At 45.6% G+C, this 288,358-nt stretch overlaps 2 protein-coding genes across 7 annotated transcripts; one reads left to right on the top strand and one right to left on the bottom strand.

Moving 5' to 3' along the window:
* Nucleotides 1–35,388: 35,388 nt before the first annotated feature.
* On the bottom strand, nt 35,389–79,903 carry TMEM130 (transmembrane protein 130). Of its 2 annotated transcripts, XR_013218078.1 has the most exons (9): nt 79,698–79,903; nt 76,687–76,992; nt 75,391–75,562; nt 72,506–72,666; nt 61,236–61,320; nt 54,694–54,896; nt 45,953–46,074; nt 35,837–38,278; nt 35,389–35,791 (listed from the first exon to the last, which is right to left on the bottom strand). XR_013218078.1 is itself a non-coding variant. In XM_077274907.1 (8 exons), the coding sequence occupies exons 1-8, from the start codon at nt 79,759–79,761 to the stop codon at nt 38,087–38,089; spliced, it is 1,305 nt and encodes a 434-aa protein (XP_077131022.1). In that variant the 5' UTR covers nt 79,762–79,903; the 3' UTR covers nt 35,389–38,086. The 2 variants fall into 2 exon arrangements, 1 of the variants encoding a protein (XP_077131022.1); XM_077274907.1 differs by having other exon boundaries at nt 35,389–38,278.
* A 3,219-nt stretch (nt 79,904–83,122) lies between these two features.
* Nucleotides 83,123–248,637, top strand: TRRAP (transformation/transcription domain associated protein). Of its 5 annotated transcripts, none has more exons than XM_077274903.1 (72): nt 83,123–83,254; nt 94,727–94,882; nt 95,156–95,205; nt 95,422–95,532; nt 96,138–96,242; nt 96,329–96,412; nt 97,245–97,301; nt 97,802–97,927; nt 98,161–98,238; nt 99,324–99,412; nt 100,424–100,520; nt 100,598–100,736; nt 101,131–101,209; nt 101,928–102,162; nt 102,382–102,700; nt 103,029–103,126; nt 104,015–104,209; nt 104,573–104,764; nt 105,426–105,591; nt 105,671–105,927; nt 107,503–107,703; nt 112,640–112,791; nt 114,250–114,449; nt 115,212–115,429; nt 115,538–115,735; nt 117,412–117,672; nt 117,744–117,905; nt 119,625–119,721; nt 120,994–121,115; nt 122,579–122,749; nt 122,960–123,028; nt 134,407–134,427; nt 135,488–135,607; nt 136,732–136,851; nt 136,975–137,145; nt 137,243–137,424; nt 137,502–137,700; nt 138,893–139,021; nt 139,104–139,370; nt 139,452–139,658; nt 140,669–140,824; nt 140,912–141,046; nt 141,177–141,287; nt 148,324–148,470; nt 155,485–155,698; nt 157,188–157,313; nt 159,798–159,944; nt 160,090–160,289; nt 161,560–161,681; nt 162,170–162,383; nt 164,256–164,435; nt 167,352–167,498; nt 167,615–167,734; nt 168,487–168,774; nt 171,825–171,962; nt 172,497–172,609; nt 176,020–176,155; nt 186,636–186,827; nt 191,917–192,112; nt 192,879–193,144; nt 195,715–195,815; nt 199,599–199,800; nt 200,395–200,559; nt 207,158–207,248; nt 214,638–214,837; nt 215,036–215,297; nt 223,858–224,083; nt 228,003–228,220; nt 234,436–234,620; nt 242,457–242,660; nt 243,918–244,112; nt 247,267–248,637. In XM_077274903.1, exons 2-72 carry the CDS (start codon nt 94,783–94,785, stop codon nt 247,549–247,551), a joined length of 11,526 nt encoding a protein of 3,841 aa, XP_077131018.1. In that variant the 5' UTR covers nt 83,123–83,254; nt 94,727–94,782; the 3' UTR covers nt 247,552–248,637. The 5 variants fall into 5 exon arrangements, with proteins under 5 accessions (XP_077131018.1, XP_077131019.1, XP_077131016.1 ...); XM_077274904.1 differs by having other exon boundaries at nt 160,087–160,289; nt 192,885–193,144; XM_077274901.1 differs by having other exon boundaries at nt 160,087–160,289.
* The last annotated feature ends 39,721 nt before the right edge of the window (nt 248,638–288,358 follow it).

Below are 288,358 nucleotides of genomic sequence, written 5' to 3'. Positions count from 1 at the left end.
CAAGAGAGGAGAATCCAGTTTGATGTTGGCAAGGTGGAGTATAGATCTGAAGATACCATGATCCTGAAGAACTTTGTTAGTAAGTTGAAGGGGTTGTCCGGTTTTGGACTACAACGCTGTAGTCACTCTATGTCTAAAACCACACAAAGCCTTCAACCTACTAACAAAGTTCTGAGTTGTGAATCCTCATATCGTACGCACGAACTCTCATCTCCTATCTCAGTTAAGTGAAAGTTTATCGTCATTGAATACAGATTTTAGCCATGAATTGAGAGTTAAAGTTCAATCCAGGAGGAGAAAAGAGTGGATTTCTACAGTATGATAAGATATATTACACAGTTTCTTATTTTTATGTGTACTATATTGATTTATGAAATTAAAATGATGATTACACTTTAAGAAACTGAGTATAAAGACTGGATTTTAGCTAATTATGCAGAATACAAGGAACAAGACAGCAGGGTGACTGCTTGCTTTAGAGTCCACGGTATAGACTCAGGACTTTTTTACCCACTTCTTTCAGTTATTAAGCACAAATTGGGAAGGATCCAATATTTGAGAAAAAAGGCCCAGACTGTCACTTGGCGGAATATAGATGAAAGACTAAGAGCAGTTCTTAAAATATAAAGGTATTTCTAGAAGAACAAACATCAGAGCTGTCTGGCCGGGATATTGTATTTTTCATGGCTTTTTATCAACAAGACACAATAAATAATTGGAACCGAAAATCTTTGACAAAACCTTTAATAAAGAAACATTGTGGATAGCAAAGACAAAATTGTGAGTTCTAATTTAATCAACCTATTCTTTTTAAAAGTAGCTACAGTAATTAAATATATCACAGGACTGAAAATAGTCCTGTATTCAGCTCCTATGCAAAAAAAAATTGGGTTACGAGCTACAAACAACCTCTTTGTAGTCTGATCTTGCATCTTCCTTGACTTTGAGAAGATAGAAAGAAGTAGAAACTCAGGACCAAACTACTAAGCTTATACTTGTGGTCTGTAATTTTGGAGATACAGGCAGTCCCTGGGATACAAACTAGATGCATTCTGTATCAACAGACTTGGGGAAAAAAACCTAATACTTTACTATTGACTGCTCATCAACTGCCATCTGGTCCTCTTCTTTCTGCCATCACTTGCTGCATCTCTGTCCTCTTCACTATAGATTTTCAGCCATGTCCAGTCATTGGAGATCACTATGTGTCATAAGGTTGCGACATCAATGTTGCAACCTTATGATGAGCAGTGACCTCCAGGGCCTGGACGCAGCCGTAAGTCTTGGACATGGGGCTGAGCATGATGGTAAAAAGAAGAGGATCGGATGGCAATCAGCAGAATGCCTGGAGATGTATTACTTTTTTTTTTAACCATACTCCTTCTCCCGACGCCCCAGTGCTTGCCATCTGGTCCTCTTCTTTCTGTCTTCAGGCAAGCTGCATCTCTGACCTCTTCAAGATAGGTCAGGACTTCCGGTCGCCTCGGGAGGTAATGATGGCCACTCGTTTTTCTTTACTTATCTGCTATTTTCTTGCCATAATACAAATTCTAACAGTCTATTCAGTAGGACTAATGAAATGTCCGAAGATAAAGAAAAAAGAAAAAAGAAGAAAGAAGAGAGAAGAGAGAAGAGAGAAGACAGACCTGTAGAAGCGCAAGCACAGCGCGAAACAGCTGTCGTCCCTGTCTCTCCCCTGCTCGCACGAGCTTCGGCTCCCTCTCCTCCGGCCATGTATTTTATCTGGATTATTTTGCAATAAAGGATTGAAACCGTGAAGATTGGTGAGTGCCCTCATTTTCTCACATATGGAATATATTCAGTAGGACTATCAGCTGTGTATCCACCAGACTTCTGCACAACACAACTGATGTTCCCAACTCCATTTATAAGGCAAGAAATCCCACTTATTAAACCTGACAGGGCACACCTGTGAAGTGAAAACCATTCCCGGTGACTACCTCTTGAAGCTCATCAAGAGAATGGCAAGAGTGTGCAAAGCAGTCATCAAAGCAAAAGGTGGCTACTTTGAAGAACCTAGAATATAAGACATAATTTCAGTTGTTTCACACTTTTTTGTTAAGTATATAATTCCACATGTGTTAATTCATAGTTTTGACGCCTTCAGTGTGAATGTACAATTTTCATAGTCATGAAAATACAGAAGAATCTTTAAATGAGAAGGTGTGTCCAAACTTTTGGTCTGTACTGTATATACATATATATATATATATATATATATATATATATATATATATATATTATTATTATTATTATACATTTTAATAGCGCCATTTATTCCATGGCGCTTTACATGTGAAAAGGGGGCAAATATAGACAAATACAAACTAAACACGAGCAAAAAACAAGGCACACAGGTACATAAGGAGGGAGGACCCTGCCCGCAAGGGCTCACAGTCTGCAGGGGATATATATAGAAAATTTTTATAAGTTGGGCATCGCAGCAATTGTGTGGGACTGAAGAATCATGTTGCCCAATCATTTTTATCCTACAGCGAAAGGTGTCTGAACTAAACCTAGAAAACAATGATGAAATTGCATTCGCATCTCACCATCTCATCACACGTGGAATTTTCTTTTCCCGTTTTTCAGTAGATTATTTGGTAAAATAAAAGGTGTCATTCTAGACTGTGACTTATCTCACAAGGAACAGCTGTCCTCATATGTCGATGGAAAAATATAAAAAAAATTACGGCTCTTGAAAAATATGGAGGAATAAAAACCAGAGTGCAAGACTGAAAAATCGCCCAATTGTTAAAAGGGTAAAAAGAAATAAAAAAAAAAAATCAGCAGAATTAGAGATTAATAAAATGAAACAATCCATATCTGATACATTGTGTCTAGTCTCTCATTGGTTTCTTTAAGTCATTTACAGCCCTTGGGGCCTATAATGGTTACAAAATATTCAGTTTTCCATTGAATGCTTTTTTAATTGGACGGTAATGATGATCTATCTGTATATACAGAAGCTAACCTTATCTGGGTAGCTGCATTCTCTTTATAACACAAGCAGTTTTACTTAATCGATCATGAACACAGCAATATCTTCCATTATGATAAAAATGACTCCTTGTAGAGGAGGTAACTAAAATCAAGAAGGAATTATAAACAGTTTTCTTATTCACAGACCCAACATTGCTTACATAGAATTATTCTCCTTTTATCTGGTTTAGAAAAAAACTTCGGAAATCTCGGTATACAGCTGACGTTGGCTTTAAGCAAACTGTAAATCAGTAAAACAAATGAGCGAATATCTAGAGTTTATTTAAAGCTTGTGACTGTTTTCTCTTTTGAAATTTTATGTCTTGTCATAAGAAGCATAGATCTGGGCAGAAAAGTAATAAAATAAGATGCAAAGAGTGTTTACTTGGCAAAAAAAAGTTGCGATGCTATCAAAAGGCAATATTGCTCCTGTGATTTGCCACATGTGAAAAATTGGGTAATTTCACTTACTTATAAGGGTTGTTCAAGCTTGGAGTTCAAGGCTGCAGTCACTCCATGTCTTGATTCTCCTGTACTGGAGCCTGGAGAATTGAGAGAAATTGGACACGTCTAGTTGGAATGCAGTTGGAAGTATGCAAACTGCACCAACATCGGTGAATCCTGACAGTGCCCACTGTGCGTGATGTGAGCATTCACAAGTCTGCAACCACAGAGAGTGACTGCAGACTTAAGCCCCAATCCTGAAAAAAACCTTTAAATAGGTGATCATGAAGAATTTATTAGATTACATAAGTTAAAGTGATTCTCAAGAAATAGAAAGAGTTTAAAGAAATGTAATTATAAACTCCTAAATACCTCTACTTAGCAAATAAAACATGTTTTTCCTAGGGAGTTTATCACTATTGTGCACTAAATGACCTTCATCTTGTTTTACTGGCAGAAACCTGTCATAGAATGTCAGTAGGACACGTGTCTATCAGCATATGCAGGAGGAAGCTCTTCCACTTCACTATATGTGTAGGAATATGTACTGCCAGTGGAGATTCTGATCTAATACTGGAGTTTCCAAAAGAGGCTGCTCACTTCTGTCCACCATGTCTATCTGATCTAATACTGGAGATATCAGGGGAGCTGAGGTTAGAAGAGGCTGCTCACACTGCTGTCCACCATGTCTATCTGATATAAGACTGTATATATAGATATATACCAGAGCTGATGAGGTAAGAAGAGGCTGCTCACACTGCAGTCCCCTCTGTCTATCTGATATAAGACTGTATATATATATATATATATATATATATATATATATATATATATATATATATATATAGATAGATAGATATATACCAGAGCTGATAAGGTAAGAAGAGGCTGCTCACACTGCTGTCCACCCTGTCTATCTGATATAAGACTGTATATATATATATTTATATATATATATATATATACCAGAGCTGATAAGGTAAGAAGAGGCTGCTCACACTGCTGTCCACCCTGTCTATCTGATATAATACTGGAGATATCAGGAGTGTTGAGGTAAGAAGAGGCTGCTCACACTGCTGTCCATAATGTATATCTGATCTAATATTAGAGATATCAGGAGTTCTGGGGTAACAAGAGGCTGCTCACACTGCTGTCCATAATGCCTATCTGATCTAATACTAGAGATATCAGGAGTGCTGAGGTAACAAGAGGCTGCTCACACTGCTGTCCATAATGTCTATCTGATCTAATATTAGAGATATCAGGAGTTCTGGGGTAACAAGAGGCAGCTCACACTGCTGTCCATAATGCCTATCTGATCTAATACTAGAGATATCAGGAGTGCTGAGGTAACAAGAGGCTGCTCACACTGCTGTCCATAATGTCTATCTGATCTAATATTAGAGATATCAGGAGTTCTGGGGTAACAAGAGGCAGCTCACACTGCTGTCCATAATGTCTATCTGATCTAATACTAGAGATATCAGGAGTACTGGGGTAACAAGAGGCTGCTCACACTGCTGTCCACCCTGTCTATCTGATATAATACTGGATATATCAGGAGTGTTGAGGTAAGAAGAGGCTGCTCACACTGCTGTCCATAATGCCTATCTCATCTAATACTAGAGATATCAGGAGTTCTGGGGTAAGAAGAGGCAGCTCACACTGCTGTCCATAATGTCTATCTGATCTAATATTAGAGATATCAGGAGTTCTGGGGTAAGAAGAGGCTGCTCACACTGCTGTCCATAATGTCTATCTGATCTAATATTAGAGATATCAGGAGTTCTGGGGTAAGAAGAGGCTGCTCACACTGCTGTCCATAATGTCTATCTGATCTAATATTAGAGATATCAGTAGTTCTGGGGTAACAAGAGGCTGCTCACACTGCTGTGCATTCTGTATATCTGATCTATAACCCCTGATGGCATTGCATGATGAATAGTTATCTACCTGTATTTCTTAGCATGGAGGACACCAAGAAATTGATAATGTTAAGTACCATAGAATCGGGAGTTGGCCAAGGTGACTTAGTGTGGCAGATGAGCACATCTTGATTACTTCACTTCAAAATCAGAACATGTCCAAAAGTGCCATCAGTGCAGAATTGGGAGCAACCAGCGGGAGCCAGCTATACCCGTCTATTGTTCTGAGAAGTCTTGTCAGAAGTGATCTTCATGGAAAAACTGCAGCCAAACCTATACCTTCAATGTGGAAACAAGGCCAAGTAACTCAACACTGCACAAAAACAAGGGCAAACAGTATTATATATTGGATATTCAAATGACCAAAAAATATTGTTTGCACACTCTGTTATCCAAACTCAAACTCAATTGAACCAATAAAGAGTTACTCATAGCTTAGTTAAAAAGTGTATGTGCTTTTGTTGATAAGCCAGAGACCTGATTTGTGCAAATAAGAATGATGCTCATGGTAGGGCAGTCTAACAGTATTCAATGGTAGTTATCATTAAGTGATTAATATTTCAATTGAAATGTTCAGCTGGAGCAGAAAAAGGGTCATAGAACAAATCAAGCTAAATCAAGCCAAAGGTAAACATATATACTTACAAAGTGCCCAGTGCCTTAAGATGATATTGCAGCGCACCACCACCCCGACGCTGCCGTTTCACCAAATGCTTTTTCAAAAGGGGCGCTTTGGGCACTTGAAATATTAGTCAGTTAATAGTAACTATACATTTTTTGCCTCTAAAAACTGGTCTTTAGACTGTGCCTTAAGAGCCAAGTGTAGTAGTTGGCTCCAATTTCAGGTTCCTTGTGTTCCAGCTGCATTCCAATGCAACCTACTGTAGTGGTTGGCGTCAATGTCAGGTTCCTTGCATTCCACTGCACTCAAGTATAGTAGTTGGAGTCCATGTCAGGTTCCTTGCATTCCACTGCACTCAAGTATAGTAGTTGGAGTCCATGTCAGGTTCCTTGCATTCCACTGCACTCAAGTATAGTAGTTGGAGTCCATGTCAGGTTCCTTGCGTTCCACTGTAGTGGTTGGCTCTCCCTGGACTGGATGTAGCCACAATGCTCGGGAGCGGAGTGATGCTAGCAGTACTACCCAATCTGTGTATGACAGCCTAACCCTTATTACCATATTGCAGGGTCTTTCCAGTGTAATTCTCTTGGGGGTGTCTGCTTTCCTTGATAAAGGGTCCTGCTGTATTCTATGCACTTTTTTACATGAATACCAGTAGTTGCCGGGACACTTTTTGATTGAACTATAACTGGGGCTTATTTTTGGAGTAAGGCTTATATTTCAAGTATACTCTAAAATTCCTGAAAAACAATACTAGGGCTTATTTATGGGGTAGGTGTTATTTTCCGGGAAACACGATATGTCACCAACCAGGAGCATTTCCCTACTAATTTGCAGTAGTCTTTGATTTTGAAAAGACTATCCATGGTCATTAGCTGTATGTTGAGCCCATGTGCTGTGAGATATTGAGCAAGCATCCTAATATTCAGTGCAATATCATTATCATGAATTTGGGATTATTTTTAAATTTTGACTAAGATTTGAGGTGCATGACAAACTACAATGATGTCAGGTCTATGATCGCCTATAAAAAAAAAATCTATATCAAAATCAGTGATGATCTTCAGCTAAATAGGTCATGGTGGATAAGACATGAAACCCAGGTGACAGCTGATATATAGACATTGTTGCTTTCCAGCTACTTAAAAATTAATCAAGTCTCACTATTTACTTCTTAACTTTCTTTGCTGAATCAATTCTTCCTTATATTTATGAAGCCGCAAAAAAGAAAATCACAGCATTAAACATGCATGAGAGACAAGAAAAACACTCATTAAATGAAGAAGTATTTAAAGCCCCCAATTAAAATAGCAGATGGTGACTGGGTTGCTCTGTGGAACAAGATGGGATGCCATGTACTGTATGGCATTGGCACTGCATAATTTATTTTTGCAGTCCACTTTAATTGGGAATGTATAGTCTATGTTGATACAGGCTTAAATGGGTTGTCTCAACTTCACAAGTTATCACCTATCCACAGAATTACTTGTTGATCGTTGAACGGTGCCGTGGCCACCAACGTGCACCACCACTCCATTAATTGTCTGAGGGACTCTCCGAGATGGCTGAGGAACATGCTCCTGTAGATGATAACTTGCTCACCCTCCCCATACACATTAAGCATAGCCTATAGCTATACCTCTCGGATCCCCCGTGCACAGGAAGGCTCGGCTTAGACAAGGACTCCTGTCCTGTACGAGAGAGCTGCCACCAGACCACCTCCCGGAAACCAAACAGATCGACCACTAGAAATCCGATGTGCCATATCCCTTTCTCCCTCTCCGAACTTCGTACTTTCCGACATCACTATTAGTAGCTGGTGACGGTAGCGTCCCGGGAATGTCCAAAACCTAATGGAACTTTTCAAGTTTCCATGTGGTTGTAGTAATCTTCACCCCTCAAATACCGGACATTCTTGAATTTGACAAAATTGTTTCCGAAAATATTTTTATGAGTATTTAAGAAAGTTAAGAACTATATTAGAATAAGCAGTCACTTGACAACTTCCTTATTTTCGACCTCTTTAAAAGTGGTGTAATTGGATGCTTGTGGGTCTCAGTGCAAATCAACAGGGGTCCAGTAGGTGAGTATAAGTCTTTTTTAGTTTTAGGATCACCAGTGCCATATTTTAAATTAATTAAAAGTATTGGATAACCCTTTCAAGTTTTGTGCTTTATGCAAAAGTCTTCGTTTTTCGTATCAGAGTTCGTTTTATCATTCCAAATGTACAATTTATATTTAATTTACCACCAGTCCTACAAGTGCCTTGTTAAACGGTCCAGCTTATACCATTTGATGGGGTTTTCCACTTTAAGAAAACAGAGCAGGTGCCCTGGGTCAAATGGCGGATCACATTGACAGCACACATCACCGCTGCAGCCAATCTCTGCTCAGGGTGTCTGCCAATGTAAACACCATGAGCTACTCAGTGAGTGGCTGCAGCGGTGTTGTGAGCTGTCGACATGACAATACCGCTGCAGCCAAAAAACACTGAGACTGGAACAGTGGCAGATATCTGGTGCTGGACCTGAGGAGTGTGAGTGACTGCCCTTCCTGTCTCTGCTTCAGTCACCGGGTGGCGCCGCAATGCTAATACTTACAGAGGCGCCGTAACAGCTACATATATAAAAGATATAAAAGCATCTGGGGTCCATTTATCCTTAAGCCGAAAGTCTTTCTAATGTCTGGCATACGTACACTCCATTTTTCTATCAATCATTAAAACATCAGCATCAATATTGTTGGTCTTCTGCTTCTCCATAAAATGTTTACAAGGATCCCCTCTGTTGTATTTTATAGCAAAAGCCATGGTCTGTAAACAGCTTACAACACGGCAAAGGGATCTCAGTGTTAAAAGTTATCAGTCAGGAGAAGGGTACAAAAATATTCCAAGGCTTAGATTTATGTTGTGAATTTGGATTCTGGGCTCCCCCGGTGGCTACTGGTGGTCTTGAACTGGTGTCTTCATCTTCTCTGTTCACCTGTTCCCATCAAGATGTGGGAGTCGCTATATAACCTTGCTGCTCTGTTAGTTGCTTGCCGGTCAACAATGTTATCAGAAGCCTCTCTGTGCTTGTTCCTGCTCCTAGACAACTACTAGATAAGTTGGACTCTTGTCCATGTTTGTTTTTGCATTTTTGTTCCAGTTCACAGCTGAAGTTTCGTTACTGTGTCTGGAAAGCTCTTGTGAACAGGAATTGCCACTCTGGTGTTATGAGTTAATGCCAGAGTTTTAAAGTAATTTCTGGATGGTGTTTTGATAGGGTTTTCAGCTGACCATGAAAGTGTCCTTTCTGTCTTCTGCTATGTAGTAAGTGGACCTCAAATTTGCTAAACCTATTTTCATACTACGTTTGTTATTTCATCTTAATTCACCGCCAATACATGTGGGGGGCCTCTGTCTCCTTTCGGGGTATTTCTCTAGAGGTGAGCTAGGACTAATATTTTCCTCTGCTAGCATTATTTAGTCCTCCGGCTGGTGCTGGGCATCTAGAATCAACGTAGGCATGCTACCCGGCCACTGCTAGTTGTGTGATAGGATTAGTTCATGGTCAGCTCAGTTCCCATCTTCCAAGAGCTAGTTCCTATATATGCTGATGCTATGTTCTCTTGCCATTGAGAACATGACAGTTTGACCGGCCCACTAAAGGGTTAAAATCCTTGGCTGAGAAAGGAGAGAAATAAGAAGTCTGCTGAGATTTTTTTTTTTTTTTTTTTCTCCTTCTAATCTTTGAATGGCTCTGTGTCCACCTGTTTGTAATGGATCTTCAGAGTGTAACTGCAGGTTTGAATAATCTCGCCACGAAGGTACAAAATTTGCAAGACTTTGTTTGTCATGCACCTGTATCTGAGCCGAGAATTCCTTTGCCGGAATTTTTCTCGGGGAATAGATCTGGGTTTCAGAATTTTCGAAATAATTGCAAATTATTTTTGTCCCTGAAATTTCGCTCTGCCGGAGATCCTGCACAGCAGGTCAGGATTGTGATTTCCTTGCTCCGGGGCGACCCTCAAGACTGGGCTTTCTCATTGACACCAGGGGATCCTGCGTTGCTCAATGTGGATGCGTTTTTTCTGGCCTTGGGGTTGCTTTATGACGAACCTCATTTGGAGCTTCAGGCAGAAAAAACTTTGATGTCCCTATCTCAGGGGCAAGATGAAGCGGAAATTTACTGCCAAAGATTCCGTAAATGGTCTGTGCTTACTCAGTGGAATGAGTGCGCCCTGGCGGCGACTTTCAGAGAGGGTCTCTCTGATGCCATTAAGGATGTTATGGTGGGGTTCCCTGTGCCTGCGGGTCTGAATGAGTCAATGACAATGGCTATTCAGATCGATAGGCGTTTGCGGGAGCGCAAACCAGTGCACCATCTGGCGGTGTCCACTGAGAAGTCGCCAGAGAGTATGCAGTGTGATAGAATTCTGTCCCGAAGCGAGCGGCAGAATTTTAGACGGAAAAATGGGTTGTGTTTCTATTGTGGTGATTCTACTCATGTTATATCAGCATGCTCTAAGCGCACTAAAAAGCTTGATAAATCTGTTTCCATTTGCACCTTACCGTCTAAGTTTATTCTATCTGTGACCCTGATTTGCTCTTTGTCATCTATTACCATGGACGCCTATGTCGACTCTGGCACCGCTTTGAGTCTTATGGATTGGTCCTTTGCCAAACGCTGTGGGTATGATTTAGAGCCTTTGGAGACTCCTATTCCTCTGAAGGGGATTGACTCCACCCCATTGGCTAATAATAAACCACAATACTGGACACAAGTAACTATGCGTATTAATCCGGATCACCAGGAGATTATTCGCTTTCTGGTGCTGTATAATCTACATGATGATTTGGTGCTAGGATTGCCTTGGCTGCAATCTCACAACCCAGTCCTCGACTGGAGAGCTATGTCTGTGTTGAGCTGGGGATGTAAGGGGGCTCATGGGGATGTACCTGTGGTTTCCATTTCATCATCTATTCCCTCTGAAATTCCTGAGTTCCTGTCTGACTATCGTGACGTCTTTGAAGAATCCAAGCTTGGTTCGTTACCTCCGCACCGAGAGTGCGATTGTGCCATAGATTTAATCCCGGGTAGTAAATACCCAAAGGGTCGTTTGTTTAATCTGTCTGTAACATGCTGCTATGCGAGAATATATAAAGGAGTCCTTGGAAAAGGGACATATTCGTCCATCGTCATCTCCCTTAGGAGCCGGTTTTTTCTTTGTGTCAAAAAAAGACGGCTCTTTGAGACCATGTATCGATTATCGGCTTTTGAACAAAATCACTGTTAAATATCAATACCCATTGCCGTTGCTGACTGATTTGTTTGCTCGCATAAAGGGGGCCAAGTGGTTCTCTAAGATTGACCTTCGTGGGGCGTATAATTTGGTGCGAATCAGGCAGGGGGATGAGTGGAAGACCGCATTTAATACGCCCGAGGGCCACTTTGAGTATTTAGTGATGCCTTTTGGTCTTTCAAATGCTCCGTCAGTTTTCCAGTCCTTTTTGCATGATATTTTTCGCGATTATTTGGATAAATTTATGATTGTGTATCTGGATGATATTCTGATTTTTTCGGATGACTGGGACTCTCATGTCCAGCAAGTCAGGAGGGTTTTCCAGGTTTTGCGGTCTAATTCTTTGTGTGTGAAGGGTTCTAAGTGTGTTTTTGGGGTACAGAGGATTTCCTTTTTGGGATATATTTTTTCTCCCTCTTCCATTGAAATGGATCCTGTCAAGGTTCAAGCTATTTGTGATTGGACGCAGCCCTCTTCTCTTAAGAGTCTTCAGAAATTTTTGGGCTTTGCTAACTTTTATCGTCGATTTATTGCTGGTTTTTCGGATATTGCTAAGCCATTGACCGATTTGACTAAGAAGGGTGCTGATGTTGCTGATTGGTCCCCTGACGCTGTGGAGGCCTTTCGGGAGCTTAAGCGCCGTTTTTCCTCTGCCCCTGTGTTGCGTCAGCCTGATGTTGCTCTACCTTTTCAGGTTGAGGTCGACGCTTCTGAGATCGGAGCTGGGGCAGTGTTGTCGCAGAAAAGTTCTGACTGCTCCGTGATGAGGCCTTGTGCCTTCTTTTCCCGTAAATTTTCGCCCGCTGAGCGGAATTATGATGTTGGGAATCGGGAGCTTTTGGCCATGAAGTGGGCTTTTGAGGAGTGGCGCCATTGGCTTGAGGGGGCCAGACATCAGGTGGTGGTATTGACTGACCACAAAAATTTGATTTATCTTGAGACTGCCAGGCGCCTGAATCCTAGACAGGCGCGCTGGTCATTATTTTTCTCTCGGTTTAATTTTGTGGTGTCATACCTACCGGGTTCTAAGAATGTTAAGGCGGATGCCCTTTCTAGGAGTTTTGAGCCTGACTCGCCTGGTAACTCTGAGCCCACAGGTATCCTTAAGGATGGAGTGGTATTGTCAGCCGTTTCTCCAGACCTGCGGCGGGCCTTGCAGGAGTTTCAGGCGGATAGACCGGATCGTTGCCCACCTGATAAACTGTTTGTTCCTGATGATTGGACCAGCAGAGTCATCTCTGAGGTTCATTCTTCTGCGTTGGCAGGTCACCCTGGCATTTTTGGTACCAGGGATTTGGTGGCAAGGTCCTTCTGGTGGCCTTCCCTGTCACGAGATGTGCGAGGCTTTGTGCAGTCTTGTGACGTTTGTGCTCGGGCCAAGCCTTGTTGTTCTCGGGCTAGTGGATTGTTGTTGCCCTTGCCTATTCCTAAGAGGCCTTGGACGCACATCTCGATGGATTTTATTTCGGATCTGCCTGTTTCTCAGAAGATGTCTGTCATCTGGGTGGTGTGTGACCGTTTCTCTAAGATGGTCCATTTGGTTCCTCTGCCCAAGTTGCCTTCTTCTTCCGAGTTGGTTCCTCTGTTTTTTCAAAATGTTGTTCGTTTGCATGGTATTCCTGAGAATATCATTTCTGACAGAGGGACCCAATTCGTGTCTAGATTTTGGCGGGCATTCTGTGCTAGGATGGGCATAGATTTATCTTTTTCGTCCGCTTTCCATCCTCAGACGAATGGCCAGACCGAGCGGACTAATCAGACCCTGGAGACATATCTGAGGTGTTTTGTGTCTGCTGACCAGGATGATTGGGTTGCTTTTTTGCCATTGGCAGAGTTCGCTCTCAATAATCGGGCCAGCTCTGCCACTTTGGTGTCCCCGTTTTTCTGTAATTCGGGGTTTCATCCTCGATTTTCCTCTGGTCAGGTGGAATCTTCGGATTGTCCTGGAGTGGATGCTGTGGTGGAGAGATTACATCAGATCTGGGGGCAGGTGGTGGACAATTTGAGGTTGTCCCAGGAGAAGACTCAGCTTTTTGCCAACCGCCACCGTCGTGTTGGTCCTCGGCTTTGTGTTGGGGATTTGGTGTGGTTGTCTTCTCGTTTTGTCCCTATGAGGGTCTCTTCTCCTAAGTTTAAGCCTCGGTTCATCGGCCCGTATAAGATATTGGAGATTCTTAACCCTGTTTCCTTCCGTTTGGACCTCCCTGCATCCTTTTCTATTCATAACGTTTTTCATCGGTCATTATTGCGCAGGTATGAAGTACCGGTTGTGCCTTCCGTTGAGCCTCCTGCTCCGGTGTTGGTTGAGGGTGAGTTGGAGTACGTTGTGGAGAAAATCTTAGACTCTCGTGTTTCCAGACGGAGACTCCAGTATCTGGTCAAGTGGAAGGGATACGGCCAGGAGGATAATTCTTGGGTGAATGCATCTGATGTTCATGCCTCTGATTTGGTTCGTGCCTTTCATAGGGCCCATCCTGATCGCCCTGGTGGTTCTGGTGAGGGTTCGGTGCCCCCTCCTTGAGGGGGGGGTACTGTTGTGAATTTGGATTCTGGGCTCCCCCGGTGGCTACTGGTGGTCTTGAACTGGTGTCTTCATCTTCTCTGTTCACCTGTTCCCATCAAGATGTGGGAGTCGCTATATAACCTTGCTGCTCTGTTAGTTGCTTGCCGGTCAACAATGTTATCAGAAGCCTCTCTGTGCTTGTTCCTGCTCCTAGACAACTACTAGATAAGTTGGACTCTTGTCCATGTTTGTTTTTGCATTTTTGTTCCAGTTCACAGCTGAAGTTTCGTTACTGTGTCTGGAAAGCTCTTGTGAACAGGAATTGAGACTCTGGTGTTATGAGTTAATGCCAGAGTTTTAAAGTAATTTCTGGATGGTGTTTTGATAGGGTTTTCAGCTGACCATGAAAGTGTCCTTTCTGTCTTCTGCTATGTAGTAAGTGGACCTCAAATTTGCTAAACCTATTTTCATACTACGTTTGTTATTTCATCTTAATTCACCGCCAATACATGTGGGGGGCCTCTGTCTCCTTTCGGGGTATTTCTCTAGAGGTGAGCTAGGACTAATATTTTCCTCTGCTAGCATTATTTAGTCCTCCGGCTGGTGCTGGGCATCTAGAATCAACGTAGGCATGCTACCCGGCCACTGCTAGTTGTGTGATAGGATTAGTTCATGGTCAGCTCAGTTCCCATCTTCCAAGAGCTAGTTCCTATATATGCTGATGCTATGTTCTCTTGCCATTGAGAACATGACAGATTTACCAAGGAATATCTTGAAGACATTCAACAAGAAGTGGCTTAAATTTGGCACAACAGTGACATTATCTAGAAGTGCACTGCCCTCATACATTGAAGAAAAGACAAGAAGAAAATTAGTCCGGGAGGTTGCCAAGAGGCCTGTAGCAACATTAAAGGAGCTGCAAAATTTTCTGACGAGTACTTGTTGTGTACTATATGTCAAAACAAGTTCTTGTATTCTTCATAAGTCTATACCATGGGACAGAGTAGCAATACAGGAGCCTTTTCTTATAAAAAAAAAAAAAAACATCCAAGCCCAGCTATGTTTTGCCAAAACCTACATGAAGACTGCTAAAATTATGTTGGAAAATGTGTTTTGGTCTGATGAGAACAAGGTTGAACTTTTTGGCCATAATTCCTAAAGGTATGTTTGGCGCAAAACCAACATATCGCATCACAAAAAGAACAGCATACCTACAGTGAGGCATGGGGGAGGCAGCATTATGCTTTGGGGCTGTTTTTCCACAGCTGGAACTGGGACTTTAGTCTAGTTGGAGGGCATAAAGAACTGTTCCAAATATCAGTCAATTTTGCAACAAAACCTTCAGGCCTTTGCTAAAAAGCTGAAGATGAATAGTCATTTCACTTTTTAGCACGACAATGACCATAACAATACCTCCATATTAACAAAAGAATGGTTTTGCCAGAACAAGGTCTAAGTTTTGGAATGGCCGAGGCTAAGGTCTAGACCAGGTTGACCTGAAGAGGGCGCTGTACACAGGAGATGAACATGCAATCTGACAGATTTGGAGCTACTGTTAGGAAGAGTGGCAAAGATTGCAAATTCTAGATCACCAATGCTGACAGACTCCTCACCAAAAAGGCTAAATTCTATCATATATTCAAAGGGAACTTCAACAAAGTATAAGTTTAACCATATAATTTTAGTTTTCTATTTTTAAAATCTTCATGACGAAAACGTGACATTTTAACAGGGGTGTGAAAACTTTTTTATATCCACTGTATCTCAATTTCTTTGATATTATAGTATTTCTTGTATACAGCGCAACGTATATATATGCTAAAAAGTTTTCTTAATAAAAATAAGCATTTACCATGCTTTTATGAAGCCTCATATATGTCCATTTTCTAGAACTGTATTTAAACAATGCTCTCGTTTAACATCTTTTATTTCCATACATCCTTTTCTGTGCACGGTCTCCAATGGTAACGTCATATCTGTCCTTTTTTTTTTTATTGCTGAGGTTGTCTTTTGTTTTCTGTACACAAAGCACTTTCATGAAATGTTAGAGCAGCACATGGGAAGGTCTATGACAATATTTCGGCAGCAGCCTTCAATAGAAGCTGTAGCTCGAAACACTCAGACGCAACCTTTGAAGCTCTGCTCAATGCTTCCGCAGAGATGCGCTCCGTTACTATGGCAGCTCTTGTGCTAAACCTTGAGAGATCAAAAAAAACTGTTATGTGTTTATGGAATTCATATATTTTTTAAAGAAATCGACCTTGACACATTATGAATGTGCGATGCATTCATTACACATACTAAAAGCTAAGAGCTTTATGGGCTTAACCTCTAAGAAAGCTTAAAACGAAGCTTCACTTTTGGGTCAACTTTTACCTTAAATGTGGACCAGAAAAGTTTTAAGGTAAATGATGCACTTGCAAAATGCTTTGGTTTCCAAATTTTGCCCAGATGAATTTCAAAGAAACCAAAATTCCATTTTTGTAAAAAGAAATGTTGTTTGTAGAGGTTGACTAGTGAGTGTTGCGTTTGGCGCTTGGCACCCACACCATAAATTGGCTCCCGGTAGCTATCAATAATGGGCAAGTTGACTTTGCTGAGGTCTACTATGGTTTTATTTTTTGCATCTACAGTAGTAATTGATGTTACATACAGGAACCCTAATAAGGGCTACATCTACCCTTCTTCTCGGACCATCTGTGGTCCAACCGCATATGACAATATTGTGTTCACAATGTGGAGGGAAGAGTAACTGGTAAAGATGAAAGCAATGATTCATCAAGATTGGAATTTTGCACACCAGTCTTGATAAATGGTACAACGAAATAACATGCACAAATTCATTAAGAGGTGTGCACCACTTAACTAATTTGGTGAACTTTTCAGCTGCTGTTCGCCCGTGTAAGAAATGTACTCCAGTGCTAATCTAGTGAGCTAGATTTCTAGCAAAACTATTTGATGAATATAGGACATTATATTGTTACATATGGTCATGAGTCTGCTTCTTATTTTGTGTTAGGCTCACTAGGTGAGGTGGATCCTCAAAGCCCAAGGTTCATGCAGACATCAGCGCAGCAGGCAGATGAGGCACACCGGAAACAAGAAGCAGAGGTACGGAAGACCTCAGTCAGATAGGCATCCTGATACAGGTAGCAGAAGTCCTGGAGACTGCAGACAGGTAGCAGAGATACTGGAAGCTGCAGACAGTCAGGAGACTGGGAACAGGTAACAGAGGTCCTGGAAGACTGGGAATAAGTAGCAGAGGTCCTGAAAGACTGTGTAAGGAATGAAAGCAGAGGCACAGATGTTGCAGTGTACATTCGTTTATTGCTATTTTAGTGGAACCACAGCCCAGGGGGCTCCGAAGGGGGCATGACTATGCGATCCCCAGACACCCATAGTAAGACCCCTCGAGAAGGGTCAGATTGGAATGTCCGAGGGCCGCAGGTGTTACCTCTAGTTAGACCCCGGACACGTGGCAGCTGGCCCAGCAGAGCAGGTGGACTGGCCGAGATAGCAGGTAGTGGTGAGTTGACTGACGGCAAGAGGCTGAGTCAGATGGAGCTGGCACTGGCAGTACAAATGTCCTGGATGCCGGGATGACGAGCAGTTGAGCGAGACGGGACAGGTACAGGCAGCACAGGTATCGTCCTGGGTAGCAGAGTAATGAGCAACAGACAGTCTGAGAAGACAAACAGTTTTAACAGGGTACTGGCTGGACTCAGATGGTACACAGACAGAACGCAGGCACGACAGTACAAAGAACCGGAAGCTAGCAACAGGAAGCACTTGTTGCTCTGGCGCCTCCTCTATGGCAGAGGAGCCAGAAATAGTACACACTGTTCAATCATTGGTTCGGAGCATATTCGAAACATGCACGCTGTCTCTTTAAGAGACCGGGAGCGTGGGCGCACCTTCAGTGTCATACCTGGAGACCTGCTGGCTGTGCGCAATGAAGCAGCAGCAGGAGGAAAGCCAGGGACCAAGGCAGGGCGGCAGGGAGAGGATCGAGAGCGAGGACCCCGACAGGACCCCCACAGAGATACGGGGCCGGCACTACAGACTGCAGATAGATAGCAGAGATCCTGGAGATCGTGGAGAGGTAACAGAGGTCCTGGAAACTACAGGTGGATAGGAGACCATGAACAGGTTGCAGAGGTCCTGAGAGACCGGGAACGGGAAGCAGAGGACCTGGAAGCCGCAGGCTGACAGGGATGTCCAGGAAGCTGAAGGCATACATGAGACCAGGAATGGGCAGCAGAGGTAATTGAAGACTAGGAAAAGGTAGCAGAGGGCTGTAGTGTGGTTAATGGTCACATAGTCATTGGGAGGTATGTGTCACAGAGATGGCTTGTCTCTGTGATGTAATCCAGAGTATTTTCTCTAGTGCATGAAGTCACACCCCACAGAAGCATCATTGAGCACATGACACTGATGCAGCAAAGGATTGCGAAGGTGATGCCCATCATTAAAGGACACTCCTCCAGGCACAAGAAGTTCAGGGCCGGGTCTACAACCAGTCAGCCAGAGTTAGGCAGCTCAATCCGGGAGAACGAGTTCTTGTGCTAATTCCTACAGTGGAGACCAAGTTCTTGGCCAAATGGCAAAGGCTGTATGAGGTGGTGGAGAAGCTTAGTGATGTAAATTATAAGATTCATCAACCAGGAAGACGGAAACCATATCAGGTCTACCATGTCAACCTCATCAAGCCATGGCAAGTCAGAGAACCAGCTGAAACTCCGTGCTTGCTGGGCAACCCAGAAGGCGAGGTTGGAGGTGTTGCCATAGCGAAGACACTTTCGAAGGCCCAGAAACAGCAGTGCAGGGAGATTCTCCAGAAGAACAGGGACCTGTTCTCGGAATTGCCGGAGTGCACAAACGTCATAGAACACGAAGTTCTGACCGAGCCACATGTGCGCATAAACATGAAGCCTTATCGGATTTCGGAGGTCCATCGAGAAGTGAACTCCAAGGAGGTGGAGTGCATTTTAAAACTTGGGGTCATTGAGGAGTCCGAGGAGTCCAAGAGCGGTTGGTCCTGCCCGATTGTGCTGGGCACAAAGTCCGATGGTGAATGGAGGTTCTGCAGTGACTATTGGAAGTTGAATGAGGTCTCCATGTTTGACGTATATCCCATGCCACTCTTTGATGAGCTAATCTAGACTTGGGCCGCAAGGTACATAACCATCTTGGATTTGATGAAGGGATATTGGCAGATGCCCATGGCACAGGAAGCCAAGGAGAAGACTGCATTTTCAACACCGGACGGATGCTTCCAGTATGTCCGGATGCCATTTGGACTGCAGGGGGCTCTGGTGATCTTCCAGAGAGCTATGGATAAAATTCTTGTACCCCATGAGCAATATGCCGCTGCATACCTAGGTGATATCATTATCTTTAGCCCTGACTGGGAGAGTCATCTGGAAAAGGTCCAAGTTGCGTTTGATGCTCTAAGGAAAGCAGGGTTTTCAGTAAACCCGAAGAAGTGTGCCATGGGGAAAGAAGAAGCCAAGTACCTGGGATATGTAGTGGGTGGAGGCAAGATAACACACCAAAACAGTAAAGTGGAGGCAATTCAAACATGGCCTCCACCTTCTGGGGAATTGTGGAATACTACAGGAGGTTCATCCTGAACTTCGCCATGATGGCCGAGCCCCTGACTGGCCTCCTTAAGGGGACGAAATTGATAATGGTCAAATGGTCTGAAGAGGCAGAGATGGCCTTTCAAGAAATGAAAGGGGCTCTGTATAAGCAAACGGTTCTGGTGGCCCCTGACATTAAGAGTTTATACTCGAAACAGATGCCTCAGATGTCGGGGTAGGAGCAGTCCTTTCCCAGGAGATACACGGGGAGGAGCACCTTGTTCTCTACCTGAGTAGGAAGCTATCCTCATGTGAGAGGAATTATTCAGTCGTAGAGAAGGAGTGCTTGGCCATAAAGTGGGCGGTGGACACATTACGGTACTATCTGGTAGTACGTAAGTTTAGGTTGGTATCTGATTATGCCCCACTCAGATGGATGAGAGAAACAAAGCGGAAAAATGCTAGGGGTCACCCGTTGTTTCTTAGCCATACAAAATTCAACTTCAATATAGAGTAGGGAAGCTACATGCTAATGCTGATGCCCTCTCAAGAATCCATTGTCTGGTAGGAGAAAGTGCCAAGCCCAACGGCTTTAGGCAGAGGTGGGAGGTATGTAGTGTGGCTAATGGTCACATTGTTGATGGGAGGTATGTGTCACAGAGATGACTTGTCTCTGTGATGTAACCTGGAATATTTTCTCTAGTGCATGAAAGCACTAAGAGGTTCGTTTATTGTACCTGGGACCGTGTTACGGGTAGCTATGAGAGATGGGTAGGTCTGGCTACCCACATACCTCACCTCTGGGTGTGGCTACAGCGCATATAATGGATACAACCAAAACAATTCCTCCAACAATAAATTAACTATGATCCTCTTGAAATCCCATAACTAAAAACCAATAGAACAAATGAAGTAGCAACACGATCAAAAATTTTAAAAAATATAATTTTTTATTATAAATAGCAAAAAGTAGAATAAATTTCTCACGAGAATAATATCATGTACAATAAATAACACGGGGTACCCTTCCCCAATGATCATGGACAATCAAGAGACAAAGCATATAGAGATCTATGACCTATACAACCTGCTAACGACACATATCATGATAATAATATGTATATTCATGCTGGTAATTTATATAAATCTGTATGTTGGAGTGACACTCAGTGTCAGCATGCCTATCCATATATATATGTCTCTAATGAATCCGCAGTGCATATAACAACTACCTAATGTTCATTGCCCAAGAGAGGGGCTATAAGGAAGTAACATAGCCAATGTGGCTCTATAAGTTGTTATACATAATTACAGAAAGAATTCATAAATTACCTGCGGCCATATTTAAAGCAGGGTAACGGTCTGTGGCTACACCTCGACGCACGTTTCACCGCCTCTGCAGTTTCCTCAGGAGGCTTTAGGCAGAGGTGGGAGTTATGTAGTGTGGCTAATGGTGACATAGTTGATGGGAGGTATGTGTCACAGAGATGACTTGTCCCCGTGATGTAACCTGGAATATTTTCTCTAGTGCATGAAAGCACTAAGAGGTTCATTTATTGTACCTGGGACCGTGTTACGGGTAGCTATGAGAGATGGGTGGGTCTGGCTACCCACATACCTCTCCTCTGGGTGTGGCTACAGCCTATATAATGGATACAACCAAAACAATTCCTCCAATAATAAATTAACTATGATCCTCTTCAAATCCAATAACTAAAAACCAATAGAACAAATGAAGTAGCAACACGATTAAAAATTGTAAAAAATATAATTTTTTATTATAAATAGCAAAAAGTAGAATAAATTTCTCACAAGAATAATATCATGTACAATAAATAAAACGGGGTACCCTTCCCCAATAATCATTGACATTCAAGAGACAAAGCATATATAGATCTATGACCTATACAGCCTGCTAATGACGCATAGCATGATATTAATATGTATATTCATGCTGGTAATTTATATAAATCTGTATGTTGAAGTGACACTCAGTGTCAGCATGCCTATCCATATATATATGTCTCTAATGAATCCGCAGTGCATATAACAACTACCTAATGTTCATTGCCCAAGAGAGGGGCTATAAGGAAGTAACATAGCCAATGTGGCTCTATAAGTTGTTATACATAATTACAGAAAGAATTCATCAATTACCTGCAGCCATATTTATAGCAGGGTAACGGTCTGTGCCTACACCTCGAACACCTCGACGCGTGTTTCACCACCTCTGCAGTTTTGTCAGGAGGCTTTAGGCAGAGGTGGGAGGTATGTAGTGTGGCTAATGGTCACATAGTTGATGGGAGGTATGTGTCACAGAGATGACTTGTCTCTGTGATGTAACCTGGAATATTTTCTCTAGTGCATGAAAGCACTAAGAAGTTCGCTTATTGCACCTGGGACCGTGTTACGGGTAGCTATGAGAGATGGGTGGGTCTGGCTACCCACATACCTCACCTCTAAGTTTGGCTACAGCCTATATAATGGAGGTTGTTGTTTGGCACATGGTCTGTGTATAAGGAGAAGGCTTCTTGTGTGTTTGGCTTCAGATCAAACCTGAGGACTGGACACTACCCCAGCCTGTGTGCCCACAGGCCTGACGGAGCAGAGCCCTGCTATGAACATTGTAACTTTGTTTTGCCTGATCTAAAGGCAGTTTACTTTCTGTTTGTGCTTCTGAGGTTTATGAAGCAATAAACCCATATGAACTTTTAAAGGAATGAGCCTCCTGTTTTCCTCCTGTCGCACTCAAGTGAGTAAAACCCCTACAGGCTTTTTAAGAGCAGGAACAGGTAGAAGAGGTCCTGGAAGAATGGGAGCAGGTAGCAGAGGTCCTGGAAGCCACAGTTGGACAAGAGACATCCAGGACGCCACAGGCAGGCAGGAGACCAGGAGCAAATAGTAGAGATCCTGCAAGACCAGGAAAAGATAGCAGAGGGCCAGGAAGACTGGGTAGAGGTAGGAGATGCCCTGGAAGTTGCAAGCAGACAGAGGACCAGAACAAGTGGCAGAGGTCCTGGAGGTTGTAGTCAAACTTGATTCAGAAACACTAATAGTCTAATACCTAATCTAGTACCACTAATACCAAGACCCAGGTGTGTGTCTTGATAGGCCTTATATAACCCCCTGTGAGATGATCTCATGGGATCACTCTGGGCCATCTTCAAAGCCTGATGTGGAGCACAACAGAGTTCAGTGGACCGGATGAGGTAAACAAAGCCCGAATCCAGGAGAAGTGTGTAACAGGTTGTTAATTTGTTAAAAATGATGCAGGGAGGGTGGGCTATACTAAATTAATGGAAAGGATTTGTGAAGGTAGAGTGAAGTGGCTAAGTGGAAAAGATTGGGGAGTGTAGAAGATAGAGAAATAAGGAAGGTAGGGAGGAAATAATTGAGAAACATGAATTCAGAAGGTTTCAGGGAGGCTGAGTGGAAATGCTTGGAGAAGGTTGAACGGGGAAGATTAAGGAAAGTTAAATGGAGAAGATTGTGAAAGAATGAATGGAGAGAGAATAAGTTACTACTATCATACATGCATGTTACTTTTCATCTGAAGAGGTGGATCCTCAAATCTCCTCGTCCGGAACCAGTTCTATTGTAGCATGGGCATGTGGTGCTAGCACAGCAAGGCAATCAATAGTAACAACAGAGCAGAAACAATGACAACACGAATAGCTGAACAATGTCAGCAGAGCTGAAACAGTAGTGTAGCAGAGTAGACTCAGCAATGAGGAACCAGTGTAGAAGATCTAAGGTGGCAAAGCATGCTGCAAAGTTGTACAGTTTAGCTTAATGTGACAGAGTTCTTTTTGTAGAGGTGGTGCAGTGTAGCAACAGGAACTCCAACTACCCGAATACTCAAGTGGCAGATTGCCACCTGAGCTGGGTTCAAATGACCCACATGGATGACATCATCAGAGGGTGTTGGGAGATAGACAGAATGGATGGCTATGTATGACGCTAGGACCGGGACGTGTGAGTAACAGCTCATGTGTGTATAAATAATTTGAGGGTTCTTATAACTTTAATAGTTATTGTGGGAGCAAATTTTTTTTTTTACTTTGCTCTAGTACCAACACTGAACAGTAGGGTTGAGCGACTTTTGCTTTTTTAGGATCGAGTTGGGTTTTGTGAAACCCGACCTTCTCAAAAGTCGGATCGTGTGAAATCGGCCGATTCTACTGTAAAGTCGGGTTCCGGTCCCGGAACACGAAACCCAATGCAAGTCAATGTTTCTCTCTCTCTCTCTCTCTCTCTCGTATTTGACTCCGGAAATCACTGCAGCCCAAACGGTAATAATATGGCTGAACCTATGTCATCACGCTGCCCACAATTAATTGGCTGAAAAAATGGCAGGGAAGGCGTCATTCAAAACGCGACTTTGGCGCCAAGATCGCGTACCGCATGGCCGACCCCACGCTGGGATCGGGTCGGGTTTCATGAGACGCCGACTTTGCCAAAAGTCGGCGACTTATGAAAATGACCGATCCGTTTCGCTCAACCCTACTGAACAGCACAGAAGACTAAAACACTAAAAAGTTTGCCTCACTTTAAGAAAACCATTTTAGGCTACGTTCACATTTGCGTTGTGCGCCGCAGCGTCGGCGCCGCAACGCACAACGCAAACAAAAACGCAGTTGCGTTTTGAACAAAAAACGCTGCGTTTTGCGCCGCATGCGCCCCCCAAAATCTATACAATGTTTTGCATATTTATTGGAAAACGCATGCGTCGTACAACGCACCACGACGCAAGTACTTGCGTCGTCTGCGTTGTCAATACAAATCAATGGTAAAAAAGGCGCATCGACGACGCAAAAGCGACGCAAACACGACGCATGCGTTTTTTAAAAAGTCAGCGCCGCAAAAAAAATGCAACATGTTGCGTTTGCCGCGCCCTGACAGGTGCGCCCTAACGCCGCATGCGGCGTACGACGCACCAAAACGCATGACAACGCATGTACATGCGGCGCCATGCGGCCCCAATGTTAAAGATAGGGCCGCACGACGCATGCGTTTTGTTGCGGCGACGACGCTGCGGCGCACAACGCAAATGTGAACGTAGCCTTACTTGTATCAATTCCCCTTGAACAGACGCTTCAAAAATTCTCAGATTCTATTTCTATCAGCCACAAATCCCGTTAATATCTGTTATGTACAGTTAATGTATTTGTCAGTCATTGATGTGATATCTGCTAATAGCTGAGGGTGATTAGGTTCAATTAAAGTCTGTCTAGACAGTATTGATGTGACAGATCGCACACCGCCATCCACTTGACTTACTCTCGAAAACAGACTCAGAATGTTACAGAGTGTCGACAAAGTCAGAATGAAGGGTATAGAGTCAAGAAGTCTTGAAAATATTAGAGAACGTGTTTTTACTGAACACGTCTAGGGTATTTTCAAGATCAGGCATATACAGTGCCCTCTTCACAAACCCCTTTAAAAATTATCAAGACCTCAGCCTTCCAAAATCAGTCAAAATTTTGGGAACCAATCAGTGAATGCAAATTAGCTCTCTAAAACGAAGAACTTTGGTTCTCTAATTCCAAAAATTGGAGGTAGCTACCCAATAAGTCAATATATAACTCTTTCTCGTGACTTAGAATATTTAGCCACTGCAGTCTTTTCCAAAAAGAAAGTACCTTAACCTGTAGACAGCCGTTTCTATAGTCTCACCACTTGTTAATGAAGTAATGACGCTGATTAGTTGGATGAGATGCCTTTGACACAGGTCTACTTTTTCTCCTTGTTGAGACGACAGAGCTGATATAAGGAGATTTAAAGGCCAGGCAATGAAAATGATTGTCCAAGAGGAAGAAACCAGGTTCTCTGATACTACCTAATGGATGGGCAAGAACCCTGAAACACTAGCTTATAGATGGATGTCTTTTTTTTTGCAAGTGACTCCAATTTGCCTAAATATCCTAAACTAGATTGTGGCCCGATTCTAACGCATCGGGTATTCTAGAATATGCATGTCCCCGTAGTATATGGACAATGATGATTCCAGAATTCGCGGCAGACTGTGCCCGTCGCTGATTGGTCGAGGCAACCTTTATGACATCATCATCGCCATGGCAACCATTATGACATCTACGTCGAGACTGTGCCCGTCGCTGATTGGTCGAGGGGAATTCGCGGCAGACTGTGGCCGTCGCTGATTGGTCGAGGCAACCTTTATGACATCATCGTCGCCATGCTGTGCCCGTCGCTGATTGGTCGAGGCCTGGCGGCCTCGACCAATCAGAGACGCGGGATTTCCAGGACAGACAGACAGACGGACAGAAAAACCCTTACTACGGGGACATGCATATTCTAGAATACCCGATGCATTAGAATCGGGCCACAATCTAATGCATCGGGTATTCTAGAATATGCATGTCCCCGTAGTATATGGACAATGATGATTCCAGAATTCGCGGCAGACTGTGCCCGTCACTGATTGGTCGAGGCAACCTTTATGACATCATCGTCGCCATGGCAACCATTATGACATCTACGTCGATACTGTGCCCATCGCAATCAGAGATGCGGGATTTCCATTATGACATCATCGTCGCCATGCTGTGCCCGTCACTGATTGGTCGAAGGCCTGGCGGCTTCGAAAAATCAGAGACGCGGGATTTCCAGGACAGACAGACAGACGGAGAAACCCTTAGACAATTATATATATAGATGATCCAGTAAAGCTTATGAAAGAGTCGGACTTTGACTTGTGGGTTATCTACCTTCAATAGCTGGCACTATGCTGTCTTCTTTCTTCTCAGGTGAGAGAGTAAGGCCATGTGCACACGTTCAGTATTTTTTGTGTTTTTTTGCGTTTTTTCGCTATAAAAACGTGATAAAAACGCGAACCTATGCCTCCTATTATTTACAGTGTATTCCGCATTTCTTGTGCAAATGTTACATTTTTTTCCGCGAAAAAATCGCATCGCGGAAAAAAAAGCAACATGTTCATTAAAAATGTGGAATTGCTGGGATTCCGCACAACTAGGAATGCATTGATCTGCTTACTTCCCGCACGCGGCTGTGCCCACCATGCGGGAAGTAAGCAGATTATGTGCGGTTGGTACCCAGGGTGGAGGAGAGGAGACTCTCCTCCACGGACTGGGCACCATATAATTGGTAAAAAAAAAAGAATTAAAATAAAAAATAGTCATATACTCACCTTCGATGGCCCCCGGAGTGTTCCCGTCTCTCAGTGCTGCATGCTCTCTCTTCCGTTCCTATAGATGCTCTGTGTGAAGGACCTGCGATGACGTTGCGGTCTTGTGATTGGTCGCGAGACCACTCATGTGACTGCTCACGTCACCGTGACGTCACCGAAGGTCCTGCACGCACCATCTATAGGAACGGACGCCGCTGAGGAGATCAGCTGTCTGCAGGTGAGTATAACCATTTTTTTAATTTTTTTTTTTATTATTTTTAAACATTCTATCTTTTACTATAGTAAATATATGCTACAGATCGCTTGGAAAACTTTAGCATTCTGCAAGCTAATTTCGCTTGCAAAATGCTAAAAAAACGCGAAAAAAACGCAAAAAAAATGCGGATTTCTTGCAGAAAATTTCCGGTTTTCTTCAGGAAATTTCTGCAAGAAATCCTGACGTGTGCACATACCCTTAGGCCGGCGTCACACTGGCGAGTTTTATGGACGTAAGAGCGCAGAAATTACGTCCGTAAAACTCACCAAACAAACGGCACAATTATTCTCAATGGGGCTGCTCCTATTAGCCGTATATTACGGTTCAGTATTATACGGCTTTCTACGGCCGTACAAAATCGCAGCAAGCTGCGTTTGTCAGCGTATTGCGCAAAAAATTCGCCAATGAAAGTCTATGGGGGCGAGAAAAATACGAATTCCACACGGACCAGCAGTGTGACTTGCGAGAAATACGCAGCGGTATTAGTGAAAAGTCGGTAATTCAATTGCCGGCTTTTCATTTCTCCTGCACAAACCCGACAGGATATGAGACATGGTTTACATACAGTAAACCATCTCATATCCCCATTTTTTTTGCATATTCCACACTACTAATGTTAGTAGTGTGTATGTGCAAAATTTCAGCGCTGTAGCTGCTAAAATAAAGGGTTAAATGGCGGAAAAAATTGGCGTGGGCTCCCGCGCAATTTTCTCCACCAGAATGGTAAAGCCAGTGACTGAGGGCAGATATTAATAGCCAGGAGAGGGTCCATGGTTATTGGCCCCCCCCTGTGGCTACAAACATCTGCCCCCAGCCACCCCAGAAAAGGCACATCTGGAAGATGCGCCTATTGTGGCACTTGGCCACTCTCTTCCCACTCCCTGTAGAGGTGGGATATGGGGTAATGAAGGGTTAATGCCACCTTGCTATTGTAAGGTGACATTAAGCCAGATTAATAATGGAGAGGCGTCAATTATGACACCTATCCATTATTAATCCAATTGTTTGGAAGGGTTAAAAAACACACACACACATGATTTAAAAGTATTTTAATGAAATAAACACAGCGGTTGTTGTAATAATTTATTGCTCTCTCAATCCATTTGCAGGCCCTCGCTTGGCAAAATAATAAACGCACAATATACATACCTTCTGATGTCCGATCACGTCCCACGAGGTAATCCATCTGAAGGGGTTAACTAATATTACAGGCACGAGCTGCGATAAACCACTCGCTCGTGCCTGTAATCCCCGGGTGCTGAAAGGAAAGCTGGATCTGTACCTACATTGAGTCGCGGTGATGCGCCCCTGCTGGATGTTCTCATGAACTGCAGCCTGGGAACTTTTTCCCACGTTCCAGGTCATATGAGGACATCCACCAGGGGGCGCATCACCGCGACTGAAGGAAATGTAGGTCATTGACCTACATTTCATTCATTCGCCGGGGATTACAGACACGAGCACAGCTGCATTTGCAGGGCTCCTGCTTGTAAATTATTTTAACCCCTTCAGATGGATTACCTCGTGAGACGTGATGGGTCAGCAGAAGGTATGTATCTTGTGCGTTTATTATTTTGCCAAGTGAGGGCCTGCAAATGGATTGAGAGAACAATAACTTATTAAAACAACCTGTGTGTTTATTTCATTAAAATACTTTTAAATCATGTGTGTGTGTGTTTTTTAACCCTTTCATACAATTGGATTAATAATGGATAGGTGTCATCATTGACGCCTGTCCATTATTAATCTGGCTTAATGTCACCTTACAATAGCAAGGTGGCATTAACCCTTCATTACCCCATATCCCACCGCTACAGGGAGTGGGAAGAGAGTGGCCAAGTGCCAGAATAGGCGCATCTTCCAGATATGCCTTTTCTGGGGTGGCTGGGGGCAGATGTTTTTAGCCACGGGGGGGCCAATAACCATGGACCCTCTCCTGGCTATTAATATCTGCCGTCAGTCACTGGCTTTACCACTCTGGCAGAGAAAAATGCGTGGGAGCCCACGCCAATTTTTTCCGCCATTTAACCCTTTATTTTAGCAGCTACAGCGCTGAAATTTTGCACATACACACTACTAACATTAGTAGTGTGGAATATGCAAAAAAAATGGGGATATGAGATGGTTTACTGTATTTAAACCATGTCTCATATCCTGTCGGGTTTGTGCAGGAGAAATGAAAAGCCGGCAATTGAATTACCGACTTTTCACAGATATCGCGCTGAATTAAATATAAATACAGTATATATATATATGTGTCTCAATGACATATTTATATATATATACTGTATATATGTTTTCCCGAACATTTGAGCACATAAATCCATTAGATGTCGGTTTTGCAAGCCTGCGAGAAAATATCGCAATACGGATGCCATACGGATTACATACGGAGGATGCCATGCGCAAAATACGCTGACACATCCTGACTACGGATCAATATTTTGGGAACATTTCTCCGTATTACGGCCGTAGTACGGACGTATAATACGTGGCGTATTGTCTTACGCCAAGTGTGACGCCGGCCTTAGAGTAAGCAAGGTGTTAATGTCTTCAGGCCTGCAAAATCTCACATGGTTTGGTAACCCTGGCATATCAGGCATGTCACTTCCCACAAGGAGAAATGTTACCCCTTACACCCCAGTCAGAGGTTTTTCATAAAATCAAATCAGATCTCATGCTTTGTACTGAGGAGGGGCAACACTCCCGAAACACGTGTCTGCAAATTGAGATTCTAGTTTAGTTTTTATCCTAAGTCATGTGGCGAAGCTCGTTAAAGGGTCAAAATTGACTTTTAGGATTGCTACTTTCATTAGGTTGCACTAGAGTCCTCTTCCTTACTGAAGAGACAATTTGAATATTTTTTTCTCATGAAAGTACACAAATAAAGAAGTGATGAAGGGTGTGACTCAGCTGTGCAGACAAAGGGAGTATCTTTTGCTTATTATGCAGCTATAAATGTTGCTATTTGCTATCTTGTAAGAAACACCTACATTTATGCATGGAACGCCTATATTCATAAAGTGTATACATTTAACGAACACTCCGATGAGTTTTGCTGATTCTTGCAAATCACAAGCAGTGCATTTCTTATTCTCACCGGCTGTAATTTGAACCCCAGAGACTTCTGAATTGGAGTAATGGCTGCTCACATAAAAGCTAATTGCAGTAAACCCCCTTTATATATTGAGCACAACGATCATCTACTCAAATAGTGTAACTATTGCAGCTACAGTCCTTGCAATCATCGGGTGATAGTGAAAGATATCCATCCTCTGCCGTGGTCACTGCACGCTCAAAAAGATAATTATTTGTGTGTTATACTAGTTGGAGAGTATTGTGAAGACGATAGTACTATTAATGATTCATAGTTTCATGGTTTTTAAGGTTGAAGATAGACTTAAGTCCATAGAGCTGAAACTATAGCCTAAATGTGACGCCATGCTAAAAACCCGCCACTCAAGATAGAGGTGGTCATACCCAGTGGTATAGATGGTGGAGAAACTTGGGCTGTACTGTTTCCACAGCTGATCTTGTGTGAGGCACCTCAGATGGAAGTAAAAAACCAGGAGAAGAAGTGAGCAGTAGAAATAAAAACTGACTGATACACCACTGCCTCGGTCCCTGCATGACTTCCCATACCCCACCATGTAGGGACACCGACTTACTCACCACTCTTGGTCGTGCTGTCCTCTGCTTTCTGTATGTTTCCTGGCACCATACTTAGACAGTGCATGCACTCCTGTTGTGTTCTCAGCCAATTGCTGGGAGGCACTTAGTACTTAAGGCACATCCAACTGTTAGGAGGTGCCTGAGCAACATTTTCCTTTAATGTCGGTGCAATTACTAGGTTGCTAGGTCTTGTCCTGTTTCTGTCTCTGATCTCTGAGTCTGTTTTCCCTGGGCTATATGCCCAGGCCTGAACCTAAACCTGTTTCCCTGGGGCTGTATGCCCAGGCCTGAACCTCTTTCATTGGGTCTGTATGCCCAGGCCTGTAACCTGAACCTCTGTTTGATCTAGTCTGAATTAGGATCTATCCCTGAACCTGTTTGTATCTAAATCTGGATCTTTATTTAAACCCACTGTGTCTGTACCAGTACCTATCTCTAAACCTCCTGTGTCTGAACCAGTACTTATTACTTAACCTGCAGTGTCAAAACCATTACCTATCGCTAAACCAGCAGTGTCTGAACCAGTACCTATCTCTAAAACTTGCAGTGTCTGAAACTATACTTATCTCCAAACCTGCAGTGTCTGAATTAGTACCTATATCTATACTTTTTTTGCTGTGCAACAATAGTGATCTGCGTGTACACTTGCTAGTTCATTGTAAGTACCCAGTGTGAATCTGGTCCTGTCTGTCCTATCTGTACCTGTCCATGTGTTTGTTCTGTGCGTACCTGGCCCTGTTCTACGTGAGCCTGCTCTTGTCTTTAATGTGAGAATCTGTGGTTCCCTGCCTGTCCATATCTGTGATTCCTTGACTGTCCACATCTGAGGTTCCCTGTCTGTCTACAATTGTGGTTCCGTATCTGTGCGCACTTGCGGTTCTGTGTTTGTCCCCACCTGTGGTTCCGTGCCTGTCCGCATCTGCAGTTCCATGCCTGTCTGCATGTTCGGTTCTGTGCCTGTCTGCATGTGCGGTTCCGTGCCTGTCTGCATGTGCGGTTCCGTGCCTGTCTGCATGTGCAGTTCCCTGCCTGTCTGCATCTGCTGTTGCCAGCCTGTTTACATCTGCGGGTCCCTGAATGTCCGAATCTGCAGTTCCTTGCCTGTCGGAATCTGCGGTGCCCTGTCTGAATCTGAAGTTCCCTGCCTGTCCACACCGGAGGTTCTGTGTTGTGACCTCTGTTTCCGGGCTCCCTCCTGTGGTCATGAGCGGTACTGTGTGAGTTCTCTCTTTGGGCTCCCCCTGGTGGCTCTTTTTGTTATTTTGCAGGTTTCTGGCAGGATCAGCTGTCTCGTCATCTGCTAGTTAGGTTTCCTATTTAATCCACCTGGTCCTTCATTCCTTGCCTGTTGCCGTTGTATTCAGTGCTATTCTGATTGCTCCTGTCTACATCAGTTATCAGTCTCTCCAAGAGAAGCTAAGTTCTGTTTGCTTATTTTTGCTCATCTGTGTTCAAGATGTTTCCTAGTATATGATGAGTTTTTGTCCAGCTTGCTAATATGTGATTTCCCTGCTTGCTGGTGCTCTGGGGTGCTGAGTTGCTCCCCCCACATCGTTAGTTGGTGTGGGGGTTCTCGCATTCTCTGCGTGGATATTTTTGCATAGGGTTTTTTACTGACTGCACAGATCCCTTGCTATTTTCTGCTATCTAGCGTTAGCGGGCCTCATTTGCTTAACCTGTTTCATCTCTGCGTTTGTCTTTTCCTCTTAACTCACCGTTATTATTTGTGGGGGGCATCTATATCTCTGGGGGATTTCTCTGAGGCAAGTGAGGTCTTTACTTTCTCTTTAGGGGTAGTCAGTTTCTCAGGCCGTGAAGAGACGTCTAGGATTTCAGGAAACGTTCCACGGCTGCCTATAGTGTGTGCGGTTAGGATCAGGTTTGCGGTTAGTCCAGTTACCACATCCCCAGAGCTCGTCCTATTATTTTCTACTTAGCTGGTTAGATTTGTGATCCTAAGCCACTAGGATCATAACAGTTCTGTATCTTTTCCCACCTGTGGTTCCATGTTTGTCTGCACCTCCGGTTCCGTGTTTGCCTGCACCTGTAGTTCCCAGTCTGTCCACACCTGTGGACTGGAACCTTTCCTGTCTGTGACCCAGTTCTTCAAAATGCAAATAAATTTATAGAATTTATACAATGTGGTTTTCTGGATTTTGTTTGATATTCTATCTCTCAATGTTAAAATTAACCTACCCTTAAAATTATAGACTGTTCATGTCTTTGTCAGTGGGCAAACTTACAAAATCAGCAAGGGATCAAATAATTATTTCTTTCACTGTATTAGACAAAGATAACAGAAGTAAGCACAAAATGCAGTTTATTAATGAAGGTCTTTATTATTAAGGGAAAAAGAAATCCATACCTACTGGGCTCTGTGTGAAAAAGTGATTGCCCGCTAAACCTACTAACTGGTTGGGCCACCCTTAGTAACAACAACTGCAATCAATAGTTTGCTATAACTGGCAATGAGTCTTTTACAACGCTCTGGAGGAATTTTGACCCACTCATCTTTCTAGAATTGTTTAATTCAGCCACATTGGATGCTTTTCGAGCATAACCACCTTTTTAAAGTCATGCCACAGCATTTCAATCTGTCACGAACAGATGGCCGGACATTCTCTTTTAGGATTTTTTGGTAGACAGTAGAATTCATGGTTCCATTTACCACAGCAAGGCTTTCGGTAACTGAAGAAACAAAACAGCACCCAGACCATCACACTACCACCATCATATTTTACTGTTGGTATGATGTTCCTTTTCTGAAACACTGTTACTTCTATGCCAGATGTAAAGGGACATACATCTTCCAATAAGTTAAACTTTTGTCTCGTTAGTCTACAGAGTATTCTCCCAAAAGTCTCGGGGATCATCAAGATGTTTTCTGACAAAACTGAGATGAGCCTTTATGTTCTTATTGGTCAGCAATGGTTTTTCTCATGGAACTCTGCCATGCAGGCCATTTTTGCCCAGTTTCTTTCTTATGATGGAGTCATGGACATTGACCTTAACTGAGGCAAGTGAAGTCTGCAGTTCTTTTTATATTGTTGCTGTGTCTTTTGTCACTTCTTGGATGAGTCGTTGTTGCGCTCTTGGGGTAATTTTGATAACCCGGCACAGTTAATTTATGTTTTAAGGGGGTGGGCATTCACTTTTTCATACAGGGCCCTGTAGGTTTGGATTTCTTTTTCACTTAATAATAAAGATCTTCATTTAAAAGCTGCATTTTGTGGTTACTTGTGTTACATTTGTCTAATATTTAAATTTGTTTGGTGATCGGAAATATTCAAGTGTGACAACCATGCAAAAGAATAGGAAATCAGGAAGGGGGCATCAGGGGGGCCCATCAGACTCTAGTTACTCCACTGGTGCTACCGTTTGAACCACAAAACAGTGCAAGCATTCAACAAAAGCAAATATGCCAGATGAGTCAGGAAAACATATGATATAAGGCTACTGCCGTACAGCTGCAGATAGGATCTATATACCGTAATAACAAAGCTCGCTTCCTGCTGGAGCAAAACACTGCAATTTCTGCATTTAATATGGCAATCGTAATCAAGTTCTAATATGCAAATAAGCTAGATTTTTAAAAAAATGTATACGTTATGGGCAGGAGAGATATATTATCGAAGCCATAGGTCAGAGTGAGCAGCACAGACTGGAGGCGGCGATGCAGCGGAAAAGGACAGCACGTGGATCAGTGAGGACAAGGAAAGCAGAGTATGCAGGACAGCAGATGGGCAAGCAAAGCTGGAAGCACCAGAGAGCAGTCACACACAGGAGCAACAGAGAAGTACATTCAGTCCAGGACATGTAGCAGGAATATGATTAAAGAGGATCTTTTACCAAATTTTTCATGTTGAACTGGACACAGGATGTCAAAGAGGCTGCTGAGCGGAATGAAACACTTTTGTTTTGTTTTTTTGTATTTCGCCTCTCTGTTGTGGATATTATCAATCAAAGTATTTGCCATCTACAATGTCATACAGGGAAAAGAAGTACACGCCCCCAGTGAAAACTATCTGATAACACCCACGCCCCCCAGTGAAAACTATCTGATAACACCCATTTGGACTTTTTTTTTTTTTTAAAGTTTGAAAACTATCTGATAACACCCATTTGGACTTTTTTTTTTTTTTTAAAGTTAACTCATTAGGTGCCAATAGTTGGTGAGAAGATAATTAGCCAGCTGGCTGGATCAGAGTCTTGTGGTGGATGAGGCTAACTCCTGCAAAAGCACATGGTTGCATAGTGCTATATTTTCTTCAATGCTCAGGCACACATGGATGACTGACAGGGCCTTAAAAGACCTTGGGTGATGACAACAGAGATGTTTGCCGGGTTACAGGAGTAATGCAGTGCAGACTAGTACAGAAGGAGCTAGCCATAGGAAAAAGGAGCAAGGCCCGGCGCTGGAGCCAGGACAAGCAAGAACACATTGTTACCAAGTATCCCAAATTTCAAAAACTGCTGACCCTAAATGGGTTTGATTTACTCAAATCGTGCATTTTGGATCAGATAGGGGTTATTTCTGGGAGGGTTTGGCTTAAGCGTACCCATTATCTTGGAGAGAGAGGGCTCCACCTAGGTGAGAGACGATTTAGAGAAATCTAACCGGGTGTGAAGGGTGAAAAGAGAGCCAGGTATAAAAGGAAAGAAAATATATATTACATAGATGATAAAGCATTACATTAGAAGGAGACTTAGAACTACCGAGGCATTTTGGCGATTTTAACTCTAGGACGGAAGCCTTCCATTACCAGTACTCAGAGAGCCATCTGCTGGTTGAAAATCAAACTTTCCAACATTAGAAATCCGCATTACTGACCATACTGAATTATTTGTTATTACAGTTGAGACTCCTCCAATAGGAAAAATCTGTATTAATGAAAAGTGAATGAAATAAATGCGAAAATGTTTTTTTTTTGCAGAAGTTAATTTATGGCAACTTTTGATAGAAATCAAACGTGATTACGGCATCAGACTGTACATTTCATTTACAGCATCCACAACATGAGAAATACATAAAGGTTCACATTATGAGGAATTGTATATATAGATATGTATGATGACAGCAGAGAATTGTACTGATGGATCCTCTCGGATTCTCCTGGTAGGAGCAGGTAAATTACATTCTTCGTACCCCGTATCCTTATAGTGACCCTCCACCCTGGGACTAAAAAAGTGACTACACGTTTGTCATGTATTATCACCCTACCTGACCGTCAAATAAGCTTTGGTAATTTCACCCTAAAATATATGTGCTGTGCGTAAAACAAAGATGTTCAAGATTGGTGTTCTGGGCCAACATGGCGGCTCAGTGGCTCGCACTGTCGCTGTGTATTACTATGGTCTTAGGTTCAAATCCAACCAGCAACATCTGCATGGCATTGTATGGTCTCCACGTTTTGTGGGGTGTACTGCCACACTCCAAAAACAAGGTATAATCCCAAAAGAGTAAGTTATGCTCTATCCCAAGATATGGGACAATGTCACCCAGGAACTGGGCAACGAAGAGCCCCATCTTATAAGGGTTCTCCAGATGTGGCGTGCAAGTCTGCAGTCATTCTATGAATCCTCAGTGCTCACAGTAAGGATTCTCTGTTACCGGTTGCGTGACTGCACATAGGCAATTTGCATACAAGCCGTCACGTGCCGACTAGACGTGCAATGTCTCGCTCAATACAAGTGAACTGAGAAAGGCCTGACACGTCTAGTCGGAATGTGACCGGAAGTATGCAAATCGCATATGACCGCGTGCTCTCGACACCGGAGAATCCCGACAGTGCGCCCTGTGAGGATTCACAAGTCTGCAGTCACATAGAGTGAATGCAGCCTTTATCTACAAGTCTGAACAACCCCCTTAACCGAAGCAGAGGAGCGCTTGCTCAACCTCTGCTTCATTCATTGTCTATGGGACTGCCAGATAAAACAAAGCACAACTTAAACCCCTTTAAGATAACTTAAAAAAAGTGCAAATGAAGTAATAAATTAGGTGCAAATAAAAATCTCACTAACAGAACATTTTTTCACTATAAAAACACCCCCACAAAAGCCATGATAAATCGTTCTCTTAGGTTTTATTTCAATAATTTTGGACTATTAACTACATCCTTATTAAAGAAGCACTCCTCCTCCTCCTCCCATCAGTTTTTATCCTCTTAATATACTGCAGTCATCATATTATATAGCTCTGTGTACTTACAATTGCTCATTTTGCCTTTCTACCCAGCTAATTCTTCTCTTTTCTCTGCTCTATGTAGAAACAGAAACTCTCTTGTTCCTGCATTTATCATCCCCCTCTTCACCTCCTCACCCAGCTGCTCCATCCTCTCCACTGCCAGGGACTTTTGCAGTGACTCATGACTCATACAGGGAAAATTGACCTCCTGGTTCTACATAGAGCTTAGAAGGATTCAGCTAGTCAGGTTTTAATCACAAGATGTCATAGACCTAATGGAAAAGAGAAGAATTAACTGGGTAGAAAAGCAAAAAGAGCAATTGTAAGTACACAGTGCTGTATAATATGATGATTGAAATAATTTTGATGGGAGGAGGGCGGCTTCTTTAATCCAAAATTACTTTCGCAACATGCCAGTGTTAGCTGGGTTTCTGTGCCAGAATAATAGAATTATTTTTCTCTCCTGACCGTCATAGAATATCATTGGCAGAGAAGACGTATGTTTGGAAGTTGTGGACAGAAAAGAAGGAATGTCTCACTTAGTTCTGATATTTAACCTGCAGATTGTTGTCAGTATGTGAACCAGATGTGAATGTGGAACCCAGGAAAAAAAATATCTCAGGCGGGATTCTTCACAGAGTAAAGTGTGTCACTGTGCCAACAGTAAGTAATAGAGAGGACCTGTCACTTACCATAAATATTTTTTTAACCTGGTGTAAATGCTGCTGATCTGATCAGTCTGGTGATATTTTTCTATTGTTTTTATGTCTTTCCTTTCCTAAGATATGGCCCCTTTTTCCCTGTATATAAATTTAGTCTTTGGAGGACCACGCCCACTTGGCTAAAAAATAATAGATTTATATACATCAAAGAAGTGGCCATATCTTGGGCATAGAGAGGCGCAGGAACAAACGAAAAAGAACGCCAGACTCCGGAGAACAGTGGCATTTACACCAGGTTATAAACACATAAAAATACATATTTATGGAAATGGACAGATCCTCTTTAATTAACCATACTTTTAGTTTATAAACTCACTGGGCTTAATGGCGGCATGTCTCTCGTTATGGGTCCTACTAGCATGCAATGGGCAATTCTGTCTTGCGCCAGTTTTGATTTTTCCCCACATTTTTCTTCACTGTCTGATTATGGCATTTTATGGATGATTTTAGTGCATTAATTCCATTGGTAGTGGTAGGGGGAATAGGGTGAGATTTATGAAAACTGAACCTGTTGCCCATAGTAATCATACCAGCCTGATTTGGTTGCTATAGGCAATTGCACCACTTTTTTTTTTGCACTAGATTTTATAACTCTCCTCTATTTTGTCTTCTTGTATAAGTCTTATTTAATGCCTTCAGAACATACACTTTTATGGGCACATTACTGAGCTGTGCAGCGAGCACCAAGCTTATTAAGGCAACACTATAGGCAGCAACCAAAGTCACAAAGTGTAGCTCCTCGTGGGCGTGTCTAATGCATGTAGGAGGGGCTGTGTTTCTCCCCTCTGCTCTCCTTCCTCCGAGGAGCTGTCAGCTGTGCAGTAAGAACAGCAGACGTTTCGCGCAGGGATTTCTCTATATTCTGGAAGAGCTTCATACTTCTCGTTAACCGGAGAGAAATCAAAGTCAGCCACCTAGAAAGAGAGAAAACAGTTCACTATTAGACATTATATCTACTTATCAGCCAATCAGTGCACACCAAAATAAGAAATGTATGTAAAGGAGAATTATTACATCAGTACTTAGCAAAATTTGCATCTTGATTTTAAAGTCCAAACGTATTTCACCACTAAAACATCTAGAAGCACGTTTTATAACACATATTAACGTAATCTCAACACTTTTGATCGTCTGGTTCCCTTTGAAGAGGATCTATCATCTCCTGCTGTGTCTGTTATAGCAAATAATTCTCACGAAGTATGAATTTCAGAACTTTTCTTAGAACTCTGCAATGTGCTGTTCCTTTCTTGTCGCTCCTAGAAATGTATGAATATACCGACAACTGGGCGTTACTATTCCTCTTGTCATTGGGGTGTGTCCATATACGGTCTGACATTGTCAGCCCTGATTGGATAGTGTCAGCAGGAATAAAAAAAGGAATGGCACAATGCAGAAATCTAAGAAAATAATCCACAAAAGTGGTATTTTATTAAAGGTTTTTGCACACTATTTGGCTCAAAATATTTTTTTTCCTTATTTTCCTCTCTAAAATCTGGGTGCGTCTTATAGTCAGGTGCGTCTTATAAAGCAAAAAATAGTGTACCACACCATTTTACAGTAAAGCTTTGTTTCTAACCTATTTGAGTTAGACAGAAAAAGGAGCAAATAATCAGTTTTTATAAAATGCCTTCTTTATTACCACCCACATGAGTTGTCACCTACAGGACAAAGTGGGGAAAAAAATATGCAAACACCTCTCCCAGACTTCCATCAGTTTGCGAGGCTGAAGGTTGGAACTGCCTGTGCTCATCATAGAACAAGAGGTCCGGGCCGGCAGCTGGGAATTTTGTTATTTTAGCAAAATCTGATATATTGCTTCTCAATTTAACGCCTTCACTAACAGTCCATGGCCACAGCGCCAGCAAAGTACAGTCACAGAGATAATGAGACGCCTCGGAGCTGGCACTGCAAGAAGACTACTTATCAGTAAGGCAGACCTTCCAGCTTGGGGGGCCATCTTGTGTCATCACACATGGGCCGTCTTGTGTCATCACACATGGGCTGTCTTGTGTCATCACACATGGGCTGTCTTGTGTCATCACACATGGGCTATCTTGTGTTATCAAACATGGGCCATGTTTGGAAGAATGGTGGGTGACTGGAAAGTCCTCCAGACGTTAGTGAACAGTGCGGAACCTACATTTACAACAGAAGTGACGGGGACCAGGGATAAAGTTTGACACATCGGTTCCCACTGGTTTTGGGTGGAAAGCTATCAAAGACAGATGTATCATGGTAGTCTAATAAGCTGGGGTATGGGTGCTCTTTTGTGGATCCAAAACACACTAGATAGTATCTACCATGGTGGGAACGTGGGTGATCTCCCATTCAGAAGTTGTTTTTTTCAACTACATGTTCTATCCACGTTCTTTGCTGATAGAACACGTACCCATTTCCGTCTATGGAGATGTTCACATGTCTGTTTTTTTTCAGGAACTAGGAGTCTCAAGATATATCCATTTTTGATACTCGTCATGGATGAAAATCATTCATACAAATCTATGGATCTATGAAAATCACAGACGGACACCATTTATGTGTGATCCATGTGCTGTCCTTTTTTACCATTGTGAGGGCTCAGGCACACAATCATTTTTCTCAAATGAGTGCTATCTGTGGTTTTACTTGAACCTATGATATTTTATGGGGTTGTGCACATGTCCGACTTTTTACACAGAAAAAATTGGAGACATGTCCGGTTCTGATCCGAGTGTCGGATCAAAATCGTCAATGCAAGTCTATGAGTCCGTGAAAAAAATCGGACTGCACTCAGATGTCATTTGAGTTTGGTCTGATTTTCATGGACTGACAGAATTGAGAAGGCGGAGAAACATATTTTTTTTTTGTTCTCTCCACGCCCAAGAAAAACTGATGCCACTCAGATCAGAACAATCACACCTCCGAGAATTGTGGTCAAAGCCCAGAAAGACTTCAGGTCTCCTGACCCAAACTCAACACCCCCATGGGCATACATGAGGTTGGTGAGTTCGGGTCAGGAAACCTGCAGCAGGTCCATACAAATTTAAATATTAGACAAAGATAACACAAGTAAACACAAAATGCAGTTTATAAAAGAAATCCAAGTTTACAGGGCCCTGTGTGAAAAAGTGATTGTCCCCTAAACCTAATAACTGATTGAGCCACAATTAGCAGGAACACTGCAATCAAGCGTTTACGATAATTGGCAATGAGTCTTTTACAACGCTGTGGAGGAATTCTGGCCCACTCATCTTTGCAGAATTGTTATAATTCAGCCACACTGGAGGCTTTCCGAGCATGAACCGCCTTTATAAGGTCACGCCACAGCATCTGAATCAGATTAAGGTCAGGACTTTGACTAGGCCTCTCCAAAGTCTTAATTTTGTTTTTCTTAATCCATTCAGAGGTGGACTTGCTGGTGTGTTTTGGATCGTTGTCCTGCTGAATAACTCAAGTTCGCTTCAGCTTGAGGTCAAGAATAGATGGGTCATGGTTCTATTTACCACAGTAAGTCTTCCAGGTCCTGAAGCAGTAAAACAGATCCCAGAGTATCACACTGCCACCACCATATTTTACTGTTGGTATAATGTTTCTTTTCTGACATGTTGTTACTTCTACACCTTCCTAAATATTCAACTTTTGTCTCGTCAGTCCACAGAGTATTCTCCCAAAAGTCTTGGTGATCATAAAGATGTTTTCTGGCAAAACTAAGACGAGCCTTTATGTTTTTATTATACAATGGTAGTTTTCGTCTTGGAGCTCTGCCGTGCAGGCCATTTTTGCCCAGTCTCTTTCTTATGGTGGAGTCATGAACACTTGCGTTCACTGAGGAAAGTGAGGCCTGCAGTTCTTTAAATGTTGTTGTGGGGTCTTTTGTGACCTCTTGGATGAGTTATCACTGCGCTCTTGGGGTAATTTTGGTCGGCCGGTCACTGCTGAGAAGGTTCACCGTTGTTCTATGTTTTAGTCATTTATGGATAATGGCTCTCATTGTAGTTCACTGGAGTCCCAAAGCTTTAGAAATGGCTTTAAAACCTTTTCCAGACTGATAGATATCAATTACTTTGTTTCTCATTAGTCCCAGAATTTCTTTGGATCGCGGCATGATGTCTATCTTTTGAGGATCTTTTAGTCTACTTCACTTTGTCAGGCAGGTCCTATTTAAGTGATTTCTTGATTGAGGAGAGATGTGGCAGTAATCAGCCCTCAATATGGCTAGGGAATTTGACCTCAGCTTCCCAAAGATGTGATATACTACAGTTAAGGCTAGGTTCACATTGCGTTAGTGGGTGATCGCTAACGGACAGCGTTGCACGGCGAAAATGTCGCAATTAACGCCGTGCAACGGGTCCGTTAGCGCACCCATTGACAGCAATGTTGTTTCAGCCTGGAGCGCATCGCTAGCGCGTGCCTTTTTCGGCTCGCGCTAGCGATGTGCCGTTCTTTTGTGGCGCGCCTCGGACGCTGCTTGCAGCGTCCGCGGCACCCCCGAGGTCCGTTCCCCGCTCTCACAGATCGGGGATCCGCGAGAGCGGGGACGTTAGCGCGACCCCTAAACGCGGCCCCGAAAAAGACATTGCGTTAGCGCAATCCGCTAGCACTAAACGGATTGCCCTAACGCAATGTGAACCTAGCCAAATTTATGTTTTAAAGGTGGGGCGGGGGGCAATTACTTTTTCACACAGCACACTGTAGGTTTGGATTTCTTTTTCCCTTAATAATAAAGACCTTCATTTAAAAGCTGATTTTTGTGCTTACTTGTGTTATCTTTGTCTAATATTTAAATTTTCTTGGTGATCTGAAACATTTAAGTGTGAGAAACATGCAAAAAAAAAAGGATATCAGGAAGGGGGCAAACACTTTTTCACACAACTGTATATAGAGAACAAGCTATATTGAATTAGCCATCTAAATATTGAAGAAAACTACCAGGCAGCCCTGTATTTAATCACACATATGGGTGCACGTCATCACAATCTCACCCACAAACAATGTATGCTAATTAATTGTAGACCCTATGTAAAATATAGCGCAGTCCCATGTCAGCCAGTACAACGTGTCACCTTCAGCGATGCCCTCACTTTGCCGCCATGAACAATACTATGTATCCTGGCTTTCATAACCCAGATATACATTTCATCCTTTTGTGTTTTCTTTGTAGCTTTGTTGCCCGGAGGAGACTGACGTCATCCCAGTTTAATTTAATTCCTGCTGCTTTCTATACGTCCGTACAAAAGTCCTTTCTTTGCAGACCCCCATCTCCTCCACACATCACACCGTGAGTGTAAATTAGCTTCTGCTCCTGTGAAATGTCCTTCTCATTCATTTCCCCTGAAACGCGTGGTGATAGGTATTGTACCTGCCTTCATCTGCAGCCGAGAATATCAGGACAGCGTCGTGTCATGAAACATCAGTAATTATCGGCAAAACCAGAACGTCCTCTAGAAACAACATGTCCTGAACACCACTGGGGGCACGACTACGGGGCGCAACAAAGGACGGATAACAAGCCAGCAAATTGTATCTTGTGCTAGTAATTCTCTTCAATTTATGTGTAGGATCTGAGCACCGGAGATCATTCTGTCCTATTTCCCGTGGTCGGTGGTCTTTCTGATTGCAGAATGGAGGGACCCCGCGGACAAACAAAGCAGATAGGGTTTACAGGTAATAGTCTGTCATGGCTTTTAAATTGGGCAGAGGTGGTCAATGGTTGGGAGTAGTGATGAGCGAGCGTGATGGGATATGTTATGAGGTGTTATCTCAGCATGCTCGGGTGCTAACCGAGTGTCTCCGGTGTGCTAGAATAATATGTTTGAGTCCCCACAGCTGTTCGACACATGCAGCCGCGGGGACTCGGAACATATTTTTCGAGCACGCCGAAGTCACTCGGTTAGCATCCGAGCATGCTGAGATTACACCTTATCCCAGCACGTTTGCTCATTACTAGTCAGCACTCATCACTAGTCAGCATCACAAAGACACTGGGCTAGTATCCGAGAATGCTCAGATAACACCTTACCCCAGCACACTCACTCATCACTAGTCAGCATCATAAAGACACTGGGCTAGTATCCAAGCATGCTCAGATAACACCTTATCCCAGCATGTTCACTCATCACTAGTCAGCATCACAAAGACACTGGGTTAGCATCCGAGCATGCTCAGATAACACCTTATCCCAGCACAGTCACTCATCACTAGTCAGCATCATAAAGACACTGGGCTAGTATCCAAGCATGCTCAGATAACACCTTATCCCAGCACGTTCGCTCCTCACTAGTCAGCATCATAAAGACACTGGGTTAGCACCTGAGCATGCTCAGATAACACCTTATCCCAGCACGTTTGCTCATCACTAGTCAGCATCATAAAGACACTGGGTTAGCACCTGAGCATGCTCAGATAACACCTTATCCCAGCACGTTCAATCATCATTAGTCGGGAGTAAATAAATGATGCATCAGGACACGTACACCATTCTCCCCACTTATTGACTTATGTTTCGTGATCGTACATAATTAAATATTTTCTCTCTTCAGACGATGGCGTCTTCCGGTTCCAACATCAAGGGGTTATTCACCGTCTACTAAGTCGCAGTTCACATACACATCATGTTCCTACATGACGGCGCAGGCACAATGCACAGCACTGATTCACTTTCTCGGTTCTCCATCTTTTTGAGATACGGTAATAGGAGAGGATATGCACAAAGAGGTATAATCTATAGGCACCAGTGATGACGCCGTTGTTGTTAATCCGTACATCTGTTCAGATCAATATTTCCTATTTCCATATTCTTTGTTTTTCCTTAAAAAAAGGTGATAAAAACCCTGTGCTGTGGGTTCCACCTTAATTTTACTATTAAAGGGCATCTGTCAGTTCTATTAACCTGTAATAATATGTCACCCCTGGTCTGCCTCCATGGACCATAATGTAATTAAGCACTTCCAGATACTTTCTGCACAGATCTTGAGAGCTACGGACAGGATCACTGCCGCTGTCCACACTGTCAATCCAAGGTCGGCACAGGGGAAGATATTGGGGTACTGAATATGGCTGAGAACCTGGTGGTTTAGATCATTTATAGAGAATATGACACTAGGTTTTTGATACCACATCTGAGAGCAGCATGATGTAGGAGCAGAGACCCTGATTCCAGCAATTTATGACTTATTGGTCTGATTGCTGCAGTTTTGATAAAATCACAGTTTTATTTGGTGCGGATATTTTTAAGTGACGAATTGTAGCAATTCTGGACTAACAAACCCACATTTTAAAATTAACAAAATGCATAAAAAATCACAGCAAAACTACAATAATCAGAGGAGACCGATCTTGTGTGTTTTGGTGCAGAAATTTGCAGACAAAAAGCACTAGAAAAAAATGTGTTTCGATATGTTGGAATATGGTCTAAATGAGGAGAAATCATGACTTTTACCCAAGTGTTATTTGCTATAGATATATTGTTTTATAGGGTTTGTCTCATGTTCGATGTTCTGAAGTGGGACACTCTCCTGCACCCCGACCTCCTGCTTGCTGGGGGGCTGTCCACTCCCGAAGATTGATAGTTTGGCATGATCGAGCCGTTAGACTGACTTTGATGCGGGCTTGCAAGCCGAGCCGGCATCTTTTTCGGCAGATAATGGCTGTGTTAGGGTATGTGCACACGCTGCGGATTTTGCTGCGGATCCGCAGCGGATTTGATGCTGCGGATTCGCAGCAGTTTTCCCAAAGTTTACAGTACCATGTAAACCTATGGGAAAAAAAACCGCTGTGCACATGCTGCGGAAAATTCAGCGCGGAAACGCAGATTATTTTCCGCAGCATGTCAATTCTTTCTGCGGATTCCGCAGCGGTTTTCAACCAGCACCAATAGGAATGTGCAGTTGAAAACCCGCAGAAGAAACCGTGAGAAAATCCGCAGTGAAAACCGCAGTGGTTTTGCACTGCGGATTTTTCCAAATCCGCTGAGGAAAAATCCGCAGCAGAATCCGTAGCGTGTGCACATACCCTGATTCAGCCATCAGCTGATGCATTGCTATGTAAAGTACAAGCGATCAGATGATCGCAGCTTCAAGTCCCCTAAGGGGACTAACAAATAGAGTGAAAAAAAATGAAAAAATGTTTTTAAAAATATGGAAAAAAAAATTAAAAAAACTGAAAAAAATTCAAATACCCCTCCCCTTTACCCCATTAATAATAAAGCAAATAAAAAAATAGAAAATATACATATTTGGTATCGTAGAATTCAAAAAAATTGGAAGAAGGGGAGGAAAAAACAAAAATGAAAAAAACGGAAAGTGGCTGCGGCGTTAAGGGATTAATTTAATCTCAAGTTCTAGCAGTATTATGTCCATTATTATGTCCAGCAGACCGGCCATACATACGGCGCTGGTAGCCCCTATTTGGGGGGCGCTGTGTAATACAGCCATTTATTGTACCTTAGACTTTCCTTGGTGGCTAATGTGTAGTTCTCTGGTGTTAGATCCGCTCTGTATTAATATCTGTACCATGTAGATCCCATCATCTGACAGCTTGGACATAAAACAGGGCCAATGTCCTCTATACAGGATCTCCTACAACATCTAATAATGGACCTAAGAACTTACCTCCACCAATGACTTCTGATGAGGGCTGTGACTGCCGGCTCGGAATAAAGTATAGAAGATGAAGCCAATAGCGATGGCAATGAATGCACAACATGGGAGCACAAACCAGACTGGGTGCACACCTGCAGGAAAAAAAACAAGGCAGTAGGACAGACCGTTCTAGGATTATGACACTTAGATTACAAGCACATGCAAATACTGCGGCCTGGAATCTGCCTGAAAAAGCGCTGCGAAACTGCCACAAAAATAAGCATCATGCACAGCACGTCTTTTGTTATTTCTTTTAAAATAAGCATAATGCACAGCACATCTTTTGTTACTTCGTTTAAAGACATCGTGTGCACATTCCCTAAAAACAGTTTTTTGAAGGAGTTTTGTTTTAAAGATTCTCACCAAAATCCTCTTTAAAAAAAACTCATCAAAAACACTTAGAAAACTCTTCCAATTTGTTTTCATTGGAAATCCACTTTGCTCTTCGTGTGGTGTTTTTTTTTTTTTTTTAGCTTTTTTTTTCCTCTTGAAGAGGTTTTGAAAAACCCCTATTGGGAAAAAATTCATAATACTGATTAAATTTGCTCCAAACTAGGGACTGTCAAATGAAAAAGTTGCAAAAAAAATACATTTCAGGGAGAAAAAACTGTTCCAAAATCTTTTTTTAAGAAATGCTTCAGGGAATGAAAACCTCACTCAAAATGGAGCATTTAAGCTTGAAAACCCTTCGTTTTTGAACGTCTCCAAAAAGTTTTGTGTGATAATAAGTCGTAGAACTTTTAGAACTTTCAGTTTTAATTGTTGCCATTTTGGGATATATAGAATTGATTGATTTTTCTTCAGTTTTAGAAACCAGTGTCAGCAACAAATAAAACATCAATTCTGGCATTGCTCCCAATTTTATTTTTTCGCTTTCACCCAAACTGCATGCAAATATTATAGAACAGGTCCTGACGGATGCAGGGATGACAAATATGTGTCTTGTGTGTTTTTTTTAAATCTTGATCTATAGTAAGGCCGGCCTCACACTAGCGAGTTTTACGGACGTATGAGCGCATAAACTACATCCGTAAAATTCGCATTACACACGGCCCAATGAATCTCTATGGCCCAGCTCATATCTGCCGTATTTTACTGACCCGTATTATACGGTCTTGTACGGCCGTAGAAAATCGCAGCATGCTGCGTTTGTCACCGTATTGCGCAAAAAAATCGCCAATGAAAGTCTATGGGGGCGAGAAAAATACGGATTCCACATGGACCAGCAGTGTGACTTGCGAGAAATACGCAGCGGTGTTAGAGAGAAAAGCCGGTAATTCAAATGCCGGCTTTTCATTTCTCCTTCCCAAACCCGACAGGATATGAGACATGGTTTACATACAGTAAACCATCTCATATCCCCTTTTTTTGCATATTCCACACTACTAATGTTAGTAGTGTGTATGTGCAAAATTTGGGTGCTGTAGCTGCTAAAATAAAGGGTTAAATGGCGGAAAAAATTGGCATGGGCTCCCGCGCAATTTTCTCCACCAGAGTGGTAAAGCCAGTGAATGAGGGCAGATATTAATAGCCAGGAGAGGGTCCATGGTTATTGGCCCCCCCGGCTACAAACATCTGCCCCCAGCCACCCCAGAAAAGGCACATCTGGAAGATGCGCCTATTCTGGCACTTGGCCACTCTCTTCCCACTCCTGTGTAGCGGTGGGATATGGGGTAATGAAGGGTTAATGCCACCTTGCTATTGTAAGGTGACATTAAGCCAGATTAATAATCCAGAGGCGTCAATTATGACACCTATCCATTATTAATCCAATTGTATGAAAGGGTTAAAAAAACACACACACATTATTAAAAAGTATTTTAATGAAATAAACACACAGGTTGTTTTAATATTTTATTGCTCTCTCAATCCACCTGAAGACCCTCGCTCTGCAAAATAATAAACCAACAATATACATACCTTCTGTTGATCTGTCACGTCCCACGAAGTAAATCCATCTGAAGGGGTTAAATCATTTTACAGGCAGGAGCTGTGCTAAAGCACTCGCTCGTGCCTGTAAACCCAGCTGAAAGGAAAGCTGGGTGATCTGTACTTACATTGAGTTGCGGTGAGGCGCCCTCTGCTGGATGAACTCATATGAACTCGAGCGTGGGAACTTTTCCAAGGCTCCAGTTCATGAGGACATCCAGCAGAGGGCGCCTCACCGCAACTCAATGTAAGTACAGATCACCCAGCTTTCCTTTCAGCACCCAGGGTTTACAGGCACGAGCGAGTGCTTTAGCACAGCTCCTGCCTGTAAAATGATTTAACCCCTTCAGATGGATTTACTTCGTGGGACGTGACAGATCAACAGAAGGTATGTATATTGTTGGTTTATTATTTTGCAGAGCGAGGGTCTTCAGGTGGATTGAGAGAGCAATAAAATATTAAAACAACCTGTGTGTTTATTTCATTAAAATACTCTTTAATAATGTGTGTGTGTGTTTTTTTAACCCTTTCATACAATTGGATTAATAATGGATAGGTGTCATAATTGACGCCTCTCCATTATTAACCTGGCTTAATGTCACCTTACAAAAGCAAGGTGGCATTAACCCTTCATTACCCCATATCCCACCGCTACACGGGAGTGGGAAGAGAGTGGCCAAGTGCCAGAATAGGCGCATCTTCCAGATGTGCCTTTTCTGGGGTGGCTGGGGGCAGATGTTTGTAGCCGGGGGGGGGGGGGGGGGGCAATAACCATGGACCCTCTCTAGGCTATTAATATCTGCCCTCAGTCACTGGCTTTACCACTCTGGCGGAGAAAATTGTGCGTGAGCCCACGCCAATTTTTTCCGCCATTTAACCCTTTATTTTAGCAGCTACAGCACCCAAATTTTGCATACACACACTACTAGCATTAGTAGTGTGGATTGGAATATGCAAAAAAAAGGGGGATATGAGATGGTTTACTGTATGAAAACCATGTCTCATATCCTGTCGGGTTTGGGAAGGAGAAATGAGAAGCCGGCAATTGAATTACCGGCTTTTCACATATATCGCGCTGAATTAAATATAAATACAGAATATACCGTATATATATGTGTCTCAATGATATATATATATATATATATATATATATATATATATATATATATATATATATATATATATATACACATACTGTATATATGTTTTAACGAACATTTGAGCACATAAATCCATTAGATGTCGGTTTTGCAAGCCTGCGAGAAAATATCGCAGTACGGATGCCATACGGATTACATACGGAGGATGCCATGCGCAAAATACGCTGACACACCCTGCCTACGGATGACATACGGATCACTATTTTGGGGACTTTTCTGCGTATTACGGCCGTAAAAAACGGACCGTATTTACATACGCTGAGTGTGACGCCGGCCTAAGGCATTTTATGCTTTTTAATAATTGGGATTTACTGATCTTTTTACTGATCTGATTTTTTAGTTTTGATATGGGACAAGACCATTCAATTTTTTGATCACTGCTATAATGCCTTGCAATACTTATGTATTGCAGTGTCTGTGAAATGGGAATCCTTCTCGTGAGGCTAATCCGAGAAAATTGGTTCGATTATGCTAATCTTACTCTGTGATCCGATTTTTTTGGGATGAAGAGACGATGGAAAAAAAAAATGTATCCATCTTCTCCATTCTGTCAGTGTGTGGAAATCGGACTGCACTTAGATGTCGTCCGAGTGCAGTCCGAATTTTTTTTTTCCCACGGACTCATTGACTTTCATGGCCCGACTGCGATCCGAATATTGGATGCAAATTGGGAATGTTCAGGTTTTTTTTACCTGGATAGACTCTGTCCGAGAAAAAAATAATCAGACATTAGCACGGATGTCTCGTTGGATTGCACTCGGACTGAAAATAGACTTGTCTGTACAAGCCCTAAAAAAAAAGATGGCACACCAGGGTGTCTTTATTAGACCCTTAGCTGTCATGAAAACACATGGGCACCCTGATAGTAGGGTTAGGCTATGTGCACACATTGGGGATTTTTCTCCGGATCCGCAGCTGTTTCCCATGACTTTACAGTACCATGTAAACCTATGGAAAACAGAAACCACAGTGCCCATGCTGTGGAAAAAAACGTGCGGAAACGCTGTGGTTTACATTCTGCAGCATGTCAATTCTTTGTGCGGATTCCGCAGCGGTTTACACCTGCTCCATAATAGGAATCTGCAGGTGTAAAACCGCAGGTGGAATCCGCATAAAATCCGTGGTAAATGCGCAGGTAAAATGCAGTGCCTTTTACATACGGATTTCTCAAATCTGCTACGGAAAAATCCGCAGACCTCAAGAAACTGTGTGCACATAGCCTTTGGGTGAAGGAAACAACCATGGCATTCAAGAGGATGAACAGTTGGGATTGGAGCTAGCTATGATCCTATTCAGTGCAACAAAGTGCCAGCTGTGCGTTACAGCCGACGCCTCAGCTGATGGGTCACATTCAGCTCCTTGGGGTATGTTTCCACGTTCAGGAAACGCTGCGTTTTTGACGCTGCGTTTTTCTGCTGCGTCAAAAACGCAGCGTCCAGATGTTACAGCATAGTGGATGGGATTTCATGAAATCCAGACTCCACTATGCGTTAAAAAACGCATGCGTTTTTGCCGCGAAAACGCATGCGTGGTGCGTTTTTTCGAAACGCAGCATGTTGCTACTATGAGCAAAACACGCAGGTACACCGCAGGTGACCTGCCAGTGACCTCAGATGCAGATGCAGTTTTGGTCAGGATTTTACCTGCATAAAATCCTGACCAAAGCCTGAAGCAAAACTGAACGTGGAAACATACCCTTAGGGTATGTGTCCACGTTCAGGATTGCATCAGGATTTGGTCAGGATTTTTCATCAGTATTTGTAAGCCAAAACCAGGAGTGGGTGATAAATGCAGAAGTGGTGCATGTGTTTCTATTATACTTTTCCTCTAATTGTTCCACTCCTGGTTTTGGCTTACAAATACTGATGGAAAATCCTGACCAAATCCTGATGCAATCCTGAACGTGGACACATAGGGTGAGTGTCCACGGTAAGTAAACGCTGCGTGATTGACGCTGCAGCGTCAAACACGCAGCGTCCAGATGTTCCAGCATAGTGGAGGGGATTTGTTGAAATCCCGTGTCCACTATGCGTGGAAACCCGCACGCGGCGGCCCTGCGACTCCGGACATGCTGCGCGTCTTTTCAGATCGCAGCATGTCCGTTCACCTTGCGGGGACGCAGCGTCCCCGCAAGGCATATCACAGGGCCCTATGGCGAGGGGTGCGATGATCCCGGATGTGTACTGTACACATCCGGCACCATCGCGTCCCCGAAAGGGGGCGGGGCTTAGCGCCGAGCGGCTTCGCCGCTGAGGCGATACCGCCAGCCATCCTGAGCGTGGACACACAGCCAAAGGGTTAGGGTATGTGTCCATGGTCAGGATGGCCGGCGGTATCGCCACTCGGCACTAAGCCCCACCCCCTTTCTGGGACGCGATGATGCCGGATGTGTTAACTGTACACATCCGGGATCATCGCTCTCTCCCATAGCGCCCTGTGATATGCCTTGCGGCGACGCTGCGTCCCCGCAAGGTGTACGGACATGCTGCGATCTGAAAAGACGCGCAGCATGTCCGGAGTCGCAGGGAAGACGGATGCGAGTTTCCACGCATAGTGGAGACGGGATTTCATAAAATCCCCTCCACTATGCTGGAACATCTGGACGCTGCGTGTTTGACGCTGCAGCTCGGCGCAGCGTCAAACACGCAGCGTTTACTGACCGTGGAAACTCACCCTTAGGCCGGGGACACACTTAACGTATAAAAAAACGGTCCGTTTTTCACGGCCGAGAATCGCACAAATGTTTCAAAAACAGTGATCCGTGTGCAGTGCGAGGATGCGATTTCCTCGCATCAAATGATCCGTGTGACATCCGTGTGACATCCATATGGCATCCGTATGCCGAGATTTTCTCGCAAGCTTGCAAAACCGACATCTAATGGATTTATGTGCTCAAATGTTCGGGAAAACATATATACAGTATATATATATATATATATATATATATATATATATATATAGAGATATGTCATTGAGACACATATATATTCTGTATTTATATTTCATTCAGCGCGATATCTGTGAACAGCCGGTAATTCAATTGCCGGCTTTGCATTTCTCCTGCACAAACCCGACAGGATATGAGACATGGTTTACATACAGTAAACCATCTCATATCCCCCTTTTTTTTGCATATTCCACACTACTAATGTTAGTAGTGTGTATGTGCAAAATTTCAGCGCTGTAGCTGCTAAAATAAAGGGTTAAATGGCGGAAAAAATTGGCGTGGGCTCCCGCGCAATTTTCTCCGCCAGAGTGGTAAAGCCAGTGACTGAGGGCAGATATTAATAGCCAGGAGAGGGTCCATGGTTATTGGCCCCCCCCCCTGGCTACAAACATCTGCCCCCAGCCACCCCAGAAAAGGCACATCTGGAAGATGCGCCTATTCTGGCACTTGGCCACTCTCTTCCCACTCCCTGTAGCGGTGGGATATGGGGTAATGAAGGGTTAATGCCACCTTGCTATTGTAAGGTGACATTAAGCCAGATTAATAATGGAGAGGCGTCAATTATGTCACCTATCCATTATTAATCCAATTGTCTGAAAGGGTTAAAAAACACACACACACATTATTAAAAATTATTTTAATGAAATAAACACAGCGGTTGTTGTATTAATTTATTGCTCTCTCAATCCATCAGCAACACCCTCGCTTGGAAAAAATAATAGACGCACAAGATACATACCCTCAGCTGAACCGTCACGTCCCACGAGGTAATCCATGATCTGAAGGGGTTAAAATATTTTACAAGCAGGAGCCCTGCAAATGCAGCTGTGCTCCGTGCCTGTAATCCCCGGCGAATGAATGAAATGTAGGTCATTGACCTACATTTCCTTCAGTCGCGGTGATGCGCCCCCTGGTAGATGTCCTCATATGACCTGGAGCGTGGGAAAAAGTTCCCAGGCTGCAGTTCATGAGAACATCCAACAGGGGCGCATCACCGCGACTCAATGTAAGTACAGATCCAGCTTTCCTTTCAGCACCCGGGGATTACAGGCACGAGCGAGTGGTTTATCGCAGCTCGTGCCTGTAATATTAGTTAACCCCTTCAGATGGATTACCTCGTTGGACGTGATAGGACATCAGAAGGTATGTATCTTGTGCGTTTATTATTTTTCCAAGCGAGGGTGTTGCTGATGGATTGAGAGAGCAATAAATTATTAAAACAACCGCTGTGTTTATTTCATTAAAATACTTTTAAATCATGTGTGTGTGTGTGTGTGTGTGTGTGTGTGTGTGTGTGTGTGTGTGTGTGTGTGTGTGTGTGTGTTTTAACCCTTTCATACAATTGGATTAATAATGGATAGGTGACATAATTGACGCCTCTCCATTATTAATCTGGCTTAATGTCACCTTACAATAGCAAGGTGGCATTAACCCTTCATTACCCCATATCCCACCGCTACAGGGAGTGGGAAGAGAGTGGCCAAGTGCCAGAATAGGCGCATCTTCCAGATGTGCCTTTTCTGGGGTGGCTGGGGGCAGATGTTTTTAGCCACGGGGGGGCCAATAACCATGGACCCTCTCCTGGCTATTAATATCTGCCCTCAGTCACTGGCTTTACCATTCTGGCGGAGAAAATTGCGCGAGAGCCCACACCAATTTTTTCCGCCATTTAACCCTTTATTTTAGCAGCTACAGCGCTGAAATTTTGCACATACACACTATTAACATTAGCAGTGTGGAATATGCAAAAAAAAGGGGGATATGAGATGGTTTACTGTATGTAAACCATGTCTCATATCCTGTCCGGTTTGTGAAGGAGAAATGAAAAGCCGGCAATTGAATTACCGGCTTTTCTATAGAACACCGCTGCGTATTTCTCGCAATGCACACGCATGGTCCGTGTGTAATCCGATTTTTTCTCGCACCCATAGACTTGCATTGGCGAGTCTCGGCCGAGATATGCTGACAATCGCAGCCTGCTGCGAGTTCCCTCGGATCCGAAATACGGTGGAGAAAATATCGGATGATGGGAGCTGCACCATAGATTAACATTGGGCTGAGTGCTATGCGATTTTTTATCGCATAGCACTCGTCCGTATTACGGTCTAGTGTGACCCCGGCCTTAGGGTATGTGTCCACGTTCAGGATTGCCTCAGGCTTTGGTCAGGATTTTATGCAAGTAAAATCCTGTCCAAAACTGCACCTAAGGTCACTGGCAGGTCACCTGCGGTGTTCCTGCGTGTTTTGCTCATTGTAGCAACATGCTGCATTTTGAAAAAACGCAGCGCATGTGCGTTTTCGCGGCAAAAACGCATGCGTTTTTTAACGCATAGTGGAGTCGGGATTTCATTAAATCCCCTCCACTATGCTGTAACATCTGGACGCTGCGTTTTTGACGCTGCGGCTCAGCGCTGCGTCAAAAACGCAGCGTTTCCTGAACGTGGACACATACCCTAATGGTATCACTCACTACATATCAATGCATTAAATGCAAGGCTCAGGGCAGGAAGGGGTTACTTTAATAGAATACTGACCATTCTCATACTTTAACACACAGATACTTGATTTAGAAATTAACTATTTGTAGACAGCACAGATATTATGTATATCGATCCACTAGGGTATGATATTGACACATATATGAATGCATTATCCATTTATTGCCCTTTTCCTACCTGCATTCGTGACCGTGATGCTCTGATGTCCTAATAATTTGCTGACTTCATTCTGAGCTTTTACGCTCAAGCAATACCGGCCGGCAGATCTGAAAAGATGATTGATAATGACGGCAGTTCCATTTATTACCAGCGGGTGGCACTCTTCTCCATCCAGAGAGACACAGTCGGACTTGATGAGCCAGCAGACTGTCAGAGGGGGACTGAAAGATGAAGGGTGGTGTCATCTATTACATCTCAATCACGTCCCTTTAAAGACAACCCCTTTAAGGGATGGTTGTACTGGTGCAGTCATATTTTGTTACTCTGGTGCATTTAAAACTCAGATGTAAGTATTTTCACAATTAATCTTGAATAAAAACACTCTCCCGTTCTGTGAGCACAGCTCCTATGCAGACATATGTGTTTCCATGGACTGACTGTAGTCATGTATTAGTTCCATCGGACTCTCGAACATAACTGCGGAATCCGACAACACAGGGTTTGTTTGTAGTCTGTAACCATGGGCACACATAACTTTTCATAGGAGCTGCATACACAAAATGCTACATTTCATAGGAGCTGCATACACAAAATGCTACAATTTGTTTATTTATGATTTTTCATAAAGTTTTTTTTTATCCCTTTTCAGTAAAAAAAAATGCTTTCCCCCTCCTCTATAGGAAGTAATATGCCTTCACCAAAGGTATAAATTAAGGAGAGAGGTAGGGAAACATTTTGGAGGACTTAAAGGGACATCGTCGTTGAATTTTTTCCTCCCATGAATATAATACGCATGAAAATAAAAAACTTGGTAATATATCTTATCAGAGAAATCTGCTTCTTTCTCCTCCTGGATTGATCAGGCATTATAGACAGCCCTGGAATTTACAGGAACTGGAGGCTTTTAGCCAAGAAGAGTGGGCAGCTTTAACTTCTGAGAAAATAAAGAACCTCATCCACAACTACCACAAAAGACTTCAAGCTCTCATTGATGTTAGAGGGGGCAATATACGGTATTAAGAAATGGAATATGTGAACTTTTGATCAGGGTTATTTGGCTGTTTTGGGTTGTCATAAATGGCTTCACCCAACCACTAACCATGAGTGGAGAAAAAGTTTTGGTGTTATCATTCATATTCTTTGAAAAAAGGCCAAGAAAGCAAAAATTCTGCCGGTGTATGTAAACTTTTGAGCACAACTGTATAGTGACTGCACACTTGTACCCTAAGGCCGCACAACCCATGGGGTATGACTTGGAATGGGGTCTTCTGGCAGATCGGTGCGCACCTATAGAGTGGCATACTTCACAGCCTTTCATTGGAGGTATATGTCAAGAGCCTAAAAATGGAGTGAGAACAGAGTAAGAAGAAAACTGTCCCTAGCAGGGTGTTTCTTTACTATACAGGTGCTTCCAGCCGTTTGTACAGCAGTGTCACATGTGCGTAGAAGCCATGAGACCTGCAAATCTGGATGTATGACATTTCATCTGTGCCCTTTACTTCTTCCTTCCTCTTCTGCCGTCTGTCAGGCTGTGTGCATGTGACATAAAGCAATCCTCTCACGACCCGCAGCAGCGGTGTATACTGATTATTATATACAAGGCATGCAGCGCCATGTATGGCCCACAAGCTCGCTCTTAAAGTAGCACAATATCCAAGAACCCGACCAAACAAGTGTACACATATGTCATGCACTAAAGTACGGAAAAAAGATTTGTAGGACCCTAGTCCAGTGACCACATCAGTAGTGCGTGTCTGCTATACCAAAGCCCTGTGCATCTATGGAGCCTACGTGGACCTGGGGATGCCACAGGTAGTAGGATATATGCAGGGCTCTAGTATGGTGGCCACGGACTACTGACACAGACAGCATTTAGATCAATGTAGGTTTTTCAGATTAACGTTTTTTTTGTACCCAGACAAAATGTCCACATGTAAAAAATTGCACTAGTTTCTCCTATGTTTCGGATAAGACTCGCCCATTCAAATCTATGGGTGTGCAAGAAAAATCGTATCCCATATGGGTCACCCACATACCATCCGATTTTTACAGATACATGGCAATTCTTAACATAGGAAACTGTATTTTAAAAAAATTGTTAAAAAACAGAGCAGTATGGTGGCTCAGTGGATAGCACAGTGGCTCAGTGGTTAGCACTGTTGCTTTGCAGCACTGGGGTCCTGGGTACAAATCCCACCAAGGACAACATCTGCAAGGAGTTTGTAGGTTCTCCTTGTGTTTGCTCAGGTTTCCTCCTACACATCGATAAGACATTTAGATTGTGAGCCCCAATAGGGACTGTGATAGTATCTGTGAAACGCTGTGGAATTAATGGCGCCATATGAGCGAGTAAAATAAATAAATGCTATACAGATGACATATCATTCATTTTTTTTCTGAATTATTTTTTATATGCTCATGTGAACTTACTCTAACGTTTACATACTGCACGCCTAGTTATACACTGGTATGTTCTCCATCTTCACTATATTACAGGGCCGATCCGAAGCCCAGGAAAGTGTATGTGTACATGGAGCATAAAACCCTACAAATGTCACCGCAGGTTTCCCTTCTTACACTGTGCAGCAAACCTGTAAGGCCACATTCACACGATCAGTATTTTACCTCAGGATTTGTAAACCAAAACCAGGAGTGGAACAAACAGGAAACGTATAATAGAAACATGTCACCATTTCTGTATTTATCACCCACTCCTGGTTTTGTCTTACAAATACTGAGGTAAAAAAAAACTCACCAAATATTCAACATGTGCACATGGCTTTACATTTCCACAATGAAAGTGGAGTGGATTTTCAGGTCTTGTGCACACATTCAGTATTTGGTCAGTATTTTACCTCAGTATCTGTAAGCCAAAACCAGGAGTGAGTGATAAATCCAGAAGTGGTGACGTGTTTCTATTATACTTTTCCTCCGATTGTTCCTCTCCTGGTTTTGACTTATAAATGCTGAGGTAAAAAACTGACCAAATACTCATTGTGTGCACGTGGCCTTAAAGAGAAAAATGTGCAGTAACACTGTGGAAATGTAGCCGGCCTGCAGAACATTTCACCCTTTGCAATGAACGTTAGCGGTAGCATAAGGCCATGTCCGAACCCTGCAGATCATTTCAACAATCGATATTATAATTCACAGCTTAACGATAGAAGACACATCAAGAAATTAAAATGGCTGTCATGTGATACATAGTCTACTATTATTACATGTTGCTATAGTCCACACTATGAGCTGATAATGTTTGTGTACATCACAGAGATGGAAGCGGTAATTCCAGTCCATCTTCTCTACATGAGCTGGATGGTGCCACCTCCACAGCACACCTTCTCTTTACCACCAGCCATTATCACCTCACAATCTAGATCCATGGGCATTATTATGGAGTCTGAGCCTCCTTTGCAGATAAAATGGCTCTCACTCTACAGAGAAGGTTTTCTACCAGATTTTGGAGATTTCTGTGGGAATTTGTGCCCCTTCATCCAGAAGAGCATATGTGAGGTCAGACCCTGATGTTGGAGGAGAGGTCAGGACTCTGTGCAGCCGGTCATGTTCTTCCATGACAAACTCCCCCAGCCATGTATTTGTTCACTGGGACATGTCATGGAGAACAGAAACGGGTCTTCCCCAAACTGTGCTCACAAAATTGGAGGCTATAATTTTCCAAAATGTCCTGGTTTGATGAACTATTAGGCTGTGTTCACACATTGCCTTTTTTTCTGCAGGCAAAACCTGCTCTCTTGGCAGTAAAGAAGCTGCTTACAAAAAGCTACATTTTTTGCTGCCTTTTTGCTGCTTTTTTGTCTCTTGTGCATGCTGATAAAGTTTAGTGCCCTCCATGATGCAACTTCCTGAGGTTTTTGCACCAAAAACGCAGCAAAACCATATACCTGTGTTTTTGCACTTACTCATTGCTTTCTATGGGTGAAAAAAAACATTGCAAAAATGCTGAAAGAAGTGACATGCTAAAACGCAGCAGTTTTCCAATTCAGTCAGGAAAAAAAACAATGTGTGCATGAGATTTCTGAAATCTCATAGCTGTTGCTGGTACTATGCAGGTAAAATGCAGCTTAAAATTTGCATTAAAAAAAAACGCAATGTGTGAACATAGCCTTAAAGGAAACTTGTCACCTCCAGAAAAGCTATTTACCTTAAGGTATGGGGTTTAATCTGCAGGTAAATAGCACTTATGTCTAGCAGGTTTACTGGATCACAGCTACAGGGAGAAAGTGAAGTTCTATTATCCCTGCAGCCGCTTGCTCCCAGTCATAGGGGCAGAGCATGGAGTGGTTACAGTCACCGTGCTCGATGCAGTAAGCATTGCTCTGTACAATGACTGACAGCCTGCTCTGTATGCATATCCTGCATACATACGCTGCAGAGCACACTGTCCGTAAAGGTGCAGGGGAATTGGTCACAACACGATCAGTGTGTACTGAGCAGTGACTGCAATTGGTCCCTGTACCTCCCCGAGAACTGGAAGCAAGCAGCTGTAGAGGGAATCCATTTTCTCTCTGTATCAGCACCTTTAGTAAGTCGTCTACATGCCAAAAATGCTATTTATCTGCAGATTACCCTTACGACTGCAAGTAAATTACAGGTTTCCTTTAACTTTTCCTTTTAGTTGAACAGAAGGACCGAGGCCAACCACAGAAAAACAAGCCCATGGCGTTATCCTCCTCCACTAAAATGTACATCTGGCACAATGCGATCAGGTAGGTAATGTTCTCCTCACATTATCCAAACCCAGACTCATCCATCAGATTCCAGACAGAGAAGATTTGTCACTGCACACAACACATTTCCACTGCTTCACAGTCCAATGGTTGAGGCTTTACCTCACTCCTTCTGACGCTCGGCATTGTGCTTGGTGATGTAAGGTTGTATGCAGCTGCTGGCTCATGAAGCTCCTAGTGGGGGTGCAGTGTTTGTGCTGATATTAATATCAGATGAGGTCTGGACTCTGCAGATATAGAGTCAGCAGAGCGTTGGTGACTTTTTTCCCTCTGCTCCTCAGCACTTGGTGACCCCGCTCTGCAGTGTTACGAGGTCTCCACTCCATGGCTGAGTTGCTGCGGTTTCTTCCACTTCTCAATAATATCACTCACAGGTGATGGGGAAGATTTAGGAGGGAAGAAATGTAAGCAACAGACTTGTTATACACCGGGGGCAAAGTGCCGGATGTTATACACTGGGGGCCAGATGTTATACACTGGGGGCGAGGGGCTGTATGTTATACACCTGGGGCGAGGGGTGGGATGTTATGCACCGGGGGTTGAGGGGTCGGTTGTTATACACTGGGGGCCGTATGTTATACGTCAGGGGCAAGGGGCTGGATTATACACCAGGGGTGAGGGGCCAGATGTTATACACTGGGGGTGAGGGACCAGATGTTATACACTGAGGGCGAGGGGACGGATATTATTTACTGAGGACAAGGGGCTGGATGTTATACACAGAGGACGAGGGGCTGGATGTTATACACCAGGGATGATAGGCTGGATGGTACACATTAGAGACGAGGGGCCAGATGTTATACACCAGGGAAGAGGGTACGGATGTTATACACTGGGGGCCGTATGTTATACGTCAGGGGCAAGGGGTCGGATGTTATACACTGAGGGCGAGGGGCCGTATGTTATTTACCGAGGACAAGGGGCTGGATGTTATACACCGAGGACGAAGGGCTGGAGATTATACACCGAGAGGCCAGATGTTATAAACCGGGGGCAATGGGCTGGATGGTATACATTAGAGGCGAGGGGCCTGATGTTATACACCAGGGGCGAGGGGCTGGATGATATAAACAGGGGATGATGGGCTGGATGGTATACATTAGAGGCGAGGGGCTGGATGATATAAACCAGGGATGATGGGCTGGATGGTATACATTAGAGGCGAGGGGCTGGATGTTATACACCAGAGGCGAGGGACCGTATGTAATACATCAGGGGCCAGATGTTATACACTGGGGTGTGAAGGACCAGATGTTATACACTGAGGACGAGGGGCTGGATGTTATACACCGAGGACAAGGGGCTGGATATTATACACCGAGGGGTCAGATGTTATACACCATTGGCGATGGGCTGGATGGTATACATTAAAGGCGAGGGGCCTCATGTTATACATCAGGGGTGAGGGGCTGGATGATATACACCGGGAATGAGGGTCCGGATGTTATACACTGGTGGTGAGAGGCCGAATGTTATACACCGGGGGCGAGGTGCTGGATGTTATACACCTGGGGCGAGGGGCCAGATATTATACACTTGGGGCGAGGGGCCAGATATTATACACTTGGGGCGAGAGAGGAGCTCCGAAAACACAGGTAAAGGAGTTAGAAACTCTCCCATTGAACATCAGAATGACAGATTCAGAGTTAATTAATTCTACAGCCAGCAATAGACAGTGCAACATAAAAGCTATAGATCTCAAGAGTGCAACATTTTAAAGGAAAAGCAAAAAAAATTAAAAAAAATACATGCATTCAAATAAGAAAAAAAACCTGTCCCCAAAGGTTGACAACCCCCTTAATTCACACTTACGTTCCAAAGATGTGCAGGGATATGCTGATATTCTGCCCGGTGGTGGTCTCTCTAGGGACAGCTATGGCGATACTGTTTATAACATCTGGAAACCAAAAAAAAACAGCGGTAACTTTCTGTACAGACCAAGGACATAGTATGCTGCTCAAAAAAATAAAGGGAACACTAAAATCCTACATCCTAGATATCACTGAATGAAATATTCCAGTTGTAAATCTTTATTCATTACATAGTGGAATGTGTTGAGAACAATAAAACCTAAAAATGATCAACGTAAATCACAACTAATATCCCACGGAGGTCTGGAGTTGGAATGATGCTCAAAATCGAAGTGGAAAATGAAGTTACAGGCTGATCCAACTTTAGTGGAAATGCCTCAAGACAAGGAAATGATGCCCAGTAGTGTGTGTGGCCTCCACGTGCCTGTATGACCTCCCTACTGTACAACGCCTGGGCATGCTCCTGATGAGGTGGCGGATGGTCTCCTGAGGGATCTCCTCCCAGACCTGGACTAAAGCATCCGCCAACTCCTGGACAGTCTGTGTTGCAACATGATGTTGGTGGATGGTGTGAGACATGATGTCCCAGATGTGCTCAATCGGATTCAGGTCTGGGGAGCGGGCAGGCCAGTCCATGGCTTCAATGCCTTCATCTTGCAAGAACTGCTGACACACTCCAGCCACTAGGTCTGGTATTATCCTGCATTAGGAGGAACCCAGGGCCAACCACACCAGCATATGGTCTCACAAGGGGTCTGAGGATCTCATCTCGGTACCTAATGGCAGTCAGGCTACCTCTGGGGAACACATGGAGGGCTGTACGGCCCTCCAAAGAAATGCCTCCCCACACCATTTCTGACCCACTGCCAAACCGGTCATGCTGAAGGATGTTGCAGGCAGCAGATCGCTCTCCACGACATCTTCAGACTCTGTCACATGTGCTCAGTGTGAACCTGCTTTCATCTGTGAAGAGCACAGGGCGACAGTGGTGAATTTGTCAATCCTGGTCTTCTGTGGCAAATGCCAAGCGTCCTGCACGCTGTTGGGCTGTGAGCACAACTGTTATGACCCCAATGGCAGAGGGTCTCAGGAATAATGCTAAGTCTGTAAATACAGAAAACCAGCTCATAGGGTAGTGGTAACTGGGCTGACCATATAACTAATCCTAGCACCACAAATACCAGCAGCCGGGGAACGTTCCTACGTTGATCCTAGACGTCTCGCGCCAGCCGGAGAGCTAACTACCCCTAGAAGGGAAAAGAAAGACCTTTCTTGCCTCCAGAGGAAATACCCCAAAAGTTGGATAGAAAGCCCCCCACAAATAATAACGGTGAGGTAAGAGGAAAAGACAAACATAAGAATGAGCTAGGTATTTAGCAAAGAGAGGCCCACTAGCTAATAGCAGAATATAGAAAGATAACTTATATGGTCAGCAAAAAAATCCTATCAAAAATATCCACACTGGAAATTCAAGAACCCCCGAACCGTCTAACGGCCCGGGGGGAGAACACCAGCCCCCTAGAGCTTCCAGCAAGGTCAGGAATCACATTTAGTACAAGCTGGACAAAAATGATAGCAAACAAATAACCCAAAAAACAAAGAAGCAAGACTTAGCTTAATTTTGCACGAACCAGGACCAGCAAACAGGAGCAAACAGAATGTGTCTGATAACACCGATGCCAGGCACTGGACTAAGGTTCCAGGAGGTTTATATAGCAACACCCCTGAAGTAACGACCCAGCTGGGTGCAAACTGAGGGAAGGAAATCCCAGAGTGATATCACTAGTAACCACAAGAGGGAGCCAAAAAAGTCTAATTCACAACAGTACCCCCCCCTTAAGGAGGGGTCACCGAACCCTCACCAAGACCACCAGGGCGATCAGGATGAGCAGCGTGAAAGGCATGAACTAAATCGGCCGCATGCACATCAGAGGCAACCACCCAGGAATTATCCTCCTGACCATAACCCTTCCACTTGACCAAATACTGAAGCCTCCGCCTGGAGAGACGAGAATCCAAGATCTTCTCCACCACGTACTCCAACTCGCCCTCAACCAACACCGGAGCAGGAGGCTCAGCAGAAGGAACCACAGGCACAACGTAGCGTCGTAACAAAGACCTATGGAACACGTTGTGAATGGCAAACGAAACCGGAAGATCCAAGCGAAAGGACACTGGATTAAGGATTTCCAATATCTTGTAAGGACCGATGAAGCGAGGCTTAAATTTAGGAGAGGAGACCTTCATAGGAACAAATCGAGAAGACAGCCACACCAAATCCCCAACACGAAGTCGGGGACCCACACCGCGGCGGCGGTTGGCAAAACGCTGAGCCTTCTCCTGTGACAATTTTAAGTTGTCCACCACATGATTCCAGATCTGCTGCAACCTATCCACCACAGAATCTACCCCAGGACAGTCAGAAGGCTCCACATGTCCCGAGGAAAAACGAGGATGGAAACCAGAGTTGCAGAAAAATGGCGAAACCAAAGTAGCGGAACTAGCCCGATTATTTAGGGCAAACTCAGCCAACGGCAAGAAGGTCACCCAATCATCCTGATCTGCCGAAACAAAACACCTCAAGTAAGCCTCCAGAGTCTGATTAGTTCGCTCAGTTTGTCCATTAGTCTGAGGATGAAAGGCAGACGAGAACGACAAATCAATGCCCATCCTAGCACAAAAGGATCGCCAGAACCTGGAAACAAACTGGGATCCTCTGTCAGACACAATATTCTCAGGAATGCCGTGTAAACGAACCACATTCTGAAGGAACACAGGAACCAGATCGGAAGAGGAAGGCAGCTTAGGCAAGGGCACCAAATGGACCATTTTTGAAAAACGATCACATACCACCCAGATGACAGACATACCCCGAGACACCGGGAGATCAGAAATGAAATCCATGGAAATATGTGTCCAAGGCCTCTTCGGGACAGGCAAGGGCAAGAGCAACCCGCTGGCACGGGAACAGCAAGGCTTAGCTCGAGCACAAGTCCCACAGGACTGCACAAATGACCGTACATCCCGTGGCAAGGAAGGCCACCAAAATGACCTAGCCACCAGATCTCTGGTGCCAAAAATTCCCGGATGACCTGCCAACACCGAGGAATGAACCTCGGAAATGACTCTGCTAGTCCACTTATCAGGAACAAACAGTCTGTCAGGTGGACAAGAGTCAGGTCTACCAGCTTGAAATCTCTGCAACACACGTCGCAAATCAGGAGAAATGGCTGACAAAATAACTCCTTCTTTAAGAATACCAACAGGTTCTGTGACTCCAGGAGAGTCAGGCACAAAGCTCCTTGAAAGAGCATCCGCTTTCACATTCTTTGAACCTGGTAAATACGAGACCACAAAGTCAAAACGGGAGAAAAACAATGACCAGCGGGCCTGTCTAGGATTCAAGCGTTTAGCAGACTCGAGATACATCAAATTTTTGTGATCAGTCAAGACCACCACACGATGCTTAGCACCCTCGAGCCAATGACGCCACTCCTCAAATGCCCACTTCATGGCCAGTAATTCCCGATTGCCAACATCATAATTCCGCTCAGCAGGCGAAAACTTCCTAGAGAAGAAAGCACATGGTTTCATTACCGAGCAACCAGGGCCTCTCTGTGACAAAACGGCCCCTGCCCCAATCTCAGAAGCATCCACCTCGACCTGAAAGGGAAGTGAGACATCAGGCTGGCACAAAACAGACGCCGAAGTAAACCGGCGCTTCAACTCCTGGAACGCCTCCACGGCTGCAGGAGCCCAGTTAGCAACATCAGAACCTTTCTTTGTCATATCCGTCAAAGGTTTAACAACGCTAGAAAAATTAGCGATAAAACGACGGTAGAAGTTAGCAAAACCCAAGAACTTCTGAAGACTCTTCACTGACGTGGGTTGAGTCCACTCATGAATAGCTCGGACCTTGACTGGGTCCATCTCCACAGCAGAAGGGGAAAAAATAAACCCCAAAAAGGGAACTTTCTGTACTCCAAAGAGACACTTTGAGCCTTTAACAAACAAGGCATTCTCACGTAAAACCTGAAACACCATCCTGACCTGCTCCACATGTGAGTCCCAATCTTCAGAGAAAACCAGAATATCGTCCAGATAAACAATCATAAATTTATCCAGATACTTCCGGAAAATATCATGCATAAAGGACTGAAATACTGAGGGAGCATTAGAAAGCCCAAAAGGCATCACCAAGTACTCAAAATGACCTTCGGGCGTATTAAATGCAGTCTTCCATTCATCACCTTGCTTAATGCGCACAAGGTTGTACGCACCACGAAGATCTATCTTGGTGAACCACTTGGCACCCTTAATCCGGGCAAACAAGTCCGACAAGAGAGGCAAAGGATACTGAAATTTAACAGTGATTTTATTCAGTAGCCGATAGTCAATACAAGGTCTCAAAGATCCGTCCTTCTTAGCCACAAAAAAGAATCCCGCACCAAGAGGGGAAGAGGATGGACGGATATGCCCCTTCTCCAGAGACTCCTTGATATATGAACGCATTGCGGCATGCTCAGGTACAGACAGATTAAATAATCTTCCCTTAGGAAATTTACTACCTGGAATCAAATCTATGGCGCAGTCACAGTCCCCATGAGGAGGCAGAGCACTGGATCTGGACTCGCTGAATACATCCTGATAATCAGACAAATACTCAGGAACTTCCGAAGGAGTAGAGGAAGCAATAGACACCGGCGGGGAATCAGCATGAATTCCCTGACAGCCCCAACTTGACACAGACATTGCCTTCCAATCCAGGACTGGATTGTGGGTCTGTAACCATGGCAGACCCAAAACGACCAAATCATGCATTTTATGCAGAACAAGAAAACGAATCACCTCCCGATGTTCAGGAGTCATGCACATGGTCACCTGCGTCCAAAACTGCGGTTTATTTTCCGCCAATGGCGTAGCATCAATACCTCTAAGAGGAATAGGATTTACTAACGGTTCAAGAACAAAACCACAGCGCTTGGCAAATGACAGATCCATAAGACTCAGGGCAGCACCTGAATCCACAAACGCCATAACAGGGTAAGAAGACAAAGAGCAAATTAAAGTCACAGACAAAATAAATTTAGGTTGCAAATTACCAATGGCGACAGGACTAACAACCCTTGTTAGGCGTTTAGAGCATGCTGATATAACATGTGTAGAATCACCACAGTAAAAACACAACCCATTCTGACGTCTATGATTTTTCCGTTCATTTCTAGTCTGAATTCTATCACATTGCATTAAATCAGGTGTTTGTTCAGACAACACCACCAGAGGATTAGCGGTTTTGCGCTCCCGCAAACGCCGGTCAATTTGAATAGCAAGCGCCATAGAATCATTCAGACTTGTAGGAATGGGGAAACCCACCATCACATTCTTAATGGCTTCAGAAAGGCCATTTCTGAAATTTGCGGCCAGAGCACACTCATTCCACTGAGTAAGCACGGACCATTTCCGAAATTTTTGGCAATACACTTCAGCTTCATCCTGACCCTGAGAAATAGCCAGCAAGGCTTTTTCTGCCTGAATTTCAAGATTGGGTTCCTCGTAAAGCAATCCAAGCGCCAGAAAAAATGCATCAATATTCGCCAATGCCGGATCTCCTGGCGCTAGCGAGAAAGCCCAATCATGAGGGTCGCCCCGCAAAAAAGAAATAACAATTTTAACTTGCTGAGCTGAATCTCCAGATGAACGGGGTCTCAGAGAAAGAAACAATTTACAATTATTCTTGAAATTCCTAAACCTAAATCGGTCTCCAGAAAACAATTCCGGAATAGGTATTTTAGGTTCAGACATAGGACTACTGGTAACAAAATCTTGTATACCCTGCACACGAGCTGCCAGCTGGTCTACACTTGTAATCAAGGTCTGGACATTCATGTCTGCAGCAAGCACAAGCCACTCAAAGGTAAAGGGGAGGAAGAGAAGGAAAGAAAAAAAACAACTCAGAATTTCCTTTCTTATTATCCCACTTCTGCAATGCTTTAAACATTCAATGTTGGCCTGGCATACTGTTAGGACCCCAATGGCAGAGGGTCTCAGGAATAATGCTAAGTCTGTAAATACAGAAAACCAGCTCATAGGGCAGTGGTAACTGGGCTGACCATATAACTAATCCTAGCACCACAAATACCAGCAGCCGGGGAACGTTCCTACGTTGATCCTAGACGTCTCGCGCCAGCCGGAGAGCTAACTACCCCTAGAAGGGAAAAGAAAGACCTTTCTTGCCTCCAGAGGAAATACCCCAAAAGTTGGATAGAAAGCCCCCCACAAATAATAACGGTGAGGTAAGAGGAAAAGACAAACATAAGAATGAGCTAGGTATTTAGCAAAGAGAGGCCCACTAGCTAATAGCAGAATATAGAAAGATAACTTATATGGTCAGCAAAAAAATCCTATCAAAAATATCCACACTGGAAATTCAAGAACCCCCGAACCGTCTAACGGCCCGGGGGGAGAACACCAGCCCCCTAGAGCTTCCAGCAAGGTCAGGAATCACATTTAGTACAAGCTGGACAAAAATGATAGCAAACAAATAACCCAAAAAACAAAGAAGCAAGACTTAGCTTAATTTTGCATGAACCAGGACCAGCAAACAGGAGCAAACAGAATGTGTCTGATAACACCGATGCCAGGCACTGGACTAAGGTTCCAGGATGTTTATATAGCAACACCCCTGAAGTAACGACCCAGCTGGGTGCAAACTGAGGGAAGGAAATCCCAGAGTCATATCACTAGTAACCACAAGAGGGAGCCAAAAAAGTCTAATTCACAACCCACAACCCCCGTCTGTAGACGTCGGGCACTCAGACCATCCTCATGGAGTCGGTTTCTAACCGTTTGTGCAGACACATGCACATTTGTGGCCTGCTGGAGGTCATTTTGCAGGGCTCTGGCAGTGCTCCTGTTCCTCGCACAAAGCCTGAGGTAGCGGTCCTGCTGCTGGGATGTTGCCCTCCTACGGCCCCCTCCACGTCTCCTGGTGTACTGGCCTGTCTCCTGGTAGCGCCTCCAGCCTCTGGACACTACGCTGACAGACACAGCAAACCTTCTTGCCACAGCTCGCATTGATGTGCCATCCTGGAGGAGCTGCACTACCTGAGCCACTTGTGTGGGTTGTAGAATCCGTCTCATGCTACCATGTTTGCACAACCAACATCCAAAAGTGACCAAAATCAGCCAGAAAGCATTGGTACTGAGATGTGGTCTGTGGTCCCCACCTGCAGAACCACTCCTTTATTGAGGGTGTCTTGATAGTTGCCAATAATTTCCATCTGTTGTCTATTCCATTTGCATAACAGCATGTGAAATTGATTGTCAATCAGTGCTGCTTCCTAAGTGGACAGTTTGATTTCACAGAAGTTTGATTTACTTGGAGTTAGATTCTGTTGTTTAAGTGTTCCCTTTATTTTTGAGCAGTGTAGTGTTAGGTCCAGTATAATAAAGATAACGGAGCCTGAATAGCGATAGTACGTGTAACAGAACCTTCTAGTAAACCCTTAACCCCTTAATGACAGCCAATACGTCTTTTAACTGACCTGAGATATAAGAGAATAGCCTCCCCATACAGGGGACAATCCAGCAGCTGTCGGCTGTACACTAAAGCTGACAACTTGCTGTATCAGCCATGATCAGTGTTTGCACCGTCCAAATCTGTTTAACCCCTTAGATGCTGCTGTCAATAGTGACTATATCATTATAAATGGTTAACAGAGTGTGGGGGCTTCCTCTTTATCCCAAATGGTGCCCTCAGATCATGATTGTGTGGTCCTGATGTTTGCCATGGCAATTCACAACCAAATAGCAGCCTTAGAGTCTGACGGCTGTAGTAATCTGTTTAGAAGTTAGAGGCATTTACGTGGTAAAAATGCACATTTTCATTTCTGTCATACCACTTTGCATTAATTCCTGAAAAGCACCTGAAGGGTTAATAAACTACCTGACTGCTGTTTCCAATATGTAAGGGGATGATGTTTTTAAAATGTTATAAGTTTGGGGGGTTTCCCAATATATGGGACCCCTAAAGGCACTTCAAATATGTATAAGTCTTTAAAAAAAATAAATTTTGTAAATTTCCTTGAAAAAATGAAAAATTGCTGCTACATTTTTAAACCTCCTAAAATGTTAACAAAATAAAATAACATTTTGCAAATGGCACTGATGTAAAGCAGACATGAGGGAAATGTTATTTATTAATATTTTGTTGTGTTATGACTATCTGGATTAAAGGGATAATCATTCAAAGTTTGAAAATTGCTATTTTTTTAACATTTTTCTCAAATTTCTGATTTTTTTCATAAATAAACACAAAATATATCAACCTAAATTTACCATTATCATAAAGTATAATGTGTCCTGAAAAAACAATCTCAAAATCACTGGGATTTGTTGAAGCGTTCCAGAGTCATTACTACATAAAGTGACACTGGTCAGATTTTAAAAATTTGGCTCCATCACTAAGGGGTTAAAGGAACATTAATCATAGAAAATGATCAGAAAATATAAAAAACATCCCGGCGATTCCTCCCTAATCTCCTTTTCTTTGATCCTATTCTGTCTCATATCACAATTATGACTGAAAAATATACAGGTCCTTCTCAAAAAATTAGCATATAGTGTTAAATTTCATTATTTACCATAATGTAATGATTACAATTAAACTTTCATATATTATAGATTCATTATCCACCAACTGAAATTTGTCAGGTCTTTTATTGTTTTAATACTGATGATTTTGGCCTACAACTCCTGATAACCCAAAAAACCTGTCTCAATAAATTAGCATATTTCACCCGTCCAATCAAATAAAAGTGTTTTTTAATAACAAACAAAAAAACCATCAAATAATAATGTTCAGTTATGCACTCAATACTTGGTCGGGAATCCTTTGGCAGAAATGACTGCTTCAATGCGGCGTGGCATGGAGGCAATCAGCCTGTGACACTGCTGAGATGTTATGGAGGCCCAGGATGCTTCAATAGCGGCCTTAAGCTCATCCAGAGTGTTGGGTCTTGCGTCTCTCAACTTTCTCTTCACAATATCCCACAGATTCTCTATGGGGTTCAGGTCAGGAGAGTTGGCAGGCCAATTGAGCACAGTAATACCATGGTCAGTAAACCATTTACCAGTGGTTTTGGCACTGTGAGCAGGTGCCAGGTCGTGCTGAAAAATGAAATCTTCATCTCCATAAAGCATTTCAGCCGATGGAAGCATGAAGTGCTCCAAAATCTCCTGATAGCTAGCTGCATTGACCCTGCCCTTGATGAAACACAGTGGACCAACACCAGCAGCTGACATGGCACCCCACACCATCACTGACTGTGGGTACTTGACACTGGACTTCAGGCATTTTGGCATTTCCTTCTCCCCAGTCTTCCTCCAGACTCTGGCACTTGGGACCACTTAGCAACAGTCCAGTGCTGCTTCTCTGTAGCCCAGGTCAGGCGCTTCTGCCGCTGTTTATGGTTCAAAAGTGGCTTTACCTGGGGAATGCGGCACCTGTAGCCCATTTCCTGCACACGCCTGTGCACGGTGGCTCTGGATGTTTCCACACCAGACTCAGTCCACTGCTTCCTCAGGTTCCCCAAGGTCTGGAATCGGTCCTTCTCCACAATCTTCCTCAGGGTCCGGTCACCTCTTCTCGTTGTACAGCGTTTTCTGCCACATTGTTTCCTTCCAACAGACTTACCATTGAGGTGCCTTGATACAGCACTCTGGGAACAGCCTATTTGTTGAGAAATTTCTTTCTGGGTCTCACCCTCTTGCTTGAGGGTGTCAATGATGGCCTTCTTGACATCTGTCAGGTCGCTAGTCTTACCCATGATGGGGGTTTTGAGTAATGAACCAGGCAGGGAGTTTTTAAAAGCCTCAGGTATCTTTTGCATGTGTTTAGAGTTAATTAGTTGATTCAGAAGATTAGGGTAATAGGTCGTTTAGAGAACCTTTTCTTGATATGCTAATTTATTGAGACAGGTTTTTTGGGTTATCAGGAGTTGTAGGCCAAAATCATCAGTATTAAAACAATAAAAGACCTGACAAATTTCAGTTGGTGGATAATGAATCTATAATATATGAAAGTTTAATTGTAATCATTACATTATGGTAAATAATGAAATTTAACACTATATGCTAATTTTTTGAGAAGGACCTGTATAAAGGAATCTTGTCTTTGTGTCTCAGAAGTTCAGCCATGTCCCACCTCCTTTTTATTAGTATCTTGGGTCTGGCAGTAAGGAAACTGACTGCAGCAGGAGCCTTACCCCCACCCTGTCTGCAGCAGGAGCCTTCCCACTCTGCCCTGTCTGTAGCGGGAGCCTTCCCCCTCTGTCCTGTCTGCAGCAGGAGCCTCCCCTCTCTGTCCTGTGTGCAGCAGGAGCCTCCCCCCTCTGTCCTGTGTGCAGCAGGAGCCCCCCACCCTGTCTGCAGCACCATCCTCCACCCTTTGCCCTGTCTGCAGCAGGAGCCTCCCCATTCTGTCCTGTCTGCAGTAGGAGCCTCCCCCCTCTGCCCTGTCTGCAGTAGGAGCCTCCCCCCTCTGTCCTGTCTGCAGTAGGAGCCTCCCTCCTCTGTCCTGTCTGCAGAATGAGCCTCCCCCCTCTGCCGTGTCTGCAGAATGAGCCTCCCCCCTCTGCTCTGTCTGAAGAATGAGCCTCCCCCCTCTGCACTGTCTGCATTTCTACAAAACTGAATTTTTCAGGATCAAGCAGAAAAGGCTGCGGACTGAACCAGTGAGGGATTTATTTTTAAGCATTAATTTCTGCGATTAGTGTTCCCTTAGGTATACAATTGAAATGTCCAAATCCAAACTCATCAGAAGTTTAAAGGGGTTTTCTCATCTCTTTAAGATAGCCATTCAGCTTAGATAGCTGTGTACATCTTGACTCCTTCCCTGTCCATAATATTAGGATTATGCTGCAGCCAGATACCTTGACTGCAAGTTATCTTGACAACAAAATGATTGAGCATGTTGAAATTCAATATGCCTGATCATTCTTTCTCTCAAGTCCGTGGTGGTCATCTGAAACCAGCAGGTTGGACTAGCATTCATCTAATGTGTATTGCCACCTTTCTGTTGCTGCTCTGACCCTTCGCCATGCTTTACACTGCTGCTCAGCTTCATCAGATGGGTTTCTGTGTATAACCACAAGTCCAGGACATAATCATGTCAGCGCACAGAGAGCCGATCCCCCTCCAAAATATATCCTCATTAGTGAGAACAAGATCTACCAAAAGAGAACCAATATCACGACCCCCAACAACATGTACCTTGTAAGGTTAACATGGCCGTGAAGTTCCCGGTCTTTCTCTCAGGGTGTCTTTGGTAATTGGCTTCATGGAGATAAGCAGTAACAAGAAGGGAAACTTTGAAGTTTCCAGGTGAAGAAAAGTTATGATGGACAAAAGGATCAGATGTCAAAACCGTGGTTCTGTAGTAAGAAAACACAAAGACATTATATATATACAATATATATATATATACTGTATATACAGTACATAGAGATCGGTCCGGCAGCAGACCCTGCTATCTAGGCTCACACAAGATCGATCTTCCTGCAGATCATTCATCCATCAGGTCGCCATGGCTCATCCATTTTTAAAATCTGATAGAGGCGACTGGTCTGACTTTTTTTGTGCACTGACTCTAGGTAATGTATAGGGTCACACGACCGTATAAAAAAATATCATCCAGAAAAATTGAACAATTTTTCACTTATTATCCACATAAATCTATATTTTTACAGCAGCAGCTATTGATCATTTACAGTTTCCTATATTACAGAATTGCGATGTATCCGTAAATATCGACAGCTATGCTGAGGCTCCTTGCAATATTTTTTCTCGCACCCATAAACTTGAATGGGTGAGTCTCATCTGATTTTCTCTGCGATTTGTTGTCACATGCAGATTCGGTCAGTGAAAATAGTCGCTCATCTGCACTGCCTCATTCAATAATATTGGTCCGAGTGTGATCTTATTTTTTGATGAGCAGCACTCGGGCCAAAGATACGGTGGTGAGCACCGGTCCTTAATCGGAAGGGAAACTGTAAGTACAAAGTAACTGTAAGTAACTGTAAGTACAAAGTAACTGTAACTGTAAGTACAAAGTAACTGTAAGTACAAAGTAACTGTAAGTAACTGTATGTACAAAGTAACTGTAAGTAACTGTAAGTACAAAGTAACTGTAAGTACAAAGTAACTGTAAGTAACTGTATGTACAAAGTAACTGTAAGTAACTGTAAGTACAAAGTAACTGTATGTACAAAGTAACTGTAAGTAACTGTAAGTACAAAGTCTGTCCTCGGCTTCTCATCCATCCATAGACTTTAATGGCCATTTTTGATAAATAAAACGGATAGGAATAGGACATACTGAGTCTCACGGACCCGTTTTTAATACCGATGTGTACGGCTCAATAAAAGTCAATGGGTTGAGAAAAACAGGCTCAGTGCTGGGATACAGTTAGGTCCATATATATTTGGACAGAGACAACATTTTTCTTATTTTGGTTATAGACATTACCACAATGAATTTTAAATAAAACAATTCAGATGCAGTTGAAGTTCAGACTTTCAGCTTTCATTTAAGGGTATCCACATTAAAATTGGATGAAGGGTTTAGAAGTTTCAGCTTCTTAACATGTGCCACCCTGTTTTTAAAGGGACCAAAAGTAATTGGACAGATTCAATAATTTTAAATAAAATGTTTATTTTTAGTGCTTGGTTGAAAACCCTTTGTTGGCAATGACTGCCTGAAGTCTTGAACTCATGGACATCACCAGACGCTGTTTCCTCCTTTTTGATGCTCTGCCAGGCCTTCACTGCGGTGGTTTTCAGTTGCTGTTTGTTTGTGGCCTTTCTGTCTGAAGTTTAGTCTTTAACAAGTGAAATGCTGCTCAATTGGGTTGAGATCAGGTGACTGACTTGGCCATTCAAGAATATTCCACTTCTTTGCTTTAATAAACTCCTGGGTTGCTTTGGCTTCATGTTTTGGGTCATTGTCCATCTGTAGTATGAAACGACGACCAATCAGTTTGGCTGCATTTGGCTGGATCTGAGCACACAGTATGGCGGCTCTGAATACCTCAGAATTCATTCGGCTGCTTCTGTCCTGTGTCACATCATCAATAAACACTAGTGACCCAGTGCCACTGGCAGCCATGCATGCCCAAGCCATCACACTGCCTCCGCCGTGTGTTACAGATGATGTGGTATGCTTTGGATCATGAGCTGTACCACGCCTTTGCCATACTTTTCTCTTTCCATCATTCTGGTAGAGGTTGATCTTGGTTTCATCTGTCCAAAAAATGTTCTTCCAGAACTGTGCTGGCTTTTTTAGATGTTTTTAGCAAAGTCCAGTCTAGCCTTTTTATTCTTGATGTTTATGAGTGGCTGCACCGTGCAGTGAACCCTCTGTATTTACTTTCATGCAGTCTTCTCTTTATGGTAGATTTGGATATTGATGCGCCGACCTCCTGGAGAGTGTTGGTCACTTGGTTGGCTGTTGTGAAGGGGTTTCTCTTCACCATGGAGATTATTCTGCGATCATCCACCACTGTTGTCTTCCGTGGGCGCCCAGGTCTTTTTGCATTGATGAGTTCACCAGTGCTTTCTTTCTTTCTCAGGATGTACCAAACTGTAGATTTTGCCACTCCTAATATTGTAGCAATTTCTCGGATGGTTTTTTCTGTTTTCGCAGCTTAAGAATGGCTTGTTTCACCTGCATGGAGAGCTCCTTTGACCGCATGTTTACTTCACAGCAAAACCTTCCAAATGCAAACACCACACCTCAAATCACCTCCAGGCCTTTTATCTGCTTAATTGAGAATGACATAACAAAGGGATTGCCCACACCTGTCCATGAAATAGCCTTGGAGTCAATTGTCCAATTACTTTTGGTCCCTTTAAAAACAGGGTGGCACATGTTAAGGAGCTGAAACTCCTAAACCCTTCATCCAATTTTAACGTGGATACCCTCAAATGAAAGCTGCAAGTCTGAACTTCAACTGCATCTGATTTGTTTTGTTTAAAATTCATTGTGGTAATGTCTATAACCAAAATAAGAAAAATGTTGTCTCTGTCCAAATATATATGGACCTAACTGTATATCAGGTATCATATGTGTGAATGCAGCCGTATTCGGTCATCACAAACCTGCCATCAAACACCCATTTATAGGTGAGTGCAGCGGACTTAAAGAAGTCACTTGGGTCGTGGATGAGGAAAGACAACGTCACACTGGTGTCCGTGGCCAAGACGAAGCCGAGCCTCTCGTGGGTGCCATTACCGTCTGCTTGTGATGCCGCGAGACGCCCCACGATTCCTCCTGTACATGGAAACACTCTGTTACTCTATGTAAAGGGTTAACATTATAATAAAAGCTCCACAACCTTTGAATGTACGTTGGTAAGTGGGAATAAGTTTGAAATGCGTCTCTCTCTGTCCCACTATTTTGGATGTAATTTTTATCATTAATATGGAATAAAAGTGACTATTATTTTGAACCAGGAGCTGGAATATCACTCCCTACATTTTTTTTTTACACTTTGGTAATGTCTTAAGATAACTGCTTCCCGTCAATATATGGAAAAATGATTTTTTTTTCTGTATTTTATTTTTTTTACATGGCCTGTCCTCACCAAGTCCTATATTCAAACAGCGGCAATAAGTCCTATTGTATCAGTGCGAGTAAATCTGGGGCCACATAGTGAAAAGATCTCTTACATCATAGCACATTGCAAATGAATGGGGCTCCAAAGAGGCCAGAAAAGTATTGAGACAATCAAATGATTCCGGCCGTAACATTTGAGGTTCTTAGACGCCATTTCCTTGCAATGTAGCAGCTTGACCATTTTTCTTTGTCAGAAAAAAAAATACAAAATGTATTGCTTGGAAATTCGGAGACATGATGTCAGTAGTTAATAAACTAAAAAAAAAACAATTTACATTTTACTCAAAAATATACCTATAAAGAGGAAAATCAGACAAACTGAACATTTTGCAGTGGTCTCTTAATTTTTGCCAGAGCTGTATGTGGTCCTCGCCCCTCGGAGTAAGGTGACTGATTCTATAGGTGAGAATGAAGGTGGCTAACATTGACTGACAATCTTATGTACATGGGGTCCCTTAAAGGGTTATCTCAGGGTTACAAACTGAAGGCATTTTGCTAGGATATGCCATCCCTTTGTGATAGATGGGGGTCCAACTGCTGGTACTGGCACCCTTAATGATCACCCATAATAAGGTGCTCTCGGCCACCGAATATGTAGGGTTTTGCAGCATGGCCCCATTCATTTGAGGCTGCCATTAGCCCTGGGGGCCACATATGAGGACTGTAGTACTATATGGCATACCAGGTGCTAAGGAGCCCATCAGCCACTGCCTGTTACCTACACACAGCCATCCTGTAATGTGGATGTGGCTAGAGTATTGGAGAGTAGCGTGGCCTACTTGTAACCTGGAGTTCGGTGCTGTTTCTTGCGATGGGTTCACACGTGGAGCAGAGTCTTTCTGTCACCCGGACTGATATGGGGTAGGACCCCGGAGATTCGCACTGCAACGTAATAGCGGAGCTGGATTCTCCCTGTGAGCGGTGGGTGAGCCAAAGAGGGTTGTAGACCCAATGAAAATGATACAGTCCAGGGTCTGCTATGAGACTCGTGCTGCCATTTGCTATCAGTAAGCTGGCATTCACAGTCGCCTCTGCGCCGGATGTTATAGGGCCATCTGAGGAAACCATCAGGAAGTAGGATTCATCTAGAAGTTGATAAAGAGAGAGGTCAAGAAATAGGAAGTGATTATTGACCATTAATAGCTACATTTGTCCATCAGGTAACATTACACATAAGCCCAGAGTCAAACTGGGGTGTCACCAAGGGCCCACCAGTAACCACTCCAGGGCCCCACTTCTGAACTACAATCAAATATGACATTATCCTTAATCACAAATTTATATAGCAATGATCTGGGTATATTGTTAAATTAATAAGATGCCGCCATTGTCTGTACATAGTATATTGTGCCAAGTGCTGCTGATATAAGAGGGTGGTGGCCCACCAGGGGATTCTCCTGTTCTCCCGTGGGCCAGTCCAAGCCTGAAAAAGCCCCTAGTGAGAGGACTGAGCGGCTGCCAAACCCTGGTACATTAGGATTATTGTCCATTGACGCTTGTGATTCTGCCCATGGATCCAATCTTTAAAGGGTTATTCCCAAAATGGTACGTGATTCCCTATCGATAGGAGAGGGAATAAATGACTGATTACTGGGGGTTCTACTGCAAGTACCCTGAGAATGGGGATCGGGAATCCGGAAACTGGGTTCTTATTAATTGGAGTCTCTGCACTCCATTAAGGCAATCCTATAGACAATGATTGGAGGGAAGGTTGGATGTGCACTCTCGCTCCAACATAGGGTTGAAGAGTGAGGAGGGAGAGTATTGAGCTCACGTGCAGCCCAATGCTAGAGGATGAAATCCGTATGGAGGGTGCCGGTCCCGCAGGTGAAGCTCAGCATTGAATTGTGACAAGGAAGGAAATCGGCTCCTCCATCCAACAATAGATAAAATTGATCAAAAATCTATTGGAGATTCTTTAAAAACATGGATTCCAAGAATGTAAAAATCTGACGCGCTTCTGGCGTTCAAGTCATAGCATAACTACGAGCGCTTGGATGCCAGAAACGTGTCAGCTTGTTACATTCTTGGAATCCATGATTTTAAAGATTTTCCAATAGATTTTTGATAAATTTTATCTATTGTTGGATGGAGGAGCCGATTTCCTTCCTTCTCACAATTCAATATGGTTGAAGAGTCTGGTTCCAGGGTTCAAGAGCCTTGTTCTCAGGATCACTGGGGGTCCCAATGGACGGACCCCCAGTGAGTAGCAAGCTAGCCACTATCTTATGGATTGGAGGTAAGTTAATATCTTGGGAATATCCCTTTAAGACTGCTTGGTGCATAAGGAACAGTCGACACGTACACCGAGAAAATCAACCAGCGGACGTATCCATAGACTCCTAAAATCTGGACATATACCATTAGAGCCGGGTTAGGGAACTGCCTTCTCGGAAAGCTAAGCTCTGTATAACCCCGCCTACACCACTGACTGGCAGCTTTCTGTGTACACTGTGCATAGGCAGAAACCTGCCAATCAGTGGTGGGGGTGGGGATATATAGATAATTAGTAGATCTGCTGCAGATACAACAGTAATTTTATCAAAACTGCAGCAAGTAGCCCAGTAAGTGACACATCGCTGGAATCAGGCTCTTTTCCCTGACATTTTTCTGCTCTTGGAATACATAGAAAAACCTGCTGACAAATTCCCTTTAAGTTATAAGGAAGTGAAACTTTTTCCTTGCATATCATATTCTTCCAATATATTTGTTTCTCAATATAGGTTCATAATTATACATCAGTCTCAAAGCGGCATAAAACAGTACGGACGGAGATGGACGGACCGGTCGCAGGTCTCTCAACCAAAACGTGTTTGGCGCTGATGTCACTAGTTAGCCACTAGTGTTCCCTTCTATGTATACAAATATCATAGTAGTATGTGTATACAGGGGCCGACGAGAGGACACATGCGGAGTAAGAAACCTCAATCAGGTCCGCTGGGGTGTGGATGAACCTACTGAGGGGAGGGTTAATATGGGGGAGTAAACGCCCCCCGGACTAGTCCACAGATTGTCTGCGTGCTATATACACAAGCTGCACATATACCCAGACTCATAATTAAAGGTGGCCCAGGAAAATATCTCGGCCCCTATATTTATAACTCCCAATACATCATATACCAACACAGGAGGACAACAGGAGTATTTATAAAAGGTAAAAATATTTAAAGTTTATTGAAAACATCAGTAAAACATTATTTTATAACGCACTAAAAAAACACCAAGTGAAGACACAAGGATAAGGGTTCTGATGTTATCCTATGGTGTCTTCACTTGGTGTTTTTTTAGTGTGTTATAAAATAATGTTTTACTGATGTTTTCAATAAACTTTAAATATTTTTACCTTTTATAAATACTCCTGTTGTCCTCCTGTGTTGGTATATGCTATATACACAAGGAGGTGAATTTATATAATGCAAGAATCACATCATTATAATGCAGGACTAAAGCTGTGCAGCCTACGGGGGCGGTCTGGGGTCCTGGCCAGTTCCCTTTAATAAACCAAAACTCCCTAAAAATGGGAACAGAAAAATGATCCTGCAATATATCAATGACAGCTGAGATATTCCCACATCAGGCCGAAATATGCAGCAAAATGCCAATGAAATCTTCCACACATCCCCGGCCCTCGGGGGCAGAATATTTGTAATTACCCGATCTTACGTCACTTAGAATTTCTCCTTATAAATTCAATTGCACGACATAGCCATTCCCAGATACAGCAGTGACAGCCCCTACAATATACCCGACAGCCAGCAACGCATCCCCAGGGTATCAATGGGTTACTTACATCCAAACGTGGCAGCAGTCAGGAAAAGAAGGCAGTGGGTCACAGGCGTGAAGCTGGAGGCCATGACACCCCTATGTAGGGAGCAGCGAAGATCAGGAGCAGCTTTGTGCAGTCACATAATATGACAGCATCACCTTCCTCCTCTGTACCAGGGTGCTGTCACCCTCTGGTGGAAGTAGGTGGAACTGCACAGAGACATTGAGACAGACAAGGCTCCTTGTAATAACTTTGTTTGTTTTTTTGTTTTTTTTACTTTAAAATGCTGCAATGAGGTTCCCACCGCATAATCTTGTTAATCAGCTTTTTAAAAAGTTAGTTAATTTCCTAAAAAAAAATATTAAAAAATCAATTGAGCTGCATTATAGTACATATATAATGGTGGTAAGACCCCTCAGAGGCGGGACTGTTAATGATAATGCATGGGCAAAGTAAACCAATAGTAAGGCTGATCATTCACAACATTAGCACCACCTGACTAATATTGTGTAGGTCCACCTAATGCTCCGAAAACTGCTGTGATCTATCAAGGCATGGACTCCACCAGACGTCTCATGGTGTCCCGTGATATCTGGCCCCAAGAGCAGATCCTGGAATTTGGAGGCTTCCTAACTTACGGTTTTCAGGTTTACAGTATATGTCCCATTGGGCCCCTCTTCACTTTCAATTTTTCTTCCTTGTTTTCCAACGTCTGTACCTTTTTTCATTTTTCGCTCCATACAGTTGCATCTGGGCTTGTTTTTTTTTGAGGCCCAGTCTCTAGTTTTTACCTTCACCATTTTGGGGCCCATGCGCTTTCTGATCTCTTTTTGCTTTGTCTTTATGGGAGGTGAAATGACCAAAAAATAGGGATTTCAATTTTATTTTTTATTTTGATGTTCACCTTATGGGATAAATATTATATTTTATTCCTTTTGAACATATACAGTATATGCAGTGATTCTAAATATGCAAATTATTATTTTTTTATATATTTGTTTGTTTTTGTATGTTTTTATTAGACCACCCAATGGGACTTTCACCTGCGATCCATCGATGGCTTGTACACTGCACTGCTTTGCTGTAATCATCGCCACACTCTTAAATGCCGATCTCACTACTGACAGAGGATTTTAGAGGATTCAACTACATTTGATTGCAGCAGTTACACTGTGTAACACAGCCGGCGTCCGTGCCGTATGGCGCAGGCTCAGCTCTTGCTCTGTTTGGCCTACAGCTCCTAATGGGTAAGGACAGATTTCGGCCAGTCCTTTGGAGGAGCATTGTTGGACTGACGGCCTAAGTGAGCTCGTTCCTCACGGTAGCAGTGGTGGCCATAGGCTAGAGTGGCTTGTCCATTGCAGGAGAGGCGGTGGGCTGGAGGCCAGGAAGTTTGGCATGAGGCCTGTAGATACCCTGAAAAGTGGGGGATCTGGCACTTTTTGGGAGAGAACTATTAGGCTGATATTTGTATACAAGACCCAGAGACAGTCATTGCGGGCAGACTGGAGACTACTCAACAGCCCTTTTAGTCAAGAGGGTGCAGAATATACGACTGTAAGCCATCATAAAAGTTCTCTACTTTCATGTACGGCTGCTGAGACTCCCACTAGTCGGGAAAGACCTGAAGCCCCCTATGTGAATGGGGCAGGAGTGAGCATACGTGACCACCACTTCTACAGACAGTGAATGGAACAATGGTCGTCCATGATTTTTACTACTACATTTACACAGGTGACTTTGGGAGAATGGCAGCGAGACCCCCAGCAATCATACAACTATAACCTCTCCTGAGGACAGGTGAAACCTAGCGGATTTGGAAAAATAGCGTCTAAAAAAGTATCACATGACCTCTAATACCCAAGAATTGCAGAGAATAGGTACTGATCTGCCAAAATCACAGCACGGGTTCACATCTTGCTTATATCTTATGTTTGGAGTGTACTTTCCTGACTTCTGTCCCAATCAGGCCCATAGGTTACAACATACTTTTAGCGATACCGCTCTCCAAACATTGATCGATCTGTATTCCCCACAGCCGCACCCCATTTTCACTTATCGCCGATCCACGCACCCTAGATGTTCTCAGATAGCAGAGCTCTCATGATGGGACAACCCAATATCACATACAGAAAAACATTCAGCGAGATCGGACAGGACTCCCCTATTTTGGGCCAAAATTGTCAATTACACTTTACAAGAAAAGATGATTCACAAAAAAAAAAAACAGAGTTGTAGAGTTAGCAGCTGCACGGAAATCATACAGCTGCTGTCAGAAACGGCCAGAATCCCCATAGAGAAGGCAGAGATGACTTATTACCATCTCTGCCTTCCTCGTCACTGCACAGACAGCACTAAACAAGTATAGGAAGCAGAAACAGCGCCTCCTCCTCCGGACCCCAGAGATCATACGATGGCCGGACCCCGGAGCTGTGTGGTGTTAGCAGTCCCAGATTAGCTCTACAAGTGCAGGCCGCAGGCTGAATGTCCCCTGTAACCGACCCTAATGTGCCAGCCCCAGTTACAGGGGAAATCACCAATTACATGACATGTATAAATATTGCATTGTCCATCCCCCTTCCCTCCCTAAGGTCTTTTATGACCTGATTGGGATACAATGCATGATATGAATGAAAAATGATAATGTCTGTAAAGTGCTGTGGAATTAAAGGCGCGATATTCACGAGTAAAATAAATAATGAAAAAAAAAGCACAACAAAAAAAAAATAATAAAAAATTAATGGCCAATCTGTATCACTGTTTCTAGCCAAGCAGAGGCCGCCTCCTCCAACTATTCAATGTATAAAAATAATAAAAAAGAGAGAAAAAAATAGAAAAAACAAGCCACGTATTTCCTTTTTATTTCAGACTTTCCATCAATATCAGAGAAAAAGATATAAAAAAGATAAGAATATAAAAATGACATAAAAATAAGGTTCAAACAAGGTGTCGCGAATAAAAAAGAGGCAACGTTTGACTACTGAAATGAGGAAACATTTTTGAGCTATTAAAAAAGCATATAAGAAAAAAAAATCGAAAAGTAAAGTGTCTTGTTGTGAAATGGTTAATGATTTTTCATTCTCTGAAAAATCATTAACCATTTCAAGACCACTTTTTATTTTTTTTAGATTTTTTTTCACTGATTATATAAAGAACTTTATGACTCTGCAACCAAGCTTTATGAGCGCTCCCTAACAACTCACGGAGAGCCAATGGGATTGCAGGACGTCATTCTGACGCTGCCGTCGCAGGCTGACGATATCATAAGACAATCTATAGTGATGGTCTTACAAAAAGTATCCCTCCGCTCGAAAATATAGTCCCTCTCAATGCAAATCGCTTTACTGCAACGGTTTCACTAACGAATAACGGAGATGGCGACGATTATTATCAGCGATCTGGGTTATTATTGCATTGTGATCGATTAGATTGCAAGGTTTTATGTGGGATGTGGAGAAGATCCATCGCTCGCGCAAAGGCTTCTGGGATGTGTGCTGAGCGGGAGACGGCGGAAGGTTCCAGTGCCCGTGGCTGGTGCTGGGGCGGAATGCCGGGCCGGTAGCTATGCGGTGATCGCCACGGTGAGATTTATGAGTGGCGCCTTCTGGGGGTGACGGTGATCAGTCGGTTTTATGTTTCTCGTCCCCATATGATGTGATAATGCTGAGTGGGCGGGCGTGAGGCCGGAGCTCTCCCCGGGGCTGCAGCACCATCCTGCCCGGCTGTACAGGGGACGTGCTGGGGCCGGTGCCCGGGCCTCCTGGCCGGATCTCACAGTTGTCGGATATTAGCAGCGATTTGTTCTGTTTCTAGTGATGTTTCCAGTTGTCACCGTCTGTTCTGTGCCCCATACACTGCGGCCATCTGCTAGTAATGTATTCTCCATGTGGGGGGCTGGAGACTGATTATAGGGGTATTCCCAGCTCCGAGATCCTGCCCCAATATGGAATAACATTAGCTAATACCGCCAGTTAGACATATAGTACAGTTCTTCTGATTAGCTATGTCGCAGGGCATACCTCATGAGCAGGGCATTGCAGTAGTGTAGGTATCCATGGTTATGACCACTCATGTAGTGAGTTGTTAGTGGTCATGACCATGGATACCTAAGCTACTGCAATGCCCTGCAACATAGCTAATCAGAAGAACTATACTTTTCTAATTGGAGGTATTTGCTAATATTATTGTTATTACACTTGCTATATATTGGGATAGGGTCTTGGCGATGAGAGAACCTGTCCTTAGATTCCTGCTGCCTGAACCACAAGCAGCATAAGTATGGCTGTATGACTGCATCCAGGTATATTTTACTCTAATATGCTGCTGCGTTTCTGACAAAATCTAGTTTGACCCCACCCGGCTTCAGATGATTGACAGGTCTCTCCTATGCACGCACATGAGACCTGTCAATCACCTGGATCAGGCTGGGGCCGCATCAAAGTCGGTCTCTCAAGTGGCTTCTCAAGCAAAGGGGGCGATTCGTCAGAGTTTTGTCACAATTGTGGTTTATAACCCACCCCCCCCCAAGTTGTGATTTCTGATATCCTCACCCAGCTCTGAAATAATGGGGTTGGACGGAGACATGGCTGCCCCCCGCACTCGGTCGCTTCACCACAAGTCTTACTTCAGCAAGCACTGGAGTCAGATTTGCACCTCACTATATTTATTTAGTGCACCCCTTCATGAATCAGGAGCGTTTGCTCCAATGCCCCTCATCAAGATCAGCGAGAACATTTCTGGTTTTGATGAATCGGAGGTGATGTTTTCTCTTTACCTGAGTGCAATCGTGCAGCTCCTGCCTGATTCTGGGGCCCCTGGTGCAGGCAGCATGGATCTAATGAGAGGTTCCCTTTAAACAATGAATCTGGGAGTAGGTGGCCCACCAGTAGAGTGCTCCCTGTCATGATGGATCCACCAGTAGAGTGCACCCTGTCATGGTGGATCCGCCAGTAGAGTGCTCCCTGTCATGGTGGATCCGCCAGTAGAGTGCTCCCTGTCATGGTGGATCCGCCAGTAGAGTGCTCCCTGTCATGGTGGATCCGCCAGTAGAGTGCTCCCTGTCATGGTGGATCCGCCAGTAGAGTGCTCCCTGTCATGGTGGATCCGCCAGTAGAGTGCTCCCTGTCATGGTGGATCCGCCAGTAGAGTGCTCCCTGTCATGGTGGATCCGCCAGTAGAGTGCTCCCTGTCATGGTGGATCCGCCAGTAGAGTGCTCCCTGTCATGGTGGATCCGCCAGTAGAGTGCTCCCTGTCATGGTGGATCCGCCAGTAGAGTGCTCCCTGTCATGGTGGATCCGCCAGTAGAGTGCTCCCTGTCATGGTGGATCCGCCAGTAGAGTGCTCCCTGTCATGGTGGATCCGCCAGTAGAGTGCTCCCTGTCATGGTGGATCCGCCAGTAGAGTGCTCCCTGTCATGGTGGATCCGCCAGTAGAGTGCTCCCTGTCATGGTGGATCCGCCAGTAGAGTGCTCCCTGTCATGGTGGATCCGCCAGTAGAGTGCTCCCTGTCATGGTGGATCCGCCAGTAGAGTGCTCCCTGTCATGGTGGATCCGCCAGTAGAGTGCTCCCTGTCATGGTGGACCCGCCAGTAGAGTGCTCCCTGTCATGGTGGACCCGCCAGTAGAGTGCTCCCTGTCATGGTGGACCCGCCAGTAGAGTGCTCCCTGTCATGGTGGATCCGCCAGTAGAGTGCTCCCTGTCATGGTGGATCCGCCAGTAGAGTGCACCCTGTCATGGTGGATCCGCCAGTAGAGTGCTCCCTGTCATGGTGGATCCGCCAGTAGAGTGCTCCCTGTCATGGTGGATCCGCCAGGTGCTCTGTGCCTGGACTGAGATGAGGTCTGAGACTGCTCTCTGTGTAATAGAAGAAGGGCTCAGTTATTGGCCGAAACGTTGGCTATTGGATCGCTAATAAATCTCACCATAGTCTATTTACTGAGTGCCTCGTTCTTCACATCCTTTTAAACAAGTGGCCATCCGCTGGTAATAGATGCTGGGAGTTGTAGTGTCACATCTGCCTTTAAACAGTGCACATGCGCCAAAGAGAAATGTACTGCTATATATTCCAGCCAAGGTAGTTGGTGGCGATCGATTGCTTTCTGCAGCAGAAGAGGGTCCCCTGTGAGGTGTATAGGGGTGCGCGCTGGAGGCATGTGTCAGGGCTTGTTGCCCATCGCTATGATCAGTCCACGGGAGCGATGTGCGCTTGGTGCTAGGAAAGGGATCCAGTGCTGTCAGCAAGAAATAGGTTTTGCTCACACGGGATCCACTTTTTTGGGCACCTTTGTAGATGGATCCTGAGGGCTCACTCAGACATCTGTAACACAGCTGTCAGCACAGATTGTTGGCCTCCGTTTTATGTCCTGTAGTTCTGCTGGCTGGGACTTGGGGTCATTCTAGAACTTTATGGTGATCTGAGATCAGTTTAGGAGACCGATTACGCTATGTATTTTTTATACTGTGTATTTTCGGAAAAAAAGCAAGTAACTTATTTTACTTAATGAGAGCAGAAAATCTACATCAAAAACTCCACATGAGTCACGGGGAACGTAGCCACAAGGCTCGTTTACGTGGATGATATTGGCAGCGGCAAATATATCAGTAGATCTGCTACATGGGAACGTTGCCTACGGCGGGTTTATAGCAGAGAATTATGCAGCTAAATGGGGGCTTTAAAATCAATGCACCTGCTGCCCCCATGGATTCTCCAGTCATACAAAGATCTGCCAAGTATGCACATAGCCTAAAGTACATGCTCATGGTATGGACTGGTGCTGATATTTCTGTGTCCTGGCAGATAAATGTCATCAGCACCGCTCTTGCCTTTCTATGTGCTCTCGGGCGACCCTTTGAAATATGGGTGTAATCCCAATAATTGTTGTAAGGATAAGTTCAATCTTGATGTTTTTGCTGCGTTTTTTTTTCTGCTGAAAAGAATCTGCTTACAAATGCGTTTTTCAAGATCCCAAAGTTCAGCTTTGCTTCCACCACTGAAGCATGAACAATGCAAGGTGTTAATGCACCAGTGCAAGACGTATGTGACACCTTAAAACCATTTTGGGGAAAAAGGGTGGAAAGAGATTATGTCTGAAAAAATAGTGACTATTCTGAGCAAAAAATTCATGAGTTCATGAAAAATACATAATTAAAATGTAGCAGTGGGGGGAGATGAATTGGTCAGGAATAGTTTACCTGAGACATTGGCAGAGCATTGAATTTGTAGGACACTGTTTACTTTAACGCATTTGCCTGCCCTTGAGCAGATCAGGTATTGATTTTCACACCTTGGTTGGCCCTTAAGCAGATCTTGTATTGATTTTCACACCTTGGTTGGCCCTTGATCAGATCAAGTAGTGATTTTCACACCTTGGTTGGCCCTTGAGCAGATCAGCTATAGATTTTCACACCTTGGTTGACCCTGAAGCAGATCAGGTATTGATTTTCACACCATTGTTGGTCTTAAGCAGATCAGATAGTGATTTTCACACCATTGTTGGTCTTAAGCAGATCAGATAGTGATTTTCACACCTTGGTTGGCCCTTGAGCAGACCAGGTAGTGATTTTCACACCTTGGTTGGCCCTTGAGCAGATCAGCTATTGATTTTCACACCTTGGTCACAAATTTAATTAAATTGTACTAATCCTAAACTGCCATTCTCAGGTGAGGAGACCAAGACTTTATGGTGTACATTTGGCGCAAATCACAAAATAAATGGGTTTCATATACTGCTTTTTCACTAAAAACGTAGCAAAATCTGATACCTGTGTGTGTTTTTCTGCATTTTTGCACTCCTGCTTTGCTTTCTATGGCTATGTTCACACATTGTATTTTTGGTGATTTTTTTTTTTTTAATGCAAATTTTAAGCTGCATTTTACAGTACCAGTAAAAACAGAAACACGTTTATTTTGGTGATTTTTCTCAAGTTTAAACAATAACGTCTTGGTGTCCTCTCCTGAGCCCGGCAGTAAGGATTAGTACAGTGTAATTACCGTAAATGTGATATGTTTTAAAGTACCATAAGCAAAACCCGAGCATCTCCATACCCGACCAATGTGTGGAATTGTACAATACCTGACCAACAACATGGTTGGGTGACAAATTCATCCCCCTGCTGTGTTTACATTTGTAATTGTGTATTTTTTCATGAACTCATGTGAACTAAAAAAAAAGTTCAGAATAGTCACTATCTTTTCACACACAAACATCTTTCCACTAAATAATTTGATCAAATTGCCCTTTTCTTTCCAACAATGTTTTATGGCGTCACATACGTGTTGCATTGGTGACCGAACACCTTGCGCTGTTCATGCTTCTGTGGTGGAGGCAAAGCTGATATGGTGTTCATGTTGGCGTTGCAGGCTCCGTTACAAAGCTTGGTTCGCAGATTTGACATGAAGCATATAATCGGCAAAATAATGGGCACCCCAACAGAACCTCTATTGACTCCATTGCAAGTCAAGGCGGGGGTCCATCAGGCACTAGTGGTACTCCTCATACCACGGATCCTGCACTGTGGTCTGGTTACCATTCATAGATTGTCTCCTGTGGATTTATGACCACTGCCGTAGTGTATGGTGGAATCGGACAATCTCTGGATTTAAAAGGGTTGCCTGATTAGAAAAGTTATAGTGATGGTGTCAAAAACACACAGCGAGTGACAGATTGTTTCTTTTGCTGTCATGGTAACCACTGGGCACCGCCGCTGACTGACTGTACCCGCTGACTGACTGACTGTACCCACTGACTGACTGACTGTACTCGCTGACTGACTGTGCTCGCTGACTGACTGACTGTACTCGCTGACTGTACTCGCTGACTGTACTCGCTGACTGTACCCGCTGACTGTACTCGCTGACTGACTGTGCTCGCTGACTGTACCCGCTGACTGACTGTACTCGCTGACTGACTGACTGTACTCGCTGACTGACTGACTGTACTCGCTGACTGACTGACTGTACTCGCTGACTGACTGACTGTACTCGCTGACTGACTGACTGTACTCGCTGACTGACTGTACTCGCTGACTGACTGTACTCACTGACTGACTGTACTCGCTGACTGACTGTGCTCGCTGACTGACTGTGCTCGCTGACTGTACCCACTGACTGTACTCACTGACTGACTGTACTCGCTGACTGTACCCGCTGACTGACTGTACTCGCTGACTGACTGTACTCGCTGACTGACTGTACTCGCTGACTGACTGACTGTACTCGCTGACTGACTGACTGTACTCACTGACTGTACTCGCTGACTGACTGTACTCGCTGACTGACTGTGCTCACTGACTGACTGTACTCGCTGACTGGCTGACTGACTGTACTCGCTGACTGACTGTACTCGCTGACTGACTGTACTCGCTGACTGTACCCACTGACTGTACTCACTGACTGACTGTACTCGCTGACAGGCTGACTGACTGTACTCGCTGACTGACTGTACTCGCTGACTGACTGTACTCGCTGACTGGCTGACTGACTGTACTCGCTGACTGACTGTACTCGCTGACTGACTGTACTCGCTGACTGACTGTACTCGCTGACTGACTGTACTCGCTGACTGACTGTGCTCGCTGACTGACTGACTGTGCTCGCTGACTGACTGACTGTACTCGCTGACTGACTGCTCGCTGACTGTACTCGCTGACTGACTGTACTCGCTGACTGACTGTACTCGCTGACTGACTGTACTCGCTGACTGACTGTACTCGCTGACTGACTGTACTCGCTGACTGACTGTACTCGCTGACTGACTGTACTCGCTGACTGACTGTACTCGCTGACTGACTGTACTCACTGACTGACTGACTGTACTCGCTGACTGACTGACTGTACTCGCTGACTGACTGACTGTACTCGCTGACTGACTGACTGTACTCGCTGACTGACTGACTGTACTCGCTGACTGACTGACTGTACTCGCTGACTGACTGACTGTACTCGCTGACTGACTGTACTCGCTGACTGACTGTACTCGCTGACTGACTGTACTCGCTGACTGACTGTACTCGCTGACTGACTGTACTCGCTGACTGACTGTACTCGCTGACTGACTGTACTCGCTGGCTGACTGACTGTACTCGCTGACTGACTGACTGTACTCGCTGACTGACTGACTGTACTCGCTGACTGACTGACTGTACTCGCTGACTGACTGACTGTACTCGCTGACTGACTGACTGTACCCGCTGGCTGACTGTACCCGCTGGCTGACTGTACTTGCTGACTGATCTCGCTTGCTGAGTGTACCCGCTCACTGACTGTTCTCGCTCACTGTTCTCGCTCGCTGACTGACTACCCGCTGACTGTACTCGCTGACTGACCAGACTTGCCATTTTTACCAGTTTGTTAGAAACCCACTGTATAAAAACCAGTGTAGGCATAAACCTGTCCTTGTGACCCATGGCAACCAATCACATTCCATTTCTCAGTCCTCTGAAGCAGGTTTGTAAATGTAAGCCATGATCTGATTGGTTGCTATGGGCACCTGCTGCGGCCTTGCACTGTGTGCGAAGCCTAAAGGTACCTTCACACTAAACGACTTTGCAACGAGAACGACAACGATCCGTGACGTTGCAGCGTCCTGGATAGCGATATCGTTGTGTTTGACATGCAGCAGCGATCTGGATCCTGCTGTGATATCGCTGGTCGTTGCTGAAAGTCCAGAAATTTATTTGGTCATCAGATCGGCGTGTATCGTCATGTTTGACAGCAAAAGCAACGATGCCAGCGATGTTTTACAATGGTAACCAGGGTAAATATCGGGTTACTAAGCGCAGGGCCGCGCTTAGTAACCCGATATTTACCCTGGTTACCATTGTAAAAGTAAAAAAAAACAAACACTACATACTCACCCTCTGATGTCTGTCACGTCCCCCGGCGTCCATGCTGCTGCTGCTCAGAGCTTCCTGCACTGAATGTGTCAGTGCCGGCCGTAAAGCAAAGCACAGCGGTGACGTCACCGCTGTGCCCTGCTACTGCCGGCGCTTACACAGTGCAGGGGAGCTGAAGGCGAGGGACGCGACAGACACGGCAATGTAAGTATGTAGTGTTTGTTTTTTTTTACATTTACACTGGTAACCAGGGTAAACATCGGGTTACTAAGCGCGGCCCTGCGCTTAGTAACCCGATGTTTACCCTGGTTACCCGGGGACTTTGGCATCGTTGGTCGCTGGAGAGCTGACTGTGTGACAGCTCTCCAGCGACCACACAGCGACGCTGCAGCGGTCGGCATCGTTGTCGATATCGCTGCAGCGTCGCTTAATGTGACGGTACCTTTACTGGCAGTTGGTAACTGTAGGTCGCCATTTCTGCTTGCTAAACATGTAACGAGGGTTACTTGGAGAAATTAAATCCCAACTAAATGATGGCATAAATATAGTAGCCAGAAGAGCTCCAACCATAGGGGATTTAATTTCTCCAAGTCAATATACATCCAGATCCAATACATGGTTGGAATGTAAAGTCTTCTATAAATGCGGCACTACCGCATGTAGCACATGTGCATCAAGCCAATCAGGCAATATATTTACTAATTATGACATCTATAAAATTAGAGACTTCATTAATTGCCACTTTAAAAACGTGGTATATAAGATCAATTGTACACAGTGTAAAGTTTCATATGTGGGATGGACCACCAGAAAGCTCAAAACGAGAATCTCTGAACACATAAGAGATAAAAGTAATTTTAACGGAGGTAATAGAAATGTATCTATGGGTGCCAAACATTTTGCTACCTGCCACGGAGGTAACATTTCAGCGATGTCTGTTCATGGCACAGTACTGGTTAAATGCTCAAATCGTGGTGGGGATATCAAAAGACGTCTCCTAACCAGGGAGGCGTATTGGATATACACCTTACAAACAAGATCACTGTTAGTTTTAAATAAGAAAAATGAAATATATCATTATTGTTAACTGGTTTTTATTTCTCAATACTTAGTTTTATTGATAGATGGTTATATAGTAGGACCTGCGACTTCTCAGTCATGTGATTGTGAAATTCACAGCGATTGGTTTCTTAGTACTATGAATACTGGCAATGTTCATATGCTGTGAGACATGATTAAGATCGCATAGATCGAAACGCGTTGTCTATCCTCATGACTGCATCCACCTTTGAGCAAGGATTTTAATCACGCTATATTTATATGCACCAATAAAGAATTTCAAGATTTTAGGATCTGGAGTACACACCTTTTCCTCATCTTCTATATAATTCCACATGTGTTAATTCATAGTTTTGATGCCTTCAGTGTGAATGTACAATTTTCATAGTCATGACAATACAGAAAAATCTTTAAATGAGATGTGTCCAAACTTTTGGTCTGTACTGTGTGTGTGTATATACCGTATTTTCTGGTGTATAAGACGACTGGGCGTATAAGGCTACTTTCACACTAGCGTCGGGAACAACCCGTCGCTGTGCGTCGGGCCGACGTTCCCGACGCTAGCGTGGTCTCCGCCGCACAACGGGGGCAGCGGATGCATTTTTCCAACGCATCCGCTGCCCCATTGTGAGGTGCGGGGAAGTGCGGGGAGGTGGGGGCGGAGTTCCGGCGGAGTTCCGGCCGCGCATGCGCGGTCGGAAAAAGCGGACCGTCGTGAGCAAAAAACGTTACATGTAGCGTTTTTTGCTCCAGACGGTCAGCCACTGCACGACGCATTCGTCGCACGACGGGTGCGACGTGTGGCAATCCGTCACAATGCGTCACTTCATGTTAATCAATGGCAAAAAAACGCATCCTGCAAACACTTTTGCAGGATGCGTTTTTTCGGCAAAACAACGCATTGTGACGGAATGCAGTTAACGCTAGTGTGAAAGTAGCCTTAGACGACCCCCAACTTTTCCATATAAAATATGGAATTTGGCATATGCCTGCTGTATAAGACAGGGGTCATCTTATACGCCCAGTCATCTTATACGGCGTGTGGTTCCCAGGGTCTGAAGGAGAGGAGACTCCTTCAGGCCCTGGGATCCATATTCATGTAAAAGATAAAGAATAAAAATAAAAAATATGGATATACTCACCCCTCCGAGAAGCCTGGCTGTCACCGCTGCAAGCGTCTGCCTCCGTTCCTAAGAATTGCAGAGCGTGAAGGACCTGTGATGACGTCGCGGTCTTGTGATTGGTCCGTGACCGCTCATGTGACCGTTCACCTGACCGTGACGTCATCGAAGGTCTTTCACGCTCTGCAGTTCTTAGGAACGGAGGCAGACGCTTGCAGCGGTGACAGCCAGGCTTCTCGGAGGGGTGAGTATATCCATGTTTTTTATTTTTTACATGAATATGGATCCCAGGGCCTGAAGGAGAGTCTCCTCTCCTTCAGACCCTGTGAACATCCAGGATCGCTACCTGCACATGCCGTACCCGGCGTATAAGACGACCCCCGACTTTTGGGACAGTTTTTAGGGGTTAAAAAGTCGTCTAATACGCCGGAAAATACGGTGTGTGTGTATATATATGTGTATATATATGTGTATGTGTATATATATATGTATGTGTGTATATATATATGTATGTATATGTGTGTGTATATGTATGTATATGTATATATATATATATGTTTGTATATGTATATGTATGTATATGTATGTGTGTATGTATGTATGTATGTATGTATGTATGTATGTATGTATGTATGTATGTATGTGTATATATATATATATATATCTACTATCTAATTGTCTAAGGGTCACTTCCGTCTTCCTGTCTGTCTGTAACGGAAATCCCAAGTCGCTGATTGGTCGTGGCTGTTTTCCCGCGACCAATCAGTGACGGGCACAGTCCGGCGGCAAAATGGCCGCTCCTTCCTCCCCGCAGTCAGTGCCCGCTCCATACTCCCCTCCAGTCAGCGCTCACACAGGGTTAATGGCAGCAGTAACGGACTGCGTTATGCCGCGGTGTAACGCACTCCGTTACCGCTGCTATTAACCCTGTGTGACCAACTTTTTACTATTGATGCTGCCTATGCGGCATCAATAGTTAAAAGATCTAATGTTAAAAATAACAAAAAAAAATAAAAAATAGTTATATACTCAACGTCCTTCGGACCCTCGGATCCAGAACAGGCCTTTCCCACTCCACGCGATGCTCCGGTGACCGCTCCATGCATTGCAAACTCGCGAGACCGCAATGCACTCTTGGGACCGGAGCGCGCAAGGATCATCGGTAAACGCTTCGCCTGGATCCGGGGGCCAACGGAAGGGGAGTATATAACTATTTTTTTTAATTTTAATTCTTTTTTTAACAGGGACATGATGCCCACATTGCTATATACTACGTGGGCTGTGCAATATACTACGTGGGCTGTGCAGTGTACTACGTGGGCTGTGCAATATACTACGTTGGCTGTGCAGTGTACTACGTGGGCTGTTATATAGTACATGGCCGGCCGCGAACAATCAGGGACCGGCGCAGTCCTGCCGCGAATTGGCGCGGGATTTGAACCACGCTTCACTAATTGGTCGCGGCCGGCCTGTGTATCCTGTGTATTCAATGTATTATTCTAAAATCTTCATAAATAAACTACATACATATTCTAGAATACCCAATGCGTTAGAATCGGGCTACCATCTAGTTATATATATATATATATATATATATATATATATAATAAAAATAAAAGTACTGAGAAAAATAACCTAAATATGACTCTTATTTTTGGAGAGGGTGGGGTCTTATACTATAATAAAACATGGATCCCTCCTTCTCAAACCGTTTCTTTTCTGGATGTCCCCGAGGCCATCTCTTCTACGCTGCACTCTGACCACTGCAGCCAGTCGCTGGTGTGAGGCCATGCAGCGCTGCGGCTGTATAGTGTGGGGTGATGTGTCTGGTGCCCTGCTATTGTGCATATAATGCCACGTTCTTCTTCAGTTTGTGTATGCCGTGTTCACACCAAACAATTATTAATTTATTATCTAGAGTGTGATCAGATGTCTGAATTCTGTTGATGACTTAAATACATAAGAAAAATGGTGTAATATGGTGTCTTCATGTCTGTCTTGCTGATGTTTCCTGACCGCTCTCGTCTTCCTCCGACAGGTGGGACGACTCAACTATTTTACCTGTGTTGCTAAAGAGAACGAAAAGAAGAAAAAATGGCGTTCGTCCCTCCGTCGGGGCCCACCGTGGTGGATCAGACGACGCTGATGAAGAAATACCTCCAGTTCGTGGCTGCCCTTACAGATGTCAACACACGTATGTGTCCAGAGTAGCCTGTGTCGCCCACCGTGTAGGGTCGGGGTGCCCGGGGTTACGCTCACACGGTCAGGATTTGCCTATGGCGGATCTGCGGGGAAAGTCCAAGACTCACTTCTGGATTTCAGCTATGGTTCGCCCGGGATAATCTTTTTACTTGGTAGCGATAAGCTGTAAATTGGGGATCGCCAGCAATCAGTCATCATTCAGGACATGATACCCATATGTAATTCTTTTATTCTTTATTTATTTTTTTTTATTCTTCTACTGTAGCCGATGAGACCAAGCTGAAAATGATGCAGGAAGTCAGCGAAAACTTTGAGGTAGGTGACGGTGACACTCCCAGGACTCCTTGATCTGAAGTTTTTAGCTGATCATAGACTATTAACATTTAACTCCTAGGGGTTGGTTTGCTACTTTCTTGTGGAAACAGTCATGAAGATTGCAATGGGGTCGTGGTTTATTATTATTATTATTATTATTACTTTAATTAATATTATTGTTATTTTAATTGTTGTTTTTTATTTTTATTTTTTTAGAACGTCACCACTTCCGCTCAATATTCCACCTTCCTGGAGCACATCATCCCAAGGTTTCTTACTTTCCTACAAGACGGGGAAGTTCAGTTCCTCCAGGAGAAACCAGCACAGGTATGTATGTATGTATACCTATTTCCGGCCATCACTGCTGGCATATGGACTGGTAGAGATTGTGGTCCCCTGTCCATGGCTGATCAAGTGCTAGAATGACATGTAAATGAATAGAATTGCAAAATGATGAGAGTATCAGTCTTGAGCCCAAATGATGTGATGTGTGTATGTATATGTGTGTGTATGTCTGTATATGTCTGTATGTGTATGTTGGAAAACTCACATTGGGCACTGAGAGTAAAACTGATAAGATCTGATTATTGCCATGATGAAAATATCAGGCTTGAGCCCCCAAGATGTGATGCCTGCATGGATGCGTGGAGTGATTCAGTGCGCACGTATGGATGTATGTACCTCACATCGGGTGCTGAGAGTAAAACTGATAAGATCTGATTGCAGGACTATCCATTATCCCCAGCATCCATCTTTCACCCTCTTGGTGTTGTGCACAATCATGCAGATCCAACATTGCCCCCCGCTTGGGGGATATTCTTCCACTTCAGCCTGAATATATCTATATCAAGGGAAGAACGCTGCATAAAAACTACTACCGTAAGCGTTTTTTAAAAATTTTTATGGAAGAATGTCTTCTATTTGTCTTCCAGCAACTGCGAAAGCTCGTCCTAGAAATCATCCACCGGATCCCCACCAATGAACACCTGCGGCCGCACACCAAGAATATCCTGTCCGTGATGTTCCGTTTCCTGGAGGTAGAGTGCAGCCGTGACGTTGTCATGTGATCTGTGTGACCCCGTGTTCGGGACAGAACCTCACATAATGTATATGTTCCTTCTAGACTGAGAACGAGGAGAATGTCCTGATCTGCTTAAGAATCATCATTGAGCTGCACAAGCAGTTCAGACCGCCGATCACTCAGGAGGTACATTCTTCCGTATTGTTCATTCCTGGTAAGGTCCTTGCTTTAAAGGGGTTGTCCGGGACTTTAACATTGATGGCCTATCCTTACGATAGGTCATCGATGTCTCATCAGGGGGGGGGGCTACATAGGTCATCGATGTCTCATCAGGGGGGGGGCTACACCCTACACTTTCGCTGATCAGCTGTTCCTGGTGTCAACGGCGGCCAGAACTGCACAGCTGTCTACTGTATAGAAGCCGCGGTCGGTACTGCACATCCGCCCCATATTCAAATCACTAGTTGGATGTACAGTACCGGGCCGAGGCCACTGTTCTGTCGGCGGAGCTGTGCAGCTCTGTAACTGAGCAGTTCCGTCCGACATCGGGAACAGCTGATCAGTGGGGGTGCAGGGTGTCACACTCCCACCGGTCATACATTGATGACCTCTCCTAAGGCTAGAATATCAGTGTTAAAGTCCCGGACAACCCCTTTAAATCAACCTCCTGAAACTACAACTCCAAGCATGCCATGTGTTGCAGCTTTATAATACTTTAAAGCTACAAATGGCAAACAACAGATGTTACATCTTGCTAAGAATATAATGCATTCTTTGCAATAAAAGGGATTCAGGCTTTGAAAACCTTGGCTGCTTTGTTAAACAATAGTGCCACCCCATTTTCTACTGCCTGCATGTGTATTGCGGCTTGGTCCCGTTCATTTCAATGAAGCTGAGCTGTAGTATCGGACACGACACGTGGGCAGGAGTGGCGCTGTTTGTAGAAGCAGATTACATTAATGCGATGACTTTCTTACTGAAATACGGTTGACTAATTTTTTCTTTTTATTCTCTGTAGATTCATCATTTTCTGGACTTTGTGAGACAGATTTATAAAGAACTTCCTAAGGTTGTGGTAAGTATTTTTTCACTTTCCTTTTTGTTTTGTTTTTGTTGTTGCTGACTTGATAAGTTTTGAGCTACAATGTCTTGCCACGAGGAGGGCACTTTAAAGTGGCGTGTATGTCAAAGCGTTAAAGGTGTAGTCCTTCTTTGGCGACAGATTTCATATATATATATATATATAATATGCATATATTTGGGGTTATAAAACATTTTTGTATAGGGGTTTCATTAAAAAAAATAAATCAAAGTGACACGAGAGGTGACTGTTGCTGCACACAATTTTGCGGCTGAATACCGGCGGCTTCTGGGGATATTTTAGTTCATTTTATCCCGTCTGCCACATTTTCAGTACTGCGGACGAGCACCTTCCTAACACGATTAACCGTATATCTGCAGGTAATTGGCATTATCAGAAGTGACAGATTCCCTTTTAAAGGCAGATTAGATCATCTAAGGTGTCTCGGACCAATAGTAAGGTCCTAACTTGTCTCATTGCTTCTTTTATCCCAGAACCGCTACTTTGAGAATCCTCCAGTGATCCCAGAAAACACTGTTCCCACTCCAGAAATGGTTGGCATGATTTCCACCATTGTGGTCAAAGTAAATCCAGAGCGAGAAGACAGCGAGACCAGGACGGTAAGCATGGCCACCTCCGGGAATGACCTGGAAGATAATAGCGTGACTATTGGTCAATCTAAGCGCAATGTCAGATCGACAGGACCGTAAATGTGAGCTGGGTGGTCCGCATGTGGCCCCCACGTTACAGAATATTGCTTTTCCTTGGACGGGAGTTAATGCTTTCCCTGCTGTTTTGGTATACCATCGCTCAGCATTGCGGTCAGTCATGGCTGTATGTTTTCTTCCTGCAGCATACCATCATCCCCAAGGGCTCCCTGTCCCTGAAGGTGCTGGCCGAGCTGCCAATTATAGTTGTGCTGATGTACCAGGTAAGACCCGTCCTACAAGGACTGAGCCGGATTCATAGTTTATTATGTGCAGGCTTAAGGGATAAGTCTAAGTATACAGCAAAACTCGGTCCCAAAAGGATTTAATTTGTACGTTCTCCGTTTTAGTTGATTCCCAAATGGCTGATTTGTTGTAGACACTTCTGCTGCTGAAAATTGTCCATAAAAATGTGGTGATTTCTGTAAGCCTCATTCCGATGGATGGGACAAGCCAGAAAGTTCGGCACCAAATCTGCCATGTGTGAGAATAGCAATAAAGGGCACGTGGCGTGTGGCAGGACCCCTGAAACTAGGGTGTCCTATATGATTACAAAGAGATGTGACGGGACCCCTGACGCTAGGGTGTCCTATATGATTACAAAGACGTGTGACAGGACCCCTGACTCTAGGGTGTCCTATATGATTACAAAGAGGTGTGACAGGACCCCTGACTCTAGGGTGTCCTATATGATTACAAAGAGGTGTGACAGGACCCCTGACGCTAGGGTGTCTTATATGATTACAAAGAGGTGTGACGGTGTCCTGACACCAGGGTGTCCTATATGATTACACAGGATACTTGGAAATCCAAGTTCTCTTACACAGCTGTTTTTGGGTTCACAATGGTTCTTGGCAGGGACATCCCCCTATAAAGTCCATATTATCTTGAGCCATTTTAAAAGGGTTTTCCCATCTAAACCGAATGCATATTGTTAGTATATTCCATCACGTTATGATCAGTGAGGGTCCGACCTCTAGGTTCCCCACCGTCCTAAGCCTGAAGGCTGCATGCGCTGGTTTAGGGCCACCACTCTTCCTTTCCCTGCACAGCGGAGCTCCATGCTGCATCTGCTCCCTGCACAGTCAGATGGACGAGGGCCGGGAAGGGAACACAGCGCTGGCGTCATCTCTCCATTCTCGGGGTTGGTGGGAGTCCAAGATGTCAGACCCCGCCATAGATCTTAAAGGGATAGAATATTATAGCAATTTGGATTCACTTTGTGAGCTAGAAAAACCCCTTTAAACGATGTTTGTGTAGATTTTGCTGTGATTTGAAATCTGTCGTTTTTTTTCTTCTTTTTCTGCAGCTCTATAAGTTAAACATTCACAACATGGTGTCTGAATTTGTACCATTGATCATGAACACAATCGTCACCCAGGTCTCCACCACTGCCAGGTACGTGTGACTTCCTGCAGAGCTGCCATGATGGAGTTGTGTCGGTGTGACTGCATCCTGCACGTTGTAGCCCCCTGACATATTGCTGGCTCTCCCAGGCTTGTATTGATTGATTTCCCAGTCTGGCTGTTAAATCCTGTTCACTTTAACGGGAGCAGAGAATGGTCACTACACAGTGAATAGAGCTGGGGTCTGGCTCATTATTTTCTGTACATCCAACCATTGCAAGACCTGAAAACAGTTTATTGGTGATGGTAGACCCCTACCGATCACTGGAAAGGGGGCTATTTCAGAAGTGGTTACCTGCCCGGTGCTACATGCCATCTCTATGGGTCTGATGCTTCACTCAGACTCATTGTATGGGGGCCCACTAGTGGGGCCCCCAAAAATCGGACACTAATTACATTTACTGTGTATTAGCGATGAATGTCAACTTGAAGGAAAACTTCTTTAATTCCATATATATGTGCATAGACTTGGGAAAGCTTTGCATAAACTGATGCCCATCGCAGCTTTCCTATATATTTCTCCCATTCTGTTTTCCCAGTGTTATATTTTTCTGAGAGGATCCTGGTGTCTTCCTTTTGCAACTTTTTCTGTTTTTAAGGGGTTATACCCATCTCCAAGATCCTATCCCAATATCTATTTGGTGTAGTAATAATAATAATAGCAGCAATTGCCTCCAATTTAAAATGTAGTATAGTTCTTGTGATTCGCTATATCGCATACCCCATGTCCAGGGCGTTGTAGTAGCTTATGAATCCATGGCTATGGTCACGAACAACTAACTGTCACTATGTGAGTGGTCATAACCGTGGATACCTGAGCTACTGCAACACCCTGGACATGGGGTAAGCGACACAGCTAAGCAGAAGAACTATACTACATTTTTAATTGGAGGCAATTGCTGATATTATTATTACATCTACTAGATATTGGGATAGGATCTTGGAGATGAGAATACATCTTTAAGTATCTATAACTAGGTTAATTCATTTTTTTTTTTTCCAGGCAGCACAAGTTATACAATAAAGAACTTTACGCCGACTTTATCGCAGCCCAGATCAAAACCTTGTCCTTCTTGGCCTACATCATTCGTATCTATCAGGTAGGTTACTCCAGTACTGAAACGCTATCGTCAGTCTGTCCTTTGTGCTTCCCATTACATCCTCCTCTGTTTTATAGGACACGGTGGCAAAACATTCCCAGCAGATGGTGAAGGGCATGCTGCAGCTCCTGACCAACTGCCCACCCGAGACCGCCCATCTTCGGAAAGAACTGCTCATAGCGGCGAAACATATTCTCAGCACGGACCTAAGGAGCCGTAAGAACCCGATTCATTACTATTCTGCAGATTCTTGGCTCGTGGTCTTCCTTGAGGTTTATTAAAAGGAGCTTGACATGGTGCCCGATCCACGTGCCACATGTATCAGGCGCTGGCTGTATGATTTCAGCCATGTCCGAACCACGTGCCGCATGTATAGCCGCTAAGGAACGAGCCACGCAAGAGACTAATCGGACAGTGACTGTATCCTGCCCGCTCTCCTTGAGTGACAGCTTAACTACGACTAATCTCCTGTGCAGCTCAGTCCTGGCGGATTGTAAAGTACGTTTTTCTCATCATACATACAGCCCGTGGATCTAGTGATGTAATTGTGGCGCCCACTTTATTGCTTGTCACTTGTTAGCTGTTGATACATTGCCATTTTATCTTTCAGAGTTCATTCCCTGCATGGACAAGTTGTTTGATGAAACCATCCTCATTGGCTCTGGGTACACGGCCCGGGAGACTCTCCGGTATGAAGCAGCAAGTTACACGTCGAAATACAGATATTTTTCTGAATTCATAAAATTCGGACCAAGACCAGAACGCAGCTCACGGACTGGCCGGCAGCTCTCCTGACCCGAGTGTGACTGCTCCATATAAGTAGATGAAGCTGTCATGCCCGAGTCAGGAGATCCACAAGTCAGTGTACTGCATTCTGTGTTTGGTCCGATTTATACGTCCGTCCGATCTCCCCATAAATGCTCATTAATCGGGTGGAATAGTCTTGTGGTTTTTGCGAAGGAGCATCGTTCTCAGCAGTGCATTGTCCAGAAATCACGCTGCTCAGTGGATGCTCAGTGTGCATCATTAAGTGTGGTCTGCCTGTGTAAACAGGACAGGCTGCTGAGAACAATGGCAGCCTATGCTGGAATAGTTCACAATGTGTATCATTAAGCGTGGACTGCCTGTGTAAACAAGACAGGCTGCCGAGAAGAATGGCAGCCTATGCTGGAATAGATCACGATGTGATCATTAAGCTTGGTCTGCCTGTGTAAACAGGACAGGCTGCCCAGAACAATGGCAACCTGTGGTGGAATAGATCACAATGTGTATCATTAAGCGTGGTCTGCCTGTGTAAACAGGCTATGAAATGACGGATTAGTAGATATATACCAGTCAGCAGTCTTTAGCTCTATAAAATCAAGTATCTTATAAGATTTTGGATCTGACTTGTTGCTTCTTCTGCAGGCCTCTGGCGTACAGCACATTAGCGGACCTCGTGCACCATGTCCGTCAGCACCTTCCACTGAATGACCTGTCCCTCGCGGTTCAGCTTTTTGCCAAGAATATTGACGACGAGTCCATTCCCAGCAGCATCCAGACTATGTCCTGTAAGCTTCTGCTCAACCTGGTGGATTGCATTCGCTCCAAAAGTGAACAGGAAAACGGCAATGGGCGAGATATACTGATGAGGATGCTGGAGGTAAGGGAGACCGGAATTCTTGAGGGTCTTTACAGCCCCACAGTGCCGAAATGCGAAGGAAAGCAAATATAATAATGGTTCAATTTAAAGGGGTTTTTCGTTGTTAGGACCAGCAGCTTCTCAGGTTATTATTTTGATGATGAAAAGTTTATCAATTTTCCAATATACTTTTTGTATCCGTTCCTTTTGGTTTTTAACTCTTGACCTTGTATTTCTCAGGTTTTCGTTCTGAAGTTCCACACCATCGCCCGTTACCAGTTATCCGCCATTTTTAAGAAGTGCAAGCCCCAGTCTGAGCTTTGCGCCGCCGATGCCATCCTAGCTAATGTTCCAGCCCCAGCGCCAGCCAACGCTTTGCCCGCCGCTCCGTCTACCCCGCTCACCCAGGTCCCTCTTCTAGTGTTTGACAAGCAGGGTGAGAAGGACAAGGAAGACAAGCAAACCTTCCAAGTGACAGACTGCCGGAGCCTGGTCAAGACGTTGGTGTGTGGCGTGAAGACGATTACCTGGGGAATCACATCGTGTAAAGCACCCGGCGGTAATCTATCTTTTCTTACATATTTATATATTATTCCATATTGATATATTATTCAGTAAAGACCTCAATGCTTGTCCGTTCCCTTTTAGAAAATCCCCATTCCTGTTTGCAGCGCTTTACTTGTGGTCCTCAGGTCCAACGCTGAGTCACCGCTACTGCTCTCGTCTATCGGCTGAAGTCACATCGATTGCCAGCCAATACCACATCCTGGGAGCAGCGGTGGAGACTCAGTGCTGGACCGGGGGATGGTGAATAAATTTGCTTGGGGACCGAGATTTTCCAAAACGGGGGAAATCTTTTAAGCTTTGCTTTTCTTTTTATTTCTCAGAGACGCAGTTTGTCCCTAATAAGCAGCTGCAACCTAAAGAGACGCAGATTTATATCAAGCTTGTGAAGTATGCGATGCAAGCGCTGGACATTTACCAGGTAACCACAGGGCTGCACTCGGTGTCCAGTGTTCCAACCACAGGGCTGCACTCGGCGTCCAGTGTTCCAAGCACAGTGCTGCACTCGGCGCCAGTGTTCACATCTGCAACCATCCCCGCCACCTATGCGCCACGTATATATGTGCAGTTTAAGCCCAAGTTTAATGGCTTCCATAATGTTATTGAATACATATAGAAGTCATTAAGTGCCATCCCTTGCATGGGACTGCACCGTGTGAGTCAGGACAGGGAAGTACGCTGAGCTCCATCTGCTCTTTCACAACACGGAGGACCTTTCAATGGTATCCGTCACGTTTCATGTTTTTCTGGGGTCTGCTTTATAGGGGATTGAGATATTGATAAGCTATATTTCAGTTTGGTCATCGATATAAGATTGGTGGGGTTCCGACACAAATGTCACGGCTCCTGGAGGTGCACCCGTATACAGAGACGAGACCCCACAACTCTGTACTCTGTAGTGGCCATAGGTACTGAAGCTCCGCTCCTATTCACATCAAGCATTGCTATGATGTTGTACCCACGGGTGTCCATTACACAGTATGCCGGTGGCCACAGCTGATCAGTGAGGGCATCGGACCCTCGCTGATCTGGTATTACTGACTTATCCTGAGATGCTCGTGTTTCTGGAGGTGGATCTTTGACATGTACAGGATCCGGGACTAATGGCAGGTCCCCGTCTGCCGGATACCCCGTTGTTTTTATGATGCCTGTGTTAGTGTCGCTCCCCTCATTAGTAATACCTTCACCACCCGCCACAACAATCCGATGTTAGACTCCCACTTCTAGTTTAAATGCCAGACATCGGCCGCTGTGATCCTGAGCTCGGGGACTAGTCTGTGCGGTATGAATACATTTATTTATTTCCCAGGTCCAGATCGCCGGTAACGGACAGACCTACATACGAGTAGCGAACTGTCAGACGGTGCGGATGAAAGAGGAGAAGGAGGTGTTGGAGCATTTTGCAGGGGTCTTCACCATGATGAATCCTTTGACATTTAAGGAGATTTTTCAGACCACTGTTCCCTATATGGTGGAGAGGATCTCCAAGAACTATGCCCTCCAGGTGTGTGAACAGGCAGTTTGTTTTTCAGTGTTGCGTTTCTCGGGGTATGTTCTAGTTTTGCATCTAAAAACAGAAGCACATTGATCTGCATTGGACCTGTATACACAAAACAGCATTTTCTGACAACCCCTTTGTAAGGATTTTTTTTGATGCGTGATATATTCCTAGCACTGTTTCTTTCCAGAGCACAAATTCTATGACACATATCCGCTTTGGTTCTGATCCAGAGCTGTTCCCTTGGAGTCATTAGTGTTTGCTCCTTCTCGATCATACAAGGGCTCTAACTGCGGTAATCATCGGACGCCGGGGAGACCCATCTCGGTTCAGGAATGTTGGATGTGATTGAATGTCTTGTTTTCTCAGATCGTTGCCAACTCCTTCTTGGCGAACCCCACCACGTCCGCTCTCTTCGCTACCATCCTGGTGGAGTATTTGCTGGAAAGGCTTCCGGAGATGGGTTCCAACGTGGAGCTGTCCAACTTGTACCTCAAGCTGTTCAAGCTGGTGTTTGGCTCGGTTTCCCTGTTTGCCGCGGATAACGAACAAATGCTTAAGGTGAAAGAAGTATCTCCGCTCGGACCGGCCTCGTAATTAAGATCCCGTTCCACGCGTCAGGCCCCTTCAGAATAATTATGTTTACTAGAAAAGTAGCTGAGATTGACGGCAGACGGGGGAGGGGACACGGTGCAGGGATGAGAAGGATTTGTCTGGGTTATTGGGTTAGTTCCAAATCGATGGCGTGTTGCATTATGATTGAGGGTCCGATCTCCATGCCCTGCTCTGATCCTGAGGGTGAAGGGGCCTGCCTCCCTGATTTAGTGTTACCCCCCATGTATGTCCTCTCTGTAGGGATCTGCGGCTGCACACATGCATCTTGCTGCAGTTTCCTTCACATTGGGGAGTTCTACTGTGTCGAAAAATAGTAAGAAGACGTAGCACTAAATTGGAGCAATGTCCGCTTTTATTCTCAGGATTGTGGTGCCCCCTTAAACTTAATATCACTTTATAATGTGGGTGGTCAAACAACCATACTACCGTGCTGGTGTAGTGGTGGTCTCGATCTCCCAGCTTTGCAGGAAACTGCATCATGGCCGCTCTCTCCAGATCGGTGGGGGTCTGCGACCTGGGGCTCACTTAGTAAATCTATATCTTTGTGACTATGTAATATATACTGTTTTAGAAGTGACATTATTATTCTCCTGTTTCTCGTCTGCAGCCACATCTGCACAAAATTGTGAACAGCTCCATGGAGCTCGCCCAGACGGCCAAGGAGCCGTACAACTACTTCTTACTGCTCCGCGCTTTGTTCCGCTCTATTGGGGGAGGCAGCCATGATCTTCTGTACCAGGAGTTTCTGCCTTTGCTACCTAATCTGCTGCAAGGTCAGTCACCGCTCTGATAGGATCAGCATATAACTATAACTTACGTTTTTTAATCTTTTTTTTTTTGCCTCGTTTTTAGGCCTGAACATGTTGCAGAGCGGCCTTCACAAGCAGCACATGAAGGATCTCTTCGTAGAGCTGTGTCTCACCGTGCCCGTCCGCCTCAGCTCGTTGCTGCCGTACCTCCCCATGCTGATGGATCCGTTAGTGTCTGCCTTAAACGGCTCCCAGACGTTAGTGAGTCAAGGTCTGCGGACCCTGGAGCTGTGCGTGGATAATCTGCAGCCGGACTTTCTCTACGATCACATCCAACCTGTCCGGGCCGAGCTCATGCAGGTAATCCTCTTCTCTACCACCAGGGGGCAGCAGAGGTGCGCGTCTGCCGGGTGATTCATTGCCGCGGTGTACTCAGTATCCCCGTGTGCGGCGACATTTCAGACTGGTCTCCGGGGTGACTTTGGTGGCATTTTCCCTGCACTTCTTTTCTGATCATGGTGCAAAACATTTAGAGACCTGAGAAAAGTAAACTTTCACACATTCCTTTCTTGAATTAATCCTAAATAGCTCTAATTCTTCCGAACTTCTATAAAGTTGCATGTGATTTTTGCTTAGTTACTGTTTTCTTTGTGCTGCTTTTGGTTCCTGGCCAGGAGGTTTACTACCCGTAAGTGATGGGAAATTTCTGGTCCATGCATAATTCTCTGAATAGGGTTCATCCTCTTTCCAAAATGTCTACATTCAAGTATCTGGGACTTTGTTTTGTGCACTCACAGGGGTGTTACTTCTGTAATTAGGAAAGTCGCTTTTCTACTCGTCAAGTTTTGTTCTTGTTTGCAACCATCAAACTGGTTGTGAACCATTATTTGTGACCCACTGATGGGAGCGTTATTGAGCCCCTTGTATCTGCAACATACTACTACTCTTACTAGCGTCACGGGCATTTGTTTTGCGCCACTGCTGTCACAATTAAGGTGGGTATTTTCAGATAGCGCTTGCAAAAACCATCACTTTTGTAATTTACCGTTAACATTTTTAGCCATTCTCGAGATATTCACACTTTTCTATAGAGCTCGTTGTCTAGGAGACCGATGACCACCGCTTTCTAGCAGCAGTGGCAGAACGTGTTCATTGCTTACAAGATCTTTTCGATTGAGCTTGTAAACTCTGCTTTGAAGCTAGCGGCATCACTGGAGCGTGTTGTTACCTTCTAATCCAGGCCAGAACTTCATTGCTGGACAGCAGCGGTAGTCGGTCTCCTAGGTAACAAGCTTTTAAACAATAGAAAAGTGTTAATATCTCAAGAACGGATACAAATTTTAATAAACAGTACATTGGTAAAGTTCTTATTTTTTCCACTTGCAATATCCAAGTAATAATAATCTATGAAGAAGGGTATAACGCTTTTAAGATTATGGGTCATTTGGAAGACCAGGAGTGGAAAGAGTTTCTAGTGGTTACGATGAGGCATCTTGATCATGAAGTATGGAGATATGTATTGCCATCTTTTTCCTCTGGTGGTTTCTGCCAAACTGAATGGGCAGAGCTGCAGTGTAACGCATTTTGGAGAGGGAGACCTATATCCTAAGACACTAATTTTAACAGGATAATTTTGTTTCTTTATAGAAAGGGGTTTCTCCCATACTTAGATATTTATGGCCTCCATAATATACATCATCAATATCAGGTCACAGAACCTCCATAATCAGCTGATTGACCCGTGAGCGAGGATATAATTATTGAGGGTGCAGAGGTTTGCAGTCACACCTGGATCCTGGAGCCTACAGGGACCCATAGCGGTCCCTTTTGGCCCATATGAGAAGACCGGTACTGTTGAAGATTTTTGCATTGGGTTCCTTGAGCGTCAAGTTTCGCCTCGATCTGTTAGCTCCATGTCCATATTCTGTGCCCTAGGCCTTGTGGAGGACCCTGCGTAATCCCGCAGACAGCATCTCCCACGTAGCTTACAGAGTCCTTGGCAAATTTGGCGGAAGCAATCGGAAAATGCTGAAAGAGTCCCAAAAGCTTCATTATGTTGTGACGGAAATCCAAGGGCCGAGCATTACCGTGGAGTTTGGAGACTGCAAGTCGTCAATTCAGCTACCCATGGAAAAGGTAAGGGTACACCAACCTTCGACCTACGCCGCCCCCCCTGATCTTGGGGGCATCTTCTACAGATAAGGGTGGCAGTGCTTTAGACCCTGTGGTTGGAATAGCTTGCTATTATGGGAACTGTGAATAAGGTAATGCCGCTTTAAATGTTCGGCATAATTCATTGTTCTTCTCACTTTGAAGTTGCGCCTTTATTACAGAAAACAAAATGTTAATTTCTGTGGATATGGATAGTTTATTTCCTTTAATAACTCGGATGGTTGTTTATGTTGAGGCGTGAATCCACCCCAGGGTGCGCCGTGATATTTTGACTTGTGATCTTTAAAGGTCAGCTCCAATTTCATGTTAATTATGGTTTAATCGGGTGTGAAATTCATGTTACAATCAGGTGAGCACGTAAATGTCTTATTCCAAGCTCTTTATGCAACGTTTAATTTTCCAGACTTTATGGCTGAGGGATTGTAGTTAGCAGGAAGAAACGCTGTTGAAACAGTTCTGTGCTCATGTATTTTCTACTATATCGTCTTAGTCTTTTAGCTCCGAATCTCCTGCCTCCCTTATTACATCCAGAGATAAATGAAAATAAAGTGTATTACCTGTGGCCGACACTAGAGGGAGCTAGCTGCAGATGGATTTATACATTGAGCCCCTATAGGCTATTAAAGGGGTATTCCAGCCATAAGTAATTATGACTTATCCACTGGAGAGATAACTGGTAGATCCAGAACAGGCACTAATAAAAGTTTGGAGATATGCTGTACTGGGCATTAAAGAAATTGCCCAGTACTTGGACATCCTCTTCTTGAAGGGGTTCTCCAAGAATGTAATAAATTGCCCCCCAATATCATGTAATTCAATTATCAGCCCATCCTAATCACGCGTCAAGATTGGCTGCAGTCCAAAGAAACACAACTCCTGAAACCTGTGTCAAAACTGACAGAGGAGCAGGATCGTAAGCGCATGTACTGGGGAGCTGCCGGAGAAAGACTGTGACAGAAGAACTAAATCTCTTCGGTTGCCTTCACACGAAAGGCTGTGGCTGGGGAAAATAAATGTTTTGTGCTCAGTCAGTGAGAAGATGGATTTTTCTCTATGTCCTCATTAGGGGACACAGGAACCATGGGGTGTATGCTGCTGCCACTAGGAGGCTGACACTATGCACAAAAAAAGTTAGCTCCTCCTCTGCAGTGTACACCCCATTGACTGGCATTATGAACTTCAGTTTAGCTTAGTATCAGTAGGAGGTGGACATGGGTCTTTCATTAGACCCGTATCTACCTTAATGTGCGCCGTTTTCTTTCAGGTTTTTCCGGAGGGATACAGGGTGAACAGTCACACTTGTAATCCCACGATACGGACTATGAGTACGGCGTGTACTGCCACCCCGTATCCTCATAGATCCGACAGCAGGACCAAGACCTCTAGCACAGAAGCGTGCTCAGAAGACCGGTCCTAGCTCCGTCCCCCACCCACTCGCCCACCAGAGCCTGTCGGTTGCGGAGACGAGGATGTCCATTACCAGCTCCCTGGACGTCTGATACCTTCCCCGGTTTGAGGTTAGTAACGGACAGCGTGGTATGTTTAGGTGAGTATCCCACTTTCCTTTTCCCTCAGGTACCTCTGGGTCCCTCCTCAAGTCGGGGTGGTCATGGGGGGTCCCTGGGGATTCCTTTGTCGTTTTCAGTGGGCGGGGAAATACGGTGCGAGAGTCATCGCTCCATTCGCGCAGCGGCCCTTGTGGGCGTCCACGCTGCTTCCTCTCTGGCGGCCTCACTTACAGCGGCCGCACTGCCTTTCCTGCTTTTTTGCTCTGCTTTTACTGCGGCCGCACTTTTCTCTGATAGCCATCTTGTGGGTCAGGGGCCTGGTACTTTTTCCATACCTGGACAACATCCTCATCAAGGCTCCGTCCTTTTCTCAGGCTCACCAAAGTCTGTCCATCGTCCTCGACACCCTAGCCCGTTTCGGGTGGCTTGTCAACAGGAAGAAATCTTGTCTTGTTCCTTCTCAGCGCCTCGTTTTTCTGGACATGCTCTTCGACACTCGTCAGACCAGAGTCTTCCTTCCCGAAGACAAGAGATCAATCCTTCGCCGGGAGGTTCGCTTGCTCCAGAGTCCTCGGCTTCACTCCTTCCGATTGGCCATGAAGGTTCTGGGGAGGATGGTTGCAACATTGGAGGCGATTCCCTTCGCCCAATTTCACTCAAGACCTCTTCAGCAGGCTATTCTATCACGGTGGGACAGGTCTGTCTTCTCCCTGGATCGTTAGATTCGGCTTTCTCCCAGGGTCAAACGGTCCCTCGACTGGTGGCTGACGTCACCTCTCATCTCTCAGGGCAGGTCCTTCCTTCCAGTTCACTGGCAGGTGGTGACAACGGACGCCAGCCTGCTCAGCTGGGGTGCGGTGTTTCGTCACCTGACTGTTCAGGGTCGTTGGTTGGCGCAGGAGTCATTTCTGCCTATCAATGTCCTCGAGATTCGGGCCATCTTTCTGTCTTTTCTTCACTGGGAAAGGATTCTCAGGGGTTTGCCAATTCGAATCCAGACGGACAATGCCACAGCAGTGGCATATTTCACCCACCGGGGGGGACTCTTGAGTTCTCTGGCCTCGGCCGAGGTATCCAAGATCCTCCTTTGGGCAAAGGCAACGGTCCCAGTGATATCTGCGGTGCATATCCCCGGCGTGGACAATTGGGCCGCCGACTTCCTCAGCCGCCAGGGCCTTGCGGCAGGGGAATGGTCCTTGCATCAGGAGGTCTTCCATAAGATTTGTCTTCGATGGGGGACTCTGGATGTGGTCCTCACGGCGTCCCAAATCAACAGAAAGGTCCCTCGGTTCGTCTCCAGGTCCTGCGATCCTCTCGCAGTGGGCGCCAACACTCTGGCCATTCCTTGGTCGCAGTTCGTGCTCCCCTATCTGTTTTCACCCCTGCCCATGCTTCCCAAGCTGTTGAAAAAGATCAAGGCGGAATTGGCGCCGGTCATTCTGATTGGCCCAGGAGATCTTGGTTTGCAGAGATCGTCAATCTTCTCGCGGACGACCCCTGACGGCTTCCAGACAGACCCGATCTGCTGTCTCGGTCCGATTTGCCAACCGAATTCTCGGTCACTCAGTTTAACGGCGTGGCTGTTGAGACCGCAGTTCTAAGAGCGTCCGTCCTTTCGGATCTGGTGATTCTCACTATGATCCTGGCTAGGAAGCCTTCGTCTTCCAGGATCTACTATCGTACCTGGAAGGCTTACTTCCGTTGGTGCAAGTTCAACTACGTTCCACCTATGTCCTTTTCCCTTTCTTCCATTTTGGCCTTCTTTCAGGCAGGACTGGATTCGGGCCTTGCACTTAGTTCCTTAAAGGGACAGGTTTCTGCGCTCTCCATTCTCTTTTAGAAGACGTTATCTTCTCTGCCACAGGTCAAGACCTTCCTTCAGGGAGTAGCCCATGCTGTCCCTCCATACAGGGCTCCTGTGAATTCATGGAATTTTAATCTTGTGCTGGAGGTTCTGAGGGGTTCCCCCTTTGAGCCTCTCAGGGAGGTCTCCCTGTCAGTTCTCTCCTGGAAGGTGGCTTTTCTTGTGGCTATCACCTCTATCCCGCGTGTTTCCCAGTTGGCGGCCCTTTCTTGCCGACCTCCTTTCCTGGTTATCCACCAGGACAAGGTGGTCCTGAGGCCTCCGCCTTCCATCCTAAGGTGGTTTCCACCTCAACGAGGACATCGTTCTACCTTCCTTTTGTCCAGCTCCGACTCATCCTCTGGAGCGATCGTTGAACAAGCTGGACCTTGTCAGGGTGGTGAGGATCTACCTGGCTAGAACGGCCTCTTTCCGGAAGATGGATTCTCTTTTCGTCATTCCTGATGGCACGCGTAGAGACCTGCCGGCTTCCAAGGCGACTGTTGCTCGCTGGATCAGAACGGCAAATTTGGAGGCTTACCGGGTCAAGAACAGAGTGCCCCCTCCCGGGATTAAGGCTCACTCTACCTGGCAGTCGGCGCCTCCTGGGTGGTGCACCACAGGGCTTCCGCCCTACAGCTTTGCAAAGCGGCAACCTGGTCTTCCATCCACACGTTCGCTAAATTTTACAAGGTCCATACCTACGCTTCGGCGGACGCCAGCTTAGGCAGAAGGATCTTGCAGGTGGCAGTGGTGAGTCATCTGACCTGATGGAAGTCTGTTTTCCCACCCCAGGGACTGCTTTGGGACGTCCCATGGTTCCTGTGTCCCCCAATGAGGCGATATAGAAAACAGGATTTTTTTGGTTGCTTACCGTAAAATCTGTTTCTCGGAGCCTTCATTGGGGGACACGGCACCCTCCCATATTACTTAGTTTCTGTTGTTCCGTGTTCTATGACTGTTCTCATGGTTATAGTTGTCATGTTTGTGGTTATGTTCAACCTTATTGTTTTGTCTCCTGCTTTCTCACTAACTGAAGTGCATAATGCCAGTCGGTGGAGTGTACACTGCAAAGGAGGAGCTAACTTTTTTTGTGCATAGTGTCAGCTTCCTAGTGGCAGCAGCATACACCCCATGGTTCCTGTGTCCCCCAATGAAGGCTTGGTATGTGTGCTTATGATACAGCTTCTCTGTCAGTTGAGACACAGGTCTCGGGAGCCTTGTTTCTCCAAGTAAGAGCAAATTTTTTTAAGTGAAGGGGACGGAGAACAGAGTAAGACCCCCACTAATCTAATATTCATGACCTATCCTTAGGATAAGCAATCAGTTTTAATGAACTGGAACTCCCCTTCAATGTAAGATGTGGATTAACTAATTTGAATCTGTATATAACTCAGTTTGGAATAAAAATGTGACATCAGAAGTGCAGAGAATCTGAAGATGGAGGCTGAAGTTTGTTAGCACTTTTGCAATAAAGCAGATTTCCTAGGAGACCCCATCCGCACTGTGTGTGTTTTGCAAGAGTTTTAATCATTGTTTGCTCTTTTAGTCCATCGAGACGGCGTTGGATTGTTTGAAGAGCGCGAACACAGAGCCCTACTATCGGAGACAGGCCTGGGAAGTGATCAAATGTTTCCTGGTGGCCATGATGAGCCTGGATGATAATAAACATGCCTTGTACCAGCTGCTGGCCCATCCCAAGTAAGAAATCCAGACTGATGATTAAAAGGGTTACAACCTTTGTCCATGCGCCCTGCCCCAGGGCATGTGTGGGCTGCGGTGGACGGGTCCTATTTGTATGAGGGGCTGCCCTTCTGGCAATCCCAAACCTTCCTTGTTTGAAGTGGAAGTAGAAAATAAACTCATTCTTCCCTGGGTGCGATCAGCTTGTATGACTTTTTTGTGTCCTTAGATGACCCCTTTAATGGGGTTTGTTGACTGGCTCTTTACCTGTACATGATTTTTTTTTTTCGTTGATACGAGTATGTTTTCCCTCTCCCGGTGCTAAGGGGATTATCTATCCGTAATCTCAGCCGGAGGGGAGAGCTGCACATTGTAATGCAGTTTGCCAGTCAGGGAGGAGAACATTATGTGCAGTGACGGGTACACGGTGGGGGACGCAGCGCTGCCGCCTCTACCTGGGGACCGTAGAACACTATCTCCATCTGCCACTACATTAAAGAAAATGTTGATTAATTAATCACGCTGATAAATCCTTTCTAAGTTCTATGCTATCACAATAACTGTCGCCCATAAAGGAGGCATCTTTCTAGGTGTGATGCATCTGTAGCAGATGCATACTGTCTGGTGAGGGTTTTTTTTTTTTTTTTTACATGTTGATTTGAGTCCTTGGTTCCTGACCTGCAGTGGCTACAGCCGTTCTCCTGTCTAGATCTGATGTTTGCTGCGGGTCCGGCCTGCAATGCGGGCTGTGATCGGCTGCCATCACCTGGGGACGTTGCAGCAAAGTAGAACATATTGGCCATTTAACTTTAAAGGGCCGTTACCATTTTAGCTACTTACGGCATCCATAAATGTCGAAGATTCGGGTAGCACTCGAGCTTGCTCAGATAACACCTTTTCCTGTATGTTCACAGTGGCCACAATATTGGGGTCTGTGGCCCCCATTCTTGGCTTGTGCAAGCCATGTAAAGTGTCATTCGTTCCGGGGGCAGAATGTCTCTGATGAGTGAGGACATTGCCGTGTACTTTGCTGCTTATCTGGATACAGATTGTTGTTTTGGGTATAAAGTTTTTAATGAAATCTGTGACCAGTTCATTGTGGTTCCCAGCAGGATAATTGCCTGGTGTATTGTGTAAATCCTCTATTCACAAAAAGGCCAAGGGTGGGCAGTTTAGCCGCGAAAACATTTGTGACCTGCACGCCCCGCTGTTACCTAATCAATAGCAGAAAAGGCCAGCGTGGTAAGGCCCGTTCCCCTGTGCCCCTATTCACAGTGCCTCGAAAAGCTCGCTGTCAGACTGAGCCATCCGTCATGTTTTACCTAATAGGTGACAAAATGAAAATGCGACAGATGAGTCGGATCCGAGCTGTTCCAGTGTGGAAGACGTATAGGCAGGAGGATGGGTGCTAAACAGGATTTATGGCTTCCAGCGCTGCTGCTAATAGTTGTGTTTTCTCCTCTTGCCCCTCCACAGTTTTACTGAAAAATCCATCCCCAGCGTCATCATCTCGCATCGCTACAAAGCGCAGGACACTCCGGCCCGCAAGACCTTTGAGCAGGCGCTAACGGGAGCCTTCATGTCTGCCGTCATCAAGGACCTGAGACCTAGCGCCCTTCCCTTTGTTGCCAGCCTGATCCGCCATTACACCATGGTAGCTGTGGCCCAGCAATGTGGTGAGTTGGTGTTTGATGACTAATCATGTACAAATTTAGTCATCCTAAATCTGGTCTCTGTGAGCTCCTGTACATATTCGGGGGGAGAGTTAAGCTGGTCAGGGGGGCAATCTGAAGGCAAGATGCCCACCCAGATCATCTTCCTCATCCTGGTTCCCAGCCCTGCCTACAGTGCTTAATGCTGACCGTACACATTCATTGTCTATACATCCACCCCATGCGTATGCATGCTCCGCCCATCCGAGCGTGCGTGCACATGTATGGGGTGGATGGGTACACAGAGATACCCTTGAATTTGGAAGGGTATGAGTATAAGATGCTGCCAGACACCTGTGTTGACTCCTTGTTAGTGATGAGCGAACGTGCTTAAATATCATGTTACCTGAGTGTCTTGGGCGTGCTCGAATATTGTGCTTGAGTTCCCGTGGCTTTTCGACAGACATAACAAATACCTGTTTGTTAGACAATCCCTGCATGTGTTGAGGCTGTCGAAAAGTTGCGGGGACTCAAGCATATTATTCGAGCACGCCGAAGACACTGTTAGCACTCGAGCATGCTCAGATAACACCTTATCCCAGCACATTCACTCTTCACTACTCCTTACGTTTTCTGAGAAAGCAAAGTACATGGCCAGCTTTAGAGTAGTAGTGTAGCACTGGGACACCAGTCACTACGGCGTAATGCCTGAGCTCAGGGCCTTTTTCCACGAGCAAATATTTAATTGCATTTCTCTCTTTTTTTTTTTTTTTTTTTTCTATTTAGGCCCGTTCCTGCTCCAGTGCTACCAGGTCGGCAGTCAGCCCAGCACAGCCATGTTTCACAGCGAAGAGAACGGTTCAAAAGGCATGGATCCCCTGGTACTGATTGACGCCATTGCCATCTGCATGGCCTACGAAGAGAAGGAGTTGTGCAAGATAGGCGAGGTCGCTTTGGCGGTGATATTCGATGTCGCCAGTATTATCCTTGGATCCAAAGAAAGGGTATCTGCATTCTAACGTTTCCTCTTCCACCTTTTAAGAAATCAGTCTATTTTTTCTTTATATGGCACGTTGTATGGTCGGAGTAATAGCGCTTTGTTTTTCTTTCAGGCGTGCCAGCTTCCGTTGTTCTCTTACATTGTGGAGCGCTTGTGTGCCTGCTGCTATGAACAAGCCTGGTATGCCAAACTTGGCGGGGTGGTTTCCATTAAATTCCTCATGGAACGCCTCCCTCTGATTTGGGTGCTTCAGAATCAGCAGACCTTCCTAAAAGCCCTGCTCTTCGTCATGATGGACCTGACCGGAGAGGTATTTAATATGCGCACAATTCAGATTGACGCGTGTAATCTGTCTGCTCAAGGGTGGGATACACAGGTGGGTGGCGCTGCGGCCTTTTAACAGATCGGATGAATGAAGTTCGTGAATGAGAATGGATTGGGCGTGCGCAATTTTTCCCCAGGGACTGTGGAGGGCTAAACCAATAGGCTGAAACTAATTCTGCTCAATATAAGTGTCATAATAATTTTAATTATCTTACATTAATATTATATCACTTAATACTGAGCAGAATTAAGTGTGCTGACATCCCCCTATATACAGTATGAGCCCGCCCACAGCCTACCGTATTCTGTATGAGCATACACTGCCCTTATATACCATGAGAGCCCACACATCCCCTATATACAGTATGAGCCCGCACACAGCCCCCTATATACCATAAGAGTCCACACACATCCCCTATATACAGTATGAGCCCACACATCCCCTATATACAGTATGAGCCCGCACACAGCCCCCTATATACCATAAGAGCCCACACACATCCCCCTATATACAGTATGAGCCCTCACACAGCCCCCTATATACCATAAGAACCCACACATCCCCCTATATACAGTATGAGCCCGCACACAGCCCCCTATATACCATAAGAACCCACACATCCCCCTATATACAGTATGAGCCCGCACACAGCCCCCTATATACCATAAGAGCCCACACATCCCCTATATACAGTATGAGCCCGCACACAGCCCCCTATATACCATAAGAGCCCACACACATCCCCCTACATACAGTATGAGCCCTCACATAGCCCCCTATATACCATAAGAGCCCACACATCCCCTATATACAATATGAGCCCGCACACAGCCCCCTATATACCATAAGAGCCCACACATCCCCTATATACAGTATGAGCCCGCACACAGCCCCCTGTATACCATAAGAGCCCACACCCCCTATATACAGTATGAGCCCACACACATCCCCCTATATACAGTATGAGCCTCCACATGGCCCCCTATATACCATAAGAGCCCACACACATCCCCCTATATACAGTATGATCCCCGCATAACCCTCTGTATACACTGTGACCCCCACATAGCCCCCTCCCCTTCCAAAACCCCCCACATACTCTCGCTCATGTTCCTTTGGCGCTCTGCTTCGGTCCATTCACTTCAATAGGAGCTGTGCTGCTGTAACTGAGTATAGTCACTGCCCACGGCGTTCATCTGACCAGTGTTTGAGCTACAAACAGCTGATCAGTGGAGGTGCCGCCTGCCAGACCCTCACGTAATGATATTGATGCCCCAGTGTGAGGATAGGTCATCGGTGTTATATGCCTGGAGACCACTTTAATGGTACAAAGTGCAGAAACCGTACTCAACATAAATGGAATATGCTACATATCGCTGGCCTCCAATTTGTGGAACTTGCTATTGCAAAAACTACAACTCCCAGCATGGTCCTGTGGCATGAAGCTGGACTCGCAGTGCGTTAGTTTCCTAAAGTCCTGTGTTGTAAGATGAGGTGTCATGTATAACCGCTTTCTATTTAGTAGTTTGTATTGTTGTGTAGTCACCACATCCAGAGCCACTAGGGGGCGCCCTGCGCCGTGTAAAGTCTGTGTATTGTCATCCATTACGTGTCTATAGGTGCCGCTTGTCCTTTTCTTATGAGATTATTTCTGGCCTTAGGTTTCTAATGGAGCTGTTGCTATGGCAAAGACGACTCTGGAGCAATTATTGATCAGATGTGCCACCCCCCTGAAGGATGAGGAGAAGACGGAGGACATAACAACCGCACAAGAGAAGTCCTTCCACCTGGTAACACACGATCTTGTGCGAGAAGTCACATCACCCAACCCGACCGTGCGGAAGCAAGCCATGCACTCTCTGCAAGTCTTGGCCCAAGTGACCGGCAAAGGCGTCACCATGATCATGGAACCCCATAAAGAGGTAATGTGCCGGAAGAACATCCCTCCTGGGCGGATTCTCCTTTACAATCCTAATGGTTTGTTACCTTCTAGGTGTTACAAGACATGGTTCCTCCTAAGAAGCACCTCCTGCGTCACCAGCCAGCGAACGCTCAGATCGGCCTCATGGAGGGGAACACCTTCTGCACCACACTGCAGCCCCGGCTGTTCACCATGGACCTCAATGTGGTGGAGCACAAAGTCTTCTACTCCGAGGTAACCTACCTGTAGACACCTCTGCTTTAGAAGGCTGCATTGCTATGATTCACTGATGGGTGTAAGAGTCAGGCTTTACCGCTGGCCCATAACTACCTGGATTTTCTAGCCAAAAGCCATATAAATAAATGAGTCGTAAGTTGCATACCTTACAAGTAGAATTCTTTTAAGCCAAGTGCCCCAATTTTCTAGTCACCGTTCCATATTGGATGCCAGCCTATCCTCGGTGACAGAGAAGGGGGGTAATTAAGCTTTTAGAGATGCCAGTCCCCTTCACACACAGGTCAAATACTATCCTGATGGGCATGTATCTGGAAGCAAAGTTGTTAGTCAGTAGACTAAAACATCACTTACTAATCTCTAGGGTATGTTCTCTTGGACCCCAGCTATCCCAAGATCAGGGGTTCTGGGGCTCTGTGCCCCCTGCGGCTCTGTGCCCCCTGCGGCTCTGTGCCCCCTGCGGCTCTGTGCCCCCTGCGGCTCTGTGCCCCCTGCGGCTCTGTGCCCCCTGCGGCTCTGTGCCCCCTGCGGCTCTGTGCCCCCTGCGGCTCTGTGCCCCCTGCGGCTCTGTGCCCCCTGCGGCTCTGTGCCCCCTGCGGCTCTGTGCCCCCTGCGGCTCTGTGCCCCCTGCGGCTCTGTGCCCCCTGCGGCTCTGTTCCTCCTGGGGCTCTGTGCCTCCTGGGGCTCTGTGCCTCCTGGGGCTCTGTTCCTCCTGGGGCTCTGTTCCTCCTGGGGCTCTGTTCCTCCTGGGGCTCTGTTCCTCCTGGGGCTCTGTTCCTCCTGGGGCTCTGTTCCTCCTGGGGCTCTGTTCCTCCTGGGGCTCTGTTCCTCCTGGGGCTCTGTGCCTCCTGGGGCTCTGTGCCTCCTGGGGCTCTGTGCCTCCTGGGGCTCTGTGCCTCCTGGGGCTCTGTGCCTCCTGGGGCTCTGTGCCTCCTGGGGCTCTGTGCCTCCTGGGGCTCTGTGCCTCCTGGGGCTCTGTGCCTCCTGGGGCTCTGTGCCTCCTGGGGCTCTGTGCCTCCTGGGGCTCTGTGCCTCCTGGGGCTCTCTCTCTTCCCCTGCGGCTCTCTTTCTTCCCCTGCGGCTCTCTCTCTTCCTTCTGCGGCTCTCTGCCTCCTGGGGCTCTCTGCCCCCTGCGGCTCTCTGCCCCCTGCGGCTCTCTGCCCCCTGCGGCTCTGTGCCCCCTGCGGCTCTGTGCCCCCTGCGGCTCTGTGCCCCCTGCGGCTCTGTGCCCCCTGCGGCTCTGTGCCCCCTGCGGCTCTGTGCCCCCTGCGGCTCTGTGCCTCCTGCGGCTCTGTGCCTCCTGCGGCTCTGTGCCTCCTGCGGCTCTGTGCCTCCTGCGGCTCTGTGCCTCCTGCGGCTCTGTGCCTCCTGCGGCTCTGTGCCTCCTGCGGCTCTGTGCCTCCTGCGGCTCTGTGCCTTTTGGGGCTCTGTGCCTTTTGGGGCTCTCTGCCTCTTGGGGCTCTCTGCCTCTTGGGGCTCTCTGCCTCCTGGGGCTCTCTGCCTCCTGCGGCTCTCTCCTTGAAAGTTAAAGCTTTTGGAAGTAAATGAGGTTTCTAATTACTGACAGCAACCAGAGATCGAGAGCGGTGATGATTTGAAGTTGTAGAACTTTTCAGTAGAGGGAATCTATGGTTTTCCTGAAGATTATTAAATGTATTTTTAGTTTGCGCCGTTTCCAAACTGCAATCGTTTTTCTTAATCTTTCCTTTCTCCTTTTAGCTCCTAAACTTGTGTGAAGCAGAAGACGCGACACTCATGAAGCTGCCTTGTTATAAAAGCCTTTCCTCTCTTGTGCCACTGAGAATTGCTGCTCTGAGTAAGTCTATTGTTGTGAATGACTTTAAATGGCTTTCTAGAAAAATTCTGGATTTATCCATTTCTATATTATTGTAAATGCTTCACTTTTAAAGAACTCCTCCCATCAAAATGTGTATCCTCTTTATTTCATGCAGTCGTCACATTATATAGCACTGTATGCTTACAATTGCTCATTTTCCCTTTCTACCCAGCTAATTCTTCTCTTTCCATTAGGTCTATGACATCACATGATTAAAAGCTGACTAGCTGAATCCTTCTAAGCTCTATGTAGAAACAGGAGGTCAATTTTCCCTGTATGAGTCATCTCTGCTAAAGTCCCTGGCAGTGAGGAGGAGGGAGCAGCTGGGTTAGGAGGTGAAGAGGCAGATGATAAATGCAGGGACAAGACTTCCTGTTTCTACATAGAGCACATGAAAGAGTAGAATGGAATGGGTAGAAAGGCAAAATGAGCAATTGTAAGTACACAATGCTAAATAATAAGATGATTGCAATATATTAGGTGGATAAAAGGTTTGATGGGAGTGCTTCTATAATGTGTGGTCTTGGAGTAATCTCTCCAGCTGGACTCTTGTTTATATTTGGAGAAGATGGGGTTTCATTGAATTGATCTCCAAAATATAGCATTAAGCAACCCTCCACATTTTTTTAAACCTATGTAGCACCGTATTGACTATTGAAGTGAAATGTAGAGTCTCTTATGTATGGCATACATGTGTGTCGCTATGTATATTTGTTGTGTGTGTTTGTATCCTGTTCTAGTAGATGTGTCAATTCTCAAATGTCATCCATGTTGATTCTTTTCCAATGATGGATTAGTAACATAGAACTGAGATCCCCCTACTAATACAGGATTGTTTCCATCTAATCTGTGATACAGCTTCAGAGCTTCAGCTTTTTCTCCTGCCTCCTGCTTGTGATAGGTTACTTTTTGTAAGTTCTTACAAGCAGGAGGCAGAGAAGACAAGCCCCAGTGTATCTCAAAGGATACACTGAACATTTTGCGATGTCATCCTATGTTCACGGGAAGTCAGAGATTGTCTTCCTGTTCTACTACCGTCCATAATGAAGAGAGTCACATTGTGTAGATGCAGCTGATCTAGGATTAAATATATCAAACGGCCAGAATTGTTGTCAAATTACCATTATATGTGCAAAAAAAAGAAAATTTGGGAATCCTACTTTAAAATATAATATTTTGTCATACACATTTTTTGCAGTATGAACACAGCTTTTTCGGGATCTTGTTCCTAATTTTCTTTTATCTGAACAGATGCCCTAGCTGCCTGCAACTATTTACCGCAGTCGAGAGAGAAAATCATTGCTGCGCTGTTCAAGGCCCTTAACTCCACAAACAACGAGCTTCAAGAGGCCGGAGAAGCTTGTATGAGGAAGGTGAGACGGCATTGACACGTCTGCATTCATTTTTCTTGTAATTTTCAGAACATGCTTAAGAGTGGTGCACGCTTATTATACTGTGCCTAATTACTCCAATCACCGGCTGGCTACAGGGTAGAAGACCAGAGAAAACAAAAGGATTTGGTGCAGAGATCTGACATGTAATGAGGATTAATGGCGAATCTCTTACAATAGCACAGAGAGATGTCAGGTGGTTTTCATACGGAAGGAATAATAATCAAGTCTGGGATAATCCACGTGTGGAAATGCATTAAAGTTCCAGTAATCTAGAATATGCTAATCCACCATTTCTAATAGTCTGACTATTAAGGCGGATCTGTCAGCCATTTCTGTTATAAATAGAAGTCACAGTGGCATGGCGAATCCATCACACAGCGGACACAAACTGCACCCGTCAGACCCAATTTACTTATAGTGGGGTCTGTTGCAGGTGCCTGGTGGCTTCTCCCCACCCGCTGCCCAGGATTGACAGGTCTCTGCCTATTTACGCACATAGGGTGAAACCTGTAAATCCAGGGCGCCTGGCAGGCAGAAGCTACAGGGGGACCCGCCTGTCAGTCTGCCGGGGACCCGCCTGTCAGTCTGCCGGGGACCCGCCTGTCAGTCTGCCGGGGACCCGCCTGTCAGTCTGCCGGGGACCCGCCTGTCAGTCTGCCGGGGACCCGCCTGTCAGTCTGCCGGGGACCCGCCTGTCAGTCTGCCGGGGACCCGCCTGTCAGTCTGCCGGGGACCCGCCTGTCAGTCTGCCGGGGACCCGCCTGTCAGTCTGCCGGGGACCCGCCTGTCAGTCTGCCGGGGACCCGCCTGTCAGTCTGCCGGTCAGATTAGTCTACAGCGCGTCTTGGTCCCCGACAGCATCATTTCTGAGCCAGAGTCAATCTGTTTTCAGCATGTATCTGCTTTCAGGTTCCCTTTTAAAGTGTGCCTGTAGTTTCACCCCAAATCCAAAGAAAAGGCATGGTATTTCTGCCTCCAACTCCCCACAGAAAGGTGAAACTGCTTTTGGTTCACATACCAGTCTTAATACAGCCAGGAACTGTCAAATTCCCCCCCAGCCTTATAAGTTGCTGTCTAATCTTATTCAGTGGACAATTCCTTGTCAGCATTCTGCCAGAACTATAGGTGCATGAATCTTTCCTCAACAGCATACATTGCTCCTTTGCTCCTGTCTTTACCCCATTGGCTGAACTGAAACTGAAAGTCCTGTGCTTTGTGATTTGTCTGTGTGCAGTTTGACAGACAGAAGAGCTGAGACGCCCAGCTCTGCCTCCTGTAATCCATCTTTGTGCCTGGTCATTGGGATGGATTACAACTGAAAATAAGTTAGATAGAAAAGGAGACACTTAATTGCCCACACTTATTTTCAGGACTGAAAATGTCATTTTGGGTACATGAAATACTTTGCTGATTTTCTTTCTTATTTTTTTTTTTGTACATAGTTTCTGGAGGGAGCCACTATAGAAGTCGACCAGATTCATACCCACATGAGGCCTCTTCTGATGATGCTTGGAGACTACCGCAGCCTGACCCTCAATGTTGTCAATCGCTTGACGTCTGTGACCCGTCTCTTCCCCAACTCTTTCAATGATAAGTTCTGCGATCAGATGATGGTAAGAGACAGTGCACGTAACATTTATCACCCAGCATTAGGCGCCCCACTGTTGAGCCCCCCACTTGTCACCATCAGGGGTGTCCCAAGACCCATTATCCTTCCTGAATCAGAGCTAGAATTCAATCATTCTGGCTCAGTCGACTTTTAGTCCCAATCAGATCTTTGCCTGTTCCTCTAATCTGTTGAGTTGTTTTATTTTCCCCCATAGCAACACTTGCGCAAATGGATGGAAGTTGTGGTCATCACCCACAAAGGAGGGCAAAGAAGTGAGGGAAATGTAAGTAGAACTCACACTGACATTTTTGGTAATGGTTTTGTGAGCAAAACTGCACATTACCTGCAAAAACACTCTTCATTAATGGGGTCTTCTCGTCTTTAGTAGTGCACCGCTCCCCAGCCTCCCTGCTTGCGAAGGGACCAACAGTTCGGACCAGCGCTATTGTCGCGCCAATGGCCGAATCTGTGATTTCCTATGTTGCTCTAAGGCGCCTTTCCACCATCAGAGGAGCACCGAAGCTGGCAGGATCGTTGCGCTCCACTGATCGGCCAACTAAAGAGCAGCACTTACAAGCTGTATTGCAAAGAGCTTGTAAGTGCTGCGATCTTTACCTGGGAGACCGTCCACCTCTGATGGACTACTACTTATTGCCTAGGTTACTGGCCACCTCTGCAAATAATAGTTAGAAATCTCTCAGTTTTTGAGAACAAAGAGGATTTTTCATAATTAGTAGATTGCAAAGTTGTCGGTTTTACAAGCAGTTTTGCAATTTGATAATTATAAGAATAACCAATTAACCATCAAAACTTCACTAATTGGTGTTACACTGCTGCTGTGGCCGCTACACATATGGTAACATAAGTTATTGACTTTCCAATAAGGAAAGGTTAATGATTCCCACGCAGGCAGAGGAGACTCGCCTAGGGAAGAAATGGAATAAAAAATGCCTGATTGATTTCTTGTGAGTTGAACACGACATTCATTAGCGATGTTTGGTTTGCGGCCCGGGGATCGGATATATAAATGACACTGCCATGGAATACGCACTGACCAGAGACGTGTCACACGTCAGACTCGTCTGCTGACTATAGTCGCTCACTGTGTGTTTGTGCACAAGTTTATATTTGGATTCTGTTTTATTGTGTGCTCTGTCTGTCTGGCTTCTTAACATGATGGGGTCTTCGATATTTGGTTGGTGAGGATCCGGCACCACCAGGGTCCTGGGGAGCACCACAGCCCTGAGCTGTCCTTAGTGGTCAATCTCAGATACTGCAGCTCAGCTCCTTTTCACTTTAAAGGCAGCTAAGCTGCAGTACCCAAGAATGACCACTACACGGTGTCCCGGCACCTTACACCGTTTACTTCTGGCCAAGCAGCAGTAAGTAATGGGGGGGTCTGTCATATGGCATCCACAGATAAGCTGTTACCAAGTAACCTGTGTGAGGTGCCAGGATGCCTTGTAGCGGCCATTCTTGGGTATTGCAGGTCAGCTCTATGAAAGAGATGCAGTATTGTTTTTATACAGGTGAGATGCAACACTTTGTTACAGAGTAGCTTCACTTTAAAGCCCCATAATGCATAAAATGTAGGAATGTTCTTTTTTTTTTTTTTTTTTTATCTTGCCTTACTGTTGTGGAGATATTAGCAATCAAATATTTTGCATCTAATAAGTTAACTTTATTTAAGTCCGAGCGGGGGTGTTAGATAGTTTTCACTGGGGGTGTGTATAGATAACAAACCTCCACATTGCTTCAGGCTCTGCAGAGTCATGCCACGGCTATGACCGTTACCCAGCAAAGGGAGAGCTTGACTCAGGAACAGAACGACCTGGCACATCTACGTCTAGGTCAGGACGCAAGCGGACCCATAGGTCAAGTCCATCTGCATCATCCCATAGCACACGGTCATCCCCTTCTAGGGAGATATACCGTAGTTCCAGGTCACTTCCAGGTCATCTAGACCGTCCCCTTCCAGGGACAGACAATGCAGATTTCTGCAATCCCCGACCAGAGAAGGCCTCCTCCCCAGCTCACCCAGCAGGGGACGCCTCAGTGATACACAGGATTCGGAAGGCATCTGTGACTCCGACTCAGACAGGGAAAGGGAGGGGTCCCTGATCCCAATCCCTCCTAGCAATACAGCGCTAGTCGAGGACATAATCTCTTCCATGCATCGGGTGCTGGACATTTCTAATCTGCCACCAGAGGCCCCAGAACAAGATTTCCTTTGAAGGACCTCTGAAGCCGCCTAAGGTTTTCTCTAACCACCCAGAGTTTAAAGCGATCCTTAAAAAGCAGCTCACAGCCTGAGAAAAAAATCGCTAATCGCAAATATCTGGAGGCAAAATACCTTTTTCCCACAGAAGGACACCAAGGAATGGACAGATCCACCCGAAGTGGACCCCCCAGTCTCTAGACTAGCAGCACAGACCCTCTTTTCACTGCCAGATAGCTCAATTCTCAGGGACGCAGCAGACCGGCAGGTAGAAAGCATGGCTCGTTCAATTTTCGAGGCCGCAGGGGCATCCCTGGCTCCCGCATTCGCTTCAGTTTGGGCTGCGAAGGCCATCCTGGCTTGGGCCTAAAATTTACAAGCTGGCCTCGAAGCATCTGCTCCTGAGCTGTCGGACCAAGCGGTTCAAATAGCAGTTGTAGCGGGGATAGCATCAAATGCCATCACAATTCGGCGTATCCTCTGGCTGCGGAATGGAAAGCGGACACAGTCTCAAAGAAGTCCCTCACGCACCTCCCGTATCTCAGTGGGTGACCTTTTCGGTGAATAGTTGGACACAATGATATCCAACGCCACCGGGGGTAAGAGTACCTCTCTCCCTCAACTGAAACCTATACGCACTTACAAGAAGTGTAACAAACCCGATTCCGATCCTTTCGGAATTCCTCGGGCTGGTTCGTCTCGCGTCCAGCACGTAACCGTTCCCCACACAGGGACAACTCACGGTCGACGCAAAGGTCGAACAAGACCTGGCAGTTAAAAACAGGATTTTTGGTTGCTTACCGTAAAATCTGTTTCTTGAAGCCTCCATTGGGGGACACAGGAACCATGGGGTGTATGCTGCTGCCACTAGGAGGCTGACACTATGCAAATAAAAAAGTTAGCTCCTCCTCTGCAGTGTACACCCCACCGACTGGCATTGAACTCTTCAGTTAGTGAGAAAGCAGTAGGAGATAATGAAACAAGGTTGAAAAACCATAACCACAAACTTGAGAACTGTAACGTGAGAACAGTCATAGAACAGATAACAGAAAACATTGGGAGGGTGCTGTGTCCCCCAATGGAGGCTTCAAGAAACAGATTTTACGGTAAGCAACCAAAAATCCTGTTTTCTTTATCGCCTCTCATTGGGGGACACAGGAACCATGGGACGTCCCAAAGCAGTCCCAAGGGCGGGAGAACAGACTTCCATCAGGTCAGAGGACTCACCACTGCCGCCTGCAGGATCCTTCTGCCTAGGCTGGCGTCCGCCGATGCGTAGGTATGGACCTTGTAAAATTTGGCGAACGTGTGGATGGAAGACCAAGTTGCCGCTTTGCAAAGCTGTAGGGCGGAAGCCCTGTGGTGCACCGCCCAGGAGGCGCCGACTGCCCGGGTAGAGTGAGCCTTAATCCCAGGAGGGGGCACTCTGTTCTTGACCCGGTAAGCCTCCAAAATTGCCGTTCTGATCCAACGAGCAATAGTCGCTTTAGAAGCCGGCTGGCCTCTGCGCGTGCCATTAGGAATGACGAAAAAAGAATCCGTCTTCCGGAAAGAGGATGTTCTATCCAGATAAATCCTCACTGCCCTGACTAGGTCTAGCTTGTTCAACGATCGCTCCAGAGGATGAGTCGGAGCTGGACAAAAGGAAGGTAGAACGATGTCCTCGTTGAGGTGGAAGGTGGAAACCACCTTAGGAAGAAAAGAAGGTGGAGGACGGAAGACCACCTTGACCTGGTGAATGACCAAAAACGGAGGGCGGCAAGACAGTGCCGCCAGCTCGGAAACGCGGCGAATGGACGTGATGGCCACAAGAAAGGCCACCTTCCAAGATAAAACTGATAGAGGAATCTCCCTAAGAGGTTCAAAGGGAGAAACCTTCAAAACGTCCAGTACCAGGTTTAAGTCCCAAGCCTCCACAGGGGCCCTGAACGGCGGGACCGCGTGGGCTACCCCCTGAAAGAAGGTCTTAACCTGTGGCCGAGAGGCCAAGGTCTTCTGAAAGAGGATGGAAAGCGCAGAGACCTGACCCTTCAGGGAACTAAGAGCCAGGCCCGAATCCAGTCCTGCCTGAAGGAAGGCCAAAAGAGAAGGCAGGGAAAAAACCATAGGCGGCACGCGGTTGGACTCGCACCAACGGAAGTAGGCCTTCCAGGTGCGGTAGTAGATCCTGGAAGACGAAGGCTTCCGAGCCTGAATCATGGTGTGAATCACACGGTCCGAAAGGCCGGACGCTCTTAGAACCGCGGTCTCAACAGCCACGCCGTTAAACTGAGCGACCGAGAATTCGGGTGGCAGATCGGACCCTGGGACAGCAGATCGGGCCTGTCTGGAAGGTGCCAGGGAGCGTCCGCGAGAAGGTTGACGAGCTCCGCGAACCAAGCTCTCCTGGGCCAATCCGGGGCGATCAGGATGACCGGCACCCCTTCCGCTTTGATCTTCTTCAACAGTTTGGGAAGTAATGGAAGGGGTGGGAACAGGTAGGGCAGCTTGAACTGTGACCAAGGAATGGCCAGGGCATCGACGCCCACTGCGAGAGGATCGCGTGACCTGGAGACGAATTGCGGAACCTTCCTGTTGATTCGAGACGCCGTGAGATCCACATCCGGAGTTCCCCATCGAAGGCAAATCTGATGGAAGACCTCCGGATGCAGGGACCATTCCCCTGCCGCGAGACCCTCGCGGCTGAGGAAGTCGGCGGCCCAGTTTTCTACGCCGGGGATATGCACCGCGGATATCACCGGAACCGTTGCCTCTGCCCAAAGGAGGATCTTGGATACCTCGGCAAGGGCCAAGGAGCTCCGAGTCCCCCCCTGATGGTTGACATATGCCACAGCCGTGGCGTTGTCCGTCTGGATCCGGACTGGAAGGCCCCTGAGGATCCTTTCCCAATGGCGGAGGGACAGAAAGATGGCCCGAATTTCGAGGACGTTGATCGGCAGCGCAGACTCCTGCGGCGACCAACGGCCCTGAACCGTCAGGTGGCGAAAAACCGCACCCCAGCCGATCAGGCTGGCATCCGTTGTCACCACCTGCCAGTGAACCGGAAGGAAGGACCTGCCCTGGGAGATGAGAGGAGACGTCAGCCACCAGTTGAGAGACCGCTTGACCCGAAAGGAGAGTCTGATCGGCCGATCCAGGGAGAAGACCGACCTGTCCCACTGAGACAGAATGGCTTGCTGAAGGGGCCGAGAATGGAATTGGGCGAAGGGAATCGCTTCCAAGGTAGCTGAGAACGCTGCGGCCAGAAAGGGGCCCCGCGCTGGAGCAGAAGGCCCTTGCAGAATAGGATACACTTAACAAGAATCCCCCCCTAACAAGGATCTGAGAAGGGATAGGGGACATACTCACCTAAAAACATCCCACGCCGTACTAACCTTAAAAAAAGGGTGAAACGTCCAGGGCTGATGGACGTCCTCGTCTCCTCCAACCGACAGGCTCTGGTGGGCGAGTGGGTGGGGGACGGAGCCAGGACCGGACTTCTGAGCACGCTGGTGTGCCAGGATCTTGGTCCTGGTGAGGGATCAATGAGGATACGGGGTGGCAGTACACACCGTACTCATAGTCCGCTTGTGGGAATACAGGTGTGACTATTCACCCTGTATCCCTCCGAGGAAACCTGCAAGAAAACGACGCACATTGAGGTAGATAAGGGTCTAATGAAAGACCCGTGTCCACCTCCTACTGACACTAAGCTAAAACTGAAGAGTTCAATGCCAGTCGGTGGGGTGTACACTGCAGAGGAGGAGCTAACTTTTTTATTTGCATAGTGTCAGCCTCCTAGTGGCAGCAGCATACACCCCATGGTTCCTGTGTCCCCCAATGAGAGGCGATAAAGAAAGCAGGCCAGTCAAAGCCCAAAGGAGGAAAACCTCAGACTTTTTTTTTCCTCCTGACTCACTGACCCCGGAAGACATCCCACCCATAGGCGACTTTGCTCTTTTCAGCAAGTCTGGATGCCTACTACAGAAGACAGGCGGGTCAGGGAACTAGTGTCTTCCGGATACAAGATAGAGTTCAACTTCCAACCCACTGAACCGATTCTTCCTCTCTGTTCCCCCAAAACCGCCAGCCAAGGCTCGTGCCTTCCACCAAGCGGTTTCCTCACTTTTTCAAGCAGGAGTCTTAGTGCCGGTTCCCACGGCCGGGTGCTTCCGAGGTTTCTTCTCCAATCTATTCGTAGTCCCCAAGAAAGGAGACAGAGTATGGCCCACACTGGACCTAAAACAACTCAACAAATACGTACGGGTTCGTCACTTCCGCTGGAGTCCCTTCAGTCCATCATTGCGTCCATGGAGAAGGGAGAATATCTCGCCTTCATAGATATACAAGACGCACACCTGCATATACCGATTGCACCTGCTCATCAGAGTTTTTTTTTCAGGTTCGCAATCGAGCAGTACCACTACCAGTTCGTCGCTCTCCCGTTCGGACTCGCCACGGCTCCCAGAGTGTTAACCAAGGTCATGGCAGCCACCATGGATGTCCTGCACTCCAGAGGCATAGTAGTCGTTCCATACCTGGATGATCTACTCATCAAGGCTCCTACCTTTAAGGACTGCGAGCTCAGCGTCTCAATCACAACCGACACTCTGAGTCGCATGGGCTGGTTAGTCAACCTACAAAGGTCATCACCAAGCCTGAGTCAGTCTCTGACCTTCCTGGGAATGCTATACAACACCTCCAGGGGTCTAGTGCTCTTTCCCAGGGACAAGGCACTGGCTCTCCGCCTAGGAGTTCTCATCCTCCTCCGCAAACCCCCTCAATCTCTCCGGTTTGTCATGAGAGTCCTCGGCAGGATGGGGGCAGCAATAGAAGCGGTCCCATTTGGCCCAGTTTCACCTTAGGCCCAGTTTCACCTTAGGCCTCTCCAACTAGCCATTCTCAAGTCCTGGGACAGGAATCCTTTTTCCTCTCGACAGGGAATTCCAGCTAACATCGTCAACCAGGAGGTCCCTGTACTGGTTGCTCAAGCCAACCTCGCTAGCATAGGGGAAGTCCTTTCTCACAGGTCAATGGAAGGTTCTGACCACCGATGCGAGCCTGACGGGTTGGGGTGCAGTGCACCTACACCACAGGGCAAAGGGCAAGTGGTCCCCAGTGGACGCGACCATGCCCATCAACATCCTGGAAATTCGTGCCATCCTCCTGGCATTGAGGACCTTCCATCACTTACTGGCAGCCTCTCACATCAGAATACAATTGGACAATGCCATGACTGTGGCATATGTGAATCACCAAGGGGGGACCCGCAGTACCCAGGCAATGCGAGAAGTGTCACACATCCTCCACTGGGTGGAGGACACAGGCTCGGTTCTCTCGGCGGTCCACATACCGGGTGTGGACAACTGGGAAGCAGACTTCCTCAGACGACAAGGAATAGACTCGGGAGAGTGGTCTCTCCATCCCGAAATTTTTCGCCAGATCTCCCATCACTGGGGGACCCCAGATGTGGACCTAATGGCATCCCACTTCAATGTCAAGGTCTCCAACTTCATGGCCAGAGCACACGATCCGCGATCGCTCTGAGCAGACGCTCTGGTTCAGGACTGGACCCAGTTCCAGCTTCTGTACATTTTTCCACCTCTCCCCCTGTTATCCAGAATGGTGTGGAAGATCAAGCAAGATGAAGTTCCAACCATCTTAATCACACCGGTCTGGCCCAGACGTACATGGTACGCCGACATCGTACAACTTTCAGCAGACGCCCCCTGGCGCCTCCCCGACCGCCCGGATCTTCTATCACAAGGCCCGTTCTACCATCAGAACTCAGGGGCTCTCAATTTGATGGTGTGGCCCTTGAAACCTGGGTTCTAACCCAGGCAGGGCTCTTGACGGACGTCATTAGGACCATGATCAGGGCACGGAAGCCAGCCTCTGCCAAGATCTATGACCGTACCTGGAAAGTTCTCTTTACCTGGTGCGAATATCGCGGCCAGACCCCATTCCCTTCTTCCCTCCCCAAACTACCTGGTTTTTCTCCAATCGGGTCTGGAGGCCAGGCTGTCCCTGGGCTCGCCTAAGAGCCAGGTGTCAGCCATCTCAGTGCTTTTTTTTTTTTTTTTCAAAGGCGCATTTGCTACCAAGCCGCGAGTAAGGACTTTTCTTCAGGGGGTTTCCCAATTGGTTCCCCCCTACAGACGACCACTAGAAACGTGGGACCTCAACCTGGTCCTGACAGCATTGCAGGAACCACCCTTCGAACCCCTTAAGGAGGTCCCGCTCCACCTTCTCTCCCGGAAGGTGTTTTTTTCCTGGTGGCAATCACCTCGCTACGCAGGGTTTCTGAACTGACAGCACTCTCCTGCAGACGGCCCTTCCTGTTTTTTTCACCAGCCCAAGGTAGTTCTCCGTACGGTCCCATCCTTCCTTCCGAAGGTTGTGTCCAATTTCCACCTCAATGAGGAAATTTCTCTGCCTTCCCTTTGTCCGGTCCCGGTTCATAGAGTGGAGAAGGCTCTGCATGCGCTTGACCTTGTCAGGGCATTGCGTATATATGTGTCTAGGACTGCGTCCTTCCGGAGGTCTGATCCCTTTTCCTTCTTCCAGAAGGCGGCCGCAAGGGTCTGCCAGCTTCCAAAGCTACCCTTGCCAGGAAGATCACATCCACCATACAAGAGGCCTACCGCCTTAAGAATTCTCCTCTTCCAGCCGGTATTATGGCACACTCTATACGGGCGGTAGGGGCCTCCTGGGCCATTCGGCTCCAGGCTTCGGCACAACAAGTGTGTAAGGCGGCCTCTTGGACTAGCCCACACTCGTTTACTAAACACTACAGGGTTCATACCCAGTCCTCAGCGGACGCGAGCCTGGGTAGATGTGTCCTGCAGGCGGCGGTGCCCTAAGTATAGGGGCCTGTCTGCACAATATTCGTCCATTGCTTCCCACCCAGGGACTGCTTTGGGACGTCCCATGGTCCTGTGTCCCCCAATGAGGCGACAGAGTAATGGAGATTTTTGTGTACTCACCGTAAAATCTTTCTCTTGCCTCTAATTGGGGGACACAGCTCCCACCCTGTTGCCCTTTTCGGGCCGTTGTTACTGTTGAGTTCTCATATTGTTCTTTGAGCTCGTACATGGTGGCCTTCTTATAGGCATGTCTATGTTATTCATGGTACATTCCTCCTACTGCTTTTGCACAAAACTGGGGAAGGCTGACGCCGTCCAGGGGTGTATACTGCAGAGGAGGAGCCACAGTTAATCTTTTTCAGATTATGCATAGTGTCGCCTCCTAGTGGACAGCAGCATAACACCCATGGTCCTGTGTCCCCCAATTAGAGGCTAAGAGAAAGAGATTTTACGGTGAGTACACAAAAATCTCCTTTTTTCACTCCTTTATTTGTGGTAAACTACAAAATGTTCATGGAGACACATCTGAGTGACATTGGCCGATTTACTGCTGGTCATGCAAGTTACCGCAGCACAGTTGGTTTTACAGATAATGTTAAGGTGGTGGTCCGCCTGTCCACGTGTGGAGTGCCGTATTGTAAACAAAGGCTCTGTGGGTGGCCGGCCATTATTAAGTCCCTAGACTTCATCAAGTGCAATGAAAAGAGGATAAAAGAGGAACACAATGCAGGCTCAAGTCGCAGCCTTCACTAACCCTCTCTCTCTGATTGTTTTCACTGGTTAAAATGTTGCTTACCCCATGTGCAGGGCATTGCAGTACCTTAGGTATGCATGGTTACGACCAAGCACATAGTGACAGCCGTAACCATGGATACGTAAGCTACTGCAATGCCCTGCACATGGGGTAAGCGACATAGCTAATCAGAAGAACTATACTACATTTATAATTGGAGCTCTTTGCTAGTATTATTATTACACCTACTACATATTGGGATGTGATCTTTGAAATGGGAATATCCCTTTTTGGGAAAAAGCTGTCGGTCAGTAGCAGGGAGGTGGGGTGAAGCCCAGAGCTCATTAGTACCTTGGACTCCCGGCTCACAACTAAAAGGATGCAAGTGTTACCAAAATCGACCCCATGGACACACAGAAGTGCACCAGTGAATGCAGCGAGTCTGTGACTACTCCATGCTGCCCATTGAGTTACCGACCGTTCCCTTTAAAGGGAACCTGTCACCACGTTTTTGGAAGATGGGATAAAAATAGCGTTAAATAGGGGCAGAGGTGGGCGTTACATTAGTGTGTGTGTTATGCGTTTATTACCCACCTAAGTTGCCGAAATAACTTTGCAAAGTCTCCGTTTTCGCCTGTCAATCAGGCTGGTCAGGTCACATGGGCGTGGTGTCTTCACCCAGATTTGGCGTAGTTTTCCGTTGGTGGCGTAGTGGTGTGCGCATGCCCAAAGTCCGGAATCCTCTTCCAGGGGATTTAAAATAGCGCGGTGTTCGTTATTGCATTGGTGATCGGTGGGCGCGGCCATCTTCCTTTGGCCGCGCGTGCGCAGAAGCGGCGCTCTGCTGGCCGCGGCTTCAGGAAAATGGCCGCGGGATGCCGCGCGTGCGCAGATGGATATCGCGGCGGCCATTTTCCTGAAGCCGCGGCCAGCAGAGCGCCGCTTCTGCGCACGCGCGGCCAAAGGAAGATGGCCGCGCCCACCGATCACCAATGCAATAACGAACACCGAGGCTATTTTAAATCCCCTGGAAGAGGATTCCGGACTTTGGGCATGCGCACACCACTACGCCACCAACGGAAAACTACGCCAAATCTGGGGGAAGACAACGCCCATGCGACCTGACCAGCCTGATTGACAGGCGAAAACGGAGACTTTGCAAAGTTATTTCGGCAACTTAGGTGGGTAATAAACGCATAACACACACACTAATGTAACGCCCACCTCTGCCCCTATTTAACGCTATTTTTATCCCATCTTCCAAAAACGTGGTGACAGGTTCCCTTTAAAGTGCCGCAGAACTAATCCCACACCCCATATTGTACGGGGCAGTTCCTGTCATGCGGTCCCTGTACTTGTCGTGTATGGTCCCTTTAACCTGCTATGTTATATGTGATCAGTCAGTTTGGAGGACGTCGTAATGAGGTCATATGAGACGGGCTGATTTATTTTCCTCTTCCAGAAACTCTACTCTTGTACCGGTGGAGAGCATGGTATTTAGCTCAGCCCCATTCCGGTGGATTGGGACTAACTGCAATACCAGGCATAACCCATGGACAAGAGTGGCGCTGTTCTTAAGGACAAACAGATCGGACCCCTGTTTTAGTCTTTTACAACTCTTTTAAAGGGTAGCCAAACTGTTAAATGTATTAGCCCCTGTTCAGGGCAAAGTTCCTGACACCCACTTAGTATTTAGCTCCTGTGCCAGCAAGGGGATCTGTACACTTCTCTGTGCTTGCCGAGGCTCAGAAAATGATCAGTGGGGTCTCGGGTGCCTCTCAACCAATTAAAAGTTTAGATGCCCTTTAGTGCAAAACCTCTGTTATTGGTCCTCAAATTCTCACTGTCCTCTTTTTTTGGTCCAGCCTGCCGTGGAGGGGGTAGAGGTGAGAATTGAGCGTTGTTCAGAAGTTGTCGTTGTCCTGGTCTCTTGTATATTTGCCTAGCGCCGTAGTCCTCAGACCTGTCCTCGTGGACGGTGCGTCCAGCGTTGTCGCGGATTCCCCAGGACGGGTGTGAGGACCCCATATCGTATTGTGTAAGAGGTCTCGTGCTTTTGTACCTTCCAGTGTCATGTGCCGTCATTTCTATGTGTGTTTGTGGCGCCCGTCATACGGACGGACGGTCGCTGTACGACTGCTGCATGGCTTAACTGTACGGTTAGGATCCAAAGAGCTGCTGTTGAGAAGTCCTGCAAACTTCTCGTCAACGTTTTCAAGGTCACTGTCCCGGCTGACGCGTTTTTGGCTTATGTGGCCAACATGAATGTCTCCCATCTGTTCACAGCAAGCAGAGATCTTAAAAATGATGCTGCATTAAATCACAAATTGTATCAGAATGTTGAAAATCTTTACTTGTGTCCTTTGGCCAATGCACTAAATATTAACCCTACTTTTCATCTGGGCGACTCTCGTTAATCCTACAAATAAAAAAGGCAGCACTCTGTAGCGCCATAGCTTGCAAACATGAAAATTGCATTATTGCACCAGAATTATGTAAAATTGAGAAAGCTTAGCTCATAAATTGGCCAATTCATGTGTACCTGGAAGCCACGGTAAGGCGTTTCCCTTTTCCAGGACCTAGCAATGCCTTTCCTCTCTTAGAATAAAGTCGTCATCCGTATGGGAACGATTAACGATATCGTTAATCCTCTCACCCCACTTAATTATTTCAGACACCATTCGTGCATTTTTGCCATGTTCGTATAACGTCCAGCACCATTAGCGCCGGGACTACCTAACAAAATCCAGTTTCTTTTTTTGAAATCCAGTTTTGGGCAGTATAAAAAAAGTTATATTCCCTTATCCCAACATCAGCAGCAAGATTTTCGTCCAAGGAACAGAACGTCTCCAGCCGAGGGAGTTTGCATGAGCAAAGTGGCCGGCGGTTATTTTCGTATCCCCGACGATTAGCCTCCTGACTCCTTGTGCTGTTCTTTTCTTATAGGAAATGAAGATTTGCTCCGCAATTATAAATCTCTTCCACCTGATTCCGGCCGCTCCGCAGACCTTGGTGAAGCCTTTACTGGAGGTGGTTATGAAAACTGAACGGGCCATGCTCATAGAGGTACGTCTGTATATGGACAGAGACTTATTTTCAGTGTTAAAGGAGTTGTCCTGCTGATATATTGATCACCTATCCTTAAGGTTCAGTCAGAGGGTCGTAGAAATCGGAACTCAGTGCATGGACTGGCCGGCGGCCCTCCCTACTCAAGCGTGACAGCTGCATAAAAATACATAAAGCTGTCTTGCTCAGGTGGGTAGAGCCGATGGCCAGTCCATGCACTTTGTTCTTATCACTGTCCAATTTATACGTCCGTCTGCGCCCTTAGAATAGCTGATTAGTATTAGATCATGGGGAGCACACACCTATACTCCCATCATCAGTTGGTTGTTTTGGAGCTCCGTAGGAAATGTACCCAGTGTACCTCCTTATCCTCCCTTACTGAGGTTTGACACCTTTTGCTCTGTGCAACCCTCTCTTGATAAGTAATAAAGATTATGGTGTTATATATGGAGTTATGGTCAGTTTTCACGCTTACCAGTGTCCAGAGATTGGAGACCACAGTCCTGTACTGCAGCTCTGATCAAATTCACTTTAATAGGAGCTGAGCTGCAGTACCTGAGAACGGCCACTACATGGTGTACAGAGCTGAGTCATCTGTGTACATCTGCAAACAGCAGATCGTAGGTGGTGGGACCCCACCCATCTGATTTTGGTGATATATCCTAAAGATATGCCATTAATATCAAAGTCCTGGAAAAACCCTGTAAATCCATACATCAGTGTAGTAAAATGCACCATACTTACCTCTTTAAAAAAAAAAAAAAGCACGTGGTGCAGCTTTGCACTATAAATCGCCATTACATGCAGAGATATTTCCTCCAGAGAAAAGTCTTGACAATTGGATCCGGCTGCAAACTGCATATCGGGGAAGATCTGAAAATGAACGCAGCCTGAAACTTAGTGCAATTTTACAAAGCTGCTTTCGCATGTCCAGCCATGATTTCCAGACCCGAACTCAACAATCTCATATATGCCAGTGAAGCTGTTGAGTTTGGGTCAGGAATTCGCGGACCCTGAGACTCGAACGTGTGAAATCTATAACTGTAGCTGTGAAAACGTAGAAATATTTTATTCTATATTTGCGACTGATTGTGCTACATAGGTAACGCTCTTCTTATCCACAGGCCGGAAGTCCCTTCAGAGAGCCCTTGATAAAATTTTTAACCCGTCATCCATCTCAGACTGTGGAGCTTTTCATGATGGAGGCCACGCTGAACGATCCTCAGTGGAGCCGAATGTTCATGGTGAGTTTCCTAGGGGCACGAGTGTGTGTTTAGCCTGTTGGATAATAATGCCGACTGGGTGACAGGTGAAAATCTAATATATATATTTATATATAATATAGTATATATATTTTTTTCACCCAGAGCTTTTTAAAACACAAGGATGCAAAACCCTTACGAGACGTCCTGGCTGCTAACCCTAACCGCTTCATTACACTCCTGCTCCCCGGTGTTACACAAACCACTGTCCGTCCGGGCTCCCCCAGTACCAGCACCAGCACCATGCGACTTGATCTGCAGTTCCAGGCAATCAAGGTAATTCTGATCTTCTGCATGTATGTTTCCATATAACAGGACATCGCCACAACTTTCGTATTAGAATCCGGATATACGCCAACCTTCTCTTTCCTAGATCATCAGCATTATAGTGAAGAATGACGAGAGCTGGCTGGCCAATCAGCATTCTCTGGTCAGCCACCTAAGACGCGTCTGGGTCAGCGACGCTTTCCAGGAGCGCCATCGGAAGGACAACATGGTGGCAACGAACTGGAAGGAGCCGAAGCTGCTCGCCTTCTGCCTCCTTAACTACTGCAAGTGGGTGTAATCTGCCATGTGCAAGTCGCTGACTCTACAAGCCGCGTTCTCTGCTCTGATGTTATTTCTTCTCCTAGGCGCAATTTCGGGGACATCGAATTGCTTTTCCAACTGCTTCGCGCTTTTACTGGCCGCTTCCTGTGTAACATGACTTTCCTAAAGGAATACATGGAGGAAGAGATCCCCAAAACCTACAGCATTGCCCAGAAGAGAGCACTGTTTTTCCGATTTGTCGAGTTTAGCGACTCTAACTTTGGAGATGAACTGAAGGCTAAGGTGAGTTAACTAAAACCGAGCAACCCGTGTACCTGCATTCCTACCAATAGCGTAGCATCTAAACGGTTTACACCCCTACGTTGGCGTTATGGGGTCTAGTGGAAAGATGATTTGCCAGTTGGGTTTGCTTTTGGGGTAGTTCATCCTAAAAATGGATAGGTAATAATTGTTAGATTGGTGCGGCCGTCTTTCAGTGGTTGTCAGAACGTGGGACTTGTGCCCATCCCTGGTGTTTCCCTTACGACAAGACAGCAACCATGAGCAGCTAAAGGGGTTGTCCACTGTTTAGACAACTTGTTCTCAATTACTATATCACCTCCTCTCCCATGTAAAAGAAAAACCGCCTGTACTCCCCTTCGTTGCCAGCGCCGTTCTAGCGACACCAGGGCTCTCATGACATTATGTCAAGGTAGCTCTGCAGCCAGTCAGTGGCCGCTAATGGGCAGCTTCACTCTCATTTTCTTCTGATCAAGCTGACATCTGGAAGAATTGTGGCAGTGGTTAGCACTGCAGCCTTGCAGCGCTGGAGTCCTGGGTTCTAATCCCACCCAGGACAACATCTGCAAAGAGTTTGTATGTTCTCTCCGTGTTTGCGTGGGTTTCCTCCGGGTACTCCGGTTTCCTCCGGGTACTCCGGTTTCCTCCCACATTCCAAAGACATACTGATAGGGAATTTAGATTATCATCGCTGTCCCCGATGGGGCTCACAATGTGTGCAAACTGTAAAGCGCTGTGGAATATGTTAGCGCTATATAAAAATAAAGATTATTATTATTATTGTGAGAGTAACAGCAGTTCGGATTTCTTTTTGGTGACCGCTTTGTCTAAATCAAGCGAGAGTGAAGCTGTCATTTATTGTCTGCAGGGCTCTAGTGACATAATGTCACTCAAGCTCGGGAGGCCCGACGGTGACATTGTTGAAACTGCACAAGCACCAGAGGGCGAGTAGAGTATTTGAGCAGGAGTTGTCTGATTATCGTGGACGACCCCTTTAACTGATACGCACCAGTCTTAACAATGATCACCTTCCTAGTGGATAGGTGATATGTTGTTTAGCCTGGAGTACCCCTTTAACGTCACATTTTTTTGCCACTGCTCTATAGTAGTATCCGAAAGACCTGCCGTCACTTTCTTCAGTCTTGCCATATTTTATTGGATTTTCTAATTTTTTTTGTCCATTTTTTTCCTCCAGGTTTTACAGCATATTCTGAACCCAGCCTTTTTATACAGTTTTGAGAAAAATGAAGGAGAGCAGCTCTTGGGGCCACCGAATCCCGAAGGGGACAATCAAGAGAGCATCACTAGTGTATTTATTACCAAGGTAGGTTTGTCCGATGCATCTAGTCCACGGGGGTCTTTGTCAGAGCATTTCAATGACGTCCTCTTGCTCCGTCCATTTGCAGGTGTTAGACCCTGAAAAACAGACGGATATGCTGGACTCGCTCAGGATTTACCTCTTGCAGTTTGCGACCCTTCTGGTAGAACACGCGCCACATCACATCCACGACAATAACAAAAACCGCAACAGCAAACTGAGACGTCTCATGACGTTCGCCTGGCCGTGCCTGCTGTCTAAAGCCTGCGTGGACCCTGCCTGCAAGTACAGCGGGCACCTGCTCCTGGCCCACATCATCTCCAAGTTTGCCATACACAAGAAGATTGTTTTACAGGTGACTGTTTCTATGGTCCGTCATTGAAATTTAAGCCTCGGTGGAAATTACAAGATGACATCTCTCTCCTTGTTTTCCAAGGTCTTTCACAGTCTGCTAAAAGCACATGCCATGGAAGCACGGGCCATTGTCCGCCAAGCCATGGCTATCCTCACTCCTGCAGTGCCTGCTCGGATGGAAGACGGCCACCAAATGCTGACCCATTGGACGCGCAAAATAATCGTAGAGGAAGGGCACACTGTCCCACAGCTCGTCCACATCCTGCATTTAATAGTGCAGCACTTCAAGGTTGGTTGTTTGTCAGATCCATGAGTCCTCTGCTTATAAGTTGCCTACCTTACATAAAAGTGCACCCTTAATCCTAAAGGTTTTGAACATTATTTATTTTTTTCGGTATTCATTGATTTTTTTTTTTTTTTTTTAAACTCCAAATGCTTGAAAGTGACGCAAGTGGTTCATGACTGTTGCGCAAAAATGAAAAAGGCTCTTTACTCTTGTCTTAAATCTTCTTTGCTCGTTTTTATTCCCCAAAAAATTGTACTTTCCGTTAAAATGTCGCACCCATCCCTGCCGTACAAAAAGGGAAAAAAATCTGTGAAAAGTACTGGAGTACATTTGCACCAAAAAATGTTGCTACTCTTTATCCCCTTTGCAACCTTGGACTTATAGGTAAGTCCAGCTCATCTACTCCTCCTTTGATGTGGGCTCTGGTGCTGAGCCCGCATCTTTCCCTGCACATGACAGCTGATCTGATCGGCTGTCGTGTGCCTCTAACAATCTCGGGTGGAATCGTAATCCACCCGCGGCTGTTAACATGTTAAATGCTGCTGTCAATCACTGACAGACATTTAACACAAGCGATCCGGAAGCATGTCACAAGACCCACCCATTGGTGCCCCTGTCAAATGAATGCTGGGTGACTATAGTTTGGCATGACAGCCGGGGGGGAGGTCTACAGAAGACCTCCGTGCTTGTGATCGCAATCATGGCCAGCGTTCATAGAAGATAATGATTTCTGCTACACGACGTAGGGCTGAAGGTTTGCTATCTATAGCACAAGCGATCTGACGATTGCAGCTTCATGTTTCCTAAGGAGGCTATTGAAGTAAGTAAAAAAAAAAAAAAAAAAGTCGCAATGCATGAATCGGCCGCAAACATCTGAAAAGCAAAAATCCTTCTCCCAACACACACATTTAATAGGCTTAAGAAAAAAAAATAGGTGCAAATGAAAAACCAGCAAAAAAAAATGCCAACGAGAAAATCAATAATGACTGGTGGGCTGTATGTCTCGTCCTCAGGTGTACTATCCCGTGCGGCACAACCTGGTGCAGCACATGGTGAGCGCGATGCAGCGGCTGGGGTTCACGCCGAGTGTTACTATAGAGCAGAGGAAATTGGCCGTGGACCTGGCGGAGGTTGTCATCAAGTGGGAATTGCAGAGAATAAAAGACCAGGTATAACGGGGCTGCCATAATCTAAGGCACGGGGAGTCTCATTTCACCCAATGCATCTAAGTAATCTTGCTCTGATGATTCGCCCAGCCGGATTCTGACATGGATGCAAATGGTAGCGGTGACGCTGGCAGCTCCGGTGCGGGAGGAGTGAAGAGGAGTATGACGGTAGATGCCGGCCAGGAAGTGAAGCGTTTCCGGACTGCCACAGGGGGGATTAGCACCGTAAGATTTTCTTTCTTCCTTGTACTGGTTGTTCCATTTCTGGTTGGAATCTCCTGGAGTAGCGCCGGGTTTCTATTTCCATGTTCACAAAAACCGGGAATTCATGACTTGATGTTTTTTTTTATTGCAGGTGTTCGGTCGCAGCCAGTCACTCCCGGGGGCAGATGCCGTTATTACAAAGCCTATAGAAAAGCAGCACACTGACACCGTGGTGAATTTCCTTATTAGGATAGCTTGCCAGGTAGGACAGTTTACTGGTCGTATCGCCTGGTGCCAAGGGTCGCATCACCTGGTGCGGTGGGTCGTATCGCCTGGTGGGAAGGGTCGTATCGCCTTGTGCGACAGACCCTATCGCCTGGTGGGACGAGTGGCATCGCCTGGTGGGACGGGTGGCATCGCCTGGTGGGACGGGTGGTATCGCCTGGTGGGACGGGTGGTATCGCCTGGTGGGACGGGTGGTATCGCCTGGTGGGACGGGTGGTATCGCCTGGTGGGACGAGTGGCATCGCCTGGTGGGACGGGTGGTATCGCCTGGTGGGACGGGTGGTATCGCCTGGTGGGACGGGTGGTATCGCCTGGTGGGACGGGTGGTATCGCCTGGTGGGACGGGTGGTATCGCCTGGTGGGACGGGTGGTATCGCCTGGTGGGACGGGTGGTATCGCCTGGTGGGACGGGTGGTATCGCCTGGTGGGACGGGTGGTATCGCCTGGTGGGACGGGTGGTATCGCCTGGTGGGACGGGTGGTATCGCCTGGTGGGACGGGTGGTATCGCCTGGTGGGACGGGTGGTATCGCCTGGTGGGACGGGTGGTATCGCCTGGTGGGACGGGTGGTATCGCCTGGTGGGACGGGTGGTATTGCCTGGTGGGACGGGTGGTATCAGAGGCATTTGCTGTCAAATAAGAGTTATGGCCATACCCCTATAGAGTATGGCCGGCTTAATGTCACATGTGGCTGTGAAAGCTCATTATATATTAACTTATAATACTGCCGGAGACCCAAGAGACTGACTCCAGCTCTCAGACCGGTAGGGATGCAGGCAGAGCCATTCACTTACATTCTATTAGTCGTGAGTGCTGCTGTGCAGGTCCGTGGTGGTCCTGGAGGTCGGACTCTCACAATCCATCATATTAATGCGTTTCGTAGCCATACGTTTTATGACAGTTCCCATAGTTCAGTACCAATGCCCCTACGATCAGAACCATGCGGAGACTTGGTTTTCTCTATCGCCTCTCATTGGGGGACACAGGAACCATGGTGTATGCTGCTGCCACTAGGAGGCTGACACTATGCAAATAAAAAAGTTAGCTCCTCCTCTGCAGTGTACACCCTACCGACAGGAAGTAGGATATTCAGTTTAGCTTAGTGTCAGTAGGAGGTGGACACGGGTCTCTCATTAGACCCTTATCTACCTCAATGTGCGTCGTTTCTTTTCAGATTTTCCGGAGGGATACAGGGTGAACAGTCACACCTGTAGTCCCACAATGCGGACTATGAGTACGGCGTGTACTGCCACCCCGTATCCTCATAGATCCCTCTCCAGGACCAAGAGCCTAGCACACAAGCGTGCTTAGAAGTCCGGTCCTGGCTCCGTCCCCCACCCACTCGCCCACCAGAGCCTGTCGGTTGGAGGAGACGAGGACGTCCATCACAGCTCCCTGGACGTCTCATTCCCCTCAGGTTAGTAGCGGACGACGTGGGATGTTTAGGTGAGTATTTTCCCTATATTCCCCAGATCTTTCCCTGCCCACCCTCAGTGGGGGAATAGACGAGCTTATCTCGCGCGGTGGAGGGCCGCGCTTCCCCCTTACCTATCCCCTTCATCCCTGCGGCCGCAATGTCACTTTGCAGGGGCACCTCTTCCCCCTGCGGCTGCAATGCATGGCAGGCGGCCGTCCTGTGCCTGCGCAGTATCCTCCTCTATCCGGCGGCGCCGACCTCTAATTTAGGCCCCGGCTTTGGCCGGGGCCTACTTTGGCGCCGCGACCCTGGTAATTTCGTTCCCTCTGGCGACTGTCAGGCGGCCGCGCTGCTCTGCGGCGCACTGCTCCGGGGCCGCGGTCTTTTTTCCGGCGGCGCCGGCCTCTAATTTAGGTCCCGGCTTCTGCCGGGGCCTACTTCCGGTACCGCGCTCCTCCACTTCCGTTTTTTTTTTTTTTTTTTTTTTTTTTTTTCGGGCGGGCTTTCTCCCGCCCGACAATCTTGTTACTCCCCGCCCACCGCCGCCATCTTGGTGCTCCCGGGCCCATGACTTCTACGCCGCTGCTTGGCGCCACATCGCAGCAGGGCGCACGTTCCAGCGCCCTTTCAGCGGTCATTCATCCAGACTGCAGCCGGGTCCTTTTTCTCCCAGCACAAGCGGGGTCCCCCTGCATCCTCCTTAGGTTGCCGTTTCATCGCTGGTGCCCTGATGCCTGTCGCAGCTACAGCCGGGAGCAGCCTACAGGACTCTACTATTACTGTGAGTAACGCTGCTATGCAGTCTATTACTCCCCTCTCCTGTTCCCCTAACCTTCGGGCATCATTTAGTGTGTCTGCTCCCAGGCCTATCCTATAAGGAGAGCGTCCCCGTCCTCCTGCTTCCTCTTGTCAGCTGCAGCATCTCCCTGTCCAGGAGTCCCTACCAAGGGTGAGACCGAGACCCATGATTACCCTGGGTGGGCTTTCCTTCTGTCTCAGTCTGGGGCGGACCTCACCAGGATGTCACGACTTCGTGTCCGTGACTGACCGCAATTGCTAGTGGGTCACAGGATTCTCCGTCCAGCCTTGTTCAACTCAGGCCACAAGAAGGGATACAGGGTGATCAGTCACACCTGTAATCCCACATTATGGACTATGAGTACGGCATGTACCGCCACCCCGTATCCTCATTGTTCCGACAGCAGGACCATGATCCTAGCACACAAGCATGCTTAGAGGTTCGGTCCCAGCTCCATTCCCCACCCACTCGCCCTCCAGAGCCTGTCGGTTGGAGGAGACGAGGACGTCCACCATCAGCCCCATGGACGTCTGACAACTTTCTTTCCCGCTCCATCTTGCCCTCTGGTCTGGAGCGGTGAGATCCCTCTTCCTGATCATCCTCTCTCTCGAGAGAGAAACGGGCTTCCTTGGTCATGTTTGCAGAGGAAGTTTCAGATGCGACCAACCAGACCCTAAGCATCATGGATACCTCTACGGAACCCGCGGCATAGGCGGTTTTCGTTTAGACGGTCTAACCACCTTCCAATGTCTTTGCCCCACACACTGAATTTGTAGTGGTACTTACCAGGGGAAATGCGAACCATACCAGATGCTTTCAGACAGGGAAGCATCTCGGCATCCTATATTCCTCCTCTCCTGAGCTCATCGCTAACTGGACTGATTCCTCGGCAATTCTGGACTCTTCAGTTCCCAGACTGTCTATCAACTTGGCATGGGTTCAAAGGATACAATTATAGATCCGCTGGATAAATTAGCCTTTGAAACGGCTGCTTCTACTTTGTGCCTCGGCTATTGCCTCTACCTGGGTCTCAGGGACCATAGATAGATGGACTAAACAGCCTTGTAAGAGCACCCCGGCTGGAGCTCCTCCCGGGGAGCTAGCTGTCCGGACGGACCAAATTTCCTACGCAGGGATATATATTGGTATCGGCCTCCCTAGATGCGCGGCTTGTGCAGCTCACACCTCCAGCAATATGGTGGCCATCTGACGCAGCAGGCGGACTTGTCTTCAAGAAGTCGCTTACTGGCCTCCCCTTCCAGGGGGTGTCTCTTTGGCTACACGCTGGAACAAATTATTAATGATGCCACGGGAGGCACGAGTTCCCTTCGTCCTTTCGCTGTTTTGTGGCTTCGGAAGATTCCTCTAGCTATCACAGACTGCGATCTCGTCTGGCTAGAGTAAAGGCTTCCTTTACGCCTATCCCTTCCCGGCGTTCCCGCAACTCCCATGGTTGGTCCACCAGGCCTAGACCTGGCAGCTCTTCCTCGGCATAACTAATGCCAACGGCCCAGCGTTTCTTCCAGTTTGGGCGGGCATCTCCTGTTTTTTTCAGGGATGTTTGGCTGGCTTCGGTGGAGGACGCTTAGATCAGGGAGGTGGTATCCTCCAGTTACAAGATACGGTTCGCTTCGCGGCCCGGAATTGCTTCTTTCTTTGTTCGGAGGTTATTGTTTCCGTTCCACAGCAGGTACACTTCACAGGTTTCTATTCAAACCTGCTTGTAGTGTCGAAGAAGAGCGGCGCTGTTCGACCCATTCTGTCTCTGAAGTTAGTCAACAGAAGGTTCCGCCTGCGGCATTTCAGGATGAAGTTCCTCTGTTCAGTCCTGGCTTCCATGGATCTACAGGAATTCCTGTGCTCCATGGATATCCAAGATGCTTTGCTCCATGTCCTGATTTTCCTTGCGGATCAGGGGCCTAGTGTTCATTCCATACCTTGAAGTCCTCCTTATCAAGCCTCAGGCCCAGAAGAGTCTGTCCATTGTCCACGACTCCCGGTCCCGTTTCTGGTGGCTGGCCAACAGATCAAAGTCTTGTCTTGTTCCGAGTCAGCGTCTCGTCCTCTTAGGCATGTTGTTCGACACCGCCGGGGGTTTTTTTCTTCTTGAGAAGCGGGCAATTCTCCATACGGAGTTCGCTCTCTGCAGGGCCCTCGGCTGCCTCCCTTCCGTTCAGCTACGACTTTCCTGTGATGCATGGTGACAGCTCTGTAAGCGTTCTCTTTTGCGCTGTTCTACTTGAGACCAATTCAGCTGCCCATTCCTCAGTTGGACACGTCTGTACTGTCTCTGAATCCTCCAATCCGACCGATTCTAATAGCCTCTCAACTGGTGGCTGTCATCCCCTCTCATTCCCCAGGTCCGGTCCTCCCAAGGCGGGTGGTGACGACGGTCACCAGCCTTCCCGACTGGGGGCGTTTTCTCGCCATCCGTCATTGAAGGGGGCGTTGGTCGGAGCAAGAGTCCTCTCCGCCAATCGATACCCTTGAGATAGGGGCTTTTCTTCTATCCCTGAGTCTCTGGGAAATGCTTCTCAGAGGTCTGCCAGTCAGAATCCAGACGTCCAATGCCTCAACTGTGGCTTATGTCAATCGCCAGGGACGGAATCAGTCTCTTGGCAATGGCGGAGGTATCCAATATCCTCCTCTGCGCAGAGGTGACGGTTTCTGCACTATCAGCAGTGCATATCCCCGGTGTGGATTACTAGGCCGCAGTGTTTTCTCTGCCATGACGGCCTTGCGGCAGGACAGGTGTTCGTGCTTCAAGAGGTCTTCCTTCAAATTTGCCTTTGATGAGGAACTCCGGACACGGCTCTCCTGGCGGCCCGACTGCTTAGGAAGGTTCCACCGTTTGTCTCCAAGTCTGCGATCCTCTTGTTGTGGATACCGATTCTTTGACCATTCCTGGGTCGCAATTTGTACTTCCTTTCTGTTCCTCACTTCCCTTTCTTCCCAGGCTGTTGGAGAGCAATGTGGAGGGAGTGCCGGTCATTCTGACCGCACCACATTGGTCCAGAAGGTTCTGGTTCGCTGAGATCGTCCATCTCCTCGCGGACTCCCACTGGAGGCTCCCAGTCTGGTCAGATCTTCTGTACCAGGGACCCATCTGCCGCAGAGGTCTTGGTGGCTCAAGTTAACAGCTTTGCTGTTGAAACCTTCCATTTTGGCTATTCTCTCTAGGCAGAACTTGATGCTGGTCTTGCCCTTAGTTCTCTGAAGGGTCAGATAGCAACCCTTTCCATCCCTTTTCTGAAGTCCCTTTCAGAGGTCCTTAGCTATGGGCTATCACGGTACAAAGATTTATATACGACCCGTTCTCAGATCAGGACCTTTCTTCAAAGAGTGGCGCATGCGGCTCTCCCGTTCCAGACTTCTGCGGATCCCCGGGACCTCAATCTTGTTCTGGAGGCTCAGTGGGGTTCCCCCCCCCCTTGAACCTCCCCATGAGGCCTCACTGTCTGTTTTGTCCCGCAAGGTGGCGTTTCTGGTGACTTTCACCTCCATTAGGCGCGCCTCTGAGTTTGTGGCTCTCTCCTGTCTTCCCATTTCTTGGTTCTTCACCAGGATAAGGTAGTTTTTACGGCCTTCGTCGCCTTTTCTTCCCAGGGCGGTGTCCTCCTTTTACTTAAATAAGATCGTCCTTCCCACCTTTGTCCTGCTCTGGGGCGTTCGCTGAACAGGCTAGACCTGGTCATGGCAGTGAGGATCTATTTGTCTAGGACCGCCTTCTTTAGGAAGACAGACTGTCTTTTTGACGTTCCAGACGATACGCCAAGAGGCCTGCCGGCCTCCAAGGTTACGTTTGTTCTCTGGATCAGATCTGCCATTCTGGAGGCTCACTGGGTCAAGAACAGAGTGCTTCCTCATGGTATTAAGACTCACTCTGCCCCGGGCAATGGGCGCCTCCTGGGCAGTACACCATGGGGCATCCTCCCTACAACTTTGCTGGGCGGTAACCTAGTGTTCCGTTACCTCTTTTCCCAAAGGTTATAAGCATACCTGCGCTTCGACAGTTACCAGCCTAGGCAGAAGGATCTTGCAGGCGGCAGTGGTGATTCCTCCGTCCTGGATGGAGTTTTTCTGCTGTTCCCACCCCAGGGACTGCTTTGGGACGTCCCATGGTTCCTGTGTCCCCCAATGAGAGGCGATAGAGAAAACAGGATTTTTGGTTGCTTACCGTAAAATCTGTTTCTCGGAGCCTTCATTGGGGGACACAGCACCCTCCCAAGTTGAACAGCCCTGTTTATTGTGTTATACTGTTAACGTTTGTGTTCTTTGAACGCTCTTTGAGTGTTTGAAACTTTTAGACTGTAAAGCGCTGCTTAAGTTTGTTGGCGCTGTATAAATGAAGATTATTATTATTATAATATTATTATTATTTCTCGTTTACACGTTGCTTCTCCTACTGCTTTCTCACTAACTGAATATCCTACTTCCTGTCGGTAGGGTGTACACTGCAGAGGAGGAGCTAACTTTTTTATTTGCATAGTGTCAGCCTCCTAGTGGCAGCAGCATACACCATGGTTCCTGTGTCCCCCAATGAAGGCTCCGAGAAACAGATTTTACGGTAAGCAACCAAAAATCCTGTTATTATTAATAGTATTTTGCATGGATAGCTGATCGTTTCCTCTTTCATTTATTCTTTCTGTAGACTGATGCCGGCTCTGGGATGTGTCCGCACATCATCCTGTTGCATCCGTCACGTCGTCTCCTTTACCGTGTCCATTATGTGCTATGGAGGATGTTTCTTGCCGGCTTTCCTAGTAATCTGTGATGCCTGTTGGTTCCTGTTGTGCAGGTTAATGACAACTCAAACACGGCCGGATCTCCAGGAGAGCTGCTATCTCGACGCTGTGTCAACCTCCTGAAGACGGCCCTGCGTGCCGACATGTGGCCCAAATCGGAGCTGAAGCTGCAATGGTTCGATAAGCTGCTAATGACTGTGGTGAGTGGCTGCTTGCTTCACGGCACTGAGGACACACAGAGGCGCTTCTGTTATACAGCCTTATTTTGGGGTCTGATCTAAATCCATTGCCCTGCCTCGGAGAGTCTTAATAGGCTAGGTACTTACTATTTATTGGCCATACACAGCTCTAAGGAAAGTAAAAAAAATGTAAGAAGCAACCTTGCTCGACCAATCGCTTCCGCCCCAGATTAATGGGGGACTCTATAACGAGTCAGTGGGTGGTCTAGGGTAAGGTGCCCTTTTATTTAGTGGCTGGATTGTACTTTTAGGACACCTCCAAGGGACATCAAAACTTATCTCGAAAACAGGGCCAATGCCGTACATGTATATCTCTGTAAACTTTTATGGGAGTTCCGAAATTGGAATTTCCATAAAAGTGAATGGAGAGAGTAGTGCGCGGGAAGGCTCGAGACGATTGCGGCTCCCATATACAGGGCTCGCATCAGTTAGACATTTATAACGTTTCCTGTGGATTTTGAGAAATTACAAAAAAAAAAAAAAAGACACTATGGAAGAAAATTGGCAGCTCTTAATAGAAATCTCATCAGTGTTATTAAAAATGCACATAAGAACGCAATTATGATTAAAAACCACAATAACTTGCTAGACCCCCCCCCCCCACCAAAATTAAGGGAAATCCACAAAATCTAAAAAAAACAGAAAAAAAACCTATAGATTATCGAAACCGATGGATCAAGAGACATGTTATATAACCAACTCAAAGAAAATGTGACTATAGGATTGAGCTCAAATAAAATAATTCCGACCAACTCCGTATCAATGGCGTATAAGAGATGCTGATTTACCGGGATAGAAAGGCGAGTAAGGACAGATAATGTTACCATGATAGGTTTAATAAAGACCAGATCTGTGCACTATTCTAGGGATATGGAAAATCATAGTAACGTGTCGCCATAAGAGGAGAATAAATAACACCGCATCATGTAGGAAATGTCAGTTCATTAGGAGAGGATGGAGGCACTTACAGAAAGATGATGCCAAGTAAGAAGAATAGATGCCAAATCCGGGGTGTGAGTTAAATGAAGACATCCCTGTGGGGAAAATAACCTCACGCATATTGGTTTCTATTATATATATATATATATACCGTATTTTCCGGCGTATAAGACGACTGGGCGTATAAGACGACCCCCCAACTTTACCAGTTAAAAAATAAAATCTTCTTAAAAGTCGGGGGTCTTCTTATACACCCTATGTCGTCTTATAGGGCCGGTGAATATGTGCCTTTTGGGGGGGGGGGAGTGATCCTGATGAGGACGAGGGGGCGTCTCACAGGAAAGTGAGTATCCCCCATTACCTTATCATAGCGCTGCAGCGTGGGGTCTCTGTGCTGGGAGCGGCGGCTGCTGTGCTGTGCTGTGCTGTGCTGTGCTGTGCTGTGGCGGCTCCTCTTCTGCAGTGTGGGGCCTCTGGTGCTGTGGGGCGGTGGCGGCGGCGTATCTTCATACAGTCGGGGCTCCTCCGGCATCTCAAAGACTGGAAGCCCCGCCGGCAACTCCATGGGTACAATGCGGTCAGGTGGCCTCCGGGAAAATGGCCGCTGCTCAGATTCAGATCTCGTCCCGAGATCTCGGGAGACGAGATCTGAATCTGAGCAGTGGCCATTTTCCCGGAGGCAGCTCAATAGGTGCGATGCGGTGGCCCGGCCGCTGGGGGCTGCGCATGCTCAGATTCAGATCTCAACGAGATCTGAATCTAAGCAGCGGCCATTTTCCCGGAGGCCAGCGCATTGTACCGATGGAGTTGCCGGCGGGGCTTCCAGGCTGAGATGCCGGAGGAGCCCCGACTGCATGAAGATACGCCGCCGCCGCCACCGCCCCACAGGCCCCACACTGCAGAAGAGGAGCCGCCACAGCACAGCAGCCGCCGCCGCTCCCAGCACAGAGACCCCACGCTGCAGCGCTATGATAAGGTAATGGGGGATACTCACTTTTCTGTGAGACGCCCCCTCGTCGTCATCAGGATCACTCCCCCCCCCACCCACCATATACACCCGGCGTACAAGGCGATTCCCGGCGTACAAGACGACCCCCGACTTTTAAGAAGATTTTCAGGGGTTAAAAAGTCGTCTTGTACGCCGGAAAATACGGTATATATATATATATATATATAGTTTTGTGCTAATGAATTGACGTTTCATATATGATGCTGTGTTATTTATTCTCCTCTTATGGCGACACGTTACTGTGATTTTCCATATCTTGGAAGTACCGCACTTTTCTGGTCTTTATTTTAACTCTTATTGTGGGAATGATTTCTGTCTTCAGTCGTCTCCTGTATCGGTAAATCAGCATCTCGTATATGCCATTAATACGTAGTTATTGATTGGTCGGTATTATTTTATATCCATTGTATCCTCTCTCCCATCTGAGGGAGTTGCACATTCTTACATATACAGTGGCATGTAAAAGTTTGGGCACCCCTGGTCAAAATTACTGTTACTATGAACAGTTACGAAAGTTGAAGATGAAATGATCTCTAAAGGGCCTAAAATTAAATGACACATTGTATTTTAGGCAAAAATAAAAAAATATATAATTTTTTTCATTTTAAAAATTACATGAAGGAAAATGGGCTGATTCGAAAGTTTGGGCACCCTTGGAGATTTGTGGGTTCAGATAACTTTGACCAAGGTTTCAGACCTTAATTAGCCTGCTAGGGTTATGGCTTGTTCACGATCATCATTTGGAATGACCAGGTGATACAAATTTCCCAGCTTTATAAAAACCGTGCCTCCTCTCACCTTGTGCCAAAAACAGCAGCCATGGGTTCTTCTAAGCAGCTGCCTAGCTCTCTGAAAATGGTGGAGGCCCACAAAGCAGGAGACAGCTATAAGAAGATAGCAAAGTGTTTTGAAGTTGCTCTTTCCTCAGTTTGAAATGTAATTAAGAAATGGCAGCTAACAGGAACAATGGAGGTCAAGATAAGAAGTGGAAGACAAAGCAAAATTCCAGTGAATGCTGCTGGTAGGATTGTTAGAGAAGCAAGTCAGAACCCCTGCTTGACTGCAAAAGACCTTCAGAAAGATTTAGCAGACCCTGGAGTTGTGGTACATTGTTCTACTGTTCAAAGACACCTGCTCAAATATGGATTTGATGGAGTCATCAGAAGAAAACCTCTCCTGCGTCCTCACTATAAAATGCAGAGTCAGAAGTATGCAAAAGAACATCTAAACAAGCCTGATGCATTTTGGAAACAAGTCCTGTGGACTGGTGAGGTTAAAATAGAACTCTTTGGCCACAATGATCAAAGGTATGTTTGAGAAAAAAAGGCATAGAATTTCAGGAACTTCTCAAAAAGGACATCTCGCCAACCATTAAGCGTGGGGCTGGATCAATCATGCTTTGGTGTTGTGTTGCAGCCAATAACACTGGGAACATTTCACGGATGGAGGGAAGAATGTATTCAATAAAATTTCAACAAATTCTTGATGCAAACATAATACCGTCTGTAAAAAAGAGAAAGTTGAAAAGAGGATGGGTAATGATCCTAAACACACGTCTAAATCCACAATAGACAAACTCAAAAGTCGCAAGCTTGATGGTTTTACATTGGCCCTCACAGTCCCATGATCTGAACATCATTGAAAATCTGTGTCTACACCTCAAATTAGCAGAGCATGCAAGACGCTCCAGGAATGTAACTTTTTAACTGTTTGACCCTGTGCTGCGTTATGTGTTCTTATTTGCAATTTCAGTAAAAATGACGTTATTTTTATCAGTAAATGCTAATTTTCTTCCTTTAGGTTACGCAACCGAAATTAAGTTCCTTTATTCAATATTAAGCTGTTTTTATTCCATCACTTGTTTCGATACTAAACCTTAGTCGTTTTCATGTGTAAAAACCAACTCAACACGAGTCCCCATGGCTGCATGTTTCGTGGCTGTTCGACAACCACAACACATGCAATGATGCAAAAGATGTTGATTAATTAAGCTCTGATACATTAATAGCCGGGTCCTGAAGCCTGAGAAACAGGCGATGAGCTTTTATCTCAGTGGGCCATCCCAGGGTCTCAGCGGGGAAGGATCAGATTCCTATTTAGAGATGACGTTTTGACATTTCTACCTATGCAGAGGTGCCCATACTGACACTTCCGACTCACTACACTACCTGCATGTACCACTCTAAGTGACGGTCTGACATAGGCTGAGTGTATCTATAAAATCCAAATAGTCTCTGACCCCCAACTTGCTTTAAAGAGGACTTGCCACCAAATTTGTCATATTGAACCAGACACAAATATAAGAGATGCTTTGGAGCAGAATAGAAGTTTTTTTTGCGCCTTCATTGCAGAAATATTAGCAATCAAAGTATTTGGCACCTAATGAGTTAACTTTAGTTAAATACCAGTAGACTTTTTCAGAGATATTTCACTGGGGGTGTGTCCTTCTTCCTCTTTCTGATGTTGACCAATCATAAGCAGGCAGCAACACACTGGAGAAATTAGAACACACCCCCACAATAACTTGGAATCTGTTTGTGACAGTTTTCACTACAGAGTGATTTCATGTACTGGTGCACAGCAGACCTGAGTATGACAGCTCTCATTTCCAGGAGTCAGTGTGGGGGGAGGGGCATTACTGCAGACTTTGAATCTCATTACAAACACTTCCAGTAGCTTTCCTATCAAATTCAAAGCAGCTTGATTTGGCAGGGCCAAATATACAGTAGCATCACCAAAGCGAGTGTAGTGCTGTCACCTCTGCTGTACGGAGTCCACTCCACACTGACTTCCTGAGATGAGAACTGAAAACTGCTAATCACACTCAGATCTGCTATGCTCCAGCACGTCATCACACTGCAGTGAGGAGAGCAGACTGTTTGTCAATGATATTGTGGGGGGCGTGTTCTTCTCTTCCCAGTGTTTTGCTCCCTGCTTCTGATTGGTCACCCTCAGAGGAAGAAGTATACGCCCCCAGTGAAATCTCTCTGGGAATGCCCACCGGGACCTAATTTTTGTGTTAACTGTTTAGCTGCCAAATATTTTGCCAATATCTCTGCAGCGGAGAGGAAAAATCTCTGCAGCCACTATTACATCATGTGTCCGGTTCAAAATGAAATATTTGGTGACTGATCCTCCTTAAACTCCTTCGTTGCCCGTTCCTTATAATAAACTGTTAATCATATAGGTTGCTATAGTCGAATGGCCTTTTTTTTTTTTTTTTTTTTAATAAGAGGCTGCACATGACCGATAGGATTAAATGTCATTCACAAGTTATTTTTATTTTTTCCATGATCCGCAGTCATTTTTACTGTCACATTGAGTGACAGTGACGTAATTAACTCTTATCCTGCAGTTTGACAATGCAATTGCAAGTATTCTTTTTCTAAAACTAAAAAATAGAGAAATCTATGAAGTTGTTAAACTGTACTGATCTGTTTCTGTAGTCACATCAGCGTCATGGCTGCCTGTCAACAGATTCAAGACTGCAATGCCGGATCCATTTTTACAAAAAATGTTTTTTTTTGGGGGGGTTTGGTGCTTTTAACAGCAGGAATAGCACCATAGATGAATAAGAGCCGGACATGGATGTGCACCGAGCTTCGGTGATGACTGTTCCTGGGAATGCTGTATGGCAGGCATTATCGGCCTTATTCTTGGGGCATACCTGTGGGACACTTTAAGCCCTACCTCTCTGCCCGAGCACCCAAGGTTTTCTGGATTATTAAAAGGGGAATTTGTTATAAAATAAATTAAAAAGGGTATTCTGCCTTGAAGAGGTATTCCCAACTCCAATATCCTATCCCAATATGTAGTAGGTGTAAGAATATTAGCAAATACCTCCAGATATAAATTTAGTATAGTTCTTCTGATTCGCTTTGTCACTTACCCCATGTGCAGGGCATGGTTACAACCACTAACTCACTATATGAGTGGTCATAACCATGTATACCTAAGCTACTGCAGTGCCCTGTACATAGGTAAGTGACACAGTGAATCAGATGAACTATACTACATTTGTAAGTGTAGGTTTTTGTTGGCATTATTATTACAGCTATGGGTTGAACTAGATGGAATTAATGTCTTCCTTCAACCTTAATAACTATGTTACTATATTGGGATAGGATGTTAAAGATGGGAATACCCCTTGTGAGTGCAGACTTGTGAATCTTCACATCGCGCTCACTGCACACTGTGAGGATTCTCCGGTTTTGGGAAGGGCGGTTTCGTGACAGCAGGAATGTGATTTGCATACATGTGGTCACATGCTGACTAGACGTGCACAGCCTCACTCAATGCAAATGTATTGAGCGAGGCTGCACATGTCTAGTCGGAATGTGGCCGGAAGTATTTCAATTGCATACTTGTTGTCATGCGCCCGCCGCTACTGATACGGAAGAATTTTATGTGCATGATGTAAATCTGAGACCGGGTGAAGGGGACAATACATAAGTTGCCAGACTATATGTATTATAATGCTATAAAAGGTTTATGAACCAGGATAAGGATAGACAGAGCGCTTCTACAGTTTGGTTTGACTGATTGGTGTGGGACTGAGAGACCATCACTGATACATTCTACCATAAAAATAATGTACAGTACTGTGCATAAGTTTTAGGCAGGTGTGGGAAAGAATGGTGCAAAATAAGAATGCTTTCACAAATAAAAGTGTTAATAGTTTATTTTTATTAATTAACAAAATGCAAAGTGAATAAACAGAAGTGAAATCAATAAGGTGTGACCGCCCTTTTGGCTTCAACACTGCATCAATTCTTCGAGGTACATTTGCATGCAGTTTTTGAAGGAACTCATCCAAAGGTTGTTCCAAACATCTTGGAGAACTAACCACAGATCTTCTGTAGAAGGCTCGTACACTTGTCTTGTCATGTAATCCCAGACCGGATGATGATGAGATCCCTTCCCTACCTTTGACATACATGTACGTCAAAAGTAGGATCCCTGACTGGAATTTCCATGTGCTACCTGTCTTGTAAATCATAATTCTTGTTTTATTTGCCCCTTTGCAGGAACAGCCTGCCCAAGCCAATTTTGCCAACATCTGTACCGGTCTGGAGGTCCTGAGCTTCCTCCTTACTGTGCTCCAGAACCCGGCTATTCTCAGCAGCTTCAAACCTCTCCAGAGAGGGATCTCCGCCTGCATGACCTGCGGAAACACCAAAGTCCTCCGAGCCGTCCATACTCTGCTCTCCCGATTGATGAGCGTCTTCCCCACGGAGCCCAGTAAGTTACAGGATGATCATACTTATATGTATAATGTTTATTGGTAATAATTGGTGATGACCGAGCGTGCTGGGATAATGCGTTATGAGATCTTGCTCGGGTGCTAACATAGTGTCCCTCATTGTCCGTCCTGATTCGGATGATATTCGGGGGTGGAGAATAAGCGACTTGTTCAGGAACATTAACGTCCTTCTTGGCTTTACAGCTTATCGGTGATTTTCCTGACCCTGGACGATCTTGTTATCAAATGATCAGGATCGTGGTGAATCCCACTAATCCACATTTGCTATACATGATTAACCCCACTTACATTAAATGAGTGTAAATCACTGCTGGTCATCACTGAATCTGATCATTAGAAATATACATTATCCGTAATTACGTCTCCGTGAAACACCAGTTTTTCTATTATGGCCCTAGGATATTTATAATTGAAGTTTACAGCTGGGATTGGGGCAGAGATTTATAGGTTCCTGGCTAGATTACTAACTTCTGGTGTAACAGAGATATAAATGTGGTGGATACCATAACTGCATCTAATAGTAGTGGTCTGTGCTATGCAGGTTTACGCTTGCAATTGTGGTGGCGCCCTCCCAGGACTGGCGGCAGTTGGCGTGGCGCTCTCCCGGGATTGGGGTGGCACTCTCCTGGGACTGGTGGTAGTTGGGGTGGTGCTTTCCCGAGACTGGCGGCAGATGGGGCGGTGCCCTCTCCCTCTTACCGGGCGGCAGTTGGGAGGGCGACCTCTTACCGGGCGGCAGTTGGGAGGGCGCCCTCTTACCGGGCGGCAGTTGGGAGGGCACCCTCTTACCGGGCGGCAGTTGGGAGGGCGCCCTCTCCCTCTTACCGGCGGCAGTTGGGAGGGTGCCCTCTCCCTCTTACCGGTGGCAGTTGGGAGGGCGCCCTGTCCCTCTTACTGGTGGCAGTTGGGGCGGTGCCCTTCCCCCTCTTACCGGCGGCAGTTGGGGCGGTGCCCTCCCCCTCTTACCTTCGGCAGTTGGGAGGGCGTCCTCTCTCTCTTACCGGCGGCAGTTGGGAGGGCGCCCTGTCCCTCTTACTGGTGGCAGTTGGGGCAGTGCCCTCCCCCTCTTAACGGGTGGCAGTTGGGGTGGCGCCCTCTCCCTCTTACCTTCGGCAGTTGGGTTGTTGCTCTTCCCCCTCTTACCGGCGACAGTTGGGGCGGTGCCCTCCCCCTCTTACCGGGTGGCAGTTGGGGCGTCGCCCTCTCCCTCTTACAGGCGACAGTTGGGGCGGCACCTTCCCCCTCTTACCGATGGCAGTTGGGCGTCATCCTCTCCCTCTTACCGGCGACAGTTGGGGCGGCACCCTCCCCCTCTTACGGCGACAGTTGGGGCGGCACCTTCCCCGTCTTGCAGACAGCTGCGGAGCCGCCCCCCTTACTGAGGACAGCCAAATCCAGAAAAAGATCCTCTGCTCCCTGTAATTCAGTGGACCCTGTGATATTAATCCTCTGTGGTTTCTCTCCTAGGCACCTCCAGTGTTGCTTCCAAGTACGAGGAGCTGGAATGCTTGTACGCCGCTGTGGGCAAAGTCATTTATGAAGGTCTAACTAATTACGAGAAATCTACCAACGCAAACCCATCTCAGCTCTTTGGTAAGTGCGGGGTTACGTGCCGGACTCGCTGTGACTGCCTTTGTAACTTGTCTGCGGGGCTGAATCTGTGAAGATGCCCCCACGGACGCCGGTCAGTTAGGTCACAGCTGGATTTCTCCAGTGCTGGAAATATTCTTAAGACGTCCTGAAGTCCCGTCTAAGACTGATGGCTTTCATAGTCGTTAGTACGAGAAGTTTTCCCATTCTCTGTATGAATAATACATAAACACACATTTGCGCTATTTCGAGGGACACCTTTAATTGAGAATTTTAGTGAGTAGTTTTTTAGATAATAGAGAAATGTTCTTCTAAAAGTCTTCTGTATTGGTTATATTCACCGTCTCGTCCCCCGGTGGGTACTTGAAGGGGTTTTATTTTTTTTCCCCCAGAACAATAGCTTTCTGTCTGACTGCCGCTGTGAATTGGTTCTGTCAGTAAATCAGGTATAATAGCGCAAAAGAACCTAGGCTGTGCAAAATGTAAATGCGAGCCGTCCCTCACTGTCCTCCCCTGTGATCTCCGCAGACAGGTGTAATTTTACTTAAAGAATTGCCTTCTTGTCAGGTGTCATTGTGCATTGTGCAAAACACTTGGAAACACTGTAGGTTAATTTAATCAGTTGCCTGCAAAGTGCTTCAAGGTCAAAAGCTAAGAAATGTGCTGCGCACCGACAATGGAGGTGTAATCTACTTACGCTTAGCAGACACCTGCCACTTTCCGCTTTCTTCTGCCTTGTCGGTTTAGTTACTAATAATGGAATGATAAAACTTGGGGAGTAATAGCTCTCGTCTCGGCAGCTTCTATCCATCTCCCTCACGTCTACTCTCCCCGTTTTATGAAAAGGAGAACTTGAGGGGGTTGTCCATTACTGAGATATTAAAGGGGAGTTTTCAAGTTGGGAGGTTATTCTATATCCATGGGATAGGCAATAACTACTGGATTGCTTGGGTCCGATCGCTGGGGCCTTCACCGATCGCTGAGTTCTGAGCAGCCTCATAAGAATGGAGCGAGGGTCAATCATGTGAGCTCCCGCTCCATTCATTCTTAATGAGACCACCGGTTACTAGCCATAAGCTGCACTTAGCTGGTCTTCACCACTCCCATAAGAATGAATGGAGTGCATGATTGACCACTGCTGTATTTCCATCTGGATAGGGGTTAACTTTGACTTCCAAGAATATCCCTTTAATTGTGCTATCCTTAGTAGAGGTCATAAATATCAGTGCCACTGTAACCGGAAGTATATGCTGTGCAGAACGGGTACACCACAACCCTGTATAGTGTAGTGCCCCTTGTCTTCTACTGTGGCTCAGCTCCAATTCACAGCTCCGTGTGTATCCTCCGTCGTACACCGTGTTTATCCTCCGTCATATGCCGTTTGTATCCTCCGTGGTACGCCGTGTGTATCCCCCGCCGTAAGCCATTTATATTCTCCGTCGTACGCCGTGGGCGTCCTCCGTCGTACGCCGTGCCCATCGTATGCCGTGGGCGTCCTCCGTCGTACGCCGTGGGCGTCCTCCGTCGTACGCCGTGGGCGTCCTCCGTCGTACGCCGTGGGCGTCCTCCGTCGTACGCCGTGGGCGTCCTCCGTCGTACGCCGTGGGCATCCTCCTTCGTACGCCTTGTGCATCCTCCGTCGCACGCCGGGAGCTGGGGAAAAAACTTTATTATCTTTTTTACTTTTCAAAACTTTTTTTTTCTTTTTATCAGTACACACAATGTCCCTATAAATATATTAAATCATGAAGGAGAGCACTACAACGAAAATATGTAGCCCCATATCCCAGGAAAGATGAAAACGCCCCGAGGACAAACAAAGTGAAACCGAAGTTCCAAAATGGCATACGTTTATTTATTAACGATAGAATACACAATAAATTCAATAAAAGCATAAAAACAGAGGACAGTATAATCCTGAGGTATATATAGACTATATATATATATATATATATATATATATATATATATATATATATATATATATATATATATATATATATATATATATATATAATATATATATATATAATATATTAGTGAACGCAAATGGAAAGGGTTCCTGTTGAACAAACCATGATTGCGCTGGTGTCCTGGAAAGCCGTCTACCTGGCCTCCTTGTAAGTTGCTCTGGGTTCCCAATTTCCCAGAAGTTTTCTGAGCTCACTGGGAGTTATTTGGCACAGCTTGTAGAGATGTGTGACTTACCAAAGTCACGCCATAAAGGGGTTGTTGGGCACCTACATTTAGAGAACCTATCCACAAGTGATCAATATGAGATTGGTGCTGGTCTGACACCAGTCCCCCATCAATCAGCTGCCGCTCTGTGAGATACCTTGGTGCACAGAGAACACCAGGCAGTATCCACACTTACAGAAAGCGATTAGGTGCTCACTACAAGGGTTAATGATCGATTTTTGGCTTACTACATATAGTGCCCAGTACTGCAGGACATGGCAGCCGCTCACTCGTGTCTGCTCTTCGCAGGGACCCTGATGATCCTGAAGTCGGCCTGCAGCAACAACCCCAGCTACATAGACAGACTCATATCCGTCTTCATGCGCTCACTCCAGAAGATGGTGAGGGAGCACCTGAACCCCCAGGCTGCCGCGGGCACCGCCGACGCCAGCACAGGTATGTACCCTGCAGGAAACGACGCATATGACGCCATCTAGCAGCCGTCCGGAGTCCTGGCTTTGTCTCCATACGTGGCGGCCGCCATGATTGAGTGCCAGCTCCTGGGGTTCGGGCGTCTGACATTTCTCCTTCTCTCCAGCAGGTACCAGCGAGCTGGTAATGCTCAGTTTGGACCTGGTGAAGACTCGCCTGGCCGTCATGAGCATGGAAATGAGGAAGAACTTTATACCGAACATTCTCACGTCTCTCATCGAGAAATCCGCAGACGCCAAGATCCTCCGGGCGGTGGTCAAAATAGTGGAGGAGTGGCTGAAAAATAACACCCCCATGGCGGCAAATCAGGTGGGTCACCTTGCACGGTTATCATTGGCTGATCTACACCAGTGGACTGTAGCTCCCCAGCCGTTGTGGCACCACATTTCCCAGCATGCCTCAGCCTAGATCAGCAGTGTAAATTTTTGCTCTTCAGCTTTGTGACTTGCCGTGTCTGCGGAGGTGTTTTTTTTCCTGCAATTTAGCAAAGAAGAGGTGACTTTGTGGCAAAGATCTTCCGTTTTCGGAATCTCAGGCGGCTCGGGTTGCCATGGTAACCTGCGACTGCCTTGGGCGCTGTACAAGCTCTTCAGCGTCTCCCCACCATGCTCCTCGTGTCTGCTACATCATGGAGCGGTAACACGGGGAGCGGATCATTGAAGAGGCCGCCACAGAAGGAGATTGTGCTCGGCGAGGCAAATAATAATGGAAGCCACCTTTTAGATTTTCCCGGCTTAAAGGGATCATTAAACCTTAAAGATGATGGTTACTATAAGCAAAGCTTTTGTAGCAGCGTTTCTGCAACATCCCAAAATCAGGGGGTCGATCTCCTGATGATCAGTCCCATCTTCTGCTTCTGTCTGACTGAAGCCCCGCCCTCTACTGCACACAGGACAGTGGGGAGAGGCTCCTGCTGCAGTCCATTGTCTTACAGCCACACACAGGATAGAGCGGGTGGACGTGACTGCGCTCCCGAGACACAGATATGACTTATATATTTCTCAATTTTACCTGTAATGTGAGATAATATGGGATCAAAGAAAAGGAGATTTAGGGCTGGGATTTCAATGCTTCATTGGGCCAACTGCAATCTCCCCAGACTCCCCCCCTATACATGAAATCTTGTCTTGTTGAGTTTTTGCACTTATATTATTACTGCTGCTCCCCTGAGTATTGCTTTTTTTGTTGTTTTTTTTCCCAATATCTGTTATGTGGTTCCAAAGATTTGGGTTAATGTTTATGTAGTGCAAATATTTATGGCCTATACAAAGGGGCGTCACTCAGCGATAATGGAAAGCAGCCTAAAGACACGCCCCTGAGGATCCTTTGAGCACTGAATAAAATGGCCCACATTTCTTACACTGTATGGCGAATTTAAAAATGGAAAAAGCTGAACGTTCAAGGAATCAGCAAGAATAACGTGGAGGCAAAAACCGTCCACTTATGACTTGGTGACAGGTCCTTTTTAAGAGTCTGTTCACTGCATCTGGGATAATCTGTTCAGTGTACGCACTGGGAAAGCTTATAATGAATATGCTGACTGTAAATTGTGTATCATACCCTGCTTCTTACTACACAGACGCCTACACTGCGGGAAAAATCCATATTGCTGGTGAAGATGATGACCTACATAGAAAAGCGCTTTCCTGAAGACCTGGAGTTAAACGCACAGTTTCTGGAGCTTGTTAATTATGTTTACAGGTATGTAAAGCGCCCGGTTTATCTGAAAAATGGTAGTCCTTTGTATATGGGGCTTAAAGGGGATGTCCACCTTCCAGCAACTTTTTCTCTATATGCTCAGTTCATTGTAGAAAAACAAGCATTACTTTATTTACCCTCCCTTGGTCCATGGCTTTGACTCCGTCGCTGCCCCAATCACTGATTGTCTGCAGAGGTGATGTCACTCAGCCGCTGAGCAGCTTGCGCTGTCCGCCCGGGCATATATATCTACAATAGCTAATAGTAGAAAGTTTTCTTAAAGGTGACAGCCCCTATTAATGTTCAGTAGGCATGTTCTTCGTCTGTGGATGCACATATTGAGCAGCGCTGCTATACATGTGACAAAACATGACCAGGCGCCCCTATACATGCAGCAGAAGCCCCTGATATATGGCTTTCTGTCGCGTTCCCATGTGATGACCCCTCTCCTGTAAATGTTGGCTATGTAACGTCTGCTTTGCCTTTTGCAGAGACGAGAACCTCTCTGGGAGTGAACTCACCGCCAAGCTGGAACCTGCTTTCCTGTCCGGACTCCGCTGCTCGCAGCCCCACATTCGGGCGAAATTCTTTGAGGCCTTTGATACGTCCATGAAGCGGCGAGTGTATGATCGGCTGCTTTACCTCACTTGTTCTCAGAACTGGGAAGCCATGGGCAATCATTTCTGGATTAAGCAGTGTATAGAGGTAAGCTGGCATGGACAAGATGTCCCAAAATATACAGTGGTCACGGCTTCCTTCCAGACCCCACACCACCCTGTCCACCGGTACTACGTGGTATTGTTACTTTCTATAAAGGGAATCTGTCAGTAGGATCAACCCTCCTAAGCCGTCTATATGGGCATGTAGGTCATAGGAAGCTGAATAAAATGATACCTTAATATCTGAGATCTGATGTCTTATTCTAGAGAAATCCACATTTTTCTTAATATGGAAATGAGCTTTAAGATCTATAGGCGGGACATAGATCTCCCCAAGAATCTGCTGCTGAGGCTTATTTTAACTGACAGTCTGCTCTCCTGATCTACATGTCTTGCACTGGTAACTCCCCCTTTTATTTACAATAATCTCTGGAGGCAGATTTTCGGGGAGATCTATGTCCGGCACATAGATCTTAACAGCTCATTTACATATTAAGAAAAATGAGGATTTCTCTGGAATAAGACATCAGATCAAGGTGTCATTTTATACAACTTCCTATGACCTTCATGTCCATATCGACGGCTTAGGAGGGTTGATCCTACTGACCGATTCCCTTTAAGTAAATGGGGTTGAGCTTTCTACCACACACAACCTATAGATAGAGGCAGCGCGGTTTTTGGAGGAAAGCAGCCATGTTTTTTCTAATCCATGACAACCCCTTTAAGGAAGACGTGTCTCCTTTCACATGATTTGCGCTTTCATTTTTTTTTCCCCTCGCCTTCTTCCAAGAGCCATAACGTTTTATATTTTTCCATCTACACAGCCGTATGATGTTTGATTTTCTAATTTTTTTTTTTTTGCAAGGTGAGTTGTGATTTTGAGTGACACCATTCATTATACCATATACTGTGCTGAAAAACTGGAAAAAAAATCCAAGTCTGGTGAAGTAGCGGAATTACATTTTGTTTTTAAATTGTTTTCGCTGTTTTTTGAGTTTCTTTGTTTCTGTGTCGCCATTAAGGCTATTTCGTCCATGGACCTTAATGGCTCTTGTGTTTTTTTTTGTTTGTTTGCTGAGTCACAGTTTTTATTGGAGCCATTTTGGGGTATATACAACACTTTGATCACTTTTTTTATTGCATTTATTTTATCTTTTTGTGGGTAATTTTTTTTCCTTTTTGATTTTAACCGTAAGTGTTACTCAATTTTATATTGAAAAGGTCGATATTGACTTGTAGGATTGCTGCTTCCAGTAGGTGGCGCTATAGTTTAAGTCCTCTTCCTCTCTGAACAGACAATATGCAGATTTAATTTCCCAGAGGAGCATGCATGGCTTATAAGCCTCATACTGGCATGTCACTCTCCACAACGAGAAACATTAACCCTTAGATCCCAGTCTTGGCTTCTCACCTATCCAAATCAGACCTCATACTTTGCACTGATGAGGGGCAATACCCTAAAACACGTGTCTACAGATTGAGAATCTAATTTGGCTTGTCTTGTTAAAGGGTCGATATTGACTTGTAGGATCGCTACTTCCAATAGGTGGCGCTATAGAGTTCAAGTCCTTCCCCCCTGAAGAGACTATTAACATATTTAATTTTATATATTCGTATATCGGACTTTGACTATAACAAATCTGTTTTATATATCTTTTTTTTAACTGGGAAATGGGGGTAATTGAAGTTTTTATCAGGACTTTTTATGTCTGCAAAGGTTTAAAGGGACTAAAAAAAAGGAAGGTTTCTATATATTTCTTTGTATTACAAGAAATCATTGGATAACATTTATTTTTTTTTTCTCCCGCTCGCCTGTGTGATTAGACAAGGCTCTTTTTCACCTTCTCCCTATCCTGCACACATATAAGCCCTAGTCCCTCCGATTAACCCTTTGATCCCCGGCCTTTCTCCTGTGCAGCTCCTGCTGGCGGTCTGCGAGAAGAACACTACGATTGGCACAAGCTGCCAGGGCGCCATGCTCCCATCTATTACTAATGTCATCAATCTAGCCGACAGTCACGACCGGGCAGCGTTCGCTATGGTTACCCACGTCAAGCAGGAGCCGAGGGAGAGAGAGAACAGCGAATCCAAGGAAGAGGTATTGTTTTTTTAAGGAATTCAAAAGTCTTTGCTTTGAATAGCCGCGGCTGTGTACTGTTATTGGAATTAAATGTTTTACAAGCATTTCTAAAACTTCCGTTGCTTTGGCGTCACCCAGAGGCTTTTCCTCTTCCATTGTTCCATGTGTGAGATCTGTCAAAACCTCGGTTTCCCGGGGAGTCCAAGAAATGACAGATAGCGGAGAGACTAAACCCTCTGTACATGCCACAGCAAGATCTCACAATTACTCGTTAACCTTTTCATTAGGTTTTGGGACACTTTTTATTTATTGCAAGTTGCTTATATACTTCTATCAGCAGATTTGCTTTATTGTAGTAGTGGAGCGGCGCGCTCTGCCTGTGAGACGGGGCTCTGCCTGTGAGACGGCGCACTGCCTGTGAGACGGGGCTCTGCCTGTGAGACGGCGCGCTGCCTGTGAGACGGCGCGCTGCCTGTGAGACGGGGCTCTGCCTGTGAGACGGGGCTCTGCCTGTGAGACGGGGCTCTGCCTGTGAGACGGGGCTCTGCCTGTGAGACGGGGCTCTGCCTGTGAGACGGGGCTCTGCCTGTGAGACGGGGCTCTGCCTGTGAGACGGGGCTCTGCCTGTGAGACGGGGCTCTGCCTGTGAGACGGCGCGCTGCCTGTGAGACGGGGCTCTGCCTGTGAGACGGGGCTCTGCCTGTGAGACGGGGCTCTGCCTGTGAGACGGGGCTCTGCCTGTGAGACGGGGCTCTGCCTGTGAGACGGGGCTCTGCCTGTGAGACGGGGCTCTGCCTGTGAGACGGGGCTCTGCCTGTGAGACGGGGCTCTGCCTGTGAGACGGGGCTCTGCCTGTGAGACGGGGCTCTGCCTGTGAGACGGGGCTCTGCCTGTGAGACGGGGCTCTGCCTGTGAGACGGGGCTCTGCCTGTGAGACGGGGCTCTGCCTGTGAGACGGGGCTCTGCCTGTGAGACGGGGCTCTGCCTGTGAGACGGGGCTCTGCCTGTGAGACGGGGCTCTGCCTGTGAGACGGGGCTCTGCCTGTGAGACGGGGCTCTGCCTGTGAGACGGGGCTCTGCCTGTGAGACGGGGCTCTGCCTGTGAGACGGGGCTCTGCCTGTGAGACGGGGCTCTGCCTGTGAGACGGGGCTCTGCCTGTGAGACGGGGCTCTGCCTGTGAGACGGGGCTCTGCCTGTGAGACGGGGCTCTGCCTGTGAGACGGGGCGCTGCCTGTGAGACGGGGCGCTGCCTGTGAGACGGGGCGCTGCCTGTGAGACGGGGCGCTGCCTGTGAGACGGGGCTCTGCCTGTGAGACGGGGCGCTGCCTGTGAGACGGGGCGCTGCCTGTGAGACGGGGCTCTGCCTGTGAGACGGGGCTCTGCCTGTGAGACGGGGCTCTGCCTGTGAGACGGGGCTCTGCCTGTGAGACTGCGCTTGCAGCTAGTCGCACCTTAATGGCTGCTGTCTGCTCTACTGTTTTGGGCTGTAATAGGGATATTGGGTCACCCATGCCTTTTTTTTTTTTTTTTCTTTAACAATAATATGGATTAATATTAGTGATGAGTGAACCCCTGGATGTTCAGGTCCGGGGGTTCGGCTGAACAATAAAAAAAAAAAAGGTTTGGGTTGAGTATCGTAACAGTACCCGGACCTCATTCAGATGAATGAGGGGCCCAAACATCCATTGTTTGCCATTCTATCCTTCGCATGACAGCAGAGCAAACACAGGCTCTGATCGGCAGTAAAATCAGTACCATGGGTCAGAGAGCCGCGGCTCCCACACTGTCAAATGAGCCCGCAGCTGTGACCGGAGGTAAAAAGTTTACCTCTGGTCACAGGCGACAACTGATGCAAGTACTACTCCCATCAGCCTACACCTGCTATCGCTTATAACAGCCAGAGCAGGCGGTGCTTGATGGGAGTAGTCATCATCCAGCTCCTACACTATAAATTAATTAAAAAGAAAAAAAACTGCATGGATTCCTCTCTTTTTGATAACCAGCATGGCAAAACTGACAGCTGCTGGCTGCAGCCCTCTGCTGTCAGCTTTGTCATGGCTGGTTATCAAGAATAGAGAGGTCCCCACACCGTTTATTTAATTAATAAATAAATAAAAAAAGCTGTGGTGTTCCCCTCCAGTTTTGACAACCAGCCAAGCTAAAGCAGACAGATGGGAGCTGGTATTCTCAGGCTAGTAAGCAAACATGAAATGGCACGCAGCCTCCCCAGAAAATGCACATGTATTAGATGTGCCAATTCTGTCTCTTTGCCTGGCACTTCCCTCTTGCCCTGTGGCAGTGGCAAATGGGGTTAACATTTGTGGGGCTGATGTCAGCTGTTTAATGGCCGCTGACATCAAGCCCACAAGTTAGTAATGGAGAGGCGTCTATAAGTACTGCCTCATGGTGGGTAAGATTTCAGTTTGTGATTTTATTAGCCTGAGCCTATGGGCTAATACTTGAAACAGGTCAACAACATTAAAACTGTTGGATCTTCCCTCTTAAAGGCGGTAGGATAGGACATCACTTCTCTGGGACCCCCACTGATCCTGGGATGCCGGCAGTCGTTGTCTGTTCTGTTGCCTGCCCAGTGACCCATGTCTGTGACTGCAACAAAGTGAAGCGTGACCCCATTTTCCAGCCTGAATTCCCTTTATTCTCCCATTTAGTAGGGGTCTGAGATGTTAAACCTCAAACCAGTCATGTGGTGATGACCACCAAGCAATATTTCACAATGTTTCGAGATGGAAATCTTTTTTTTTTTTTTCTAGTTTAATAAAGTATGAAACGGATCAGCTTTCATAAAATTGCTTTTTTTTTTTTTTAGTATAGCGCCACCTAGGAAATATTTTTTGATTTTGTTAAAATTATGAAAAAAAATATTTTTATTTTTACAATATTAAAGCTAATAAAATTATTTATTTTATATTCAGGATGTTGAAATTGATATTGAGCTTGCACCAGGCGACCAAAGCACCAACCCCAAAACTAAAGAGCAGTCCGAAAAGGACATCGGCAACCAGCTCCATATGCTAACCAACAGACATGACAAATTCCTGGACTCTCTGCGTGAAGTAAAGGTCAGTGCCGCTTGTCCTCCATCGTGGCGGACCTGATGGCCTTGTTCACTGATGTGTTACAGTAGTCTGACGCCGTCATCTTCCTCCTATGGTTTTGTCTTTTGTGTCTTCTACAGACCGGAGCCCTCCTCGTCTCTTTTGTCCAGCTGTGTCATATAGCCACCCCCTTGGCGGAGAAGATTTGGATACAACTTTTCCCAAGATTGTGGAAAATACTTTCTGACCGGCAGCAACATGTAAGTCACCTATGTAGCCGGCATATTTTTCGGCAGTGGGGTATATTACCCACCACTAAGACAGAAGAGGGCAAGAAAACGTCTTTATACTTCATCTAGTCTTGAGTAGAAGTCCTCAGTAGGTACCTGAAAGGGTCAAGGAGAAGGGCGGAAATAAATCATATAGCCGTCACATAATGGCTTCTCTGCCTGGTTATTTTCTCATCTTGTGAGTTTTCAGACATCTGCAGGTCTTTGCCTATATCTCTTGTTGAATTTCTAACCTATGGGGCCCTTGCTATCACACTCGGGGCCACAGAGCCTCGCGGTCACACTTTGGGGCACGGAGCCTCGTGGTCACACCCAGGGTGCACGGAGCCTCGCGGTCACACTCGGGGGGCACGGAGCCTCTTGGCCGCACCCGTGGTGCACTGTCTAATTAACATGTGATTAAGCTGCATTTTTTTCAGCATGGAGGTAGCTATTGGAACACTAAAGGTGCGATTTTCATAGGCGCTTTATCCCCCACAGGGCGATGTGGTTAGTTTACACGGTCCATATGGCTGACACACTCCCTGTAAAGCCAATATTCTTCATTCTGCTGTGAAGGCCGATTATTAGGATGCGGTGGATGATGGATACAGAGTGGCATGCTATTTCTCATTCTCCAGGCCTCCCTCCTATCATTCACATGCGTTATGTACTGATACAGGTGCTCCCGAGATCCCAGCTCACTGGAGCTTGCAATCATTGCTCTTTCTTTTTGTTCCCAGGCGCTGGCTGGGGAAATCAGCCCGTTCCTGTGCAGCGGGAGCCACCAGGTGCAGAGAGATTGTCAGCCGAGCGCCTTGAACTGCTTTGTGGAGGCCATGTCTCAGTGCGTCCCCCCAATCCCCATCAGGCCTTGTGTCCTCAAGTACCTGGGGAAGACGCACAACTTGTGGTTCCGCTCCACGCTCATGCTGGAGCACCAGGCGTTCGAGAAAGGTCTCAGCCTGCAGATCAAACCCAAGCAGACGAGCGAGTTTTACGAGCAAGAAAGCATCACCCCACCCCAGCAGGTGAGTGTCATTCCGGCTGCCTCCGCACTTTTGGAGAAGGCATTTGTATGGATTCTGGCAAGCAGAGGAGGAGACGCCTAATCTTCTTACTGTGCAATAATGTTCCACAGTCTGTTTTTTTGGACCCAATGCTCTATGAACACGTTTCCCTCGCCATTATGACTTGATTCGATTTTCCCTGCGCTCCGTTATTCTTCGTCTCTTGTTCCTGTGGACAGAGATGGTCGGTAATAATAGTCGTGAAAAAAAATACCGCTCTAAAAGACCATTAATAAAGGGATGGAAGAGTTAATACAGAAGGCTGCCGGGCAAATGGACTGGCTTATTCTGAAAGCAAAGCCCACAAAAGGAGGTCATTAAAACCCGATAATAGCTGGCAGTAAACACTGGCATGTACGGCGGCTGATGTCTGCCAGCTTGTAGGGGATGAGCGGGCGGGTGCTTTGCCTGAGGAAGGGCAGAGAGCTGGTTAAGGGTCTTTTCTAGGCCTTGCTCTCCTCTATATCATTTCATCTTTGTGGCCTGGTCATGCCGGTATCTTCTAAGTTCATCCTGCATAGGTATCATACATCTTTGCATTATCACTACATTCTAGGTCCCCCATGTAGCTATGGTGGACATATCTATGGTTACTGAGGATTAAAAGGGTAGTCCAGCCTAAACTAGTCCTGCCTGAACAAGTTACCACCTATTCAATGCATAGGTGTTAAACATTAGATCGGTGTAAGGCCTACTGCTTCATCCCCTACCTACCATTAGGGAAGGGTCTTGTCCCGCTCCTCTCCTGGATCTTCCCTGACCTCAAGACCACAAGTAGTAGAAGTTGAATGGTGCGTGGGTGTTAACTGTTAGATCGGTGTAAGGCCTACTGCTTCATCCCCTACCTACCATTAGGAAAGGGTCTTGTGTTCCCCTCCTCTCCTGGATATTCCCTGACCTCAAGACCACACGTAGTAGAAGTTGAATGGTGCGTTGGTGTTACCTGTTATATCGATGTAAGGCCTACTGCTTCATCCCCTACCTACCGTTAGGAAAGGGTCTTGTGGTCCCCTCCTCTTCTGGATCTTCCCTGACCTCAAGACCATAAGTAGTAGAAGTTGAATGGTGCGTAGGTGTTAACTGTTAGATCGGTGTAAGGCCTACTGCTTCATCCCCTATAATAGAGCAGACCCAAAATGAAAGATAAGTGTCTGATTTTCTCCAACATGCTCTCAACCACAGTGGGGGAGTCTAAAAAGGAGAAATATATCAAGATGCGTATAGGACACTCCCATAAACTGAATCCATAGACAACAACACGATGGAGTATATGTCCATAAATAAATATGTTACCATTTTATTAAATCACAAAATCACAACAATTGGTATGTACAGATTAATTCATACAAAAATACAGGCTATTTCAGACAAGAAGAAAACATTAAGTCACCAACTAAACTGTCACTCCCACCCCGGATTCTTACCCATATGCTGGCATCAAGAAGGAACCACACCGTTGCCCCAACGCGCGTTTCGCGTCGGCACGAAACGCGCGTTGGGGCAACGGTGTGGTTCCTTCTTGATGCCAGCATATGGGTAAGAATCCGGGGTGGGAGTGACAGTTTAGTTGGTGACTTTATGAGCCTGTGTACAGGGCTAGGTTACTTTCCCATACGGTTTTATTATACCCCCGGTTCTATGCCTGTCTATTGTTGCACTATGCACTTTACATTTATATATGGCATCAGTTGTGATCCGCACTGTTTTTGGTCTGTGCTACCTGTTTTCTTCTTGTCTGAAATAGCCTGTATTTTTGTATGAATTAATCTGTACATACCAATTGTTGTGATTTTGTGATTTAATAAAATGGTAACATATTTATTTATGGACATATACTCCATCGTGTTGTTGTCTATTCATCCCCTACCTACCATTAGGGAAGGGTCTTGTCCCGCTCCTCTCCTGGATCTTCCCAGACCTCAAGAGCACAAGTGGTAGAAGTTGAATGGTGCGTAGGTGTTAACTGTTAAATCAGTGTAAGTCCTACTGCTTCATCCCCTACCTACCATTAGGAAAGGGTTTTATGTTCCTCTCCTCTCCTGGATCTTCCCTGACCTCAAGACCACAAGTAGTAGAAGTTGAATGGTGCAGAAGGTTGCACGTGCGCCCTGCAGCTCCGTTCAAGTGTGACACTTGACCTTCACTAGCTGTGACTTGCCGCACTTAACTCCTACTGGCAATCGTCTTGTAGCCATGGGGAAGTAAGTAACACGTTCTGTGTGTCTGTAGGGGTCTCCGTGGTGTGGGGGCACACTGATCTAACCATTATCGCCTATCTAGATATGGTGATAGCTTATTGACTTTCTAGACTTAAGTTACTAAAGCCAGCCATACACAATAGATGACTGTCGGCCGGACAATGCTTCGGCCGATCGTTTGGCCAGCAGCCATCTCAGCCGCCTCTCCCATACACAGGAGTGATAATTCAGCCGAGCGCTCCTGTGTTGTCTAATAGAAAACCGCCGACTAACGCGGCTTATCTCGGGGAGAACAATGCGAATCGGACATGTCTAATCAACAGCTCTCTGTTTTCTTCAATCAGTACACATCATACACACCGTCCACCAAACTCATCCAGATTGGCCGGTTCAGCTGACATTTGTCTGTATATGGGGGTGTAAAATGGGGTTTCCTGCCTTGAGTACAAGTCTGCAGTCACTCCATGGGGATTCAGACTTGCGGATTCTCACATTGCACAGGTCAGCGGTGAGCGTGTGGCCTCAAGGATGTCATTTGCATACATGCGGTCACATGCCGACTGGACGTGCACAGCCTCTTTCAATGCAAGTAAATTGAGCGACGTCTAGTTGGAATGTGGCCGGAAGCATGCAAATGGCTTTTTTGTGGTCACATGATCGGCCGCTCCAGGCATCGGAGAAGCCTCACAATTTTGCTTTTCTTGTTGGGGTTTAGAAAGGTTGGCGGCTGCCTGTAATCCAATGGTTGACATAGTGAGTCACGTAAGCATCCAAATAATGCGGAAATGTGCCTTCTTCTTCTGTCTCTTCCAGGAGATCTTAGATTCCCTTGCCGAATTATATTCCCTTCTCCAAGAAGAAGACATGTGGGCCGGTTTGTGGCAGAAGCGCTGCAAGTTCCCCGAGACGGCTACGGCCATCGCCTATGAGCAGCATGGCTTTTTCGAACAGGTACGTTTAACACTGTGCATAGATGGCCTGCGACGAATCTGCCCTTCCTCAGGATGACTGCCGTATGTCTCTTTGGAGTGATAGTCAGCGCCTGGGGTGTCGTAACGCGCTCCATACACCCGCCATCACTCTGCCTGCGCGCTGGAAGGACGACCATTTTGGGAGGTCCGAGCCATATTTTTGTGAAAGTCCTTTTTAAGAAAAAAAAGAACCCTGCGTATTCACAAATATATCAAATTTAAAAAAAAAAAATGCATCCACTAGGGGGCGCTTATTGCATAAAATGTTAATCTTGAGTTCAGTGTCTAAGCAGTCAGCTCATATTGTGTCCAGTGACGCCAGACGCCTTTAATAACACAAGGATCCTCAGGCGAGCCTGAACTATTTTCTGAAACTTTGCAGGTGTGATCCAGTTCTATTCTCCACGTGTCGGTAGATGTGTGAAGGTATTGATCTGTCTCTGGGTGCAGAATGCGCTCACACAGATCCCGGAGATGAAAAGCTATTGATTCTTTTGAGCTTTTGTTCTTTTAGGCTCAAGAAACATATGAAAAAGCAATGGAAAAGGCCAAAAAGGAACATGAAAGAAGCAACGCATCTCCAGCTGTTTTTCCAGAATATCAGTTGTGGGAGGATCATTGGATTCGGTAAGTGTGAATCATGTCTATTATTTTTCCTCCGCTTTAAAGTTTTTTTTTGTTTTGTACTTTTTTTTAAATATATATTTGATTTTAAATGTTCATTTTTTCTAACAGAAGATAATAAGTTCAATAAACTTTTTTCTTTTTCATTTATTATTACCGTATATATTCGAGTATAAGCCGACCCGAGTATAAGCGTGTGTGAATCAGGAGCCCCATATAATGCTCCATAAAGTTTATGATGGGCCCCATAAGATAATCTTTATTTTTATATAGCGCTAACATATTCCGCAGCGCTTTACAGTTTGCACACATTATCATTGCTGTCCTCGATGGGGCTCACAATCTAAATTCCCTATCAGTATGTCTTTGGAATGTGGGAGGAAACCGGAGTACCCGGAGGAAACCCACGCAAACACAGAGAGAACATACAAACTCTTTTCAGATGTTGTCCAAGGTGGGATTAGAACCCAGGACTCCACCGCTGCAGTGCTACCCACTGCGCCACCGTGCTGCCCCATATTAAAATGTGCCCCATATAATGCTGCACAAATGCTGATTATGGCCCCATAAGATGCTCCATACAGACATTTGCCCCATATAAAGCTGCACAAACATTGATTATGCCCCATAAGATGCTCCATGTAGACATTTGCCCCATATGATGCTCCATGTAGACATTTGCCCCATATGCTGTTGCTGCGATAAAAAAAATGACATACTCACCTCTCAGACCCCTGGCACTTACTATATTCACCTGCTCCCCGTTCCACTGTCGGCGCCGCTTTGTCTTCCCCGTCCTCTGACTGTTCAGGCAGAGGGCGGCGCGCACACTAATAGCGTCATCGCGCCCTCTGACCTGAGCGTCAGTGCAGAGGACGGGGAAGACGCGGCAGTGGAACGGGGAGCAGGTGAATATCACGCACTGCGTTATACTCACCTGCTCCTGGCGCAGTCCCTGGTTCCCCGGCGCCGGCAGCTTCTTCCTGTAGTGAGCGGTCACATGGTACCGCTCATTACAGTAATGAATATGCGGCTCCACCCCTATGGGAGTGGAGTGGGGTCCGTATTCATTACTGTAATGAGCGGTACCGGTGACCGCTCACTACAGGAAGAAGCTGTCGGCGCCGGGGAACCAGGGACTGCACCAGGAGCAGGTGAGTATGATTACACAGCTGCTGCTCCACCTCCCCTGCCGACACCTGGGTATGACTCGAGTATAAGCCGAGAGGGGCAATTTCAGCCTAAAAAAAATGGGCTGAAATTCTCGGCTTATACTCGAGTATATACGGTATTTATTATTATGTCTGACTTATTAATTTGTGTAGTTTTATTAGAATTTTTTTTTTTACCCAGTCAGTAAAATATTTCTGATGCATAGGATATAATTCTATAATGTATTTCTTACAATTGTACACGTAAAGGGAATCTGTCAGCAGGTTTTTGGAAATTAGTCGAAGAGCGCATCATATAGTGGCAGAGACCCTGATTTCACGGATTTGTCACTTATTAGGCTGTGTGCTGTAGTGTTCAATACAATCAATGATTTATCAGCAGGAGATTATCACTGCAGGACTAGGTGTCTTGGGCCAACCGGTCCAGCTAATCAGGCCGCCAGGTTCTGATTGATGCTGCCTCTGGTTTGGCCAGCAGTGAATCAGATGACAAGATCCCTTTTAAACTGTGGTAACATGTAGCTACAAATACGCTGAATACTGCACCAATCTATGCCAAGTCTCAAATGGCTACAGCTCTTTATTTGTTAATGGCTTTGTAGTTATGCAGTGAAATGACAAAAAAAATCAGTTTCATATGTGCTACATGTCAATTATTTCAGCATTTTTGCAACATTTTTTTACCCATTTTAATAAATGGGAATAAAAACACATAAAAAAATACTAGTATTTTACGCAAAGTTTTTCCTGCCAACAAATCCACTGCCCAACATAAAGATTAGTGGTATGAAATCATTTTTATTTGGAAATTAATGTCTTTGTCAGCGTTCACATAACACTCGGGTCACACATTTTTGGCTTAGTCAGGGCTCCACCCTCTGCCCTGACAAACATAATTTGTACGGAACCACCGACAGAACCATTCACTCTGAGGCCGATGTTTGTGCTCTGCCGGCCCGTTCTGGCAGGGCTCACTGGGTCTACTGCGTATTTGTGCTTGCATTACAAAGACAGACTCTGCAGGAATGGAAGCCAGACGGTGCACAAGGTGATCCCCGACTGCCTCATTATAGTGATTGGTGAAGAGGCTGGTCGCTACTTATTTTTTTAGTTGGTCTCCACTATATTTTTCTTTAGGTTGGTCGCTACTTATTTTTCTAGTTGGTCTCCACTATTTTTTTTCTTTAGGTTGGTCGCTACTTATTTTTCTAGTTGGTCTCCACTATTTTTTTTCTTTAGGTTGGTCGCTACTTATTTTTTTAGTTGGTCTCCACTTTTTTTTCTGTAAGTTGGTTGTTACTTATTTTTTTGGTTGGTCTCCACTTTTGTTTTCTTTAGGTTGGTTGCTACTTTATCTTTAGGTTGGTCGCTACTTTTTTTCTTTCTAAGGCCGGTCGCTACTTTTTTTTTTTTTGATTGGTGTCCACTTTTTTTTTTTAATTTGGTTTGTACTTTTTTTTCCCCATGGCTCTATTTGTTTTTTAGTGTGTGATCGATTGAGGTGGTGCAACACCCGGCATTCCTGCCCATCAGCTGTTACCGTGCCAGTAATGGCTGGTAGTTCTCGGATGCTGCCATAATGCAGCAGTACCACCAAAACTATAGTGGCCACAGCTGGGTACTACAGATGCACCCGCCATTTATTGGAAATAAGGGTGGATCTGCAGTACGTGGCTGTTATAGAAATAACAGCGCTGCTATGTGCCTGCAGCATTCAAGAACTTCAGGCATCAAAAAAAGGAAAAAAAATAAAATCTTGTCCAACCCCTTTAGTGAATAGGACTGGTGCATGATACCTGACAGCCATACGCAGATCCAGGCATCCACCCGTCAACAGGTCAGGTGCCGTTCATCCATTGCTGAAGTGAGCCACCTAAATATCCCATGAAAGCTCCTGGAACTCTGTATATTTTCTGATCCCTAAGTTGCTTTTTCTCGGCGATGTCTAGAACTGCTGACTAGTGATGAGTGACCGTGCTGGGATGAGGTGTTATCTGAGCATGCTCGGGTGCTAACCAAGTGTCTTCGGCGTGCTCAAAAAATATGTTTGAGTCCCCGCAGTTGCATGTCTCATGGCTGTTCAACAGCATCAACACATGTATGGATTGCCTAACAAACATGGAATCCCTGTATGTGTAGCGGCTGTCCAATAGATGCAAGACATGCAGCCGCAGGGACTCGGAACAAGTCGATTCCACATTCATTCCTCCATTACCAGTGTGCTCCTTGTCTCTTTCCTAGATGCTCTAAAGAACTGAATCAGTGGGAGTCATTGACGGACTACGGCCAATCAAAGGGCCACATCAATCCGTACCTTGTCCTCGAATGTTCCTGGCGAGTGTCGAATTGGACGGCCATGAAAGAGGCGCTCGTACAGGTCTGAATCCTCTCCTTTCCTCATTTTGATACCTCGTCCCCTCATTCTTCCAATTTTTGCACAGCCGGCATTACAGCTCATTTCACCCGTGCAATAAACCGCTCTTTGGGGGAATCTGATTTAGAAGGCAGCTGCTGTTTCTGGCAAGTAAGGACTATCGGTTTTGCCTTTTTTTCATAAAGCTATGTTGCTTTAGAGAAAAGTTATTAATAGTGATGAGCGAACGTGCTGGGATAAGGTGTTATCTGAGCATGCTCGGTTGCGGCGTGCTCGAATATTATGTTCCAATCTTTGCCGCTGCATGTCTCAGGGCTGTTCGACAGCCACACCACATGCAGAGATTGCCTGTTTGTTTTTTTTTAAATGTACTTAAAGGGGTTGATATATTGATGACTTATAAATATCGGATCTGTCGGGGTCAGACACCCGATTTCCCCACCAATCTCCTGCTTGCAGTTGACAGTACAGCCACATTTACGGTGTACAGACCTGGAATAGCATAATATAGGACACAATGGACTGTCCGGTCTCGGGTGCCGCAGCTCGGCTCTCAATCAGTTCAATAGGAGCTGAGCTGTAGAACCCAAGAACCCTCACTGCACAGTGCACGGAGCTGTGCAGCTTTCTGTTCTGTAGTCTTATGTCCATCCATCTTCAGCTGATCGGTTGGAGGGAGATGATCCCAAGAGTCCGGATCTTCACCAGTCTGATATTTATGAGCCATGGCTTTGCAGAGCTTAGGGCTCGGAGTTTGTATCCCCTTTGATCTATAAGTTATCCCGTATCCTATCAGTAAGCGATAATGTACTTGGAACAACCACTTTAAGGATAACTTTGATGTGGAGAAACCCACTAGAGCAAGTGCCTGCAGCCCTCTGCACTCCAGCTGTTGTAAAACATGCACAGGCTGGTAAGAAGCTATAAGGGCATGCTGAAAGGTGTAGTACTTGAAACAACCACTTTAAGGATAACTTTGATGTGGAGAAACCCACTAGAGCAAGTGCCTGCAGCCCTCTGCACTCCAGCTGTTGTAAAACATGCACAGGCTGGTAAGAAGCTATAAGGGCATGCTGAAAGGTGTAGTACTTGGAACAACCACTTTAAGGATAACTTTGATGTGGAGTAACCCACTAGAGCAAGTGCCTGCAGCCCTCTGCACTCCAGCTGTTGTAAAACTACAACTCCTGGCATGCCATGACATCCACGGGCTGTTAAGAAGCTATAAGGGCATGCTGCAAGGTGTAGTAGTTGGAACAACCACGTTAAGGATAACTTTGATGTGGAGTAACCCACTAGAGCAAGTGCCTGCAGCCCTCTGCTCTCCCGCTGTTGTAAAACTACAACTCCTGGCATGCCATGACAGCCACGGGCTGGTAGGAGGCTATAAGGGCCTGGTGAAAGGTGTAGTTTCACAACAGGTAGAGTGGCGAAGATTGCGGGCCCTTGTACTAGGAAATGCTTGTTTTTTTATATTGGCTGCGGCTCCTACAGAAAAGGTAATAATACATTTCCCGAGTTCTCCGGTGAGATCAGATTCACACTGCAACATCAACAGCCACAAATTAAGTGATTTGTATCCGCCATTTTCCACTCGTCCATTATAAGAACATACCTGCCTATCGAATGCCGCATCTAATTATAAGGAATCGGAGGGCCATAAATTATAGAAAGCAGTTTCTAATGATCTCTGAGTCGCACACGAGCAACCTGTCATTTACGTAACCTTCATCCTCCATGAAATCCGCGCTCAGTAGGATACACGCTCCGCACCATAGTTCGTCCTGATAAATGAATACTTCACGGAGACTCGGAGTGATGGAGAGCAGCCGGTGGTGGGCGGCGTGACAGCTGTCTTAAACAAATGACATGGTCTGCAAGGTTCCGGGCTTGAAAGAGCAGTTATCTATTCTAGCGGTGGCCAAAGGGTCGTAGTTTCCATTAATTGACCAAATTGCCTCGTATGAAAGCTCAATGAGCAGGACACCACCAAGTGATGTCATACATCACCAGCCCGATGTATCACGATTCAGAATTTATGGTGGCGATGAAGCTGGGTGAGATCTCACCAAATCATATTCAGATGTCTGGGTTTTGCTGAGTTGATTGAGGGGAGCTGTCATGAGTTTAGACCTAACGTCATCGCTGATGTGGTCATAGCCTTGAATTTATGCTTTGGACTTAGCTCCAGTCTACACATTGACACTGATATGCATCTGCACATGGCCAGGTTTGCTTCCATAAGCCTATGTAGCATGCGTTGGGTAGGGGATATCCACGGGAAATGTCTGATTGTTTGGAGCCTCAATGCCCGATCCCCACTGATCATGAAGAATGCTCCTTCTCCCTGCAGTCAGGATTGGGGTAACATAGCTCCTCTTCATTTAGTGTATGGATCGAATGAAGGCAAGAAAGTACCGTGCTAAGCTATCACAAGTCAGTCCCAGTAGTCAGGCGCAAGATCAATGAGAATGAACAAGAAATCAGGACTAAAAATAAGCAAAAAGATTTGCACTACATTGATGTCACATCATGATATCGCAAGATTGGTCCAAAAGTCCAGCTCTCAAGTGCCGGCTGAAGAAGTTCAAACTGCCCTGGTCTGGTGACCAAAATGGATCCCGGACCAAGGTAGTGTGATTTTTTTTTTTTTTAATTCCTCTCTAATTAGGACCTCCATTATTTTTTTTTTCTTGAGACAGAGTCCCCTTTCCTCTAACTTATTGCCTTGTGTGTGGCTGTAAAACAACCAGCTGCAGCAGAAATAACCAAGCCCTGCCTCTCCACCCCTCCAATCCAGCTGCAAATGAACATGGCAGGAGATTAACTTTTTGATCTCTGCGGAATTTTGCACGGCTTTCAGAATCCTGAACAGGGAGTAAAATTCTATGTCTTCAATAATTTAATTAATTTCCAGCTTCATTGTTTTTTTTAGAGATCAGTGAATGTAGACCTCATTTATCAATCTATAGAATTTCTTTATCGCTTCATTGGGGGACACAGGTAACCATGGGGTAGACCTCATTTATCAATCTATAGGATTTTTCGCATGCGCCTGAAATAAATTTTACAAAGATCGCAAGTAGTAATCTCTTTTATGTTCAACTGGCAGGTTGTTGTTCTTCCTTACTTACTAAAGTGGTCAAAGAAATGGGCCAGAGCTGCTGCAGCCAGTTGCCCTACGGCCAGACAGATCGAATCTGAAATGAGTGATTGAGTGTGTGATTGTGGGAGGATTGTATATATGAATGATATAAATGGAGAAGTTTATATAATTTTGAATGTAATAAAGGTTAAGAATACTAAGATTAAGCTTATTGAGTAGAGCAGGAGCGAGAAAATCAGGATTTCTGTGGCTGTTCGTTGCGATTACTAGAATCACATGGAGCATTTTGAGTTCCGGCTATTAGAGGATCGCTGTGATTTCCCGACATCTTGTAAGGCGGCTCTGTAGGTAGACAAGAGTCATTCCACCCAGGACTGTGGAGTCGGAGGCATGGAAATTGAGGAGTCTGAGGTTTGGCTTACCGACTCCACAGCCCTGATTCCACCTCTAACTGGTGTCCTTACAGCGTGCATTTTTCATCCAGTTTCGGGTAGGCACATTGTATAGTCAGTATTTAATCCCCGAGATGATACTCTGAGAATTGATCATGTCTGACAGCAGTAGGTTGTGACGCCTGGAAAGTTAACTGGAGGTGACAGCCACCGGTGACTGCAGGCACAGCCCTGGATAGAAAAGATAGTTTCCGTAATGAGGCATGTACTAATTTACTAAAGGAAAATGCTAAAGCCGCGCATTGTGATTCTGCTGTCGCTCTTAAGAGCTGGCGTCAATAAGGCTACGTTCACACTAGCGTTGTGCACCGTTGCGTCGGCGACGCAACGCACGCAAAAACGCGTCAAAACGCACGCAAAAACGCTGCGTTTTGCGACTCATGCGTCGGTTTTTGCCGAAAATCGGACGCAAGAAAAATGCAACTTGTTGCGTTTTCTTGGTCCGACGCTTGCGGCAAAAAAGACGCATGTGTCGCACAACGCAACAAAAAAAACGCATGCGTCCCCCATGTTAAGTATAGGGGCGCATGACGCATGCGTCGCCGACGCAAACCCGACGCACATTAGCTTAACGCTAATGTGAACGTAGCCTAATGGTGGATTTCTATCCTCGTATTGCTCTATTTCCTGCCTTCCTATGTGTCTGCTTCCCATGTAGACCTTATGTGATTAGTTGCAAAGTTTACTTTTTCTCTTTTTTTTCAACTATCCCTTACAAACACTGTTCTCGTTATAGGTAGCGGCACTGGTATCTATCAAATGATGGGTTAGTTCTACTGTCATATACTCCGTTATGGTCTATATAAAGTACAAACGAGTTCTTCGTTACCTTTACTCTTGGCTAAAGAGTGGTGCAAAATAATCAGCTTAAAAGTAAAAGATGTGCGTTCAACAAACTTTATTAAATCAATAGTACATGCAAATATAATACAATTTTTAATTTATATTACCATGGAATTTTGCTTCTTTTTCCACTTATAAGCCTGTTTCTTAACTTGTCATCCACTCTGAAGAAAAAACAAAAACCAAATCGATGTTGCTGGAAACGAGACAGACTGCCAGCACAGTGAGGTGTCAGGTTACATTTCCTACTATGCTTTATATGCAGGAGAGGAGACTGAGGAGCAGAGGGAGACACAGAGAGATGGTGCTGAGCTTTCTAACAAGTCTTTTATCTCACCCCAGAGCTGGATTCCCATCTACAGAACTCAGTACTGCTGTATAATTTACACCATTATACCTCTGCTTCTTTCTTTGTGCTGAGGAATGAGGAAGAGTAATCCAACCCTGTGTGATGTATGTGGGAGACAACATACAGGTAGTTTCCTCCCACCAGCTCAGTTGATTGCATTTTAGAGGGGAAAAAAGGTGAAAAGGGAGGATAACAGTCATATAATGGCCAAAAATAGTGTTATTTCTCATATACACAGATGCAACAGCTAATTCTGAAAAGTTACTTGAAAGTGCAATTCTCCTTTACCTTACACTGTGTCATTTGTTATGTGTTGGTTGTATTAATTGTTTCTTAAAGAGAATGTATTACATTTGTATTGTAAGAAATCGGACCCTTGAAAAGGTTGACCAGAATTCTGAATCCTGACAGCATGTGGTGCACACACTGTCAGGATACTCCACTGTTGCCGATACGAGAGAGCAATCACGTGACCACAGATGTGATTTGCATACTTGACGTCACATGCCAACTAAACGTGTTCGTCCTCTTTCTCGATAGAAGTGCATTGACGGAGGATGAGCACGTCTAGTCGGACTGTGTGTAGAAGTATGCAAGTCATATACAGTGCCTTCCGAAAGTATTCGGCCCCCTGGAACTTTTCAACCTTTTCCCACATATTATGCTTCAAACATAAAGATACCAAATATAAATTTTTGATGAAGAATCAACAACAAGTGGGACACAATTGTGAAGTTGAACGAAATGTATTGGTTATTTTACATTTTTGTGGAAATTCAAAAACTGAAAAATGGGGTGTGCAATATTATTCGGCCCCTTTAACTTAATACTTTGTTGCGCCACCTTTTGCTGCGATTACAGCTGCAGTCGCTTGGGGTATGTCTATCAGTTTTGTACATCGAGAGACTGAAATTCTTGCCCATTCTTCCTTGGCAAACAGCTCGAGCTCAGTGAGGTTTGATGGAGATCGTTTGTGAACAGCAGTTTTCAGTTCTTTCCACAGATTCTCGATTGGATTGAGGTCTGGACTGTGACTTGGCCGTTCTAACACCTGGATACGTTTATTTGTGAACCATTCCATTGTACATTTTGCTTTATGTTTGGGATCATTGTCTTGTTGGAAGGTAAATCTCCGTCCCAGTCTCAGGTCTTTTGCAGACTCCAACAGGTTTTCTTCAAGAATGGTCCTGTATTTGGCTCCATCCATCTTCCCATCAATTTTATCCATCTTCCCTGTCCCTGCTGAAGAAAAGCCGGCCCAAACCATGATGCTGCCACCACCATGTTTGACAGTGGGGATGGCATGTTCGGGGTGATGAGCTGTGTTGCCTTTACCCCAAACATATCGTTTGGCATTGTTGCCAAAAAGTTCGATTTTGGTTTCATCTGACCAGAGCACCTTCTTCCACATGTTTGGTGTGTCTCCCAGGTGGCTTGTTGCAAACTTTAAACAACACTTTTTATGGATATCTTTGAGAAATGGCTTTCTTCTTGCCACTCTTCCATAATGGGCAGGTTTGTGCAGTGTACGACTGATTGTTGTCCTATGGACAGACTGTCCCACCTCAGCTGTAGATCTCTGCAGCTCATCCAGAGTGATCATGGGCCTCTTGGTTGCATCTCTGATCAGTCTTCTCCCTGATTGAGATGAAAGTTTAGAGGGACGGCCGGGTCTTGGTAGATTTGTAGTGGTGTGATACTCCTTCCATGTGAATATGATCGCTTGCACAGTGCTCCTTGGGATGTTTAAAGTTTTGGAAATCATTTTGGATCTAAATCCGGCTTTAAACTTCTCCACAACAGTATCACGGACCTGCCTGTTGTGTTCCTTGGTCTTCATGATGCTCTCTGTGCTTCATACAGAACCCTGAGACTATCACAGAGCAGGTGCAATTATACGGAGACTTGATTACACACAGGTGGATTATATTTATCATCATTAGGCATTTAGGACAACATTGGATCATTCAGAGATCCACAATGAACTTCTGGAGTGAGTTTGCTGCACTGAAAGTAAAGGGGCCAAATAATATTGCACGCCCCACTTTTCAGTTTTTGAATTTCCACAAAAATTTAAAATAACCAATAAATTATGTTCAACTTCACAATTGTGTTCCACTTGTTGTTGATTCTTCACCAAAAATTTACATTTGGTATCTTTATGTTTGAAGCACGATATGTGGAAAAAGGTTGAAAAGTTCAAGGGGTTCGAATACTTTCGCACATGTGGTCACGTTACCGCTCACGCATATCAGCAATGCGGAAAAATCCTGACGGTGAGCGCACAGCACACTGTCAGGATTCTGAAGACTGCAGACTAGCATCCCAAGCCTGGATAACTCCTTTTAGGACCTGAAGTGATTAGAAGCTATTAGGCTACGTTCACATTTGCGTTGTTGTGTGTTGCGTCGGCGACACAACGCATGCAAAACGCATGCAAAAAGCATTGTTTTGTGACGCATGCGTCCTTTTTTTGCATGATTTTGGACGCAAACAAAAATGCAACTTTTTGCGTCCTCTGCGCCCTGACGCATGCGCCCAAAAAGACGCATGCATCACAAAACGCAACACAACGCATGTCCATGCGCCCCCATGTTAAATATAGGGGCGCATGACGCATGCGGCGACGCTGCAGCGCCCGACGCTGCGGCGCACAACGCAAATGTGAACGTAGCCTTAGTGGAGACTTGTAGGCTCCCATGACTTGCTTGTTTTAGTTAAAACTTGAAACCCCTTGGAGAATTAATGCTGGAGCATTTGTCAGATTGGGGACATGTCTTAATTTTTCAGACTTTTCAAAGCTGTGAAGTGGAACCTTTTGCGTCCTCCGTGTGCGGTAGGACCATCTCTCTCCTGTTTAGACAGTTTTCTACAACACTTCCATGCTCTTCAGGTCGCTTTACTTTCCCGTCTCCTGAAAGCTGCGTTTTGGGTATTTGCGATCTGCAAAGTTCTCGCGCGGTTGCTTTGTGCTCCAGTGACCTCTTATTGGCAGTGTGCAGTAGTAAATACCCTTTCTAAGGTTTTTGCTGTTGTTTTTTTCTATTTTCCTGCCCTCTGAAAGACTAATAGTTGCTCCTTCCAGTCTGCATCTCAGGCCCTGAAGTTCCCGGTTCGTCTCTCCGCTATAAGTTGAGTTATAAAGACATCAATCCCTTTGTTTTCCCTGATTAAATGTCCGGCTGCACTTGTATGACTTTGGTTGTTTTGTGCATCGCTCTTCAGCTGCCAGAGGACGTCATTCACATTCCCACGGGGAGGAACGTAGCAGGCAAGGTTTTTTTTTTTCTTTTTCTTTTTCTTTTTTTTTTTTTATTCACCTTTCGCCACTAACCACTGCGATTGTCTAGCAAGCAGGATAGACATTTAAAGCATTCATCCCTTGTAACCCCCGCGCTCGCTTCGCGCCGTCTCCGCATCCCTTTCATTTGATCTTAAGCAATGTCATGGCTTCCTGGAATAGATTGCATTATGGAAGAGCGGTCCGACGTGTTTACCTGTTTCTGAGTAAACCTTGAGAAATGGAAACGGTTGTTAATATTTTATTAGATCTTGTCAGAGGCCGAGATTTGCTGGGAGAGGTTAAATCATGTCACTGGCATATAGAAAGGTATTATATGTTGGCTAGCACTATCTGGCTGATGTATGCAGATTTTTTTTCTGTATCCAGAGTCATTCTTGCTTTTAGTTCTGGAAGACTTATATTTTCTTTTCTTTTTTTTCCTCCTATAGATTTAGGTAAATTTTGACTGTCTGCAGCCGCCAACATATGTAGTCACACAGCTCACTTTTAAAGGGCATCTGTTAGCAAGATTTATCCCTATGAAATACAACCACCATTATGTTTGATCCGAAAAGATCTTTCTAGATTAGTAGTAAAAAATAAATGTCACATACCAACTAGACGTGCTCAGCTTCTGTCACTTCACGTGGTCAACTTCAGCAGTCAAGCACGTCTAGTTGATATGTAGCCGGATGTATACAAAACACAGTCACGTGACTGCCTGCTCTTAATTGCAATAACTGTGCACACACTGTCAGGATTCAGAAGTCTACTGCCACGTTGACTGCAGACCTTTATCAGAAGGCCGGACAACCCCTTTAAGTGTACTTTGGCGGTATCTGGACATCTAAGCATCTTTCTCAATCACTTTTCTGAAAACCGCCCCATGTACAGAATGTTAGGCTCCCATGTGGGGGCTATTACTCACTTTTGGTTTGCGCATTGATCCTGAGCTCACCTCCAACTAAGGCAGGTGCAAGCACAGGGTAAGGTTGATTTCTGTGCGCCCAGGAGAAAATGCTCCGGATAGGAGATGGTTTTGACCACAAGACGCAGATTTTGCGCAGCCTGTGAGTGAGTTTGTAGGCATCATGTGTCGATGAGCGAACCAGGCGTGAACTCTGCAATGATCGGCATGTAAACGTACAGTCCGGATCAGCCTAGCTTACACTGGAGACACCATATGTATATGATTTGGGAGTTTTACAAAGTGCTTTTTATAATATTACAGTACTACAATTAACAAATGATCATAGTGCAGGACCACCTAGGACTGCAGGTGCATGGTGGGGCTGGTCTTGCGGCTAAAACTCTGCCCACTAACAACGGTTGCAAAAATGGCTGAACTAAGTCATGGGCGAAGTTTCGGCCTTGTGGCCAGCTGTATGGTGTACCTACAACCTTAGCAGATCTTGAAATATATTTATTTAAAAAAGCACAGTATTTTTCAGTCTATAGGATGCACTTTGCTATAAGACGCACCCCAGGTTTTGACCGTAGAAAATAGGAAACATGGTATTTGCTACTGTTTAAAACTTCCCTGCAGGTATAAAGAAGTGTAGGGGTTAATGTAACATATCTTAATTCGTTAGCGTAGAATCGGGATATGGTTAGCATTTCTCTGGAGTGTGTGCCATACACACAGCTTTAATGTATGCACATCATGTACTCTTTCTGTAACACGCACATACACACCATTGCTGCACATGCGCACACCTCTGGAGCTACATGCGCACACCTCTGGAGCTGCATGCGCACACCTCTGGAGCTACACGCGCACACCTCTGGAGCTACACGCGCACACCTCTGGTTCTACACGCGCACACCTCTGGTTCTACACGCGCACACCTCTGGTTCTACACGCGCACACCTCTGGTTCTACACGCGCACGCCTCTGGTTCTACACGCGCACGCCTCTGGCTCTACACGCGCACACCTCTGGCGCTACACGCGCACACCTCTGGCGCTACACGCGCACACCTCTGGCGCTACCCGCGCACACCTCTGGCGCCAGATGTACCCACTGTGTATACAATACCACATTTGGACGTTCCTTCCAGTCATGTAACTGATCACATGACCGAATAGATCCTTCAGCAAGTCAGGACCTACATCATCTGCAGGTCCTGGTAGCTTCCTCTCCTGCCCTGCACTGATCAGACGATTCAGTGTTGGGCTGGAGGAGAGAGAACTGGGGCCGCTGCATGGTTCTCAGTCATCAGGATGGACTGTGTTTTGGCTTTCTCATTGATCATAGGAAGGGTCTTTTGAACTATAAGATGCACCGTTTTTGAGTAACATTTTTCTTTTCTTGCAAAAAAGTGCATCTTATATTCCCCAAACATGTGATACATTTAGGTGGCACAAACTAATTAAAGCCTTGAAATGATGTTCCCATATTTGGATACCGGCTATGTCGGTCTGATGTGACTTATTTTGATTTTTTCCAGGTGGAGTTAAGTTGTCCAAAAGAAATGGCATGGAAGGTCAACATGTATCGGGGCTACTTGGCTATCTGCCACCCAGAAGAGCAACAGCTGAACTTCATTGAAAGGCTAGTGGAGATGGCCAGCAGCTTGGCAATCCGAGAATGGAGGAGGCTTCCCTACGTTGTGTCCCATGTGCACACACCGTTATTACAGGTAATAAGCTGGAGCTTAAGTGTATTTAACCCTTAACAGGTATTACGCCGAGTGTCACGGGTAGAAGAAAATACAAAATGACATAACTGAATACTAATTATTATTGAAGCCCTTGGATGGAGATCATGTAAGGGTCCGCTCCCTCACAGATGGTCGTTGGCTGTTTTACCTTTTTACATCTCATGTGACTTCTTAATGAAGCATCTGATAAGGATTAACAAGACCCTATTCCATCTGGAAGGAGATAACCTGTGCGTGATCTCCGTCCATGTTTTCTGAGGACACTTAAATAACTTTGGTGAGGTCCATAAAGTCATCTGAGACGTTGTTTTCTTATTTTGCTGGAGCGTTTGCTTTGAGGGTTTACAGTCTCCAATTATTATGGATTCCTTTGTATATAGTTTGGATCCTTACCATCGTTTTGCAAGGTGCAGATTACAGCTGAGTGGTTGGGGTGCCAGTTGTCGGACCCCTTCCAATCTTCTATTAATGATGCACCATATCCAAAGGCTAGGTCATAAATAAGATCAATTGTGGACAACCCCTTTAAAAGAAGAAAAGTTTTTTTTGTTTTTTAAGCCATGATTGTTTCGAAGATCTCAAATACTCCCCTTCCATCATCTCAATGGATCTAGCGCAAGATGTTGCCAATGCCAGCGCCGGAGGCAATGTCTGCTCCATTCAAAAGTCAACATGATCACTGAAGTCTGACTGCCTGCAGCGGTCAGGTGACTAGACTATATACATTCGATGATGTACTCTTATTGTCACCTGACCACTGCAACCAGTCATAGACTCTTCAGCCCTACTGACATCCAGAGATAATTGCCCCGCATCCAAAGGGTTGGCGTAAGATGGGTATGCCTCCATTTCTTATTTTCGAAACCTACATGCCTTTAAAAAAAATACTAAAAATAAATAAAATTCTGCATGATAAAACCCAATAAACATTATTTACTCCCATCTTGTGGTCTCAAGCACTTTACTGCTTATTAAAATTTTCATTTCTTGAATTAACACTTTTTAAAATTTGTTTCCATCTCAATGTCATGGAGACCGACCACTGCTGCTGCACAGTGCTTACAAGCTCTTTTCTAATAAGCTTGTAAGCACTGTTTTGAAGGTTGCCAGGATCACTGGAGCATTGTGTTTCCTCCTACTTAGTCAGCATCAGCGGTGGGCTTACAAGCTAGACAGCGGCGGTGGTCAGTCTGTTAAGAAAAGTAACGCCGGCACTCACATCATCTTTAAAGAGTTGCTTCATTGATCCGATAATATAATAGGCACAAAAACTGGTTGAACACAACAGCAAAAAAATTAAAAAGACCGTAATGAAATATTTTCTGCGCTCCCAGGCAACATGTTTCAGACCTACAAGCCTGACCAAGGAACATGCAGGTCTGACACATGTTGCCGGGGATATTTCTTTTGGATTGTTGCTATTAGTGAGTAGCTGATTGTTAATATTATATTAAAATTATGTTAATGACATTATATGACAGATATGACAATTTCAATAATCAGCAAATTCCAAAATTGCTTGTTTTTGCGAGCCCAGTCCAACAATATCAATGAAAATAAGCCTTTAAGAATGTGTACAGCCTCCGCCGTCCAGTGGTGGCGACCGTCATCTTGGCATTTTATAGCCTGATTATAATAAAGATCTACACAATAACGAATTATTATAATCAGTGCTCTATATAAACCACGTTTCCACCGGGCAGTCGCCGTGAGTGGCGCTCGTTAAGTCTGACTGTCCAATTAGTGTCTGTGTTACATGAGCGGCGTAATATTTGCTCCGCGCCCCTACATATATGCACACTTCTCTTCGCTCACATCTCAACATGGGGATTAAAGACATTGAATGACAAAAGTACAAACCGAGCCGTGCGTTTGTAGCTGCAGTAATTACTTTTTTTTTTTTATTATTATTGTAATATCAGATAGCGTGTGATTAAATACCTGCAAGAAAATTAAATTTACATGATGAATAGCAGAAGAAAGGAGGTTAAGGTATTGTGCGAGCTGATACTGCGATAATTGTGAAAAATATTACTTTGCTTAATTTAGTTTTGTTTCTGGAGATTTGACTTTGTAAATGTGAGCCGAGTCCTCCGGCATTTATCTTATTTAGTTGATTAGCAGCAAATACAACCGTTATCTCCCACTTGTCTTTCGGACGCTCGGAGAGGTTTATTTAATGGTTATGTTAATGGGATGTGCGGAAGAGTGTCGCCCACCCCCACCTCCAAATCATCCTTTTTATTTTTTTGAGTTTACGCTCGTTCCATAGGAAAAAAAACAACATAATTTCAGAATAATATTTCAAATTATTTTAATATTTAAAAAAAAAAAATAATCTAATAGACTCTGATTTGTCCAAAATTAAGAAAAAAATGGGTATTTTATTTTAATATTTATTTTTTATAAAATAAATAGCGCCATCCTTGCCCATGCACTGTGTCTGGTATTGCACCTGTTATGTAATAAGTGCACTACTTACAGGGATTGTTCAATTTGCTAGAGGAACACTGAAACATGAAAAAGATAAAAATAAATATCCCAACTCTTCCATAAACTCTGTATTACAATTAAAACTGATAAATATATTTCCTCCTTGGTGTGTGTGGTGTGGCTGTAAGACCACTGACTGCAGCAGGAGCCTCCCCCCTTTTAACCTGCCTGTATTACAGAAAAAAAAAACAAATGTAAGAGATCAGTAGGAGATTATCCTATGGGCTTATCTGCAAGATTTCTACGTGATTTTTTTTTTTTTTTTTCAGGTTTACTTTTTATTTCCAGAGTTTTCAGACAGTGAAGTAAATTACTACTTTCTTAAGGATGAAAACTCATCCATTGCTGTTCTGTCTGTGGTGGAGTCTCAGTAGGCAGGATAAGTGGATTTGCAATAATTGGTTTCATGAATAAGGAAAATGTAACTAATGCCTTGTGGATTAGCCAAAATAGACTGGCAAGCAGTGTATCCAGCTGTTATTGATCCTCTGTGACCGGTCGACTCCCAGCTGAGGGTGATCCTCTGATCGGTTGACTCCCAGGTGAGGGTGATCCTCTCTGACCAGTTGACTCCCAGCTGAGGGTGATCCTCTCTGACCAGTCGATTCCCAGCTGGGGGTGATCCTCTCCGACCAGTCGACTCCCAGCTGAAGGTGATATTCTCTGACCAGTCGACTCCCAGCTGAGGGTGATCCTCTCTGACCAGTCGACTCCGAGCTGAGGGTGATCCTCTCTGACCAGTCGACTCCCAGCTGAGGGTGATCCTCTCTGACCAGTCGACTCCCAGCTGAGGGTGATCCTCTCTGACCAGTCGACTCCCAGCTGAGGGTGATCCTCTCTGACCAGTCGACTCCCAGCTGAAGGTGATCCTCTCTCCGACCGGTTGACGCCTAGCTGAGGGTTATCCTCTCCAACTTGTGACGTCCAGCTGAAGGTGATCCTCTCTCGGACCAGTTTACTCCCAGCTGAAGGTGATCCTCTCTCCGACCGGTTGATGCCTAGCTGAGGGTTCCGCTCTCCAACCTGTGACGTCCAGCTGAAGGTGATCCTCTTTCCGACCAGTTTACTCCCAGCTGAAGGTGATCCTCTCCAACCAGTCAACTCCCAGCTGAAGGTGATCCTCTCTCCGACCGGTTGACGCCTAGCTGAGGGTTCTGCTCTCCAACCTGTGACGTCCAGCTGAAGGTGATCCTCTCTCCGACCAGTTTACTCCCAGCTGAAGGTGATCCTCTCCAACCAGTCGACTCCCAGCTGAAGGTGATCCTCTCTCCGACCGGTTGACGCCTAGCTGAGGGTTATCCTGACCTATCTATTATGGTAAACGGCATCACGCTCTCTCCCGCACCTGAAATCCGCTGCCTCGGGGTAACTCGACTCTGCCCTGTCCTTCAAACCGCACGTCCAAACTCTTGCCACCTCCTGTCGCCTCCAACTCAATAATATTGCCAGAATCTGTCCCTTCCTCAGCCCACAATCTACCAAAACTTTTGTGCATGCCCTCATCATCTCCCGCCTTGACTACTGCAACACCCTCCTCTGTGGCCTCCCCGCTAATTCTCTTGCACCACTCCAGTCTGTCCTCAACTCTGCTGCCCGCCTAATCCACCTCGCTACTCCCCTGCTTCTCCCCTCTGCAAATACCTCCACTGGCTCCCAATTCCTCAACGAATCCAGTTCAAACTACTAACACTGATCTACAAAGCCATCCGCAACCTGTCCTCTCCCTATATCTCTGAACTAATCTCCCAATATCTTCTCTCACGTAATCTCCGATCCTCCCAAGACCTCCTACTCTCCTCCACACTTATTCGTACCTCACACAACCGCCTCCAAGATTTCTCCCGAATATCCCCCATCCTCTGGAATTCCATGCCTCAACCTGTCCGACTATCCACCACCCTCGGATCCTTCAGACGGAACCTGAAAACCCATCTCTTCAAGAAAGCCTTCAGCCTGCAATAACCATTCTGCCGCCTCGCCATCGCCAGAGCCACCGCCTCTCCATCGCCAGAGCCACCGCATCGCCATCGCCTCGCCCCCTACCTTCTGTCTCTTCCCCACTATCCCATAGAATGTAAGTCCGCAAGGACAGGGTCCTCTCTCCCCTCTGTACCAGTGTGTCACTGTAAACGTGTTTACTGTAAACGATATCTATAACCCTGTATGTAACCCCTTTCTCATGTACAGCACCATGGAACTAATGGTGCTATATATATATAAATTAATAATATCCTCTCCAACCTGTGATGTCCAGCTGAAGGTGATCCTCTCTCCGACCGGTTTACTCCCAGCTGAGGGTTATCCTCTCCAACCAGTCGACTCCCAGCTGAGGGTGATCTTCTCCGACCAGTTTACTCCCAGCTGAAGGTGATCCTCTCTCCGACCGGTTGACGCCTAGCTGAGGGTGATCCTCTCCAACCTGTGACGTCCAGCTGAAGATGGCGAGGACCTGCTTCCTCTGCTAGATATTTAGATTTTTGAATCTACATTTGAGCACATTTTGTGCGCTTTGCCCAGTGTTGTCATCTTTGTTCCTGCTCTCTGGTTTCAGATCTGTCTCGTTTTTGTGTTTCAGGCTGCTCAGCAGATTATTGAACTTCAAGAGGCCGCTCAGATTAATGCTGGACTGCAGCCGACCAATTTAGGAAGAAGCAACAGCCTCCATGATATGAAAACTGTGGTCAAAACCTGGAGGAACCGACTGCCCATTGTGTCTGATGACCTGTCTCACTGGAGCAGCATCTTCATGTGGAGGCAGCACCATTACCAAGGTGGGTACGGTGTAGAGGATCTGTCACTCCTACATAACTACTTGTGCTAAACAAAGCGGATCTCTCACCAGATTACACAATGCAAACTGCATACATTATTAAATAGATCTCCTAGATATGAGACTGGTGTACTTACTTTGAAACTCATAATTTCTGTGCATTCCTTTTTGAACGTTTACGCCACTTACTAGTACAATGGGCATTATTATGTTCAGCTACAGCTCATTATAATGCCAGGATCATTCACTGATATGAATTTCTGGTGTAAGTACACCAGCCTCATCTGTTCTAACATCTATTAATAATGAATGGCAGTTTGTATTGTGAAATCTGGTGACCCATAAGCCAGCATTGTAATGTCAGAACACAGCCATTTCTCCCACCCCAGACACATGCACACTCCACTCTTCTGAGCATGCACTACCTCTCAATGGACAAAGTTGAACAAGCCACCGTCATTTCTGGTGTCAGCTGGTTATAATGCAATAAAGGATTGTGGATTTTGAAAACCGACATGTGCGCCGGAGGTAGACATGTCGAGGCACCCCAATATGTTAGATGGCAGGCTGGTCCTGCCAAAATATTGGGTTCCGTTGACGTTCTTCTGATGTTTATGGTCCCCGGGGCTGTGGAGTTGGTAAGCCAAACCCACGGCTCCAACTCCTCATCCCTGAGTCATTGCTTTATCTTTTATGCAGCCTAATAATTTATCACAATTTCCATATCTCGTAAGGTAACAACTGGTAATCACTTGTAAATTTGATAGCTATAGTTAACGCCTATGACAACAGCACTCAACACGACCCGAGCTCCAACAACGCAATGCTAGGGGTGCATGCCTCCGCTTCTGCAATCATCCAGTATGGCAAGATCGCCAGAAAGCAAGGACTGGTGAACGTGGCACTGGACATCCTGAGCCGCATCCACACCATCCCGACTGTTCCCATCGTGGACTGTTTCCAGAAGATCCGACAGCAGGTCAAGTGCTACCTTCAGCTAGCTGGAGTCATGGGAAAGAATGAATGCATGCAGGTAAGTCGTCCAGCAATTAAGTTATAATTACAAATACTTGGGCCAAAGCCAAGTACCTTTGCTCCCATTTAAAGGCACTGTGACTTTTTGTGAGGTGTTCCTGTTTCAATATTTTAATTTTCATATAATTTCCCTTCTCACCGGGGCAGGTACACAGCAATGGAGAAGGCACCAATGGTAATAAACCGTTTCTGCCTTCTCAGACCACTGGATCACCACTTCCACAGCTACATGATTGCCTGCAATGATGTTAGAGAACGTCACTGCAGAGTAGCAGATGAACAGCCCAGACTTTTAAAGTCTATCGGTGGTCCGGAAGCCGTTAAACAAGTTCTGATGATGGCTTCGCTTTAAGTAAATTTTTTTATTGGTCGTAATTAATAGTTTTATTCCATTATGCTGCTGCAAAGTGTTTGTATCAGTTTCAGGAAGAGATGAGAAAGCAAGTTTTATAAAAGGAGGAAAACACATGGTGAGGATATAGATACAGGATAGAAGCAATTTGCAATACAGCTTGTAAGTAGTGATGAGCAGACCCGTGGAAGGTCGGGTTCGACAGAACTCTAGTCCAAAGTTTGTGTCCCTTTCCCTCGCTTACCCTTTCTCTCACTTACCCTCTCACACCCTCTCCCCCTTTCCCTCTCCCCCTCTTTCCCTCTCCCCCTCTTCCCCTCTTTCCCTCTTCCCGTCTTTCCCTCTTCCCGTCTTTCCCTCTTCCCGTCTTTCCCTCTTCCCGTCTTTCCCTCTTCCCGTCTTTCCCTCTTCCCGTCTTTCCCTCTTCCCGTCTTTCCCTCTTCCCGTCTTTCCCTCTTCCCGTCTTTCCCTCTTCCCGTCTTTCCCTCTTCCCGTCTTTCCCTCTTCCCGTCTTTCCCTCTTCCCGTCTTTCCCTCTTCCCGTCTTTCCCTCTTCCCGTCTTTCCCTCTTCCCGTCTTTCCCTCTTCCCGTCTTTCCCTCTTCCCGTCTTTCCCTCTTCCCATCTTTCCCTCTTCCCGTCTTTCCCTCTTCCCGTCTTTCCCTCTTCCCGTCTTTCCCTCTCTCCCCCTCCTCCTCTCTCCCTCTCTTCCCCTCCTCTCCCCTTCCTTTCCCCCTCTCCCACTCTCTCATCCTCTCCCTCACCCTCTTTCCCTCTCCCCCTCTTTCCCTCTCTCTCTTTCCCTCTCTCTCTCCCCCTCCTCCTCTCTCCCTCTCTTCCCCTCCTCCTCTCTCCCTCTCTTCCCCTCCTCCTCTCTCCCTCTCTTCCCCTCCTCTCCCCTTCCTTTCCCCCTCTCTCTCCCACTCTCATCTTCTCCCTCACCCTCTTTCCCTCTCCCCCTTTCCCTCTTCCCGTCTTTCCCTCGCTCTCCCCCTCATCTCCCCTTCCTTTCCTCCTTTCCCTCCCTCTCTCCCACTCTCTCATCCTCTCCCCCAACCTCTCACCCTCTCCCCTGTTCTTTCTCACCTTCCCCCCTTTCTCTCTCCCCCTCACTCTGTCTATGATCAGCCATGCCGTCAGCCTGTACTTTCAATTTTCAGGAGCGCACTGTCACTCTTACCAAGCAGAAAACAGAGAGGCAGGAAAGCGGTGTTCTTCTGAAGATCTGATTTGAGACAACCCCTTTTTAATAAGTGCTGTAATTTCGTATTCATCATCACATTTTAATTAGCAAGGTGCCGGTATCTAGTCTTATCTCATATGATGGGTAAAGCGTCACTTTATTATAAAGTATTCAATGATCTTGAACTCCAGCAGAAGTCGCCTGCGCCTGATCGTCCCTGAAGAAAGAAGCGAGTATCGCCACAAGCGTCTCTAATATCCCACCATTATCAGATTAGTTTAAGTGGATAAACCGCTCCGATGTTTAGTAGTTCCTGAGGTAGACAGTAAGCCCGTCCTGGGTCAGATGATGGAGCAAGAAGAACCAGTGGGGGAGCATTGCTTATAAACCCATTTACAAGAGCCTGAAGTGTTAATTGGACGAGCCTGCTATAACCTTGTACAAGGACCCATTAGCTGCAGCGCTTTCCCTGTAGGTCTCTGCCCAATTTCATGGTAATATTTCCAGGGAGCTTTGCAAGTGCGGATTTAGGTTGTGCTCGGCTGATACTTCACATCTGACAAATGTTTCTTTATGGTCGACAAAGTCTGACCGGTCTTCTTATTCCGAAATTCACCATGTGGTCGTTCACAAGACCACGCTCCAGCTCATGATGATGGAAATTGCAAGCACTGAACCTTCCCCAGGTTCTGATCCACCTGGTCCTAGTAGGCCTTCTCCTAAGTCATTGCTCGATGCTCAGTAGTATGTAGGACACTGGCAGGATAGCTACCTATAGGGAACAATATTATTTTTCTATTTGCGTACTTTTTCCTAAGGAGCATTGCCACCTTGTACCAGCTGGGTCTCCTCAAGGAGAATAGAGGAGACCTAGTAACGTATGGAAATCAAAGCAAATTGTCAAGAAAACTAGGTTTTTGTGCTGCATAGAAGCTATAGTATTGTGCCCAGCATGATGCCCTCTGGCAAAGACCTCTTCTAATTCCTTTGATTGTGGAACCTGGATTCATGGATTTTTGCTTTTCCTTCCTCTAGGGTCTGGAGGTGATAGAATCCACCAACCTGAAATACTTCACGAAGGAGATGACGGCCGAGTTTTACGCTCTAAAGGGAATGTTCCTCGCTCAAATTAACAAGTGAGTTTCCATCATATTTGTCTCTAATGACCAACATCTTATTAAACTGGGCAGCAGAGGACCGATGGGGAGCGAAAACCCAACTCAGAACAGCCGCTCCTCTTCCGATACTCACAGATGGGGACTGAGTATAATCCCAAGCAATAATATACTAGTCAAAGCTGCAGTCCTAAAGCCTGAGGCTGCACTACTGAGAGATTCTGATGACTAAATGCCCTCTCTGGCTGTGTCAGATGCAGCTTTCCCCTTTCCAAATCACCATCCTGAATAGCAGACCATGTGTTTGGCCATTGATGTCCATGATGATTTGAGTCGACACATTCTCCAGGACAGAAATCACGGCATCGAAAGGTCTCGCTAGTGCAGCTTTGGGCCTGAAAATATCTCAATTTAGAATACATTAAGACATTTTCTTTAATAAACTGTTTTTATTGGTAGGCCACTTAAAGGGAACGTGACAGCTGACACGTGCTGCTCGAATCACCGGCAGCGTGCATCAGACACTGGCTGCATGGTTTCTGCTAGATATGTTGGCTTTGAAAAGTCGTGGCGTTTCAGAGAAAATTCTACTTTAAAAGCCGCCATTGACCGAGCCGCACTGGAGACTAATCAATAAGGCCGGGTCCCTGGTGGCTTCTCCCTAGGAAATACAACCACCTGTCGGACTAGTCTCCTGTGCGTCTCGGCAATGCACGGTGCAAATTTTCTGGGATGGAGACTTTAAATCCACAATTTCTGCTGCTCGTTTCAATTTTTGGAATTCAAAGTGTGTCACTTCTGGCAAAACTGCAACAGACCATAAATGCTGTAGATACGTCTCGTGTGCACATACCCATGAGACCCCATGTTGGTAGACCATCTTGGACTGGCAGCTATTTCACCTGACTCTCTCATACACCGGAGCGCTCGCTTTACCAATCCCTCCTGTGTTCTCTATGTGAGAGCCCTTGAGAGACCCCTTTGGTGGTGGCTTGTGGCGGGAAGAATAAAAGGATCGGTAGTCCAAAATCGTCCATGCCAGATCCTTATCTGCACCAACAATCATTCCCCCCATACACAGCAGATTGTCTGCCAAACCCAACATTACTGGTGGGTTCAGACGACGTTAATCTAATGTGTATGGGGGGGCTTTAAGCTTGTGTCAGAAGATGAGACGTACCATACACCGGGGTTTTTGGTTTTCTAGTGTGTCTGACCATACAGCAGATCGCGCGCCCATGTGCCAGTCCTCTATAAAGGTCAGCCATGGACACACATCTTTCTCTGCCTCCTACTATGTGAGCAAGGTGATGGCACAAGTATGAAGAAAGTCATCAGCGGTGTCAGTGTGATAGATCGCTCAGGCGCGGAGAAAGAAAAGGAAGGGCTGGTGACAAATCTGGTTAGAGAGAGAAAGGGTTGATAAAGTGAGTCATTTATCAGCGAGCTCCCTCAGTAATAGCGTTCCCGGCCACGTACTCCACCAGTCTGGAAGATACTATGCCTGTGTGTGGATTATTTTTTTTTCTCTCTGATTTCGCTTTCTTACTAAAGCAGTGAACAAAATTGGTTCTGCAATATTAGGGCTAATTAGCTTTTTAATAGACTTGCTGTCAGTCGGAGTTATTAGCTTATGCATCATGCTTTCTTAAGTATTGGTAGCAGCGAAGAGGGGATAAAATGGTCATGTGTCCCACAATGCCCTATTATACCACTGCCGTCAGAATGGCAATAAAGTTTTACAGACAGCTTGCTATTTGTACATTTGCAGCTTCTGATTCCTTTATTTAAAGGGTTTGTCCTGTTTTGGGGTATAAGTCTGCAGTCGCGCTATGTGAATCCTCACACCACGCACACTATTCACTGTTAGGATTGTCCTGCGTCAGGAGCAGGCGGTCATGCATTTGCATACTTCCGGCCACATTCCGACTAGACATGTCCAGCCTTTCTCAGTACACTTGTATTGAACAGGGCTATGCACGTCTAGTTGGCATGTGACTGCATGTATGCAAATCCTATGCTTGCGGTCTCATGGAGTGACTACAGACTTGTAACCTAAGGCTGGACAACCCCTTTAATGTGTTGGATGGATAAAATTGAATCCAATTAACATTGGTTACAGTCATAGCTGGGGTATTGGTCATATCGGGGCAGTAAAGGCTCATCTTTTGTGCAGAAATGAAACATTTCAGTACAACCAATAGTAAGTTGTATATTTGGGTAACTTCCCTCCATTGGCTATCCCCTGGCAAAAATCTGATCGGTGGTCCTGCTACTGGGAGGTGAGAATTACCCTCTAAAATAAGTGGTCTGCTCTTGTATGCAGGACACGTCCTCCCGAGGCAGTGCCGCCTTTTCCGAGAGCTCTGCACTCTGGCTTGAAAAACGATAAAAGTTGCACCATAATTTCCCAGGAATGCTTACTGTAGAACATTGAAATGGCATGACTGCCATAGAAAATGGGGAAAAAAGGGGGAAAAAGCACTATATAATGTATATATAAAATATTCATCTGCAAAATTGCTGTAAAAAATACAGTAAAAAAAAGATACTTAGCGCATAGATTGGCCAATATTGTAAGCCCAACTGCCACGTCAAGGCATCCTTCAAAAGTTGGGTCCCTGTCCTGATATGTCACCTCTCCTGGGCAGAAAAGCCTACAATTTATGGGGCAGGAATGGACCAGCTAACTACTGTATTTTGCAAACTAAAAGAGGCACCTCAAATTTTAAGGAGAAAAATGGGGAAAAAACCACTTTTTTAATAAAATGGTGGTGCTTCTTATAATCCATGCATCTTATTGCTTACTGGGGTGGTGGCTACGGTGAAGCGGGGTCCCAGGGTCGCTGCTGGAGGAGGCAGGAGTGGAGCGTTGCCGCAGGCTGGGATGAGGGAGTGTTCTGATGGGCGGCGCGCCGCTGCGGGTGTTCGGTGGTGCGGGGGGCTTTGCCGATATTTTGTGAAAGCCCAGAGTCCCCGCACTTACATGGTTTACTATGCGGTCGGTTGACTCTGGGAAAATGGCTGCCTATCTGGGGGGCTGTCTCATGCTGCCTCTCCCACCTTACTGAATTGGCCGGGCAGCAGCGGGAGCCATTGTGATCACAAGCCGGCAGGGAATGAACCGGGCCGCACATTACCACCACCTTATTTACAAGGATGCGGACCCCTTTACGTTACACCTGTATTATGCGCCCGCTGGCCGATCATAAGAAGCGTTATTCCCCCCAGCCCAGCTCTTATCAGTGTCACTTCCATTCAGGATGAAGACGTCTCTGATGATCTTGTTCTGGTAATACAATGGCTCGTAGTGCAATTCCCGAATATAATACTGGGATTAAGGGAGAGCCGTCTGTGATGGATGCAGACCTCAGAGTAATAGTTCCGAAACCTTGTATTACCATCCATTTGTACATTTCCCCCATGTATTTGTTTACCGCCATTCCGCTCATAATCTTTCCTCATTTAGAGAACGAATATGCAAATACATATTTGGGGAAATAATTAGTCAGGATCCATAAACGAGCTCATAATGGTCCAATTAATCAGATGTAAATGCAGACGGACCAGAACGAACATTAAAGCGTTTCTTAGCGTTTCCGGCCCTATGTGTAGTCGGCAGCCAATTAGTAAAGCAGCATTGTAATGATCTTTAAATGAGCCGGTGGGCCGCCAGCGATCCGGTGTGGGTTCTTCTATAGAACAAGATCCTTCACGTTTGTCAGATTTTATATAATTATGGTTTAGTTGTCTCTTTGGCCATAACAGATTTTTTTTCTTCTTTTTGTTTTCTCCCTCCCCAAGGTCGGAAGATGCAAACAAAGCATTCTCTGCTGCGGTGCAAATGCATGATGTTCTTGTCAAGGCCTGGGCCATGTGGGGCGACTACTTGGAAACCATCTTTGTCAAGGAGCGTCAGCTGCACCTCGGGGTATCAGCCATTACCTGTTATCTTCATGCTTGCCGTCATCAGAATGAGAGCAAGTCAAGGAAATATTTAGCCAAAGTAAGTTTAGCTCCAACATACGTTTTGGTGCCTTATTAGGCTGTGTGCTGTAGTTTAAAATACAATCCGAGTTTTATCAGCAGGAGATTATCACTACAGGACTAGGTGTCATGTGCCAGGCAGTCCAGCTAATTTGTTAAACCCCGCCCCCACCACTGATTGGCAGCCTCCTGTGGCAAGAAGCCAATCGGTGGTGTGGGCGGTGTTATACACGGCTCCGAATTCTGAGCACTGCTATATCTAGAGCAGAGAAAACAAGGATTCTATCAAAACTGCACCAAGCAGCCCAGTAAGTGACACATCACTGGAATCAGGGTCTCTGCCCCAACATGATGCTGATCTCAGATGACATAGCAAAAACCTGCTGATAGATGGCCCTAATCGCCTATATACATATAAAAATTCTCACTTTCTCAGTGCATCCCCTTCAGTTTTTCTTCTGCACTGAGGGGTTGCCGGCCTCCCACCCACCACAGAGGCTCCAGTGTGAATCTCGTGTCTTCGATCATCCATACATTCAGTGGTGATAACATCCTATATCTGAGTCTTTCAGAGTTTCCTTACATGTGGATGCGTTTTACCTTTTGTCTGTAGGTTTTGTGGCTCTTGAGCTTTGATGATGATAAGAACACCCTGGCGGACGCTGTAGACAAATATTGCATTGGGGTCCCCCCCATCCAGTGGTTGGCTTGGATCCCACAGCTTCTCACCTGCTTAGTTGGCTCGGAAGGCAAACTTCTTCTGAATCTCATTAGCCAAGTAAGTGCTCTTATTCTTGTATTTATGGAGCATTGTAACAAAATCCAGGTATTTGAACCCTGTTTGTGACAGACTTACTGCTTACAACCATCGCACTGCTCTCCAGCACAGGGACAGTGATACTAGACAGACTTGCTGCTTACAACCATCGCACTGCTCTCCAGCACAGGGACAGTGATACTAGACAGACTTGCTGCTTACAACCATCGCACTGCTCTCCAGCACAGGGACAGTGATACTAGACAGACTTACTGCTTACAACCATCGCACAGCTCTCCAGCACAGGGACAGTGATACTAGACAGACTTGCTGCTTACAACCATCGCACTGCTCTCCAGCACAGGGACAGTGATACTAGACAGACTTGCTGCTTACAACCATCGCACTGCTCTCCAGCACAGGGACAGTGATACTAGACAGACTTACTGCTTACAACCATCGCACTGCTCTCCAGCACAGGAGCAGTGATAGTAGACAGACTTACTGCTTACAACCATCGCACAGCTCTCCAGCACAGGGACAGTGATACTAGACAGACTTACTGCTTACAACCATCGCACAGCTCTCCAGCACAGGGACAGTGATACTAGACATACTTACTGCTTACAACCATCGCACTGCTCTCCAGCACAGGGACAGTGATACTAGACAGACTTACTGCTTACAACCATCGCACAGCTCTCCAGCACAGGGACAGTGATACTAGACAGACTTACTGCTTACAACCATCGCACTGCTCTCCAGCACAGGGACAGTGATACTAGACAGACTTGCTGCTTACAACCATCGCACTGCTCTCCAGCACAGGGACAGTGATACTAGACAGACTTACTGCTTACAACCATCGCACTGCTCTCCAGCACAGGAGCAGTGATAGTAGACAGACTTACTGCTTAAAACCATCGCACTGCTCTCCAGCACAAGGATAGTGATACTAGACAGACTTACTGCTTACAACCATCACACTGCTCTCCAGCACAGGGGCAGTGATAGTAGACAGACTTACTGCTTACAACCATCGCACTGCTCTCCAGCACAGGGACAGTAATACTAGACATACTTACTGCTTACAACCATCGCACTGCTCTTCAGCACAGTGACAGTGATACTGGACAGACTTACTGCGTACAACTATCGCACTGGGACAGTGATACTAGACAGACTTACTGCTTACAACCATCGCACTGCTCTCCAGCACAGGAGCAGTGATAGTAGACAGACTTACTGCTTAAAACCATCGCACTGCTCTCCAGCACAGGGACAGTGATACTAGACAGACTTACTGCTTACAACCATCGCACTGCTCTCCAGCACAGGAGCAGTGATAGTAGACAGACTTACTGCTTAAAACCATCGCACTGCTCTCCAGCACAAGGATAGTGATACTAGACAGACTTACTGCTTACAACCATCACACTGCTCTCCAGCACAGGGGCAGTGATAGTAGACAGACTTACTGCTTACAACCATCGCACTGCTCTCCAGCACAGGGACAGTGATAGTAGACAGACTTACTGCTTACAACCATCGCACTGCTCTCCAGCACAGGGACAGTGATACTAGACAGACTTACTGCTTACAACCATCGCACTGCTCTCCAGCACAGGGACAGTGATACTAGGCAGACTTACTGCTTACAACCATCGCACTGCTCTCCAGCACAGGGACAGTGATACTAGACAGACTTACTGCTTACAACCATCGCACTGCTCTCCAGCACAGGGGCAGTGATAGTTGACAGACTTTCTGCTTACAACCATCGCACTGCTCTCCAGCACAGGGACAGTGATACTAGACAGACTTACTGCTTACAACCATCGCACTGCTCTCCAGCACAGGGACAGTGATACTAGACAGACTTACTGCTTACAACCATCGCACTGCTCTCCAGCACAGGGACAGTGATAGTTGACAGACTTTCTGCTTACAACCATCGCACTGCTCTCCAGCACAGGGACAGTGATACTAGACAGACTTACTGCTTACAACCATCGCACTGCTCTCCAGCACAGGGACAGTGATACTAGACAGACTTACTGCTTACAACCATCGCACTGCTCTCCAGCACAGGGGCAGTGATAGTTGACAGACTTTCTGCTTACAACCATCGCACTGCTCTCCAGCACAGGGACAGTGATACTACAGCTCTTCCCTTGGCGTCAGTAATACCTGGATCCTAACAGGGTCACCCAAAGTCTCCCAGCATGTCTGACGTGCCTGGGTTATTAGGAGGAGGTAGCAAAATAATGAAATATTAATGACCTTACTCATCTCTGTACACTGTGTAGTAGCCACTCTAATGTGCTGCAGTTCAGTTCCTTTTTACTTTCATTAGGCGCTGAGCTGCAGTATCTGAGAATGGCCTCTACACGGTGTATGGAGGTGTATATCTGGTGGTCTGGTAACAGTGTGTGGTGCCCCCTGTCTGATATTGATGACCTAGGTGCCCCCATGCACATGCGATGAACATCAGTCGCACTTGCTCAGTAATTTTTATGGATGTGTCTCATTTCTCCCTCCCACGAGCTGATGTCATTCAAATAAGGATTGGGCATGATGAATTTCAACATGCCTCATCATTTTTTACTTTAAAGGGAGTGTTTCATTCTAATGGCGGACAGACTCCCTTTAAGGCAGATAAGCTGTCATCAGTGGTGGCAGCGGCTTACTACCCATATGTCCAGTTACTTGGACCCCTGTTTGACTCCTGTGTAATGCAGACAGTCCCGGGGGCCCGGGGATTTTATTTTTATGTAGCTTGACTAAAGTGGTGCTTTGCTGTAAATCTAGTTAAGTTGTAGGTTATACCTTATTATTGGATGTAAGTGCTCGCTAATTATTTTATAAAGGCGAATGGAAATGAGCCGAAATTGCCTCATGTTTCACTGTAATTGTTCTGCGCATTGTGCGGCTAACCGGAGACTGGGAAATCAGGGCCCTGATTCCATTAAGCCAACTGAGTTAATGTATACGTGTGTATGTGCGTGTCTGATTATAGGGTACGGTAATGGCGTGCTGACGTATTGTCATCTGTAGCTATAAATACGAATGTGTGTATATTTATATGGACATGTATATTCGTATGTATGTCTGATTAGGATCGTGTACTACTCTACTGTCATTTGTAGCTATAAATACATATAGACTTAAATGTACATATATTTGATTGATTAGATCAGCAGCTCTCGTGATGCTGCTGATCTTTTCCGTTTTGTGCTTCGTCTCTCCGTTGCAGAGATATCCACATTTGCTGCTTTTGGAGCGCAATACCTGAGAGATCTCTGCGTGTAGAACAACTGAGCATTTCTTCAGAGTCTTCACTGGGGGTGTACTTGCAATCAGTGGTTGGCATTGTCTGAGGCTACTGGACTACTAGCTCAGCTGCCGAGCTGTGATTGGCAGTGCCTAGGAGGGAGGGTGAAAGCACACGCCCCCAGTGACGACTCTGAAGAAACGCCCAGTTGACCTGCAAGCAGAGATTTCACATACTGCGCTCAAGAAGATTTAAATCACAAAATCTCTGCAATGGAGTGACACAGAGCAAAACGGAAAACATTGTCAGAATCGGGGGAGCCCAGGGATTTTCACAAGGTGTTAAACTCCATTTTTTGGAGCAAGTCACAAGAACCTCTTTAAACAGAGAAGAGGAGTGCCTGCTTGACCATCATTCAAAATTAACTTTAAGCAGATGGGGGCACCAGACCCCCATTCTAGTAATGAGTTGTGGCACCAACAATGAGATTTTTATTTTTATGGGACAGGTATCCATTGTGGGGAAAGAGTCATCTAAAACAACGAGAAAACTATTAGGTAGCAAACTTTTTTTTTTTTTTTTCATTTTTCGTCCATATTCTGCCATTTTTATGGCACCTGTTAGTTTCCTTCCCCGCGGTGAATCCGGAAAAGTTGCAAAGAGAATCCTGCCCTTTTCATTTTATGACCGGTTACCACGGCAACCCTGTCCTCGTTATAAATTACATTCCCGCGTCCTGCCTCACGAGTGACACAATTTGTGCATATTTTATGAAGCCTTGTTAGGAGAATAGCGCTCCTGACAAAACGCTCCGCGGCGAGATAGCTCACCTCCATCAGCGCGCCGACGAGGCGCCTTAACCCTCCAGCTGCCTAGCCGTGCCGGCTCTCATGTAATCGCAGGGCTGGTAATAAAATGCTGTAAGGTGCGTTGTGCCCAAACGTAATGGAGCGCGTAATGTGCGACGGAGGAAGCCCTCCATCCACTAATCCTTCGTTAAGCAGGCATGCAATTTCACCGTGGTAGAGGGGTCTCGGCTTTCACGGAGGATACTTTTGACTTTAGAGCCGCAATTATGTAGAGTAAGATTACTCGGTAATGGGCACTGTCATTGTGCGCCATTGGGTAGACTGGGAATTGTGGTCTGGTTCATAGACTTGCTGGCCGGTGTCATTGTGCTGCTTGGTGCCGTACCTTGCTGAGATCTTGCAGCACTGATCATATTCTGCTGCTTCTTCGTTTTATACGCTCTATAATGACCCTCAGCTCACGGTCTTTGGAGGGAGTGCTGAGGATGGCGCCTTTTAAAAGCGATCCCTGTTGCTTTTTTTTTTGTCATCGCACCGGCCAAAGACGCAGCAGTACATCTGATATCGATCCCCACTCATTTATGCCGCACTGGTATCCCTTTTTAAAGCAGATTTGTCACCATTTTCCCCTGCACCATCCTCATACGTTATTAAATTGATCTTTTAGACCTGGGGAGGCAGACTGATTTACTTTTGAAAAGTTGTTTTTTTCTTTGCCGAATATTAAAACGGTCAGTTTGCATAAAAAAAAATTTCTATAAAGTTTTCAACAGATATTCTGACATTTCTAAGTAAGTACAGCAGCCTCATCAGGTCTAAGAAATGTATTTAAGCAGATTTTTCACCACATTTCACAAAGCCACCTCATAATTAAACTCATTAGGCTTTTGTGGGGATGGGAGGGAAGATATTGATGGCAAAGATCATTAAAGCGCACCATTCACCAGATTTTTCACAATACAACTTGTATACATTATTAAATAGATCTCTTAAACCTGAGGAGGCTGTTGTATTTACTTGTAAAATCTGTCATAATGGCTACAATATTCTTTATGAAAGTGAGACTCATTCTCCATTTACCTAACCTGATTGATACCACCTCAGTGGCCCTCCTCCCTGCTGCAATCTTACAATGCTCGGTACAAGCTGCAGTCGTCTGTAATTCTGGGTGGATGGAGAGTCTTAGATCAGTTTTAATCTATTGATGGATCCTACATTGTTCATTTTGATATTTGGATTATACAGCCATTCTGACATGGGAGTCTCAAAGTAAACACCGGTGTCTAATTAAAGGGGTTTTTCCACTTTTAGACCCCAAATGATTCCAGTAAGGTAAAATTATTGGATATAGTACTCTCCCTCCCCTGCTCTAGCTTCTGTGTTTTGGTTAAGAGGTGACATGATGTGGATAGCTTGCATCACCACTGCAGCCAATCACTGAGCTCAGCAGCTTGTGGCGTCTTCTTCGCCAGAGCTGCTGAGTTCATTGTTTGTCTGCTGTGACAGGCACTGGTTAATCCCTTTAAATCTTAGTCTTGACGGTGTAAACTAATGCATGCAAAGGGAACCTTAAAGGGGTTGTCTGGTACTTTTATATTAGTGGCCTTTTCTTAGAATATCAGATCGACCGGGGGTCGCAGCGGGGACCTGCAAGTCCAGTCCACTCCCATTTATTTGTATAGGGGAGGATTAGCGGTACCAGGTCGCAGTCACTATACAGTTGCTCCGCTCTTCAATTGAGCACATCCAGCGGTCACCGGCATCGGAACATCTGATCAGAGTGAGTGCCGGACCCTCAAAATCTGATTTTTATGACTAGCTTAAAGATGAGCCATGAATATAAAAGTAACAAACAAATCCACCCCTTTTATAGGTCTACAGTAATCTGGCAGCAAGTGATTGCCTACAGCACAGCACCTCTACAGGATAATAGTAGCATTACATGTATTGGGTCCTCCAAAGAGAGCGGCTCATTGTAGCCACTTCCTGCTCCGAGATTGTAAACAGAATAACATAAAGGGGCAGTCCAACTCTGATATTTGTTTTCTTTTTTTTTTTTAAAGGCATATATTTGGGGTTAAAAATAATTTTTTCAATTCAGATACTTTCATTAAAAATTTTGAAGCTCGCTTTTATAGTCTTTGATGTGGTCTGTGGTCATAAATCAGCTAACGGAGCTCAGAAAATACAGATAAGACTTACAAGCTCTGTTGTCTGAATGAGCTTAGTGGCGGATTCTCAGTTAACCCATTCTGCAGCCAGCAATGCACAGTGCGACATAGAGGCTGTAGAAGTCAAACGGAGCAAAATTTTACAAAAATTATTTTTAGCCAAAAAATATATGCATTCAAGTAAGGAAAAAAGTGTTCCTAAAAGTGAACCTCCCCATTAATACAAAACTAAAAAATGTGTTTTCTAAAGCCAAACATCCCCGTAGTGGCATTCCATAGGCATTCATAGACTATTTCTCGTTCTTACACGATGTTTCGCCCTTGTAAGAGATGATCATAATGTCTGAATCGTTTGCTTTTCTCAGGTCGGACGCGTCTATCCTCAAGCCGTGTATTTTCCCATCCGGACTCTGTATTTAACTCTGAAAATCGAGCAGCGGGAGCGTTACAAAAGCGGTGAGTCTCGGGCATCCCAGCAAATCTCTCGATTTTACACATATATTACAGCGGGAGAGGAGGTAATTTCATGCTTCCTTTTTGTGTTGCTGACGCAGCGGAAAGATGGCAAAAAGGCTGGAAAATTGTATTTTGTGTCTGGCTAAAGGTTTTTTTTGTTATTTTCTCGTGAATCTTATGAACAGGGTTTTATGTAAGATGGCTGAGCTTTCTCCTTCACATCACAAATTGATTCTGCATCCCCTTATGCGTCTCAGGACTGTTCTTCTACCGCGGAGTGAAGATGGATCGGATCCCGCCATTCATGCATTTAGATTAGTGTCTGGCTCTCTAATGGGTTCAGAACTAACAGCCATACAATACTTTGCCATAGATTTCTTTGTTTGAGCCACATACACTCTAATATAATTTTTCTCCTACGTATCATTGGGGGACACAGGACGAATGGGTGTTATGCTGCTGCCACCAGGAGGACACTAAGTTAAACACACACAAAAGATTAACTCCTCCCCTGCAGTATACACCCACAGGCTGGACAATCCAGAGCCAGCTAGTTCTTACTTAGTGTCTCAGGAGGCACTTGGGTCCTCAGGACCCCACCAATTTTTTGTTTTTAACGGAAGGGAGCGACAGGCAAATTTTCAGCTCTGATCTCTCCCGCACCAACAACGGGCAAGTACATGGAGCGTTCCTCCTGTATCCTTTCCCGCGACGATGGATGCCAGCCCTGGCTCACTTTCCAGTGTGGCGACGGTTCCTTAGCGTTCCGATCTCCCTCCCTCCTTGTCAGGCGACCACGGGGACTAATCATCCACCTAAGTCTCCTGGAGCCAGGGCACAGCCGGACTAATGATATGGCGTCCGTGCAGCCGCCCACTGCATCACCACTGAAGATAGCGGATGTTGCACGGCGGCAGAAGCTCTCCACCCTCTCCCTACTAAGGTGAAGGTGGATGGAGCATCGGCCCTATCGCACAAGGTAAGTGCGGGGGCCGACGAGCTGACAGAGGACGCCTGTTCAGGGATCCCTTATCCCCTTTCTATTGCGGCGCTGCAGCCGCGGGGCAGCCTTATAATGGGGGCATGGCGGGCAATCCGGCGCCCTGTTAGAGCGGTGACACAGTTTACCGGCCCTGGGCCGGACTCCAACGCGGGCGATCATACTCCCTCCTTCATACAGCAGGAGGGCGGCGGCATTGGCAGCGTTCCGACGCGCATAGCAGGGAATCCACCGCCCGCCCACGACACGCCCCCCCTCTCTCTCTCTCTCTCTCTCTCTGGGCGCTTCTCGTTCCCGAGAAGCGCCCTTCTCACATCTCGGCGGCCATCTTGGACCAGGAAGTGCGCTGGCGGCTCTGCAGCACCACAGCGCACAGGACTTCAGGATCTCCCTGCCAAGCACCGCAGAACTTGGTGAGACGCACGCAGTAGGGTTTTCTCCCCCCCTGCCAGTACACTCACTTAATGGTAAAGATGTCACAGTCTCAGCAAAAACGGACTGGAAAGACCCACTCTGTTATTTTTGCTGTGTGCACCTCCTGCAAGGTATCTCTGCCCCGAGGTCACACTACCCCGCTGTGCTCCGCCTGCGTAATGTCTGCGGCACAGGATACTCCGGCCTCTGACCCGGAATGTAGTGAGCCTAGTACCCCCGCATGGGCGTCCTCCCTTGCTCGATCTGTGGCATCCTTGGAAAGGACGATACAGTCCCTCCGTGAGCCGTCCCTTACCCAGGGCACTTCCATGGATGATGTAACGCGGTCTAAGAACCCCTCTCGGCCCAGAGGTCGTACCGTTTCCAGAAGCCCTCGCTCATCTAGAAAGAGGTCCAGGGTAATATCTCCGGTCCGTGATCAACCCTCCGGCTCAGAGAGCGAAGTCTCTCGTCACTCATCCCCAGCTCATAGCAGGGAATCCTTCCTGGACGACGCATCCAGCGTGTCCTGTTCCCCAGAGTATCGTCACGACCAAGAGACCCTAGATTCTCTCATAGACTCTGTAAGTCAGACGCTACAGTTAGAGGAGGAAGCCCCGTCCAAGGCGGTTCATCCCGTGTCATTCGGGCGAACTACAAAGGTTCATAGATTTTTTCCTACGCATCCTCAATTCAAGGACATTGTCGATCTCCATAGAGTCCGTCCGGACAAACGCTTCTCAGGTCAGAAGGCTATGCAATCGAAGTATCCGTTTGCTCAGGACCTTGCTAAGGAGTGGTCTCAGTCACCCTCCGTGGACCCACCAGTGTCGCGGCTAGCCACCAAGGCGGTTCTATCCTCCTCCGAGGGCGCGTCCATCAAGCATCCCACGGATAGACAAATTGATCAGATGGCTCGCTCGGCCTTTGAAGCCTCCTCGGCTTCTCTCTTCCCCTCTTTTGCCGCCACATGGGTTGCAAAAGCCATGACCCATTGGGCCGAGTCTTTAGCCTCTACAGCACTGCACGCCGACTTACCCCCCGAGGTTTCACACCTGGCCACTCAGATTGCCAGAGCGGGGGACTTTGTAGTTTCCGCATCCTTAGACGCGGCTAACTGTGCCTCACAGGCAGCGGCCAATGCTGTCACGATCCGCAGATCCCTTTGGCTCAGGGACTGGAAAGCGGACTCAGGATCCAAAAAATCTCTCACGTCCCTTCCATACCAGGGCGAACGCCTTTTTGGGGACAAACTAGATAAGATAATCGCAGACTCCACAGGGGGAAAGAGCAAATTCCTTCCCCAGCAACGAACCTTTCGCCCCTTTCGCAACCAACAGGGCCGAGGCCGTTATTTCCGTTTCGGCTCCAATTGGTCCAATCCTTCCTCCGCGCCATCCGGCGCCGGGAGAGGTCAGCGCAAGGACAGAGCCTCCCAGCCTTCTTACAAACCTTCTCCCTCTTGGAGAGGCAGACCCAGACAACAGGGGTCCAGGGGGCCCAGACCTAACAGGTCTCCGCCTCAATGACTCTTGGCAGGCGCCAAAGGACACCGACAGAGTTGGCGGCCGCCTACTCTTTTTTCGGGACGCGTGGCTCTCGGTAGTTCCAGACCGATGGGTCCGCGATCTGGTGTCCTTCGGTCACAAGATAGAGTTTGTCTCTCTTCCCCCATCTCGTTTCTTCCAGTCCCCTCCTCCCAGAGCAAGGGTCTGTCAGTATTTTCAGGCCATAAGATCGCTGTGGGAAGACGGGGTCATCATCCCGGTACCTCAGAACGAGAGGTACCAGGGCTTCTATTCCAATCTTTTCATCGTACCCAAGAAGGACGGCTCAGTACGTCCAATATTGGATCTCAAGCTTCTCAACAAGTACGTCCGTGTACGTCAATTCCATATGGAGTCCCTCCGATCGGTAATTGCCTCTCTGGAAGAGGGCGAGTTTCTTGCATCTCTAGATGTTCAAGACGCTTACCTGCACATTCCCATTCTACCGTCTCATCAGCGCTTCCTCCGCTTCGCGGTCCAGGGGCACCATTTTCAGTTTGTCGCCCTACCTTTCGGGCTGGCCACCGCTCCTCGGGTGTTCACCAAGGTCATGGCAGCTGCCGTGGCCATTCTACATGCTCGAGGCATAGTGGTGTTGCCCTACTTGGACGACATTCTCATAAAGGGCTCCTCTTTCCGGTCCTGCTCAGAAGCGGTAGACGTTACTATAAATACCTTTCTACGCCTGGGCTGGAAGATCAATTTCAAAAAATCTTCCCTAGTCCCGGCTCAAACCATATCCTACCTGGGAATGATCCTAGACTCCTCTCAGGGTCTAGTACTTTTGCCTCCGGAAAAGGTATCCACTCTACAGAGAGAAGTCCGGAAGCTTACTTGACCTCGCTCTCACTCCCTACGCTTCTCCATGAGGGTACTCGGCAGGATGGTGGCGGCAATGGAAGCAGTGCCCTTTGCGGTTTTTCACCTCCGTCCCTTACAACACGCCATTTTGGCAGTATGGGACAGGAATCCCGCCTCGCTCGACCGCCGTCTCTTTCTCTCTCGCCCAATCAGACAGTCCCTCAGGTGGTGGACCAAGAGGTCCTCCCTGACTCGGGGGAAGTCTTTCCTTCCGGTGCACTGGCTGGTTGTCACGACGGACGCCAGTCTCTTCGGCTGGGGTGCAGTGTTCCAGCGCCACTCGACTCAGGGTCGCTGGTCTCCGCAGGAATCCCAGCTGCCCATCAACATCCTAGAGATTCGGGCAATCAGACTGGCTCTCCGCCAGTTTCAGCCGTTCCTTTCCGGCCGCGCGGTCAGAGTCCAGTCCGACAACGCCACTGCGGTAGCCTACATCAACCGCCAAGGCGGCACTCGCAGCAAAGCGGCCATGGTCGAGGTAGCGCTCATTCTCCGCTGGGCCGAGACCAACCACTCCATACTCTCAGCAGTTTACATCCCAGGCGTGGAAAACTGGGAAGCGGACTTTCTCAGTCGCCACAGCCTCGATCCCGGAGAGTGGTCTCTCCATCCCGCAATCTTTCAACAGATATGCTCTCGATGGGGGACCCCGGACGTGGACCTAATGGCATCTCGCCTCAATTGCCAGGTTCCCGTCTTCATGGCCAGGTCTCACGACCCCTCAGCCTTCGGAGCCGACGCTCTCGTCCTCTCATGGCAGGGTTTCAGACTCCCATACATCTTTCCCCCAATTCCCCTTCTGGCGAAGGTAATCAGGAAGATCAAGGCAGAACGGATTCCAGTACTTCTCATCGCTCCGGACTGGCCGCGCAGAACATGGTACGCCGAGATGGTACAACTGGTCTCAGACGTACCTTGGAGGCTACCGAGCCGCGCAGACCTCCTGTCTCAAGGGCCCATTTACCACCCGAACTCAGAGGCCCTGTGTTTAACGGTGTGGCCGTTGAGTCCTGGGTACTGAGGCAGAAGGGGTTGCCCCAGACAGTGATATCTACCATGCTCCGCGCACGCAAGCCTTCTTCTATGCGCATCTACCACCGCGCTTGGAAGGCTTACTTCGCCTGGTGCAGGACGCGGGGACGTTTCCCCCTCCGCTTTTCTATCCCTCACATTTTGGAATTCCTCCAATCAGGCGTAGACTTAGGTCTTGCCCTCAGCTCTCTTAAGGGCCAAATTTCTGCTCTCTCGGTTCTTTTTCAGAGAAGGATTGCAAACAGACTGCAGGTCAGGACCTTCATCCAGGGTGTTTCTCATATGGTTCCGCCTTACAGGATGCCTTTGGAACCATGGGACCTGAACCTAGTTCTCTGTGCTCTTCAGGAGCCCCCCTTTGAGCCCTTGCATGAAGTGTCTTTGCTGTTCTTGTCTTGGAAGATTGCCTTCCTCGTGGCTGTCACGTCTATTAGACGTGTCTCTGAGCTGGCAGCTCTGTCGTGCCGTCCTCCTTTCCTCGTGTTCCACCAGGACAAGGTGGTTCTGCGGACATGTCCGACCTTTCTTCCGAAGGTCGTTTCCTCCTTCCATCTTAATGAGGAGATTGTCCTTCCCTCACTGTGCCCTGCTCCTTCCCACCGTACGGAAAGGGCGCTCCACACTCTGGACTTAGTGAGGGGTCTCAGACGTTACGTCTCCAGGACTGCGTCTCTCCGTAGGTCAGACGCCTTGTTCGTTCTTCCGGAGGGACCACGGAAGGGACTACCCGCTTCTAAGGCCTCCATTGCCAAGTGGATTCGTTCCGCCATCCAAGAGTCCTACCGTGTCAAGGGTCACGCCGTACCTCCGGGGATCAAGGCTCATTCTACCCGGTCAGTCGGCGCGTCCTGGGCCATCCGGCACCAGGCATCGGCAGCACAGGTCTGCAAGGCTGCTACATGGTCCAGTTTACATACGTTCACGAAACACTACCATGTGCACTTTCAGGCTTCGGCAGACGCTTCCGTCGGTAGGCGAATCCTACAAGCGGCTGTGTCTCATCTATAGCTCGTAGGCTCGCACAGCATTTATAACTTCTGGTTGCCCACCCAGGGACTGCTTTGGGACGTCCCATTCGTCCTGTGTCCCCCAATGATACGTAGGAGAAAAGGAGATTTTTGTGTACTCACCGTAAAATCTTTTTCTCCGAGTCATCATTGGGGGACACAGCACCCTCCCTTTTAGCCTAGTTGGCTCGATGTTCTTTTCAGTCTGTGTTTTGACTATGACATGTTTTCTGTTTTCTTTTAACTGGCTTACTCCTATTGCTTTGTTACCGAACTGGCTCTGGATTGTCCAGCCTGTGGGTGTATACTGCAGGGGAGGAGTTAATCTTTTGTGTGTGTTTAACTTAGTGTCCTCCTGGTGGCAGCAGCATAACACCCATTCGTCCTGTGTCCCCCAATGATGACTCGGACAAAAAGATTTTACGGTGAGTACACAAAAATCTCCTTATTTTTTGTGAATCTCAACCGTTTTTAGAACCAATACTTTGCGCATATGCAGCCTTTTCTGAATCTTTACCATAGAACTACAGTATTTCTGTCCAATTATGATCTGCATGCAGGTCTTCTAAACCTGGTGAGGCTGGTGTAGTTATTTGGATGTCAGGATTATTCAGCGATCTGACAAATTAGCAAGTCGAGCTGTAGAGAAAGAGCTGTATCCAATCTCTGCCCATCCAGCCTGGTTTGACAGCCGCAGCTCGTATGGAGCAGCGGGAGATCTCAGCAGGAAGGAGGGACATTGAGGAGCTGTCAATCCTGAAACTTAGACGGATGTAAAATTGTCTTGTTGCGTTAATGTTGGCGTTCTATAAAATTGCTAGAGAAATAAGTATGAAAAAACAAGAAAAAAAATACCATTAAAATATCACCAAAGTTTATTGTTTCAATTAAATAAACAACATACAGAAAATATTAATAAATAAATACAAAAATGTAATACATTGGGTTTTAGTCACAAAGTGATTAAATCCAGAGGTGTAAACAATGAACCGAAGAAAAGGTCAGGATTTGTAATAGTGTGCAAACAGAAGAAAAAGAGGATATGTAATCCATTTCCAAGGGCAGTTGCAAAAAGATATCACATGCCAGTATATACCAGTAATTCCACATTGGCACTAGGTATCCAATAACCAAAACGGTATGCATGCAAAAAGCCTCTAAATCCCTCTATTGCACCCCGTACCTGTCCAAAGTAATGTTAATAACATCGGGAATATTTACCCTTTATAATGATGCATCCTGCCTAGACCTCGGCCACGTACCCCAACGCGTGTTTCGCCTTCAAATGTTGCTTCCTCAGGGGATGCATAAATATGAGCAGAAGATGTGCTCAATAGATCAGATAAAATCGTTGTTTTTTTTCCCCCCAATTAAAGGGACTGCGTAGCCACTTGTATGTGTCCAATGTGTACAGTTTTCTAGACCTGAGACCTAATTTATAAATGGAATTCGAAATCTACTGGGATAATATGTTGTTGGAAGCTGAGGATGTATGTATGATGCTGTTTTGTTTTTTGCTTTCTCCCAGACTCTGGACAGCACCAACCAAGCTCCGTCGGCACCCAGTCCCATTCTGCCTCTGACCCAGGACCCATCAGAGCCACCGCACCCATGTGGCGGTGCAGCCGGATCATGCACATGCAGAGAGAATTGCATCCCACCCTGCTGTCATCGTTGGAAGGCATCGTAGACCAGATGGTTTGGTTCAGAGAGAACTGGCATGAAGAGGTAAGTGAGGGGTCCTGTGTGGACTTGGTGGTCATGCCTGTAAACCTAAAACTGCCAATACAATCAGTAGGTGACTACGATACACTTTCTGGCATCTTAGTTTTTTAATCCTCACTTTTTAGTCTGTGATGGGGCAGTAAAGCTTTGCCCATTTTATGTATTTTTTTTTTTTTTTTTACTTTTTTTTATGAATTTCAGGTCCTCAGACAGTTGCAGCAAGGGCTGGCGAAATGTTACTCCGTGGCCTTTGAGAAAAGTGGGGCGGTCTCTGATGCTAAAATCACCCCTCATACTCTGAACTTTGTCAAGAAGCTGGTCAGCACCTTCGGCGTGGGCTTGGAGAACGTCTCCAACGTCTCGACCATGTTCTCCAGCGCGGCCTCCGAGTCGTTGGCACGAAGAGCTCAGGCCACGGCTCAAGATCCCGTCTTCCAGAAGCTGAAAAGCCAGTTTACGACAGGTAATTCAGGCTCAGGGCTTCATATTCTGCTTTCCTTCATGCCTTGTACTTTACCGGGACCACTCTCGTCTACTGTATCAGTAAGTCCATGATGAAAGTAGGACTATGACTTTCCATAGATGGATCCTATTATATAACACATCTCTCGCAGGGGAACCTCAAGGCTACCGAGCAGAATAAATGGCTTTCTATGTAAAATATGGATGGCTTGAGTTTCCCAAGCAAATACTTGTGTGGCTCACCATTCTGCCTTCTCAGTAATGGGGTCTTCTTAAACGAAATCTGTAGTAGCATCAACCCTCCTAAGCCATCTATGTGGACATGGAGGTCATAAAAAGTTGACTAAAATTATACCTCAATATCTGCGAATCGATGTCTTATACCCAATAAATCAATGTGTTTTTTTAAATATGTAAATGAGCCTTTAAGATCTATGGGCCGGACATAGATCTTCCTGCCTCTGCCTCCAGAGCTTATTGTAAATGAAAGGGGGCGTTACCAGTGTGACTGACAGTCTGCTCTATATGTCTAACACTGGTAAAGCCTCTGGAGGCAGATTCTCGGGGAGATCTATGTCCCGCCCATAGATCTTAACAGCTCATTTACATATTAATAAAAACATGGATTTCTCTGAAATAAGACATCGGATTGCAAATATCAAGGTGTCATTTTATTCAACTTCTTATGACCTACATGCCCATATAGATGACTTAAGAGGGTTGATCCTACTGACACATTCCCTTTAAAAAAAGAAAATAAGGCATTGATCAGTATCTATTTGTTTATTCCTCTCTGACGAATCTCACTCCCCAACCCAAAAGTAAACGCATTTCCCCTACAATATCAGGTACCCATTGACTATTCGGAGTTGACACTGATCTGCTGATATTACTGCACATAGACATTAGTTTTGGCACCTATTTAACCCCTTCATGACCCAGCCTATTTTGGCCTTAATGACCTGGCCGTTTTTTGCAATTCTGACTAGTGTCCCTTTATGAGGTAATAACTCAGGAACGCTTCAACAGATCCTAGCGATTCTGAGATTATTTTTTCGTGACATATTGGGCTTCATGTTAGAGGTAAATTTAGGTCTATAATTTCTGAGTTTATTTGTGAAAAAAACTGAAATTTGGCGAAAATTTTGAAAATTTCGCAATTTTCACATTTTGAATTTTTATTCTGTTAAACCAGAGAGTTATGTGACACAAAATAGTTAATAAATAACATTTCCCACATGTCTACTTTACATCAGCACAATTTTGGAAACAATTTTTTTTTTTGCTAGGAAGTTATAAGGGTTAAAATTTGACCAGTGATTTCTTATTTTTACAACAAAATTTACAAAACCATTTTTTTTAGGGACCACCTCACATTTGAAGTCATTTTGAGGGTTCTATATGGCTGAAAATACCCAAAAGTGACACCATTCTAAAAACTGCACCCCTCAAGGTGCTCAAAACCACATTCAAGAAGTTTATTAACCCTTCAGGTGTTTCACAGCAGCAGATGCAACATGGAAGTAAAAAATGAACATTTAACTTTTTAGTCACAAAAATGATCTTTTAGCAACAATTTTTTTATTTTCCCAAGGGTAAAAGGAGAAACTGGACCACGAACGTTGTTGTCCAATTTGTCCTGAGTACGCTGATACCTCATATGTGGGGGTAAACCACTGTTTGGGCGCACGGCAGGGCTCGGAAGAGAAGGAGCGCCATTTGACTTTTTGAATGAAAAATTGGCTCCAATCTTTAGCGGACACCATGTCGCGTTTGGAGAGCCCCCGTGTGCCTAAACATTGGAGCTCCCCCACAAGTGACCCCATTTTGGAAACTAGACCCCCCCAAGGAACTTATCTAGATGCCTAGTGAGCACTTTAAACCCCCAGGTGCTTCACAAATTGATCCGTAAAAATGAAAAAGTACCGTATTTTCCGGCGTATAAGACGACTGGGCGTATAAGACGACCCCCCAACTTTACCAGTTAAAATATAAAATCTTCTTAAAAGTCGGGGGTCTTCTTATACACCCTATGTCGTCTTATAGGGCCGGTGAATATGTGCCTTTTGGGGGGGGGAGTGATCCTGATGACGAGGGGGCGTCTCACAGGAAAGTGAGTATCCCCCATTACCTTATCGTAGCGGTGCAGCGTGGGGGTCTCAGTGCTGGGAGTGGCGGCGGCGGCTGCTGTGCTCTGGTGCGGCGGCTGCTGTGCTCTGGTGCGGCGGCTCCTCTTCTGTGTGGGGCCTCTGTGCTGTGCGGTGGCGGTGGCGGCGGCATATCTTTATCCAGTTGGGGCTCCTCCGGCATCTCCTTAGCCCTGGAGGCCCCGCCGCAACTCCATGAGTGCAATGCAGCGGCCATTTTCCCGGAGGCAGCTCAATAGGTGCGATGCGGTGGCCTCCGGGAAAATGGCCGCTGCTCAGATTCAGATCTCGTCCCGAAATCTCGGGACACGAGATCTGAATCTGAGCAGCGGCCATTTTCCCGGAGGCCACCACATTGCACCGATGGAGTTGCGGCGGGGCCTCCAGGGCTAAGGAGATGCCGGAGGAGCCCCAACTGGATAAAGATACGCCGCTGCCGCCGCCACCTCACAGCACAGAGGCCCCACACAGAAGAGGAGCCGCCGCACCAGAACACAGCAGCCGCCGCCGCTCCCAGCACTGACACCCCCACGCTGCACCGCTAGGATAAGGTAATGGGGATTACTCACTTTCCTGTGAGACGCCCCCTCGTCATCAGGATCACTCCCCCTCCCCACCCACCATATACACCGGCGTACAAGTCGATTCCCGGCGTATAAGACGACCCCCGACTTTTAAGAAGATTTTCGGGGGTTAAAAAGTCGTCTTATACGCCGGAAAATACGGTACTTTTTTTTTCCCCAAAAAATTATTTTAGCCTCAATTTTTTCATTTTCACATGGGCAACAGGATAAAATGGATCCTAAAATTTGTTGGACAATTTCTCCTGAGTATACTGATACCTCACATGTGGGGGTAAACCACTGTTTGGGCACATGGTAAGGCTCGGAAGGGAAGGATCGCCATTTGACTTTTTGAATGAAAAATTATCTCCATCGCTAGCGGACACCATGTCACGTTTGGAGAGCCCCTGTGTGCCTAAACATTGGAGCTCCCCCACAAGTGACCCCATTTTGGAAACTAGACCCTCCAAGGAACTTATCTAGAAGCATAGTGAGCACTTTAAACCCTCAGGTGCTTCACAATTTGATCCGTAAAAATGAAAAAGTACTTTTTTTTCACACAAAATTTCCTTTAGCCTCAATTTTTTCATTTTCACATGGGCAACAGGATAAAATGGATCCTAAAATTTGTTGGGCAATTTCTCCTGAGTACGCCGATACCTCATATGTGGGGGTAAACCACTGTTTGGGTGCACGGCAAGGCTCGGAAGGGGAGGCGCGCCATTTGACTTTTTGAATGGAAAATTAGCTCCAATCGTTAGCGGACACCATGTCGCGTTTGGAGAGCCCCTGTGTGCCTAAACATTGGAGCTCCCCTACAAGTGACCCCATTTTGGAAACTAGATCCCCCAAGGAACTTATCTAGATGTGTGGTGAGCACTTAAAACCCCCAGGTGCTTCACAGAAGTTTACAACGCAGAGCCGTGAAAATAAAAAATAATTTTTCTTTCCTCAAAAATGATTTTTGGCCCGGAATTTTTTCTTTTCCCAAGGGTAATAGGAGAAATTGGACCCCAAATGTTGTTGTCCAGTTTGTCCTGAGTACGATGATACCCCATATGTGGGGGTAAACTACTGTTTGGGCGCACGGCAGGGCTCGGAAGGGAAGGCACGCCATTTGGCTTTTTGAATGGAATATTAGCTCCAATCATTAGCGGACACCATGTCGCGTTTGGAGAGCCCCATGTGTGCCTAAACATTGGAGCTCCCCCACAAGTGACCCCATTTTGGAAACTAGACCTCCCAAGGAACTAATCTAGATGTGTGGTGAGCACTTTGAACCCCCAAGTGCTTCACAGAAGTTTATAACGCAGAGCCATGAAAATAAAAAATAATTTTTCTTTTCTCAAAAATGATTTTTTAGCCCACAATTTTTTATTTTCCCAAGGGTAACAGGAGAAATTGGACCCCAAAAGTTGTTGTCCAGTCTCTCCTGAGTACGCTGATACCCCATATGTGGGGGTAAACCACTGTTTTGGCACACGTCGGGGTTCGGAAGGGAAGTAGTGACGTTTTGAAATGCAGACTTTGATGGAATGCTCTGCGGGTGTCAGGTTGCATTTGCAGAGCCCCTGATGTGCCTAAACAGTAGGAACTCCCCACAAGTGACCCCATTTTGGAAACTAGACCACCAAGGGAACTTATCTAGATGTGTGGTGAGCACTTTGAACCCCCAAGTGCTTCACAGAAGTTTATAACGCAGAGCCGTGAAAATAATAAATGTGTTTCCTTTCCTCAAAAATATTTTTTTAGCCCAGAATTTTTTAATTTTCCCAAGGGTAACAGGAGAAATTTGACCCCAAAAGTTGTTGACCAGTTTCTCCTGAGTATGCTGATACCCCATTTGTGGGGGTAAACCACTGTTTGGGCAGATGCCGGGGCTCGGAAGGGAAGTAGTGACGTTTTGGAATGCAGACTTTGATGGATTGGTCTGCAGGCATCATGTTACGTTTGCAGAGCCCCTGATGTGCCTAAACAGTAGAAACCCCCCACAAGTGACCGCATTTTGGAAACTAGACCCCCCCAAGGAACTTATCTAGATGTGTGGTGAGCACGTTCAACCCCCAAGTGCTTCACAGAAGTTTACAACGCAGAGCCGTGAAAATAAAAAATCATTTTTCTTTCCTCAAAAAAGATGTTTTAGCAAGCAATTTTTTATTTTCACAAGAATAACAGGAGAAATTGGACCCCAATATTTGTTGCCCAGTTTGTTGTGAGTACGCTGATACCCCATATGTGGGGGGTAAACCACTGTTTGGGCGCACGTCAGGGCTCGGAAGGGAAGTAGTGACATTTGAAATGCAGACTTTGATGGAATGGTCTGCGGGCGTCACGTTCCATTTGCAGAGCCCCTGATGTGCCTAAACAGTAGAAACACCCCACAAGTGACCCCATTTTGGAAACTAGACGCCCCAAGGAACTTACCTAGATGTGTGGTGAGCACGTTCAACCCCCAAGTGCTTCACAGAAGTTTACAACGCAGAGCCGTGAAGATAAAAAATCATTTTTCTTTCCTCAAAAATTATGTTTTAGCAAGTAATTTTTTATTTTTGCAAGGGTAACGGGAAATTGGACCCCAACAGTTGTTGCCCAGTTTGTCCTGAGTACGCTGGTACCCCATATGTGGGGGTAAACCACTGTTTGGGCGCACGTCGGGGCTTGGAAGGGAGGGAGCACCATTTGACTTTTTGAACGCAAGATTGGCTGGAATCAATGGTGGTGCCATGTTGCGTTTGGAGACCCCTGATGTGCCCAAACAGTGGAAACCCCTCAATTCTAACTTCAACACTAACCCCAACACACCCCTAACCCTAATCCCAACTGTAGCCCTAACCCTAATCACAACCGTAACCCCAACACACCCCTAACCACAAATCTAACCCCAACACACCCGTAACCCTAATCCCAACCCTAACCACAACTGTAACCCCAACACACTCCTAATCCTATCCGTAACCCTAACCACAAGCTTAATCTTAACCCTATTTCCAACCCTAACTCTAATTCCAACCCTAACCCTAAGGCTATGTGCCCACGTTGCGGATTCGTGTGAGATTTTTCCGCACGATTTTTGAAAAATCTGCAGGTAAAAGGCACTGCGTGCTGGTTTTCCATAGGTGTACATGGTACTGTAAACCTGATGGAAAACTGCTACGAATTTGCAGCGGCCAATCCGCTGCGGATCCGCGGCCAAACCGCTGCGGATCCGCAGCCAAATCCGCACTGTGTGCACATGCCCTAACCCTAACCCTACCCCTAGTTCTAACCCTAGTTCTAACCCTAACCCTAGTGGAAAAAGAAAAAAAAATATTTTCTTTTTTTTATTATCGTCCCTACCTATGGGGGTGATAAAGGGGGGGGTCATTTACTATTTTTTTTATTTTGATCACTGTGATAGGTTTTATCACAGTGACCAAATTATATCTGGAACGAATCTGCCGGCCGGCAGATTCGGCGGGCGCACTGCGCATGCGCCCGCCATTTTGGAACATGGCGGCGCCCATGGAGAAGACGGATGGACACCGGGAGCCTCGGTAAGTATAAGGGGGTGGAGATCGGAGCACGGGGGGGTGGCATAGGAGCACGGGGGGGGGCTGACAGGAGGACGGGGGAGCGGAGCACAAGACGGAGGGGAGCGGACCACAGATCGGTGGCTTGGGGGGGCAATCGGTGGGGTGGGGGGTCACATCAGTGTTTCCAGCCATGGCCGATGATATTGCAGCATCGGCCATGGCTGGATTGTAATATTTCACCATTTTTTTAGGTGAAATATTACAAATTGCTCTGATTGGCAGTTTCACTTTCAACAGCGAATCAGAGCGACCGTAGCCACGGGGGGGGTGAAGCACCACTCCCCCTGTCCCTGCAGATCGGGTGAAATTGGAGTTAACCCTTTCACCCGATCTGCAGGGACGCAATCATTCCATGACGCCACATGGGTCGGATTGGCACAGGTTTTCATGACGCCTACGGTGGCGTCAAAAGTCGGGAAGGGGTTAAAGGAGAATTGCCCTTTAATTCTGTGACTTGCAGGCAGTCTGGTGGCATGCTGATTTCTCCAGCATTGTATAGCCACTGCGATATGGAAATTGGCTGCTGGGATTCACTTTTAAAGTAGCTTCCAGCGTTAACTACGACCTACATATCTGGAGCCCATTAAGTCTTCCATGATGCAGACTGTGTGGCACAACAGTTGCATGACAGAAGATAATGGAAGACGTGAACCATGTGATTAAATTTAATGGATGAAGGCCAGCAGGCTAAAAGGCGGCGACGCGCTCTCTTCGAGTCCCAGCGATTGTTTGCACACTCTCAGAAATTCAATTGCGGTTAATGCTCTGCAGTGTTGCCTTCCTTCTGTTTAATGGGTCTGCGTCGCTTCCGGTAATATAGTGTTTTTTGGAAAAGCAAAGCCCCTTCGGAGGAAGACGTGCTTGATTAACCTTTAAAGATCTATTTATATCTGTATATTGTACGCGATTTCCTGACTAGTGGGAGCGGAGGAAAGCTGACGAATGGGCACATCTCATGCACCAGGGACTCGGATCCCTCCTGAGGATATAGCGCGGCAGATGTTTTTCTTCTTAATAGTCTGCTTTAATTCAGTCCGCTGCTGGTCTGGTTTAATGAGCAGTATGCAGCCTACCTAATAAAACTTACTCCGATATGTGCTGCCTTACAGCCGCCTTCTAGTTCTGTACATACTGATTGCATCATTAAAGGGAATCTGGCAGCAGCTTTTTGCTGTGTAATCCAAGTAGGGACCAATCCCCTCATTCCAGCGATGTCACTTACTTTGATGTAGTTTTCATAAAATCAGTGTTTTATCAGCAGGAAATTATCATTACAGGACTGGTTGTCTCATGCCATGTAGTCCTGCTTTGTGTAACCATGCCCCCACCTCTGCTTGGCAGCCAATCAGTAGTGTGGGCGGGGTTATACAGAGCGCTGCATTTAAGAACTGGAAGAGCAGAGAAAACAGGGATTTTATCAAAACTGCAGCAAGCTGCCCAGTAAGTGACACATCATTGGAATCGAGGTCTTTACACCTACATCATTCTACTCTTAGATTACATTAAAACAAAATGGTGATAGATTCCCTTCAAAATTGGTAACCGATAAATACCATCATTTAAGTGCATTGGATCATTACTGCGTAAGGTTCAGGATTGTTGTGATTCTCAGATGCTTTGTTTTTGCAATTTTTTTCCATTTATGATGATGAGAATAACCCATACGTCTTAGATGGATGTTGGCCGAACTCTCAGGTGATCGCCATCACTCCCTAAAGCAATGGTCGGCCAGCCCTTCTCTATGGGCAGAGAGTGGTAAGCTGCTGCCGGTAGACTCTCCTGGGATCGGCTTATCTGCCTACAGACAGGGCTATGGAGTCGGAGCCATTTTGGTGGAGTCGGTGTCATGGAAATTAAGGAGTCGGAGTTTTGGCTTACCGACTCCACAGCCCTGGCAGAGCTGTGGAGTCGGAGCCCATTTTGGTGGAGTCTGAGTCGGTGTCATGGAAATAGGAGTCAGAGTCGGAGGTTTGGCTTACCGACTCCACAGCCCTGCCTACAGAGCAAAAAGGTCAGTCATTTATGATCAGACCGCCCGATCCTCATCTCCCCGCCAACATCTATCAGGATGATCCCATACACTTCAGAGAGCTGGCTGATCCCACTGAAATTGTACAAGGCCCTGGGAGATCAAAGGGATGACAGCGTGTAGACCTCTACGGGTCGCCCAATGGTTGCAACTTCTCTTCTCCTCCATTGAGTCCATAGGTTCTTGGGTTTGGAGATCGATCGCTGTTACTCATTTCTTCTCTTTTGTTTTTTGTGTTTGTTTTTTTTAGATTTTGACTTCAGTGTCCCAGGCTCCATGAAGCTGCATAATCTCATCTCCAAACTTAAGAAGTGGATCAAGATCCTAGAAGCCAAAACAAAGCAGCTGCCCAAGTTCTTCCTTATCGAGGAGAAGTGCCGATTCCTCAGCAATTTCTCGGCCCAGACAGCAGAAGTGGAGATTCCCGGGGAGTTCCTCATGCCAAAACCGACGCATTATTACATCAAGATCGCCAGGTAAAATGGACAACACCTCCGAGTAGTGAGAACACGTCCAGCGTGCCGCAGATCAATGGTTTCATGATGTCTTTGAAGCAAGTTTTGCTTGCAACTTTGTGACCTTCCAGCTGTCAGAGCGTGATGAATTGTTTATTAACGCTGCCATTTTGGGTAGCACTCTTAGCGTTACCTTGCTTCCTGATTGTTCTGGAAATGTCTTCTCATTTCTCTCGTTGCTATGACAGTTCTGGGACATTGTCCTTTCTAGTAAAATGCTAGAATACAAAGAAAAATTGAATACGGCCACCTAATGGCCTCCCAAGTGAAGTCCTTGACAGCTACTAGCAGGCTGGGTCGCAATAATAGTTTAAAGGGATAAAGTAAAAACTGAATTATATTCACCAGGACGTGAAATATGTACAGAATGTTACAAAGCCAACCCCCTCCGATCTTGGCCCAACCGATCCACATACCGATTAGACAACACATTAAACAGTCTTCCCGTTGGATTATTGCTCTAGGAAGGGACGAGGTGATCTATTTACTGTATTTAAAGGGCTGTTTCACCTGTGAGTGCTAATTCACAACTTATTGTGATCTACCCAGTCTGTCTAAGGATTTGTACTGCAGAAAAAGTAATACAGAAGTGATGACGGTGTTACACACCGGACCGGGTGCTTCGGGCTCTGCTCCCTTCCCCTGGGTCGGCTGCCCTCTGTTGTGCTCCACTCCAGGTTGATTAATAACATTATCTCTCTATATCTATTTAAGGCCCATTGACACACCTTTGTCTTGGGATTGAGACTCTAGTGTTCCTTATTTGTTTTACCCCATTATCTGTACTCGTATCCATCCCTGCTGGGTTCCACTCCATCTGTCTGTCCTGAGTTTCCAGTTAGTCCCAGTTCCCATGAGTCCACCTGTTGTCTAGAAGCTGCACCAGCGTCTTGTGTCCAAGTACCCACCCAGAGCAGATCCACCACACCTGGTGAGCCCTTACAGATGGACTTCCCTATGAGACGACTAATGTCCTTGATAGATATATATATACCCCTACCTTCTGTCTCTTCCCCACTATCCCATAGAATGTAAGTCCGCAAGGACAGGGTCCTCTCCCCTCTGTACCAGTCTGTCACTGTAAACCTGTTTACTGTAAATGATATCTAGAACTCTGTTTGTAACCCCTTTCTCATGTACAGCACCATGGAATTAACGGTGCTATATAAATAAATTTTTTATATATATATATATATATATATATATATATATATATATATATATATAATATATATATATATCTCTCTCAGACCAGACCTACTTTCAATTTCGAGGGCTATCCATACTTGTGCTCCTCAATCACTCGGCCAATATTGAAGCCAGTTTATGAGATCATGCGACTATAAAGTGACCTAATTTGCAGACCATCATACCGTCAGGACTGAGTGGGAGTTAAACGAAGCCCCCTGTGATACAAGTGTCAGTAATAAAAGGGTTGTGCTAACTTGGGAAGGAACCAAATATCCACAGGGTTAACTGCTGGCTGCTGCGGCTTTGAAGTGTTCCTGCTGGAATAGAGCAATGGCCATGCATGCAGGGCTCTGCTCCATTCACTATCTATGGGATAGCTCACTATCTCTGGCCAGTCCCATTTGACAATGAATGGAGCCATGTTGTGCATGGATATTTGAGTCACATTCTTAGGGGTGTGGGGTACCAGCAGTTGGACCTGTGGTGGTGGGGGTGTAACAGCAGTGGTACCTGTGGTGGGGGGAATACCAGCTGTGGGACCTGTTGGGGGGAGGGGTAAAAGCAGTGGAACCTGTGGTGGGGGGAGTACCCGCAGTAGTGGGACCTGTGGTGGGTGGAGTACCAGCAGTGGGACCTGTGGTGGGGGTGTAACAGCAGTGGGACGAGGGGTACCAGCAGTGGGACCCGTGGTGGTGGGGGTGTAACAGCAGTGGGACCTGTGGTGGGGGGAGTACCAGCAGTGGGACCTGTGGTGGCGTGGGTCTAACAGTAGTGGGACCTGTGGTGGGAGCAGGGGTACCAGCAGTGGGACCTGTGGTGGGCGTGTAACAGCAGTGGGACCTGTGGTTGGGGGAGGGGTACCAGCATTGGGACCTGTGGTGGTGGGGGAGTAACAGCAGTGGGACATATGGTGGGGGGGAGTACCAGCAGTGGGACATATGGTGGGGGGAGTACCAGCAGTGGGACCTGTGGTGGGGGGAGGGATACCAGCAGTGGGACCAGTGGTGGGGGTGTAACAGCAGTGGGACCTGTGGTGGGGGGAGGGGTACCAGCAGTGGGACCTGTAGTGTGGAGACCCGTGGTGGTGGTGGGGTAGGTACTAGCAGCGGGACCTGTGGTGTGAAGGGATACCAGCAGCGGGAACTGTGGGGGGGCTACCAGTAGTGGCACCCGTGAAGGGGGGAAGGCAGTGGGACCTATGGGGGTGGGTACCAGCAGCGGCATCTGTCTGGGGCTACCAGTAGTGGCACCCATGAAGGGGAGAGGCAGCGGGACCTATGGGGGTGGGTACCAGCAGCGTGACCTGTAGCGATCAGCAAGTTACTGTGAATAAGGGCTGGCCTTTCTAATTAGGACAGGTTCTTTAATGTTCCCATACATATTATGCTGCTGCCAGTCACACCTGATTTCAGCAGGGCAGGCCAACCAGCTGTTTACTCGGACTTCCGAACTTTCACCCATCAGCAGACATCGTGGGAAAGAAGGATCAGGCATGGTGGATGACAACATGCTAAATACTTGTTTTGATGGACGAGGTATCTGACCGCGGCTCATTCCCTCCCGAACACTAGCCCATGGCCACCTATAGATCTGATGACTGGGTGCCCTGATAACGGGCCGGCAGGGACGGTCGCACTTACAGATAGCCCGCTGCTGGAGTACAGACTGAAGGCGCGATTTCTCTGATGTTACAGCCAAGAGTAAGATTTGAGCTGGAAGGTTTCATCTGCGGCTTCATGTTCCCCATCACGCTGATTACCACCGAGCGTACATTACAACTTGGCACAGAGTCCGTCTTCCAAGCACTTTCCCCTTCACCGACAATAAGAGCTTCTCCTCATTTTGCTGATTGGACTTTGAAACTAAGAAGCCTAAACCTCCTTCCTGCTGGTTTCTCACCAGCCCGTGCCTTAACTCTTGTTGCTCCAGAAGGAGCCGACTTTCCTATGTGGTGGCAATATTTGCACACATGACATTGCTGCAAACGGGGGGGGGGGGGGGGGGCTGTAAAATGTGCAAGATTGGCTCCTTAAAAGTGTTTGCTCCCCTCTTAAACTTGCCATGCATTTTGTGTAGCTGTGAACTTTATGGACCCCCATATACATGTAGACTGGGCCCAGTGCACTTGTGTCCTGAATGGGTAGAGGGTGGGGGAGTAAGTGGTTGGAAGACACCTCTGGTGGGTGCTTATCTTCCTTAAAGGGAATCTGTCACCAAATTTTTGCTATGTAATCTGAGAGCAGCATAATGTAGGAACAGAGACCCTGATTCCAGCATTGTCACTTGCTGGACTACATGCTGCAATTTCCTCTAGCAGCTGAGCCCTGTATAACTCCGCCCATACCACTGATGTGGTGGGGCGTGGTTGGACCAGAAGGCACAAGACTCCTAGTCCTGTAGTGATAACCTCCCGCTGATAAAACACTTATTTTATTGAAACTACACAAAGCAGCCCATTAAGTGACACCGCTGGAATCAGGGTCTCAGCCCCTACATCATGCTGCTCTCGGATTAAATAGGAAAAACCTGAGGACAGATTCCTTTTAAGAACATACGGATTGGGCATGTTTATACCCAACAGCACAATCCTTCTTTCTTCACTCAATCTGAAGAGAGCACGGACAACTCTATTGACCAGTTCTTCAGGTTAGCCATTCACATTGCTGATAACGTTTCTGTGTTTGTATAGGTTTATGCCTAGAGTGGAGATTGTCCAGAAGCACAATACGGCCGCCAGACGCCTCTACATCCGAGGGCACAACGGGAAGATTTATCCTTACCTGGTCATGAACGACGCCTGTCTGACCGAGTCCCGCAGAGAAGAGCGGGTCTTACAGCTGCTGCGTCTCCTCAACCCATGCCTAGAAAAGAGAAAGGAGACCACAAAGCGCCATCTTTTCTTTACCGGTAAGTAGGCGCCCCAGTACCCGTCATAAACTGGTCTTGGATGGCATCACGTGAACCCCCCGGCCTGTGTAATAAAGCTTGGGTATGAGTCGGGGGTCTGACACCGCATAGATCTCTGATCAGATATGTCATCCGTGAAGCATCTGACCCTGTAAAGCTGGCGTGGGTGACACCGCACCCTTCACAGAGGTGGCATCACTGTGTTTATCTGCATTTACCATTAATTATTGACGGCGCTGGAGCTCACGTGGGGCTATTTGTTCCACGAGGAGCCGCAGCCAGGCTACAGAGATGGATATTTTCTACCCCCTGCTCGAGCTAACTGGGAAGAGAATGCAAGATCCGGCTGACTAATGAAGAGACGGCACGTGACACACATTGTGCTAATGAGCCTGTAATTATCAGAATGATAGCGCTCCTCCAGCCATTTAATCAAGACCTTCTCTTCTCTCCCCCCTAACTGCGTTCCGCTCGGCTCGGATCAGACTCTCCCAATTAACCCTTTTTATTCCTTCAGTTTTACACTTGCCATTGCTGGCTTTTTCCACTAAGATCATTTATCACCTAACCACAGAATGGGTGATAAATGTATGATCATTGGGGGTCCGACTGCTGCTACCTTACTGATTCCGAAAATAGAGGTCCCAACCTCCCCTGTGTGTCCCTGACTTCCACACTTTACGTCTTTGGGACTGATGGAGATAGCCGACAGAAGGGTAGTATCAACCCTAACACTGCCTGTTTTATGGCTAGAAAGAATAGTCCTCGGTTTCCCCACAGTAAGATATTAACACCTATACTCCTCTACGGTGGCAGCGCTGTTCCAGCGGTGCCGCTACTGGCGCTTCCGGACATCCTGTGACATTAACATCTGAGAGCTGCGGCTGCTCCCGCTTCCTACAGATGTCTTGATTTGCCCAAAGGAGGTGAGAGTGAGGCCAGCACTGTTTGATCTCTGAGATTGTGTGACATAAAAATGTCACGCGAGCCCTGGGAGAATCAGTGCTGGAACAGCGCTGGCACTGTATGTGAGTATAAGTGTTATAATTTTACTGGGAGGAAATAGAGATTCAGAAGAGGGTTGTCTGAGTAGTGGACAAACCATTTAAGGCTACTCTTCACTGAATCAAATCACCAGAACAAACTGAGGGCAGTGAAATGGCAAACAATACTGGGAGAGTTCAGCTCTGAAGCCTTTAGAATAGTGAAAAAAGCTGTGATCTATAATACAGCCTATGAATCAGAATAAAAGGAGTAAGGATTTACATTTGCAAAGCCAATTTGTTTTGTTTCTTGTGTCCATTTACATGATGAAGTGTTCTCGGCATAAATTCACTGTTCAAACCAAGCCCAGGCTTGCTATACACTGCACCTTCCCGCCTACTTGCTTTCCATTTATTTCCGCTCTTTGATTGACAGGCGCCAGAGTTAACAAGTCGCTGGGATGGTGCACTGTACTGTTTGGCCGCGCCGGGGACGCACCTAGCCCCTGTGCTTGGTTTGAACAGTCACTCTGTGCGGACAGAATCCCTTTAAATTTTCATGGTGTCAGGGACACTCAGCCGCACGTCTTGTTGTTCCGTCCTGCTCGGTAATCCTGTGCAAGTAAATATTTATTATGGCTTATGTGAGACGAGAGAACGGCTCCTCTAATCTCATAATGCGGACGGTAATCTGCGGATGACAGCCTGTACCTGCTCAGCCCCGTCTCTTCCAGCCGCGGTGTCACTAATGCATTGACGCTGGGCTGCTCTTATACTGCCCTGTAAATTGAGCAACAAACATTTTTTATTTTATTACACCTTAATTAATCCGCACATTAATAGCCACAGGTTCCCTAAGAAAACTGAACTGATATCCATGGTAATGAGCTGTTACTTTTAAGGCAAATTTCACCACCATTTGTGGGATTCATGTTTTATAAAGGGGTCTTCTGAAACCCCTTACAGACCCTCCTTCTAAAGTATTCCATATCACTGCAGCACCTCCACAGGTCAAGAGAAGCATTACCTCCCCTGTTGCACTATGTTACGGTGGCATCCACTTCACCCACACTCCTCGCTCTGGCAACAAACATGGTGGAGGAGTGGGTCTTCTCCTTTCTTCCAACTGTTCCTTTAACCCAATCCCACCTCTACCCTCCCTTATCCTCCCCTCTTTTGAAGTCCACTCTGTCCGCATCTACTCCCCCTACAACCTCCAAATGGCCATCATATACCGACCTCCGGGCCCGACCACTGCCTTTATTGACCAATTCTCCACCTGGCTCCTTCACTTTCTGTCTGCTGACATTCCCACCATCATCATGGGTGACTTTAACATCCCCATTGACACCCACCAGTCAGCAGCCTACAAACTCCTGTCCCTTACTTCATCCTTTGGATTTACTCAGTGGTCCTCCTCAGCCGCCCACACAGACGGACACACATTAGACCTGGTCTTCACCCGTTTATGCTCCCTATCTAACTTCACAACCTCCCCTCTCCCTCTATCTGACCACCATCTACTCACTTTCTCATCCCTGTCCTCCTCACCTGTCACCCATGTCCAGCACCATGTGCACCCACGCAGGAACCTCGCACACCTAAACACCCACACACTCTCTGACTCTATCCTACCACTGTCCTATATCCTCACTCCACGACACAGACACTGCCACTGCTTTCTACAATGCCACTCTTGCATCAGCTATTGACACGGTCGCCCCCATCATGCATACCAGAGTGCGACGAACCAATAGACAACCCTGGCACAATAACATCACTAAAAATCTTCGGCAAGTGTCCAGAATTGCAGAACAGCGTTGGAAGAAAACGCATTCACAAGATGATTTCACTGCACTCAAACAAGCAACACTGGCATTCAAATCAGCTCTCACCTCTGCTAAACAGGCCTATTTCACAACCCTCGTATCTTCCTTATCCCACAACCCCAAACAGTTGTTCAACACTCCCTCCTCCGCCCACCACTGCCCCCTCCGAGTTCCCTAATCATTGCCGAGGACTTTGCCACGCACTTCAAAAATAAGATAGACCAAACAAGGCAAGTCTTTGTTGTCCAACCACCACAACCCCTTTGTATGAGAGACCAATGCCCAAACCCCATAACTTCACTCTCCAAAATCTCTGAAGGGGAGCTTGCTCATCTTCTCGCCAAATCACACCTCACCACTGGTGCACCATCCCATCCCACCTCCTCCCCAACCTTACCACCACACTAATCCCATCCCTAACCCATCTCTTCAACCTTTCACTAACTTCTGGTACCTTCCACTCTGCCTTCAAACATGCCACAATCACACCTATCCTCAAAAAGCCTTCCCTTGACCCGAGCGCTATGTCCAGCTATCGCCCCATATCTTTGCTCCCATTTGCCTCCAAACTCCTTGAGCAGCACGTCCATGCTGAACTTTCCTCTCACTTTGCATCTAGCTGTCTCTTCGACAACCTACAATCTGGCTTCCGTCCCCACCATTCCACTGAGACTGCCCTGACCAAAATTACTAATGACTTACTTACAGCCAAAGCTAACAGACAATTCTCTATACTCCTCCTCCTAGACCTGTCCTCTGCCTTCGACACAGTTGACCACTGCATCCTACTGCAGATCCTCTCTTCCTTTGGGGTCAAAGACCTTGCCCTATCCTGGATCTCCTCATACCTTGCCAACCGCACATTTAGCGTTTCCTACTCCCATACTACCTCTTCATATCGCCCCCTCTCTGTTGGTGTCCCCCAGGGCTCTGTCCTTGGGCCCTTACTCTTCTCAATCTATACACTCGGCCTGGGACAACTCATAAGGTCCTATGGCTTCCAGTACCATCTATATGCTGATGACACTCAGATCTACCTCTCTGGCCCAGATGTCACCTCTCTGCTCTCCAGAATCCCGGAGTGTCTATCAGCCATATCCTCCTTCTTCTCCTCTCGCTTCCTCAAGCTCAATGTGGACAAATCTGAACTCATTATCTTTCCTCCATCTCGCATATCTTGCCTACCTGATCTATCTATTAAAATAAATGAAATCACACTTTCCTCTGTCCCCAAAATCCGCTGCCTCGGAGTAACCCTTGACTCTGCCCTGTCCTTCAAACCGCACATCCAAGCTCTCGCCACCTCTTGTCGCCTCCAGCTCAAAAATATTTCCAGAATCCGTCCTTTCCTCAACCCACACTCTACCAAAGTGCTTGTGCATGCCCTCATCATCTCCCGCCTCGACTACTGCAACATACTCCTCTGTGGCCTACTTTCTAACACTCAGGCACCCCTCCAGTCCATCCTTAACTCTGCGGCCCGACTAATTAATCTCTCTCCTCGCTACACACCTGCTTCCCCTCTTTGCAAATCCCTTCACTGGCTCCCAATTTCCCAGCGTATCCAGTTTAAATTACTAACACTGACCTACAAAGCCATCCATAACCTTTCTCCTCCGTATATTTCCACACTAATCTCTCAATATCTTCCCTCACGTAATCTCCGGTCCTCCCAAGACCTTCTCTCCTCTCCTCCACACTTATTCGCTCCTCACCCAATCGCCTCCAAGACTTCTCCCGAATATCCCCCATCCTCTGGAATTCTGTGCCCCAACACATCCGGTTATCCACTTCTTTCAGATCCTTTAATAGAAACCTGAAAACCCACCTCTTCAAAGAAGCTTACAGCCTGTAAAGACCACACGGCCACCTCAACACCATCGGAGCTACTGCAACCCTCAACCTACTGTCTCCTTCCCCATAATCCTGTAGAATGTAAGCCCGCAAGGGCAGGGTCCTCTTCACTCTGTACCAGTCTGTCATTGTTAGTTTTGTTTACTGTAAGTGATATTTGTATTTTGATGTAACCCCTTCTCATGTACAGCACCATGGAATTAATGGTGCTATATAAATAAATAATAATAATAATAATTTAACCACTTGCATATTTAAACATAAAGGCGCCGTATGTTCATTATCTGGAAATGACACCTCGAGACGATGTAAAATAGTCAAGACATCTGCTGATTAGGATTTTTATTCTTTTTCTATTACACGGATACGTTTTCAATAGGTCCTAACTGCTCTACTGACATGTCCGTCTTAGTATATACTCGTCTTTCCTAATAACAATCTCAGGGCACTTTTTCTTAAGGTGCTGTTATCCAGTTCCCCTGATATTCCTCCTGGGCGTGTCCCTACACTGTCTGACACTGACCAATCAGTGCTTACAATATCTGTAGGACACTCCTCAGAGGAGCCGCCTTCCGCTCATATACACCACTACCATCCTTGATATTCCTCCTACAAATGTGTAACTACATTGACATCTTGGCTTTACCATTCTTGTCATCCAGAGGTTGTGTTTCTACACATGTGCAGCCACTGCTAACAATATAAGACCTCCTATTAGGTTCTGTTCATAATGCTGCTATTATCCGTGTGCTTTTTTGTACTGTTATTCCCCTCGAAATGTGTGAATAAACCTAAATGGGTATTCCCATCTCCAAGATCCTATTCCAATATGTAGTAGGTGTTAGCAAATACCTCCAATTAGAAGTGTAGTACAGTTCTTCTGATTCACTATGTCGCTGGGTATTGCAGTAGCTTAGGTATCCATGGTTTCAACCACTCACATAGTGACAGTTAGATGTTAGTGGTCGTAACCATGGATACCGAAGCTATTGCCATGCCCTGCACATGTGGTAAGTGACATAGTGAATCGGAAGAACTATACTACATTTCTAATTGGAGATATTTGCGAATATCATTACTGTTACATCTACTACTTGTTGGGATAGGATTTGGAGATTGGAATGCCCTTTTAACATTAATTCTACTTATCAGAATATTACGTCCGTACACACAAGTCCAATCAGTGCTGTATGGTAGCGCCCCCGTTGTCAGTGATCATGTTTTTCCAGGAGTGACAACAGAGGGTCATTATAATGCTAAATTCTAAACATTTAATAGGAAATATAAGTAATTAGAGAACATCCAGCCTCTCTGCCCTTTTTGCTAAGTATATAAAGTTCCATTTTATTTAATTATGACTGATATGCCTTTTTTATTGCCCCCAGTTTTTAGCACAAGCCTTGTAGTGGGGGGCAGGTGATCAGTTTGGCTATTTTCTTGATCCTGTAGATGCATTTCCATGATGATGATATTTGCTCCTCCACGTCTTCATCACTGTCATTTTGCATTAATCAGTCTCCCCCCTCTCTCTCCTTACAATCATTTCCAGTCCCCCGCGTCGTGGCCGTCTCACCGCAGATGCGTCTGGTGGAAGACAATCCCTCTTCTCTCTCCTTGGTGGAGATCTATAAGCAGCGCTGCGCCAAGAAGGGCATTGAGCATGACAACCCTATTTCACGTTACTATGACAGATTGGCCACAGTTCAAGCTCGAGGGACCCAGGCCAGCCATCAGGTACGACATCTGCGACTAATGAGTCTGAACGCCGCCCTGTACGACCATTCTGCACCCTGCTCCGGCCTGATCGCCCTGTATCGCTGCCGTGGAGGTAGGTCGTGTCTGGAGAGGAGCGCCACATCACACGATAAGTCACCCCCAGCCGCCGGACCCTCCATGCGGTCATCCGCTCCGGGAGACCGCGCTTTTCTACGTCTGCATGGCGTTTCTTTAGCTCCTTCAGCAGCTTAGTGAAAGAGAATACTCTAGGAATGGCAGTCTGAACAATAAAAAAAAAACTCATAAAATATATTATTAGCACTTATTCTGGCATCTGATAATCTAGAGTTTATTGTAATCCTGCAAGAATCAGACCTACGCCTGTATTTAGGATAGACTATCAATCTTTCATTGGTGAACCTCTGCCGACACAGACCTGCAGTGATCATCTGATTCATGAGTCAGAGCTGCAGTACCACGAACGGCCACAGCTGTATGTGTGGCACTGTGTCGGAGTGCAGCGTGATCTATGCCCCAGGTGGTATTATTGTATCTCTGTCACACCTGCATCAATTAATGGGGTTATCCAATCCTATTTTATTGTTTTTGTTTTTTTTACTATGGAGAGGTTTGAACTGTCATTTTGTATTGACAGTCCCTTTAATGGGAATCTGTCAGCAGGTCCCTGCTATGTAATCTGAGGACCATGAATGTAGGGGTGAGACCCTGATTCCAGAGATATATCACCTACTAGGCTGCTTAGTGCAGTTTTTATGTAATAAAAAGAAGAGAATGTCCAGCTTCACTGAATCCGTAAAAAAGAGTTTTCTTTATTCACAAACTTTAAGCATAGAGGATACAGACTTCAGCACAAACCATATGGGTTAGAATCTCAACGCGTTTCTGGAGACTAAGCTCCCTTAATCATGACAATATGTAATCCCTGTTTTCTCTGCTATAGATTTAGCAAAGCTGAGATTTCTGAGCCTTTATAACCCCGCCCACACAGTGCTTAGAATGCTGAGCCCTGTATAACCCCGCCCACACAGTGCTTAGAATGCTGAGCCCTGTATAACCCCGCCCACACAGTGCTTAGAATGCTGAGCCCTGTATAACCCCGCCCACACAGTGCTTAGAATGCTGATCCCTGTATAACCCCGCCCACACAGTGCTTAGAGGCTGATCCCTGTATAACCCCGCCCACACAGTGCTTAGAATGCTGAGCCCTGTATAACCCCGCCCACACAGTGCTTAGATGCTGATCCCTGTATAACCCCGCCCACACAGTGCTTAGAGGCTGATTCCTGTATAACCCCGCCCACACTGCTTAGAATGCTGAGCCCTGTATAACCCCGCCCACACAGTGCTTAGAATGCTGAGCCCTGTATAACCCCGCCCACACAGTGCTTAGAGGCTGATCCCTGTATAACCCCGCCCACACAGTGCTTAAATGCTGAGCCCTGTATAACCCCGCCCACACAGTGCTTAAATGCTGAGCCCTGTATAACCCCGCCCACACAGTGCTTAGATGCTGATCCCCGTATAACCCTGCCCACACAGTGCTTAGATGCTGATCCCTGTATAACCCCGCCCACACAGTGCTTAGAATGCTGATCCCTGTATAACCCCGCCCACACAATGCTTAGATGCTGATCCCTATATAACCCCGCCCACACAGTGCTTAGAATGCTGATCCCTGTATAACCCCGCCCACACAGTGCTTAGATGCTGATCCCCGTATAACCCTGCCCACACAGTGCTTAGATGCTGATCCCTGTATAACCCCGCCCTGAGAGTGCTTAGAGGCTGATCCCTGTATAACCCCGCCCACACAGTGCTTAGATGCTGATCCCTGTATAACCCCGCCCACACAGTGCTTAGAATGCTGATCCCTGTATAACCCCGCCCACACAGTGCTTAGATGCTGATCCTGTATAACCCCGCCCACACAGTGCTTAGATGCTGATCCCTGTATAACCCCGCCCACACAGTGCTTAGAATGCTGATCCCTGTATAACCCCGCCCACACAGTGCTTAGATGCTGATCCCTGTATAACCCCGCCCACACAGTGCTTACAGGCTGAGCCCTGTATAACCCCGCCCACACAGTGCTTAGATGCTGATCCCCGTATAACCCCGCCCACACAGTGCTTAGATGCTGAGCTCTGTATAACCCCGCCCACACAGTGCTTAAATGCTGATCCCCCGTATAACCCCGCCCACACTGCTTAGATGCTGATCCCTGTATAACCCCGCCCACACAGTGCTTAAGGCTGATCCCTGTATAACCCCACCCACACAGTGCTTAGATGCTGAGCCCCGTATAACCCCGCCCACACAGTGCTTAGATGCTGAGCCCTGTATAACCCCGCCCACACAGTGCTTAGATGCTGAGCCCTGTATAACCCCGCCCACACAGTGCTTAGAATGCTGAGCCCTGTATAACCCCGCCCACACAGTGCTTACAGGCTGAGCCCTGTATAACCCTGCCCACACAGTGCTTACAGGCTGATCCCTGTATAACCCCGCCCACACAGTGCTTAGATGCTGATCCCTGTATAACCCCGCCCACACAGTGCTTAAGGCTGATCCCTGTATAACCCCACCCACACAGTGCTTAGATGCTGAGCCCTGTATAACCCCGCCCACACAGTGCTTAGATGCTGAGCCCTGTATAACCCCGCCCACACAGTGCTTAGAATGCTGAGCCCTGTATAACCCCGCCCACACAGTGCTTAAGGCTGATCCCTGTATAACCCCACCCACACAGTGCTTAGATGCTGAGCCCTATATAACCCCGCCCACAGTGCTTAGATGCTGATCCCTGTATAACCCCGCCCACACAGTGCTTAGATGCTGATCCCTGTATAACCCCGCCCACACAGTGCTTAGAGGCTGATCCCTGTATAACCCCGCCCACACAGTGCTTAGATGCTGAGCCCTGTATAACCCCGCCCACACAGTGCTTAGAATGCTGAGCCTTGTATAACCCCGCCCACACAGTGCTTAGATGCTGATCCCTGTATAACCCTGCCCACACAGTGCTTAGAGGCTGATCCCTGTATAACCCCGCCCACACAGTGCTTAGATGCTGAGCCCTGTATAACCCCGCCCACACAGTGCTTAGATGCTGAGCCCTGTATAACCCCGCCCACACAGTGCTTACAATGCTGAGCCCTGTATAACCCCGCCCACACAGTGCTTAGATGCTGATCCCTGTATAACCCCGCCCACACAGTGCTGAGATGCTGATCCCTGTATAACCCCGCCCACACAGTGCTTAGATGCTGAGCCCTGTATAACCCCACCCACACAGTGCTTAGATGCTGATCCCTGTATAACCCCGCCCACACAGTGCTTGGAGGCTGATTCCTGTATAACCCCGCCCACACAGTGCTTAGATGCTGAGCCCTGTATTACCCCGCCCACACAGTGCTTAGATGCTGAGCCCTGTATAACCCCGCCCACACAGTGCTTAGAATGCTGAGCCCTGTATAACCCTGCCCACACAGTGCTTAGATGCTGATCCCTGTATAACCCCGCCCACACAGTGCTTAGAATGCTGAGCCCTGTATAACCCCGCCCACACAGTGCTTAGATGCTGATCCCTGTATAACCCCGCCCACACAGTGCTTAGAATGCTGAGCCCTGTATAACCCCGCCCACACAGTGCTTAGATGCTGATCCCTGTATAACCCCGCCCACACAGTGCTTAGATGCTGATCCCTGTATAACCCCGCCCACACAGTGCTTAGATGCTGATCCCTGTATAACCCCGCCCACACAGTGCTTAGATGCTGATCCCTGTATAACCCCGCCCACACAGTGCTTAGAATGCTGATTTCTGTATAACCCCGCCCACACAGTGCTTAGAAGCTGATCCCCGCCCACACAGTGCTTAGATGCTGATCCCTGTATAACCCCGCCCACACAGTGCTTAGATGCTGATCCCTGTATAACCCCGCCCACACAGTGCTTAGATGCTGATCCCTGTATAACCCCGCCCGCACAGTGCTTAGATGCTGATCCCTGTATAACCCTGCCCACACAGTGCTTAGATGCTGATCCCTGTATAACCCCGCCCACACAATGCTTAGATGCTGAGCCCTGTATAACCCCGCCCACACAGTGCTTAGAATGCTGAGCCCTGTATAACCCCGCCCACACAGTGCTTAGATGCAGATCCCTGTATAACCCCGCCCACACAGTGCTTGGATGCTGATCCCTGTATAACCCCGCCCACACAGTGCTTAGAGGCTGATTCCTGTATAACCCCGCCCACACAGTGCTTAGATGCTGAGCCCTGTATAACCCCGCCCACACAGTGCTTAGATGCTGAGCCCTGTATAACCCCGCCCACACAGTGCTTAGAATGCTGAGCCCTGTATAACCCCGCCCACACAGTGCTTAGATGCTGAGCCCTGTATAACCCCGCCCACACAGTGCTTACAATGCTGAGCCCTGTATAACCCCGCCCACACAGTGCTTAGATGCAGATCCCTGTATAACCCCGCCCACACAGTGCTTAGATGCTGATCCCTGTATAACCCCGCCCACACAGTGCTTAGATGCTGATCCCTGTATAACCCGCCCACACAGTGCTTAGATGCTGAGCCCTGTATAACCCCGCCCACACAGTGCTTAGAATGCTGAGCCCTGTATAACCCCGCCCACACAGTGCTTAGAATGCTGATTTCTGTATAACCCCGCCCACACAGTGCTTAGATGCTGATCCCCGCCCACACAGTGCTTACATGCTGATCCCCGCCCACACAGTGCTTAGATGCTGATCCCCGCCCACACAGTGCTTAGATGCTGATCCTGTATAACCCCGCCCACAGTGCTTAGATGCTGATCCCTGTATAACCCCGCCCACACAGTGCTTAGATGCTGATCCTGTATAACCCCGCCCACACAGTGCTTAGATGCTGATCCCTGTATAACCCCGCCCACACAGTGCTTAGAAGCTGATCCCTGTATAACCCCGCCCACACAGTGCTTAGAGGCTGATCCCTGTATAACCCCGCCCACACAGTGCTTAGAGGCTGATCCCTGTATAACCCCGCCCACACAGTGCTTAGAATGCTGATCCCTGTATAACCCCGCCCACACAGCTCAGTAAGTGGGTATGACAGTACCCTGGGCGGGCCTCACCCCAGGGTCAGGCCGCGGCGGGGAGGTTTATCATTCTGATTCTGCAGCAGGTCCGTTCTGTGCCCATCATATACGGCAGGTTAATGCACGGCCTCCAGTAAGTTACGAGTCCTTGTGGTTTAATATGACAGAAGTGTTAATATCCAATAAAGAAAGACATTTCTCTAATTGAAGCAAATGAATAGTATTGTAAAAAAAGGGGGAAATATGGCTTCCTGCTCATAAGATTTTATTCTCTTAATTATCTGGGTAACGATGTCTTGCCCACTCCAATCTCTGTCGGTCTGTATTTCTCGGCTACTTTTTTTTACTGCTAATAATTCCCCTGCAGTTTAGTGAACCCGCTATAAATAATGTGCTAGGCAGCTGCTGGAGTCTTCACCAGGCGGATGTGAGAGCTATCAAATCGGAGAAAAGTTAGATGAGACTAAAAAACGTGGCAACCGGTGAGAACAGAAGGTCCCCACCTTGGTAGATGTGCAGAAAGAGTGCGAAAGTGTCTGCAGTCAACGTACAGCCCCTAGATTACTTCATCTGACTCCATATCGTTTTAGATTTTATTATGATTTATTTTTTAACTTTATCTTATCAGTAGTATCCCACTTAATTCTTATAGTATTATTTTATGTAGTTGTTCCTTTTTGTCTGAAACTTCATGGTATCCTTTTACTCGTTTAGCTCATGTGACCACCTGAAATTACATGTCTTTATGTTCTATTGAGGGTGGTCACCCTCCGTTACCAGAACTGCCTGTATGATGTAATTGCATGGAGTGTAGCACAATATTTCTCCACTTGTGGGAGAGAAACAACTATCACAGATTATGATGATGATTGCGCAGCTCGAGTCAGGCAGTTAGTGTAGGAGATCATCGTTCTGTCTCCTGACTGTATACTATTAGCTAATTTAGAAGACTGTAGGATAATTAGTGTGGATAGCGATGGCACTATCTGGTCATGTGATATTTTGCTGATGCATTTTGGGATTGATAACACAGCACATAGAAGAAAGAAGCAGAGTGGAGTCTGAAGAGTGTTCGAGTCCCTGCGGCCGCATGTCTTGTGGCTGTTCAACCGCCGCAACACATTCAGGGGTTTCCTGTTTGCTAGACAATCACTGCGTGTGTTGCGGCGAGACATGCAGGTGCAGGAACTCGAACATTTTTTGAGCATGCCAAAAACAGTCTGTTAGCGCACGAGCATGCTCAGATAACACCTTATCCCAGCACGTTCCTTGATCACTAATTACAACCCCTCTGCCTATCACTACTGACCACAGGTCTTGCAGTTCCTATTAGAATACAGGCTAGAATTGCCCTTTTTTAAAGGTTTTTTTTATATTTGTCCTCATCTGGTGAGGTGTCGTCTTTTTGTTAAGGTGGTTGTAAAGTTTAAAAACCTCACTTATTACATACTATTTCGGAAATGTGAGGAATGAATGGGGATGGGGTTATGTTCATGGTCCTCATTTTGTGGAGAGTAATTACAGAGAACTTGAGCGTGAGTTCTTCCATCCATTGAACTGCTTTCTAAGGAGGCATTGAGCATGACTTGAGCAGCCCCAGACATAGGGGACCTCCGTCAGAGTTTTCGGAGGCTAGGGTGGGATTAGCTCCATTCGTAAGTTTGTGTTGGTAAACAGGGCTGTGGAGTCGGAGCCCATTTTAGGGGAGTCGGTGTCATGGAAATTTTAGGAGTCGGAGGTTTGGCTTACCGATTCCACAGCCCTGTCAAGGCTGTGGAGTCTGAGTCGTGGAGTCAGGGTCGTAGTCGTGGAGTCAGAGCCCATTTTGGAAGAGCTAGAGTCGGTGTCATGGAAATTGAGGAGTCTGAATTGGAGGTTTGGCTTACTGACTTCACAGCCTGGTAAAGGGATATGACCACCACCCCACCTCTGTTGTTATTGTCTAACCTATGGAACAATTTTGAAACTTTTAAAGGATGAGTCTTACAATTGGAGGGCTCTGGCCTCCCACGTCCCCTTTTATTAAAGGAGTTGTGCAGTTTAGAAAACCCATTTGCTGATGCCATATTAAGGAATCCTTTGAGTTAATGGAGGGGGGCCTCTTATGTTCAGGATCCATATCTCTTGGCCAGAGCGGAGAGTGCTTACCAGAAACGGTCTCTTTGATTTTTAATAAGCACGGTGTAATTCTCAGTTTTCCCTGTGGTGGAGCTGTAGGTAAAACATTTGCAGATTTCCGGACATATCCGCTGATTGCTGGGGATCGTAGCAGTGGGACAATTGATAATCCGCTCGAGAGACCCTTCTAACAGTTAGAAGCCCCCTTTAATCAGTGAAGAGCTGGTCATGTATTGCATGGTCAGCCATTCCTAGTGCTGCACTCTACAGCTGCCGCCTGATTTCTGCCGCTACCTGTCATGTTCTGATCTATATTTCATGCGTCTTGGGTCTTTACAGTTACGATCCACTACACCTACAGCACAAGAGCTTTCATTCTGTGCAGAAAGCAATAACCCGGAGCATTCGCTGTGCGATATTTCTGAGAAAGTTCCTTTTTATTTATTTATCCCCCCCTTTCCGGTGAAGGCATTCTCTCACCGACGCATCACATCCCCAATCTCCATCATCCGCTCTCAAGGTAGCCACTATAAAGCCATCAATCAGCTTGTGGATCATCTAGATTACAGCCAAGGCCGTCGTCTGAAATAATAGGAATCCTCTGTTGATTTGTTATAGGTCTTGCGTGACATCCTGAAGGAAGTGCAGGGTAACATGGTGCCGCGCAGCATGCTGAAGGAATGGGCTCTCCACACGTTCCCCAATGCCACCGACTACTGGACCTTCCGGAAAATGTTCACCATCCAGCTGGCTTTGATCGGCTTTGCGGAATTCGTCTTTCATTTGAACAGGCTGAATCCCGAGATGCTGCAGATTGCGCAGGTATGTGAAGTGTTTGCAGAAGCTGCAAATGTTATGTCTCTGAGAAGAAGGGGAGCAAAAAAACACAAAAACTGAAAATCCCAAGATCCTGAAGGGGTTAATAGAAAATCTTTGTTGTTTAAAAAAAAATCACAGGACCAGAGATCCTCTCTTGGTAAGGGTGCTCTCACATTGTGTCTAGTACACGCTCAGTGACCCCGTCGGGGCATCCATCCGAACTTGTAGTACGGGATTTGGACGTATGTACCAACGTGCGTCTGTGTCCGCCTCCAGTAGACGTACACTCCCGTCAGATTGCACGTTCAGTCTGCCGCCACCATTATAGCCTGGGGTCTCGTCAGTGCATACGCCCGAATCTCGTTTTGCTGGGGAGTTTGAACGTAAGCCCCAACGGGTCTACCGTACGGGTGATGGAACACAATGAGGAAGCATCCTTAATCAAAATGCCAACCATGTGCCACAGCCCAACTCTGCCAACAAGGAAAGCAAGTCTGATATATCACTGGCAGTATGATTGCTGGGAGCCCCATAGATCATGAGAACGTGTGCCCCAAAGTCTCCTGTATTAATGGAGCCTAAATGAGCATGTGCGACCACTGCTCTACAGGAGGTGGTCGCACATGCTCACCACCACTCCATTCAAACAATGGTCTTTCTTGCCTTCTGTTCTCAGTATCAGTGCTGGTCTTAGCATCTAGATCCCCAACAATTATTAATAATTTATTCTGTAGATAGGTGACAAATATTGTTCGCAGGACAACCCCTTAACGGCCATCACATCACAAGTCTGCGTGCAAACCAGCAACTTCCCAATGCTAGGGGTCTCAGAAGGGTCTGCGGGTCGCAGCCGGTCCTGATCTCGTGATCTGTAAACTCAAATGTGTCAGGCCGGCTCAAAATCTTGTTCTTTTCTAGCTCCTTTTGGTGTTCAAAACTCTCGCCACCTGTCATCCTGGAAATGTAGGAATAAATGATCATGTAATAGGGTGTGCATTACCAAGGAGTTCAGTCGGTGTAGGAGAATGGGAATGGCATAACATGAGGCTCACAATCTAGTTCTCAGAAAAGATGATCCAGATTGTTTTTTTTCTCCTACACCTCATTGGGGGACACAGGACCATGGGTGTTATGTTGCTGCCACTAGGAGGACACTAAGTGAACTTGTTATACAGATATTTACGGAAACACGTTAGAAATGCCGCCAAATCCCCTTTACCGATCACCCGTGTAACTTACTGCCTTCTTGCCTCCTTCTAGGACACTGGAAAGTTGAACGTGGCCTATTTTCGGTTCGATATCAATGACTCCACTGGAGACTTGGATGCCAATCGCCCTGTCCCGTTCCGACTCACCCCAAATATTTCTGAATTTTTAACCACCATCGGAGTGTCCGGCCCGCTGACGGCTTCCATGATTGCAGTCGCTCGTTGCTTTGCACAGCCAAATTTCAAGGTATTTTAGATTAATGCAGAGATACACAAACTCTGCTCATGTATCTACATTTATCCATGTCACAAATTCCACATAGGCACTAGAGAGACAAGACCTTAGGCTCAAGGAACACTTCCGCCATAAAGCAATGCCGTGATTTTAATAGCACTTCCATGCAGGGTAGAATTTCTTCAGAGGTGGCGGCCATAATAATCATTTCCACCCAAATTCCGTCCCGCAGAAATCTCCTGTATGAACAGGTCTGGGTCGATTAGTAGAGCCGTCCAGTCGTAGCAGCTGCTGTCGTTTCCTGCCAAATCCACTGAAACCAGTATGATAACTCAGAAGCATTGGCTCATGTATTTTATTACAGAGGGAAGAAGAGAAGACGCAGAACTCTGCACAGTAGATTAAGTAGCTCCCCAAGGTTCCTCGATATAGACCCCAACACTCCTATTAATATTACATGCTGGGAGTAGCTCTAGGCTAGCTCACGCTGGTGCACTGCTCGCTGCCTGCTTCTCTGCTAAGTGGAGATTTTTGTGCACATGAGCCTTTTCACATTCATATTTCATGTTACTAAAGGCACTCTGAACCCATTTCTGTGCTTTCGGAGATAAGTGAATGCCACTACGGATCCCATCCAGTCTTTGACATCAAATGCTAATTATTTAGACGTTTAAATACCATTGAATTGTGGTTTCAAATACACGTAGGAAAAATTGTTACTGTCACTTTAAATAGACACCTACAGCCAATGTGTTATTAAAGGAAATCTGTCAGTAGAATCAATCCTTCTATAGATTCAGGTAATAGAAAGCTGAGTAAAATGATACCTTGATATCATGGAACCCCCTGCTCAATAGAAGATTCACTAAACCATCTCAGACAGATGTCTGTCCATCTTATTGAAAAAGACCTTTGATGGTTGAAAAGTTGCACTTGGCACAATAAAAGAAGTTTTTTTCACCTGGATTGGATGCTGTCCTTCATCATTTTTTTGGGTCTGTCCATCTTCTGTCTGAAGACTTCCATTGCAGGAGAACTCACCACCTCTCGTGGCAGCCTTTTCCACTCATTGATCACCCTCACTGTCAAAAAGTGTTTTCTTATATCTAATCTGTATCTTCCCCCTTTCCGTTTCCTTCCATTGCTTCTCGTGTTTCCATGTGCAAATGAGAATAAGGATGATCGCTCTACACTGTGACAGCCCTTCAGATATTTGTAGACAGCTATTACATCTCCTCTTTGCCTTCTTTTTTGCAAGCTAAACATTCCCAGATACTTTATCCGTTCCTTATAGGACATAGTTTGCAGTCCGCTCATCCTGGTAGCTCTTCTCTGAACTTGCTCCAGTTTTTCAATGTCTTTTTTTTAAATGTGTTGCCCAGAACTGAACACAATATTCCAAATGAGGCCTGACCAAGGAGGACTAGAGGGGGATAATTCATCACATGATCTAGACTCTATGCTTCTCTTAATAAATCCTAGAACTGTGTTTGCCTTTTTTGCTGCTGTATCACACTGTTGACTCATGTGCAGTCTGTGATCTATTAGTTTACCCAAGTCTTTTTTACACGTGCTGTTGCTTAGTTCTTTTCCTCCCACTCTGTAGATGTAATTTTTGTTTTTCTTGCCCAGATGTAGAGTCTTGCGTTTCTTCGTTAAATATCATTCTGTTAGTCACTGCCCATTGCTCAAGCTTACCTAGATCCTTATGAATCCTTTCTCAGACTTCTCTAGTGTTAGCTATCCCCCCTAGCTTTGCATCATCTGCAAATTTGATTAGTTTACCTTCAGTTCCCGTAGGCTACTTTCACACTTGCGTTTACCTGATCTGCGGCAGGCTGCGGACTTCCTCCGTGAAGCCCCGCCCTCGGCCGCACCTCCGCTGCATGCTCCGCCTACTTCTGCATGCGGCCCGCATGCGACCTCCGTACCTATCTTTAACATTAGGTACGCAGGTCGTGCTGCTGTATGCAGATGCTGCCGCATGCGTCGTTTTTACGATGCGGAAAAAAGAAATGCTACAGGCTGCGTCGTACGCTGGTCGCCGCATCGTCAAAACGACGCATGCGGCAGCATCCGCATACAGCCGCACGACCTGCGTACCTAATGTTAAAGATAGGTACGGAGGTCGCATGCAGAAGTAGGCGGAGGTGCTGCCGAGGGCGGGGCTTCACGGAGGAAGTCCGCAGCCTGCCGCAGATCAGGTAAACGCAAGTGTGAAAGTAGCCTAATCTATCTAGATCATTGATAAAAATTGTTGAACAACACCAGGGCCAGGACAGAGCGTTGTGGTACCCCATTTGAAACACTCTTCCAATTGGAAGTGCAACCATTTATTACCACTCTTTGAGTGCGATCACTGAGTCCATTATGAATCCACCTAACCGTAGCCTTGTCAATTCCATACTTGGTAATTTTTTTCAATAAGGATAGTATGAAATGCTTTATCAAATGCTTTGCTGAAGTCGAGATATGCTATATCTACCGCATTTCACTGAGCCACCCAGTCAGTGATTCCATCGTAGATGGAAATTAGTCTGCCATGACTTCTTTGCTACAAACCCATGCTGTCTCTGGTTCATTACTGTATTCTTATCCAAGTACTTGCATACATGTTTAATAATTTGTTCAAATATCTTTCCTGGTACAGAAGTAAGGCTCACTGGCCTGTAATTTCCTGGCTCCATCTTTTTTCCTTTCTTGAAGATAGGGACAACATTTACCCTTCTCCAATCTTCTAGGACATCTCCTGTTCTCCAGGAATTTTTAAAGATTCTGGATAGTGGTTCTGAAATTTCCTCTGCTCTCTCAGTACCCTACGATGTAATTCATCTGGACCAGAATATATAAATTAATTTAAGTTAGCTAAGTGTTCCCTCACCATCTTATAAATGGTGTGGATTCTGTTATTACTTTGATGGCACATATCTGCCACCCGCTGTCTTATTCCAGGGAAATCTACACAGTAATACTTGAGGAGAGCTTTATCCATAGTGTTCTACCAGACCAAATAAATTTGTGGGGGATGAATTTGACCTACATGCCCTTATAGACGGAGGGTTGATCCTACTGACAGATGTCACATGTTTGGCCTCATTGCAGTTTACCATATCTTACTCTCCTTCATCCCAATATAATTATCCAATTTCTTCCCCGTATTTCTCAGGTTGACGGCATTCTGAAAACCGTTTTGAGGGATGAAATAATTGCCTGGCACAAGAAGACGCAAGAGGATACTTCTTCTCCGCTATCGCCGGCCGGGCAGCCCGAGAACATGGACAGCCAACAGTTGGTTTCTCTGGTTCAGAAAGCCGTCACGGCCATCGTCACCCGGCTGCACAATCTGGCCCAGTTCGACGGAGGCGAGAGCAAAGTCAACACATTAGTAGCCGCTGCCAATAGTCTGGACAACTTGTGCCGTATGGACCCCGCATGGCATCCCTGGCTCTGAATTGGCCTTTGATACCTTTGACTTAACCCCTGTGCTACCAACAAGAGTCTTGGTTAATATTGGGGGTTTTAAAGCTGTGAATTTTTTTTTATTTTTTTATTTTTGCTTTGTACAACTCTCCTGGTTGTGCCACGTCCTACCCCGGGTACAGCGCAAACTAGAAAACCTTATTTTATGGGCCGTCTCTGGCTCAGTTGAATTCTACACTTACAGCACATGTGATCGGGCTTTTTAGGGACAATCTGCCGGTCTCTAAAGAAGCTAAACATGTTTACAGAACACTCCTTTCTCGTGTCATTAAGCGCCATGCTTTTTACAAAGAGAATATTGATTTTTTTTATTTTTTTGTCCAACTTCAAACACATTTCAAAGCATAATAAAATAGCAGCTATAGAGGATGAGAAATACAAAGGGACCCTGTACAGACACACAATTTTTTCTCTTAGTTTCCCTTGGTTATTGTGCTCTTGCTTTATAAGAACCAATAAAAAAAACAATCCAAGAGAGTTGTAATGTTCTATATTTGTTAATAGCAGAGATGTCACAATGGCGCCTTGGTTCGGAGCCACGTATTCTAGGAGGAATGTTCCATCTGAACGGTTCTTTAAATAGGACCGAGTTGTACAAAATAATGTATAGATTTCACCCCACTACCACTTGTTATATATATAAAGCTCGTAAACATAAGCTCTGCAAGCATGGAGTCTCGGATCGCACCCACCAGGCCATTATGTGAATGTACGCAGTACCCAGGCGTGAGCGATGCGGCGCAGAGGCCGATTCATGGACTGTATTTTTCATTTTTGCTCCTCTGGGGGAAATATTTTGTCAACGCTGATGATGACTGGTTTATACTTAATAGGGATTGGTTATGCTTCTGTCATTCTTTGCTAGAAGCTGTTTTATAATTGCCCAGTGTTAAGAGAATTCGTTTTTACAAGTATTTGTACATCCGTTTTCAAAATAAATCATTTTGAAAAATTTCTCGTGAGGTTTCATTATTTTTGTTTTCATTTTCTTTATTTCCTTCCTGTAGCTGTGAGGTTTTTTTGGCTTCACATTGAAATGAATGAGATTTCATTTGATATTACACCATTAAATGACTTGGATTTTGCATTTTCACTAATGAACGTGCTGGGATAAGGTGTTATCTGAGCATGCTCGAGTGCTAACTGAGTGACTCCGGCATGCTCGAATACTATGTTCGAGTCCCTACAGCTGCATGTCTCGCGGCTGTTCAATAAACCTGCCATGAGAGGCCCGCACACCAGAACTCTCAGCTTGGGCAAGGAGGGCATTAAACAAAGAGGCAGCACAGAGACCAAAGGTAGCCCTGAAGGAGCTGCAGAGTTCCCAAGCAGAGACTGGAGTATCTGTCCATACGACCACAATAAGCCGTACACTCCATAGAGGTGGCCTTTACGGAAAAGTGGGCAGAAAAAAGTCTTTACACACACAAATTGTAAGGCTCGTTTTGAGTTTACCAAAAGACGTGGGAGACTCCCCAAATGTATGGAGGAAGGTGCTGTGGTCAGATGAGGCCAAAATTGAATTTTTTGGCCACCAAAGGAAATGCTATGTTTGCCGCCAAACTAGTGCAGCTCATCACCCCAAGAACACCATCCCCACAGTAAAACGTGGTGGCAGCATCATGCTGTGGGGATGTTTTTTTGACAGCATGGATAGTGAACACACTGAGTCGAGATAAAGATGGATGATGCAAAAATACAGGAACATTCTTGAGCAAAACCAGACTACGACGGAGGTTCACCTTCAAACAAGACAATGACCCAAATCAATGAGTTATTTTATACTATTTGTTGTTTACTTCACAATCAAAGGAAAACAAATGTTCACAGTTGTAGGCATGTTCTTTACATGAACTGATGCAAACTCTCAAAAAAAAGTGAACTTACAGGTTGTGAGGTAGCAAAACGCGACCAATGCCAAGGGGGTGAATACTTTTGCAAGCCACGGTGTCCCAAATTGGTATCAAAACCATCAGCTTGTTGAGTTAAAAAAAAAAACAAGCATTAGCAAGGAAAAATAAAAATGTAAAAGTGTTACAGGTCTTGAAACATGGCAGCTCAAGACAAAACATTCTTGTTTTTTTTTTCCTGATTTCCAGTATGTTCTATGGTAATATGAATGACGTAATTGAAAACTACAACTCGTCCCACAATAAATAAGTAGTCATACGGCTATTGGGGGGGGGGGGGGGAGCAGAAAGATGAAAAAGTTATGGATCGTGGAAGAAGGGGAGGGTAAAAAGTGAAAGTGCAAAAAAAACCCGAAAATCGGCAAGGTGTTACAGGGCAGATCATTAGATTCATGTTCAAGTGCCTGCGGCTGCACGACTAGCATGCAGACTCGATAATATTCGAGCACACTGAAGATGCTCTATTAGCGCACGAGCATGCTTAGATAACACCTTATCCCAGTACGCTCGCTCATCACTACATGAGACCTGTCAGTCAACTGGAGCATGGCATTCTAGAATCTGACACATTCCCTTTAAACAGCCCTGCCAGGAGAACTGACTATTCCGAGCTCCTGAATCTCCCTGGGGGCGCTGCTTGAGCACAACCTCATCATAAAAATATTTTATTAAAAATGGTAGCGGTTCAGCCCGGGGGACTCTACATCTATAACCTGTCATGACGACTATTAAGACAACATAATTTTTAAGAAATGACATGAAACTTGATCTCATATCTACCTTGTAGGAAAAATGTAAGATTCCTGTGGGCCCTTTAAGGGATGAATTCAGAAGATGAAAGATTTATTACAGATTTAGAAAATCATTACAACATTCTTCCAGAAGCTGCATCGTACCGGCCTAATGTGTTGCCCAGCGTCGCAGCTTGGCTAGATTATGGAGAATGGGGCCGAGCTACAAAATCAATGAATGTGCTGCTGTTTTTTATTTTAATCCTGTACAATCCCTTTAACTGAAAAGATTGCGTTACCTAGTGAATGTCCTTTAATCCATCTTATGATAATCAAGAAATATGTGGGCTTTATCCTGTTCCTAAAATAAGGACAGGCGTCTAAGGGGTAACGTCTCTCCTTTTTGTAGAGTATCATGCCAGCGTAAGGAGACTTATAGGCCACGTAATGCTCTTTTGGTAAAATATTCAAAATGATTCTTCAGAGAGGAAGAGGACAGGTACTCCAGTGCTACCTACTAAAAGTAGCAATTCTAAAAGTCAATAACGAGCCTTGCCAAACCAGAATCTAAATTTGCAGACACATGTTCCGGGGTGTTTGCCCTCTCCTCAGTGAAAAGCATGAGATCTGATTTGGCTGTGTGAAAGACTCCTGACCGGGGTCTGAGGAGTACAAATATAAGTCTCCTTCACTGGCATGTTCCTGTCCCCGACAAGCGATGATACCCCTTATACCCCAGCCCGAGGCCTTCATACAGCTAAATCAGATCTCCAGCATTGCACTGAGGAGGGGAAAATACCCCTAAACATGTCCGCAAATAGAGTATTTAGTTTGGTTTTCATCCTAAGCTCGATATTCACTTGTAGGATGGCTATTTGAAGTAGGTAGTGCTAGAGTTTTAATCTTCGACCTCGCAGAAGAGGCAGTTTGCCTAAAACTATCCAGAAAATCTGATTTGTCATATGCCATTGTTGACAATTAAAATGATATTGTATCATTTTATGGAAAATCCGATTAAAAATGATTCCTGCTTTATTGTTGGTTCCTCGTCTCACACGCTGGTGAACTGACTCCCCACCGGTCAGATGTGGCTATCAATATTTTATAGTGGGGGTTATGGCGGCTCAGTGTCGGCTCAGGCTGTGTATGGTGACTGTATTAATCTGTGACCTGCCGCCGGGGATGACTAGAGACAGGATTACTGATACATGATGTCTTCCGGTTATCCGCTAGATCACTATGGATGTGGATACAGCGGTCTGCAGCCTCGTCAATAATTGATAAAGTCTATCACCCAAGGACGTGATGCTCTGCGCCTTATTGTGACTGATCTAGATATTGGAGTGACCTTTTCGCCTGTGTCCGCTCCGGGCTGTGCATCATATCCAAGGGCAGTTTGTCCCAGCTCTGCATTGTAATGGTGCAAGGTGCTTCTGCTTCCATTCGTACAAGGGACTAAATAAAATACTCGAAGGGCTAGTATGAGATCACAAGTTACCCTTGGACTGAGCAGTCCCATGCAAGCAGGGAAGAGCTGAATTACCAGACCTAACCCCTGACTAGTTTCTAGAAAGAGAAGAGTACCCAGCACTGTTTGGCACTACCCCTTTCTGGAGGATAGGTACTAGGTGGGGAATTGGCCCAGGGATCAAGGGAAGAAAACACACAAGGCCCTTCTGTCCTTGATGGCAAAAAAAACTAGCCTGCGGCCACCACTAGAGGGAGCACAGGAGCTTACTGCATACTTGATTCCTATTGGATTAAATGCATAAACTGTATGCAGTGAGCTCCCCCTAGTGGTGTCTTCGATCCTCTCTACGGATAAGTTGGATCTCTTGATCAGAAAAATCACACACAGGCACAAGAAGGAAGATTTGGTTTGTCCAGGCTGTTTTGCTATTTAGTGGTTTCGATATTCTTAACTAACAAGAGGGTGGAAAATTGTCTCATGGGTCAAGGAAAGAGAGAATCTAATATCAGGTCATTCTATATCTGACAGAAAACCTCAGCAGTCTTATAGGGGGCCCATTATTATCTTTATTATGGGGCTGCATACTAAACCTAAAAGCTTGCAGCCACCACTAGGGGGAGCACAGGAGCTTACTGCATACTTGGTTTCTATTGAGTTTAATGCATAAACAGTATGCAGTGAGCTCCACCTAGTGGTGTCTGAAAGGAAACACTATTATTCTCTCTCTTAACAGATAAGTTGGATCTGTCGAAAAATCATGCCCAGGAAGATTTGGTTGGTCCAGCAGTTCTGCTACTTAGTGGTATCTATAAAGTGCTACCATCTCAAGAGAATATTCTTAGAGGAGAGAAAATTGTTCCATTGGTTAAGGGCTGAGAGAATCTAGCACCAGGTCCTTTTGTCTTTGATGGCAAACCACAGCAGCCTAATAGGGGTCCATTATTATTTTATTATGGGTGACACTTGGCTCCATCCTAAACTATAAATGTAAAAGCCTCCAGCCACCACTAGAGGGAGCACAGGAGCTTACTGCATACTGTTTTCCTATTGATTTGAATGCATAAACAGTATGTAGTGAGCTCCCTCTAGTGGTGGCTGCAGGAAATAACTATTTCATCATCTGTCTATGCAGAGAATTTACAGGTCTGTGTCAGAAAAATTACACAAAGGATTTATTTCCTAAAAGGACGTATACTGTTTCAGGCAAAAAAAACACACACAAAAAAAAAAAAATAGGGGAGCATAACTTGTATTATCGCTGCATCTCAGCTGTGTATATAAGTGAAATGTAATTTGGGAAACTTATGATTTTCTTCCCATTGAGATTTCCTAAAACCTTGAAGTAATTTCTTTGGACAGAATTCTTTTTAGGTGCTCGCTCGGTAAGATTATTAATTCAGAATACAGCCTTGAAGGCTCCTTGTCATTCACAATAGGAAGACATCTCCTGGGCATTATCCTGGAACTGCTTGAAAGCCGCCTGTCCATTAACCAGTTCCTCTACTGGCTTCAGTAGCTTGGTTACAAGTAATGTTAAATTCTAAATTAGTTGATTTTCAGTGCACAACCTCCCTTTTTTTTTTTTTTTTTTTTATATAAAGGGTTTTGTTTCTTTCCTGATTTTTGGTACCTCTCTTGTATACAGTCATAATGGCAAAAAGGAGCACCATGCAGTCATTCAATCCAATAGTAAAAACGCTTTATTGATACAAAACACAATAAAAAAACCCAGACAAACAGTGAAAAATAGTAGAGCTAAAAGATGACAGAGTGTCACCAACATCATGCTAAGCCCAAGGTACGGTGTGACCCTGACCAAAAGATAAAGACATACAGGTGGGCTGTAAAGTGCAGGTTATAAAAAGCAATAACGATAATATTACTTAGACCATGGGGCCATTAAACTAATAGCTCGAATCGGACAATAGTTCAGTTATGAATGATTACTGAATACTAAAGGTAATAGTAGAGCGTGCACATCACCTGATGACGATGGTAGGTAGCGCAGGGACACCCGTCCACCCCGACGCGCGTTTCGGTTTGGTACCTTCCTCAAGGGTGCGCCCCTTGAGGAAGTGCAGACAGATTGCTGATGAAAGGGGAGCACTCAAAAAGAGTGAATGAACAGATTATGAGAATTGGAACAATATATATATTAAGCCTCAATCAGATGTCAGTTTTTTGACGTACAAGAAAAAATAGTCCAAGTTTCATCAGTGATTTTGATCTGAGTTTCATGATTGATTTTAATCTGAGTTTCATCAGTGATTTTGATCTGAGTTTCATCAATTTTTTTCACCGATAAGAAATTTTTTTTTTTCCACCTTCTATCTATCAGTCAGTGAAAAATGGACACACACAGATTGTATCCGAATACTGTATTTATTTTTTACTGACCCATAGGCTTGCATTGGTGATTTTGATCTGACACTCATAGAATATTAGAGTTGGAAGGGACCTCCAGGGTCATCGTGTCCAACCCCCTGCTCAATGCAGGAGTCACTAAACCATCTCAGACAGATGTCTGTCCAGCCTTTGTTTGAAAACTTCCATTGAAGGAGAACTCACCACCTCTCGTAGAGCGTGTTCCACTCATAAAATACGTGACAAACTGCTGTGTGAATGACGTCCACCAAGAGCAGCTTTAATTAATTGTCACTGAGATTGGCCTCCTGGTTTTCTACATATTTGTGGAAAAGACAAATATGCTTTACATTTATCCACTTTTTCAATCTAGTTGATCCAAAACATTTAAAAAGAAATGGACACCTTTAAGGGCAAGTTTTTCCTGTTTTTGTTTTTTTACCTAAATACTTTTCCATAATTTTTTTTTTTTAGGTTTCTGGCTTCTACAGCGTCAATGTTTCACTGCTTAGCGCTGACTTCAGGTGGATCTGAGAAAGAGCTCACTGATGGATTTACTGTTCCTCATTTTGATGTTGGCTATGTACAGTGGAACATAGAGGCTGTAGAAGCAAAGTAGTTCCAAATTGTTAATCCCGCCTGCAAAAAAATGTTTGTTAGCTTGAAGTGCATGTATTTAAGTTAAAGAACCCACCCCCCCAAAAAAAAGGTTCCGGAGTAGACTTTAATGAAAAAAGGGCTAATTTCTATCTGCATCTTGAATGCAGAAATATGCACTTCATAAGTTACAGACTACAATCCAATCCTGATTTTTGCCGTTAAGCTGCCGCCATCTTCATGCTAGAATACACTCAGTATATCGAGATGGATGATTTCACTAAAAGTGCCAAAAATTGGAGGATCGTTTAAAAAAATCCAAGGAACTGCTATTATTCGAGGTTCCTTTATCAGCATAGGAAAGGATTCTTTACGGTAAAAGCAATCAAATATTTGACTGGCAAAATTCAAAAGTGTCCCCATTGCTAAAGGGCCTTTGTTGCTTTGTGCATACCCCTGTGAATTGGTGGGCATTGTAGGTGGTATTAACTCCCGTCTCTGCTGAATATTCCATGTAATTAAATACATCTTAATATCTTTCCAGCTCTTATCATCCTCACTGAGTGAGTTGTAAGATGCTCCGCTCTCATTTTATGCCATTTCCTTTCATAATTTTGTCATTTTTCCCCTCATCAGAGATGCCAGGCACACGTGTAATTGCCTTTCCTATAAAAAGCCGGTGTGGGACGGCTGGATGAGTGTATCTGTTGGATTTGGATAGCAATTATTTCTGAGCCTCGATATTCTCCTTGAGTCAGTGACTAGGAACCGCTCTTCTAACACATGACATGGCCCTTAACATTTTCTCTCGCATATTTCAATATCCGGTAAAGCACCGGCATTTTAAGTGTAGTATTGTATGCATCAATGCCGAAAAAGTCCCTCAACTTAAATTGTTTTTCATGCTCTTCTAAAGGACCATATAAATCTGTTCTCTTCTACCTAATGGAAAATCCAACGTAGACTTCGGAAAGCCGGGGGATCAAGAAGTGCTGAAACGCTCACACTGCCACCTTATAGAGCCTGTGGGGAAAGGGGGATTACTGGGGTGTTATAGGGGCAGGAAGTCAAGTCTAGGCTACCCACCGCAGTACCAGAGCGTGCTCTGCTGGCCGGGGCTTCAACCATGTAGGACAAATGCAAACCCCATTTGGAGGAGACTTCGGGGGAAATAACTTGTCCCAGGGTCTTTAGGGGGATTCTCAAATATCCTGCACATCTTATCGTCTGATTGGAGGTATAACTATTCTGCACAGTGTAGAGGTAGCCACATTAGTGTCCTATTTATTTTACTCACTTATATAGCGCCATTAATTCCTCAGCACTTTATAGACATCATTACTGTCCCCATCGGGGCTCACAATCTACATTCCCTATCAGTATGTCTTTGGAGTGTGGGAGGAAACCCCCGCAAACACGGGGAGAACATGCAAACTTCTTGCAGATGTCCTTAGTGGGGTTTGAACCCAGGAACATAGAGCTGCAAGGCTTCAGTGCTAACCACCGAGCCACCTTTCTGTGCCCTAATAGTGATTTCTTACAAGCAGTGTCCTCACAGTAATGTCCTGTGGGGAAATATGGGTATATATATATATGTATATATATATATATATATATATATATATATATATATATATATAATGTGCAGTGACCTTATGTATAGGTATTGTGTGACTTGGAACATCTGTCCTGAAGGCTGCAGGTTCGCACCCAGGTGTTAATATGTATTTTCCTGGGACAAGTAGAACTCTGTCTCCAATCTCACCAGGGGGTCCTGCTGGAAGCCAAGAAGAAAGGTAACATTTGACACCTAGCTCTTGGAAGAGAGATGTTAATTACGGCCTGATAGTATCTCTGTGGGAGCTCTTACACAAAGGATCTCAAGAGAAAATAATATATTCATTGGGGGGTGTGGCCATGGTCCAATCAAAAACCAAGCAATTATGATATTAACCTGAGGGGCCGGTCTAGAAACCTGACCTCCAGACCAAAGCTATAAATTGGACCTGTATACAGAGAAACATGTTCACATAATTGGGGCAGCCGAGCTGGTGTGATCCAATCTACATTCATCCTACCCTCAGGGAGCAGAAAGCAAATTACCAGTTAGATGATTTCTGTAAGTTTTCTCCTGTTATTTTATACTGTTTTGCATAAGTTTTATGTCTTTTTATTATCATATTTTTATAACTTTTTCTTACTGTAAGCACTGAACCTTTTTTGTATTAAAGTATAAAACTTTAACAAGTTGAACCTTGAATGTTCTAAAAGAATCCATAGCCTAAGGTGTGTGAGCCTTATGAGTGGTAGACATTATTAGTACTAATACTTCCGGGACTTATCGCCCGTGTATTCGGTGAGTGGAGGCAGCGTTTATGAGCTGGTGTGTGGCCTGGGTCGGCGTGTGATTTATGCTCCCATTACAGCATGGGACAGAGGTTGAATGCTGGACTGAGAGTGGGGAGATAGATTAACCCTTGCAGGCACAACTCCAAATCATGTGCTGAGAGCGGGCACGTGACAAATTAGTTACACCACGGAGTAGGGATCCATGACATGTCCCAACAATAGTGTCCTAATAGCAGTGTCCTCACAGTAATGTCTTAACAGCAGTGTTCTAACAGTAATGTCCCAACAATAGTGTCCTAACAGCAGTGTCCTCACAGTAATGTCCTAACAGCAGTGTCCTCACATTAGTGTCCTCACAACAATGTCTTAACAGCAGTATTCTAACAGTAGTGTCCCAACAGTAGTGTCCTCACAGTAATGTTCCATCAATAGTATCCCAACAGCAGTGTCCTAACAGTAATTTATTTATAGTAGTGTTCTAACTTTAACGTCCATACAGTAGTGCTCTAACAGTAATTTTCTCACAGTAGTATCCTAATAGTGATGTCTTACAAGCAGAGTCCCAACAGCAGTGTCCTAGCAGTAATTTACTTGTAGTGTTCTAACTTTAATGTCCTTACAGTAGTGCTCTAACAGAAGTTTTCTCACAGTAGTGTCCTCACAGTAGTGTCCCAAGACAGTAATGTAATGTGCAAACAGCAGTGTCCTCACAGTAGTGTCCTAACAGTAGTAATGTGCTAACAGCAGTGTCCTCACAGTAATGCCCTCACCGCAGTGTACTCAAAAAAGTAATACCTTAATAGGACTAGTATCTGCATAATAGAACCTTCAAAGTGTAGTGGTTTCTATATAATAGTGTCCATATAAAAGTGTTCTTATATTATTAGTGTTGTCAATGCTCTGGCGGCTGGGAAAAGCAGTAGAGTTAGCGCTATTCCCAGGCGCCGGGTGCTAACTACAACTGTCATCATCCTTGCCTCATCTCCCTGCGAAGCATTTCTGTTGTATTTACATGCTCTGATCTCAGGCCACTAAACGAGTGTGATCGACAATACTGAAGTCGTTCGCTTGTTTTCCAGCCTCTTTACATCAACTGAGAAAGAATGATGGGGACAGAACAATCACAATTATATCAATCTGTCCCCCCATACATTATCTTGTTATCAGCAGCACATCTACAGTTTACACCGGCGATGTGCTGCTGAGAATAAAGGCCCCGTCTCACATAGCGATTTACCAACGATCACGACCAGCGATACGACCTGGCCGTGATCGTTGGTAAGTCGTTGTGTGGTCGCTGGGGAGCTGTCACACAGACAGCTCTCTCCAGCGACCAACGATCAGGGGAACGACTTCGGCATCGTTGAAACTGTCTTCAACGATGCCGAAGTCCCCCTGCAGCACCCGGGTAACCAGGGTAAACATCGGGTTACTAAGCGCAGGGCCGCACTTAGTAACCCGATGTTTACCCTGGTTACCAGCGTAAATGTAAAAAAAACCAAACAGTACATACTCACCATCTGATGTCCGTCAGGTCCCTTGCCGTCTGCTTCCTGCTCTGAGTGCCGCCGTACAGTGAGAGCAGAGCGCAGCGGTGACGTCACTGCTGTGCTGTGCTCTCACTGTACGGCCGGATCTCAGTCAGAGCAGGAAGCGGACGGCAAGGGACCTGACGGACATCAGATGGTGAGTATGTAGTGTTTGTTATTTTTTACATTTACGATGGTAACCAGGGTAAACATCGGGTTACTAAGCGCGGCCCTGCGCTTAGTAACCCGATGTTTACCCTGGTTACCAGTGAAGACATCGCTGGATCGGTGTCACACACATCGATTCAGCGATGTCAGCGGGACCTCAGCGACCAAAAAATGGTCCAGGCCATTCCGACACGACCAGTGATCTCACAGCAGGGGCCTGATCGCTGGTACGTGTCACACATAGCGAGATCGCTACTGAGGTCGCTGTTGCGTCACAAAACTTGTGACTCAGCAGCGATATCGCTAGCGATCTCGCTATGTGAGACGGGGGCTTAAGGATTTCTATTCCCACATAAACAATCCAATCACTCGATGAATAGGCAGCATTTAGCTTGTTAGTCCTCCATATATTATAATGTACACCTCAGTCCTTCATATAGTATAATACACTCCTCAATAGGGTTGAGCGACTTTTATTTTTATAGGATCGGGTCGGGTTTCACGAAACCCGACTTTCTCAAAAGTCGGGTCGAGTGAAATCGGCCGATCCTATAAAAAAGTCGGGGTCGGCCGAAACACGAAACCCAATGCAGTGCAATGGGATACTATGGTTCCCAGGGTCTGAAGGAGAGGAAACTCTCCTTCAGGCCCTGGGATCCATATTAATGTGTAAAATAAAGAATCAAAATAAAAAATATTGATATACTCACCCTCGGACGTGCCCTGGTACTAACCGGCAGGCTTCCTTCCTAAGAATGAGTGCGTGAATGACCTGCGGTGACGTCGCGGCTTGTGATTGGTCGTGAGCGGTCACATGGACAAGCCGCGACGTCATCTAAGGTCCTTCACGCGCTCATTCTTAGGAAGGAAGGCTGCCGGAAAGAAGCAGGGCGCGTCCGAGGGTGAGTATATTCCTATTAGCAGAGTCCTGCTGTGCTTCTGCTGCCAATTTCCGAGGAGGTCCAGGCTACCATCAGGAAAAAAGTAATGAGAAGGCAAGGGTGCCAGGAGGGACTGTGGAAAACTATCAGGAGGCTTTGAAATCAGACTTCACAGAAGTAGTCAATCACATGGACCTATGTGACAAGGGCAGCCCTTCCTAGCTCCTCCTGATAGTTTCTCTGTGCCTTCTACGGTTCCTCCTGACACCGTTTATGTTTTGATATTTTCAAGATCTAAATTAATATTTAGTTAATGATATGGGTATTGAATGCTGTAGATAATAACATGAAGGAACATGACGATGAATTAGGTGATCACCCGTTGTTCTAGCCCCGTTTGATCTCTCTTGTTCCTCCCATTTTTTACAGATATATGCGTATATACATCAAATCATACATTTGTATTAAATACACGAATCTGTATCAAAAGTCCAGATTAGGGCGAAACGGTATTAAATTCTCTTCCGTCAATCCATCAGTTGGAACCGGAATTTTCGCTCTGATTTGCCGGTCTCTTTCTTTCTTTCTTTGTTAGAAATCCCATTTGTCTGTAGACGTGCGGAGACTCCTTTGGGCACCACAAGAGCCGACAATCACAAGAAAACAATGCTCTATTCTTTGGGGTTAGTGCTCATAGAGAATTAAAGTGTTATCTCAATACCGTGGAGCGAAGAGATTGCCGAGGCATGATAAAAATGAGATACAGCCCATGCAGGTATATTCCTTACGGAGGTCTAAAATTGCTTTCACCTTTTGATGCAAATCTCTTTTTTTTGAAGGTGGAAATAGGAAAAGGTTTCAAACAATTACATTGGTGAATATGTTATTTGGACAAAGATCCATAGTTAAAAATTTAAAAAAAAAATTCTAAATTCAATAGAGAAAGACAAGTAGTTTTACTTCGTTATTTAAGATCTCTCCAGTTCTGAGAAAATGGTCTTTTGTATAAATCCGCAGTCCGATTCAATGGCTCTGAACGCGGTAATAGATACATTTAGCGAGATGCCGTTAAGCTTTCTTTCAAAGCAAATGTTTTACAATGGCTGTCAAGTGATAAGGGAGACAAAAAAAGTAATCTTAATCTCAATAGGTGACATCAAATATTGAGATTTAATCTACAGGTGCCTAGAAAAAAATAACTTCACAGCCATTCAGATCCGAGATGATTTCATTTCAAAGGATGGATTTAGCGCTCGGCCTAATTACTAGGTGTTAAAGGTTTTCCTGTCTTGACAAAATTACTGATTGGCAAGTAGTAGGCTTCTAAGTCGTACTGTGATCACCTGCCAATCACAATTACAAGTAACCGTTGCTGCCTCGCAGATTGATAAATAAGGAAAAAAGGAATTTTAGGTTTTATTTTGCATTAAAAAAATGACCATTATAGTAAAAATGAACTTTTAAAGAAACATGGGTCCCACCCAGCGGAGAACCTGTGCAGGATCCATTTCTAGAGAGGATCTAGAAAATGTCATAGTTGGACTCCTCCCGATCTGATCTAAACGCTGAGCTGTGTGGGTTTTGACCAATCAGATGCTTCCTCTTGCATAATGGCATATATCTCCCCAGATGAAGCCTCAGCGAAACGCGCGTCAGGTGTGTTCCATATGGATGGCTATATATTTTTTGCAATTTGGCTTTACGCCTTGTTAACCATTTTTTAACTGTGTTTTCCTTCTTTGGCTGCTGAGTTATTTGCTATTTTTTGTTGGCTGAGCATTATGCCATTTTATATCTCTATATATGCAAATTGTCTTTTCAGAGAGTAAGAGTACTAGAATGCTAGCGCCACCTATTGGAAGTAGCAGTCCTAAAAGTCAATGTTGACCGTTTAACGAGCCCTGCCACATGACTTAGGATAAAAGCAAAACCAGTCATGTGGCAAAGCTCATTAAAGGGTCGACATTGACTTTTAGTATTGCTCCTTCCAATAGGTGGCGCTAGAGATCTAGTCCTCTTCCTCTCTGAAAAGACAATTTGCATATTTAATTTCCCAGAGGAGCATTGCAAGGCTTAAAAGTCTCCTCACCTTGGCATGCCAGGTTTGACGTCACTGTCTGTAAGGAGAAATGTTACTCCTTGGATCCATGTTTCGTATGCTACATATGCTGGCCATGCCTATGGTCTCCCTTTCACTGTTATGATTACCTTTTACCTGTAATTTTATAAAGGATAAATATGTTTGTATTTAGTCTGTCATTTGTTTCTATTCTTTTTGCTTTATATTTGATAATGTCTCAAGACATGCCACTTGCTGGCAATTGCGCTGCAGGATTACTATACTATTTTTTTTTATTTCACCTGTATCTGGGGCTGATATATTAGCCCCAGTTACATTGGAAATGCATAGCAGAGCTGACTAGGTCTTCTTCGAAGAAGCAGCTCCGAAACGGAGCAATCACATGACCGATGGGTCAGGAGAAGGAAGCACTGTAAGTGCTGTGTATACAGCAATGAAAAAGGCAAAGATGGTTATAAACCATCTCTGCCTTCTCTATGGGAAGCTTGGCTGTGTTTGACCGCCAGATCCTCACTTCTGCAGCTTCTCTACTATGCAGTGATGTTTTAGATCACCCATGGACCAAACAGATGTTTAAAGTCTGCGGGAGATCTGAAAGTGGTCAAAGTTGTTGGCCACCGTCCACCGATCCCTCTTCACTGTGACATCCTTTCAGATATTAGTAGACAGCTATTAAGTCTCCTCTTAGTCTTCTTTTTTACAATCTAAACATTCCCAGATCCTTTAACCGTTCCTTGTAGGACATACTTTACAGTCCACTCACCATCCTGATAGCTTTTCTCTGAACTTGCTCCAGTTTTTCAATTACTTTTTTAAAATGCGGTGCCCAGAAATGTCAAATGGAAAAAGAATAAAACTACATATAAAAAAATAATAAAAAAACAAACAAAATATTTTAGCACACATCATAGGACCTTTTAGATCCCACCTAGAATATGATCTTTCCATCGCTTACACCAAATTCACCTCACACATCCATTTCAAAGACTCCTGAATCATTGACGTTTATGCTCTCTATAAGTCAGTGTCAGCTCATAATAAATCTTCTTAAGATAAGAAAATACATCAAAGTGCTAATAACCGAACAATAAACCTTACGGCGATCTAATATTTACGATAATGATTCACCCGATGTATCAAGACAAAGACGTTGGAGCAAAATAAAGGTGACGCAACACAGTGCCAAGAAATGAAAAGACTAAGGCAAGACAGCAGACAACGCGTTATGAGGAGAGAACATAATTAGATTTCTATCACTCTGCGTTAGGTGCGAAGCTTTTTATTGTAATTGACCGGGATTTGTTCCTACTTGTCTCTCTTGTTAAAAACCTACAGCACCTATGTTAATGGGTTTTGTTTCCATCAAGGCTTAATGAGGACTGGCAGATCTGCATGGTCTCCATGAGAATTGGGCAGGAGACAAATACCCAATTTTTATTACCGTTTGACAGAGACATAATGACTGCTGAGAAACTCATTATCATTATATTATACAATGATTTAACTTCAAACCTTTGCATTGCTGAAGCATAACGGAACCACGCGCTGACGAATTAAACATCAGAGCAATATAATCAGGCTAATTCTTCTGGAGAATTGGTACTTGTCTCGTTACCTGTTCGTAAAGCTGAACATATTATAAGGAAAGAGAAAATATGCAAAAACTTTCTGAAAAATGTTTTTGACAGAATTAATTTTCAGCCTATTGGTTTGGCCTCGACAAGTCACAGTCTCTCATGTAACTGGAGATACCAGAGGTGGTAAGGTAAGAAGAGGCTGCTCACACTGCTGTCCACCCTATCTGATCTGATGCTGGAGATACCAGAGATGGAGAGGTAAGAAGAGTCTGCTCACACTGCTGTCCACCATGTCTATCTGATCTAATACCAGAGGTGGTGAGGTAAGAAGAGGCTGCTCACACTGCTGTCCACCATGTCTATCTGATCTAATACCAGAGGTGGTGAGGTAAGAAGAGGCTGCTCACACTGCTGTCCACCCTATGTGATCTAATGTTGGAGATACCAGAGATGGAGAGGTAAGAAGAGTCTGTTCACACTGCTGTCCATCATGTCTATCTGATCTAATACCAGAGGTGATGAGGTATTAGAGGCTGCTCACCCTGCTGTCCACACTGTCTATTTGATCTAATACTGGAGATGCCGGCTGCTGAGGTAAGAAGAGGCTGCTCACACTGCTTTCCACACTGTCTACATGATCTAATACTGGAGATACCCATGGTGCTGAGGTAAGAAGAGGCTGCTCACACTGCCATCCACCATGTCTATCTGGTCTAATACCGTAGATACCAGAGGTGCTAAGGTAACAAGAGGCTGCTCACACAACTTTCCACCCTGTTTATCTGATCTAATACCGTAGATGCCAGAAGTGCTGAGGTTAGAAGAGGCAGCTCACACTGCCATCCACCCTGTCTATATGATCTAATACTGGAGATACCCATGGTGCTGAGGTAAGAAGAGGCTGCTCACACTGCTGTCTACCATGTCGATCTGGTCTAATACCGTAGATGCCAGAGGTGCTGAGGTAACAAGAGGCTGCTCACACAACTTTCCACCCTGTTTATCTGGTCTAATACCGTAGATGCCAGAAGTGCTGAGGTTAGAATAGGCTGCTCACACTGCTGTCTATCATGTTGATCTGTTCTAATACCATAGATGCCAGAGGTGCTGAGGTAAGAAGAGGTTGCTCACATTACTTTCCACCCTGTTTATCTGGTCTAATACCATAGATACCAGAAGTGCTGAGGTAAGAAGAGGCTGCTCACACTACTTTCCACCCTGTCTGTCTGGTCTAATACCGTAGATACCAGAGGTGCTGAGGTAAGAAGAGGTTGCTCACATTACTTTCCACCCTGTTTATCTGGTCTAATACCGTAGATACCAGAAGTGCTGAGGTAAGAAGAGGCTGCTCACACTACTTTCCACCCTGTTTATCTGGTCTAATACCGTAGATACCAGAAGTGCTGAGGTAAGAAGAGGCTGCTCACACTACTTTCCACCCTGTCTATCTGGTCTAATACCGTAAATACCAGAGGTGCTGAGGTAAGAAAGGACAGATCAAACTTCTGTGTGCCCCATTTTTCTGAATAACTAGATAAGAATCTCCTGGTCAGAGCAAAGGACCTTCTTACTGCAAATGCTCCCAGGCTGCTGTTCTAACATTCTTTGACAGCTTTCTGTCAGTGTGACATGGTGACTGCCATTTTAATTCTTTAATGATTACCTTTCTATACAAAACAATTGTGATTTGCTAATTAAATGTATTTAGCTATTCATTTATAATGTCATTTCCTTCAGTTATTTATTTTTTCCAATTCTCAGAGAACCCCTTTAAGAAGAGCAAGGAGCCATGAGGGATCCAATATTATACATACACATTGTTAATTGTGGCAAAGATCATAATGTGCCCCTAAAATATAGTGCTAGTTTTTGCCACCCAGCCTTGTGTCTGTTACCCTCCTCCTTTTCCAGGATTTCAAGTTAATCAAGGGAGTTATCCCACAATGACAACTTATCATCTATCCACAGGATGCTGATCACTGGAGGTCCCATCCCACCACTGAAACCCAGACCGATTACGAGAATAGGAATTTTGTTTTTACCATTTTATCCTAATGGAGATCGAGAACTCACACTTCCACTCAACTATGTATCTTAAGGCCCCCATACACATTACACTAAGGAAGCAATTAGACGTATGTACAAATTGGACCAAGATCAGAACATAATGCATGGACTGGCTGGCAGCTCTCCTGATCTGAGCGAGACAGCTGTATAGAAATACATGTATCGGGTCAGGAGAGCCGCTGGCCAATCCATGCACTGCATTCTCATCTTGGTCCGATTTATACGGCCGTCTGACTGCACCCTAAAGACAACTGAACCTGGCAATATTGGTGGAATTGGCAGAAAGTCTAATGTGTATGGAGGCCTCCCAACTTTCCCTCTACTCATGATGTTGGGAAGAGAGAAGGAAACAATGCTGAAAAACCAACAGACGATATTTTGCTATGCAAACAGATAAACCACTACCAGACTCCTCTGGTAGACCACACAGGAGCTCTTGACTGGGCATTTCTTCGTAAGGGGGAGGTTGAGAGAGATGGTTGTCTGCCAAACATTTCCAATCTGTGTGGGACTTTTAGTGTCATTGATGTGAATAGAGCTGCAGTGCTCATGTTCAACCTCGTCTGCCTTCAAACTGAGGACTCTGTAGTGGCTGGGGATACTCGTTACCCAAAAGCAAAGTACATGGACCAACCATGGCTGGATTCCTCTCTCCAAGAAGAAATTGGAGACCAGATGACCCGTACACACAAATGCACTTCTTCATTCAAGCTTTTACTGGAAACGTATACTGCATTGGTGAGAGAAGAATTGAGTAGAGCTGTGACCTAGTGATTTGGATATTTCAGTTTCAGACATATCCAACAATTCCATATCCTAGATGCTTAACTGTTCCCAAGTGCTGCACCGCTCGGGAGTAGCTGGTTTCGGTAGCTATAATTTTTCTTTCATAATAAATAAAACCTTGACGTTCGTGAAATGAAAATATTGCGCAGTGTGAAGGCCTCCTCGTTGTAGTTTGTAAACACAAAAGGTTTTGATGTGGTGACAATGAAGACAATTACTGCAACATGCTCGTTGCACTTTTTCCTTGGGGCCTTATAATTATCACAGTGCGGGTAAGGTGTAAATCATATTACTCTAAAGGCAGGATTTGTTTAGTGCCAAGAAATATTTTCATTTTACACTGAGAAAAAAACTGTTAAATGAGTGAAAAGGTTAAAAAAAATAAATATAAAAATGAATCAAAAGAAATTACACTTCAGCTTTCCACAAACCAAGAACATGAATCTATGGAAGCTGAAGTTCTCCTGGAAGAGGAAATTTCTGTCACCAAAGATGTACCACGCACACAGCCCCGAAGGCTACTGTGCGAAAACTGTCAAGTAAAGGGGTTTCTCACCTTATAAAGTGACTAGGATCACTAGGATATGCCACCGCTTTATGATTGGTGGGTGTCATATGTTTTTGACTATAATGGGTGGGGTGGATACGGCTGAGGGTCACATCCGTGCCCCGCCATGCTTCAGAAAAATGGGGATCCTGACTGGGTGTTTGTGCCAGTACCTTAGGGATACACCATTGCAGACCACATGCTGCCACTTGACATGGTAGGCCAGGACCCAACGAAGTAGAAATGAGTGTAAGGGTACCGTCATACAGTGCCATTTTCATCGCTACGACGGCACGATCCGCGACGTCACAGCTTCGTATGATTATCGCTCCAGCGTCGTAGACTGCGGTCACACTTTGCAATCACGGCGCTGGAGCGATGCCGAAGTTCCCGGGCAACCAGGGTAAACATCGGGTTACTAAGCGCAGGGCCGCGCTTAGTAACCCAATGTTTACCCTGGTTACCAGCGTAAACGTAAAAAAAACAAACAGTACATACTTACATTCCGGTGTCTGTCCCCCGGCGTTCTGCTTCTCTGCACTGTGTAAGCACCATAGCCGGAAAGCAGAGCGGTGACATCACCGCTGTGCTCGCTTTCCGGCCGGCAGGCGCTCACAGTGCAGAGAAGCTGAGACACCGGAGGACAGACACCGGAATGTGAGTATGTACTGTTTGGTTTTTTTACGTTTACGCTGGTAACCAGGGTAAACATCGGGTTACTAAGCGCGGCCCTGCGCTTAGTAACCCGATGTTTACCCTGGTTATAAGCGAACACATCGCTGGATCGCTGTCACACACAACGATCCAGCGATGTCAGCGGGAGATCAAGCGACGAAAGAAAGTTCCAAACGATCTGCTACGACGTACGATTCTCAGCAGGATCCTTGATCGCTGCTGCGTGTCAGACACTGCGATATCGTAATGATATCACTAGAACGTCACAAATCGTACCGTCGTAGCGATGAAAATGGCACTGTGTGACGGTACCCTAAGAGAGCAGGGTCAATAAATAAACTTTACTGAACAAACTGAGAAGTATTTACATTAGATAGCAGTCACAACACTATTCACCTTCTGTACAATGCAGAAGCAGCAACTTCACTGTCACCATGTGGTAGTACATTACCTCTGTTACGTGTTGCGCTTGGCCAACAATTCACCATCTTCCCTTCATGTGAGGACCTCATCGGCTGAGGTGCATCTCTCCGACTCCTCACAACCATTCTCAAAGTCCATTTAATGTGAGCCACACGACACTTTGGTGTGTTACTGCATCTTCAGTTACCTGTAAGAGAACAGGTGTCCCAGCCTGGCCAACTTCTCCCAGGTCTGGCCACCCTCCACTTCTTTTCTAGTATAGATAGCATTTGCTGTAGGCCTCACTTACCTGAGATAACGAATCCTTCTGCCACTTAACCCTTGTTTAGTTCAGAATGTGCTTTCCGAGTATTGTCTCACTTCTTAACTCAACACCCTTCTTACTGCAGGTCTGCTAACATTAGAACCATAGGTCATTCTTTCTTCAGTACTCTTTCCTATCTGTCTAACAACAGGAAGCTAAGTTTCTTATGCCCACTAAACTCCTCCCTTGTTTGGCTGATCCCAATAGTTAGCCCTATCCACTGATTAGCTAAGTACTGTAGGCCACAAAATCAAAAAATCAACCTTTAAACCAGCACAATGAATTATATCACCACAAGGTATTCAAAAGAGGCTTGGACTTGTTCTCCTCTACTGTACAGGACCACCATTGATTCTGAGAATAAAACGGAGGCAAACTTGGTGGAGCAATGTATCTACTTTACGTTTTTTTTTCCGACAATAATATGATTTTTGGCCACCTGCAAGAACAATAGCATCCAAGTAATTGATGCTGGAATGCCCCTGTCCATCTGCAACGACAAGTGATCAGGGACAATACAGTGCCAGAAACAAAAATAAAAAGGGACAGTGCCTTAAGAATAGGCATACCTGTTGCACCAAACCCATATTGACTAGACTTCCAAAAATGATCTTTAGTTAAGTGCTAGGTGCACCGTGGAGAGTTTGGATCACCTTCCCTTGGTAAATCTGCCAACTCAGCTCATCCCCCCATACTTACGGTAATTGATGACCAGAACTGTCTGCTCTAAAATCCCACATATGTGCAGATTGGTCTAGTATCAGCACGTTCTCAGAACAGGGAATTCCAGGAGAAATGTTGTTCTTCACATATTTTGATACTGAAACAATATCCGTATGGGGAGGAATTTCAGTGCAGACGTGTGACAGATGTGCCCCATACTGTCAGATAAGGAAGAGTAATACATGAGTGATCTGAGTGAATAAATATTACATAGAGGAAACCTAAAATGCAATTAGCAGCATTAAGAGCAAGAGTTACAGTGCCTACAAGTAGTATTCAACCCCCTGCAGATTTAGCAGGTTTACACATTTGGAATTAACTTGGCATTGTGACATTTGGACTGTAGATCAGCCTGGAAGTGTGAAATGCACTGCAGCAAAAAAGAATGTTATTTCTTTGTTTATTTTTTTTTTAAATTGGGAAAAGTTTTTTCAGAGGGTCATTTATTATTCAACCCCTCAACCCACCAGAATTCTGTTTGGTTCCCCTAAAGTATTAAGAAGTAGTTCAGGCACAAAGAACAATGAACTTCACATGTTTGGATTAATTATCTCTTTTTCCAGCCTTTTCTGACTATTTAAGACCCTCCCCAAACTTGTGAACAGCACTCAAACATGGTCAACATGGGAAAGACAAAGGAGCATTCCAATGCCATCAGAGACAAGATCGTGGAGGGTCACAAGGCTGGCAAGGGGTACAAAACCCTTTCCAAGAAGTTGGGCCTACCTGTCTCCACTGTTGGGAGCATCATCCAGAAGTGGAAGGCTTATGGAACTACTGTTAGCCTTCCACGGCCTGGACAGCCTTTGAAAGTTTCCTCCCGTGCCGAGGCCAGGCTTGTCCGAAGAGTCAAGGCTAACCCAAGGACAATAAGGAAGGAGCTCCGGGAAGATCTCATGGCAGTGGGGACATTGGTTTCAGTCAATACCATAAGTAACGTACTCCACCGCAATGGTCTCCGTTCCAGACGAGCCCGTAAGGTACCTTTACTTTCAAAGAGTCATGTCAAGGCTTGTCTACAATTTGCTCATGATCACTTGGAGGACTCTGAGACTGACTGGTTCAAGGTTCTCTGGTCTGATGAGACCAAGATCGAGATCTTTGGTGCCAACCACACACGTGACGTTTGGAGACTGGATGGCACTGCATACGACCCCAAGAATACCATCCCTACAGTCAAGCATGGTGGTGGCAGCATCATGCTGTGGGGCTGTTTCTCAGCCAAGGGGCCTGGCCATCTGGTCCGCATCCATGGGAAGATGGATAGCACGGCCTACCTGGAGATTTTGGCCAAGAACCTCCGCTCCTCCATCAAGGATCTTAAGATGGGTCGTCATTTCATCTTCCAACAAGACAACGACCCAAAGCACACAGCCAAGAAAACCAAGGCCTGGTTCAAGAGGCAAAAAATCAAGGTGTTGCAGTGGCCTAGTCAGTCTCCTGACCTTAACCCAATTGAAAACTTGTGGAAGGAGCTCAAGATTAAAGTCCACATGAGACACCCAAAGAACCTAGATAACTTGGAGAAGATCTGCATGGAGGAGTGGGCCAAGATAACTCCAGAGACCTGTGCCGGCCTGAACAGGTCTTATAAAAGACAATTATTAGCTGTAATTGCAAACAAAGGTTATTCCACAAAATATTAAACCTAGGGGTTGAATAATAATTGACCCACACTTTTATGTTTAAAATTTATAAAAATTTAACTGAGCAACAAAACTTTTTGGTTTGTAAGATTTATGCATCTGTTAATAAATCCTGCTCTTGTTTGAAGTTTGAAGGCTCTAACTTATTTTCATCTTATTAAACCTGCTAAATCTGCAGGGGGTTGAATACTACTTGTAGGCACTGTATGAAGTATCCGATTAGGAGTTAATGCCCTAAGTTGCTGACGACATGGGTTTAGAGGAAAGAATAAAGTTGTAATTAGAAAGAGTACTCATGCCCCTGGAAACATGACAGTGAGGCTACAAATGATCTGTTTCCAATAAGTAGAAATCAGACATGTTCAGAAGGACAGACTGGCAGAAATAGGGAAGTTTGTCATAAAGAAAAAGTTTGCATCATAGATAGCTAGTAGTAGGGGAGAGTAGCACTATATATGGTGTACTACGCCAAGCCATTAGCAAGAGAAGCAATTAGGAAGCTTCACCATGAGAAAAAAGGCAAAGACTGGCAACACAGAGGGAGTAATGAGGCTTATTCCAGTTATTCCTGTGAATCAAGACTTTATGTCAAAGTTTTGCCACTAAAAAGTGACAAGAAGAAAACAATGCCAGGGCGAGTCTATATGGTGCGGCCTGTGTATAAAGAGGTTTCCCACCACAAAGACAATGCAAAGACTGATGCCTAAGGGTCCATTTACACAGACCAGCCACCAGCATGAAATGAAAGACAATCGGTAAACCTTTACTAATCGATGGTCACTTAATGAGGGTATCAGGGAATTTATAAAAAACCAAAAAATGTATCTAAGCACAAACAGGCAGGGTAATTGCATTCTGTACAAGCTGGGGTGTGGCCTCCCTTCCCTGAGCTGGAAATTACACTTAAATATTCCCCAGACTGGTGTCCACTGGTTGGGACTCGGTCCGTTTGTCTGCCCTTATTCACACTGAGGTCAACTCTGACACATGGTAAGGTTTTTAATATTAGACAGAGTAGGACCGAACCGGTCAGAGTCACCTTGTCGAGGTGGGATGGGTTTTATGCTATTTTTCATAAAAAACAGTATAACTAAGAACCCTGTGTTATTTAAATGCACTTTTGCTTTTTACTTATTTAGTTACAGCAGGGTTTTTGCTCATTTTGTTTCTTGTAGGTTTTGTAGGTAATTCGAGCTTACCTGCCTGTAGTGTCCAGCAATGTTCTTCCCCGGCACAGAGCGGTCACACACAAACGCTCCTGCCGGGGATTCAGAATCCTCTTCTGATGTCATGTCTACAGTGTGGAGGCTTCTTTTTCTGCTCTGCTCTGTCGATGGGGTGGGACTTCTGACAACATTCTGATTGACAGCCGAGTCTCTGCTTCCTAACTGGGGGAACCGACTTTCAATCAGAATGACACCGGAAGTCCCGCCTCGTCACGCCATGTGAGCAAGTCCTCAGGGTTACACAAAGTAAGTAAACAAAATCCATCTGTATTCTAGTGTTTTCAAGTATCTAGAACTATGGGGAGGGACCCCTTTAACTGGTAGCCCCCAACCTGTAGAGCATCCACTATTAAAAAATTGGTTTTGCAAGAGCTATAGAGCCTCAGGTTTGGGAAAAGTAGCCTATCCTGACTCAGTGTAACATGGTGCCACCACTAACTTTAGATATTCCGCATCATATAGTTTGTCGCCAACGTCCTATGGAATCTTCTCTTATTAATATTCCCGTCAAACATTTACATATGTTCTTTTTTTTTATTACTATTCCTTGTTAGGAGCCTGCAAAGAAAAAAAAGTAGAAAACAGGCGTTTGGCTGCCGGTAATTTCATAAGCTTTCTTCTTTCATGAATTCGGAAGCTCGATAACCAAGAGGAAACAATGGAACATTTAATTATAGTTGTCTGTGTGTGAAGTGGGAGATACATTGCCGGAAATTAACTAAACAGGACAGTGATGGGGAGGGGTAATATGAATGCATTACATGAGGAGACAACTCATTTAAAAAAAAAATGTTTTATTTCGCGATAAGCGTAAAAATTGCTGCTGGAAAGCGTGTTCCCTCCCCCGCCTATTAGTCTTTGCATTTTCTTATATAGGAGGCTATTTTTCAAGGTTTCGCTATGCAGTACTCGCTTGGGAACTAGAAAAGTTATTAAAGTGTGTGAAAAGCTGGCGGGGCTGAGTTACGTCTATTTAAGTCTTGTAAATTCTCTGCCTCTATATATTAGAAATTATTAAAAAAAGTTTGACAGTTTTATAAAACAAGACCTCAGAGGAAAGGCTGTTTGTGATACCGTGTCCTAAGGTCTGAAGTAAAGGCTTCTATAAGGCTAAGTTCACACACAAAAAAAGTAGAAAATTGTATTAATTAGTTCTACTTTTTCTTTAGCTTTTAATGAGTAATCGCCATTTTTAATTTTTCAACTTTCCAATATATCTTAACACGGCAAACTGCTTCTTTCTTCTGGTTTCAATTTTTACTCTCAATTCATGTGCAAAATCTGTGTTCAGCGAATGCAGATTTCCCCATTACTTGGATAGGAGATGACAAGTCCAGCAATGCCTTTACATGGCCGGTCTGGTCCCCTATGACTGAGAAATTAGCATTTGAATTGTTATGCAAATTTGTAGATCTGAAGCCTATGTCACTCCAGCTCTGTTCCCTGCCAAGCACCACCTCCTCCTGGCCGACTGAAGACTCCTTTTCCTTGAAGTCACACAGGCTGTCATTCAGGCAGGAGGATCAGGCACTGGATGGGGAATAGAGCTGGAGTGACAGAGGCTTCGGATCTACCATTGCTATTCCGACACAAAAAAAAAGTGCGTGCTGCATTTTTTTCCTCCAAAATCACTCCTCTGCACTGCCTCATTGTGTAATATTGGTCGGAGTGCTGTCCGCTTTTGCAAGTACAGAACTCAGACAGAAAATATGATGGTGTGAACTTGGCCTGACTTGTTCCACCTATAAGGAAGAGAGTCATGTTTGTTTTTTGACAATCAGAAAAATTTAGAACATTTTGTAATTTTTGCACAGAATTAGTTTATTTCCTCAGGGTAGGTCCACGCACAGCAGATCTTTTCTGCAGTGAGTTTGTGGATTTTTCTGCCAATTTACTGAACATTTTCCCCCCACTACATTGAAAGAAGTGAAATCCATAACGAAAATTTGCAATGGAAATTGACACATTGTGGATTTGAAAAATTTCTGGGCATGCCAATTTCCATGCAAAAAAAGCGTGGCTGGAATTTGTAAAATTGCATCCACTTGTCTACAATCTTCCCAAATTCTGTCCCTTGAGGAACTGCCCTTTAGAAAAAAGCAATGCACCCGAGATTTACTGCCTCCACGTTTCACCGTCGAGCCTTATAAATACAAAACAAGTAGTAAAATTGAATGCTATTGAAAAATCGGCTACGTTATGACAGCAATATCAGGTGCCTTCGTTGTTAGCCAGACCTTCCTAATATCAGGTGCCTTCGTTGTTTGCCGGACCTTGTTAATATCAGGTGCCTTCGTTGTTTGCCGGACCTTGCTAATATCAGGTGCCTTATTTGTTTGCCGTACCTTGCTAATATCAGGTGCCTTCGTTGTTTGCCGGACCTTGCTAATATCAGGTGCCTTATTTGTTTGCCGTACCTTGCTAATATCAGGTGCCTTCGTTGTTTGCCGGACCTTGCTAATATCAGGTGCCTTCGTTGTTTGCCGGACCTTGCTAATATCAGGTGCCTTATTAGTTTGCCGTACCTTGCTAATATCAGGTGCCTTCGTTGCTTGCCGGACCTTGCTAATATCAGGTGCCTTCGTTGTTTGCCGGACCTTGCTAATATCAGGTGCCTTCGTTGTTTGCCGGACCTTGCTAATATCAGGTGTCTTCATTGTTTTCTGGACCTTGCTAATATCAGGTACCTTCCTTGTTTGCCGGACCTTGCTAATATCAGGTGCCTTCGTTGTTTGCCGGACCTTGCTAATATCAGGTGCCTTCGTTGTTTGCTGGACCTTGCTAGTATCAGGTGCCTTCGTTGTTTTCCGGACCTTGCTAATAACAGTTGCCTTTGTTGTTTGTCGGACCTTGCTACAAGCACCAGTTTTCCCATTGGACCTAATTTAACAAAACTATGTAACAGAAGACTTGCCTTTGTTCCTATAGCATCCAAGCTGGTTTTTATAGAATTTCAGAAGCAATCTTTAATAATGCATTAGCAGAGTTGTAGCATTTTAGCAGCACACCTGATCCTGCACCAGCGCTGACCCAAAACTGCTCAATTCCCAATCCAGCCATCCTGATCCACTGTTATGAGAGCAGATGAGCCGCAGTCCACACCGTGCAGCCGTGATACATAATGAATGATCCTGAATCCCGCCGCTGCCTTATTCCATCATTTATCATTGCCAGGTGCGCACATTTCATCTATTTACCGTGTGTTCGGCTCCTACATTTCATCTTTATGACATAGCACCATCATGCTCTTCAGCTCCCAAATTACGAACAGAGGGGCAAGTGTAGGATACGAGAGCTCGGCCTTCTTACCATAGACCATATGCTAAACCTATCACATTATAGTCAGTGGTTCGTTACAGATCTGAGGGGAAATTATTTGGGCAATATGTAACGGTTTCATACTCTGTAACCAATTATCCATTTCCTTGCGCGGTAAATGATGAGTCAAGCCAATGCGTTCTTCTGCCAGAACGTTAAACATCTGGTTAACATTTCAATGTAAGATTTCAGATTTTGCAATAACAATCACGAGTCTCCCTCCTGGAATTAAATCTAGTAGGACTAAACATTCATAGAATCGCATATGGTGAAAAGTTTTTTGTTTTTTTTTAATTATCAAAAGAAAAGGATGAGACTCTTGCAGTTCCATGATAGAACAATGGGGTCCAAGAATGGTTAAAAACAGAGGATTGGCCCGGCTTTGCTTTGCTCGGGGCAAAGGTTCAATTTATTGTCCCTTCCTTGTACAGTATCTTCATAGTAAAGCCAAAGGTAGAATACCATATTGGTGCCCCTATGGCACAATGTTCCGGGGCTGGGTCATGGAGCACAAGGTCTTCTCATGGCCACCACCTTATGCGTTTCTGTCATCCATGTTTCCCCTTGTCAAATCTTCTGACACCTTATATCCCAATTGTTTCTTTTTTACATCCCATAGAATCACTATTTATATAGGTAGTGAATATATTACTTATTTCTGGGTCATATTTCCTCAGAAAATAGGGTTCCCTTAAAGAAAAAAGGTATGTTTAAGGAGCTCCGTTTTTTTCTGTAGAAAAAATGGTCACCTTTCCTATATGTGTCTGATATAGAGGGTCCCATGTTATCTGGCTCCTAGAAATGGCATGGAGCCCCCAAATGTTTAGTCAGGGGCATCTTTATGGGGTCCATCCCCTGGGACGTGCCCAGTCAGCTCTATTCATCTCCCGGCATGGTCAACCACTCTTCAATGAGATATTTCACGTAGTTTCACTGGTTAATCACCAGTGGTCTTTTTAAGTGATGAGCAAATATACTCGTTGCTCGGGTTTTCCAAGTATTTGTTAGGGTTCAGAGAGTTAGTTTTCATCACCTCAGCTGAATGATTTACAGCAACTAGCCAGGCTGAGTACATGTGGGGGTTGCCTGGTTGCTAGGGAATCCTCACATGTAATCAAGATGGCTAATAGCTGTAAATCATTCAGCTGAGGTGATGAAAACTAAATCTCCGAACACTAACAAATACTCGGAGATCACCCGAGCAACGAGTATATTCGCTCATCACTAGTCTTTTTGGTTTGATTTCTACTGTACATATGGCCCATATATTTTGAGTTCATGATGCTATACTATAAAAGGACATTGATTAATTGGAAAATATAACCAGGCCAGATCCATTTAAAAGGGATTACTCATGTTCCCTTTTTATCATCCTCCATGCATGGGTGTTTATTTCTCATGTTGTTGCTTCTGCGGGGAATGGTAGTATGACAGGTAGCACATTTAAATGAATAGGCAGCTATATAATGAATGGGTGTGTTGAGACCCCCAAAGCTTGGTGCAGTGAGTAAATGCTCTGTCTCATAGAAAGATGTCCAGAATAGAAACCTAGTGGTCTTCCTGGTGGGTTGTGATTGGGACTTGTTGGTCATCCACCTCCGAGCCCAGGTTTGAGAACCCAAAGTTCCAGCTTGGGTGACTGATCGACCCTCCCAAAGAGGTCTATATTCGTTGTGAGGTTTGGCTTGATGCAGTATTAAAGGAGTTGTCCATTAAAGAGAAATGATCACGTATACACTAACAAAGGGTTATCCAGGGAAGAGTAGGTATCATCTATCTACAGGATAGGTGTTAAATTATAAATCAGTGGTGGTTTGACTGTTAGGATCGCCATTGATAGGCAGAATGGGGCACTTTTACCCCAGTTAGTCTGGAGCAGCAGAGCACATGCTCAGCTGCAGCTCCATTCAAGAAACTGCATAACGCAGTGCTTTTTTTTGGCAGTCCCATAGGGAAAGAATGGAGCAGCAGTCACTCTGCCACTCCAGCTCACTTGAATAAAAGGTCCGCTCTGGTGATCAGTAAGTGTCCCGGTTGTTGGGCTCACCAATCTGTAAGTTATCATCTATCCTGTGGATAGGTGACAAGCAGGGATGAGCAGACCAGTGAAAGTTTGGGTTTGGGTACCAGAACTGTACCTGCACTTGAACCAGAACCCATTCTCCATTGGAAACAATGGGGACCAAACTTTTGAGCTGGAAAACTAATGACTAGAGATGAGCTAACTTGAACTTAAAAGTTCGGGGTTCATACCGAACAGTTAGTGTCTGATGCTATATGCCAAACATTGACTTCTCCAGGAAGTATGATGCAATGTTCAGAGTTTTGGGGGAAGTCTGAGAGGTGAGAGAGGGAGAATTTTACAGCTGAAAAGTTTGTGTCCCCATTGTTTTCAATGGGGTTCAGATTCAAGTTAGGGTTCAATTCTGCTATTCGAACCGAACTTTGAACTAAAGATCAAGATGCGTACCAAAACTTAAACTTCCACTCATCCCAACTAGTCACAACTTGTCTTCACTTGGAATTCAGGGATAACGTTCCATTTGGCTATGTGCACACGTAGGAAATGTGGTGCAGAATTTTCTGCACTAAATCTGCATCTGCAGATTTGATGCAGTTTCTGTGCAGTTTCTATGCAGTTTCTATGCAGTTTCTATGCAGTTTCTGTGCAGTTTCTATGCAGTTTCTGTGCAGTTTCTGTGCAGTTTCTATGCAGTTTCTATGCAGTTTCTGTGCAGTTTCTATGCAGTTTCTATGCAGTTTCTGTGCAGTTTCTATGCAGTTTCTGTGCAGTTTCTATGCAGTTTCTATGCAGTTTCTGTGCAGTTTCTATGCAGTTTCTGTGCGGTACAATGTAAATCAATGTGAAAAAAAAAAAGCTGTGCACATGGTGCAGAAAAATCTGCAGCAGAAACGCTGCAGAACTGCACAAAAGAAGCGACGTGCACTTCTTTGAAATCTGCAGCGTTTCTGCGCAGATTTTTCTGCACCATGTGCACAGCTTTTTTTTTTTCCCATTGATTTACATTGTACTATAAATCACAGTGCAGTTCTGCAGCGTTTCTGCAGCAGAAAAATCTGCTGCAGTTCTGCACCAATTCTGCACTAAATCTGCATCGTGTGCACATACCCTTTCCCTGTTCTTGAACTGCATACCAGTCAACAAGATCCAGGCTGCCATGTACAGAGAAACAGAATCTGATATACTGTAGGTAAAAGCCCAGAATTAAGAGCTATATTTGGGATTTAATTGCTTGCATTGCATGACGTGTTAGTCCATAATGTTTTGGCACTAGGAGTCCAGATTTTATAAAATCTAATTTCCCCAGTGTGATAAAAATGATTGGCATTGAAACAAAAATAATAATGCACTAAAACTACTAAAACGATGGAGTACCGGCCCTAGTAACATGCTGGATTGCGGTCTTTCAACCTTCCGATCTCTAAAAAATAAAAAAATAAAAAAAGATGGAATGAAGGACTGAAAGGCGAAGAGACTTTATCAGCAGATCTTACGGTGACCTCCAGTGATAGCCAATTCACCTCTCTAGTTCTGGCTAATGGGAACTACTTTCCCAATACTGAGTAATACTGCGAGCTACAATGATAAGAGAAGAACTTCATTATTAGCAGCGGAACATAGAAATGAAGCCGATGTCCAATTTCAAATACACTTCAACGTCTTCTGTACATTTATAAAACTCCTTCTACAAAATGTCTCTTACAGAAGGTTCTAATCCCGTCTCCCCACACAGGGCGCCAACTTCATTCTGTGCTGGTTATTTTTCTAATGTATCTTTACAATGGTTGATTACATCCTTTTTTCTGCCATATTTGCTTTAAAGAGGACCTTTCACAAATTTTTTCATGTTGAGCAAGACACACGATGTCATGGTGGCTGCAGAACGGGATAAAACTTTTTTAAAAAATTTCGCCTCTCAATTGGGGAGATATTAGCAATCAAACTAGTTGGCACATAATGATTTAGCTTTGGTTAAGTGGGCATATGCTTCTTCTCCCTGTATGAATTACACCCACTTGGACTGAGGAAAAAAGTTGTTTTCCACTCTGCAGCCGCTATTACCTCTTGTGTTCAGTTCAATATAAAAAATTTGGTGAAAGGTTCTCTTTAAATTTATTTTTTTTAAGTTTTTTCAACTTTCAATACAATTGTCTATGTTAAAATAGATTAAAAAAATCTCAAATCTTTCAAGTACCTTAGCCGCTAGGTCTTAGGTTAGACTTATATTTGCCAATCTTTACAGAAGACTTTTTAGCAGTCTTATTATCATCACCACAGACAAGATTGGAATAAAAAGGGAACACCTCTAAACACAGCAGATAAAACAGGATCACCGTTCACAGATCATCTGCTTCCATTCCTTTGCTGATAGTTTCAGAAGACTTTTCAGGAGTCTCATCATTAATATATTAGTATGAAAATTAATACCTCTATGCACAGTAGATAAAACAGAAGCCTCTATTTACAGTGGATGATATCACAGGTAATCTGCTCCCCCTTCCTTGTTGATCTTTACAGAAAGAAGACTTTTCAGCCATCTCATTATGATTATATTATTAGTATGAAAATTAACACCACTAAACACAGTAGATAACACAGGATCTTCTATTCACAGTGGGTAATCTCACAGGTCATCTACTCTCCTCTCGCTTGCTGATCCTGACAAAATACTTTTCAGCAGTCTCATTATCATTATTATATTATTGGTATGAAAATAACCAACTCTAAACACAGTAGATAACACGGGATCAACCATTTGCAGTGGATGATATCACAGGTCATCTGCTCCCTCTTCCATGCTGATCTTTACAGAAAGATGACTTTTCATCAGTCTCATTATCATTATTATATTATTAGTAAGAAAATGAATACCTCTAAACACGGTAGATAACACAAGATCTACTATTCACAGTGAGTGATCTCACAGGTCATCTGCTCCCCTTTCACTTGCTGATCCTTACAAAAGACTTTTCAGCAGTCTCATTATCATTAATATATTATTATTATGAAAATTAACAACTCTAAACACAGTAGATAACACAGGATCCACCATTTACAGTAGGTGATATCACAGGTCCATTTACAACCTCTGACGTATTTTATATAAAGCATTGAGTCTAAATTCATCTAATTCTGCCAATGCTCATGTGCCTAATAGGAAGTCGGACTCTTAAACTATACTCCAGTGGTCAGTGTGAAAATGTGCCGCCATCTTTGCAGATCCCTATTTAATCTGTTAAACTCATCCAAGACTAAAAAAAAGTCTACTTACTTTTTTGTAAACAGCGCCACTCTTGTCCTAGGATGCATGTGGTATTGCAGCACAAACCTTTTTTAGCTAGAAGTTGCCATATCCAAGTGGGACCAGTTTCTCTAACCCCTGAAGATTACGTAAGCTCAGAGGCTTCCCCTGCAGTGGACCCTACAAGAGAAATGTGACATGAAGGACGGAAGGATGTCTGGGTCCAGTAGAACCAAAGCTTTTCTACATTTTAGATAATTGGGCTTTCAAAACCCCTCTACGATGTCCATCTGTCCAAATTCAGCATATGGTCAGGGGGTCTTCTCTATGAGACAACCCCAGTAAGCAGGCACAGTTTTCTACTACATAGCGGAGGCTGCTCCTTTAACGATGACTGGAATTTTTCAGAAAAATAAATTTAAGTTAAAAATTGGCAAAACACAACAGATTTTAATGAAGCCAATCAGTGTCTGCCGAGCAGCTGAAAAATTCATTTGCTGGTATACTGGATAACAAACAAAAAAACTAATGAAAAATGTCATTGGGAAAAGAAAGCTTGCATAAGTATGTTTTCGGAGCAGCATTTCTCCCTAAACACACATTAAATGCAACATTTGGTCACCGTTCAGTGGTTTTATTTTTCAAATAAGAGATTAAAGCGTGCGGTGAATAAACGACAATGAAAATGAGTTTTCAATTTACCATCGCTATTAGGAGGACTGGTCTGGAGAACATTGCACTTTCTCGCAGGTCACTGTAATAAGTCTGGGGGCCGGAAGGAGGCTGTTTAAGACACTATAGGGTGAGATGTCATCTATGGACGACAGTGATTATGTCATTGGAAGATTTATGAATAGGAAAAAAATAGGACAAATAGTTTAAAGGAATAGATACTCCCAAATATACACTGCTCCAAAAAATAAAGGGAACACTAAAATCCCACATCCTAGATATCACTGAATGAAATATTCCAGTTGTAAATCTTTATTCATTATATAGTGGAATGCGTTGAGAGCAGTAAAACATAAACATAGTAACATAGTTATTAAGGTTGAAGGAAGACTGTAAGTCCATCTAGTTCAACCCATAACCTAACATGCCCTAACATGTTGATCCAGAGGAAGGCAAAAAAAACCCATGTGGTAAGAGTAAGCTCCACATTGGGGAAAAAAATTCCTTCCCGACTCCACATACGGCAATCAGACTAGTTCCCTGGATCAACGCCCTATCAAGGATTCTAATATATATACCCTGTAACATTATACTTTTCCAGAAAGGTATCCAGTCCCCTCTTAAATTTAAGTAATGAATCACTCATAACAACATCATACGGCAGAGAGTTCCATAGTCTCACTGCTCTTACAGTAAAGAATCCGCGTCTGTTGTTATGCTTAAACCTTCTTTCCTCCAGACGTAGAGGATGCCCCCTTGTCCCTGTCACCGGTCTATGATTAAAAAGATCATCAGAAAGGTCTTTGTACTGTCCCCTCATATATTTATACATTAACATAAGATCACCCCTTAGTCTTCGTTTTTCCAAACTAAATAGCCCCAAGTGTAATAACCTATCTTGGTATGGCAGACCCCCCAGTCCTCTAATAACCTTGGTCGCTCTTCTCTGCACCCGCTCCAGTTCACCTATGTCTTTCTTATACACCGGAGACCAGAACTGTGCACAGTATTCTAAGTGTGGTCGCACTAGTGACTTGTATAGAGGTAAAATTATGTTCTCCTCATGAGCATCTATGCCTCTTTTAACCCCTTCGTGCCATGCGCCGTACTAGTACGGCGCTGCCGGCACTGCATTAGTGCCAGCCGCAGTACTAGTACGGCGCCCCGATCACCGCGGTCTCGCGCTGAGCGCCGCGGTGATCGGGTGCGGGTGTCAGCTGTATATGACAGCTGACACCCCGCAGCAATGCCCACGATCGGCGCTGTCGCCGATCGCGGGCATTTAACCCCTCTGATGCCGCTGTCAATAGTGACAGCGGCATAGAGGGGGATCGCGCAAGGACGGGGGCTCCCTGCGCTCTCCCACCGGAGCAGCGCGATGAGATCGTGCTGCTCCGGTGACCTGGAAGGAGTCCCCGGATCCAAGATGGCCGCGGGACTCCTTCCGGGTCATGAGATGACCCTGCTTGCCGGCGTCTGCTGAGAATCCTCATAGCAGGCGCCGGCAAGCCTGTGGAACGTGCCTGTCACATCGGTGATCAGACAGAGTGCTGTGCACACTGTCTGATCACCGATCTGTGATGTCCCCTCCTGGGACAAAGTAAAAAGGTAAAAAAAAAATTTTTCCACATGTGTAAAAAAAAAAAAAAAAAAAATTCCTAAATAAAGAAAAAAAAAATAAATATATTCCCATAAATACATTTCTTTATCTAAATAAAAAAAAAACCACACAATAAAAGTACACATATTTAGTATCGCCGCGTCCGTAACGACCCCACCTATAAAACTATATCACTAGTTAACCCCTTCAGTGAACACCGTAAAAAAAAAAAAAAAAAACCGAGGCAAATAACAACGCTTTATTCTCATACCGCCAAACAAAAAGTGGAATAACACGCGATCAAAAAGACGGATATAAATAACCATGGTACCGCTGAAAACGTCATCTTGTCCCGCAAAAAAAAAGCCACCATACAGCATCATCAGCAGAAAAATAAAAAAGTTATAGCTCTCAGAATAAAGCGATGCAAAAACAATTATTTTTTTATATAAAATAGTTTTTATTGTGTAAAAGCGCCAAAACATAAAAAAATTACATAAATGAGGTATCGCTGTAATCGTACTGACCCGAAGAATAAAACTGCTTTATCCTTTTTACCAAACGCGGAACGGTATAAACGCACCCCCTAAAAAAATTTCAGGAATTGCTGGTTTTTGTTCATTCCGCCTCCCAAAAATCGGAATAAAAAGCGATCAAAAAATGTCATGTACCCGAAAATGGTACCAGCAAAAACGTCAACTCGTCCTGCAAAAAACAAGATCTCACATGACTCTGTGGACCAAAATATGGAAAAATTATAGCTCTCAAAATGTGGTGATGCAAAAACTATTTTTTGCAATAAAAAGCGTCTTTTAGTGTGTGACGGCTGCCAACCATAAAAATCCGCCCAAAAAACGCTATAAGAGTAAATCAAATCCCCCTTCATCACCCCCTTAGGCTGGTTTCACACTTGCGTTTTTGTCTGCATGCGTTTTTTTAAAAAAACGCATGTGTGAAAAACGCATGTAAACGCGGTAAAACGCATGCGTTTTCAATGTTAAATATAGGAAAAAAAACGCATGCGTTTTTTGTGCAAAAAACGCTGCAGACAAAAACGCAAGTGTGAAACCAGCCTTAGTTAGGAAAAATAATAAAATTTTAAAAAATATATTTATTTCCATTTTCCCGTTAGGCTACTTTCACACTAGCGTCGGTACAGGGCCGACGTACCGACGCATACTGTGCAAGCGCCGCACAACGGGGGCAGCGGATGCTGTTTTTCCACGCATCCGCTGCCCCATTGTGAGGTGCGGGGAGGTGGGGGCGGAGTTCCAGCCGCGCATGCGCGGTCGGAAATGGTGGACCGTCAGCACAAAAAAAGTTACATGTAACGTTTTTTGCTGCCGGCGGTCCGCCACAACACGACGCAACCGTCGCACGACGCTTGCGACGTGTGTCAATACGTCGCTAATGTTAGTCTATGGGGAAAAAACGCATCCTGCAGATGACTTTGCAGGATGCGTTTTTTCGCCAAAACGACGCATTGCGACGTATGCAAAAAAACGCTAGTGTGAAAGTAGCGCTAGGGTTAGGACTAGGGTTAGGGCTAGGGTTGGGGTTGGGGTTAGGGATTCAGTTAGAATTGGGGAGTTTTCACTGTTTAGGCACATCAGGGGCTCTCCAAACGCGACATGGCGTCCGATCTCAACGCGTTTGTTTGCGTTAAAAACGCATGCGTTTTTATAGAAAAAAACCAGAACACACACTGAAAAGTCACCCACCACCATCAAGGTGATAAAGGGATCCAAACCCTAACCCTAACCCTACCCCTAAACTCATCCCTAACCGCTTAATGAACATTTTCTGACAGTATTTCAGTGCCACGTATTTCAGTGCCACGTCTTTCAGTGCCACGTATTTCAGTGCCACGTCTTTCAGTGCCACGATATTTCAGTGCCACGATATTTCAGTGCCACGATATTCAGTGCCACGTATTTAAGTGCCACAATATTTCAGTGAAATACGTGGCACTGAAATATCGTGGCATTTACGTGAAATACGTGGCACTTAAATACGTGGCACTTAAATACGTGGCACTTAAATACGTGGCACTTAAATACGTGGCACTTATATATGTGGCACTTATATACGTGACACTTAAATATCGTGGCATGTACATGAAATACGTGGCATGTACATGAAATACGTGGCACTTATATACGTGGCACTTATATACGTGGCACTTATATACGTGGCCACTGAAATATCGTGGCACTTATATACGTATATACGTATATAAACGTATTTCAGTGCCACGTATTTCAGTGCCACGTATTTCAGGTTAGGGTTAGGGGTAGGGGTAGGGTTAGGGGTAGGGTTAGGGTTTTTTGGTTTTTTCTTGTTTTGTGTTTTTCTATAAAAACGCATGCGTCTAAAAAACGCATGCGTTTTACCGCGATTACATGCGTTTTTTCACACATGCGTTTTTTAAAAAAACGCATGCAGATAAAAACGCAAGTGTGAAACCAGCCTTACCCTTGGGAAAATAAACCATGGGGGCTAAAATATAATTTTCGTGGAAAAAAAATATATTTTTTATTTTCGCGGCTCTGCGTTATAAACTGTAGTGAAGCACTTGGGGGTTCAAAGTTCTCACAACACATCTAGATAAGTTCCGTGGGGGGTCTAGTTTCCAATATGGGGTCACTTGTGGGGGGTTTCTACTGTTTAGGTACATCAGGGGCTCTGCAAATGCAACATGACACCTGCAGACCAATCCATCTAAGTCTGCATTTCAAATGGCGCTCCTTCCCTTCCGAGCTCTGCCGTGCGCCCAAACAGTGGTTTATCCCCATATATGAAGTATCAGCGTACTCAGGACAAATTGGACAACAACTTTTGTTGTCCAATTTCTCCTGTTACCCTTGGGAAAATAAAAATGTGGGGGCTAAAATATAATTTTCGTGGAAAAAAAAATATTTTTTATTTTCATGGCTCTGCGTGATAAACTGTAGTGAAACACTTGTTGGTTCAAAGTTCTCACAACACATCTAGATAAGTTCTGTGGGGGGTCTAGTTTCCAATATGGGGTCACTTGTGGGGGGTTTCTACTGTTTAGGTACATCAGGGGCTCTGCAAATGCAACATGACACCTGCAGACCAATCCATCTAAGTCTGCATTTCAAACGGCGCTCCTTCCCTTCCGAGCTCTGCCGTGCGCCCAAACAGTGGTTCCCCCCCATATATGGGGTATCAGCGTACTCAGGACAAATTGGACAACAACTTTTGTTGTCCAATTTCTCCTGTTACCCTTGGGAAAATAAAAATGTGGGGGCTAAAATATAATTTTCGTGGAAAAAAAAATATTTTTTATTTTCACGGCTCTGCGTGATAAACTGTAGTGAAACACTTGTTGGTTCAAAGTTCTCACAACACATCTAGATAAGTTCCGTGGGGGGTCTAGTTTCCAATATGGGGTCACTTGTGGGGGGTTTCTACTGTTTAGGTACATCAGGGGCTCTGCAAATGCAACATGACACCTGCAGACCAATCCATCTAAGTCTGCATTTCAAACGGCGCTCCTTCCCTTCCGAGCTCTGCCGTGCGCCCAAACAGTGGTTCCCCCCAATGTATGGGGTATCAGCGTACTCAGGACAAATTGGACAATAACTTTTGTGGTCCAATTTCTCCTGTTACCCTTGGGGGAAAAAAAAATGCGGGCTAAAACATCATTTTGTGGAAAGAAAAAATGATTTTTTGATTTTCACAGCGCTACATTCTAAACTTTAGTGAAACAACTGGGGGTTAAAAGTGCTCACCACACATCTAAATAAGTTCCTTAGGGGGTCTTCTTTCCAAAATGGTGTCACTTGTGGGGGTTTCCACTGTTTAGGCACGTCAGGGGCTCTCCAAACACGACATGGGTTCCGATCTCAATTCCAGCCAATTTTGCATTGAAAAGTCAAATGGCGCTCCTTCCCTTCCGAGCTCTGCCATGCGCCCAAACAGTGGTTTATCCCCATATATGAAGTATCAGCGTACTCAGGACAAATTGCACAACAACTTTTGGGGTCCAATTTATCCTGCTACCCTTGAGAAAATAAAAAATTTGGGGCAAAAATATCATTTTTTGTGAAAATTAATATTAATTTTTTTTTACGGCTCCACATTATAAACTTCTGTGAAGCAGTTGGAGGTTCAAAGTGCTCACCACACATCTAGATTAGTTCCTTAGAGGGTCTACTTTCCAAAATGGTGTCACTTGTGGGGGTTTCCACTGTTTAGGCACGTCAGGGGCTCTCCAAACACGACATGGGTTCCGATCTCAATTCCAGCCAATTTTGCATTGAAAAGTCAAATGGCGCTCCTTCCCTTCCGAGCTCTGCCATGCGCCCAAACAGTGGTTTATCCCCATATATGAAGTATCAGTGTACTCAGGATAAATTGCACAACAACCGTTGGGGTCCAATTTATCCTGCTACCCTTGGGAAAATAAAAAATTTGGGGCAAAAATATCATTTTTTGTGAAAATTAATATTAATTTTTTTTACGGCTCTACATTATAAACTTCTGTGAAGCACTTGGAGGTTCAAAGTGCTCACCACACATCTAGATTAGTTCCTTAGAGGGTCTACTTTCCAAAATGGTGTCACTTGTGGGGGTTTCCACTGTTTAGGCACGTCAGGGGCTCTCCAAACACGACATGGGTTCCGATCTCAATTCCAGCCAATTTTGCATTGAAAAGTCAAATGGCGCTCCTTCCCTTCCGAGCTCTGCCATGCGCCCAAACAGTGGTTTATCCCCATATATGAAGTATCAGCGTACTCAGGACAAATTGCACAACAACTTTTGGGGTCCAATTTATCCTGCTACCCTTGGGAAAATAAAAAATTTGGGGCAAAAAGATCATTTTTTGTGAAAATTAATATTAATTTTTTTTTACGGCTCTACATTATAAACTTCTGTGAAGCACTTGGAGGTTCAAAGTGCTCACCACACATCTAGATTAGTTCCTTAGAGGGTCTACTTTCCAAAATGGTGTCACTTGTGGGGGTTTCCACTGTTTAGGCACGTCAGGGGCTCTCCAAACACGACATGGGTTCCGATCTCAATTCCAGCCAATTTTGCATTGAAAAGTCAAATGGCGCTCCTTCCCTTCCGAGCTCTGCCATGTGCCCAATCAATGGTTTACCCCAACATGTGGGGTATCGGCGTACTCAGGACAAATTGTACAACAACTTTTTTGGTCCAATTTCTCCTGTTACCCTTGGTAAAATAAAACAAATTGGATCTGAAGTAAAAATTTTGTGAAAAAAAAGTTAAATGTTCAATTTTTTTTAAACATTCCAAAAATTCCTGTGAAGCACCTGAAGGGTTAATAAACTTTTTGAATGTGGTTTAGAGTACCTTGAGGGGTGCAGTTTTTAGAATGGTGTCACTTTTGGACATTTTCTGTCATATAGACCCCTCAAAGTCACTTCAAGTGTGAGGTGGTCCGTAAAAAAAATGGTTTTGCAAATTTTGTTGCAAAAATGAGAAATCGCTGGTCAACTTTTAACCCTTATAACTCCCTAACAAAAAAAAATTATGTTTCCAAAATTGTGCTGATGTAAAGCAGACATGTGGGAAATGTTGTTTATTAACTATATTATGTGATATAACTCTCTAATTTAAGGGCATAAAAACGAAAAATTTGAAAATTGCTAAATTTTCATAATTTTCGACAAATTTCTGTTTTTTTCACAAATAAATGCAAGTCATATCGAAGAAGTTTTACCACTATCATAAAGTACAATATGTCACGAGAAAACAATCTCAGAATCACCAGGATCCGTTGAAGCGTTTCAGAGTTATGACCTCATAAAGTGACAGTGGTCAGAATTGTAAAAATTGGCCGTGTCACTTAGGTGAAAACAGGCTTTGGGGTGAAG

Source organism: Ranitomeya variabilis, chromosome 7 (genome assembly GCF_051348905.1).
Source record: "Ranitomeya variabilis isolate aRanVar5 chromosome 7, aRanVar5.hap1, whole genome shotgun sequence".
Classification (NCBI taxonomy): domain Eukaryota; kingdom Metazoa; phylum Chordata; class Amphibia; order Anura; family Dendrobatidae; genus Ranitomeya; species Ranitomeya variabilis.
This window is presented reverse-complemented; position numbering and strand designations above follow the sequence as displayed.

Bases quoted from the DNA above. Each gene is read 5' to 3' on its own strand.
- TMEM130 (XM_077274907.1), bottom strand. From the start codon at position 79,761: ATGGCCTCCAGCTTCACGCCTGTGACCCACTGCCTTCTTTTCCTGACT. The intron at 75,563-76,686 runs GTAGGCCACGCT...TTCCATGTACAG, and splicing joins CACCGAACTCCAGGTTACAA to GAGGAATCGTGGGGCGTCTC. The intron at 61,321-72,505 runs GTACATGTTGTT...TTTGGTTTCCAG, and splicing joins GGCCATGTTAACCTTACAAG to ATGTTATAAACAGTATCGCC.
- TRRAP (XM_077274901.1), top strand. From the start codon at position 94,783: ATGGCGTTCGTCCCTCCGTCGGGGCCCACCGTGGTGGATCAGACGACG. The intron at 171,963-172,496 runs GTACGTTTAACA...TTGTTCTTTTAG, and splicing joins AGCATGGCTTTTTCGAACAG to GCTCAAGAAACATATGAAAA. The intron at 176,156-186,635 runs GTCTGAATCCTC...GATTTTTTCCAG, and splicing joins TGAAAGAGGCGCTCGTACAG to GTGGAGTTAAGTTGTCCAAA.